General features: G+C 37.8%; 2 protein-coding genes across 4 annotated transcripts; one reads left to right on the top strand and one right to left on the bottom strand.

Annotated features, from left to right (window-relative positions):
* The first annotated feature begins 109,813 nt into the window (after positions 1–109,813).
* Positions 109,814–268,262, top strand: OPRM1 (opioid receptor mu 1). 3 transcript variants are annotated; one of them, XM_060029742.1, is made up of 4 exons: positions 109,814–110,121; positions 142,202–142,554; positions 143,463–143,983; positions 161,891–161,984. In XM_060029742.1, the coding sequence occupies exons 1-4, from the start codon at positions 109,829–109,831 to the stop codon at positions 161,927–161,929; spliced, it is 1,206 nt and encodes a 401-aa protein (XP_059885725.1). In that variant the 5' UTR covers positions 109,814–109,828; the 3' UTR covers positions 161,930–161,984. The 3 variants fall into 3 exon arrangements, with proteins under 3 accessions (XP_059885725.1, XP_059885724.1, XP_059885723.1); XM_060029741.1 differs by lacking the exon at positions 161,891–161,984 and adding an exon at positions 268,224–268,262 and having other exon boundaries at positions 109,829–110,121; XM_060029740.1 differs by lacking the exon at positions 161,891–161,984 and adding an exon at positions 146,592–146,636 and having other exon boundaries at positions 109,829–110,121.
* IPCEF1 (interaction protein for cytohesin exchange factors 1) lies at positions 188,887–282,791 on the bottom strand. The gene is made up of 11 exons (XM_060029739.1): positions 282,695–282,791; positions 281,683–281,735; positions 268,894–268,933; positions 268,122–268,291; positions 236,287–236,360; positions 234,778–234,849; positions 228,724–228,782; positions 227,310–227,398; positions 217,197–217,569; positions 201,971–202,164; positions 188,887–193,242 (listed from the first exon to the last, which is right to left on the bottom strand). The coding sequence occupies exons 1-11, from the start codon at positions 282,774–282,776 to the stop codon at positions 193,027–193,029; spliced, it is 1,422 nt and encodes a 473-aa protein (XP_059885722.1). The 5' UTR covers positions 282,777–282,791; the 3' UTR covers positions 188,887–193,026.
* Between the last annotated feature and the right edge of the window lie 5,567 nt (positions 282,792–288,358).

Raw genomic sequence — 288,358 nt, 5'->3', positions numbered from 1 at the left:
TCAGAATAATTTGTGACTGTTGGCAAAAATCAAATTCAAAATTAAATATAGATTTCCTACACTATATGTGGTCAAAATATTTTTTTAATATTAAGATACATATATTGCCTGGATGGTATATAGACCTTTGTATCTATGATCTAATTTACACACGTGCGGGAAATGAAAACTGTGCTGTGACTGCTACCTTTTCCTACTGAGATGACCTAGTTATTTTAGTTATAGGATAATGTCCGCTGTGGGAATTTTTTCCTTCATGAAATTTCTCTCCTTTCTAGTTAAAGATTCTACCTCATTAGTGTCAAAGAATAGCTTTTCCGAATATAACTTTGCTGAATTTCAAGTCATTTTGTTCTTCATGTGTACCTGCTCTGTTTTATTACTACAGACATTTGATTCTTTTTTTTCAAACATCAAATGTTTTTGTCAACTCAGGAGCCATGGGATATATTTTAGTCTTATCATAAAACAAATGATAACAGTTCCTGGCAATTGCATCATACTTCATAAATTTCAATGTATTATCCCAGAAAAAATATTTCATTCTATTTTAATGACTTTGTGAAGCAGATAAATCATAGACTCTTAGAGCAGGAAGGAACCATAGTGAACATCCAGTACAAAGTTTCCATGACTATAATAGTTAGGGTGTGTTTTTTGACTGCAAGTAACAAGTAACAGAAGATTCAATTTCAAATGAATCAAACACAAAAGATCTCTTCTCTGTCCTTTCCCTCTCCCTCTCTCTCTCTCTCTCTCTCTCTCTCTCTCTCTCTCTCTCTCCATAACATAACAAAAACTATGAACACAATCTGATTAGGGTTAGTGAATTGATTTGCCAATGATGTCATCAAAGCACCAGGCATTTTCTATCTTTTGCTCATCATCCGTGTATAATACACCTGTATTATTAGTCAGGGTTCTCCAGAGAAACAGAACCAGTAAGATGTGCACATATAGAGAATTGTTATAAGGAAATTTGCTCACATGAAGCTAACAAGCCCAAAACTTGCAGAGCTGATCTCCCAGTTCAAGTCCAAAGGCTGGAAGCTACTGTAGACCCAGGAAGAGTCAATGTCTCAGATCAAAGATCATCAAATAGGAGAATTCTCTCCTAACTCGGGGTCAGTCTTTTGTCCTACTCAGGCTTTCAATTGACTGAATGAGGCCAACCTACATCATGGAGGGCAATTTGCTCTACTCAGTCTACTGATAAAAATGCATCCAAAAACACCCTTGCGGAAACACCCAAAATAATTTTTCACCAAATATCTAGGCACCCATGGCCCAGTGAAGTTGACAAAAAATTAACCATCACAATACCCATAGCACAGGAATGAGGACGTGGCTCCAGGCGTCAATTCCTCAGCCATTTACATCAAAGGCCAAAATAGAAGAGCGTATATCCTTTTCCCACCATCCATTTTAACAGCAATGAATCTTCCCAGATAAGTTTTCTTTATCGCTCACTGGACATATTGGTATCACGTGTCCTTTACTGAGCCAATTACCACCAAGGCGAACGGAATTCATATGATCCTCTTAGAGCAATCAGGATGAAGCACTTGGCTGCTCGGGGTCAAAATACTGGGTTTTTACTTTCAAGAAAATTGTGAGGAAAAATAACTGTTGTGTCGACATTAAATGACATCTGATTAATTGAAAAAAGCAAGACCCCCTTCATCTTACAAGCATGTTTACATATTTATGGGCACTCTGTTAATATAATTATTGTTTGTGGTAATTTTAAAGTTAAGGTTTTTCCATAGTGATTTTAAGATAATTATTTAATCTCTAGTAAAACTCCCTACAAATTGTTTATCCATATAGATATGCTTATTAGTCACACAAACCCTACTTGAACATTTCTAAGAATTGATGTCTTCATTTTATTTTTTCAAACAATTCTAATTATTAAGCAGGTCCCCTTTATGTTTCCCCATAAATCAAAGCAATACGTTGAGTGTCTACCATGTATGTGCCCCCTAGAGCTTCTGACTGATAGTCTTGGGCTGCCTTTTGGGGAGCACAGGAAAATCCTAATTTTCTTTGTATATGACTGTGTCCCTTCACAAGTGAGGCCAAAAGAAATCAAGCAGCTTGCTAAAGATCACAAAGCTACTTACTGGAAGCACTGAAACAACTCCTCGGTCTTACTTGATATATCATTCCGCTTTTTTATGTACTTGATAGATGCATTCATTTTCCTCCAACCCTTTATTTAACTAGTGCATGTTGAATTATCCTAATATTTCAAGTTTTCAAAAGAAAGCATATGATGTTAAATAAGGAATTATGGCTAAATTATCTGCTGTGGCACCCGTGCTGTATGTTTGAGCAGAATTTGCATTTGAAGGTGCTGAAAGGGCAAAGCTCAACTCCATCCTCTTTATGTTCCTGCAAACTATAATTTATCTTCTCAACTGGTTGCTTTGTCCTTGAGCTTAGATTAAGTAATGCAACCAAGTGGAAAAGGCATAGCTGGACCCTGTTCTCATGCAAGGGAAGCTAAGAAACATGAGGACAGCAGTAATCTGGAATACAACCAGAAGTGACTCTTGCATCTAGTGAAACAGACTCTGGGTCTCATGAAAGACTGTCCATGTTTCACCGCATCTCAACAAGAGAACACACGATTCATTCTAACACTTTTCCATTGTCTAAAACTATAGCTATTAGTTATTAGACACTAATAAATTACTGAATATGTTAATTATGCTAATTAATTTGCAAAAAAAGTACATGTTGAATTTGATATGATAAAAATATATTTTGAATTAAAAAAAATTTTCTGACAAACCCTGAGAGAAATATGCTTTAATAGCATCAAAATACAGGAAGATGGATTCTAGAGAAGCTGAGTCAGCATTCAGAAGGAACATGAGGACTTTTTCATTTTTACCACAGTTATTCATCCAGTGGACCCTCCCACATGAACTAGTTTCTTGGATTTAAGCAAGGAGTAGGACACAAACAACCAAATTATCCCATTCCCTCCCCCATTTGTTTCGATTAATGATCCCTCATTGCTTCTACTACCCAATTTCTAGTGGTGCAGTATAGATAAACATGCACTGTAAGATCTCATTATAGAGCATGTACACTGCTAATGGTTACGGAGTTTCTTCTGAAATGACGAAAATGCACTGGAATTAGATAGTGGTGATGGTTGCACAAGTTTATAATATACAACCACTGAATTGTAAAACAATAATCATCATGATACAACTCATAGATTATGTCTAGTCACTCTAGGGAACGTTTTTTCCCTTTACCATTCCCTGATTGCCATTTATTAATCCATGTGCTTCTCTGTGTTAGACTAAAAATTACTTATATCCAATTATGCATCCATCAACAAATCCTTTATCTTGCATGTTTCTATATATTTTCTATTTTTCTTGTTCAGTTTCTCTTTCTTTGGAGAACTGTCCTCTCCTAATTCATGTAGTTCAGGTGAACTATTAAATAATGTAATACCCAAACCCTAGCAACGGGAGTAGACATAGAACTGACCCTAGCCACTCAATTTCATCATGGAATTTACTGTGAAAACATTTGGAAGGAGAAAGCCTCTCTCATCCTCTATTTTTTAAGTTATCAAGGTGATGTGAACTGAAGGCTTCCAGCAGCTATCTTATATTTCTGACCCGATACATTGAAGGAGACTCTGACATGGTAAATTTAAGCAGAGACAAACAGATCCAAGAGATATGGACAGACAAAGATGGAGGTGGAGAAAGAAACAGAAGAGCAAGACCTTACAAAATTGTCTGAAAGCCTGGATCCTCTTTGTAAGAAGATAGATTCCCTTTCTCCCCTTGGATTTTTCAAAGATATCCACTGAGATACATTCCCTCACTCTCCACACATATTTCCCCCACCCCAAGCAGTTTTACTTTACTTTTCTTATTTGGAAATAAAAACATTCACTTTAGATTAATAAAACACAGTTCTTGTTTTTAAAAGAATGTAAAGACTAAATGGCAGAAATAGACCTATAAGCAGATACATGTCAATAAACTATAAAAAAAAGTGCTAAAAAATACGTATTAGGTATTCCAGAGAAAGAGTAGAGAAGTTATGTTCAATTATAATTGAGGTGGTGAGGGAACACTTCAAACAAGGTATGACACTAAGGCTGATTCTTGAAGTAAGAATAGAAATTTATCAGGAGCACTAGGTCAGAAAAATGTAAGACAGGCCATAAAAGGAACCAGCATGAGAAGATCCACTGACCATAGCATAACACGAGGCGTAGAGAAAAATAAATCAAAATAATATAAAAGTTAATTACAGTTTGGCAACAAAACCATGCCTGAGGAGACAATGGTAAAGTAAGCAGAAGCTGGATCATATAGGTCATCATTTACTATATTAAGGCGTTTGGATTATATCATATAAGATAGAGGAAGCCAATAAAGAATTTTACACAGAAGAGTGACTCTATAACATGTTCCAACATACTGGATGGGATGAGGCTTAAGGCAAGGAGAACAGTTTTCAAAAAGTTGCAATTATACAGAAGAGAAGAAGGCCACAGATTAGGAAGTGATGGAAGAAATGGGAGAAAACGATATAAATTTGAGAATGTCTATTCTTGCCTCTCCCCCAGTCTCTGATTCTGGACTTTCAATTCTCTGCAGCATCAGTAAACTGAGTCTCTAAATTGATTCTCTTGGGACTCCATACTACTTCATCTGTCCCTAATCTGACCCGGTACCTGACACGTGAACCCACATCCAGGCCTGACAAGAAAGATCAAGTTCAGAGAGAATAATGATAAGTATATTAAACAGGGTGGCGGGCACTGTGCAGAATTTTTAATAATATTCTTTCACAAGGTCACCACCCACCACTCTGAGATATTGATTGCTCTCTATGAGCAACAGAGCTAAGGCTTATACTCAACATCTTTCCCTCTGATGGTATCATATCATCATGAGAGTAATCATTTGCAAAGTCCCACTCTGTGACTGATTGCCTCTGTGGCAGAGGATTCTGAATGCTTTTTAAATGGCTCTTCAGAGTTACGGTTACTACTTCATGGAAATACGAACCTGCAGCAAAGTGAGTGCATCAAAAAGACGGTGGTGAAAGTACCATACTGGAAAGGAATTTGCTTCTGCTGAGACCTGACACCTGTTTTTTCAGTATACACCCACTGGACAATGGTATTTGAGACTACAGCTGCAGATAAGCTTGTAATGCACATTAAGATCAATGTACATTACATTATTCTTACTAAGGTAAGAATACTAAACTGGTGAACTAATTATCTATTACTTGAGAAAAATAGCAACAGATAATATTGGAGACGCCACATTTCTTGGAAAGATCTGGATTCAAATATTGGTTCAGACACTTAGCAGTTACATAACTTTGAATGAGTTGCAGGAGGAGGTAGGGCTGTTGGTAATTTCCTTTGACAGTGCATCTGTCCCTAAGCCACCTTCTAATCCATGTGCTGGGGTTTAGGGGATTTAGATCATCTTGTTTATAGAGGGATATAGCTTCACTCTGGAGAAACTAATATATTCTTATGTTCCCCTGTGGGTAATGTATTTGCTGGGAAAGGAAAAAACAGGTAGTTAATATAAACCCTCAGGTATAGAGGGTTTTCTTATTCCTGGTGAGCCTGGATGAGACATTAGGTACAGCACAACACACAAACGTCCCTGATACCACTGCCACTGCCTCAATGCCACCCACTGTAAAAAATAAATCAAAGCACATTACATAACTGTCTTGGGTTTAAAGGTTATTTTCATAGATATTTGACGTGAAATAATAATAAAATGAGCCACGTAACTGACAGTTCCTCAGCATGGAAAACACCAGTACATCCTGTAGGCAGAGCAATAAAGAGGCCAAAAGAGATGAAATACTGAAATTAAAGATGATCGGGGTAATTGGCCCTGAGTGTCTGTGCAGTTTCTTACTGCACTGATATTACTGAGCAGCTCCCACAGTCAAGCAATACCCTTCCCCTAAGGTAGAAAGCAAATTAAAAAGTGATCTTGAACCAAGGCAGGGGTCCTTCAGTGTCTCAGAAACCTAAGGTCACTGGGCTAGCATACCTTCGTCTCCAGGAATATTGTTTGCTTTACCTTTAATGTATCCAAATGTACTTTCCCTGTAAAGTGCAATAAAATTTTTCAGCAGGATTATCAGCCAACTCTCACTTAGCATCATGTTTTAAAGCAGCAGCTAATCCCTTAGGCTCATATTTGAAGTGGATCAAAACAGGTCCTTCATGACTGAAAACATGCCTATAGACTTTCCAAATAGTCTATTTTATATTAAAAATTTATTCCTCTAAGTCTCCTTAAAATCTTTTATCCTGGTGTTAGGAAAAGAATCTTTGATGATGTCGGTATGCAGTGAAATCCCCTAGGCTGACACCCTGTTGAATGGAATAGGAAGAGGTCAAAGATACTTGGGTGGTTTGAGGCCCGATGCCATAGAGGAGGGACAATAATAAAGAAGAATTTATATTTGTAGGCATCATACTTAAAAGAGAATATTGGGTAAGACGGTGTCGCCAAAATTTGAAGAAATTATCTGGCCTGTTCCTAAGCTGTTTTGCTGATCTTCCAGTTCTGTGTGTCCCCAGGTTATGGAACATGCATTTGGCAGGAAGAAAGTAACAGCTACATTCTCCTCCTAACAAATTCCATTGCATTTTTTGGTCATAGATTTATATGGAAACACCATAAAAATTCAACATATTATGGGCACCATCCATGTACCAATTTCCATATTAGACAATGTTGAATACTTATGAGTTTTTCTTTCACAAGCGAGGTGATGAAGTTTTCAGGACAGGCTCAATACATTTACTAATTTTCTTGTAAAAATGGTGATTACTTAGTAGAGATGAAATTGTTTTGAAGCACTGCTAGCCTAGGACACTAATGCATGTCCATACCTAGGATGACAAAATAGCTGTAGGAAAAAACACATTTTATATATAATGTTGAAACATCTCTGGCTGTGCAATAACTTCAAAATAAAGCAAAGTTCCAGTTAAAATATGTCATCTAGTGTGCTGCTATCCATTTAGAAACTGCTCAGTAAATATTTAATACATGGCTCATTGTCATGGAATAGAGTGAGGTCAAACTAATTTTGTGAATATGAAAAAATAAATATGAAATACGTTTTAAAAGCTGGGAAGAGCTTGAGGCTGCTTAAAGTTGAGCTCTGCAATGATTTCAGAACTCACAGGGGGAAGAAGCACCACAACATGTAGAAGAAACAGCAGGACAACAAAAGTGGGATGTTTTCTAGTTATGTGTTACTTCAGACATTGGAAAATAAATGATTTTAGAGAAAAACAAAACGAAAGCACTCAGTTCTAATTACAAAAGTAGCTATAGTGTACCTAACGGTGGGTTATGCTCCAGGGAGCAATAAACAAAATCTAGTCTTTGTGCTAAAGGATCTTATATCCTAAGCATATCGCTCTAGGTGTAAGGCACATCCTAACAGAAAGAAAACTCTGAGGTGCTAAAAGTAGCCGCCTCTTCTGAAATACTAGCCAGATAAATCTGAAACTACAGGTATTCATTAAAACAGTGCTTCCTAGAAACTAGATTTGGTTATAACATATTTTGCACCCTGAAAAGCAAAAGCAAGACTCCTGGAAAAAATATAACTCTCTTAAATCCCAAAGCAAGTGGAAAATTATTAAACCCAATATCCAATATCTGGCAGTAGCTGCAAGGAGAATTAAATTACCTTGCCCGTAACGAATGACTTTTATGGATGAAGAGGAAAGGTTTTGCACACAATAGAATATTGTTTAAAAACTGGACCCACTTTTTGTAGTTTTTTCCACTCTGTGTGATTTAAATTCATTATAGGAAAAAATAAAGGAACATTTTTTACTTGGGAAAAATTCTATTTTTTCATCAATATTGAAACAGTCCTATCAAATCAATACTGAATTATAAAATGAACTAATGTAAGGTGGGAGGATGGATTTCAAGCTGTTTCCTATCACAAAAAGAGCCCCTGACCTCCACTTTTGTTAGGGGACCTGTTTCTTAGAGTCTTGCTGTGGGCATAGTGTTTGCATGCATCCATTGAAACTAACTTTGTATTTGATTCTATGTTCAGAAATATGAAAATAAAGTTAAATAAAGAAAAGCTCCCTTTGTTTCTGCTTCAAACTAGAGAAGATATTAAAATATCCCAAGGAACAAAGTGGTTGAACTAGAAGGGCAAAGAAAAATGGATGGGTTATAGGAAAGAGAGAGAGAGAGAGTGTGTGTGTGGGGGGGGGTGTGACTGATTGCCAGAACTCTTCGATGTATGTGTGGCCTTAGTGTTTCTCCCTGGTTTGTGAACAGATGCTCTATAGCAGAATATTTCTTTCATCTTCATCTTGATCTCTTTTTAAAGCTTACTTTCTCCTTCTCTTTTCCACAATCTCCCTTTATCTTTTTTTTTTTTTAGGTTAATTCTTCTCTTCAACTCTTCCCCCTTCTTTAGTTTACTTCCCTCCTCTTCTTATACATTCAAGACCCTAGTGATGGTTGGTTCTGAGGTGGGATTGTTTATAGTTGGTCAAGTTGAAAGGGACATGATCCTTTTGCATAATTTCTGTTAATACTCTAGTTTTGGTTTAATCCATTAAAGTGGACTAATGGATAAAGTGGACATATCAAACAACTTGCTAAGGTTAGATTCAGTGACATAGTATATTTTATTTACCTGTCTCTGGTATCTGTGTGCACTTAAAAGGGTAATAATAATCCATCTGTTCTGCCAGAATAGCTCTTTGGAAGCCTTACTATGGTAGTTTTGAAACTGTTGAAATAAAAACTTTGCTGAGAAAGAGTTTAGTTTTAAAATGTATAGGCTCTTCTTTCCTCTTCAAACGAAGTCAAAAAATATACCTTTAAAAGCTTGTTTCCTTTAAAATTATTGCCAGAACTTTTCAGTCCAAAACTACTTCCAAAACTCTACCATCCAAAGTTCTTTATTGGGCTCAGGACTCATACGGCCCAATAGTCTCCGGCACATTTTAGTGTGTGTTTAGATTGAGTTCCCTGCAGACAGACAGAGATGGTATGTTAGTCTGCTCAGGCTGCCATAACAAAATACCACAGACTGGGTGGCTTAAACAACAGAGATTTACTCACTCACAGTTCTGGAGGTTAAAAGTCCATGACCAAGGTGCCAGCCAACATAGTTTCTCATGAGGCCTCTCTTCCTGGCTTGTAGACAGACACCTTCTAGCTATGTCCTCACATGGCTTTTCTTCAATGCATGCATGCAGAGAGAGGAAGAGAAAAAGCTCCCTGGCATGTCTTCTTATAAGGACACTTATTCTATCTTATCAAGGCCCCACCCTTATGACATCATTTAACCTTAATTACTTCCTTAGAGCTCCATCCCCAAATTCAGCCAAACTGGGGGTTAGAGCTTCAACATATCAGTTTTAGGGGGATACAGCATTCTGTCTATAATGGAAAAAATTGCACACCGGAGGTTTTAGAAGGCACATTCTTAGGGTTACATCTGTAAGAAAGTATAGAAGACAGAGCCGTGCAAAGGAGAAGCTGACCTGAAGCGTGGTTGCAACTGAGGTGCCTGACCACCTAAGGGGAGCTCTGCGGCTAGTATAGCCACTCAGACCAGTCCCACACTGTAGAAAAGAACCTGTTGCTTGTATCCTCACAACAACCAGTCACTAGTCACAGGCCATCCCCTGAAAAGGACATGAACAAACACAGCAGCTTGCTGTGTCCCAGAACAATGCTCAGTGAGGGATACAGCTGTGACCTTTCAGCAACTGATATTCCCACCAGCTGTAAAATGGACGCATCGGCCCTGAAGGATTGTGAGTGAAGTACTAGTGTCCCTTGCACCCTCAGATTCTCTTGCTGCTTGTAGGAAGTTTACCTCGTGTAGAAAGAGCTTTCCCAGGGTTCTGGTTGATCTTATTTCCTGGGGGCTTAAAAGTAAATAGAAAGAAACACAACCTGTGTTGTTGTAGTTGATCTCAAGGTCATAACTTATACTCATCATCCTCTCCTCCAGTACTCATTCAAGACTCCCTTCACCCTTGGCTAGCTCCTTTGTTGGTCTAATTGGTGGCTTGCCTGGTGAGGTCACCAAGGCCCTCCTCTATTCTTCTCAGACAATGGCTACTCTACTTATCCCTTTAGCACTAAAACTGGACAACATAGCAAAAGAGATTTGTTGGTAGATCACCTGAGCTCAAAACACAATCTACCTCATCCCCATCATACAGCAATAGCCCTATCTCCTCCTGCTGATCTGAGCCAACTGTCCCTTTCAGTGGTCATTTGCTTTCTTCACTGCTAGTCCATTGTCACGAAAGAACCAAAGTATCCAGATGGAAGACATAGCTTAAAATCTAGTGGGACTTTAATGTCTTCCCTGGTAAAATAATCACCTCTCTGAGAACCAGGAACTTTAGACCCACAGAGCCAAAAACTGTTGTGACAGAAATTGCAAATGCCCTAGAGGAAAACTGGGGGTGATGGTAAGTGACACCACTTCTAATTCCATCCTTTAATTTCCAGAGGATATAGCTTGTATTCTAGCTTCCAAAAGATATAGGACAATACAATGGCCCTTGATTTTTCAGTGTTAACCATGTGAAGGATGGCAATCCATCTTTACAAGGTATGATTTCCAACCTGGTACCTTAGTCGTGTTTAAAATACCATTCCACCACTATACCAGACTGACAGTTTCTGGTTTGTTAGAACCATATCTTAGTCTATTCAGGCTGCTATAATAGAATACCATAGACTGGGTGGCTTATAAACAATGGAAATTTATTTCTCACAGTTCTGGAGACTGGAAAGTCCAAGATCAAGGTACTGGCAGGTTTGGTGTCTGGTGAGAGCCTGCTTCCTGGTCCATAGATTGCTGTTTTCTCTCTGTCTTCACGTGGTGGGTGGGGAGGGATGAGGGAGCTCTCTGGTCTCTTTTATAAGGACATGAATGCCATTCATAAGGGCTCCATCCTTATGACCTAAGCACCTCCCAAAGGCCTCACCTCCGAATACCATCACATTAGGGTTAGGTTTTAACATATGAATTTGGGCGGCGGGGGGGTGGGGGAGGACATATGCAGTTAGTCCATAGTATGTGGTATAAAACAAGTGCAAGGAAGTAAAGGAAGCAGGACTGAGCAGAGGGACATTTTGATTTACACTGCATTTGCAACAAGAGGTCTCAGATAAGTCTAACAGAAGATCTGGAGCTGGGAAGATCCTTCAGAGTTGTCTCAAACAGAGGTAAAGGGATGGGATCTTAGGATTTCTGCATCTAACATTGGCCCCTGGAAGAGAAGGAGGCTGTAACCAGGAGAAATACAGTTCCCTGGGGCTGAGGGCAATTTCCAGTGAAAGACACAGCTGTGAGCAAACAGCAGCCACTATTCTCAGCAACTAGGGAATGGATGCATTGGTTCTGAAGAGAGAATCTGGGCAGAATATCACAACCCACTCTTAACTACTTCTCATCATTCAGATTTTAGCTCAGTCATCACTCTCTCTGGGAAATTTTCCCTGACCTTGACCCATCCCTTCTCTCTGCCACACACAGCCCTCTGCCAAACTAGGTCAGAACTCCTTAGCTTCCTGCATTTTTCTTTCACGGAACTTGTCATATATTTAATTATATCCTTATCGGTATGATTCTTTGATTACTGTCTGTCCTCTCCATTAAATTGTAAGCTCCTAAATAACCTACATGGAGACTATGACCTCATCGTCCACTATAGAACCTCTAGTGCCTAGCAGAGCACTGCCCACTTAATATTTATTTGAGTGAATATCCTGTTGATGAGTTGCTGTCAAGGGTGTTGCTCACTGTACCAACGGCACCATTATATGGTAAACTCACCCAGCTAGCTATTACAAAGAGTGGATTTCCACAAGTGAGCATAACAACATTTCTGTCACAGAGGATTATGTTCTTGAACAACATTCACAGCTTCTGGGGAGCTTCATGTGAAGCTGTCAGAGAAGGTGAAACAACCACTCACTGGCCAGATTGTCTTGATACCTTCTTAAATCAGTGATATGATAGATGTGACCACCAGATCAACCTCGTCATTTTTTTTTAAAAAAAAGGATGTACTAAAATTCTGCAAACAATGAAAAGAAGTGCTTACAAAATTGTGTCTGCTTTGCCTTACGTGACTTGAATTCACATTTTAGTTCTATGTTTGTCACGCATGACACTGGTGAAATAATATGCAAATTCTAACCTAAGTCAGTAGAGCAACAGCACTTTGGGGGATGCATTTATTTTATATGTCAAAAGGCACTGTGTGGTTCAAAGTTAGTTTTCTCCTAACGTACTGTCTCCAATACTGACTCTTACAGAGAATTTTTCTTTTGATTTATCTGAAGTGATTTTTAATTTACAAATAAAGATCTTGTAGAAATTCTACTTACTGCTTATCTGTAACCATCTTTTTTATTTGTAATGAGACGTGTTCCCACAGGAAAAAAAAACCTGAAAAACCATGGGGATGGTTAACACACATTCAGAGGCTGCTGGTTCAACACCAAAAGATGACTTTCATTGTAGGACTTCAGCAAACCCTGTGCTAACATGGCTATCTGGGATTTACTAAATACTTTTATGTCAGTCAGCGTACTATCTGGGATCCATACACTAAAATTTTAAAGTTCATATTTAAACCATTTATATCCATAGTAAAACAAACTCAGTAGACTATACCATGTATATAGGATTTCTTGATAGGTGACATTTCTGTTGAAGTCAAATTGCACTGTGACTGAGGGATTTCAACTGCTGTCAGATCCAGAGTTCTAGACCAGTGAGTTCTAGACCACTCTTTGCCAGATAGCTTAGGATGCTATTCCATGGGATACCATGAGATACAGACAAGGAAGCTTTGTTATAAATTCTGCTTTATTCTGTAAGAATATTTTAGAGGAGAAACTTCTTAACTGAGAGTGAGTTCATCTAAACATGTTTCATAAGACTTGTACATCCATTTTAAACCTTTACCACCAATCTCCATGGCACATATCCATAGAAAACTCTAATTTGGAAAGGTACATGCACCCCAATGTTCATAGCAGCACTATTTACAATAACCAAGACATGGAAACAACCTAAGTGCCCATCAACAGATGAATGGATGTGGTACATAAATATATACAATGGAATACTACTCAGCCATAAAAAAGAATGAAACAATGCCATTTGCAGTAATATGGATGGGCCTAGAAATTATCATACTAAGTGAAGTAAGCCAGACAGAAAAAGACAAATATCATATGATACTGCTTATAAATGGAACGTAATCTTAAAAAATGGTACAAATGAACTTATTTACAAAACAGAAATAGACTCACAGAGATAGAAAACAAACTTACAGTTACCAAAGGGGAAGGGGAGGGAGGGATAAATCAGGAGTTTGGGATTAAAATATACACACTATATAAAATAGGTAACCAACAAGGACCTACTGTATAGCACAGAGAACTATTCAATATCTTGTAATAACCTATAATGGAAAAGAACCTAAAAAAGAAAAAAATATATATATGTATGTCTATCACTGAATCACTTTGCTGTACACCTGAAGCTAACACAACATTGTAAATCAACTATATTTCAATAAAAATTAAAAAAATAAAAATAAAAGTTTACCACCCACAGCTTGGCATGTACTATTTATGAAGCATGAATTTCCAGAGACTATTGTTTGCAAAAATGGCTCTGTGTTTATCTCAGATAAAGGTAAGGTATTTGTGAACAGAACATTGATCTGAGCAGTCAATATCATGCTTTGTCACCCTGAATTAAATGGTTATGTTTACAGATTAATGCAGAACACTAAGGCTGTCCTGAAGCAAATTGGACCTGCCAAGTGTTTTGCTGTGTAATATGTCATCTTCTGTTCCAAATAGTAGTGAGTCACAACGAATTATCAAGTGGCCATATCTCAGGATTTGAGTGTCTGATAAATAATGGATTGTATCCCATGATCCTGCCACTCGTATCACCTTAATATAAGATTTATTATTTGCTGGGAATTATGAAACCGGAATCATTTTGTTTTCATTGAACAAATACATGCATAGCACATGCTATATCAGTCTCTGTTCTAAATGCTCTATAAGCATTAAGAGATGCGTTTAGGACACTGTAATTGAGAACACAGGTTATATGTCATAGGACATGGAAGAAAGGTGGAATTACTGCTCATCTGTATGTTAATCAGTTATTCCCCCAGAGACACTCACAGCAAGACCACTGAAAGCTGCTCCTATAGAGCCTCTTGGAGTGGCTCATTCTGTGACACTGCCCGACATTCAGCCAATAGCATCTTAAAAACTTTGTGCTCTACTGTTGCTTGTGTTCCATGACATTAATGGATTGCCTGGTCTGTAAACAGTTTTCCTTATTAAACACAAACACCTACTTCAACTGAACCTTCCCGACTTTGACAGATGACACACCAGAACTAGCAGGCTTCACTGCAGCTTAAATGAGTGTGTGCACTCATTTATCCCCAATTATTTTCACTGTACAGTGGTCTGTTTGTTTGTTCCAAAATAAAAACAAATAGGGTGATGTTTTCTACTTCAGGCTCTGCTAGCAGTTCTTTGTAGAATGCATGAAAGCTGTTTGCAAGTACATTTTTCCTTATAAAGAAAAAAATTTAGTGAAGGTGTCCAATAACAGATCATAGTGAGCACTTAACTCACTACATTGGCTGATAGAGTGATGAGAGGGAGTGTGGAAAATTTTTAGCCAATTATTACCCTGATTTCTGGCTTGAACTTCATCTTATTCTCATACCAGTTCCACTCAATGAGTTGTTTTATGAGTTAACACCAAGCCGCAAACAAAATTAGAACACTTATTCTTGAGTTTAAAGTAAATAACACAGCACTCTAAAAAATTAAGTTGGCTGATTTCTCTAACACTAAATGAAAGATTTTTAGAAAGCACAATTTCTCTGACTATGTATATTTAAATCTAAGTAAGTTTCACTTAATTAACAAACCTCGTGGCTATTGGGGAAAAGACTGATTCGACAAGGAATGCCTCGTTTGAGTGCCAGCCTTCTGAGTGAATTGAGAACGTAAATGTCATGAATTACATTTGACTCAGTACATTAAGTGTAGAGCGTCTCTGGTCATTAAATTATTATTTAAATTATTTAAGGGTGAGCAGGTTACTCCTTGTCCCCATTGCATTGCTTGTTAGCAGAATAGCTCCGTGTCTAAATCTCTGTGGACTGCTATAATCGTGCTAGTTTTGCTAAAAACTTTTGGAATTTTTCTTTCATTTGGTACTATGGCAACCAAATAGTCATTTCTAAAATGTTACTTTGCCACCTTATTGGTACTTATTTTAATAAAAGTCGATTATATGTTTTGACTTTCTGATGTCCCCCTGATGTCACAAGTTAATAATAATTTTTAAAAATCCAAATAGCCTAATTTTCTTCCAAGCCTGTAATATTCCACTACTCTAAAACAGGCTCATTAAGGGCTGAGTGTTCTGATTTCTCTAAGAGTGAGAGATAAAAGAGCAAAAGAACTTAGTAGTAGCTCAATTCCACCAAGCACCCTAGTAGAGAGACAGATGTTAAGAAGACTGGAATCACCGAAGTGATGTCCGAGGATACATCTCTTACCCCAGCTATTAAAGTAACTCAAATCTGGTACAATCTCAATTTTATTCTCAATGACAATTGATTCTAATCATCAGTATATCAAAAATGGGTGTCAATGTTTCAGCCACGTTGGACAGCAATTTGACAGTTCCTCAAAATGTTAAGCAAAGTACTACCCTATGATCCAGAAAATAGGTATGCAAGACAAATAAAAATATGTGTCCATGCAAAAAGTTACACAGGAATGTTCATAGTACCACTGTTTATACCAGCCATAAAATGGAAACAACCAAATTGTCCATAAACTGATAAACGAACAAAATGGTGTATACCCATACAATACAATAATATTGGGGAATAAAAAGAAATGAAGTACTGATGCATGGTACAACATAGAGGAACCTTGAAAACATTTTACTAATTGAAAGAAGTCAGTCACAAAGGAACATACAATGTACTGAACTGTTCAGAATACGTGGTTCTATAGGGACAGAAAATAATGATTGCTTAGACCCTGGAGATTGGGGGAGAGTAGATTCCTAATGAGGAAAGTGGGGATTGACTGCCAATGGGTATGGGAGTTTCTTTTGGAGGTGATGAAAATGATCTAAAATGAATTGTGGTGGTCACACAACTCAGTTTAAGATGCTAAAAACGACAGAAATGTATGTTTGAGTTGGGTGGATTCTACGCTCTGTCATTTTTATTTCAATAAAAATATTAAAGATAGGTACCATTTTTTAAGTGCTTACTATGTGTCAAAGACTGTATTAGGAAGTTTTTACACATAAACTTATTTAATTCCCAGAACAACCTTTTTATAGCCGAGGAAACCAAAGCTTGAAGATGTTAAGTAACTTGCCACAGCTCCCACAGCCAGGAATTTGCAGAAAAAGTCAGTCTGACTCCCTAAATTACTAAGCTGCGCAGTATGGTCATCACCATGCTACCTCCAAAAAGGCAGCAGTTGTAAGAGTATTCAGCAAATCAGGGTGGTTTTAAAGCAAACATAACATTTTGCTAACATGTAGTAACCCCCCAAAAGCAATCAGCCTTACTCAGGTGCCTTTATGATGGGGATACCACCTACTTGACCTATATAGTCTGGGTGACACAATTTTTGTTATTAAAATGGTAAGGTGGTTAAAATCAGTCCAACTACCTGTCTTTAAAAAGATTCAGAGGGATTTTTTTAAACTCAGAGTTTTATAAGGACAATGAGACAATTGAGAAGACTCATGACACAAACTTTTTAATTGACTTAATATTTAATTAAAATATAGTACAAATTACAATTAATAATCATGAAAATCTGGTATGAACTTCCACTTGAGAATTGAGAACGTTACAGAGTAGTAAAGAAGAAAAAAATGAAAAGAGCGCCCCTCTGGTCACAGTCAGCTAAGGATTTCACCAATTCTGGAGTGTTACACACTGTATATGAATTCTTCACAAGAATCCCAACATGTATGTTATTATTACAACTGATTGATGATTAAACTATATCTTAGAAAGGTAAATCATCAATGTCACACGGTTAGAAAGTGAAAGAACCTAGATTTAACCTGAGCTTTTTGTTTAGAGGTCAAGCCCTCCCTTCTCCAGGAGGCTATACTTGCACGTATTGTATTGGTCGTTAGAAATGATGTGTCACAATGTGAAATTAGAATACAAATCCCCTGCTACTAAGTCCAAATGATGAAGAAGATAATTCATGGTTCTCAAGAAATTTCAGACATCCTACCGTTTATCCTCTCATCCCAAATCACATTATTTCTTTCCCCAGATACGTGCCTACTCACCAGTGTGGCAGGGACTTTGGACAAATGCATGTCAAGACCCCTTCTAAATATTCCATGTCACCAACTGTCTAAACATCAGACATCTAAGGCATTAAGACTGTCATACTTGATCGTACAGGCAGGAGCTCCTAGTTTGTGGCAATGCCAAATATATTGATCTTAAATCGTACCATTATTATCACTGTGGTCCAAATGCTGCGTGTGGCCATTAACATTGAAACTCATCAGTGCATTCAGCTGCATCTGTTTTCCAACTGGTCTTTTTTTAAACTTTTTATTTTATATTGGAGTATAGCCGATTAACAATGTTGTGATAGTTTCAGGTGCACAGCAAAGTGACTCAGACATACATATATATGTATCCATTCTCCCCAAACTCCCCTCCCATCCAGGCTGCCACATAACATTGAGCAGAGTTCCCTGTGCTATAGAGTAGGTCCTTGTTAGTTATCCATTTTAAATACAGCAGTGTGTAGCTGGTCTTAATGTGATAAGCACTGTCCTGTAAATAGCCTACATGATTATCTTCTAAAGAGAAAATGAGAGATTGTATAACAGCAGTATTCTAAATCTCATTTTTTCTGATCTATTCACTAGTGAATCACCTACATTTCCTAAACACTCTTAGTACTTGACTACAAAGTTAAATTATTTTTCCCTCTTTCTTCAATCTGTCTTTTCATACTGGATAATTGATTGGTTTGCCTGTATTTTCAATTAAGTAGTATAATTTCAGCTGAAAGTGTGTGACTCCTAGGTGTTGAAAGTTATAGGCAGACCATTGCATTTTCTTTTCAGTTCCCTAAATATCTAAACAAAACCCCTTAAGCCCCCAAAATCCAAAGAGTTTACAAAATTAAACTGCTTTTCCCCTAATCATAATCATTGCTTGCTAATAAGTATTTCTCTGGGTTTAGATTAATTAATATTGGGAGGATAGAAAGAAAATAACCAAGCTAAAATTTTAAAATATATTTAGCTTATCAAGTAACAGAAAATTATAAAATACCATATAAGTTAGAGACAAAAGATTGTGGAGAATCAGGCCCTAAACTTTATAATTTGTACCTCTAACAAAGAGACATGAAGTGAAACTGTTATCTTACCACCCGGAAGCCTGTCTTTTACTTAATACAAGATTTCGAGCAAGCTACTTAATCTCCCTACATCTCAGTTTTCTTATGTAGAATGAGATGACGCTTAGAGCTTTGTTAGCTCTATAGCTTATAATTCCAAGAAATTTGATCATTTCCATATCTACTGAATACATAATCAAATTGAAAACAGTAGAAGTAGAGCTTATAAAAATAAATTAAATTTCTCTAGAATATTTTTTACTGAAAAGAAATTATAAATTAAAGGACCAAAATTATTTTGCATTATACGTTATTTAGATCTAATCTCAATATTTCTAAACATCTCAAGTTATGTTTCATCAATTTGTTTTGTTTCATGACACATTATATTTGATGCTAAATCTTTCTGTTGCAGAGGGCATGAATTACTTTTGTTTTACTGAAATCTAGATCTATAAAGCCTTTTACCAAGCATGTATATGCACATGTGGGTGAGCAGAGAGAGACACCAAGAGAGGCAGAAAGGGAGACAGAGAGAAGGAAAGAGCAAATAGAAAATGTATGAATAGAAAAATTTTAAATCTCCTTTCGTATATATAGGTAATCTTTCATATATATTTACCAAGAAAAAAAGAAATAATAAGTGGAAAGCAACATAAAGTTCAGGTAATATCTGTATGTTGTGACATATTTTCTTTTCCCATTTGTGGAAACCAAGTGATGTGACACTGCTAAAATTTAAGCAACAGAATTAGAATTAGTACTTCAAATACTAAGAGTGGGATTGTTTGGTAATAAGTGGTTAACCATCACTAAACATTCCTATATTCTTAGAAAAACATGATCAAGCATGATCCAAAGTTTCTAGGAAACTCTGGTATTGAACTCAAGTGCATTTTAAGGTAAAATTTTATTTAAACTGAATTGTGTGATGATTTTCTTTCAAACCCATTCAAGATTTTTTCAAAGAAATAGTAAGCAAGGAGCACATCATAAGGAGTGTATGTATGAGTTGTACTGTTACAGATGAGCAATATGTTAGCTATATCATCCTCAACCTAATAATGAGACACACTGTAATATACTCTCTATGTAAAGAAGAAATTTAAAAGTTAATTTCATACATATCTCAGTCTGAATGATGCGTAAATATTGGTCCCACTGAAGTTCATCTCTTCATAATGGAAAACTAGCACATGAAGCATCGTATTCACTGTGAAGATCACAGGATCTGAGAGATGAATTAACTTGTGAAAATACATTTTCTCATCATCACAGCTCTGGCTCTATCACAGTAAACAACTTGAGTCAATTAGTTCAAGGGAAAGTACTTATCCGACATCTTTCAGCAGTATGGGTGGGTCTCTGAAAATTAAAACTGTGTGTATCAGTCCCAGCTTTACAAGCATATGTGACAAAGTTGAAACAAGCAAATGCATTTGATTTGGATTTTGTGAATGTATTGTCAGGGACCAGGTGATAGTAAATACATGAAGCTGTTCTGTCCAATAAGGTGGTCACAACTCACATGTGACTATTTAAATTTAAACCAATAAATTACGTAAACGTTAAAATTCAGGTCCTCTTGCATTCACTACATTTTTTATGTTCGATGGCCACATTTGGCTAGTGACTACATTATTGGACAACACATGTAAAGAACATTTCCGTCAATGCAGAAAGTTATATTGGATAACAGTGGTTGGTAGAGATAGTTTAATATTTTATTTTCTTGATAATATGTAGACTTCCTTTTATGTAATAGAATAGTTTCTAAAAATATAAAAAGAGTTTGTTTAGTATCATCAAACTCTAAATGCAAGCAGAAAATTAGTTCTGTAGGGAAATAGTTTCCCCTTAAACTCTAACCTCCATGAAGTCAGGTTATGTCATCATATTAACTACTGCATCCTCAACATCTCGAAGAGTGTCTTGCACACAGTAGGTGTTCATTATGTATTTGTTACATTATTTCATTTATTTATTTATGCTGTGGATAATTCCTGTTTAAGTACTGTAAAAATTCATGTAGTCGGCAAGTATCAGTTAAATTCATGATAATTCAACCTAACATAGACTGAAATTTATGCCTGAACTCTAGGGAGAAAAAGCATTTTAAAAGCAAATTAAAAGTAATATTATAAGGTACATAATTTCCTTAAAAGAATAAAGTGGCTAAATGTCTTTGGAACTTTAGCAGCTCTATTTAGAATATGCTAATTACAAAAGCATCTTCAATTAAAACTGACCTTAAAAGATTCTATTTAGCAAGAGTTTCTTACCAGTGTTCCTTCTAACTACAACAGATATTTAGAATGAAAATAGTCCATAAGACAGACATCTCTAATGTAGACTGACCTTTCCACAAATCGTCTTAATTACTGAAATTTTACTTCATGAGCTACTTTACTACATCATTTAGTCTGTCACTATATTAAAGATAAATGGGAAAACATAGTGAAAATCTTAGTTCAAAGTTGCTTAACAGTCCAAGAACTTTGACCTGTTATACAAGGGGTGAGATAATAGCAGGAAACAGGACTAAGGCAAAGTGCAGGAAGATAGTGCATGACTACAAATTAGGGCAACCTTGTTCAGTGACTGTTGATTTACACAGTGTAAGTCAAGCACAGTTCTAGTTCTGAGAATGCATGTTGAGTGATTACTTAAGTAAGCCCAGGACTCCAAGGGGTTTATGTATGTAGTCAGCATCTGTTATTTTGCCTACCCAGCATCAATTCCCTGTTCTGGTAATAGCATCCTGACTTTGCTTTGATGCTCAGCTTTACTCCTAATTTGAATCAGTCTTGGCAGACAAACCCAACTCTCCCCTGCAGAGGGGTAGGTGGTACCCTTAAACCAAGCTAAGTCAATCTGAAGCTGTCTCCCTGGAATTTGCATCTTTAGCAAAATTATACAGAACCTAAAAAGAATAGATGTCTTTTTTTCTTAGTTAAAGAAGAGTAGCCCTTGCTCGCCGCAGCTAGAGAAAGCCTGCATGCAACAGCAAAGACCTGATGCAGCCAAAAATAAATTAATTAATTTAAAAAAAATTGCGTTTGAGAAATTTAAAACTGTATGAAGTACAAGACAGAAGAAATAGAATTAAAATATCTTTCATACTGAAGCAAGAAGGTATATATTTTTGAACCCCTCCTTCCTTCAACCCGTACACACATACTGTAGTGACTAGAGTATGGTCAGAAATATAGTAGTTAGTAAGGATAAAATTGAATTGAGCTTAATTGCCAAAGAAATGGTTTAGAATAAATACAAACAATTTAAGATTTAAAGCCAATTATCAGAGCCCTTTCATAACCAAAAACAACTGCCTAATTATACCAATCATTTAAGTAAAACTTAACTGAAACTAGAACAATACATTATATGACTATGTCCCTAGGAAATGCTTCAAGGGACAGAACATTTTGATTCTCCATCATATATCCACATTGGCACACCAGAGAAAATCATGTATTTTAGACTACTCAAAATCTAGAAACATTTTAAGGAGTCACATCTTCCTTTTTTAAGGCAATTTCTTTCAAAGGTTAGTCATCAGGATGGGAGAGCATCTTTAATAGTTTCATCTCAGTGTCCATTTATACACACAGCATCTATTCACTGAAATCTATCCGCTAATGTCTGTATCACATTGAAGCCCCAAGATACATCAGGACTGAAGAGCTGTGTAATGTTGAGAAGGCATTGAATTTCCATTTTAATTTTATTTCATTCAATAGTGCCCTTAGGATAGTTCCACAGAACATATCAAAATGCTGTCATTGAGCAAGGAATATTAGATTATTAAGCAAGGGAATTAAATGTTACACGCCTAAAATATCACAGAGGATAATTATGATTAGTTTTGTAAACTTAAATAAGTAATTTCTATGTCAGTTATTTGTCCCAAATTTTATAACCTGGCAATACATTTACTTAACTAACTATAATGAGAAGAGATTGAAGACCTAAATAAAGTCCAAAATAATTGTTCTCTGCCCAACAATGCAATCTTTCTCCTACACTTGAAGCCACTAAAAAAAAAAAAAAAAGGACCTGATTTTCCCCTGCTCAACTTCATCCCAGATATTAGTGCCTAAATGTATCCTCTGTATTTATGTAAAGTTATTAGCAGATGACCAAGCTATCAAAAGAATGATTTTGAATGCAGTAAAATTTGCAGAGAGCATAATCTTAGATATTTAATGACATATATAATTTATATTCGTGTGATAAAAACTTGGTGTGGATGGTAAGCAGTTCATATAAATTGATGCAATTCATTCAAACTCCCAATTGAAGAGTCGTTTCTATCAAGATTACTTAGTTTTGGGCTTCCCTGGTGGCGCAGTGGTTGGGAATCTGCCTGCAGATGCAGAGGACACGGGTTCAAGCCCTGATCTGGGAGGATCCCACATGCCGCAGAGCAACTAAGCCCGTGAGCCACAACTACTGAGCCTACGCGTCTGGAGCCTGTGCTCCGCAAGGAGAGAGGCCACGACAGTGAGAGGCCCGCGCACCGCGATGAAGAGTGGCCCCCGCTCTCCGCAACTGGAGAAAGCCCTCGCACAGAAACGAAGACCCAACACAGACAAAAATAAATTTATTTTTTTTTTAAAAAAAAGATTACTTAGTTTTGAGCAACAAAGTATGATTCTGGCTTAAGCAAAATTTATTGGAAGAATATGACGGAGGTAAATTAACCAACAGGAGGCTTGAGGAAAGGGCAGTAGCCAAGCATCAGGCACCCCAAGTGTTCTATCAACTCTGCAGCTGAGATGGAAGGTATTCTCAGTCTCTGTTTTGCTTTTTTCTGAGCAGAACTAACATTCCCTGGCCAGAATAAAACTGGCCTTTATTTGGAGAGATGTATTTACTCAAAAAGAAAGTAGCCAGCAGTAAAGAAAGGGAGATAGATGCTGTTCTCTATTACTCTGCAACTGAAAGTATTCCTAAGAGATTAACAACAACAGCAAAACTAACATATTGTGAGAATAAGAAAGGCAATTGCACACAGGACTTTTCAGACATGAAGCCAGTTGTTAGATTCTCAGGGCTGGGATGTCATTGTCATTTCCGTTTAGACAGTAGCCCAGGCAGCCCTGCTCTAGAGGAAGCAGGATAATCCTCAGGTACTGTATACAATTACCTCTGCAGAGAATATGGGTAGTTGTCAGAAGTTCTTGACTGTGATGTCAGAGGCTATCAGATATACTCCCAAAGATGTTGTTCTCTTTCCTAAGAAGAATTATGTAGTAGTAATGATGCTGAGACAACCATTCAAAGGCAAGGCAGAAAAAAATGTTTCCTAACCAGCATAACGACACTGAGGATGTAATAAGACCAGAGCCTAGAAAAATTCAAGTTATCCTGAATGGCTTTTCCATGTGGCAGAGAGAAGCATGGTTAGGAATTCCTTAAGTGTCACTTAAAAATTGAAGATGGGGGGAGTGGACCTTGCCTACTTTCACTTCCAGGATGTGGTAAGGAGGGAGCAAAGTCCCTGAGAGGCAGTGGGAGTGCAAAAGTAGGTCTCATCCAAATGAAAGAGTGTCATTCAACAGATTTACTAAAAAAAGAAAAAGAAAGAGGAGGAGGAAAGGACGATATTGAAGAGGAGGAGAAGTGAAAGGTGGAGGGAGGGGGAAGCAGTAGGGAGAGGAGAGGGAGAATGAAAAAAGGAAAGAAAAAGAGAAAGAAAGAAACTTCATCCAGATTCTTCATCCCTGATGAGAAGGAGGGCACAAAAGTGGAATTTCTTGAAAAACAGGAAAGCTGGGCTTCCCTGGTGGTGCAGTGGTTGAGAGTCCGCCTGCCGATGCAGGGGACGTGGGTTCGTGCCCCGGTCCGGGAAGATCCCACATGCCGCAGAGTGGCTGGGCCCGTGAGCCATGGCCGCTGAGCCTGAGCGTCCGGAGCCTGTGCTCCGCAACGGGAGAGGCCACAGCGGTGAGAGACCCGCGTACCGCAAACAAAACAAAACAAATTAAAAAACAAAAAAAGAAGGAAAACAGGAAAGCTTGAGCTCATTAGAAGATAAGACTTCCTTCCTTCTCTAGCAGTCAGTCTTACTTGTTTTACCCTTCCTTGTTTGACCCTTATGAGTGTTCGTTCGGATATATGTCCATGTCAGGCCACAGTCTTCTGAGATGGTTGTTGACAATTATTAATGTTTATTTTTGAGATCCATTACATCTGCCTAGGATTCCAAACTTTTAAGTAAGCAAAAAATTTAAAAACCTATTGCCTTCTAAAAAAGAACTACCATTCTTCTATACTATCATTTCACATTCAATTAGTCCCTTTATTTGGCAAAAATACTTCAACTTTTCCAAAGACACAATGTTATAAAGGTAGAGTATGTTCTCTAGCTCATTGAGATGAAGCTAATTTTCAAACCAAGGGGTGTTATTTATAGATATTGAAAACAGGTGGAGAGATGACTGCTGTTGGTCTTTTTTTAAAAACATTGCATTTTATTAAAAGATTTTTCTGAACTTTCAGAAATATTTCAGAAATGTTTTCATGAATGATCATTCTGATCCTACCACATTTCAATAGGTTTGAGAAAGGGTTCAACAAGTCAAGACTTTCCTGCCAGAAAGAAAAGAAGATAATGCTTACCCTGGAACATGATGAATGTTTAGTCAAATCAGCCTGATTATAACACTGAAATTAGTCCAGATCTTGAGAGCATTAGGCTCTTTTTATGTTGTCCCAGAGTTCAAGATTCTGTGGCAAACGTCAGGTGCCACCTGCCTTTCCATGTCACAATGTCCACCAACCAAGATATTTCAATGTTAAAGAATCCAATCAGCAAACTCTCTGGTTTCCTCTGATGAGTTTAATACAGACCTGGAGTTATTTAAGGCAACTTGGATTTACATTCTCTTTTAATCATTGTCCTCTACTTTGAGGATAATTTTCTATTAAGGAAAGCTTAAATTCAATAGAATTGCCCAATTTTTATTATTGCGTCCAACTCCAAACAAGTTTAGTCTTGTTGCATATAGTCGAATTATTTTCTTTTCCTCGAAATTTTCACAAGTTTCGATTCTTTCTGACTTGTACATACTATTTTTGCTCATTTTCATATATGCTATTATTTGTACCTTTCTGAATTGTCATTTGAATACACACACTTGTAATTCTCCCATTTTCATTCTTTTTTTTTTTTTTTTTTTGCGGTACGCGGGTCTCTCACTGTTGTGGCCTCTCCCGTTGCGGAGCACAGGCTCCGGACGCGCAGGCTCAGCGGCCATGGCTCACGGGTCCAGCCGCTCCGCGGCACGTGGGCTCTTCCCTAACCGGGGCATGAACCCACGTCCCCTGCATGGGCAGGTGGACTCTCAACCACTGCACCACCAGGGAAGCCCCATTTTCATTCTTATTGGAATTATTTGTGTTATCAGAGTGTTTTCTTAAACCTCCCTTAGTTCTCGTGCCATGTTTTCTTTTAGGATCTTTAACCAAATCTCTTTTCTCTCTGAATTTTCTAAAAGATTCTTGTGTAAAACTAGGATATCTGCCTAGGACATCTGCACAAGTAGGGTATCTTCCTAATTGTGTGAAATCTTATTTTTTATTTCAAAAACTCTACCATGGCAACATGACTTTTCTTACATTTTCCATTACTTTAACCTCACTAACTGGTTCATCATTGCTGATGAAAATTAAGTCCAAAGTAGTAGTTGCTCTCATTCCTTCTTCTAACACAGGAAGGATAAAATTATACTTGTTAGTGTGTGTGTATGTATGTGTGTAAAAGCATACAGAGTTAATATTTGGGAACATCAGAATCAATAGTTTCATAATATAAAATGAAAAGTAGCCTTGATTTTTAATTTGTATTATTGTTTTTATGGGGGTGACTGAAATCATAAATTAGACAAACAACTCCTAATGGTAGAATTTTAATATTGCTTAGTTTTAGATATTCTTACACATTAAGGAAAAGTTAACTGCATTGGAAAAAAATATTTTATATTCACTCTATACATCTAGAAAGCTAGAGATTTAAACTCTGGGATATCATAGATCTATTGATATGTTCCATCTGAGTTAAATTTTGTTGGAATTGTTTCATTACAATATTTTTGTAGGGGAGAACCTCTCAGGTTATTTAGTGACCTAATTTTCATTAGGTCTTCATTACACCCTCTGAAGGCCGGATACTTGTGTTGCTAATTAGCCACTATTTATTTTTGAATAATGCAACACTTCCCTTGTCACATTCCTTAATTAGCTACTAAGATATAAAACAACTCTTTAACTATGTTATTACAGCCACAATTATGAATTATATATTGATAAACTGATAACTATATAGTCATGGTCAGCTCTTGCTTGTGTTACTGACCAACATTCATTAGGGTTGGGATATGCACCAAGTTTCCGCCAAGGCAGGAGGTTGGAGTGATGGTGGCTAGAGGTGAATAAAATACAGCCACTTCTTTTAAGCACTTCCTGTTCAAGCAGGAATGAGATATGAGTTAAATATGAATCACACATACCACCATATCTGCAACTAACTATAAGGCATTTACAAAGTGTCAATAAATGAGATAAAGGGTCACAGTAGTCCACAAATGAGAATGGGGTACGTTCATATTTACTCAACATCAAGTTATATCTTATCTTCTTTCAAAAAAAACACTTTTTTTAATTAGACACACAAAAAATGGAAACCTCCAAGAACTCTTGGGGCCCATGGACAGAGGTTACTCATACGTTTCTCAGCTTCTTCACCCAGCCTCAACTGACATGATTTCTTTCCCAGTATGTGGTAGGAGCCGAGGACCGACCTCCAAGTGCAGGACTGGACATAGTCATTCCTGCAGCTGCTGCCATAAGGACTGAAGTAGAGACTGCGTGTGTCCTGCAGAAAAAAAGTCCTGGGCTCTGAACTCTAGATTCTAGCTGAAAATCAAAAGTGGAAAATATGTGCTGGGACGCACACAGACCTTGAAAATGATTAGACAAGGCAAAGATAAATTACTCGTGCTTGTCAACAACTGCCCTGCCTAAAGAAAATCGAAATGAGTGCTGTGATCTGTCAGCTAAGATCACCGGTAGCGTGAACGACAGTAGCAGCAACACTGAACTGGGTGCAGCTTGTGGAAAGTACCACTGAGCATGCATAGTGTCTCTCACGGACCCAGGGATGGGTGCCTTAAGATGGCTTGGTTGAAATGCAGTTACTATAGGACCTGAGATATACTCAAAAACACAGAACTGAAATAGACAAGTAAACTTAGAAGAAAGCTCTGATGTGCATGCTCTACCCTTGATGAGCTTAGTTATCTCATAATGAGCATATTGTTAACAGACGTTCAATAAAGTAATATACAATGACCTGTAAAACATGAAAAGATGCCCATCCTCCCTCCTAATAAGAGAAAAATAAATTAAAACTAGGCTGAGATATTGTTTTTCACACACTGTGCTGGCCAAATAAGGTTTTAATAAACATGGTAAAGTGCGAAGAAACAGGCATTTTTCAGACATTGATCATGGAAAAATAAATTGATATAATTTTTGTGGAGTGTGGTTTGGCCATATCTATCAAAATTACAAAAGGGCATTCCCTTTGACCTAGCACTTTTTGGATGTTTATACAACTGTCTGCTTGCACACAAGCAAGAGGACCTGCAGAAGGCCATCTTTGCCACAGAACTTTAATAGCATAAACACCCTAACGATCACCAGTACAAGGTCGATGAAATAAATTATAGCACATCTACACAATGGGATATGGTACAGCTCTAAAAACGGAAGAAGAAGCTTTTTTTGTACTAATGTGGAAAAATCTATTATTATATACACTGTGTATGTCTTTTCCATAAAAAGAATTTAAAAAAAATTTGTACTTGCCTGTGTATGTATAAGTAAATCCTTGAAAAATACATAAGAAATTAATAAATGGTTAGATTAGGTGAAGTATTGGGGGAGATGGGGGCTGCTTGTTTTGTTTATTTTTGTTTTTGAAGAAGTGGGAACTAAACTGATGGAGAGAGGGATTTTTCACTCTATACTTTTTATATTTAAACAATTGAATGTATAAATAAACAGAATTAAAAAAAATTGTATCTGTAGCCATGAAGTTGACTAGAAGCAGAATTGAAACATGGTGTTCCTTGGTATTTTTATGAACCCAATCTTTCTGTCAAATCTGGTTGCCAGGAAACAGAGGGCCATTTGTTTGGAGGCATCTGTATTCTTCAACCTCGTCTGGCAAATTCATAAAAGTCAAAGTCTTTGCTCAAGTCTGTCCCAGGTGAAAAATTCCTTTTGATGTTGCAAAGGTTTGTATCATGCTATCAGCCCTCTTGCTATCATAGTGGTTTCAGTAGCTTTACTTATTACTTTGTACTGGTGTGTACTGTGCATGCAAAAGTATCCTTTCTCTGGTAGTCATAAGCCTGAGCAGAACAGTTAGATATCTAAGTGGAAATGTCCAGTAAGAAGTTTGATACACAAAGGTGCATTTAAGGGGAAAGTTTTGAGTACAAATACAAGTTCGGGATTCATCACAATTTAATTGGTACTTAATTCATGAGATTGGATGAAATCACTCTCTGAGTCTGAGTTCCCCTGAAAAGAGCCTGAAACTAGGATTTATGGGCAAGTGGTTTATTCAAGAGGTGGTCCCTGGGAGCAGGATGAAAGCCCATGGAGAACAAAAGAAGGCAGGAAGAAAAGCCGATAAAATCCTAAATTATCAGGTTAGTCAATGGCTTAGGCAATCAGAAAGTCCACTGGAACCTTCTGAAAATCATTTAAAAGGCTTCAGTGTTGTCCCACCCGAGGGTTAACTGGGAGAAAAATTTATCCATCAAGCTCCTGTCTCCCTGTGGTTAAGGTGTCATGGGAAGTGTGAGGATGTTTCTTAACTCACAGAAACGTCCAGGTTGAGCTGCAGTGCTTGATGGGTCAGTCCCCACACCAAAGGTAAGAGAAATCTCAGGGCAGAAAGTAAAGATGAGGTAATCGCAGCTGCACGAAGCTGGTAAATTCCCACATATGGAACTCTTTGGCACAGTCATGGCTGAAATCGGAAGTAAGGAAGTCAGGCAGACCAGAAGAGAACTCTACTAAGTAAGAGATATGAGAACTAACGCTGGAGCACTTTAATGATAGATGTTGAGGAGGTAAAGAACACACAGTGTAGGTGACAGAGGAGCAGCCAGAGTTGCAGAAAGCAAGCTATTTCCTATTGTGTGCCAGTCCAGGTCAACGAGGGCCTTTGAAAATGGTAAAACGAACTCTTACAGTCGAAAATGGGGCTGCCCTGGTGGCGCAGTAGTTGGGAGTCCGCCTGTTGATGCAGGGGACGCGGGTTTGTGCCCCGGTCCGGGAAGATCCCACATGCCGCGGAGCGGCTGGGCCCGTGAGCCATGGCCGCTGAGCCTGCGCGTCTGGAGCCTGTGCTCCGCAACGGGAGAGGCCACAACAGTGAGAGGCCCGCATACCGCAAAAAAAAAAAGATATTTTAAAGATATTAACAAAATGATTCTAAATTTCGGTGGAAAAGAAGAACAAAGTTGGAGGACTCATGCTGGAGTTTTTAGATAAAACCAAAAGCACAACTCATAGAAAAATAGATGCTGGACTTCTGCTCTGTGAAAGGTATCGTTAAGAGAACGAAAAGACAAGCCACAGACAGAGAAAAAATATAGCCAAAACCAGGAAGCAACCAAGATGTCCTTCATCTGACGAACTGATAAACAAAGCGTGGTACATGCACATAATGGAATACTATTCAGTGATAAAATGGAAACGAGCCAGCAAGCCACACAAACACATAGATGAGTCTTAATGCGTATTTATATCTGAAAAAAGCCAGTCGGGAAAGGCTATATCCACTCTCATTGCATTTATATGACATTATGGAAAAGGTAAAATTGTAGAGACGATGGAAAGATCACTGGTTTCCAGGAGTTTGGAAAAGGGGAAGGTTGAACAGCTGAAATCACTAGGCATATGCACTGTAACTGAACATTTAGGTAATTGGATGACAGACTGTGGAATCAAGGTTTCCCACTATTGGGTTGGGAGGTTACAGACAAGCAAGGGAAGAGGCTAGAATGATCCATGTGGCAGTGGATTAGATTTAGACACATCAGCATAGACTCATGTGTAGTTTAATATAGTTACAGATTGATAACATACAGAAATACTTATAGATACATATATACATATACAGGGGTTGGTATACAATCATATTTCCTTGCCTTTCCTGCTGAGATAACTTAAAAGCAATCAGTCCAGCTAGTGCTCAGATCATAGTTTCTAACACAATTCCTCAAAAAGAAGAATAAGAATTCCTTGGAGAAATGGATAAATCCAACCAGGTCATGGAATATGCAAAATAAACCTGGAGCATTTTGTCATGCCAGAAAATAAGGAAGTACTGAAAAAAAAAAAGAAAGGAAAGAAAAGGATAGCAATTCTGGAAGTATATCGAATGAACAGAGTCACCAAATGAAAGAACTCCAATGGCCAAAACTGGAATGATTTGGGCAACACAATAAATGAAATAGTATTAGATTATAACCTAAAGTATAAAATCAATATCTGTGAATCCATACTGATATAAATAAATGAGTGGAGAAAGAAAGACAGAGGGAGAGAGAAAAGGAAGGAAGGAAGGAAGGAAGGAAGGAAGGAAGGAAAGTAGGAAGGGAGAGAGGGAGAAATGCGGGGAGGGAGGGAATAAAGATAAATCTTCCATGCAGAAAAATTCCAAATAATTTAGGTAGATACCCCATGTTCAGGTGGAGTAACTCACTCCTTAACTGGGAGCTTCCTTGCAAAGAATACAGTATGGAGAAGGGGTGGTGGTGAAAGGAGAATAATAATTTCACAGTGGAGAAACCTGAGAAACTCCAGCTCAGCTAGGTGGTCAAGGTCAACATCAACAAAAATAAGTCATATTGATAGTGTACACCCCTGATATATGAGAGTGACACTTCCTCCCCCAAACGCATAAGCCTAATTTAATCAGAGAAAGATGTCAGGCAGATCCCAGTTATTAGGTGTCCCAGTTCTTTGTGGAGAGAAGATAGACGTAAATAACATCCAAAAGATAAAGCTAGCAATTATTTCAAATGATGTGAAATAAACTTTAGATGAGTTTAGTTTTTGATTAACCCCTTCCAATGACCGGAGTACAAAATAATGTTTCACTTCTGGCAACGTGTTTCCCTAAGTTTGAGAGGAAATATGGCTCTGCCTCGCATATCTCGGCACTGCTAAGATCAGACTCAAAATATCAAAAAGGAAATTATTAATAGTTTAATTATAACGACAAAATATTTTCAGCCAGTAGTCTCATCTCTTATAATTCCCAGACTACTGAGACTGAATCCATTCTCACAGGTTCTTCACTTGGGAGACAAGGAAGAATGTGGTCATAATAAAATGTCTGTACATAATATGGCTAAAGTTGAATACTCGCTTGGTAGTCCTCAAATTTGGTAACTTATCCCAACTAGAGCACACTGAAACTAAAGAGTCGCACATTCTTCATGACAAGTCACCCACATGTGTGCTGTCATGCTGTTTTTTGCGATATCTTCATAACAAGTTAATGAAACCCAGTCTGTTCGATATCGAAATGAATGTGATTCTGTCTTTCTTTGTCCGGACAAGTAAAACAGAGTTGGGATATTTGGAAATACATTTTTATTTCATTTCTGAGAAGTCTATTAAACGATTTAAAAGATGACTATGAAGAAAAAAACATTTTCAAGATTTAAAATATATATTATATTATGAATTAGTCAATAAAATGTATATTAGGAGGCAATGTAGATCAAAATCAAAAAGATTTAAACAGTAATTATAATAATTCTTATAAGATCCCTGGTTTACAATTGCAGTAGGAGTTGAGAACCCTGGAGGGAGAGGAGGAGAGGGGAGGAGAGAGGGGAATATCCATGGGAGCGGCAACTCCAATCACAATTAGGAAATAATGAATGTTAACATGAAAGCAATGATTCTTCTTCATCAATACACTGACTTTTCCAATAGTTTTTAAACATTTTACAAAGTTGAACAAGGTGGTTCCTTGGCTTGTGACTGTCACCTCACAGTTGGCTCATAGGAGAGAATATGAACGGGGCCAGGGCTGGGAGGTTAAAGACCAGGATGGCTTCTCTGATCAGGCAGATACTAAACTCAGAAGAGGTGGGAGGACACGATTGCTGGAAGTCTGATCTGATCGTCTTCAAGCCTCTATGTCAAATTCTATACGATATTTCACATTATACACACATCAAATCAATGAAGCAGATGAAAAAACTGAGGTTAAGGGATTGAGAAACGTTCTTAACATCATAGATCTAATAACTGGCAAAGCCACTTTCAACCAACACCGTGACTGCTTCTCCCTCCCAAGGGTAACAATTCACTGTGCTTTGTTTCAGAGTAGACCACCAGGTCAGAAATTCATATGTACATAGGTCGACACCCAATCAACCTAATGTCTGGCTTTAGTCATAATACTTGCACTTCCTTGAACAAATCAGCCTTGCTATTTTTTTTTTAAACCTCTTCAGGAATTTCATTGTCCATGTATTTAGATGTCTTTTGCCATCAGTAAAGAAGATAAGTTTTGTAAGCCCTGGGCATTCGGAGAAAAAAAAAATTATCCAGAGTGTACAACGTTTTCTAAGATGGCTCTCTGAAGTTTTCTCTGAACTCTAGCCCTGCTAAATCGTTTTTTGCCTTGCCTTAAAGTCATGGGTTTCCAGGCACTTTTTATTAAGAATTCGACAAGAATTCATTCATTTACTTGATATTCAGACACCGCAGAGTTAGCCATTTCCTATATAGGCACACGTCTTAAAGTCATAGGAATGGAAATCATTTACCCCAGGAGCCGTCGGTAACCTTATTACCATTCAGTCAGCCATGAAAATCACCTCCAATCAATTGCCCAAAGACATGAGAAAGTAGCTCAGATCTAAAGAGAATGAAAATGTATGCTGACAGTTTTTAATCAATCCATCAGCTTTCTTTTAATGGGAATCTATCAGACATAAACTAATGTATGTCTGCCTCAGATACCTATGTAATTTCTCTTAGTTTAGTAATGGGGAAAAAGTAAGCGGGAAAAAACCAGGCACACAGAATGTTTCAGCTGGAAGGGATATTGGCAATCACTTAGTTTGACCCATTACTCTATGAATAAGGAAAGGAATGTATAAATTTTAAATGACTTTCTCTAGTTCACACAGCAAATCAATGGCAGAACCAGAACTATGTTCTAGGACTAATTTTTTAAATCACATAATTAAATGTGATCATGGAATGGAAGAGTAAATGACCATGACTGTAATTTATAGAATGAAAAAAAGGAAATTTTTTTCACTAAGATCTACAGGAAATGACAGAATTCTTTTGATACCATCAATTAAATACTTTCCAAACTCATGAATGGATTAGTGATTGATTCTTAAGTCTCTACTTTTGTAGTATTACAATAAATAACTTTAAGTTTTAAGCCCTTTCTCTGTGTTAGGAACACTGTGTACCTGATGTCAAACCTCAGGACTGGCTTAATAAGGAGGTATCCTTATCCTCAATTTACAGTGAGGAGAGCAAAGCATAGGGCATTTGGGAACCTTGCCCAAAATGTTTTAGATATAAAACCAGTTTACCCACAGCCAACACTGCAGCCTCTGACCTTTGTCTACTCCACTATGTATTAATAGGATTTGCCAGAATTTTATTTGGCATTGTGCTTTTATATTTGGTGGTCTCTTTGGACTTCATTAAGACACTTCGATTTGGAGGTAAGAAATTCCCGTTGCTTTTTTCTTTTCTTACTTTTTTTTGGCCATGCGGCTGGCAAGATCTCAGTTCCCCCACCAGGGACTGAACATGAACCCACTGCAGTGGAAGAGTGGGGTCTTAACGGCTGGACTGCCAGAGAAGTCCTGAAATTCCTGTTTCTTTTTAAATCTCCCGGAACTAAAGTTATCGTCTTGCAGGCTGACTCCCTTCTTTTGCTGCTACCTTGGAGGGATTAGAGCTCAATCCTGAGGTTTTAGGAACAGATCATCCACTTTCTCTCTATATAAATCTCTATATGCAGAGTAGTTGAGCAATCCTTGATGAAACCAAAACCACTTTACTAAAGATGGTGAGGATAAACAAGGACGCACAACACATACAGTTGGCAGGTGCAGGTGCATAGATTACGGAGCAATTTAGGACTTACCCGTGACAAAACAACAGGTTTTTTTTGGGGGGGGGTGGTTGCTCATCACTAGACAGAATACTTCTGTCTAGCCATGTGATCTCAATCTATTTCCAACTTAGGCTTCTTTGTCAGGTCTCTCTCAAAAGTCCATATTATTTGTCTGTTCCTAATCTTCCACTATTGCTGGACCAGGTGCAACTTCACTAACCAGGTCACCTAAGTAAGTGTGTTGCTTTAGGATCTCCGGCTCCTCCAATATTTTGATTCCTTACCCTTCCCCCTCTCCTATTTTTTCACTGTCAGAACCTCCTATGCCTAACTCAACACCAGACCCTCCAAAATACTTCCCGCCAACCTATTCCTGAGTGTCCTGTTTCCCCTTATCTCTTAGCTAAAGGATCATTTTGTGTGTGTGATCAAATAGTTATTGGCACTCTTCTTGTCATTTACCATAAATGTGACAGGTATTACTATTTTCTAAAGGTGCCATTTTTTAGAACAATTTATTGCAACCTAGTGAAATGTACACAGTTAAGTATATATTTTAATTTGCTGCCTACATTTCTACAGCAATACTTAGCTTCAGCTTAGTTTCTTTTTATAACCTACAATCATTTGAAGTAGTATTTACCTCTACTTAGTTACAGAGTCATAGTCAATGGAGCTAGAATCTCTGAAGTACCTATGATTGTATAATCTTCCATGTTTACCTTTTGCCGGAAACATGCAAGAAAATAGAAACTTTTACTCAACTCAATATCCACAAATATCCATGAGCATCATAAACAAAATGTACATAAGCAAGTTTTATCCTTCAACCTGCTATTCAGCTTCCTGAGAACAACTTGGCTTCATTGTGAGCACTAGATCAGAAAAGATATCTTGAACCTATTTAATGTCTTATCTTTCCTACTTCCAAATGAATAGTGAGCACTTTTTGCTGCCTTTCCACAGAATTCACACTTTTGCTATTGACAGTCAGCCATTTAGTTTGAGCAGGATTTGCCATCCTCAGCTCTAGGACAAAGCTCTGGTTGGCCTAAAATTACCCCACCGTTATTGGATAAGGAGAGGACACATAACAGGGACCTAAGTCAATCAGTGGATGAATGACAATTCTTCTGACTCAAAGCAATTCTGAAATACACACTTGATATTTTTATTTTTCCTCAATTAGAGTGAAGCCCACGACTTTTGTTCAGTAGCTTTATATTCTTTTAAAATCACATGGTGTTCAGATGTAAAGCCCGGGTCCACTGCAGACATTTCACTAACATGAGAGAGGATGAGGGTGATACCAATACACAGATGAGATCATAGCTCAGAGAATGACCAAGAAATGGACCAAGAGACTTGTTCAAACTGAGACTCAAGCTTGCCCTATATCTGGGTATTTATAATTACATTATCCAACAAATTCCTATTCATGTTCCAAGCATTTGAACTATTAGTTTTCTATTACTGCAAATGAAAACATGCTAACTGATGCATCCTGTTAAGAGCTAGGCACTAAGAAGAATGCTAGGAGTACAGCGCAGGGATGGAGGTAGGGAGGCTTATCCCGTGTACTCAGAAAGCTCAGCTGCTACTAGGGAAAATACTGTATTAAAATAATTCATTGCCATCGATCCCATCCTTTAGCTAAGAACTCTTTCTGATATGTACCTAAGACTCCTGTTGACATTCTCTTGATCTGAGAAAACTCATGAGTGAAGTTTTTCAACCATATAATGGATAAGTGAGCAGAATAAAGTAGAAGAAATTCTCTAGTATCATTGTGACTTTTGTTTAATAAGCTGGAATAAAGGAAGAGAAAGAGATTAATGCTTTATGTTAAGCAGCTGGTCATTCATTCATTTATTCATTAATTCATTCATGCAATATGATGCAAAAATCAGATACAAAAAGTTTCCAAGTAAATGTAAAATGGCTACAAATGATAGTTGCTTTGTGCAGATAAAAGGACGTTTAGCCTAGTCATCAAGGTTAGGGAATACTTCCCAAGAAAGTGTCAACTGAACTGAAAACTAAAGAATGCGTAAGAATTAAACAACAACAACAAAATTGAAAACTATCAGTAAAAAGAAAAAAAAAAATACTATAAGCCTATAATTATTGCTTTGGCTATTTTAGATAATTAAAATATTCTATCACTTAACTTTAAAATAGTATTTAGATTTCAATTTAAATAAACACAAATTTTGCACTACCAATAAGTAGTAGTTTCAGCTATCGTGTGCTATTCATACCAGTTCTTGTGTTAATATTGGTCTTGGTTTGTGTTTTCCATAGAAACCATCAGACATTTTATGCTGATTAGAAATTAGTAAACGAACCATAAGAATATCGTTTTGTTGTGTCATTCCTTCGTAGAAACACTGGGTCAACATGTCACACTGCAAGTACCGCTGCTGAAACCACTGAGGACTTCGCTGATGTCCTAAAACCCTTGTCTAGAGACCAACAAAAAAGAAGAAAGGATTCTTTTCAACAAAGGATGAAAACAGAAACAGATTCTCCACTTGCTTAATTAAAGGTAAATGACTTTTTAAAAATTATTCTCGAAGAAAACACATACTTTTCAAAAACTATTTCAAGAATCCATTTATAAAGACGATCCATGAATTCAGGTAAGAAAATAACAAAATTCAAAAAACTCAAAACTCAAACATCTAATTATAGTTCAAGTTTCTTAGTAAAGTTATATCTAAAGCTTTCTTATTAAATTTCATCATTTTTATTAACTGCTGCAGCCACTGGGACAGTGCTTGGTACCTAGTAGGAATTCAATAACTATTTATTGATTAAAGCTAAAAATTAATTTGAAGTGCCTTCCAGCATCTCTCAAATCTATGGTTCTGAAAATATTACCATCTGAGGAAATATTCCTGATAATTTTGCAGTCTTCTTCTTTCACTCTTTTTTTTTCAAACATTGTACCAGTGGGACTAGAAATGATACACTTGAAATCCATCAGTAATCAAAGTACAGGTTTCCACAGAAACCAAAACCCAAATGCTTTCATTTTTTTTCTCATGCAGAGATACAACAGCAGATTCAAACTTACTTAAGAGGATAAATACTGTTCAAGTGATTACATGTTCATGTAATGTGCTAAATCTATGATGAGGATTCTAAATTTCATTTGTTTTTAGCAGTGAACTTATTTTAGGGTTTGGAATTTCTAATTTGTTTTCTTAAATATCCCAATTGCTATATTCTTAAAAAAGTGTCTTTGTTTGTTTGCTTGTTTGTCTGGTTGGTTGGCTAGTTATTCTTTTTGTTTTTTAGTGCAGGTAGTTTGAGAGATGATCCAGGGAAGCTGGGAAGTGAAACAGAGAAAGGAAGTCAATATAAGGTGTGCTGTTTAGTGGATTAGGGCTCTAAGCAAAGGGGGCTCCATTTCATTGGGCTCCTATGGGAGACAGTGTAGAGGTGTCTCCCCTGAGAGTGAAGAGACTATCCTTTATCCAGCAATTCCCGTTTGTCATCAACTGAGGACTGCTTCCAGCGTTATTAACTTTGTGGCGCTTCAGGATTCTTTGCAGCCTAAAGTGGGCCCAGCTGATTATAGCCATTGGAAGGAGCCCGAAGCAGAGGGTTGCACATACCTGCAATGAGATGCCATCTTTGCACACAGGGATCGTGAGTGCCAAGGGGATACGGGCAGGGCACCAATAGTGTCTGCTACTGTAGCCTAGAAAGTGTTTTGTCATTTTTATTGTTGTTGTTTTTGTTACATTGCATAATTATTTAATAATTATATTTGGTTATCTTGAAATGTTTAACTGATATGTATCAAATTCATCTATTGAGCAACAACCGAAAGTAAATAAATGAATAAACAAGTGACATTTTAAAATGTCACTATTATGATATATATATTTGTGTCACCAAGCACCATATGTGGGTACAAAGAAAATCCTAGAACATTTTCATAAAAGACAACAGTTAGTTCCCTATGAAATACTGTAAAAATTCTCACCAGAACTTTCTGGAATTGGCCTCACTCCTGGTTGTTTCTTGGTCTATTTATTGTGGTTCAAACTGAGATCCCCTTTATGCACCCTCAGAAAATATGTGTGTATACAAATCAATACTTCAGTCTCACACACACACACACACACGCACACACACAGGACATATTCTATAATTTCAGACAATTCACAGCCATTAAATACCTGCCAAACTTCAGTCCTAGGTAGTGTCTCCAAACATCATGAGCCAAGTCCACTTGAGTGAGGCAAAGTCCACAGGGTCAACCACCTGTTTTCTCACTCATCATTAAAAAATGACTTTGTGGTAATAATGTGCTAATATTTAAAAACAATTATGAGGGTGGAGGATTTCTGTGTATATCATAAAATATTTAAAAGGACATTTTAAACTGACAATCCAAGAAAATAGACACTATATTCTAAAGCAAGATGCAAAATTTATGGTAAATGATTAGACATCTGGTTCTAAGACTCTTAAAGCCTCCACACTCCTTGAAGGTAAAACAGGATCAGGGATCGGAGATCAGAGGAGGAGTTTTTTTGGGTTTTTTGTTTTGTTTTTTATTAATTTTTATTGGAGTATCGTTGCTTTACAATGTTGTGTTCGTTTCTGCTGCACAGCCAAGTGAATCAGCGCTATGTATAAAGGTATGCCCTCTTTTTTGGATTTCCTTCCCATTTCAGTCACCACAGAGCGCTGAGTAGAGTTCCCTGTGCTATACAGCAGGTTCTCATTAGTTATCTATTGTATACATAGTAGTGTCTATGCATCAATCACAATCTCCCAATTCATCCCATCCTCTCTTACCCCTTTGGTGTCCATATGTCTGTTCTCTACATCTGTGTGTCTATTTCTGCTTTGCAAATAAGTTCATCTGTATCATTTTTCTAGATTCCACATACAAGAGACACTATATGATATTTGTTTTTCTCTTTCTGACTTACTTCACTCTGTATGACAGTCTCTAGGTCCATCCATGTCTCTGCAAAAGGCACAATTTCATTCCTTTTTATAGCTGAGTAATATTCCATTGTATATATGTACCACATCTTCTTTATCCATTCTTCTGTTATTGGAATGGACATTTAGGTTGCTTCCACGTCCTGGCTATTGTAACAGAGGAGGATTTTTGAAGAGAATTTCTTTTCAGAAAGCTTCAGGCATGGGATACTTCCTTCTTTAATATAGTCTAAAGACTTTATTAAGGTCATTTGGAGCTTGATTTCATTCCTTTGCAACTTACTCCTTCGGAGATAACATGGAAGAAGTCCGCATTCTAATTTATCTGGAAAATCTGAGAGGGTGGTTAGGTGTTTTAATGTTAGAATAAATAGAGGTTGCTGCAATGAGCATCCTGAACTTCTAGATCTTGTTGAGACAATGAAATAAATATTTCCTACAATCAAATTTAGGCCACATGTAAAGGAGGGCTTGTTTTACATCTTTTTTCAATGAGACCATCTGGGGGAGTCAACAGAGTCCAGTAACCTGAAGTTGTCTAGAGGTATCACTAGTTGACCAGGCGCTGAGGAAGGAGTTGATGATAAGCAGGAACAGAGGTACATTCAGTCTTGTCAAAGTAATTGCACAGGGAGTGAGGCCTGACATTGGGAGGGACTCCAAATGTCTCACAAAAGCACTCCATGAGAATCAGCTTAGTCTTTTTTATTGCTGAGATTATTGAGATACTATTGTATTCCACTGTATGGATATACCACATTTTGCTTATTCATTCACCAGCTGATGGCCCTTTGGATTGTTTTCACTTTTTTTTGGCTGTGCGCATGTGGGATTTTAGTTCCCCTACCAGGGATCAAACCCGTGTCCCCTGCATTGAGAGCGTGGAGTCTTAACCACTGGACCGCCAGGGAAGTCCCTGTTTTCACTTCTTGCATTTATGAATAATGTCGCTACTATGAGCAAATATTTATGTGGATATGTTTAAATGTTTCTTGGGTAGACATCTAGGAATGGACTTGTCAGGTTTTATGATAAATTTAACTTTTTAAGAAACTGTACAGCTGTTTTCCAAAGTTGTTGTAGCATTTTACAGTCCTACTAACAAAGTATGAGGGTTTCAGTTGTTATATGTCCTTCTCAACATTTGTTGTTATCTGCCATTTTTACTATAGCCATTTTAGTGAGTAAGAAGTGACTTCTCATTTATTTTTCAAACGAATTTATTTTTATACTGCACTGGTAAGGTGCTACTACTATTAAGGTGTTATTAAGAAAAATACAAGGAAATAAGCTCAGTAAGAGTTGCTCTGCCCCTGCCTTTACCCTAGAGGAGACATCTTACTATGATTATTCTTTTCCTTTGAAACTTTTATATCTTAGACCTGTAACTTGCAATTATCACTGGAGAATACCAAATGCATTATTACTGCTCTTCAAATGACTGTCACATCTATTTATCTTTCTGGTGGCAGGCACACTGTTATTTCCCTGTAAAATTGCCCATATTTACTAAGAGAAACTGTAACAAAAGTGGAGTGGATAAAATATGAACAGGAAATATAGCAAGGGGAGGTAACAGAGAAACATATACTGCATTTAGATAAACGATCACAGATTTTATGATATAATGCAGAACAACGTTGTAAACACTTAATAATTTGATTGGCTGCCTGATCTACCAATTAAACTTAAATTTACAATCGCAGTATCTACCCACTTACAAAAACCACCATGCACAATAAACAGGAAAGTGAGAAGTGAGAAAAACATGGGAAGCAGAAAAAAAGGATACAAAAGGAGAAGGTAGAAAAAGAGATAAAGAGGATTATAACGTGTGATTTATAAATGGTATAAACAAGCACTTAAATATTTAATTTCATACAATTCACAATGTAAAGCACTATCAGGGTGATTAGTTTTGGTAGTGAGGGGAGAGGTATTGCAGAAGTTACCTTTCAGGGGATATAAGGAGCTGCAGGCAGCTATAGCTCAGGAGCTCCTGCGCAGTGATTCCATTTGTCCCCCTACACGAAGATGTCACCTTAATGATGCTGAGTCTAGAGCAAGAACCAGGAGAGCCAATTCTTTGTAACAACACCTTAAGTCAACGATGTATCCCCCAGGGTATATTTGGCAATGTCTGGAGCTACTTTTAGTTGCTACAGCACCCTGCAATTCATAGGGACCCTCCCCACAGCAAAGAATTATCTGGTCCACATCAGCAGTTCCGAGGCTGAGAAACACTGCCTTTAGTGGAAGCATACAGATAATTATTATAAACTCTACCTGAGTAGTCATTTATGGCCCCCAATTAAAGCTCTGCAGAGCACAAAGAATTGACCTTTTACTGAAATTGCTGGCAGTCTCACCAGCAACTGCATATACTTTTTGGATCCCTTGGCCAATGTGTTTTTTTCTGCATGGTCACATTCCTCTTGGTAACATTTTTGTAGCCTGGTGCGTTAAATCGTGAACGTCATCTAATCTTAACAATGGACGGGAAGATGTGAGTGTTAGTGCATGTGTGGGACGTCTCTTCCTGCCAATCTGTGACACACCTGAAACACTAAAACTACTTGAAAAAATTAAAATCCATAGGTGGCCTAAGAGGTATTTTAGAAAAGTGCCTTTCCTTCTTGCCTTTCTGCAAAACTGCTTTAAAAAGAGTAAACTGCTGGGCCTCCCTGGTGGTGCAGTGGTTGAGAGTCCGCCTGCCGATGCAGGAGACACGGGTTCGTGCCCCAGTCCGGGAGGATCCCACATACCGTGGAGCGGCTGGGCCCGTGAGCCATGGCTGCTGAGCCTGCGCATCCGGAGCCTGTGCTCCGCAGTGGGAGAGGCCGCAGCAGTGAGAGGCCCGTGTACTGAAAAAAAAAAAAAAAAAAATGAGTAAACTGCTTTTGAGTTTCATCTCTTATGTCTCCTGTGTAACTTATTTAAAGCTTAAAAAAAAATGCAATAACATGTCTTTAAAGGCAGGTTGCAGGAAAGAAGAGGAAAAATAAAAGATGCCAAAAACATAAACTGGAAAAACAATTCCTACGAAAGTCTCTAAATAGACTCGAAAAATTCCTGTACTCGAAATGATTCTATTCCTAGTATTTCATAACCCAATTTCATGATCACTGTGAACTTCCCCAAATCCTTTTATACTTTTTGTTTATCCCATTTCGCAAGTCAGAGAAAAGGCCCTCTTTCCATTATGCAAATTAACTGTTACGACTTTTAGACTCACAGTCTGTCCATCAAGCTTCATGTAGGAATGAATGTGTTAGACATATTCTATCACAGTGGCTTTATTTTTTATAATTTCCAATTTTCTCACTGGAAACCTCTGGGAAATGGTGTGGAATATACCTCAGATGTGTCCCTTCCTCAAGAAACAAGGATAGGGAAGCTGGGAATTTATCCTCTGGTTCCTGTCAATCATTGGCTGAGGACTGACCTGGGAGCATCATCTCCCCAACTCTTTCAGCCTTCCCCACAGGCAGAGTAGGGTGCTTGCAGCAGGACTTCATCTGCAGGTACCAGAAAGTGAGCTCTTAGGAGATCAGGACAGGGCATAAAGGCCCCCTGCTAAATAGCCCACATGTATGGATGCTAAGAGAAAATGTGGAGAGAGGTTAAAGGCACTCACTATTTTCTTTTTCTATTTGTTTGTAGTGAGTCGGTTCTACTTTTTTTTCCTAAACAAAAAGTAAATATTACTTTGCTTTTAGTAAAGTTAAAAAAACGTATTCACGGGGCTTCCCTGGTGGCGCAGTGGTTGAGAGTCCGCCTGCCGATGCAGGGGACGCGGGTTCGTGCCCCGGTCCGGGAGGATCCCGCATGCCGCGGAGTGGCTGGGCCCGCGAGCCATGGCCGCTGAGCCTGCGCGTCCGGAGTCTGTGCTCCGCAACGGGAGAGGCCACAGCAGTGAGAGGCCTGCGTACCGCAAAAAACAAAAAACAAACAAACAAAAAAAAACGTATCCACTAAATTAAAAAAAAAAGCAATAATGTAACTCCCCCAAATCAAGAGACATGAATGTGGGAAGATGGGAGGTGGTAAAGTTGCACTTTCCTCACCTTGCTCACCATGGAGAAAACAGAGGAAGAAGATTTACCATGAAATAGAAATCGATGTTTATGATTTACATTTGAACTGTTGCTTTAAAGAAAAGTGGCTGGATGGATGGCGGTCAGAGGTTTTATGTTTCCTACCATTGCTTCCAGCCCTGCTACACTGAATCCTTCTTTCTTGTCCCTGAACTACATCTTGGGAGGATTCTGCAACTTTCTGATCACTTTGAGTTATTAATGTCTAGTCTAATTTAAAGCACCAATCCTAAACTCAATTTAAACCTTAGCTCTTTCTTTCCTATTCCATGTCCATTTTCGAGAATATATTTGAGTTGCACCCTTAGTTACCTGGAGTAATGGAGGAAAATGGAATCTTCTCGGACTTCCTTCTCTCCCTTTTTTCTGTTTAAATCTTCTTAGAGGAAGACTTGCAAAAGGAGAGAGAGTAGCGGTGAGGTTCATCTAAGATACTTACCTGAACGGTGATAGTGGCCACTAGACTTGGTCGTGCTCTGGTTTGAGCTGACTGTCCTTGCTGCTGCTGACCTCATGGTGGTGGCAGTCCACATAGGGTGGTGTGAGTGTTTTTCTTAGAGTAGTGTTCACCTAATATTTACCCAGTTTTCTCTGTCATAGATACCACATTCAGAGACAGCAGTATGTCTCCTGTTAGCTATGACAGTGGTTCATGCCTAGAACCACTTCTCTGGAAGGGACAAAACCTTACTAGGCTTATCAGTCACCTGGGCTCATACTGCCTCATCAAATCTCTACGTCCTGCTTATGAAGCCACAGGAACTCCATACATCCTGTTTTGTACCCCTCCCAAGATCACAGAGAACTGAGATGGTTTGGGGAACTGGTTGCCCTCGTCTTCTTTCCATAGCTCACAATAATCCCATCTCACACTATTATCACAGGCTACTCTGAGAAGCCTCCCATATTAAAAAGTCACAAGGTTGTAAATGGGCATAGTCTCTATATTTACATATATCCCTAAACTCTAGGGGGAAGATTGACAAACTCGTCCAAGAACTCACGTGCTCCCTTGTACTCCAAGGGAAGGACCAGGGTGGCCATGTAGAGCAGGCAAGTTAACACCTATTCAGCTTTGGATTGAGTTACAGGTGTTCATTTACTGTCAGCGTCTTCTATCTATTACTGATTCCCTTGGAGCTCCTCTCACTTCCTTGGAACAGAGAAAGTCTCTCACTGTGAACACTATTTCTCAGTGTCTCTAATGATGACCGACTTAGACCCACCCTCCTCTCTTGTCCTCTATATGGTCTAAGGGTAGGGGCATAGACTATAGTTGGACCATTTCTGCAGCCTCTTGTGAAGTGCAAGAGAAGGACTTGCCCTCAGTGGTTCTATCTTTGGAATCCGGAGCAGGGCTTCTCAGACATCAGTGTGCATCTATATCCCTGGAGGATGTTGTTAAAATACAGATCCTGATCCATTAAACCTGTGATGAGGCCTGAGAGTCTGCATTTCTAACGAGCTCCCCGGTGATCCTGAGGCTGCTGCTTCACAGACCATGCCTCACACAGCAGGGATAGAGTGCCTCGCAACTCGTTGACCAGAGCTGTGTGTGCTCTAGTAACTAATTCCAAGGAAAGATGGGAGAGGGAGGCACACAGACAAGGCAGGAAAGGACACTTTTCTATTTAAAATCCTTTTGTATGAATTAAAAATGTTTTGTTTTTACTTTCACTAAAAATTTAAAAAGAACACAGAGGGTTAAGCAACACAGAAACCTAAAAATACATTTAAAAGATTGCTGTACTTATCAGGACTTTGACTAATTTTTCCTCTTCACTGGCTCACGGGCCCAGCCGCTCCGTGGCATGTGGGATCTTCCCAGACCGGGGCACGCACCCGTGTCCCCTGCATCGGCAGGCGGTCTCTCAACCACTGCACCACCAGGGAAGCCTCTTCTCTTCACTTTTATATGGAGTCTTCAATTCTGTTTTTTCAAATACAAGTCAAGGGACATACACAGCAGTTCATCCTGCTGCTAAAAGTAAGCAGTTTAGGCCTTTCTCACTTAAGGTGGCTATCTTTGTTTACCAAATATCTGTAAACCAAGAGGAAATTTAAAATACATTAAGTTGGACTCGGGGGGTAGTACTCTATGACAACATCAAACTGCTTTTGGATTCCTATTTGTGAAAGACAGAAAAAGTACAACCAGTCCACTTGCCTTTAGAACATAACATAAAAGCATGAACATTCCCATAGTCCTTCCGCTAAATAAAAACGTATTAAATTAGAAAAACTTCTCTAAAGGGTTATTTAACCTAATAAAATAGAACTGATGCCCCAGTTCTCTGAGCGTTTTGATCTGTATTCCTGATGCCTCACAGGGCTCGTGCTTCTACCCATAGTAACCTGTCAGGATTTTCTTTCCTATCTCGTTTCTAATGTGCGACTCCCCTAACGCAAGGTCTTTATTTGTTCTTCACGCTTTTCTTTCCCTTCCTCCAGGGTCACTGTCTTAGATGTGCTGCCGAGGTTAAATATGGATTCATGCTCACAGACTTTAACCCTATTTCTTTCCAATTTCCGATTCGGGTAGGCCCTAGGTTCCCTGTACACTCAGCGCCATCTCTGGTCATGATCCGGAAGTGCAGGCCAGAAAAATTCCGATGTCATTCTTAAGTCCAGCAGTGCTCTCTCTAATGCGTTCTGGGCTGTATTTTTATCCCTGTATCTGCTAAAGAATCTGGCAATGGCTTACTGCCACACAGTCTAATCTTAGAGTAGCCAGTGCCAAACTAATGAATTTACAACCTCAGAAAGTGGAAAGTTTTAACTGAGAACCAGTTAAGTGAATTTGAGGTTAGGCTGCGTACAGAGCAAGGTGAAGGCTTGAAATATGTTTTTTTTTTTTCCCCAGAAAATATCCTCAATTATTAGGATATATTAAGTATACTCATTTTTCAGGGCTTCTGTAAATATGTAATTATATAAATAATTGCATCAAGTTTTTCTTTTGTGTGTTTTAGACATACTTTCTGTATTCATGCATTTTTATTTTGTCTGAAATCATGTTCAGTCTTTCTTGACTTTATTCTGCCCATCTTTCTATTTTTCTCCTTTCTCCACAGTATTCTTTTTTTCCCTCCTCTTGGGCCAAAATTTTTGTGGGTAAACCATGACTAAACTTTTAAAAGATAGGTACTTCATTTGTACTTCATTTCATTAGTTAGATTGATTTTCTGTCTGATTATAACTTACTTATCTTGAGAGCCATATTTCCGACCGCACAGGATAGATGGATTCCCAAGCTAATATGTTATTCAATATAATGAATGTCTGTATTTTACCATTTTAAAACTATTAATCTTTTTTTTTTTTTTGCCGTGCCGATCTTTTTTCCCCAACCCAGGATCGAACCTGGGCCCTCAGCTGTCAAAGCACGGAGTCCTAACCACTGGACCACCATGGAATTTCCCCCAAATATTAAATTTTAACTACATCTTTTATGGCCTCATGTTAAGAAGTATGTCTTCTGAAAACTTTTACCCTTATTTCAGGTAGCAAAGGCAGATATTTTGGGCTAGGGAAGATTGTAGAATCCCTCAACCCATAGTATAAAGCAGTTTATCTTTTTACATTGTTATTTTGACTGCAAAAAAAAGTCAGTTGGCTATAGCTATAAGATGCAAAGTCAGATCTATACTAGCATAACTTGAATTGGTACACAGACATTCCAAATAGTTATTAAGTAATTTCTAAGTTAAAATAGTACAAGTGATAGAGATAATATCTGCACCATCACTTTTGAAAATTTTAGGGATTTAATTTTTTTACACTTTACTAATTTGCAGTATTTTCCAGAGACCTTTTTTTTAAATCAATAGAAAGGCTGATTATCCAGATTATCTATCTGGAACGTGGTCTGTCATTGTCTGTTGAAGAATTTGGGGACTACTTCCATGATATAACTGTAGATTATATTTTATCAGTCAAGATTCTGACACCTAGATGTATATTTGAAATCTGACCAAGAACAAACTTATTCTTATGTTAAGCAATGGCATGAAATTTAAGTCAAAATATGCTTGATCCCTATAAAAACGTATTAAGAACAAAAATAGGTTGTTGATATGTTTTCATAGCAGAAAAATATAAACCTATTTCTCTGCACCAGATTAACTATCCAGGAAATAAGGCATTTGCAAGAGCATGCTGTCTACTTCAAAGGTCAATGGATGAAACTAGAAATTAGCAGAATTCTTGATTTACAAACTTAATTTTTGGTATTAAATTAAAAAAATAAAAACAAAAAGTCTCAGAACTTCAAGACAGATCTGCGTCTTCATAGCTCCATGCTTAGAATTTGGCAGAAGATAAATGACTGACACCTGTCTAGATGGTCATGTTAAAGATCTCCACCAGTGAACCATAAATCCCAAGAGAATCCTGATGAAATCAAGAAGAGGGAAGGGGAGGGCTAGCTAGCCCCACCAGATACTAAAATAATCCAATCTATAAAGCCTCTGTTTTTAAACACTGTGGGATTTGCACATGGTTCATACAGAACCATGAAAAAAAATAAGTATTCTGAAATACATACACAAATAGTATATGATAAAAGAACTCTTTTAAATTTGTGGATGTTGCTTTTTTTAATATGTGATGTTGGGATAACTGGACAGTGTATACAGTAAAATTTTCCATTACTCAAACCATACAATAGGATAAGCTTCAAATGGATCAGAGATTTAAACAAAAAGTGAAATCATACAAGTACTAGAAGAAAATTGGATGAATTACTCTATAATTGGCAATGAAAATAACTTAACCATCTAAGATTCAAAATCCAGAGGCAAAGAAAAAAAGAAAAATACAAAATTTTGATCAGATTTAAATATTTTTTAATTGTTAAAAACACTATAAGCAAAGCAATAAGATAAGTTACTAATCTGCAACTTAAACCACAGAGAAATAATTAATATCTCTAATATATTAAGTACTTCTACAATAGAAAATGGACAACGGCCCTATGAAGATGGGCTATTGAAATTAATAGTCAATTCACAGAAATAAGAAATTCAGATGGCTTTAACCATGTGAATAGGTATTCAACCTTGCTCACAATAAGAAAATATGCAAATTAAAAGTATACCACGCACATATGGTCACCTTATTTTTGATAACGGAGGCAAGAATACACAATGGAGAAAAGAGAGCCTCTTCAATAAGTGGTGCTGGGAAAACTGGACAGCTACATGTAAAAGAATAAAATTAGAACATTCTCTAACACCATACACAATAACAAACTCAAAATGGATTAAAGACCTAAAAGTAAGGCCAGACACTATAAAACTCTTAGAGGAAAACATAGGCAGAACACTCTATGACATAAATCACAGCAAGATCCTTTTTGACCCACCTCTTAGAGTGATGGAAATAAAAACAAAAATAAACAAATGGGACCTAATGAAACTTCAAAGCTTTTGCATAGCAAAGGAAACCATAAACAAGACGAAAAGAAAACCCTCAGAATGGGAGAAAATATTTGCAAATGAAGCAACCGACAAAGGGTTAATCTCCAAAATATACAAGCAGCTCATGCAGCTCAATAACAAAAAAACAAACAGCTCAATCCAAAAATGGGCAGAAGACCCAAATAGACATTTCTCCAAAGAAGATGTACAGATTGCCACCAAACACATGAAAGGATGCTCAACATCACTAATCAATAGAAAAATGCAAATCAAAACCACGAGGTATCACCTCACACCGGTCAGAATGGCCATCATCAAAAAATCTAGAAACAATAAATGCTGGAGAGGGTATGGAGAAAAGGGAACCCTCTTGCACTGTTGGTGGGAATGTAAATTGATACAGCCACTATGGAGAACAGTATGGAGGTTCCATGCAACCCAGCAATCCCACTAGTGGGCATATACCCTGAGAAAACCATAATTCAGAAAGAGACATGTACCACAATGTTCATTGAAGCACTATTTACAATAGCCAGGACATGGAAGCAACACAAGTGTCCACTGACAGATGAATGGATAAAGAAGATGTGGCACATATATACAATGGAATATTACTCAGCCATAAAAAGGAACAAAATTGAGTTATTTGTAGTGAGGTGGGTAGAACTAGAGACTGTCATATGGAGTGAAGTAAGTCAGAAAGAGAAAAACAAATACCGTATGCTGACAAATATATATGGAAGCTCAAAAAAAAAAAAAAGGTTTTGAAGAACCTAGGGGCAAGACAGGAATAAAGATACAGACATAGAGAATGGACTTGAGGACACGGGGAAGGGGAATGGTAAGCTGGGATGAAGTGAGAGAGTGGCATGGACATATATACACTACCAAATGTAAAATAGATAGCTAGTGGGAAGCAGCCACATAGCACAGGGAGATCAGCTCAGTGGTTTGTGACCACCTAGAGGGGTGGGAGGGAGACGCAAGAGGGAAGAGATATGGGGATATATGTATATGTATAGCTGATTCACTTTGTTATAAAGCAGAAACTAACACACCATTGTAAAGAAATTATACTCCAATAAAGATGTTAAAAAAAATGACACTAAGAGAGCATTTTTCATTTATTCCTTTGGTACATATTCTGTTAGCAAAACTGCAGAAAAAGAGGCACTTTCATTTCTCTTTAGAGAGAATGCAACATGGAGCAATCTCTTTGGAAAATAATGGGAAATATCTGGCAAAATTACATAGAAATTATCTTTTGACCCAGCAATATCTCACTTGTTTGAATCTCACTGCTCACAGATATACTGGCAAAAAAAGGTCTTCTGTAGTAGACGATGTATTGCAGAAATATCTGTTAGAGCAATCTAAGTGTACATTATTGGAGATCTGATTGAATTGCATGCTACATCCACTCAATGGATTACCATATAGCTATAAAAATGAATGTGAAATATCATATACTACTAGGGATAGATCTCAGGGAAATATTTTTCATTGAAAAAAAGCAAGGTGATCAAAAGTTGGTAGAGAATGCTACAATTTATCTTACAAAAAATAAAAAAACCTGATGTGATTATATGTGCATGTGTATGCTTAACACTAAAAAATGAAAGAAAATCAACATTTATACTGGTGGACACTAGATATCTTTAAATATACCTTGCTTTGATTATTAGATTGTGAACATTTTTATAATTAAAAAAATTACATTCTCAAAATATCTTAAGAAAACTTAAGAAAATGAAACAAATGAACCTAATTAAACGTGTAGTTGGTGATGATATATTCACACAGAAAGAACTGAACTAAGCGGCTTCAAAATACATTAGAGATTTACAATCAATACATATAACCTAAGGACAAAAAACAAAAAGAATTGGCAAAATAAATTGAGCTATTTTGAGAAATCATATTGTTGGTAGTAGTGCTTATATTGTAATTCTGACAACATTGTATCTATGTTATGAGGTAAATTAAATAAAGATATTCCTTATATTTTATTCAAAGAAATAAAATAGCTCATTCAGCAGCTCTGGGCAGGAAATTAATGAAGTGGAGCCTAAAACATTTTGTTATACCAGAGAAAAGACTTGAAAAGTCCTTAAGAGAAAGAAGAGAAAAGACTTGTATGGTCCTCAAAAGAACTCATGACCCAACTTAAGGAGACTCTCACTGACCAATTTGAACATCAATAAGAAAAATAATTAAAGTGGATTGAAAAGATGAAGTATGTGTCCATCAGTTCATAAAGATTCCAAATAAAAATGTTTAAATTTTTGGTCAATTACTGTTTTGAAAACTGGTAAATAATTAAAACTTGTAATAAAGGTACTTAAGCTCTATCTCACTGATAGCCAGATAGTATTCATAGATGAGGAGATGTTTCTATTTATCAAAGTAATCTATCAAATGAGGAATTGATAAAGTTGTGATACCACCATCTGGAAGCCCCTAATGGATTAATGAATCAAGAGTGTAAACAACTCCTTGCATCATAAAAAAAAGGAGGTAACCAGACAGTAACTGCTCTGATGCAAGAGCTACCTTTAAAGTAGCCTTGTCAAAAAATTTGAACCTGAATCCTATTAAGTCTCTAGATCCAACTATCAATACAGACAGAAGAGATTTCAGAACATTGGAGAACATTGACACAATCTGCAAAATCCTGATAGTTGGAAACTCCCCTGGATAAATAACCTAATTTCTTCCACAAATAAGTTGTAAGGGGAAAAAGGTTGGAGGGAGAACCTGTAGATAAGAGACAATTTGCATTGTTTGCACCTTATTTCAAGCCAGGTCCAAATAGCAAACCATAGAACATATAAAACTTAGAAAATTTCTGGGCTTTCCTGGTGGCGCAGTGGTTGAGAGTCCACCTGCCGATGCAGGGGACACGGGTGCCTGCCCCGGTCCGGGAAGATCCCACATGCCGCGGAGCGGCTGGGCCCGTGAGCCATGGCCGCTGAGCCTGCGCATCCGGAGCATGTGCTCGGCAACGGGAGAGGCGACAGCAGTGACAGGCCCAAGTACCACAAAAAAAAAAAGAAAATTTCTAAGAATGATAACACATGTGCAATAGTTGGAAATCGAACACTTACTGGATATTTTGTGGTATTAAGGAATTGTCAGTAACTATTCTAGATAATGATAGAGTGATTTGGCTAAAAACAGTTATCATTAAGAGGTGTATACTGAAGCATTGACAGAAGAAATAATATGACTAATGGAATTGCTTCAAGATAATGAAGGAGGGATGAAGAAGTACGTGTGAAAAATATTGACCATGAATTAATAGTTGAAGATGAGGAATTGTTACATGGGATTTCATTATACTCTTCTGTCTACTTTTATATATGTTCACAATTTTCCACTAAAAAAAAAAAGGAATATGGTGCTCTTGAAGTACAAATGAAACTTAATTAGAGGTTAAGAAAAGGATTCTTAGTGAGAATAATAAACTGTAGCGGTGTAAGCAAGTCCAGTTCAAGAAACAGACATCATATGTACAGTTGCTGCTTTGAGTTTAAACAGCAGAGGGAATATAAGGTTGAGATGGTAGGCAGAGGTCAGGTCTTGGAGGATTTTCTGTCTTATGAAAAAAGCTGTATTTTACTGTGAGGGGCATAGGGAACCACTAAAATTTTTTGAGCAGGATACAGCATCACTGGAACTGGATTTAGAAACCGCAGGTAGCACCCGCGAGGAGGACTGATTGAAGTGAGAATAGACAGCAGCTATTACTGTAATTCAGGAAAAAACATTTTTTAATGGAGATAAAATTGTCAGGGACTTAGTCGTTGGATGTAATAGATCAGAAATAAAGAAAAAGTCTAGGATGCCTCCTAGATATTTGGTTTTGTGACCTGTATGATGGGAATATAATTAAATTAAAATAAAATATAACTGGACTTCCCTGGTGGTGCAGTGATTAAGAACCCGCCTGGCGCGGGGGTGGGGGGGATGAACTGGGAGATTAGGATTGACGTATATACACTAACATGTATAAAATGATTAACTAATAAGAACCTGCTGTTTAAAAAAATAAATAAAATAAAGTTCAAAATAAATAAATTAATTAATTAATAATAAAATAAAATGCTGAAAAATAGAAGAAACACCTACCATACTAGAATTATATAAACAGTGAAAATATCCTTAATATAAAAGCAAAATAAAGACATTTTCAGAAAAAAAAAGGAATCCAACTGCCAATGCAGGGACACGGGTTCGATCCCTGGTCCGGGAAGATCCCACATGCCACGGAGCAACTAAGCCTGTTCACCACAACTACTGAGCCCGCGAGCCACAACTACTGAAGCCCTTGAGCCTAGAGCCTGTGCTCCGCATCAAGAGAAGCCACTGCAATGAGAAGCCCGCACACCGCAACGAAGTGCAGCCCCCGCTCACCGCCACTAGAGAAAGTCCCTGTGCAGCAATGAAGACCCAATGCATCCAAAAATACATACATAAATAAATTTATTAAAAATAAAATATAATTACTTTTTCAGGGTTCTGGAGACTCCTAATGTACCTTGAACTAATGATATGCCTGGGTACTACAAAACAAGAGCTGCAAATCACAACTAAGAGGCAATTCTGACACAAGTGTCCACTGAATATGAAAACTTACAGTCACATAACATGGTTCTTCGAATCACGCAAATGATTCTCTACATGATGGTATATAGACATTTAAATGTCTGAGCCACCATGTTGCAATCCTCACAGTGCAGATAAGAATATTTGCTTCCCAATCACTTAGTAAGACATGCAAAAAAAGTTTAAGTTCTTCTGTATTTAAAAAAAATTCTATTTCATCCACTTACTACAATTTTCTGACTTGCTCTCTATAAAAGATAGGGTTTTTAATAGCTCTTTTCTGGTCTGTTCCTTTGAGGATGGTATGAAAGTATATTTTAAATATTAAAATTATGATTCTGGAAGTTATGAGATAGGTGAAACAGTAAAGCAGCATGAGTTCCTGAAAGAATCTATGGCAATGTGATTGGTTCCACCACTGGGTCTCTAACTTGAATGGCTCCAGAAGTAAAAGAAGTGGAAGTCCAGAGGACATATCTTGAAGTTACATTCAGATATAAAGTGTAATGCTTATATCTGAGCAGATGTTTATGTGTAGTGGTGTTAGGAACTGATGGTAAATGAAAGAAGCTAAAACCCAGCTAACATTTGATTCTGCTGTTGATCACCAGGGAAAGCCTTCAAGTTCAAAGAACCTGTTCACCTCAATTCATTAAATCCAAGGAGGTAGAGAACTGGCACTCTCGTTAAGTAGTTTCCAACCAAGGTGTCATAGCTTGTGAACAACCACAGTGCACGTGACAACAAGCGTATGAGATGTGAAAATTACATTGCCACAGAGTGAGCTGAATCCACTTCTTGGGGGTCAATGCTGTTCAAAGTTGTGGATTAATCTGGATCTTTAAAGTTAGTTTAATGAACTAATTGATATTCAATTTTACTTAGAGGTATATGTAATATAAACCCTGCAGTAAGGTCCACTTTCTCTCCATTGGTATTTATTACATGGAGGAGAATTTTTGCAGACAGCAAAAAATATTTGGCACCTCTCTGGTTCTCTGTTATAGACAATATTCTTGATTAAAAGAATATTCTTTTAATTCTTTAATTAAAAGGTGAAAATATTCTTGATTAAATGACACAGTGCAAATCAAAGACATTTACTTCCAGGACTCATGGCCAGGTACCTAAAATGACTCATGCTCCCAGTTATTTCGCCCTTAATTGAGATGTTTTAAAAGTTATAAACCTATCTTAATGGGAAGTCCTCAAAACTTCCTTTTTCTTACAGTTTATTATGTATAAAGTATCTTTCTCCCATTCTTTTTGAGGTGTTGACTTTAACAAGTGATTAATCCTAATGGGATTCTTTGCTTTGTAATTACATTTGGTGAGATTTTGGTATAAGAACCCTTGAACATACAGTCCAATGTCTAGGCAGGGAGGAAATATATTTCCTTTGGAAAAGAAACAAATACAGCAAAAAGTGTTAGCTATGCATTAAACATGTTCCCCACTCCCCTCTTGAGTATTAATTTCCTTTAGAATAAGGATTTGACCCACTCCAGATGTAACTTGTGATCCAGCAAATTTGATAGTACAGCTTTAAAAGTCCTTTAATTACTGTTAATTTCAGTATCTTTTATATCATGATTGAAAGTTACACAAAAATATTCTCCGCTTCCTGAAAACTATTTGCTATGGAGGCACACACACACACCGCTTATAAAAAGTGACATGAAATTATGATAAATATACTTGGTTTTTCATTTTATACAAATAAAATTTATTTAAACAAGTGATATGAACAATTGAAGCACTTACCCAGAAATTTTAAAGCATAAGAAAACTATTCTATTCACTAAAATAAGAGCGATACAATTACAACATTTTTGAGCATTAAGAAAAACGCTAAGTCATTGTCTGAATTTCCTCCTTTTACAGAGGGGTGTTTGAAATATTTTACACTGATAAGATTCTAGGAATTGTTGAGAACAAAAAATGCATATTAAAGTGTGGTTGAATACTATCTTCCAGACTTAGCAAAAGATGTTCAAGTAGTACTGGCCATTTGATAAGTGGCATTTTGTCTTGCAATCAGGGTAATAGTATCTATTACAATATATCAAGTAATATTATGGGTTCTATGATGGAAGGGAAATAAAGTTCGATTTCTGTAACTTTCTATTCTTTTGACATACTTACGTATGAATTTTCCACTCTCCATTTCAAACCTTTACACGTATAAATGCTATATATACCAAAGATTTCTTCATGGCTCATTTTGCTCTTGTCTAAGGGCTTAAGCTCTGCATGTCTGCTACTACAAAGCAGCTGTTGCTAGGATGTATCTGTTTCCATAGCAATAGACGAACTCCTCAGATGCATCTAAAATTCCTCCTCTTCTTTGCTATCCCTGTCTCCCATGTCATATGTAAATCAGTGTATCAATGTCCAGATCTCTGACTGGAACAGAATCACTTGAAGTGATAATATCCTACATTTAATACCCATGTATGTGGAGTACAGTACAATACAATATTGACTTTTTCCCCTTTAAGCTTTGCATTCTTTTCTGAAGCTGTTTAGTCTGCAGAAATTCCTATGACTTGGAGATTAACACTGTGTCAAATTAATAAAGATCAGAAACATATTCTGCTAATGCACTTTTCAGAAACAGCAATTAATAAGAGAAAACAACTAGGTGCAAATTGACTCCTTTCTTCTTTAAAGAAAAAAATTTAATGTGGAACCAAGAATGTGTTACAAAAGTAACGGGCATTATCCTCCACAAGGATTTGCGCCAGTTTGTTTTAGACTCAATCTCAATTTGCACACATCAGTTGAGGTTAACCCTTCAAAGCGTTTCCAAAGTTCTCAAGTCCTAGGCATGAAGTGTCACCATAGTTTCTCCAGCTGTCATGTGATAACTCCTGCTGGATCTAAAATTGTCACTACAGGTCTCACTTGCTGATGTCGTTGTTCAGGAGCTTCAAAAATCTGCAAGTTCAATAACTTCACTCAACTAACTGACAAGTTCCTGAAGAAATAGAGAAGCAGTAGAGTTATCACTAGAGACCTTTCATTAGGCTCTACAGGTCCTGTCAAGTGCTAAACAGACTGAGAACTTTGCAATGTCTGGGAGAAATAGAGTAAGTAAAGATAGTAGAGATAGATATCCCTACAAATAATATTTGGGTGAACTCTTGGGAACAAACCCTTGTTTTGGGAACACAGACTTGACACTGGGTTCTTTACATAACTTCATACTTTCAGAGAGTGAAAAACATCACTTTCTGTTTCATGTTTCTGTTCAGACATAGGCTCTCTCTTCTGTGCAAGAAGCATTCCTGCTTCTCTACCCATCTATCTTCCCTAGAGGGAAACACAATATTCAACCAAACAATGCATGCTTGTGCCCCATTTGTCTATGATGAGAGGACATATATTGATTATGTCAAATTCATTGGCAATTATTTATTTCATTATATTTTCCAATGAAAATACACTGACTTTTGTAATAAGACAAATGTCTCTGACATCACTATTACCTAAAGGGAAAAGAAATAGTAACTGTGAAAATTATCTTCCAAATATAAGTTATCTTTTATAAATCCATTTAGAGATACAAAATGATATTGTATCCCCTCTATATAAATATCTTAGGAAAGAAATTGGAAATTTGAAGCAATTTGTTATGTGATGTAATGTCTTCAATGTTACTTTCGTAAAGGAAAGTAAAAGACATGTTGTATTTTTTAAAAAAATACCTACTGGCTAATTTGTAATTGCTATTCAATAATTTCCCCAAATTGGTATTAGACACATTCGAAACTGCATTCCCTTCCAATTGTGGATTTGACTTTTTTAAAATTTGAAGTGTAGTTGCTGTACAGTATTATATAAGTTACAGGTATACAATATTGTGGTTCACAATTTTAAAGGTTATACTACATTTATAGTTATTATAAAATATTGGCTATATTCCCCATGTTTGACTTTTTAAGATGGTTATGGAGGAGAATTAGGAAGTGTCTCCTCAGAATGACAATGAGCTGAAACTTCTTTTTTTTCTTTTTTCACACACACACACACACACACACACACACACACTGTATTTTATTTTTACAAGAGATAAATCAACTGACACCAAGCATTGTAACTGGATGATCACAACAAAAGCAACAATGATTGCAATTACCAAACACGAAACACACTCATACTACGTCATAATATTGACATTCAGTCCAGGAATCCTCCACTGTAACAGCTCCTTTACTTTGCAGTGAAAATTGATTTGTATATTTTTTGCCTCTGAGTGCTTGTGGGATTTTTTTTATTCAAACAGAAAGTCACAAAAATTATAATAATCCTCATCAGTTCACTCATTTCTCTTTTATCCTCATTATGAGAAAATAGCAGAAGATAATTTTCAACACTGCTTATATTCCTCACTAAGAAGTCAATTAGGGAAAAAAGGACCTATCTCAAATAAATATCCTTTTCAATAAATGTTCCTGATAATTTTCCTTGTATTAACCTTTATATTAAATATAGAAACAGTGACTTAGAAATCCTGATTTCAAATTATTTTCCCAAACTTAAGGTTTCATTTATTCATGTTCAATCATTCATTAAACAAAAATGTAGACCTACCAATCTTTGGACTTGGGCTAAGTACTTAGGTCACAAAGTGGTCACATATAGTTTCTGCCTTCATGGAGTTTTGTTTAGTTTTTCTGCAGTAGTAATTATTAGTATGCTACATATATCAAATAATTAATGACTATAATTATAAGCTTTTAAAAACTTTTTATTGTAAGATGTTATATGTATAATGAAAAGGAAAAACGTGAAAGAGTTATATAGGTGAATTAGAATTTGTTACACGAAGCTTTAAAAAGGCCTTCTTATTTCTTGGAAATTGCTCTAAAGAAATCATAAGAGTTTATGCAAAGATGTATGTACAACAATAGGGATTGGTTAAAATGATGATGAAATATCCATACAATGGATGTAATTCAGCCTTAATGTCATAATGTAGAAGTGTGTTTAGCAACTTATAAATATATTTACAAAATATGTTAAGCGAGTAAAAGGTGAATATACCACAATCCACTTATTAAAATACACCAAAATGATAACAATAGCTATCTCTAGGGTTGGTATTACAGGTGACATTTTTTTCATTTTGTTTATTTTCTAATTTTGTATAATGAACACATACAACATTTTCAAGTTATTTAAAAATAAATGCCTTACCCCAGAACCAGATATTTTGAAAATAAGTGTAAGAAGTAAAGACATCACAGTGCTTCTACTGCTAAATTACCAAAAAAATTGCATCTCAACCTGATGAGAAACATACCAAAGATTTCCATGCTTTCAAATCCACAAAACTCTGCCTGAATCCTAAGTAAAGTAAATATAATAAGGACATTACTATGAACAAACCATCAAAACAAGCTACGTATGATCCTGCAATCTCACTTCTGAGCATATGCCCAGAGAAAACCATAATTCGAAAAGATACATGCACCACAATGTTCATTGCAGCACTATTTACAATACCCAGGGCATGGAAGCAACCTAAATGTCCATCAATAGATGAATGGATAAAGAAGATGTGGTATATATATATATATAAAACACACACACACACATATATATACACACATATATATATACACGTATATACACACATATATATATACACATATATATACATATATATATAATGGAATATTACTCAGCCATAAAGAAAATGAAATAATACCATTTTCAGCAATATGGATGGACCTAGTGATTATCATAAGTGAAATAGGTCAAAGACAAATATCATATGATACCACTTATATGTGGAATCTAAAAACATGATACAAATGAACTTATTTACAAAACAGAAACAGACTCACAGACATAGCAAATTTACAGTTACCAAAGGGAAAGTTCGGGGAGACGGATAATTTAGAATTTGGGATTAACATATACACACTACTATATATAAAATAGATAAACAATAAGGACCTACCGTATAGCACAGAGAACTACACTCAATATTTTGTAATAACCTATACAAAAGAATAGGGAAAAGAATCTGTAAAAGAATATATTTGTATATATATATATATAAAACTGAATCACTTTGCTGTACACCGGAAACTAACACAGCATTGTAAATCAACTATAATTCAATTAAAAAAAATTTACAAAATCCATCAAAACCACAATGCAAACTTTTTTACCATGAGTTTGATGAGAATTAGCCAACATGGAAGCTACTTATCAACATGTGTTCAAAAATAAACCATGCACAGAGGTCAAGATGTGGTTGTGTGAGTGCAGATGTATTTGCAAGGACACTTTCCTATCTTAGCTAATAAGAATGAAACTTTATGAATGGTCATCCAGTTAGATATCAGAATTACATTTCTGTTGGTGATTTATCTTCAGAAGTACTCCATGAGAACTCTTGCTACAAACACCTTCATTATTTCATTTGCGAATGACATAGATCTCCACTCCCAGAGCAGGATTTCCTGCCTCTAAGTCTTTTGTTCTTGCTATTTGTTTTGTCAGAAATAATCTTCCTCCAAATTTTTAAACTCAAGTGCATTTTGTTCATTTCTATTATTCCTCAGTGCATGAACCAAGCCTGGTACATAGTAAGAGCTAAATAAATATTTGATATTTGATGAATGAATGAGTAATTGAAATGCTAATTCTCTGTGGCTTGCACTTCAGATAAAAGTGTTTTTGCCTTCCTCCAAATGTCTATAATATTTTGTTGGTATTTTTCATAGGTTACTTAAAACATACTGCCTAAAACTACTGTTTTGTTCTTAGATAGGTTCCTCCCCAATAAATTGAGAGACTATGAGTGATTATTGTTTTAATCTTTAATTTTATTTAAGAAATTTCCCTCCATGGGAAAAAAGACAGCTTTAAATAAAATAGACCAAAAAAGTAATACACAAGGGCAATCAGAATGGAAAATAAAATTTTAAATGTAACTAATATGTTTCTGGAGTCTTGTCCAAAACCTTATTTAGTCTACATTATTTCAAGTGGAATAAACTATAAATAAAGAATTTATCAAATATGTTGCTAAAGATAAACTTGATGGGAGTGTGAATTAATTGAACAACTGAGTTCATATCAAAAAAGAACTTTTTAAGGCTGCAATAATTGATGAAAGTCTAACACACTAGAATTTAATTGATATAATTATATGGGACTACATTCATATCCAGATAGAACAACTATATAAATTCTAGTTCTGAGTGATTTTAACTTAACAGTAACTTACATAAGACTAATTTAGTTGATTTTTTCTACATTAAAATGAATACGCACCAAAAACTTGATGTGAATGGTCAAAAATCAGCAGAACAGGAAGACGATATCATATTTACTAGGTACTGATGAGAATACCCTGAACAATTATATTCAGTTTTATTTATTTATTTTTTAATTTTTTAAAGACTTTTTTTTGATGTGGACAATTTTTACAGTCTTTATTGAATTTGTTACAATATTGCTTCTGGGTTTTTTTATGTTTTGGTTTCTTGGCCACAAGGCATGTGAGATCTTCGTTCCCCGACCAGGGATCGAACCTGCACCCTCTGTATTGGAAGAGTGGAGTCATAACCACTGGACTGCCAGGGAAGTCCCCATATTCAGTTTTAGACCACACTTATAAAAGGTACAGAAACCTGGAGAGCAAGCAGGTGGGTGATGGGCCTGGAAACCAAGTTACACAGAATTCTTAGTTGAGTTCAGAGAAGAGTCAAGAGGACATGATGGCTTCAATTATTAAAGGAATTATCATGAAAGAGTGAAAGTCACAGAAAGAGAGGTTAGGACCCAAGTTAAAGTGGGAATGTAAATGGTCAGAGCTGGCAGGTGATAGACTAGGCTGATCCTAGAGAGATTAGGGTTTCCTGCCACTGAAGGTGTCCACATCCCTGATGAAGGACCACGTGATGTACTCTGCAGCAATAAGAGCATGATATAAATGATTTAAATAGATAATCTTAATGTGATTTTCCTTGCAAAGCTGAAATTCTAATTTAAGGTCTTAACAGCATAATTTGCTAAGTGAGCTGCTATGAAGACTCTATCTTGGCTGTCCCCCTATATGCATTAGATTGGTCCAAGATTAGGGATCTTTCTCCTTCAAGTTCCCTTGCCCACTCAGAAGAGCTACTACAATACATTAGAACTATTGTAAGATTTTCTTTGTAGTTTCTCTTTGTGCTGCAGTGTGGCAGCAAATGAAAAATCACCCAATAATTTTTAATTGACTGAAAGCCTCAAACAGTAAGAGTTAGTCTGCCAGAAACAGACTTAAGAATTAGATATGCTACATAAAGAATGAAAAAAAGATAGCAGGACAGAACACCGAAATATGATCATTCAATCATGAAAAACAATAATCTTATCAAAGTTGTGTGCTAAAAACCAGGGACAAGCGAAAATTGAGTTGATGCTTATCAAATAAATGAGCACGGAAAGATGAAACTCTGAATGAATAGTCCCCTGTTAGCTATTGGTATATGACATGGCAATCTCTTTCTTCCTGAACTTGAGATTCCTAGTAAATATTATTTTCTATCTCTTAAGAACATACTAGAACAACTCATTTGCACCAACTTTTCTGAAGCTAATTCCTTAACACAAATTTTAGTTGGAGCTTTCAGATAGATGGGAATAAGGAGTGATAACATAGAAGGTCTGAAACAGCAAGTTTTTAATATTTTTAAATAAACTCTTAAACACTGTTATCTGTGAATTTCAATCTCTTCTGTCTCTTATTTATCATTCTATAATGAAAAAAGCATAAGTTTTGAGAACAGGTAAGCTGGGTCTGAATCCCAGCAATTCTGTTAATTAGATAGATGTATGACATTTCTCAGTTATGTAATTTTTATGAGAGTTGATTTGGGGGAAAATGATCTTATAAAGGAGTGTGTTGATCTTATTCCTTTAAGTTTATGTGTTTACACTCTAAAAGGGCAACTTGGAAGCAGAACAGTAAGCTCAAGTTTGTAATACTTAACAGCTACTCAAAAAAATTACAAGATGTATGTGAGTGAAACTTGGCTGCGATAAATCCTTAAATTTCATTTTTAAAGCATTCTTTTAAACATTCTCCTAATGTTCCTGAAGAAATAACACAGTTTAAAGCACCTTGATTAGCTGAGCTGTACCTATTGGCTTGGCTGGATTCCATAGTTTTTCCCATTTTCATCTGTTTACAGAAATTTTTGCCTTCCATTGATCCTTGAATAGCCCTTTTTTGCAGATACCTGAGCAATATATAGTACACACCTCTAATTTGAAATTAGTCCTTGAGAGTCAATATTATTCTCAATAATGTTTGGGGTATATTTTTTAATCTTCCCTACTTCATATATATGATGCGCATTCAATAACATGTATCAAACATTCACTATGTACCTAGAACCAGGCTTAGCAATTTGTGTGCTCTGAAGAAGCCACTTTTCTATTGGTATTATGCATAGGGTTGCCAGATTTAGCAAATCAAAATACAGGAGGCCTACTCAAACTTGAATTTCAGATGAACAACTTATAATTTCTTCATATATGTGTATCCCATGCAATATTTGGCATCCTGTATTTTATCTGACAGACCTAATTATGTCCCACATTGTATTATACAGCATTCTTCATGAGCACATTGCTGAGCCAGATCTAAAGGATATTCAGATCAATGTAATGTTTAGATTAATATAATATTGTAATATTAATACTAGTGTATTATTGCTTATCCCAGATAAACTAGAAAATATAACCATACCATGTTTTCATGATATTTTCTGAATTTGTTCAAAGCCACTGTATACGTACAATAAAGCCTAAAGCATCCTAATTCTAACTGTAGAACTTTTGTATCTATTATTGTACACTTTACATTATGTCCTGAAAACAGTGCATGATAAGCCAAATATAGAAGGAAATTGACTATGGGTGGAAAGAAAACCAACTTTAGAAGGTAAACTCTTTGAAAGCACTTAAACCTACATTAGCAAGGTCCATGTAGATATAAATATTGAATTAATTTTTCTATGCTCATTCCCATTTGTTTTTCATTTTTAAAATCTATTTAACTTTTTCTCTAAGAGGTCGTTACCCAACAGAAACAAATTAGATACTAGTGCTGATACTATGTATAAGAAACTACATAAAATTATACTTCATTTTTATAACTGTGTAATTCAAAGTTCTATAATTCCCCAATTTTATTTACTTTTGAAGAAGTTTATTGTAATTTATTTCCATGAATACTAGATGTTTTATATTTATATCAGGTAATTTCACAGCTGTGTTATCTGAAGTTTTGCTGATGCAAAGGGCTTATGGATTACCATTTTCCTAAACAAGGATGAATTACTCTTCCTCAAATAAGGGTTGGAAAATGAGTCAAAATAATCTTATCCGACAGATTCACATAAAAATACTTGTTTGTCTGTCTTTAGAAATTGTCATATTATATGAAGAACTCATAGAACTTAAAGAAGAACTCAAGAAAGCTTTAAAAATAATTCACAATTAAAAACTAATTCACAACTGAAGAATGAACAGCAGTTTGTGTTGTCCGTTAGCATCTACTGGAATATATTCCAAACTGTTCATCACTTATAGGTAGATTGATAATAGAGAGATAGATAGATGATTAATAGACAGACAGATAGATAGAGTGAGCTATTTTAAGGCTCTAATTTAATCCATAAAATGAATCAGAGCAATGATTGAAAAGTGGTAGAAATGTTTCCTCAATCAGAGATTTTTATTCATTTTGGAGTTGGTAACACTAAAAGAAACTGTGAATTAGAATTTCATGTATTCTTGGGAACTCTGCCTCCTTTACTCATGAGACTTGGCTTTCTTTAAATGCTTTGTCAACTTCATTTCACTGTAAATCCTGAAATGGTGTGTTTTCCTACTTTGAAAATTGGTTCATAAAATAGATCTCTGATATTTCCATGAAATTTAATTCTCTGTGTGTCAACTTTTGTCATAACCATCCTGAAACCTCTGATGTCACTCAGCATTGTGTAAAACTATCACATACAATTATCTCTGGCAATTGGAAATCTTGCTGTCCAAATTTTGGAAGAATTTTGGGCAAATACTTGATGAATGCTTTACTATTCAAAATCTCCTAAAAAAAAAAAAAAAAGCAAAAAACCAAAATCTCCTTATTCATTCTATGAAATCAAGGACCCAAATGGAATTGGATATCAATATATCCTCTTTATACCTGGCATTGTTATTCATAGTTTCATTAATCAAACTCAGGAAATAGAGAGATTTGACTATTAGAATATATATATATATCCACAAACAAACAAATGTAAATATCTCTATGTTGAAAGAAATCAAAAGGTACCCTAATGATGCATTAAGAAAGACTACATGTTGAGAAAAGGAATTTCCAAGTCTCCATCATAATAAAGATCAAGCTTAACATCCACTGAATAACAATTATTTTATAGCAAACACCATTCCAATCATAACTGCCTGGTTTCCATAGCACATAATAATACATTAAAATAATCAGCAATTTTAATAACATAATCATTGGAATTATTATATTTCTAAAAAGCTATGATACCTTTTATTTTTAATTTTTTTTAATATACAAAATATTTGCTGTCTAAAATATATGTGTTCATGTATCTCCTATCACAAATATTCCCCAAGCTGGTTTTTCCTTCCCAGCTTAACTGAAATGACTGATGGAGAGCTGCTTTTTATATCCCACTGCTAATATAGAAACATTTGGAAACTTGACAAAGTAACCGAATATTATTAAAATTTCTTCTAAAGAACTGAAGATGATGTACCTTACCTAACAAAAAAGATGTTGTTTTACCAATGCCAATGGTAAATAGACTTTAAAAGGTTACCTTTAAATAATAACCCAAGGAGGTAACATTCTCATATATAAAGCAATAATCACATAAAAAATGAATACATTCTTTAGAACTAATTTTATTAGGTTTCAAACTACTGAGATTTCTTATGCTAAACTGATGTGACTGAATTCCTAAATTTATCACAATGTAACAGAAAACCTTATGTACATCGTAAGTTCTTTAGAATATACTAAGGCTTCCTTTGAGACCTAGTACCTGATTGATTTTCTTGTAAGTGTGTTGTAAAGATAAGTTTACATTATCTTTCTTGGATGCAGATCCTCTCTATATCTTTTAGGTCAGTTTTGTGAATCATTTTTAAATTGTCCATATCTTGTACTTTTTGAGATTTATCTATTTCTCCCTGTGATTGGAACTTATGCTCCATAGGGTCAAAGACTTTGCCTTTTTTGTTATGTATACCTAATGCTAAAAGATTGTTAAATGAATGAAGGATTAATTATATAATCGATCTCAGCAGTATTGGAAGACAAATTAACATCTGATTCTGAATATATTATTGAATAATAAAGGTACAATAATAATTAAAATGTGATAAAATGAGAAATAATGGGTTTTGCAGCCTAATAGATACTGGCATATTACAAAGCTATAAAAATTGACTTCTTTTAAACTTGATCCATGCTATTTTTTATTCTTTACATATTATTAGAAATAATATACCATCAGTCCATACAAAGCTGAATTGTTTCCTTCATCTGAAATAATAACAACAGAAACTGTAACAGTTGACAAAAACAATATAAGACTAGATAAGAAAGGTAAATAGAATTATAGAAACAAAATAGAAAATCCAAAAACACTTCTACATGTTTATAGAAATTGGGTATATAAAAATGTGCCATCACAAATGCTCATGTAGGAGCTAACATAAAAGTACTCACTCTATGCCAGATACGATTATGAGTTCTTTACATAAGTCACAGCTATTCATGATATGCATGGTATTTTTATCTGCGTTTTACAGATTAGAAAACCAAGCCACAGAGAAATGATAAAATTTGCCCAAGGCCAGAAAACTAAGAAATAGCAGAGCCAGAACTTGAAACAGGGTAGTCCTAACCATTCTGTCATGCCGCCTTTCCCACAAATAGGTGGAAAGGAGATAGATAACTTATTAAATGTTGGAAAAATGAGTTCAATACACAGAAAAAATGAAATTAAAATTAGATCATTTTAACACTTTATTAAAAATACAATACATAAAGTTTAAAGAAAAATGTAAAATTCAAAACTGTAAAATTATTCTGATAAAATATGAGACTACATTTCTGTAACTGAATTGGAGAACAAAGTTTTAAGTGTAAAACCTACTTCCAGTTCTAGCCGTAATGGAGTAACTGATATCAAAGTTACCCAGTACCCTCAAAAACGAAATACATAAAGCACCCATTTTTAGGCATTGAAGGGCTGTGATACTTAAGAGAAGGGAAACACATGAAATGATCTCAGGTTTCTCTTGGCTTCCTGCCTGGTGACAATTGTCAAACCATGGTCCAGGGAAGTAGAGTCCAAGCAGGGAGGATCAGCCTCACTGAGTGGAAGAAACAGAAATCAAGTTCCAGAGAGGCTGGGGTGATTGGAAATAGCGGGACAGGATTTTCCCAGAACATTTGGCTAAGAAACATCTATATAGTTTCCGCCAAATACGACCAAGCTGTTTACGCCAAAGGCAAGACTCAAGGCAGTCAAAAAACAGATCCTGTGGGTTGTAGGCTGATTGAGATCTGAGAGATTACATAGTGCTGGCAGCATAGTGCTGACCATTCAAAGTGGACAGAATACACCGAACACCTGACCTTCAGTGAAGACTTCAAAAAAGCCACTTCTTGAAAGTAGGGCTAATCTGGAGAGAAAACAAAAATACAACTTTGGACAAAAGTTGATACAGACCATTTAATACTGAATTAGTAATTATGTAAGGTAATGGATCTTAAGGCTGAAAAATGAATTCTTTGGGTATCTGTGCAAAAAAAAAAAAAATCAAGTAACTGTTATAAAGAGATTAAAAATCAGACTGGCTTTATTTATATTTCTGCCCAGGCACATTCAATACTGGAAACAATGAAGCAAATATTTCTCAGCCTCAGCACTACGATATTTTGGGTCGCATAAATTTGTGTGTGTGTGTGTGTGTGTGTGGTATGCGGGCCTCTCACTGCTGTGACCTCTCCCATTGTGGAGCACAGGCTCCGGACACACAGCCTCAGTGGCCATGGCTCACGGGCCCAGCTGCTCCGTGGCATGTGGGATCTTCCCGGACCGGGACATGAGCCCATGTCCCCTGCATCGACAGACAGGTGGACTCTCAACCACTGCACCACCAGGGAAGCCCTGGGTTGCATAAATTTTTATTGTGAGGTGCTGTCCTATACCTCTATCTACAAGATGCCTGAAGCACATGGTCCTCCTAACAAATGTGACTCAATATTCCTGATGTTACTGCTATGGTCTGAATGTTTGTGTCCTCCCAAAATTCATATGCTGAAATCCTAACCCCCAAGGTGATGGTATTAGGATGTGGCACTTTTGGGAGGTGATTAGGTCATGAGGGTGGAGCCCTCATGATAGGAATTAGTGCCCTTATAAAAGGAGCCCAAGAAAACCCACTTGCCCCATTTTATATGTGAAGACACAGCAAGAAGGTGCCCTCATCAGATACCAAATCTGCCAGCGTCTTAATCTTAGATTTCCCAGCCTTCAAAACTAAGAAATGAATTTTTTTTAATGAAGTCACCCAGCTGGCAATATTTTGTTATAGCAGCCCAAAGATAATAAGACAATCCCCATAGTGGAGGATGAAATTAAAATTGACTTGTCATTCAAAACTACTGAGCGAGAATATTAAGGTAGAGAGGGAAAGTACGATCTAAAAGAACTGTATCAAGGATGCCATACAATCCAAAAAATGAAAGAACCATTGGAAGTCATTCTTGAATGATATGAATCATTCTTTAAAATGAAAATCAACAATAGAATCCAGGAGACCAAGCAATAGGAGTATATGTCCGAGTCAGACTAGCAGCTTATGACTATTGACTCTATTCAAATAATAAGGAATAAATCTAAACAACCATGGATATATGGCCACAGAAGATAAAAGCTATAAATGGAAGAATCCAAAATAACACTTTAACAAGTAAAATCTGTGAGATGGTGACAGAAAATAAATTGAAGAATATATGTAATTTCATCATATGTCTTAAAGGAAATTCAACAGCTCTGGCAATGGATAATTTAAGGATGAATGAGTAAGTCAATCAGATAAATTTATTAAAAGAGAAGAAATAAAATCTTTACAAGGAAGAAGGCAGATGTAGTAGAAATATGTTTATGTTCTCCTCTTTCAAAATAAGATATTAATGGATGAACCTACAGTGGTTATACAAAGAGATAAAGGGTTAAGTGTTATAGATATAAAGATTCTCAGTAAAAGAAGTAAAAATAGGCTAGAAACCTTAAAAACAGTCACATAGAAACTCACACATTCACTCTATTCCACATAGAACAAAACGGAAAAAAGGAAGTCCAACTAGCAAAAATAGAGTCTAGGAAACGTTCTAAACAGAAAATAAGATTTAAAAATAAACACTAGTTATATCAATTTTATCAGAAATTTTAACTGGAACTTGAGCTAACCTATTGAAACATAAAGATTCATACCTGGTTGAATAAACCAAGACAAGCTATGTGTTTTGTACAAGTAACACAACCAAAATGTGCCTCAGATAGATTACAAGTAAAAGGATGAAAATATTAAATTAAGAAAGTAATAACAAAAAGGATATTGGAATTGCAAAAATAATATCAACTAAGGTTGAATTCACAACAGGTAATGTTAAATAAATCAAAGAAGGGCCCTAAATTTATCAATTAATAAAAACAGGGATATTTAGCCTCTCTAAAATATGGAGTCTTTCATTTAAAAAGAAAGATATTACAAAATGTATTTTAAATTTTTTTTAGTGTTCTTAAAAGTGTGTTTATCTTTGTATTAATAGAAAGAAAACTAGGTTTTTTAAAATTACACAAACCTTTTGATACAGCATTCCTACATTGGGGACTATGTCTTACAGAAATAAATTTTCCATTATGTGAGGTTTTGTATGTAAAACTGTTTACCACAGCTGGGTTAGAAGTTTGAAAGTATAATGTATGTACATCCAAAAGTGAATGGCTGCATAAATTATGGTGTATCAAAACTACTAGGAATTACTTAAAACAATGGGTTACATAAAATCTATCAGGAACTGCACTTTAAGTTGCAGATTGATATATAATGTATAGTTCTTAAACATATGCACAACACAATACCCATACTCCATGCATGCTTCTTTCTGTTTGATTAATCATAGAGCAACTTGTGGAGTATATACATCAAACTGTTAATATTTTTTATTCCTGGCAGGGAGATTTTACAGATTTGGTAAAAAGATTTTAATTTTTTCTAAAAGCATCTCTTAATTATTTGATTTGCTATAAAAAGCAAGTAGTACTTTGGCAGTTTAAAATATAAAATCTTAAGAATTCAAAAAGAAAATTTAAAAAAAACGGCTGTTTCCTGAAAGATATATTATTGAGTCTAAACATAGAGGCACTCAATATTATTCTAGATCAGGAAGTACCATGTGGGTGTTTTTCTGTCTTCTATGTTAAGGCAGGCAAATGTTATCTGTAAAGGGCCAAACTGTAAGTATCTTAAGCTTACAATAATATTAATAATTAAGAAAAATAATACTTCTATAGCAAAATATGGTCTCTATCACAACTACTCAGCTAGTACAAAAGCAACCACAGGCAGGCAGACAAATGACAGTGTTCTAATAAACTTTATTTGTGGACACCAAAATCTAAGTTTCATTTCATTTTCATGTGCCACAAAATATTATTCTTCTTTTGATATCTTTTCAACTATATAAAAAGGCAAAAACCATCCTTGGCTCACAGGTTTCCGCGAAACAGGCTTTGGACTAGAGTCTCCAACCCTTGTACTAGGGAGTGCAAGTGGAAATGGAAATACACCTGCTGGAATTGGGTCCCACTGTCCAAGCCAATGCCTTTGGGACCCTGGCGAGCCCAGTGCAGAACTTACACAAGATTGGAGGTCATCTCTCCGCCATGACATGATATATGGATTTGGAAAAATAATATCTCTCCATGTTCTTTCCTTGTAAAATGTACTCGATTACTTTACCAGCTCTAATTCTATACTTAGAAGTCTCATTGTTTCAAAAAAAACAAAAAAAGCTAAAATTCTAAGGGAGAGAAATGCATCAGGCTGTGCTCTCTCTCACTGTGTTGAATTGTGAAAATGATTTTCTCCTAACAACTATACCCAGAAAAAGGAGGTTGTAATGGGGTAGAAGAGAGGAGGAAAGCCCCCTTGTAGGTAATGGACCACTACTAAGAAAGGCTGGATGAGCTGTGAAGGTGGGGTGTTGACCAGGAACGGAGAGACGAGGCACGAGAGACAGGGCGAGGGAGGCAATGCCGACACTGGGAGTGTAGGAGCAAACAAGATAAAACAAATGTGTTAATAGTTGGCCCCATTCTGCTCAGTACTCTGTAATAACCTAAATGGGAAAAGCATCTTAAAAAGAATAGATACTTGTATATGTATAACTGAATCACTTTGCTGTACCCCTGAAAATAACACGACATTGTTAATCAACTCTACTCCAAAATAAAATTAAAATTAAAAAATAAAAATAGCTGGCCCCAGACAGTATCCTGGTTTTACCACTAAGATCAAAACTGAATTTTTTTAAAAGGCATTTGAAGGAAGGAAAGAAGAAAAGCAAGAATGGTTTCCACTTTAATTCAGATTTCTAGCTAGGAATTAATCAGATGCCTTTCAGTCAGAGAGCAAAACAGCATCATGCATTGAAAATGTGGGCCTCTAGAGTATGTCTTAAAGGCCAACCAGGATTTCATGAAGTGGGAACGTTGAAGGGAAAATGTTCAGGTTCAAAAAAATTTGAGGAAGAATGTGTTAAGGAGGTTCATTTTCTGTAGGACTATTTAAAGTCTTAAATATGATTTGTTAACCTCCAAAGAGAGTGCATGTATATGTGTGTGTGTGTGTGTCTAAAACCTCTCAAGATTAATCCCCACAAAACATATTTTGGAAAAATACTACCTTAGTTGTAATGTTCTATGATAAAAATTTGCCCTAAGACAGTAGATATCACCAAGCACATACACACACTAATGTAGAGGGGGAAACAAAATTTTAATATGCATTTATGTGCAGTTATATGCATTTAACAGAATTGTCCTCTTGTGGCATAGATAGTGGGAGATTTTCTAAAAGCAAAGATTTCAAAATACCAAAGGGATTTCGTATTCTAAAAGTTCGTTTGTGTTACTCTTAATAACTCAGAATATACTTCTAATAGAAACTAATAAAAATGGTGGCAAAGTTCCCAGCCAAGCCTAATACTTTTTAAAATAAATTTGAAATAAAATTACTGGTGATGCAGTAAAACTTTAAAAAAAAACCCACTATTGTTAAAAACATAGTAGTTAAATAAAATGGAAATGCAGAGATCTATTTTTAAAATAGTATATTAAATTTAGTGCTTCTGGAAAAGAAAAACAAGTGAAAGGAGGTATAAAAGTTTAAGAAAATTATAAAGGGAATTTTGTTGCCTGCCACAAGGTTGAGGTACTTGTTTTTATTTTTTAATAGTTTTATTTTCTTTCAAACTACAAACAAAATGGTATAACAAAATATGTAAAATAAAGAACACTGAAGAGTATAAAATCATCTGTAATTTTACCATACAGTGTAATTGGTTCAAAATATATATTCCCAGGCTATTTTGTTTGTCTACATGCACATTTATCAGAAAGAGATTTTGCCTTAATAATATTCCTTTTAAATCTTTTTATTTAAGCGTAACAAAAACACAGAAAATGTGTTCAGAACAAATATTCATCTCCGTGATTTATCACAAGATGAATACCCTGTAACCACCACTTAAAAGATATTGTATGCATGCCAAAAGCATCCTTGAACAAATTCACAATCATTACCCCTCCCTCCTCACATATAACATGATCCTGACTTCTAACATAATCATTACTTTGCAAGTTTTTGAAATTTATGAAAAGGAAAAACACAGTATATCTTCTGCTAGGTATGGCTCTTTTTAGTCAATATTATGTTTGTGAGATTTATCCATGTAATCATTTCTTGCTGTAAATTGTTTACCTTTATTGATGAATAGTATACCACTATATGAACATGCTACTATTTAATTATTTTTATTTTCAGGTTTTGGCTTTTTTACATTGATATCTTGTTGATACCTAGCAGTGGAATAGCTAGGTCATTGGGACTAAGTATGCTCTAATTTAGTAGATAATTCCACAGTTTTGCAAAGTGGTAGTTCTTATTTACATTTCTTCCAGAGTTTCCATTGCTTCATATCTTCGTTAACACTTGGTATTATCAGTGTGTTGAATTTAGCCATTCTGTATATGTATGGAATGTCATTATGTTTTAGTTTACATTTCTTTAGTCACCTTTTTATATATTTATTGAACATTTGTGTATCTTCTTTTCCATTCAAGACACTTGCCCATAATTTTACTAGGTCATCTATCTTTTTTATTTTTATTTTATTTTAATAGTTCATATTATAGCCTGGATAAGCCCCATCTTATTTTTCAAATTATTTTTTTTAATTTCACATTTTGGTGAGTTTGTCAGGTTAAGCTAAGCATATGCTGAGGGAATAAATAACCCCAATGATCAATGGATTCACACATAAATGTTTAGATTTGCTGCAGGTCATTGAATTTGAGGACAGCTACTTTGCTCCACACTGTCCTTCAAGATTCCAGAGTGATCAGTGTTCCACCACTTGGAATGTTGCTTGTTACCAAGGCAAGGAAAAAGAAAGAAACTGGAAAATGTCACACCAGAAGTGATACGTTTTGTTTCTGCTCATATGATGTTATCCAGAACTATTCACTTGTTCATACCTAACCATGAAGAGATGGGAGGTACAGTCTCCAAAAAGCCCAGGAAGGAAAGGGGGATGCAATATTTGTGGGAACTAGTAATCTACCATGTCTGGACACTTTCCTTCTCAATAATATAAATCTACCTTCATGTTTCTAATATTTGCTGTACATTCCAGTGGGCTTATACTTTAGTTAATTACTTCTTCAAATTATTCACACAACAGCACAAGAAAAATAATATTTCTGTAGCAACATAGGATAAATACTGGGGTATTGGGTCATGCCAGTGGCATCTATATGGTATGTGGTAAAACAAATGTATTACACTTTCCTTTTATTATTTATTAGAAAAACAAAGTGTTCAGTCATACAAAGCATGATGAATTTCTATAAAACATTGAAATTACAGGTTTTCAAAAATGTAAATGAGAAATTTGAACTTGTTTCTGTAAACATGTACTTTTAATATCAGATTTTGGCTTGAAATGGTAAGAGGTACTTTCTGATCAAGGTTTTTAAGTGATGATATTTTCAAGTTCTTGATGTGATCATCAATAAAACTTTGTTCCTAATAAGTTTGTGGGAAAAAAATTAAATTACCACATTAGAAATTATATTTGAAGATTCCAACAGCACTTCTTTTTCTTTCTTGACAAATTAATGTTGAAATTGCTTATGAAAATATGGATGGATTTTGAAAACCGATTCAACATTGTCAACTCAACTCTTCCAAATTACTGATGAAGGTCTAGTTTGCAGAATATGCATGCATTGTTAGAGCAATACTCTACCACTAGCATAAACATTGAAAAGGGACACAGCCGCAAAGGGATAAAAGTATCCGATTTATGCAAAAACAAAAATTTAGAGATTGGGCCAGGTACACGCCACCAAGAGCCCCTGCCTACCTCCATACCTAGAACTGCATGCATTAACCCTTGGACTTCCAAAGCACCACTCCTCCTAGCAGCACACGGACCCCAGGATCCTGATGTGCAGCAACATACTCTGCAGCTGGCCGCTAATGAACTTGTCAAGGTGATAGATGCTGACCAGTGTGTGGCAGAGAAGTCATTAGTGCCAGATGTTGCTGATCAACTGCAGAGAACTTGAATGTATCACAGCCTAGCTCCAAGGAGCTCTGCGGGAGCTTCATGCTAAGGCAGAGGCAACTGGCAAGAAGACGTGTTTGGCTAAGCTCCATGTGGCTGGACTCTATGACTTTTTTCACAACATTTTGGGCACCAATTAACTAGACTGAAACAGGAGGTCACAGTGACATTCACTCAACTTAACACATGAGGAATCTGGGACACAGAAAGATCTAATGACTTATGCACGGTGACACAGATTGTTAAATGGAGAGTTAGGATTTGAAACCAGGGAATTTGGCTCCATTACTGGCACTCCACATTCTAGAGACATTCATTGATTTTTCTCAAGGTGAAACAAAAATGACACAGTTGAAAAGAATGGATATGTTGTGTTGATTTTAACTATCCTTCAGGGTGTGCCCTGTTGATCTACAGATCGTAAACATCTGCAGATTTGTACTAAAAAATTAGTGCAAACACACTAATTTTTGCAACACATCATGACGCTGGCTCTTCCTTACTGAACGAAATGAACTGAGGAGAACTAGTTTGCCTACAAGTTTAACATCTTAGAATCATATGATGAAAACTGTAGTGGTTTCAGTTGTAGTTTGAAGAGAACGTTTAAATTTTTCAGTGTTTGAACATGGTGTTAATTATATCATAAAATTGTGTTGGATACTTTTTTTTCATGGTGAGGCAAGTAGAATTTTAGTTGCCAGAATTGGTCATTCATTAAATTAGAGCTTGAGTAGGTACATTATTTTAGTAACACAGTTTCCGTATTCTCTTGTAACAATAAAAAAGTCACATCTACACTAAGGAAATCAAAAATTATTTAAAGTAATGTGATCTTGAGAACTCTTTATCAAGCATATTCTCAATCTATTTTCTTATACAAGATTCGTCTAGTTAATATGATTACTTAAACTCTACTGACAAAGGAGTATTACTGGAGATTTCCTTAAAGTACATAATTACATTATAGGAGCTATACTAGCAGATTTAGATTAGTAAAAATAAATCTAGTAAACTTTTCTGACACCTAGATCTTTAGAAATGAGGGAATCCATATGGCATTATCTTTCTAACTAAAGCAGATCTGATGATGTTTTAATTTCAATCCAATACCCCAAATCTAAGAAAATATTACATAAGCTAAGCATAGTTTGAGCTCCAACAAGATCCTGCAGCAGGGTGCGCTACACACAATATTATTCTGATATGGTTCTTGCCTTGTCCAATTTGTTGATTTTTGATATGATTTCACTGCATAAATTGCAACTTAAAGGAAATAGGAAATAGCTTGTTATTTTGTTGTGTTTTCTGGAAGGCCATTTTATTCTTTTGGACTTCAAGTGCATAGAATTTGGGCAATCAGCCATAGTTTATGACACACTATAATACTTGCTTTCTGTATTCTTCTTTTTTAATTTATTTTCGTCTGCTTTTATTTTCCTTACCTTTCTCCCTTTGTATCATCCCTAGTATCACCTCATCTTCACCCCCACCCATCTTATCACCATAAATTATGTAAATACAATTTACCAAATGGCTTGGGGCTATTCAACTCTTTTTGGTTTTAATTTTTTACTTTTTGGCCACGCCACGTGGCATGCAGGATCTTTGTTCCCTGACCAGTGGTTGAATCTGCGCACCCTGGAGTGGAAGCACAGAATCTTAACCACTGGGCCACCAGGGAAGTCCCTATTCAACTCTTTATGTTACTTCAACATTTTCGTTCAAAATACTCTTGTGCGTCTCTATTCTGTACCCTGCAGGCACAGTAGTTTCCTTTTCACTATAGCATGGTATTCCGTCATTGGCAATACCACATTTTACCTATCCAGTCCCTGTTGATGGTTATTTAGATGATTTCCCATTCTTTGATTTTACTAGCAATGCTGGAAATTTCTTTGTGTAGATATAGAATGGTTTTTTCTCAAGAGTACATCTCAAGAAATAGAGTTGATGAGTTATGCACATGTACATACACAAATTCACTGCAAATTGCCCTGAAGAATAATCCACCTATTTATATTTCAGAAGTAGGAAGAGATTCAGTTTTCCAAGCAATTTCTTGTATGCTTAAGATTTTAATCCTTTTTAGTTGTATATTATGCCAGAATCATCTCCAGTTCTACGCCTCTCTGTTAATTTTGTCCATGATGCTATTTGGATAACAGAAATCTTTATTTGTGCTGTATTCAAAGCCCCTAAACTTTGCATTTATGTGTATGCTTTTTGCACATTTTATTTTTTAAGGTTTTGTTGAGGTCAAACATGCATAAAGAACACAAATTTTGAGTGTACAGTTTGATGAATGTTTATGAATGCTTGTATATGTGTAAACCCTTGCTTCCGTATAAATATACCGTAATGTATCTATCCATTCTACTATTAATAGGCATTTAGGTTGTTTCCAGTTTGGAGCTATTATCAATAATATGTTACATATTACACAAAATATTTTACAGACATATTTTGTAAATATCTTTAAGTGGAAGTATACACGTATTTCTCTTGAATACATTTACACAAACTATATTACATACATACATAAGTATATATAAAATTTCTGTCTCAAGGGTTGTGTATGTATTTAGTATTAGCAGATATTGCAAAACTGGTTTCCAAAGTGGCTGTCCCAATTTACACTCCAATGAGAGCTCTAACTGCACCACCTCTCTGCAAGATTTTGTATTGTTGATCTGTTTAATTATAGCCATTTTTATGAGTGTGTAGTAAAATCCCATTGTTTTCATTCTTTTTTTTCCCTCAATATTTGACTTCATTTCTCTGGCTTCTTTGTCAATTGTTTTGAGGAGAGCATTGCCTGGAGTACCACAGTACTAAAATTATTGCCTATGGGCTATTATTGCATGTAGTATGGATAAATCAACTTCCTATTCCAACACATTATTTAACAAGATAAATTTCCAATCACAGGTAATAACCTTTATCAATTTTATTTTCAGCATTTATTTACATGTAAAATTACTATTTGAATGTGTTCATTGCTGAATTATGTCACTAGCTTTTCTGGTGCTGAGCCTTTGTTACATAACTAGAATAAAATGCAGTTTATTGCACTGCTAATGTGTTGCTCGATTTTGTTTGCTTAGAATCTGTTTACTTAAACTGTTTCTATCAGTATCCATATGTGAGTTTGAGTTACTTTTATGTGCTATATTTTGGGGGAATTAAGATCAAGGTTATGTTTGTTTCATATAATAAATTGGAAATATTTTGTTTCTCTTCTCTGGAACGGGTCAAATAGTATTCATTAGATCTTGTTCAAGGCAAAGCAGAATTCTCTTTGCCTCTCTCTAGCCTGATGCTTTTTTCTGGAAATAACATTTTGACAGCAATGTCTATTTCTTCTGTGGCATTTGGCTTGCTTATGTTTTCTTAGAGGCAATGTAGTAAACTTGCTGAAATCGTGGACTCTGGTGCTGGAAGCCCACAGTTAGAATCTTGGTTTCAACACTTCCTAGCTATGTGTCCTTAGCGAAGCATTTACCCTTCTGTGCCTCCATTTCTTCATTGAAGAATACTAATGATAAAAAATAATGATAATTCTTACCTCATAAAATTGTTGTGAAGATTAAAAGAATTAACGTATGGAAAGCTCTCAGAACAGTACCTGGCACAGGATAAACAACACTTAGTACTATTATTTCCTCTCTTTTGGGGGCAGTTTAGGCAGTTTACATTCTTGTAGAAAATGTATTTCATCAAATTAAAATGCATAATATGGGCAGAACCATCTCTTTTGCATCTTTAAATTACCTTTGTAGCTTTTGTTATTTCCTTATTATCATTTTTTATTCTTTATTGTCAAATTCTCCTCTCTTTTCCTTGATTGGTTTTGCTAACAATTTTAATAATTTTATGGTCTTGTTTTGTTACCTAAAAAACCAACACAAGATTTGTTCATTATTTCTAATGATTTTCATTTTCTAATTCATTATTTTCTGCTTTTACTTCTATTTATTTCTTACTTGTTTTCTCTAGGTTTATGGTTTTTTTCTAAGTTCTTATGTTAGGTGCTTATTTTTTTTTCTTTTCATCTTTCTTGATTATTTACTTAGTTTATTCCAACTATATGACAAAGGTTCAGGTATGTAGTCTTTTCATTATTTTTATTTTTCAGATATAGACTTCCTCTTTTACCAAATAATTCTTTGAGAGGTTTTTATCTGTTGATTTTGTTTTTCTATTGTTTCAATTTTCTTTTTATAAATATTGTCTTATTCTCCAATTCTCTTATGAGTAAATTAATATTTATTGGATTACGATCAGGGGAATTCCCTGGTAGCCCAGTAGTTAGGACTCTGCACTTCCACTGCAGGGGACAGGGGTTCAATCCCTGGTCAGGGAACTGAGATCCTGCAGCGTGGCCAAAAAAGAAAATTCCTCTGAGTTTTGATAAGAAAATGTGCAAATGTCTTCTGTTTTTCTATAACTTGTTTTTCGCTTTTCCTAGTGTTGTCTTTTAATGAACAGAGTTCTTTAATTTAGGGAAATTTGTCAAATGTTTTATTTATTGTTATTTTACGAATATTATTTTTTAAAAAATTTTATTACTCAAAGGTCATACAGGTTCAGCCTTCATTTTTTCTATTTTCATTTTGCTTTTCACATTTAATGCTTTAATCTACCTGAAATCAATTTTTGTATGCGATATGGGGTTCAACTTCAATTTTCCCCATTTCTAATCTATTTTCACAACATAGTCTATTACATTTTTCCTCTTCTACAATTTCACTTCTCATATCCCTTGTGTTTATATAGATTTATCAGTTTGTCTTTCCTAAGTCCAATACTACACGGACCTAAACTATCATATCTCTATAAAGGTTTGATGGTTGATAGGACAATTTTCTGCCTATCATCTTAAATACCTTGCTAAATTTCACACACATACACAAATTTAATCCTTATTGGAATTTTAATTTCATTTGTGTTCAACTGACAGATCAATTTGGGGAGAATCAACATCTTATAACCTAATAACACAAAATACTTCTCTATTTACTTTCTTTACTATGTGTCAGAAGATGTTTACCTTTTTTTCATACATCATTTGCCTATCCATTGTTAGACTTAAATCTAGGTAGCTTATATGCTAGCTTTAATAGACATATTAATTTATTTTTCAATTTTAATTGCTTGTGTATAGAAATGCAATGAGTTTTAATATATTGACATTACATTCAGCTGTGTTAGTGAACTCTATTTCTTCTAATGGTTTGAGTATCTTTTTTTTTTTTTAACATCTTTATTGGGGTATAATTGCTTTACAATGGTGTGTTAGTTTCTGCTTTATAACAAAGTGAATCAGTTATACATATACATATGTTCCCATATCTCTTCCCTCTTGCGTCTCCCTCCCTCCCACCCTCCCTATCCCACCCCTCCAGGCTGTCACAAAGCACCGAGCCAATATCCCTGTGCCATGCGGCTGCTTCCCACTAGCTATCTATCTTACTACGTTTGTTAGTGTGTATATGTCCATGACTCTCTCTCACCCCGTCACTGCTCACCCTTCCCCCTCCCCATAACCTCAAGTCCGTTCTCTAGGAGGTCTGCGTCTTTATTCCTGCCTTACCCCTAGGTTCTTCATGACATTTTTTTTTCTTAAATTCCATATATATGTGTTAGCATACGGTATTTGTCTTTTTCTTTCTGACTTACTTCACTGTGTATGACAGACTCTAGGTCTATCCACCTCATTACAAATAGCTCAATTTCGTTTCTTTTTATGGCTGAGTAATATTCCATTGTATATATGTGCCACATCTTCTTTATCCATTCATCCGATGATGGACACTTAGGTTGTTTCCATCTCCGGGCTATTGTAAATAGAGCTGCAATGAACATTTTGGTACATGACTCTTTTTGAATTTCGGTTTTCTCAGGGTATATGCCCAGTAGTGGGATTGCTGGGTCATATGGTAGTTCTATTTGTAGTTTTTTAAGGAACCTCCATACTGTTCTCCATAGTGGCTGTACCAATTCACATTCCCACCAGCAGTGCAAGAGGGTTCCCTTTTCTCCACACCCTCTCCAGCATTTATTGTTTCTAGATTTTTTGATGATGGCCATTCTGACTGGTGTGAGATGATATCTCATTGTAGTTTTGATTTACATTTCTCTAATGATTAATGATGTTGAGCATTCTTTCATGTGTTTGTTGGCAGTCTGTATATCTTCTTTGGAGAAATGTCTATTTAGGTCTTCTGCCCATTTTTGGATTGGGTTGTTTGTTTTATTGTTATTGAGCTGCATGAGCTGCTTGTAAATTTTGGAGATTAATCCTTTGTCGGTTGCTTCATTTGCAAATATTTTCTCCCATTCTGAGGGTTGTCTTTTGGTCTTGTTTGTGGTTTCCTTGGTTTGAGTATCTTTTTAAACTTTGCTTCTTTTATTTTCTTGTCTTACAGTGGTAACAGGAATTTTATCTTATTCCTAAAATAAAATGAGCTTTTAAAATATTATATCATTCAAAATGTTTGCTTTTGGTTTATGTTAGATTTCAATTATCAAGTAAAGGAAATCCTATTTTCTATTTTGATAAGAATTTTATCATGAGTAGATGTTGAATTTCATCAAATGCTTTTCTTATATGTAGCAGTATGACCATATATATTTGTCTTGTTAATATGTTAACGTGGTAGAAGATATTTCTAGAGACTTATGCCTTCCTGGGATAAATTAAACTTGTTCATGATTTTATTCATCAACATTTTGCTTGGGAATTTTGCATCTTGTTGAGTGAGATAGGTCTGTAATTTTGTCTGATATGGACATAAAGTTTCTATTGGATTCAAATGAGTTAGGCGATATCTCTTATTCTATTCTCTAGAATGGTTTTTATAAGATTACAATATTCTGTTCCTCAAGAATTTATTAGAATCAGCCTGTAAGGCCATCTGGTGCGAGTGTTTACCTTGGGAGAAAAATTTTAACTATAAAGTCAATTGTATGAAGATTGTAGGAGTAGTCAGACTATTTCTTTTTAATAAATTATAGTAAATTACATTTATGCCCATTTTATCTCCCTAATCTTATTTTATTTTGTCTAACAGTTTTCTTGCTAAAACTCTACAAAGATTTTCCTTTTTTTTTTTTTTTTTTGGAAAAGAACCAACTTTAGATTTTGTTGAGACTATGTCATCTTTGGTTTCTGTTTCATTAATGCCTACTGTAAATTCTTTATATTCTTCTTTCACTTTTTAAAAATTTTGTTCTGTTCTATATGTGTGTGTGTATATATATATACATTAAGTTCTACCCTGTTAGCAAATTTCACTTGTATAATACAGTGTTATCAACTATAGTAACCATGTTATACATTAGATCCTCAGACCTTATTCATCATACAGCTGAAAGTAGTTCTGTTCTTTTTCTAATTTCTTAGGTTGACTGCTTAGCTCATTCATTTTCAATCTTTCTTTTGTTCTAATACAAGATTTTAAAGCTATCAATTTCCCCTTAAATAGTGCTTTTCTTACATTTCACTATTTTTCTATGATTCTTTTTAATTTTCTGCTTTATTTTCCTTTTGTTCTTTCATTCTTAAGTTTAACTATATGTATGTATATTACACACTTACGTATATATATACATACTTGTGTATGTACATTTGATTGTGTTTTTTTATTATTGTTCTTATTGTGTTCTAGTACAATTACACTATAGTCAAGGAACATTGTTTGTGTGTTCCAAAGTCATTTATTGAGGTCGACTTTAAGGCCTGTATGGGATCAAGTTCTGTAACAGTCCCGTGCATATTTGAGAAGATTGTAGTTGGGTCTAGTTTTATAATTGTGCTTTTCAAATCTTAGACATGTTTTCTAAGTTTTTCATTTTCTTAGCTTCTCAGTGATTGAGAAAACTGTGCTAAAATCCAGTATGACAGTAAATTTGTCAGTATCTCCCAATAAGTCTCCAAATTTTTGCTTCAAGTATTTCAAGGCTATTTTAATTGACATATACTCTATTAGAATTACTCTGTCATTTTGGTGAACTGAATTTTTTATCGTTAAGTACTATCCCCTTGAACTTTAATAACATGTTTTTTCTTAATGTCAGTTTTTTTCTGATAGCAATATAGCTACCTCAGCTTTCTTTTGGATAGTGTTTGTACATGTTTTCTATATCTTTAAACTCCATCCATGTCCTTAAGTTTTAGAGTGTCTCTTGTAAACCACATACAGCTAAGTTTTTAACTTATTTTGCTTCATTTTATTCAAATTCACATTATTTTTTAAATTAACAAGTTAATTTGTGAATTATTAATAAAGTTACTAATATATTTGACTCACTACTGCCATAATACTTTTAGCTATTGCTATTTTTGCTATTTTTTCTCTTCTTTTTTCTCTGTTTTATTGCATTTTCTTATTTATTTCTCATATTCGATTTTACTCCATCTTATCTAATTGTAATGTATACAATCTATTACTATACCTATTAAGCTTAACAAAGTCCAAATTGTATTTTTTTAACCCTCGAAAACAATACAGGAACTTTGATTGCTTAAGTGTAGATCAATCTCCTCCACCTTAAGTTTTACTATTTTTCCACTTTCTAGTGCTGTCATGTGGATCCTAATAATTAGACATCATTATTATTACTATTTTTTATGAATTTCTTTGCACACCGTTATTTCTTACATCAGAAGTTCCTTCTGAAATAAGTTGCCTGCTTCTGCAGATTCATCTTTTAGAATTTAATTTAGTCTCTCTTCCTGGTATATATTACTAATATTCAGCAATGCCCTTCCCTTCTCTGATACTACATGGCTCCTGCGTAATTAGGTAGGCCCTTTGACTACTTCTTGGCTAAGGAAGTGAAAAACGCTTTCTCTGCCTTACAGATGAAAGTTCTATGCCAACATGGAGTCAGAAGATATAGTATATAAATTCCTAAGTAAAACATTTGGAAAGGTCTGCCTTGGAAAACCCTAGAAGCACAGCAAAATTCATATGATTAAGAAATAATTTTTTAATGTTTTCAGCCGCTGAGATTTGAGGTGAATTCATACTGGATCCTAACCTAGAGTTACTCTGTCTAATGTAACATATTTTTTGGTGAACCAAATTTTTGTTTATTTGAAAAAGTCTTTATTCCTTCTTTGTTATTTAAAAATAGTTTTGTTGAATACATAATGCTAAGTTGTCAAATATTGTTCCTCTGGACTTCACTTATATTAATATTATACTATTGGCTTCTGGCTTAATTTTTTTTTCCTGTTGAGAAATCTATTAACTGCCCAAACTTTATTCCTTGTGGGTGACTTCCTTTTTATCTGATGGCTTTTAAGATTTTTCTCTATACCTATTGTTTCCTTCAGTTTCACCACGATTTATGTAAGTATAAATTTCATTGTGCTTATCCAGACTGATGGGTGTTTTGCTCTCTTGGGAGTCTATGGATTTGTTTCTTTAATCTATCAAATACTCAGAGAGTATCTCTTCAAGTAGTTCCTTTTATACACTTTTTTCTATGCTCTTTTACTGGAAGTCTACTTAAACAGTTTAAACCTTCTCATTTTTTTAATCCCTCTATCTTAACCTGTCTCATATTTTCCATCTCCTTGTCTCTCTGGGATGCATTAATTACCTCAGTAGTACCTTCAAGCACGTTTATTCTGAGCTATGTCTTTGAGTTATTCCAGCATTTTCTATTTCCAAAAGTTATATTTGGTTCTTTTTTCATATCTGCCTATTTATTTTTCTAGTGCCTTTTACTTGTTCATTTTTATGTCACTATTTATTTCTTTAAACATTTTATCCATAGTTGTATTGTCTTTTCTGTTTCAAGGATTTTTACTCTAAGAGAGCCTACCTGAATTCTTCTACACCGACAGTTCGATAATTTCTGGAGTCACAATATTTTTTTCCGTTAGGAGATGATTTAAGATGAACTTAGAGCCCTTAGTGTTGCAAATGAATCGTCAACTGTCAGACTAACTTTTTCCTTTGTAGATAACTTATTCTATCTCTATTGACTTTTATAAGATTGTCCTGTATTTTTTTTTTTTTTTTTTTTTTTTTTGCGGTACACGGGCCTCTCACTGTTGTGGCCTCTCCCGTTGCAGAGCACAGGCTCCGGACGCACAGGCTTCGTGGCCGTGGCTCACGGATGCAGCCGCTCTGCGGCATGTGGGATCCTCCCGGACCGGGGCATGAACCCGCGTCCCCTGCATCAGCAGGCGGACTCTCAACCACTGCACCACCAGGGAAGCCCTGTCCTGTATTCTTAGAGTTAATAAATATTATCAGAATATGTTTGAACCAGTTAATTTTTCATCTTTCCTACTAGGAATTTGATAAGCCCTCTTCAATTTATAGATGCAACTTTATCTTCAGCTCAGAGATTTTGTTTTTCTAAGTAATACATATCCTTTATATATATTTTTTTTTCTTTCCTTTCACAATTATTCACGTTAGGTTCCTGGATCTATCAAGCAAATCTGTCATCTTTCCCCTCTTAATTGTGATCTCCTTGTCTTTATTCTCGGTTTTGAGATAATTTATGCTCTTTGACCTCAAAGGCTTTTCATTCTGGCCTCAACAGTGACAATATATTCCCTCAATTCATCTACTGAATGGATTTATTTAGATAATCGTGGTTTCTAACTCCAGAAAAATCTTTTGTGTGCTGCATTTGTATCTCCTTAAATGCTGTCAGGGTATCCCTAAATTTTTTATCTGTCTATAAAAATCTGGTCTATTATACCAAGTGTCTATTTGTTTTAATTGATAACCATTTTTCCAGCTGTTGGATCCCCTTAGGGGAGGTATATTATTCTTACCCAGTCATCACAAAAGCTGAGCAGCAAAATGCCTGTAATATAGAATGAGACATGCTTCTTGCCAATGCGCCTGGAAGAGGCCTCCCTTCTCTTTAGAATCCTGAACTCTACCGCCTCAAGGACTGGAATGACTTAGCTCTCCTTCAGCTTCTTTGACCCTCTGGGTCATGGAGACACCAAGCTCCCTGGTGGTACGTCTGCCCGCTCTGCTGCTTTCCAGGGCTCGTCCCAGAATGCCCGGCAAAGCGTCAAAAGCTCTGCACAATTTTCTCTGCAGAGACCCCAAGGGAGCCCTATTGTTTGTACCTAATTGCCTAGAGGCCCATCATTTCTGTATTTTGGCTTTGCTTTCCACTATTTGTCCCTCATTTAGCTATTTATAGGAGATGGAGAAATATTTTAAGATTTGGACTTATTCGACCATCTAAAAATGGTATTTTTTTCTAGAACCGGGTTTGGTGTTATTGCTGCTGTTTTGTTTTCTCTATAAAATTTTTTTCCATGACCCTCCAGATTGGAATTACTTTAGTGTCCCTGTCCTCCAGATATTGCGATATTGCTTCTCTAAGTGCCTCAAGTAAGGGTTATTATAATTACCAGGATCACCATTTAGTACTTGTGACCCTTATGGTTTTATGTAAATTAAATTGTTGTACTTTTCCAAATCTTAGGAGATTTCTGTTTGTATCCTGTGGCACACAGAATGGAATTAGAACCAGACTCCTCATGTCTTCTGAATAAAACATAGTAGAAAGAGAAAAAATACTTTTTCCTTATGACAAACATTGCCTTGGCTCTATACGAGAAGTTGTTCATTCTGAGAAGCTTCTTCCTCTGTCTCCTGAGCTCTAAACATGCTGGAAGAGCCCTCCTGGCACAATGAAAGCTTTGCTATGACTGTTCCATGGTGCCTGAGCTCCTCGTCCATGTCCAATATCAATAGATGAGAAAAATACCCCAAAGTACACCAATCCTATATTTCAGGGGAAAGGTGAAACAATCTAAGAAAATTAAAAGGCAAGTTAATATCATGTGGCTTTGTTTCACAGATAAGGAAATGCAAGGTAGGAGTCTTTACCATTATTTAATTCAGCTATAGTTATAATTCTAATTCCCAGTATTTATATTGAGAACCCAAGATATCCATCTCCTATTCTATTCCACCTTAACAAGGCCAGGCACCCTCAGGCACCCTCTCAGCTTTTCCCTCTAGTGTATGGGAAACGTGTGTTCTTTCAGCTATCCTCCCAATAACTGTTGTCTGGCCATGCCCTGCTACACCAACTTATTACATACCTGAATACCTTCTTGCCATGCTTTGGTCTGAGTTTAACCCCAGCCTGTGGACATCCATCAGCCCCATTTCCAGAAGTTCAATTACTTGGACTAAACAGTTTCTCTAGAGCCACAGGGCTGAGAAAATTCTGGGTGCTATCACTGTTATTTCAAAAGCTAATTCCCATTCCACAGAATGAAATATTTATCCCCCAGGGGAACCAAAGAAGCTAAAGAATATGTTGAAATCATCTGCCCATTATCACTTCTGAATGCTTTTGCTGCTCGTTCCATTAGACAATCAGTAACTTAAAGCCAGATGTCTTTTTTTATCCCCAAGTGAAAAGTCCTACATTTGACCTAAAATTACAAATATACTGCAGTACAGAAAATGACACTCTGAAATTGGCCAGAGGGTTTGTATTTAACATCAGAGCACTTAGAGCATTTCTGAACTAGCACCAGAAATTTCTCTCTCATAAGTATATTCTCTGTATCAGTATGTGTTTCATGATGTATCAATACTTACTATTCTGACCAATAAGACTTTGTTTTCATACAGCTCTGGTATGAGGTAAATGAAGTTATGGCTCAAAAATAGATTGTGACAACTTCTTTTTTCTTTTGGCTCTGGGAAAGACAAATCACATTTCCCTGTTACTCCTCCATGAGTTTCATCACCAGGTCATTTCTTTTCTCCTTCTACGATGTTGGATATTCTATTCATTTTTTAAAAATACAGTAACTAGTCTATTCTTAAAACAGGCTTCTGTTAGCAATTTTTTTATTTACCACTTGATGAATAACTGAATGATTATCTTTTAAAATCAGTTATATATATATATGTACATATATATATATATATATATGCACACACACACACACACACACACATATATATATATATATGCACCTCAGGAATCCATGATATTCAGGAGTTTAAGATCTTGCTGTAGTCCTATGGTTCTTCACTGATAAATAAGCAATAAGTCAGAAAAAAAATGTGTTGATGGATGAAAATGTGTTGACAAAAATGCTGGAGCAGCAAGATAGAATGATAACATACTAATAATAATTCATAGTCATCTGAAGAACAAGAACCATCCTGAAGCCAGCTGCATGGCTTCAACAAGTCAGCATATGCAGAGCAAACACAGTTTCTACCTCCAGAATGAAATAATATCCTTTGAAAGAACTCTGCCATAGGGTGATGTTAAAATTTTCACAATGTTAGGCAAAGGCATTTCTGCCTATATTGAGTCTGATCAATACCTCACACAGTGGCACGTCCATCCTGAATCTGTCCCTAACAGATATGGAATCTGGGACAACTCACTCAGGCTACTTACATAAGCAGTCTGGCAATATTAATTCAGAACAATTTCAGCCATGAGTTTTGGGCAGAACAGCACAGTATGTAGCAACAAAACAGAGAGTCAGGATCACATCATTCTTCTGTAGAGAAACAGAAACTCAGAACTTCAAATATGCGTCCAGATGCCTGGTCCGTTTACTCTACTCAGATGCTTATTTCACAATATTTTATTTCTCCTCAAAACTCTATCATCATGTCCCCCAAACATCATTCTAGAAACAAAAACAGAAGAATCAGAAGATAACTTCCTCATTCCATTCCATCAAATCCACCAAGATCAAACATCTGTTCTTTGTACACTGCTTCCTTCCTGAATGATAGGTGAACAGCATTTCTCTTAGATAAAGTCAATTCCTCCAACTGTGTTCTGGATCCTAGCTCCTGAAATTACCTATTTCATCTCCCCTGCCATCAGGTTTCTCCATTCACTGGATTATTCTCAAGACGTAACATATATGCAACATCTTCCTGCTTTTAGAAATCCTCTTGCAATCCTACATACCTCCAATTTTGAACATACTTCTCTGCTCCTTTAGTGGCAAAAAGATATAAAACCATTTTTATCCTCGTTGTCTCCATTATTTCATCACCAACTCTCTCTTGATCTTGTCATGTCAGGCTTTTATCTTCTCTACTCCAGTGAAACTAGTCTTGTTCTTGGCCAATAATGATAGTCATAAGGTCACATCCAATGGTCATGGTTGATCCTCTTCTTACACAATCTCTCAGGAGCATTTGACTCAACAATTCACACTTTCTTCTTTCAAACACCTCTTTACTTGGATTTAAGGACATCATATTTTTCTGATTTTCCTCCCTCACTGGTCATTTCTTCTTGGTCTCTTTTTTTGGATTCTACAAATCTTCCTGACTTCTAAGTACTGGCATCCTTGGGACTACACCTTGGACCACCTCTATTCTCTGACTACAGTCATTTCTGGCTGACCTCATCCAGCACCATAGATTAGTGTCACCCACACATTAGTGCCTCCAATAATAATACCTCAACTCCAACATTCCCTCTGGGATCAATCTAACTACTTATATGATATCTCTACTCAATATCTAATAGTCACATTAATAGTGATATCTAAAAGTTAAACTCCTGTTTGTCCTTCTTAAATAGATTTTTTCTAAGTTTTTCTCAACTCTATGTGGTATCATTGCTATCCCAGTCATGCCAGCCAATAAACATGGAATACCTTGATTTTTCTGTTTATCTCCCACCCCACCATCAGTCCATCAACAAATCCCATCATCTCTGACTCCAATGTCTTCTTACCTCCTGAAATGTTAGTTCAAGACCACGTCATCTCTCACCTGGACAACTGAATAACCCTCTGTTCTCTCTTCTTCTTTTGCTTTTCCACATCCATGTTCTATCTATTGTTGTGTAACAAACTTTCTTAAAGCATAGTGACTTGAAAACAACAATAATTTTATTGTTCTTCATGATTCTGTGTGATGACTTGGCTCAGCTGAGCAATTATTTGGTTCATCTCACTTGATGTCTTTAACACAGTTGCAGTCAGATAGTGATTAGGACACTGAAAAACCTGGACCTTTCTTTCTCCATGTGGTCTCAGGGTTTGTCCTTTTTGGGGCCCAGAGTAGGTCACCCCAAAATGTGCCTCCATGGCATACTGATTATTCTGAATTACAGTTTCTTAAGAAATGGCCAACACAAGAGGGACACTCTGACCCTCCTTTCTGTCTCCTTGAAAGCAGGAAATAAATCTGCACCTGGAGGTAGAAGGACACCCTATCACCAAAGACAGGAACGTCAGGCTGAGAAGCCTGTACAAACAAAACTTGTTAGTTCTTTAATTTACTACTCCAAATGCAAACTCTGTTTAGATTCTTCACTAATTGGGTACCTAAAACCTGAGTTTCATTGTCCTGTCAGTTCTTCAGAAAGGTTTTCCTTCTTTGTCTAAAGAGTATGAAAGCTGCCTGCTTTGGCCACTTCTTAAGTTTCATTTCTATGAGATCTCGTTGTGCAAGAATTAAAATTTGCTTTTTTCTCCTGTTAATCTGTCTTGTGTCAATGTTATTATTAGTCCAGCCACAAAAAAATCAAGATGTATAGAGAGGGAAGTTTCTCCCTCTCTAACATCTTCTCCATGTGATCTCTTCAGTATGATAACCAGGCTTATTACATGGTAGGTAAAGACTCCCAAAGTAAGTGACAGTCCTCTTAAAAACTAGACCTGGAACTGGTACAGCAACACTTTTGTACATTTTATTGTTTAGTATAAGTCAAAGGCCAGGCCATATTCATTGTGGTGGGAGAGAACTACACAAGTGTATGAATTCTGGGAAATATGGCCCATTTTGAGCCATCTTTTGAGACTACCTGCCACATTCTTTTTTTTTTTTTTGCGGTATGCGGGCCTCTCACTGTTGTGGCCTCTCCCGCTGTGGAGCACAGGCTCCGGACACGCAGGCTCAGCGGCCATGGTTCACGGGCCCAGCCGCTCCGCGGCATGTGGGATCCTCCCGGACCGGGGCACGAGCCCGTGTACCCTGCATCGGCAGGCGGGCTCTCAACCACTGCGTCACCAGGGAAGCCCAAGAGATCCTTTTAAAACATAAATTATATCATGTAACTCTGCTCTCAATGCTCCAGAAAAATTTCCATGACTGTCAAAATAGATTTCAATGTCCTTCACATGACCTACCAGATCCTACACGACCTTGCTCCTGGGTACCTCGCTGTTATTTACTGCCACTCTCTGGAAATGCCAAACACAAGTGTACTGGTTTTCTAAATTATCTGCACAATGGTTTCCATGTTTTAATTCATCTTACATTTTTAGTCTCTGATGGACTGTAAGAAATGCATATCCAAACAAATTCACAGGTGAAAGAGTGGATAAGAAATTAGCATTGTTCCTGCAGAACCAAGAGACTCAAAAACACCATTTCTATTACCTTCTAGGGTTTTGTTGCCTATAAAGGCCATCACATTTATCACATCCCCTGAACACTGCACTAACAGGCAAACTGGGAATTATTTTCCTAGTTTTCAATTTAAGAACCCATAGTGACTTGTCTAATGTCAGAGATGTAGTAAGTGGTAGAGCCAGAACATAAACTCAACAACTCTAATTACTTACTCAGTGTTCTGGCTACTTTCTCATAATAAAAGTTCAGACAGGAGAAACTCTGAGATATCAGACTATCACAAAAGAATAAACTGCATCAATTTATACTTGTAGTGTGCTGTCTTATCTCCTCAATTCAGTTACTGGATAAAAATTATGTTGCAAGGTGCTCCTTGACATTTTATTTACTTTATTGTAGACAATAACCAGAGGCACATGGGCACAAATTATAGTCTTCACAGAGCTTTTTAACATGGGCTGGAGTGATTTGGGATTCTCCTTATCCTGGTATTCATTAATTTATCAATACATTCACACTTTCTTTCCTTCATTTGACCACTCAACAATATCTTTAAGTGCTAGGCAACCCCTGTTTGTGCAATGCCTTTGTAACTGGTGCCACCTGCGCCAAACAAATAAAGGACAAGCTCTCCCCAAAAAGTATTTGAAGCCTAACTGGAAGGATAAGAAGGACATACATAACAATGTAAGAACAAAGCAAGAAATTTAGCCACAATGCAAAATAACAAAAGTAAATGTGGGCACATGAAAGACTTTTAAAAAGTTCATTAGCTCCTAAAGGAAGGTCTCTAATTATTACTGGTCCCAGGCATAGACTGCTTCTCACACCATTCCCAGGAATTGATGCTTCTGAACTATTATTGGGAAAGCTATTCCCTACAAAGATCTGAGGGACTTTAGAATATATAGTTAGTCTTTTGGACAACTCACCCACTTACTTTACCTAAATATTTGCAATATGTTATCAAACTGGCTCACACTGATGAAGTCTAGTTACTGAATAAACTTCAAAACTTGCCTCATTTTGCAGACAAACATCATGCTCACTGTGCTTAACATTAAAGGCTAGAAAGGATAACCCATATATTTTCATCATTAGCTTCAGAAATCCAACAAGCCATGCTGATTCACAGACAACCAGAGCAACCTCTCCTGTAGAATTTCAACCTCAAAGCATGTGGGGGTGTGTCTAAATAAAAATAGAAGTCATAAGAACAGAGTGGAGCATATTTCCAATGCAGTACACTCACAGATGTCCTTGTCCATTGACAGCCACGTGACTTGCCTATCCATTTTATGAGAACCAGCAGGGAAAGGTACCCCTGGTCTCAGTAGCAGGAAGAGTTGTGCTTCTACAGAGAAACTAGGTATTGAACTTTGTGAAACACATAACTGCTTATAGTCCTTTTTTAGCAAGTGTATAATATTTCATGACTGTGATGATTAATTTTGTGTCAACTGGGCTGGAGTGTGGTGCCCAGTTATGTGGTCAAATATTATTCTGATTATTCTGTGAGGGTAATTTTTTTGGATAAGATTAACATTTGAATCAGAGGACTCTGTGTAAAGCGGATCGTCCCCTATATGTGGATGGGCCTCATCCAATCTGTTGAAGGAATTAATAGAACAAAATGTTGACCTCCCCTGAGCAAGAGGGAATTCTGCCTGCACACGGCCTTCAGACTTGAACTGCAGCATTGATTCTTCCTGGGTCTCCAGCTTGCCAACCCACACTACAAATTTTGGACTCACCAGCCTCCATAATCATGTGAGCCAATCCTTAGAATAAATATTTATTATTTATTATAAATACTTATTATATTTATTTCTTGAGTACATATTACATGCCAGGCTCTGTACAAAGCAGTGAACAAAACAGACAAGATCCCTGCCCTCACAAGATTTATAGTTTAGACCTGTGGTAATCAATAACTACCGTAGCTGCTAGACACATGTGGCTATGGACCACTTAAAATATGGCTAGTCCAAGTTGAAATGTGCTGTAAGTATAAAATGCATACTGAATTTCAAACACTTAGTATGAAAAAAAGTTAAATATCTCAAATTTTTATATTGATTACTTGTTGAAATGATAATAGTTTGGAGATATTGGGGGAAATAAAATATATTAACAATTTTTTAAAGACACAACCTGGTACAACCACTTCTACACATCCACAAAGAGAAGGGCAACCCTGGCAGAAAGAGAGCAGGTAACTGATGACACAAACTATTTATCCTGAGATGTGGTCCACAATTGAGGTGGTAGAAACAAGAGAATCCTGGTAGCAGTGCATGCTGAGAACTGCAGTTTTTATGCTCTATAGTAATTCAGAGTATAAAAGGAAGTTAAGAGCCCAAGAACAGGAAAATTATGATGAGCCCTAAAACCAGATAAAGTAGAGGAACTTCTAAATAAAATTAAATTAAGACTTCCCTGGTTGTCCAGTGGTTAAGACTCCGCCCTTCCACTCCAGGAGTAACGGGTTCTATCCCTGGTTGGGGAAGTTCCACATGCCATGCAACCAAGAAATTAACTAATTGATTAATTTAATTTAATACAAATATGAACTTTTTTTCTTAAAGAAAATCTACCTTTTGAGGAAAAAAAAGTATATATCTTCTATATACATATTTTATCTGTTCTGTTTCTCTGGAGAACCCTAATACAATGGTGCACATTTTAGATACTGTGTATTCTTTTGACTTTCACAGGCTTTCTTAACATTAATGCTTCTTTGACTGATTTCTCTTACCAAGTTTCATTTTAGTTTATCTAGAGACAGAGAAATGCAGTCCCTGACAGTCAGGAGCCAATCTGGCATTCATGGCTAGACCTTGGCGCTCTCCTATGGAAAGTCATTTCAGAGAACATCAATGTCACACAAGGCCAACTGTGACTCTGATGGATCAAGGACAAGAGCATAATGTCTGAATACAAACAAAAATATTACCATTGCCCGAACCACAAAAATGTCTAAACATACCCCTATCCTGGCTAGTAGGAATGACTACAATTTTAGCCTCAGTCTAGTCTTTTCTCCTTTTAGATAAGATTTATTAAGATAGAATTACTCCCACTCTCTGACAGCATCCAATTCAGCACAAAGTCTGCTTCCTCAGTTCTATTCAAAATTGATAAACCCAAACCCTTTAAAACGTTATTTCTAAAACTCTTCTACTGAGGTGACTCACAGTTCTTGATGGTGTGCATTTTCTTTAGAAGAAATAAGCAGTAAATACAACTTGTTCAACCATAAGTATATTTCTGATGGTCTTTGGCTAGAGAGCATTGACAACTTATCATGTATCATTAGTTGCCTTCAATTACTTCTGGATCAAATCAAGGTGGCTGCAATATTTAAGCAACAGCAACACAAAGTGTGAAATTTAAAAAGACCAATAATAGTTTTGTATTCTAAACACATTCTCAATGCTACATTTGCTGATTTCAATGTTTATTTTAGTATATTATGGCTATAATCCAATGCTGAATATCAAAAGCACTCTACAAATTGCTGTCTAGGAGTATAAAATTAATCTCAAGTAGCTGTATTGTTTCCTTTTCCTGAAGAAAACTATGGATTTATAATCATTGTAATTCTAGGTGTTATGAGTATTCTATAGCAAATACTTTTTAACTGCCACTGTTAATGCAACCACCAAAAGAAAAAATGTAGGATTATAAATTCCAATTCCATTTAGGAGATAATGGAATGACGCAGTTACAAACTCAAATGATAAAAAAGACCAAACAAATTTGAGCACAGAAAAGAAGTACAAAGAGAAAACAGAAAATAACATGACAAACAAATCCAAATGTATAAAAATACAAAACAAATTTAAAGTTTTCTACTATCAAAAGTGGAGTTATAGAGACTTAATTAATGATCCTACTGAAGGAATCAAAAACAGGATAAAATAAGTAAAACAGAAGTCTTCAAGACATCGGACTATGGCAACAAAGGATGGTGAAGCCTGAGAAATGCAAATGAGGTGACTCCTAAAATTGCCCCTAAAATTTGCCTTCAAGTGTTTCTAGACCACTGAAACAGGAAGGGGGAACTTAGGCAGAGAATCTGAGTCATAAGGAGATGGAGCTAAGAGCCCAGGTAAAGCAAGACAACTAGAGTTTACCAGACAGAATTCTCAAGAGGAGAGGGCTACACAGAGAAAGGACACTGAAATCTGCAGAAGATCCTTCTTGAGTATTTGACATAGTACTGCACATTGCATATGTATGAAGAAAATATCAGAGGTCAGGGAAAAAATCACCCAAAAGGATTACCTGTCATACAGGGCTGAAACAATGCCCGTTCCTACCAACAAAATGAGAAAACATTGTATTTTATGGAGCATTGGGTAGAGTATTCAGATAGTCCTCTATTCTAATATTCAAAAAACACACTCGGGCTTTCCTGGTGGCGCAGTGGTTGAGAGTCTGCCTGCCGATGCAGGGGACACAGGTTCGTGCCTCGGTCCAGGAAGATCCCACATGCCATGGAACGGCTGGGCCCATGAGCCATGGCCGCTGGGCCTGTGCATCCGGAGCCTGTGCTCTGCAACAGGAGAGGCCACAACAGTGAGAGGCCCACGTACAGCAAACACACACACACACACACACACACACACACACAAGTACATGGGTTAAGAAGGGAAATGATGTTCCTGCAATTTTATTTATTTTCTTAAACATCAGCCTTTATTTTCATTAATTTTCTCTATTGTTTTTCTGTTTTTTATTTCATTGATTTCTTCTCTGACCTGAATCATTTCCTTTCTTTTGCTTGCTTTGGGATTAATTTACTCTTCTTTTTCTAGTGTCTTAAAGTTGGAAACTGAGGTCATCAATTTGAGACACTTTTTTCCCCTAATATAGGAGTGTAGTGCTATAAATTTCCCTCTAAGTACTGTTTTAGCTGCATCAGGAAAATTTTAATATGTTGTGTTTTTCATTCATTTTCATTCACTTCAAAATACTTTCTAATTTCCTTTTAATTCTTTGTCTTATGGGTTATTTAGAAGATCTCTAAAATTCCAAAGTTTATTTTTATTACTTCTAATTTAATTCCATCATGCTCACAGAACATACTTTCTATGAACTGAATCTTTGAAAATTTATTGAGACTCATTTTATGTTCCAGAATATTATCTATGTTGTTTAATGTTCAATGTGCATTTAAAAAATTGAGTAGTTTAGGCTGGTTTGGGAGAATGTTCAATAAATGTAATTAGGTCAAATTGTTTGAGAGTATTATTCAAGTTCTCTACAACCTTACTGGTTTTCTGTCTCCTTGTATTATTAATATCGAGAGTAGATGTTGAAATATTCAACTGTAATTGTGGATTTGTCTATTTTTCTTTGCTGTTCTTTCAATTTTTGCTTGATGTATGTTCAGGCTGTATTGTTAAATGCATAAATAATTAGTATTTTTAAGTCCTCATAATGAACTTCTCCCCCTTATCACTATAAAATGACTCTATTTATTGCTGATAATGTTCATTCTAAAATCTACTTTGATATCAATATAGCCACTCCAGGCTCTTTTGATTACTCTTACAATGGCATATTTTCATTTTACTTTTATCTATTTCTGTCATTTTAAAAAATACTTCTTTATACTATTTTCTTATTCCCTTCTCCTTTAGGGACTCCATTTTACATTTATTAAGCTGCTTGAAGTTCTCCCACAGCTCTCTGATGTTATCTTCATTTTGTCATTCTTTTCACCTATTTCCTTTTGAAAACTCTCATTACTCTATCTGTAATTCTCTGATGTCTAATCTACTGTTAATCTCATCTAATGTATTTATCATCTTGGACATTGTAGCTTTCATCTTAAGAAGTTTGATGTGAAGATATATATTTTTTCTTCATTTCTCTACTTAATATGCTCAGTCTTTTCCCAGCTTCTTGAACATATGGGTTACAATCACAGTTCTAACATTCTTATTTACTAATTTTGTCATGTGTTGCATTTGGGGGTTGTTTTACTTGATTTTTAGTTTTACTCCTCAATATTGATCATATTTTCTGCTTCTGTGACATGCCTGGTAATTTTTTATTATATGCTAACATTATGAATTTCACTTCGTTGTATGTTGGATATTTTTGTATTTCTATAAATACTCTTTACCTTTATTCTGGGACAGAGATAAGTTACTCTGAAACAGTAGACTTACTTTGGGTCTTGCTTTTCAACTTTCTTAGGCAGGACCAGAGCAGTATGTAATCCATGATGAATTTTCCCTACTACTGAGATGCAAGCCTTTTGAGTACTTTCCTTGATGTCCTATGAATTAAGAGGCTTTCCACTCTGGCTGGTGGGAATAGGAACTATTCTCAGTCTTAGTTAAAGTACTATTTTCTTTAATCCTTTCATGTAATTCTTCCTCTTGTTTCAGATATTTCCTTTACATGCAAGTATTTAATCAGTATACACAGAAAGACTTGAGGGGGAATTCTTCAGCTCTCTCTATGTGCAGCTCTCTTTTCTCTGCTGCTTTTCCCTGCCAACTCAAGCCACCTTGGTCTCCATGGACTCACAACATTCTCTTCTCGGTTGAAGGAGACCGTTGGATTCTATCTGGGTTTTCTCTGCCTGTAACACAGCCTCAGAGCTTCCTCCAGGCAAAAACCGGGGCAGTGTTCAAGTTCATCTTGTTTGTATACAATCTCCCAGACTTCATTGTCCTTTGTTGCCTGATGTCCAGTATCTTTAAAACCACTTTCGTATACATTTAGTTATTTCAGAGGTTATATCTAGTCCCTTGTATTGCATCCCCACTGGGAGTAGATCCCAGAATTGAGGCTTTAAATTGACAAAATACTGATGCCAAATAGGAAAAAGAATCCAAGTTTGATATAGTATGCCCTGATTCTGCCCAAGTATGTAATTATTGGTCCAAGATATGAATGATTATTAAGAATGATAAGGATTGATATTTCCTTAATATTTTTTATTTCATACACAATAAAGGGAAGAAGAAAGATGTTTCCCATTAAAGGCATCCGAGTCTACCCCTACTTTTATTTTCTAAACTGTTATGGTCTATTAATTCTCCCATCAGCTACATCAAAGGAGTGACTGGATAGCTCTCATCTGTTATGGACACAATTTTCTGCATTTAGAACAATACAGAGAATCATACTGGCAATAATTTGGGGAAGCAGAGACTATGAACTCTGCTCATGGTGTTTCATTTTTACTGTTGCTTTATGGACTTCATATCATACTTGGGTTGAAGTTCATAGAAGTTTTAATAAGTGTAAACCCAGGGAGCTCATAAGCCATGTCCCAAACTCTACAACTGTGGTCATTCTTTATTTTGCTCTGCTGTAAGGAATGCTGAATCATACCCATTTCTCAAAGCAATTTTCCACTCCATTTAGCTTACATGTTTATTTAGGAAATATTTATTGAGTGCCTACTATGTCAAGGCACTGTGTGAGACACTAATTTTATAAAATATGAAACAAAGAATAGTCTCTGTACTAATGAAGTATATAATCTAGTGATGACATAGATAATACAGGTTATCAAATAAATAAGTATTTAAATACAAATTGTATTCATTGCTATGAAAGAAAGTAACAAGGGGCTATGCTAGAGAATAAAAAGCAATCAATTCTGATAACATGGGGAGGTCCTATCTAAGACAGTATCATGTAAGTGACCCACTGAAGGAAGAGAGCTAATCATAGCAATAGCACAAAAGAGAGCTGACAGAGACATATGTTTGTACTTACATATTATGAAAGGAAAGACAAAGTTGTTGTGTTCAAGGATATGAAATAAAGCCATTGTGGCTGAAGTGCAGCAAGGGAGAGAGCGGAACCAGATGAGGTTGGAAGATAAGCAGATGCCATATCACACAGTGTCCTAAGTGCAATAGTCATTGAAGACTTTAAACCATGGGGATGTCAGAATCATCTTTATGTTCTTGGAATATTACTCAGTCATAAAAACGAATGAAATAATCCCATTTGCAGCAACATGGATAGACCTAGAGATTATCATACTAAGTGAAGTAAGTCAGACAGAGAAAGACAAATATCATATGATATCACTCATATGTGGAATCTAATTTTTAAAGATACAAATGAACTTATTTACAAAACAGAAACAGACTTACAGATATTTAAAACAAACTTATGGTTACCAAATGGGAAACGTGGTGGGGGGAGGGATAAATCAGGAACTTGGGGTTAACATACACACACTACTATATACAAGATAGATAACCAACAAGGACCTACTGTATAGCACTGGGAACTCTACTCAATATTCTGTGATACCTATATGAGAAAAGAATCTGAAAAAGAATGAATATAGGTATACGTATAACTTAATCACTTTGCTGTACACCTGAAACAAACACAACATTGTAAATCGACTGTACTCCAATAAAAAAAAATTTTAAGTAAAAAAAAGAGTAATCTTTATGCTCTTGAAAGATCACTCTAACTTCCATATGTATAACAGACTGGAGGAAGCAAAAGTAGAAGCAAAGATATCAACTAGGGAACTAATGCAGGAGTCCAGATGAGAAAGACCGTGAAATACACTGAGATGGTGGTGGTGGTGGAGATTCAGAGAGTGGGTGACTACATGTTAGGACAGAGAATTTGTTTATGGATGGATATTTGAGGGTAAGGGAGGGGAGGAATAAACCTTAAGTCTCAAGTTTCTGATTTAACGATTAAATCAACAATGATGTTGTTTACTGAGATGGGAAAAGTCTAAGTGAGAAAAAGTTTTAGAGGTAAAGTCAAAAGTTCATTTGTGGGCCATTAAGTTTGGAATGCCCAGGGGTTATCAAAATAAAGATGTTAAGTAGCCAGCTGAATAAATAATTCCGAGGAGGAGTTTGAAATGGAAATAAAATCTTGGTAGTTATTAGAATTTAGGTCATATTTAAAGACATGAGATTGGATAAACTAGCTAAGGAGAGAATGTAATCAGGGGAACCTAAGACTTATCCTCAAGTATGATACCTAATATTATATGTCAACTTGACTGAATCATAGGATGCCCAGATGTCTGGTTAAACATTATTTCTGGGTGTGATTGTGAGGAGATTTACAGAAGCGATTAGCATTTGAATTGGTAGACTAAATAAAGTATATTGCCCTCCCCAATGTGGTTGGGCATCACCCAATCCACTGAGGACCTGAATAGATTAAGGAGGAGGAGGGGAGTATTTGCCTTCTCCCACTGTCTGACTGTTGAGTTGGAACATTGACCTTCTCCTGCCCTTAACACTTCTGATTCTCAGGCCTTCAGACTCAGAATGGAATCTACACCATTGTATCTCTGGCTCTCAGGCCTTCAAACTATATGACTGGTCTTCCTGGGTCTCCAGATTGCAGATGGTAGACCATGGGACTTTTCAACCTCTATAATCACTTGAGCCAATACCTTTTTGATAAATAGATCATAGATAGATAGATAAATAGATAGATAGATAGATAGATAGATAGATAGATATAGAGATAAGTTCTTTTTCTCTGGAGAACCCTAATACACCAATAAACTCCAACATCTAGATTTCAGGCAGAAGAAGAAGAGTACCATAGAAGAAGGGGGGGAAAGAGGACAGAGTGATATCATAAAAGCCAAAGGAGGAAAGTGTTTTAAGGAATATAATGTGAGTAGGTTGAGGAAAGGCTTGTGTCAATTAGTTTCAAATGTCAATAGCGCTCTTGTGAAGAACAGTTTTTATGAAACATTAGAAGTAACAGCCAGATTGAATAGGTTGAAAAGAGATAGGAAGTGAGGAAGTAGAGACTGCATGTGTGACAAATAACTTGGGAAAAAATTATTTGGAAGGAAATCAGTGTAGTGGGGTGGTTAATAGAGGGTGACATGGGGTTAAGGAAGGAGTTTGTAAAGAGATATATATCTATATATAGATATAGATGTAGATGTAGGTATAGATTTAGATATAGATAGATATATCCTTTCTCATTTTTCTTACTGAATTAGACCCTGAATATTTGTTCTGGTACCAATTTGAAACATACAAATAAGTTAGGGGAAAAAAATAAAGTTACCTAGCATCATCAAGGATGGAAGGCTTCATGGCAGTTCACTGTCCTGAAAGGTATGTGGAAAGCCACTCTATCAATATTTGTACAAAGCGACGTATTTTAAAAACTTACTACTATCAACACAATTTTACAAAACAACTATCCAATCAAAAATAGCCTTTCTGTTTAACAAGAAGAAATATTTTTGACACAGATCCTTGTAAAATTGCAGTAATTCATATATGTGTAGCTATGAAAAGCTTTCTTTCTCTGACTGTATAAAACTAAGCACTACCAGACCTAAGACAGAGGTTTGCCCTCAAATTTAACTTCAAGATTTGCTTTTCCTGCACTTTTACTGCAAAAAGAGCTAAACTCACAGGACATTTCCAGCAAACATGAGAATTTTTCAGTTCTTTCCCCACATATTGTGTGAGTTATGGATAGGTGAAGAGTAGATAAATAAGCATAGATGAAGAAATGAGCAAAGCCCCTAATTGCAAGGGAGCAGTTTAGAAACTAGTCTTATTATTTAATATAAAAACATATAAAGTTTAAGGGAAAGGATTGTTTTTTAATTTAGTAGTTTCTATCCAAGAATGCCCAGCATATTCCATTCACTCTTGCTGAACACAATGAGGTTGACCTTATTATTTTAATTTTACAGATGAAGAAACTAGGTTTTATGGAAGTTAAGCATCTTACCTAAGTATATACAACTGGTAAGTATCAGAGCTAGGGTTTAAGTCCAGCTTTTCCAAGTCCAAAGCCAATGTTTCCAAAGATATAGCATAATGATCTGCCTCAGAAGGAAGTGGTTAGGAATGTAGGCTAGGAACCAGACTGCCTGAGTTCAATACCTAATTCCACTCCACTTTAATCTGTGAATTTGTGCAAGTTATTTCTTCTGCTCTATCTCAGTTTTCTCATTTATAAAATGGGGATAATGATATTTATCTCATAGGATTTTTATGAGAATTAAATGAGTTTAAACAGTGCTTCAACCATATACCTCAGTAAATGACAACCATTAACACACTAACATTCTTTTAAGAAAAACAGTTCTTCTCTATTTGGTAAGGTTACCCTTTTATGAAGAGTGCTTTTAGTAACTAGTGAGCAAAGATGCTTCACAGTCAAATCACCCTAAACTATTTTTGATCTTATATCTGAACACAGACAACCAGAATTTTAATTTCAAAATTCTGACAAAATTGTCTTCGGTCCATCACTGCTTATGTATTTGCTTTTTGTTCAAGCTTTCCCTACCCCACCCTCCAGTAAGTCTTTGTTTATCTTCCTGTAAAAAAAAGGACAGTGACTAAATCCAGCAGCACCAAAGCTGGGAAAGCTTCCAAGTTCATTTGCAGAATACTCCACAGAGCTAGAGATATGTGATCTGTCACAATATTGTAAGTTTGCAATAAGTCTGCATTCTAAAAACTCACTGGGAAAAAGGAAAGCAAACAGGAAGGAACAGCTGGGTCAGCGGGCTTCTCCATTCATTGCATGGTAATGACTTTGCCCACACTCATTGCCCATTTCTCCTACAAACAATAGAATTCAGATGAGTAGATGTGTCAGAACTGGGTTGCTCTAAGATGACAGAAAAAGACTCCTGTCTTTTATATAATTGTAGCCTTTTGGCCTTGTGGTTGTTACATGCAATAAATGTCATTTTAAGAGGACTAGCCCTTACATCCCATCAAAATCTTTCCAGGAAACCTGGAGCATAGAACTCTGGTATTCTCTCACATTGTGGCAGAACAGCAGCAGTACAGGCACATTACCGAAATAGCATGGTCCAAGGGAGGTAAAGCTGATCTGTTTTGTGGTAGAAAGCCTTTCCATTGAATTTGCTGGAAAATCAGGAGAAAGAGCTACTTAACACTCACCTTTTGAATATTATGCATCCTGCCTTGTCCCTGTGATGGAAGAGCAGAAAAATGAGGGACTGCAAACAGAAAAAAGGAATCAACAATCTGAGGATAAAATGATACTGGCGTGTATGTGTGCATGTCCGTGTTTTCCTGGAGTGGCTGGGGAATGAATGATATTTATGCCAAAGTATGGCTTTATAGAAATTATTTCAGAGTTCTTGTGGTTACTTCTAAATTTTATTACATATTTGGAAGTTTGATAAACAAAGGGAAATCCAAAGCTCCTAGCTATGGGAATTAAATACTTAGAAAAATCAGCTAAAGGCAAAAGAGAAGAGAGAAAAGCTTCAACAGATTAAAAGTTTCACAAAAGTGTCATTTTCCAATATAAATACAAACTACCTCATAATTGTCTGTGTGTTTACCCATGTGCATATATGTGTGCATTCACACATGGTCACACGCACAAAGAATTTAAAGCCAAGCAATTTGAATTGAAATAATACATATGTCTCAATTATCTGGATGCTACAAGAAAAAGCAAAAATGATTCTGACCAGAATAACTTTTATAATTGTTTTAGTTTTCCATTTCAATCATGTGTAGACTATTTTAGAACAGTTGTTTTTCTTTTTAAGAAAATTATTTGGCAATCATTGGAATGGAGAACAAAATAGGCCCATTTATTTATTTTTTTCAGATGGACTACTAATACAGATGGTGCTATTAAAATTATGTCAAAGTAATGTTCACAGAAAAGTAGGATTTAAATTCAAATATTTTAAAAAGTTCATTCAGAAAGAAAAAGAGTGATACTTTGAGTCAAGATAAGACCACCTTCCAAATAATTTATGCAATACTTCAACTATCAACAAAATAATTTACGTTATTGAACTTCCTCTTCCAAATGTAAAAATTTAAATATCTCCTACAATTCTTTTCATTATTCCATGGAGTCTTCATCTCAAGAACACTGGTAAAGGAGAGGAATAATTGCATCGTTAGCACTTGTTTGATGGGGTCTAGTCAAAAATACCAGTGGAATTGACTATTTATCATTATTGCTTCAGCAAATGGTTTCATATGGGCTAAATAATAAAAAATATAACAAGCTAGGATTTCTTAGAGGTGGACTTGAATATTTGACAAACTTCTGAAATAATCTCAAGCAAGTAACACTCAACAGAAATAAACATTTGTCTTCTAATTTCTGTCATGATAAAAAACTTTCCATAACTTACAAATTATTGAATTATACTCCTCAGACTGGAGCAGTAGGTAGATAACCAATCTTTGGTCTAGATCATAACTTGGATACATTGCTTTCCTTCCTCTGAGTTGTTAGGTACATTAAGACAGAAAATACAAATTTGCAGAACTCCCACTGTTGGCAGAACAATGGCATATACGACAATATCTGATTTCCAGAGCCCTTCTTAGGTATCATACTTCCAAAGGGTTAAAGTGGCAAATAATGCCACATTCTAGCACCTGGGAGCCAAGCTGGGATCTTACATTCAAAGTCAGATTTTTTAGTCAAGATGGGTGTACATTTTTAATTACATTTCAATCAAGTTAAAATGTTTTTTTCTTTAAACTATTCATCCTCAGCCATAATGTTTAAAAACAAAAATAGGCTCTATGAAATATTTTCTAGAAATATATGAAATATGAGTAAACTTGTTTAGTAATATTTATTGCTCAATATCCTTAATCATTTACACCTTTAAAAGAGAGAAGGAGAGTTTTCCAGTGTGTTTATCCTTGAACTCTAAACATTTTGGTTCCTGCCTTTTTAAGGCAGGCCAAAATCCAGAGAAAACAAGGACGATGAAGAGAGTTACATAAAGAGTCAACAACCAGTTGCAGTCAGAATACTTTCAAAGAATTGTGTATGAAATTCTAAGGAGAACTGAGAGACAGCTATGTACATTTAATTTAAATCACCAGTGCAAGTGTATATGAGAGAATAGTTAGTTTGAAAAATTCTATTAACAATGTCATTCAAGTGCCTGAAATAATCAATGCATGTTGGCAAAACTTATGAAAATAAGTTTTATGAATTTATTCATATAACAAATGTTTATTGAGAACTCATTTTACGCCAGAAAAATTCCCTGCCTTCATGAAATTAATATTAAATAGTAAAAAACTATATACATCCAAATAAAATATATAATGGGTTGGCTGGTGATAAGTGCTAAATAAAACTTTATTTTATGTTGTAAAATAAAGTTGCAATGGTGTGTCTGTTAGTTATCTATTACCACAATATTGCAGCATTCAGCAATAGGTGTATATTGCACATGCGTCAACTATGCTGATCTGGCTGGGGTTGGCTGGCTGTAGGATGATGAAGTTGATCTCAGGTGAGATGACTAGGGCAACTCAGCTCTAATCCACGTGTTTCTCAACTTCCGGGAGACCAGTCTGAGCAGGTTCTCAGGGACTTGGAAGGGGTGTGAGGGAGTAAATGCAGACAGTCAACGTTTCTTGAGACCTAGACTCAGAACTCAGGCACACTGTCACTTCTAATTCATTCTACTGGCTAAAGAAAGTCATGTTATAGAACCTAGACACAAAGAACAGTGTAGGTCATCCCACCCACTGGGAGAGAGAACTGGAGAGTCAAGAGTAAACAGTATGGATACAAGGAGAGGTAAAAAAGGGGCCAGTGATACATTTACAGTGTGGAGGCTACTTGAAAAGAGTGGTCAAGAAAGAGATTATTGATCTCTTTGATCCAATTGATCAGACACCTTAGGGAGGTGAAGGGGTGAGCCACTGGGATATCTAGAAGAAATACTTCAAGTGAAATGGCCATGAGGCAGAATGGAGAAAATGAGGGGAAGTGGTAGAATACAGGGTTACAGAGGTGGTAAGGGAGGTGAATTGGAGCAAAGATCCTTCAGGGCCTTGTATGCCCTTGAAAGATGTTTGATTTTACTCTAAGTAAGATAAGAAGCCATTTAAAGATTATGAGAAAAGACAAAACATAATTTAATATTTAGGGGATTTACTACAACTAACGAAATGCTGGGTAGACTAGTGGTTGTCATGAAAATTGAAAGATTAATTGAGAGCCATAGACAGATATGCACTTATAGACAATAAGAGGAATTGGTAAATTCTACATGTACAATCCTATATACAAAACTATGTATATAATACCTTAAAGGAAATTTAATGGTTATTGAAGGTAAAGTGATTTACAACCTGCTTATGTTGAATTTAGAAAATAGCTCAGCTAAGCAAAGACTTCACTATAGCTATGACCTTGGATGTATTACTGCTGTTAATCATGTGTTCCATTAACAGCCACTCTCCAAAATATCAGAACTAAGCTATTAAAATAAGGGTGGGATGATGATGGCAGTTATATGAATAACTAAAGCCAATATATTTTGAAGTTCAAGGAAGAGGAGGGACTTTTAGTACTTGCCTAAGATCCAGCTTGGCTTTTACTGAATGCGTTGCTTTGAAGCAAATATTTTTATGAAAAAATGTATGATATGGGTTTTATATCAATGGTAAATCTTGACTCATAGATAAGTTTTTCTTTCTTCAAATAGAAAATATAGGCTAAGCAAAAAATATCAACAAAATCGCAGATATTGCTAGTATACAGGTGACATAGTAAGGCTCAGGGAAACTAAAGGTTATATGGTTAGAATCCATGTTATATAAAATAATTTGGCTTGTAATAAATTGACTTATTTATTTACAGTCCACCTCCTTTCACAAGAGACTTGAGGTTTCACGTAGACTTGAGATAACTCAGCTAGGAAATGTGCAATTATGGAGAAAAGAAAGAACACCTCATAAGAGTAACTAAGATATAATGTAAACTGGAATTTCAAGTCTTTTTACAGAATATACCAAGTGGTATTTTTTTCTATAAAAGCTCTTTTCTGGGTTTCTCAAGGTTGTCTTGATATTTGAAAGAGAAATTAAATTTGTTCTGCATTTTCCCAAATTGGATATTGAATAGATGGTACATACTGAGATATAGATGTTAATACAATTTCAGGGAAGCCTTGCAATCGTGTCCAGAATATCCTGCATTCAAAACTGAGATAATAATTCTCCTTAATGAAAATTGAGAAAAGTAATAGAAAAGGAACATATCAAATTTCAGTTAAAAATATATAGTTAAAGCTCAAATTCCTACTCCATAGAACAACTACACTTTTATAAAATAGAATGAAAACCAAAAATGTTTCTGGAGAAGGACAGTGGAAACTGGATTGCTCTTTGACAGTAGTTCTAGAAGAAAAGTCACATGATCAGTTGATTTGTCTACATATAAAGTCCTGGCTGGTTGACAAAATATACTGAGTTAAAAAAAGATTAAAATGTTATCATTAGAGTATACTTGAAGTTTTTAAGCTGTGCCATTTAAAAAATCACTCAAATTATTTTAGATGACATTATTGTCTTAGTCATTTGGGGCTGCTATAACAAAATACCATAAACTGAGTGGCTTATAAACAACAGAAATTATTTCTCACCGTTCTGAAAGCTGGAGGTCTAAAATCATGGCGCCAGCATGGTCAGGTTCTGGTAAGGGCTCTCTTCTGCATTGCAGACTGCCAAACTGCTGTCTTCTCATTGTACCCTCACATAGCAAAAAGGGAGCTAGGGAGATCTCTGGGGTTTCTTTTACGAGGGTAATAATCCCACTCATAAAGTTCCCACCCTCATGATCTACTTACCTCCCAAAGACCCCATCTTCTAACACCATCACTCTGGGGGGTTAGGATTTCAATACATGAATTGGGGGGAGGGGCACAAACATTCCGTCCATAGCATTTATGAAACATGCTAATTATTTTTCAACTTTTTTTTCCACTGATGAGAAAACTGTCCCTCAGCCAGGTAAAGTAACGTATCCAAACTCCCTCAGCTAAAAAAGTTTAAAAAACATACAAATCTAAGGTTCACAAAATGATCTGACTTCAAGGCAAGGGCTTATTGTACTGTGCTTATTTGTCTCTCACATGAAGTAAGTTTAGACTGATTCTGTGTGTCCTCAAGAGATTGAATAATGGCAGATAAATTTCAGCTCAATATGAGTGAATTAATATACTAGTTCATAGGAGAATATGTGGTAAGGCATTTTTATTCGTCTTTAGGAGATCTCTGTAGCTTTTTTTTTTGCTGAAATTATACCCTTCAACATAAAAAGATAAAAATAATACTGAACATTGGCAAAATCACCTATGATTAGTAGAGTTTACTGGTGTTATCTGTTTTCAAGACAAATGATAAAAATAATAGTGGAATTAAATGTTCTTACCAAGCTCCCTACCTCACCCCCGTCCCTGCTGCCCAAGAATATAGCTTTCTACAACCAATTGGGCATATTTAATGATAATGTTTTTGTTAAAATATATGTACATAGACAAATATTCCTATGTATGGAAATGAGAACTACTTCAGAATTAGTGTTAACTTTACCAAAACATAGACAAACAAAACAAAACAAAACCTTACTCCTGGTTGATTTACAAATTTATTTATAAAGTAGACACTTTTGCAGATTTAGAGTTGAGTTATCAAATTTTAAAATGTATCAATAATCCTCAGCCTTGTGTGAGCTGTTCCAGTTCCAGATGTCTATGTATCAATAGTTTCTCCTGGAATGTCTACATTAGAAAACACTGAAATAATGCAAATGTTTGGTTTTCACAATCTTCTACTAAGAAGCACATGTAGGAAGTCTGGAGATAAAAACAATAATTAATCATTCCAAACGTATGAGATTTATATATGGAATGTCACCGTTGTCTTTCTTTGACTTTTCTGGACGCCACAACTCCCTGATTTCTGTACCCAGTTCCTACGCCTCTTCCTCACCAGGATAGAAATCAGATGCAAATAACGCTTCTACTCTAGGAGAAATAAAGGAATATGGAGTAAAGGGAATAGGTTTCCTTTCTAAAAGTTTGTTTTTCATTTCTTTTTCAGAGAAGTAATCACTCTTGTTTCAGGCAGGTTTGAAGGGTTGGAAATTCTCACTTGGTGATAGGAAACACACGGTTACATTTTCGCGGACAGGCGGGTCTGAGGCAAGGAGGGCTAAAGAAGAAGATTTTGTGTACCCTGCCCCCAAACGATTGCTTAGGCAGTAAGGATGGAAGAGCGCTGGGGTGTAGGGTGGTCAGAGTTGCATCAAGTCAATGTCTTTCCTGTCATGTTATACTGAGAAAACGGCGCTGGAAAAAGAGTGATGTCAGCCCCCTTTCTTATGCTTTACAGCCTCCAAAAACTAACTCTCTGTTTGTCTCACTTCCAACCCCTTCTCTCCAACTCCCTTCCTTGTTCTGCCCCTCCTTAGAGGTGTTTACACAGACGAGTGCCGAGTGAGGAAACCAAGTCGTTGGATCGCTTTGCGCAAAATCCACTTCTCTCTCCTCCCTCCGCTCCAGCCTCTGGATCCCGCACAGCCCTCCTTCCCCTCCCCCCAGCGGTGTGGGGTTGACGATGTGTCTCTGTACTTCTAAGGTGGGAGGGGGCTACAAGCAGAGGATACCGTCAGATGCTTAGCTCTCTCCTTCTGCCTGACTCTCCTCTCTGGCTCCGCCAGGGTTGGTCTATAAGAAATAGCCGGAGCTGTGGCAGCGGCGAGAGGAAGCAGCGGAGGCGCGTAGACCCTGAAAGTCCGGGTGCTCGCGGTTACTCGCAACGCGGTCCCAGCCGGCCGGTCGTCAGCACCATGGACAGCAGCAGCGTCCCCAAGAACGCCAGCAATTGCACTGATCCCTTCACGCACTCTTCAAGTTGCTCCCCGGGACCCAACCCTAGTTCCTGGGTCAACTTCTCCCACTTAGAAGGCAACCTGTCCGACCCATGCGGTCCGAACCGCACCGAGCTGGGCGGGAGTGACAGCCTGTGCCCTTCGACCGGCAGTCCTTCCATGATCACGGCCATCACCATCATGGCCCTCTACTCCATTGTGTGCGTGGTGGGTCTCTTCGGAAACTTCCTGGTCATGTATGTGATTGTCAGGTAAGGAAGGCTACAGGGCTCCGAGTGTAGATTTCAGTGGCTAATAGGGGCATAAACGGTGTCCGGCGGGAGGGTGAGAAAAAGGAGGTGAACAGGGGAGAGTATGGAGGTGACAGTGGATGGAATGGTTGCTGTTTGAGTACAAAATCCTACTTTTCTATTCTTCGCTCCGTTGATAAAGACATAATCCAAAATTTTGGGAACGGAGAAGTTGCTCTGGTAAAACTATAAAGCTCCGGCAAAAAAAAAAAAAAGTCTATCTTACAGCTTGCTTATACTGAGCCAAGAGGGCTCTCAGCTCTTGAGCACAGTGTCCCACAGTCCCTTCCAAAGGAGCTGTGGAAACAATAATTTGTGAATAATGGAAGAGAAATTCTAGTTATTTTACCCCTAATTGGGGAGAGGAGGGGCAGGTTTCCTGCTCAGTTCTTTTCAGAGATGAACCTTGGCAACTTTCCTACTCCTGCTGGTGCCAGGGTATTTTGCTGTACCACTGGCCTACCTTCCTCTTCCTTGGTCATAGCAGCCCTTATTCCACTCTTTCTTCCATCCTGAGGCCACACTCATAGAGGAAGTTTTTCTGGTGTCTTTCCACAGTAAATAGTGTCGTTTTGCTGTGACAAACATGACAGCTGTGTTGCCTAGACCAGTTTGCAGTTGGCAGCTGCAGATCTGCTAGGAGAGTCACAAACTGAATGGGGATAGGTAGGGTGGTTCAGAACTGCAGGACATGACAGTTTTTCAATGCCTCCAAAAGCTGAAACTAGTTAGAAGTGACCAAAGGCAGCATAATTCTGGATTATAAACTATTACATAAGAAGTAATGGTTGCTCTGGAAAAATTAAGCAGTGTCTTTATCCAATGAAATTGTTTCAAAAGAGTTCATGGCCCACTTTCTATTTGCCCAGATGTTCCAGGTTTATCTGGCAAAGAGTGTGCAAACTCTCAGCATTGAGATTGATGTAAATAGATTGTGTTAGTGTTGATGTGCATATTCAAATCCTACATGTTAATATGGAATACTATATTTTCACTTTTGTTGAAGTAGATAATTATTTTAATACTTTAAAATGGCTCCTGATTTAGGATTTTCTTTCTACTAGGGGTTCTATGTATGGAGCAAGCATGGCATTTTCATATTTGGCTACAATATTGGCTTCATCTATTCAGCAAGTATTGCAGGTTTCAATGGAGCTCTTTAATCGTTTAACAATCATTTTCTCCATTATGCTTCCATTATCAACGTGCTGCAAGTTGTTTATCAATTCTTTCTACTTTGATGTACGATTTCTTTAATTGATGATTGTTAAAGAGTAAAACTAATTTTCCTGATCTTTTGATGAGGAATAAGACAAGTAGTTTCTCTGAGAAAAGAGCACCATCTATTGCAAAGAAGGCTAACAACAAAAGGAAAAATGCAGGGAGAAAATCAATGGAAGAATTTATTTTTTAAAACATTACTTTATGTAATTCAATATAAAACTTCATATAAAAGATAAAAACTGTCTCTTTTGCATTTATCATAATAAAAATAACAATTAAAGGTCTGCTTCATGAAGGGAAAATGTTTCTCATTTCTCCTAAGAAAATTCATAGACTCATGAGTTTATAGAGCTAGAAGGGAAACTAGAGTTTTTCTAGGCTAGGTGATTAAAATGTGGCAGAGAAAATATAAATGATTTCTCCAAGGACAGATAATTCATTAGTTCAGTACCATGGAATTGCTCTTAGCCAATATAATTTTGTGTTTATTAGAGTGGCAAATCATGATTTGAGTTAATTCAACTAGAAGATTGACAGAGTAGGTTTAGATAATAATGTGGAAATAATAAATCAGTCCAAATTTATGTCTGTAATCCTGGATAATGAGGGATAAATAGAAATTACCAAACCATCTTGATACCCTGCCATCTCAAACATAATCTTTTATGCTCTGTTATTGCTTCTCTTGGTATTTTCCTTCCTGACTTTTCTCCTCTCTAGTTTATGCTTTTCTATAAAGCGAGAGCCAATAGAGCAGCAGCTGGCTGTGAAATAAGCAGATTGGTTTTATTCTAGTGTTTAAGAGATTACTACTTGGGTGAGTTTGTTCTAAAGGCATCAAAATGTAAAACCTCTGAACTTTTGATGACTTGGAAAAGGATGGTGACACTGTCTCTGAGAACATGATATTATGCTTTATTTTTCTGTGCTTAAAGTTTTAACAAAATACATTCACTTTTTTTATACAACAGAAACTAACCCAACATTGTAAAGCAATTATACTCCAATAAAGGTGTTAAAAGAAGATTAAAAAAAGGGCACCCCAAACACCACCTGTGGCAAGCCAGGTGTTTAATTCCAAAGTCAGGTAATCCTCTGGGTATATGACTGTGAAACAGAAAAATAGTTCAGTGACAAATGAAGTGATGAGGAAAGCCTCTGGGGAGTGAAGAAACTATATCTATTTAGCTGAGAAATTTAACTGGACTGTCTCCAGGCTGTGGTTATTTCACTACAAAATGATCAGTTCGGGGACATTATTGCCTCTGTTAGAAAGATGAATATAATGTTGCATCTATTAAAGTACTGAGGTGAAATGCTTACTTCCTGCTATTATTTTAAATTCAACAAATACTTTTGAATTTTCAAGTAGTTACGGTTTTCTAATCAGATTAAGATTACATTTATTAGAATGTCTTAACACATTGAGTGAACCATGAGGTTCGATGACTATGGCAACAAAATACAACAACAAAAATAACAGGTAATATAGATGCCATGAATGATTAATGATTTTCAGTTCTGTATCTTAACTCCACCATCATCATAACTTCACCAACAACATTATTAAATAATATAACTTAAGTAACATTCTTACACAGTGCTGTTCTAAGGAACATAAGGGAGGAAAAGAGATGCTGCTACATGATCTAAAATTTTAAAATTCAGATGTTAAATGATAGACTGTTATAACTGTTCATTATCTGAAAGCTTTTTTGGTTTTAAAGTACTTGCATGGTAACTATATATTAAAAATTACCACAGTTATTCTGGAAAAATAAGGCGATAAAATATTACAATATGTGGCAATCATTTAAAACGGGATAATAGTATATTATTGTCAAGAAGGTTTTAAAGAAAAAAAATCAATCAAAATAATACACAAAGTTATAGCCACCAGGAGTGTTTCACTTATTGAAAATATTTGACCAAAGTAAAGAATTAACCATAACTGTAAAAACTGATATAGTCCCAGATGTATTTATTTTGTGAGTTTTTTTTAAGATATTTGTCCATTTAGTTATGGTCTATGCAGACACTGTTGGAAAAAGTAAAGGGTTAGAAACTGTTAGATCTCTGGGGGCTATGTAAGCCAACCTTCCAAACAAAGTTCCAATGAAGAGTGCCAAATTATATGGCCTTCTTTTTTAAGATTATTTCTTAACTTGATGAGATGAATTCTCAATATTAGTTATCAGATAAGAGCATTTAAATATATGCAAGATGTTATTATCTTTGATTTCACTAAGAAGTATTTCTAATTTTAAAACATGTCCTATGATCTCTGTGTATTAAATATTATTAAATATTTGATTCAGGTTTAAAGTACAGAATGATCAGTGGAGAGCTCCTAGTAACATCTATCACAATGTGAACTGTAACTGCTGTTTCCCGTACAGGTGCTAATTCTGTTGGGAACACCTCTTTCTCAGTGTGTCCTGACAACACTAAATGGTTTTTCATTTCCTCCATTGTAAGCTATGTCTCTGTCATTTGCATAGAGTTATCACTGAGTTTCTTTTCCTTCTCTCCTTTCATGAATGAGCTATCTTATACTTTATGAAATATTTCCAACATAAAGAAATGTATAGAGAATAATATGATTCTTCACCTTTAAACATTATATATAATTATGATAATTATATATACCTCTAATAATATATATGTTATATTATATATAATATATATTTATATATACATAATACATAATTGTATATAATTTACATATTTTATACAATACATAGCGTAATATATAATACGTAATTGTATATACATAATAATATATAATACATATAAGAAGCCATCTCTCTTCTCCCATTATACTCCCTCCCCTGAGACTATCACTATTGTAAATTTGGTGGTTATTATTCATATACATATTTTAAAATTTTTATTTCACATGTGTGTTTCCACAAATGAAGGGTAATCATTTAAACATGCTCTTCAAACTGCATATATTATTTCTATTTTATATTAATGTTGATATACATAATTTCACTATTTGCCCAGAGTTGTTCTAGTTCCAGCAGATCAAGGATAGAAACAAATGTCAAACACAACAACATAAAAGCAAACAAACAAACAAAAACTCAGGTCATTACCCCTCTTATATCCTTTTACTTTATCTCTAAGGATGTGTTTTAAATTAATGTAAAGATTTCTTTGTGTTTTCCCATAGTGACAAATATTTCCATGTTACTTATCTACAATATTCAAAAAAATGTTTTCAGCAACTGCTGCAACAAATATATCTGTTCGTGAATGTAACCCAGGCATAATTTCTCCACTTCTGAAGGAAATAGAAATAATTTCTGACTACTTCAAAACGTCATTCAAGATAAATACTGGCAATATTTACTTTGGGGTTTTGTAAGCCTTGGAGGACCCCTTACACATAAAAGCTGAAATGTTATTTCTTCTAGTAATGCACTTTAGTTATGAATTGAAACCAAATTGTTTCAGTCAGCAGGAAAAGATAAACTCATTTCAATAGATAATAGCTGATTCACTTTGTTATAAAGCAGAAACTAACACACCATTGTAAAGCAATTATACTCCAATAAAGATGTTAAAAAAAAGAATACATATTTCTTAAGAATCCTGTCTTATAACTTCTGTTCTAAATCTTAGTTATAGAATTGTCATCATATAAATTAAAGCAAGTTGCTAAACACTAAAAACAAAAAGTAGCATTTTAAAATATATTGATAAGTATGAAGACTAAATGTTGAGTGGAATTTTAAAATATGAGACTCTCATTTTCTCCTAATTCATAGAGAAATTACCTGAATATTTGCCTTCAGAAATTAATCACATTCTGGATGTTGCATTGCAAAACTGATCAGAGAGATAGTGGCTGTACCGAATCTACCGAGTGAACCTTTATAAGCCAATAGGTAGGGCAGGTAGGGCTTTTACATGATGAAACACGTGATGGGTTCCATCAGATGAGAGAGAGAGATCAATCTATTCTAGATATCAGATTCTGTCTAGGCAAGAATATTATCAAGTACAGTTTGCTTTTTTAATTCAATCATGTATTAGTTTGTCATTTGCATATATTTAAACTTCTGTTTTTAGAGATACAAGGGAATCAATTTAATTTTGAGAATTTTATTTCAATATGCAGAATTAAACGGACCACATAAGTTTTTAAATCAGGGCGCCATACCTAGGTATCTAGTGACTGATAATTGAAACATATGGATATCCATTTTGTTTTCAATTTTGTTTTCATTTTGTTCTCTAATTTTGGTTTCAATTTTGTTCTCTAATTTTGATAAATGATAATACAAACATAAACTTGTCTTCATGCCATGAACTCACTGTCATATTTAATATGGAACTTAGCTTGTGGATTTTCTTCTTCAGCTGTTTTTAAAATATTCCCTTGAAGAATGTTGCATATGTAGTCCACCTTCATTATTCATAGATTCTGTATTTGCAAACAAGCTTACTTGCTAAAATTTATCTGTAACCCTAAACTCCGTATTCATGGGCTTTTGGGGTCTGTCACAGACAAGGGCAGAGTTGCTCTGATGGGCAAATTCCCAGCTGAGGTCAAACGAAACAACACTCTGCCTTCCTGTTTCAGCTCTCAGAGTGTAAATATTTCCTTTCTGAGGTCTAGTTAGGGCCACATTTTTAGCGTTTTTGAAGTTTTTGTTGTCGGTGATTTCACTGTTTAAAATGGCCCCAGGTGAGGCTTCCCTGGTGGCGCAGTGGTTGAGAGTCCGCCTGCCGATGCAGGGGACACGGGCGCGGAGCGGCTGGGCCCGTGAGCCATGGCCCCTGAGCCTGCACGTCCGGAGCCTGTGCTCTGCAACGGGAGAGGTCACAACAGTGAGAGACCAGTGTACCGCAAAAATAAATAATAATAATAAATAAATAAAATGGCCCCAGGTGGGTTGACATGTACCCACTGTTATATTTAAAATAGAGAACCAACAAGGACAGTTTCCTGTATAGCACAGGAAACTCTGCTCAATATTCTGTAATAACCTAAATGGGAAAAGAATTTGAAAAAAAATAGATACATGCATAGGTATATCTGAAACACTTTGCTGTACACCTGAAGCTAACACAACATTGTTAATCTGCTAGACTCCAATATAAAATAAAAATTTTTTAAATGACCCCAGGTGTAGTGTTGACGTGCTGTGCAGTGTCCTAAGCACAAGATGGCTGTGAGGTACCTAATGGAAAAAGGAGGCGTATTAGATAAGCTTCATGTGGGTGTTATAGGGGTGTTGGTCATGAGTTCAGAGTCAATGAATCAACAATATATATTAAATAATATGCCTTTAAACAGGAACACACATAACAGAACGTTATGTATTGATTAGTTGATGAAAATGTGATTGGAGGCTCACAGGAACCTCCCCCTGTATTTATTTGCTCTAGAAGCAAAGCTTCAGTCTTCTCTAATTCAGTAGGTAAAGTGAGTCTATAGAACAAAACTACCATGAATATTGAGAATTGACTGTACTAACTTTTTTTTTTCATTCTTTAAAATTTTACTTTCTATGTTTAAATTATAAGAGTAACAATCTATTTCCCATTCAAAGTTTGTGGACTTATGTGTAGGTATATATGTGTTTTATTTGAATTTATTATTTGCTGATATCAATCCACTGGTACAGCTCAGTTTTCATAATTTTGCATATTGAAATAAAATTCTCAAAATTAAATTGATTCCCTTATATTTCTAAAAATAGAAGTTTAAATATAATTGGGATTATGTAATAATCCCATGTGAATGTCTAGATTATACTTACAATTTAGGATTTAGTTCAGTTGTCTGAAGTCTTATGCTTCTATTTCCGGTGAAGATCTAAACTCCAGAAAGAAAACTTTCACCTAATAAGTAGTATGTAATTGCATTATAGTCATACAATCACAACTATTACTTGATACTTTTTGTTTGCTAATCACTTTATTTTTTAATTTTTTATTTTATATTGGAGTATAGTTCACTTACGATGTCATGTTAGTTTCAGGTGTACAGCAAAGTGATTTAGTTATACATACACCTATATCTATTCTTTTTCAGATTCTTTTCCCATAGAGGTTATTACAGAACATTGAGAGGAGTTCCCTGTGTTATACAGGAGGTCTTTGTTGATTATCTATTTTATATATAGTGTACTTGATACTTTTTCCTCAACAAACTTTGGAGTAAGTTTTAAGCCACAAAATTCTTACTCTAGTTTTCAATAAGAAACTAAACTGCCTACAATTTAATGGCTCCAGGTGTGTGAATTAGCCTGGTCCCTCCACACTGAGAAGGGTGAGAATGCTCAAATAAAGTAGGGACGTAATCTGGAACCTAAAAACCTATTTTATACCAAGATATTTTCATGAGCCGATGTAAAGTTTGGATTTAAATGATTCCAAGATAAGAATCTCACCTCATTTTACTATATTTAGGTGCACATACAACTCACACCCATCAGGTGAAGAGGGATCACCTCAGGGGGTGACAAATGTTTACTGTAAAGGGCCCTAAAGTAAATATTTTAGGCTTTGCAACCACATGGTCTCTGTCACAATTATTCCACTCTGCCATTGTAGCCCCAAAGTAGCCATGGACAAAATGCAAATGAATGGACATGACTATGTTCCAATAAAACTTTAGGTAGACACTAAAATTTGAATTTCCATATAATTTTCATGTGCCTCAAAATATTATTTTTCTCAACCATTAAAAATATATAACTTCCTACAAACTTATTTTTGTTTTTTGATTATTCTAACTGTGAAGATGTAAAAACTTAGCTCCTAAAATATTTCTCATTAATGACAAAAAAAAGATTGATTTTCTAACTAGCATTTTTTAATAATTTTACCTAATCTTTTAGTTGACTTTTATGAAAAGCCATACATTTGATTATCAGGAAAATAATCATGCCACACCTTCTTTTGTTAACTCATTTTACAAGAATGAAATGATTCTTCATTCAGTACAAAAAAATGCAAACCTTCATTTTGGTTTACTTGATTATACAACGCAAATTATTCCATAATAAGTGTTACCAAATTACTTCCTTGTAGCAGCCTCAGATTAAAAACAGCCAAACTAATTATTATACATATAAAAAAATTAAAATACAAATTAGAATGTAAAACCATTCTTAGCTGACAGATTTGTCCCACAAGCTATCATTTGCCAAACTCTGGTACAAACGTGCTAAATAAAACTTAGTGGTCATAAAAGAGAACATATCTCCTTCTTCAGCAAATTTGATTGCATTTTGTTGTTTACTAGATGGAAACAAAGCATTTTGTAAAAATAACCTAGTACCACCTTGCGGTATTTTTCAACATGAGGAAATATCAATACAAAATGAAGTTTAACACAAATCAGAAAAGTGGTCATAGATTTTTATGACAGAGGATACTGCTTTTCTGAAACTGATGTTGAAGTTAAAATGGTTAAAATAGTAACCACACAGGATCATCTCCATGTCACCCCAGGTGTCCACCTTCAACCCCCAACTCTTCATCCAACCCAGACAAACCGCAATATTCATTACCACTCTTGGCCAGTGATTAAGGAGTAAGTGCTTAGAAAATTGTGGTTCTTAAAAATTTCCATCTATTGAATATGCTTTGTGGTTATCTTAAATCAGTGCAATTTTCTAGGCTTTTCCACAGTATTTTCATCTTCAGTCATTTGAAGCTTTCAGGAAAAATTGAAATTGTCATCTGTAAATTCACATTAACTTCTTAGCAAATATGAAATCTGTCCTCAAAGACACTTATGCCTACACACACACCCACCCCCATGTACCCAGACGGTGACTGGCAGCTTCATGGCCCTCCACCTCTCTTTAGGCCCTTAGAAGCACAAAAGCTCATTGTTTGGATTTTTTTCCATCTTCTTTTTGACTTACGTAACTTGCTCATTTTTTTAAAATTTGTTTTCTGTGGTTCTCAAAAGTCTCTTTGAAAAATGTTATTCCCTGTGTTTTAGAACTTTGACTGTCCAGCTGCATAAAGAGGACTAGGGTAAGCCTAGGTGTTCTGTGGTGTTTGTAATCCCTTGACTTCCTGCCCATGGTTTCCCTCAATCATTTCCTAAAACTCACTGAAATCTCCTCCCTGCCTGATTTCTCATCTTTAATTCAGTCCCCATCTGTATCCAAATGACTGCTTCTTTGACCACTTGTGTTCAGAGAGAACTTTCTAGCATGCACACGAATTCTTTAAATCAGCCAGATGGCCACCAGGTACAAGTTTGCAAGGAGAGCTGAGTTAAGGAGAGTTTTAACTGGGTGATAAAGAGTCCAGCTGAAGAATGCTACAGTTCCCAGAATCTCTTAGGTGAGATTTGGATCTAACTTCTAGCAAGAAATCCAGACAGGATAAAATGAATAATAAAAGTTGAATTTCTTTCCAATTAACTCATGGAACATCAGAGCTATTGCATAAATCCTTGCAACGCACTTAAGAGACAAAGAAGGAGAAGACCTCCCAGATATTCCCTTCCAGTGGTTCTCAATCTTGGTTGCACATCAGATTCACCTGGGAAGCCTTTAAAAAAAGGAAAGAAAGAAAACCCACTTCCACCTAAGGCTAATTAAATTAGAAACTCTGGGCGTAACTCCCGGACAAGGGTAGGTCTAAAAGCTCCCTTGGTGAGTCTAACATGCAGTCAAGATTGGGACACACAGATCTGGACCAACCCACCTATTTCATGGATGAGAGAGCAGTCCTGTCTGACAAGGAAGTTTAAGAGATCTGTCCATGTTTCATTTCTCTGAACATTATGAAGCTGCTTGTAGAATAAATAGTAAATTAAACTACCTCCCAGAAAAGCTAAAGCTCACGATGTTTTAACAATTTTCCTAAAGTTGACCAATCATCTCCCTTCATAGCAGGCACACTGGCATGGAAACAGTGCTAATTCTGGAATGAGGAATACTAATCATATTCAACCTCACATAAATTTTAGGTCCAAATTAGATAAGATATATGGAAATGGGTGTTACATTCTAAAAGTGCTATATGAGAGACATGTTTTGTTATTTGCTTCCCTCCCACTGGGAATGTCTTCCCTTCCCTCTCACTGGGCTCACACCATCGGCATGCAAGATCTCAACATTCACCCACTACTCCTGCCTTACCCTAGATCAATCATATTATTATTCTTACATTTTGAAATGCAGTTTATCATTTTGGAATCACAGTTTCTGCAGAGGCAAGGCAAGGCGTTGCATGGGTGTTATTGTTGTCATTCTTTGATTCATTCCAATGCACTGGATCACTCCAATATCATTTTGTTTAGCAACCCTGATGATGGGAAGAGAATTCTAAGGACACATAACTGCAGTTTACTTGGCTCCCTATTGATAAGTCTTTCTATATTATATGATAAGTTAATGGAGAAAAAAGACGCAAACCAATTATTTTTTTTGAAAAAGAATAGCTATTTTTAACTTAAATATTTCACATTTAAATCGGTGTTATAGTCCGAGTGTCTAAAGCAGAATCCAAGTCTAAATGCTGACTGCATATAATGAAACTCCTTTTTACTCAGCAGAGTAGTTTACTTGAATTAAAAGAAATAACTTATAATAATGGTGTCCTTTGAACACGAGCTTTGGAAATTCAGGAATTTAACATACCATCCCTGTGAAAAGTCCTGGCTTCTGTTATGAGTCTGACTCACTAATCACAGTAAAACTGTTCAAAAAGATGGAGGTCTTCATGGAGGATGTATTTGTGATGGTACAGTGAGTCCATGTGAATGTCTATTCCTAACACCTTCCTAATGGATTTTTCCAGGACTTGCAAGGCAATGCCTGTCAACTTTTAAATCCGAGTAGTAAACTCTATAAATAAAGCAAGCACAAGATAGAAAATAATATCCTTGAGACCCACTCAAGAGAACTGAGAGTTCTCTGAGAGTATTCCAAGTACAGAAACTGTGGAACAAGGAGATCAGTGAAAGAAAAGGCCTTTGCTTCTGAGCATTTTTTCACTGAAACACTGGGTTCAGTGCCACTGAAATGTTGAGCATTTTGTGGGGGACTATTAATGTTAATTGAAAAATGCTGCTGGCAGTATAACCTGAACATCAGAACTTGACTGTGCCTGCCAAGAAGAACAAGGGAAATTTTTATCAACATTATAACTTAACACTTACTCAGCCCCATCAGCTCTAAAGAGGAAACCACATGGGTTGAAGGCATTTATATATGAGCATGTTTCTGATGATGTTGTTGATCCAACGCCGTGAAAATAAGAGGTTCTATTAAAAGCAGACAATGTTAATTGAGATCCTTCAAACAGTCATTCCTTCTGATGATAAAAGGAAGCTTATTTAACCACTTTGCAAAATAAGCAAAATAGATATTTAAAGAATAAATGTAATGCCTTAAAATTATATAGGACTTTAATTTTTTCATTACATTGAATAGTATAATTTTGTAAAATTTTTGTGAGTTTAAACAAGGAAAAAAATTGTAAGTCAAACTAATACTAAAGAAGATGAAACTGAAGCTCATTTATTTGCTATGTTTGTTCAACACTACTTACAAAGCACCCTCCTAGAAGCTCCGAAATCTACCACTGAGCAAAACAGACCCAGTCCTACCTCTCTCCAAAAGTACAGTCTAGTGGAAAAGAAAATTAAATCATTTCACCAGCTGATAAATGCCAAAGATAGGACCAGGATAACTAACCCGGTGTTCTTCAACCACACTATCAGACAAACACTATTCCCAAGGTTTATTACAATTACTGTAGCTTATCTTCCTCCATCTCCAAGCCTAGCAATGGGAAACCTTTTGATTTAAGTCTTTATTAATTTTCTGAATTTCGTTAAAGGTATTATTTATGTTTCAGATACAAGATAGAGAAAAGTGAGTGGAGAGAGCCTTGGTTAATTTTCATAGAACAATGAAACAGAATCCTATTGACCAGGATTTACAAGTATTTCTCAAAGTAGATGTTATAAACATTCCACAAATACTAAGGATAAAGCAATGGAATAGTAGAGTCTGGAATGAATGGGACTCACAGGAAGAAAATCTCAAGAACCGTTGCTGTAGGACATTCATTAGTGTGTCACTACACTGAAACAACGTCCATTTTATTTCTGAATACCCTGTCATACATAAACATAGGCAGCAGAAATCTCAAGTTAGAAGTCAGACCCAAAACTTCTGTTCTTTAAAATTACTACCCATTTTGTGGAATTTAGAATACAAGTATCAAAGGAGAAATTGATGCCATCTTTTGAAAAAGGATCATTACTCTGACAAAATGCAGACGTTTCCTGCCTATGAATAAATATGTCACATTCCCACAAAATACATTGGTACATTGGTACGAGTCAATGCCACAAAGCATACATTAAAATACAAACCACGCCAATGATAATTTCCACAAGAGTACTATTTTCTCAACACTTTAGAAACTCAAAAATAAGAACATATGAATGAATGAATGAACGTGCCCATCTACACACCCTTGCAGACCTACTAGAGAATGGACTTGAGGATATGGGGAGGGGGAAGGGTAAGCTGGGACAAAGTGAGAGAGTGGCATGGACATATATACACTACCAAACGTAAAATAGCTAGCTAGTGGGAAGCAGCCGCATAGCACAGGGAGATCAGCTCGGTGCTTTGTGACCACCTAGAGGGGTGGGATAGGGAGGGTGGGAGGGAGGGAGACGCAAGAGGGAAGAGATATGGGAACATATGTATATGCATAAATGATTCACTTTGTTATAAAGCAGAAACTAACACACCATTGTAAAGCAGTTATACTCTAATAAAGATGTTTTTAAAAAATGAAAAAAAAAGCATATTTTACATAAAGATATATGTCCTTTATCAAAAAATGTACTCTTCTGGAATAATAATAGAAACCATGCTTTGGTGTAGCTGAGATATTTTGTCCACACAGTAGTTTGAAGTTGAGTTGATATTTGAAACATAATATATTGGTCAACTTTCTAGTTAAAATAGATGAAGAGGTGGAGTTTAACATACCAAATCCTTGGGTGGGGGAGATAATTGGTGAAGGAAAATAGCTGTGATTTTAGAACGATCTAGGCTATGACGCATCAGTTATCTTTAGCACACATGAGAAAGCATGCTAAAAAAATTAGTATAAGCAAAAGTAACACTTTTATAAGTATAAACATTTAAGCTGTGTCTTGTCAGAGAATAGTATCTGCCTCATTAAATTTGAAACCCATGAGAGGCATCCTCAACATCAAGACCACCTTAGCTAACATTTATTGAAAGTTACTACAAATTAGACTCCAAACCAATAATCCTTAAATATACTATTTTAAAATTTTTTCATATTTACACCAACCATTTAAGGAAGACACCAATATCTTCCAAGTTTTACAGATGAAGAAAATAAAACTCAGAAAATTTAATTAATAAGCCCAAATTCGTCCAGCTAATAAATGATAGTACTAAGATTTGAATCAAGATCTATATGACCCTGAAACTTAAGGTCTTTCAAGACTGCTATATTTACTTGCGTCAAGGTGAGATTTTCAAGCTAGTTACTGAGGCTTCACTAGGCTAGCTGATTAGCCTGTTATCTCACCTTACATATCATACCTCCTAGAATGTTCCCTAATTGACAAACTGTTCATAACTTTTTTCTTTATTGATAGCCTGTACTCCCACTGAAGTGAGAATAAAGAAAATAGGAAACTTGTCTTTTCACAGGTCAAAATCTGGAGTTTTTCCTTCATATTAGGCCATGACATTTTGAACTGAACTTATGTCTCTGGGTTAACTGGATTCAGGTCTCTGAGTCTGCCTTTCAACCTGGAAAAAAACAGAATCCATTAATTATTTGTGGAACTTCTAACTACAGAAACTCAATTGTGATATAAAGGTACTTTTATACTTTATCCCCAGCAGCATAATGTTATGCTGTGACCAGTATATACGAATAATGTACATCAACAAACTGATCAGGAGCCAGCCAGAGCACCAGACTCAGTGCTGAGAGTGACGACGGATCAAACAAGGCTTTCTGGATCTGTTATTCAGCCAGGCACCAGGCCGTTTTCCTAGTTCCCTTTATTTCAGTGATCCTTTTTCACATTTTTGAAAAAAACTGAAATTTCCAATTTGGAAAATTGTAAGCTCCTTGAGGATGAGCCTATCTTTTTTTTTGTTTGTTTTAAATTCTCCTATCCCTGAATTTAACAGAATAACAAATGGTAATAGAACATAATGTAGCTGAAATGTTTCAGTACATTGAATATACTGATTATACTGTTTTGTTAATACTGTATTTATTTCAGCCCTCTGTGTTTCAGTGTCCCATTTCTGGTTGGCAAAATTAGAACTTTTAGAACATTGTTTCTCTGAGTGTTACTAGTGGAAAGAAACTTGGAATTCCCAAAAGTAAAATTCTTATAACACAGGTATCTTTTGTTTAATTTGAGAGCAAAAATATTTTCTGCATTCAAGTTGAGACGAGCACCTGAGTCCGTAGAGTCCCTGCCTTCTCCTTCTTCAACTTCATTGTCTGCAGGAATCCAAATGAGAGGGGGGTTATAAGGAGATAATAGTGACAGAAAAATTAGATCTGCAAGAATAAGTTCTGGAAGAATCTGAGAAGAATTCATGCCTCTGTCTCTCTCCTGAGCAAAACACCAGACAAACAAGCAAGGGTCAAGTCAGCTGGAATTACTGCCAAGTGAAAGTAACCAGGCTTGTCAGTGTTACTCCAGAGAGCCTGAGTAAGGTCAACAGATGCCGAAAGTACTAAAAATCCTCCCTTCTCACTCATGACTCTCACCTATAAGTTTCTTTGCTTCTCAAATGTTTATGGAGTCACTTAGGAAAAGTGTGGAAACCTATCCTATTCATCTTCCATGCCAAATTCTTCCCATAGACTCTATCCCAGTTCATTTCCCTCTCCATGCTTTAAAAGCAGATTAGCGAACGTGAGGTATCTGGGGAGATCACTAGTACATGGAATCTTGCTTCTTGCATCAACATGATAAAATGAAAACTGACAGACGCTGGGAGAAGAATTCTCAGTGGAGAGATTTTTTTTCTCCCCGAAAAATCAACGGACATATGCCTCCCCAGGAGAAGAAAGACGAGGTGACAATAGCCCTAACATCAGGAGAATAACAGGAGTGGGGTTCTTCCCAGGACATAGAAAGAGAGAAATCAAAAGATAACATGTGACTAAGGAATCCAGATCCATCTCAGCGATGTGTCACACAAGAAGTCACCCTAGGTGACTAAAGGAACTTTTCTGGTCTCGACTATGGACCAAGCATTTCACAGACATTTAAAAGTACAAAGTTTAGGCCAAGAAAAAGACGTTCTACTTCACTGAGCAGAAAATAAACTGGTAAAATTTGATAATTATTCACTATCAGTAAAATGGTAGTAAAATTTGCCAATTTAAATGTATTTAACAGAGGTTTGTATCTGTTTCTGGAAAACAGGTACATGATAGACTAATTGGAGAAACTAGATTTACATTTATTTCTGGAAAACAGACAATAGATAGACTTATTTGGGGTCAACCTTCTACTAATCCCTTCCTGCCACCATCAGAGACAAAATCCTTGGCGGCCTGGGCCTGTCATATAACTCCGAGAAACAAATTTAATACTTTCACGGACACGGTCCATGTGATGAAACAAATGTCGAATAATTGCAACTTTCTTGAAAACTGAATACAAGTTTAGCACTTCTTTCAGCATTGCCATATCACCCGTTACCTTGCCATGATACCTAACTACTGTTTGGAAAGCACTTGTTTCTGGTCTCTCACCAGACTGAAGGGCCTTCCAAGATATGTCTCAGTTGAGAACCACTGCCCAGCGCAGTACTCGGCAAAAATAAAAAAAGGTGTTAAATAAACGTATGCTTGACTCAGTGTTGACACTTAGAGGGTTTTATGATGGAAAAAGTCATTAGAAAAATACAAATGGGAATATTTTTTATTTATGAAAATTGAAAACACGTGTATAATTCTTAAGATGTTCTATTTCATACATAAAGTCCAATATAATTATTAAGCTAGGAGCAATGTGAAATATAACTTTGATCACAGAGTTAGAGCATTAAACATACAATGTTATGAGTTTATCTCTACCTATTAAGCTGATGGTGATTCGTATTTTACTTTTTATATTCTTCAGATTCTAAACAAATTGAAGTGCAGTGATAGAATGAGGAAAACCACAATTAATAATATGAAAATAAAAGGGGAGAAAATTTCAAAAGTAATAGATGATCCTGAAATGTAATAAAATATTGCATTTGAGAGTTTTTTCACTAAAATATAAATCAAGGTCATGTTTGCAGTTTTCCTATTTAAAATACTGTTACATATATTCATTAGTGACTAAAAATGTTGTCAGTACCAAGTGATTCTATTCCAAGTGGAAAACAATTCTATATTGATTTAATAACCCTTATTGCACCATAAGTCTAAAATTTCAATCTTTAAAAATTAAAGGGACTTCCTTGCTTTACCAAATTACTGGTTTATTCATGAATCATATTTTCTCCTAACAAGTGCTGTTGAATTCTCCACACGGGAAGGAAAAATATGTTCCAAAAAACCTCTCTGCCTGAAAATACTTCTTTAAAAATCTCAACAGGGCTTCCCTGGTGGCGCAGTGGTTGAGAGTCCACCTGCCGATGCAGGGGACGTGGGTTCGTGCCCCCGTCCAGGAGGATCCCACATGCCGTGGAACAGCTGGGCCCATGAGCCATGGCCGCTGAGCCTGTGCGTCCGGAGCCTGTGCTCTGCAGCGGGAGAGGCCACAACAGTGACAGGCCCGCGTACCGCAAAAAAAAAAAAAAAAAAACTCAACAAATTGCTTTTTGTTTCCTAGAAAAATCCCAGGTCAGCATGATAGTTAAGTTATAAAGGATTATATAATTCTTGGATGGAAAACAGTTATTATAAATACACGATTTTATATATGCCAAGATCTACAGGCACTAATTGCATTACTTTTATTTTTTCCTTCAGTTGGTCCTAAAAGATTTTTGGACAGCTTCTGCTGCAGGAATTAATTGAATGTGAAAATATTTAGATATCAGGAGGTGCTATGACACATTAAAAGGGATAAACAGGGAATGCTCATCAACAGTTCTGACAAGTAGAATTTAAATTAAGTCTTCATGGATCTTAATTAAATCTCTGTTGCAAAACCCAGGAGCAATGAGAACATTCTTATTTCAACTCCCTACACAGTATCCTAATGTATAATTCTCTCCAACGTGTTGTGCTAATATTAAACACTGCTAATGGTTCAATCTACGGGACACACACACACACGCACACAATAAAATATCCAACCTATCCAGGCATTTAGTTTTCATAGCAGCAAACACCCAAGTATTTCAAATTTACTATGTTAAGCATTTTTGTCCTTGACAGCTGTTCTGAACCTCAGTTCTCTTTAAAATAGGGATAATACTCATAGTTGTTTTAGCTAATAGGATTTTTGTGAGCATCAGTTTATACAAGTGTATATATAAGTGTTTGTAAACCCTACTGCACTTTATAAAAGTTATTATTTATCGTACAGAGAGCTTATATTACATGGTGCGTACTGTAGTAGTGTAATGTAACAGCAAAGAGCATAAACTATAAAAAATAGGTGTGGACTTAAATTCTGCCTCTGCAACTGTTGTTCTTGCGCGAGTTACTCAACCTCCATAAAAGCTGGTTTATTCATCTACAAAAGAAGTGATCATGTGCAACTTACAAGTATGTTACGAAGATTAAGTAATCAAGTGAACTGTGTATAGTAACACCTAGCACAGTGTGAGCACTCAGTAAATGTTGGCTGTAGTTGCAACGCTCAGAAAACAGCACCTATGACCATCATCATTTAATTTGTTTTAATGGTAATTTTTAGTGGTGATATAATCACCTCTTTACAGTTGTGGAAATGGAAGCTCAGCCACGTGGCCAAGGTCACAAGACATAGCACTTAGACCTATGTATCGTACTTCCAAATCCAATATTCTTCCTACTAGGCTATGCTGGAGTTTTACTCCTAACTTGATTAAAAAGCCAAATTGGGAGAAAATTAACAAGATCAAGGTACTTTTAGTTACTCACTGCTGTGTGGGTTCATAGCATTTTAATAGGGTTGGCCTCGCTCTTAAGATTAAGTAAACATTGGTATGACTGGAGAATTGTCACGAATGAATGGTCCTGCCTTGAAAGGTAAGATTTTTGATCTTTAATCTCCTAACGCTTAAGATTTTCATTAAGGGAACATCAGATAGTCATTTTAAAATTCAAAATAGCTCTAAAAGATATTGAAAATAAGCACACTAAATATAAACCAGATGACTACAATTGAGCAAGCAGGTCTTTGCTTTGATGACTTCTAGACCTAAAGATGCACATTCAGCAGTACCTGAAGCGATAGAATGCATAATAGGTGAGGGGAGTTAATCTGCAGCCTGAGGAGGGTACAGCTAAGGATGCAGCATTGGTTGTAGCCTCTGAAAGAGGGGATCAGCCCTGATAAAAGGGGAGATAGTATGGAATGTGAGTTTTCACAGCCCCCAGTTCCACCAGCAATAGATTCTGCCTGCTACAGATAGACACTGGGTGAATGTATTTGCCAAGATTCCAGTGATGCAGGCAGCTTTTGTGGCCACCATGCCCTCTAAGTGGCCTGTACCCATCTGTGGACACCACTGGAAGATACCTAACACCTCCCACCAGTCGCTGATTGCTGTTGGTCTGCTGCTGCTGGCCCCTCCTGAGGCGAGGACACTCTGCTATCAATGCTCACCAGCCAAAGCCACCAGGAATACTGCTGGGAACAAAATTTGTCTTATTAAGTTTGTTACAACAAGGAAGACAACATCACAGGAATTTTAATTTATACTTGGTGATTTAGAAGAGGATTCAAGGAAGCAGAGTTCTGTTTAGATAGGTCACTGTCTCAAAGCAAGAGGAATTTGATACACGGGCATCAAAGTTTTTTTTTTAATCTAGGAGACAGAATTAATAGAGTAGGGCTAGAGTTGTCACTGAATAATAAGCAGCAGTCACTTAATGTTAACCAGGAAAGGGGAGATGTTTGTTATTTTTATGGTTATGGGTGATCTTGGTGTTATCTCTGATCATGCATGGTTATAGAGTCCACTTGTTTTTGTCTTGTGGCATCACGGTCACAAAGTCTTCATCTGAGGTTGATATTCTATGGAATTATTTTCCACAAAGGAATATCACAACCTGGCTGTTAGCAACTAGACTTGTTCCCTAAAAGCTCTCAGGGGCTTTTTTCTTTCTCACCATTACTCAACCCCACTACTCTCACATGCCATTCCCTCTTCTCCTCTGGCAAGAGGGGAGGGGTAAAAATGTAGATCAATGTGAGAATGATAAGATGACATAGGATGGGGAGGTATGATTTATTCTTAGGGGTTGGGAATGCTTTAAGAACATGAGATGAATAGGAATTTCATATTTAAAGAAATTATATAGATGTGGGCATTAGGGTCAGGAGAATTGATCCTGTCATTCAGACAAGCACGTAGCAGAGTACAGATTGGTCCTGGTCTCTATACTCCACAGGCTTACAAACAAAACAACAAAACAGATAATACAAATATAATCTGCACGTGTGTTACATAGCACTGAGATTTCATGTGCAAGCATACAAAAGGCTGAATTTTTTCTCAAGTTCATTAATAGCACAAGATTGCCCTTTATTACTCAAACTAAAAGTGAATATGAAACAATCTTTCATTTTCAGGATGATCGAGAACAGGCACAAAACTTTACTTCTGACCCCTGAACTCCAGAACATCTTTCAGAAATTATCTTTTAAAAGAACACAAATTAAATCAATAAATCAATGAAGAACCATACATAAATTTTTGAAAATGATAGAGAAATTCTTCGTAGGCAATATGAATGCTTAAACAGTCTTTTTTTTAAATAGATTTATTACATTTTATTTATTTTCGGCTGCATTGGGTCTTTGTTGTTGCACACGGGCTTTCTCTAGTTGCGGCGAGAGGGGCTTCGTTGCAGCATGCGTGCTTCTCATTGCGGTGGCTTCTCTTGTTTGTGGCATACGGGCTTCAGTAGTTGTGGCACACGGGCTCAGTAGTTGTGGCTCACGGGCTCTAGAGCTCAGGCTCAGTAGTTGTGGTGCACAGGCTTAGTTGCTCCACAGCATGTGGGATCTTCCCCGACCAGGAATCGAACCCATGTACCCTGCATTGGCAGGTGGATTCTTAACCACTGCGTCACCAGGGAAGTCCCTAAATGGTCTTATTCAATGTCATTCCTACTTTCTCTTCTGATGTTTGAACCAACTGAGAGATAATGCAAAATGAATCAGCAGAGAAAAAAAATGTCAGTTTTATTACTGATAAATACTTTGCTGATGTGACATAGCTGTACAGTAATAATGGCTTCTTAATTAAATCCCAGAATGAAATACACTAACCCACAGGCCTGGACCACCAGCAACTTCTCCATACGGGGACCAGCTCCTTTAAAATTTGGAAGCTGGAGTAGTGGGATGTAACATGCATTTCCTTTGAGCAGCTGAATCTCAGAAAGCAACAGGAAAAGGAGCAGAGCTGTACATAACCAAGTCTTTATCTTAAACATAAACTAGATAAGTCATTCCTTCTTTTGAAAAGAGTGAATGATGCAACAGAAAGATCAATAATGTTAAGATCATAATAACGTTACTGACGACTTTACTCTCGAATTATGAATTCAGAAGAAAGGAGATTCTTTCACTTCAGATAAAGTAAAATGCCAAAAGAATGCCTGGGACAGAGAATAGACAGTGTGAGCCTCAGGTTGGGGAGGCCCCCCTGAGGGTTCCATAATGGGGTAGATGTACACAATGGTGGAGGCCATGTGAGTTGACCCTTGTGTGTTTTCCAGTCTACAAGCTAGACAGAAGCAATAATGTCCATTTGAAAACTGGTGCAGTGCTTGGCGCAGAGATACTAGGCTGAACCTGGAGACCAGCAATGCTCTGGAGGATTAGAAGGTAGCCACCTGTGTACTATGTCGACCTCAAGCCCACCCCATCCTCCATTCTTATTGAGAACAGTATGGTACACAAGCCTCAGGAGCTGATTCCAACCCCTGTCCCGTCAGTGAACAGTCTAGCAAGGAATATTAACTTTAAGGGTCAACTCAAAATCAATGGTCATCATATTGTTAATGAGTGACTACACCATGAAAGAGATGAGAGAGGGTGCATAACAAACAGAAGAATTTACACTTGAGGAAACAGAATTAAAAAGTAATCAGATAAGGACTTTAAAACAAGTTATATTTAATATCTTCAGAGAGGTGAAAGAAAGTATTGTTTCCATGAAACAAGGAGAAGCCGTCTGAAAAAAAGAAGAGATGATTATTAACAAGCAAAGCATAGCAGCTAAGGACCCAAATAATGTGAGCTCAAACCCTGCCTCCAACAATTGCCAGTCAGGGGTCCCTAGGGCAAATTATCTAACCAGTCTGTGCCTTAGTTTGCTCATCTGTATAATGGAGATAATCATAACACTTACCTAATTATTTAACAAATGTAGAACACTCAGAGCAATAGCCTACATATAAGTTTCTTACATAAGAAACCAAATTTGAAATTCTAAAGATAACAACCACAATATTTGGCATTCAATATTCTATGGGTAACACAAAAAGAGGGAAGATCAAGAGTATGTTCGTGAGCTGGAAGAATGTAGTCAATGAGATAGAAATGGAAAGGATGAAAAAACAAATGCGATACCAGAAGTGTAGACAGAGAAAAGCTATCCATTAGAAGTAAACAACAGAGGGAATGGAAGAGAGGCACTATTTGAAGAAATAATAGCCCCACATTTCCCATAACTAAAGAAAGTGATGAGACTTCAAACTGGAGGGACTCTCTGAGTCACAAGCACAATCAATCTTTAAAAAAAAAAGTCTCATCATATATTAATGAGATTCCAGAACATAAAAGAGATAAAATTGCAAGACAGAGAAGGGATAATTCATTGCAAAGGAAGAAAACCAGAATTTTCCATCAACACCATTGGAGTAAAGAAGAAGACGGATGGAATAAAGTGAGCCAAACCATTGTGAATGTCAAGCCAAAGTAGATATTTCAGAGGTAACTCCCTCAACATACTCTAGAAGCATGTTATTTAGAGGTATTGAAGTAAAGATTAGACAATCAGTTACAAATACTGAAAATGACCACATAAGCAATAGGAATGAGATAGGAGAAGAGGAACTGACATTTTTCATCACAAGGATGAAATTATGTTCAGGTGTTTCTTGAATGCAGATTAACAGTATGAACAGTATGGAGGTTCCTTAAAAAGCTGAAAAATAGAATTGCCATATGACCCAGCAATCCCACTACTGGGCATATACCCAGAGAAAACCATAATTCAAAAAGACACATGCAGCCCAACGTTCATTGCAGCACTATTTACAATAGCCAGGTCATGGAAGCAAACTAAATGCCCATCGACTGACAAATGGAATATTACTCAGCCATAAAAAGGAACGAAGTTGGGTCATTTGTAGAGATGTGGATGGATCTAGAGACTGTCATACAGAGTGAAGTAAGTCAGAAAAGAAAAACAAATATCATATATTAACACATATATGTGGAACCTAGAAAAATGGCACAGATGAACCAGTTTGCATGGCAGAAATTGAGACACAGATGTAGAGAACAAACGTATGGGCACCAAGGGGGGAAAGTGGTGGGAGGGGTGGGGGGGGTGATGAATTGGGAGACTGGGATTGACATGTATACACTAATATGTATAAAATGGATAACTAATAAGAACCTGCTGTATAAAAAAATAAATAAAATTCTAAAATTAAAAAACTAATAAAATTTTAACTTTTTAAAAAAAGATTAAATATATTTTTAGATAACCAAATAAAATTAGCATTTTTGAGCATCTTCTATATGCTGGGCTTGGAAGAGTAACAAGACTCAAATCCTACCTCTGTGACATTCTGATACATTAGAGGGGGGCAGCATGCAGCAGTGAACAGATCTGAGGTAACACCAGTTCTGTCACTTATGGGCTTTACAACTTTGGGTAAGGTAGCAGATCTCTGAGGCTTAGTTTGCTCATCTGTAATATGGGGATGATGAAGTACCTCTCCCTTCAGTTTTGTAAATTTACTTAGTGCAATGCCAGGTCAGTAGCCAGTATTAATGAACGTTACTTGTCTCATGTATAAGAAGATGTTTAGAAGGATGTTGGCTCAAGGGCTATCTCCAGGTGGTAGAGTTCCAGGTTTCTATTTCCTTTGTGCTTTCCTGTATTATTTATTTTTACAATAAGCATGCATCATATTTTTTAATTAAAAATATATTCTGAAAAATCTATATTTTAAATTTTTAAAAGGAAATTTCAGTCACATTTTAATAACCTCATAATAAGAAAGGCCTTTAATGAAAAATGGGCACACACACACATACACACACCATCAAGGAAGTTAAAATTCGATAGTTTTAAGGAACAGCAAAACATGGTGAATATTTTTAAGCAGTAGCAGTCTGAGAATAAATATTTACAGTTACAGTATACGTTTTAATCTCTGACAAGTCAATAAGAAAAAAATGAGCAAAAAATAAAAACAAATTAATAGAAGAGGCAGTATAATTGACCAAGGAATACATAAAATTATTTTCAACCTCTAGAGTAATCAGTAAAATGTTAATTAAAATGATGACATATTACATGTCATTCATAGATTGGTAGATATTTTAAAGGTTTTTAACAATTTTGCATTATCATTTCTTATAGGTAAGTAGAAAATAATTTAATTTTTTCCCTATCCTAGTTGATCAAAATTTACTTATTTTTATTAGGACTATAGAAAAATGTCTTTCCATTCTACAAATTTATACTGGAATTGTAATGTAAATTTTTAAGATGATCACATTTGGGGAAATTTCTATCAAATTTCTTATATGAGCTATAAGATTTATAGGGAAATATGTATCATATAAGTAAGAAGTGATCTAATCTATTAGAATATATAAAATATGTGAGTTCACATATAGACATACTCATGGCTGTGGTACTGCTACAGACTTGTGTTTTCAAAAGCAAGAATTCTGATAAATTCTATTTCACGCAACTGCCATCAGTGTTATAGTCTATGAATAATTGCGTTTTACATTGTATAATCAAATATAGTCATGATAGAAAATAACTATTTTGTTGGTTATTGATAAAAATCAAACCTCCCATTTACAAAAATGTATGTCTGCTGATTAGAAGAGTTTTCCACAGAAGAGCTTCTAGCTCTGACATTTTACAACTCATTTCTCTCCCATTCACATTCTGATGCATCATGGATAACATATTCACACCTTCTGTCTCTCCCTTGTTCTCTCCTTCTCTTCTTTTCTGTCCCTTTATGGAACTTTGTTCTTCTCTGACTTCAACATTCTTCACATTTTGCAACATACAAAAAGGCAATCTCATCCACTTGCCTGACTGGAATTAACATCTAGAGGCTGATGACATAAATAAATTGCTCCAGCTGAACTGCAAACATATATTTGGCTACTTGATAGTCATTTTCTTTTTGTCCCACAACACAGTACACTCAAAACTGAACTTTCTATCAACACCAAAACTGCTTTTCCTCTCTTCCTTCTCTGTTAAACAATGATATTGCCATCTGTCCATTCTTCTATGCTAGAATTTGGGAGTCGTATTTCACCCTTCCCCTTCTACTCCCTATTTCTAAAAATTTAATTAACTTTTGTCTTCCTAGTTATCTCAGCTCTCCATTTGATGATGTTATTGATTTAATCTTCTTCAATGATGTTATTGATTATTTTGCTATTATTGATTGTGCTGATGGTGATGGTAGTGTTGTTGTTGGGGGGTAAGAAAGAATAAGCACACTTTGACAAGTATTGCATTTGAGAAGTCAGTAGCAGATTACAGATGTCCCAAAGAGAGTGGGAAAGGTAGTCATGGAATTTGAGAGAGAGGTTGTGTGTCAACTACATAGAAATGATAGGCTTAAATCATGGATTGTGAAAGAGTAAAGCAAAGGAAATGGAGCAAACTCAATTCTCCTTTAAAAAATATGATTCTGTTACAACATTCGATATAATGAGAAAATATCTCAAAATTCCCAAGATATTCCCAGCATGGGCATCTTTGAAAAGAAGATTAAGACGCTTTGCATGGTTACCTTGCTTTAGCTACACAGTGGGTTGAGTATATCAGCAATGAACATCCAGAAATACACATGGCCCACAATGCAGTTACAGCACAGAAGGTACATTTCTGTTTTAAATGAAGCTTAGGGAAGTGGGGGGAAAAGGTCTCAAACATTTGTACGTCTCTCTGTGCTTAGTTTCTTCCACCATAAAAAAAGGTGATCAAACTGTGTGGTCTTGAAAACCCCTTTCAGATCTTACTTCTCATCATTCCATGACCTTCTATGACCAAAGTTCTTTTTAATTTGACAACAAAATGACAAGGCAAAAAGGAATATTCCCTGTTTACTTCAAAAGCCACGGATTCCCTAAAAAAAAAAGGTGGTTTCATCTTATCATAAAGAAAAATAAGTATAATCCAAACCCTTCTTCCTGTATTCAATTCCATTTACTGGTGAGCATCTTGTGCTGGATTCTGTTTTGAATGGATAAGTTAATTATAGCTTTTTTTTTTTTTTTTTTTTTTTTTTGCGGTACGCGGGCCTCTCACTGCTGTGGCCTCTCCCATTGCGGAGCACAGGCTCCGGACGCGCAGGCCCAGCGGCCATGGCTCACGGGCCTTAGCCGCTCCGCGGCATGCGGGATCCTCCCGGACCGGAGCACGAACCCGCGTCCCCCGCATCGGCAGGCGGACTGTCAACCACTGCGCCACCAGGGAAGCCCTAATTATAGCTTTTAAACTTTTCTGTTCATGTTATCTTTCATATAATACTTGTATTGAGTGATTATACGTACATCATCACAAAAAGTATAGGTGAAATCTTAAATTTGTTGCACTAAGTGCAGTAGATAATAATTCTACTCATAGTCTACTCTCTCTAAAAATTTATAATCTACAGCATACACTTGAGCTTCTTCAAAAAGCAATTTTCTAATATTGACATTGGTAGAATTGTTTTATTATATTTTGAAGTTTTCTCTTTTGTTCCTTCAATATTAAAGAAATACCTAGGGATATATTATTATTTGATGTTAGTGGTAATGCACCTTTGATTATCTTTTACATTCAGAACTTTCAGATCCTAAAATAAAAGGAATTTCCTTTTCTCTTAGAACTCCCAAGTTTGGAAGCTAAAGTATTTCTTTTTTTTCTTTTGGCTGTGTTAGGTCTTCATTGCTGCTCACAGGCTTTCTCTAGTGCAGCAAGCTGAGGCTACTCTTTGTTGCGGTGCGTGGGCTTCTCATTGCATTGGCTTCTCTTGTTGCGGATCACAGGCTATAGGCGTGCGGGCTTCAGTAGTTGCAGCACGTGGGTTCAGTAGTTGTGGTGCACAGGCTCAGTAGCTATGGCTTGCGGGCTTAGTTGCTCCAAAGCATATGGGACCTTCCCGGACCAGGGATCAAACCTGTGTCCCCTGCATTGGCAGGCAAATTCTTAACCACTGCATCACCAGGGAAGTCCCTAAAGTATTTCTAAATTTTAAGAACCAGGCCTTTAGAATAAAAATAAAACATTGTTATCTAAGAAGCAAAAGGCTGAGACAGATATTCTGATGCTGTTTTTGAAGCAATTTGGTCTAAAGAGATAAAAATCTATATTTCAGGAAACAAAAATCTAAAGTCACAGATAAGAATATTTCACCAAATTATAATTACGTACATCAGAGGATTTAGCATGGTAATATGTTTCTATAATAGGTAAATTTTATTTATCACAGAATACAGGAATCAAGGAAAAAACATTATTTTTTTCATATAAACTTCTGATGAAATAAATATCCTGAAGTATATAAAATTTTCAGAAATCAAATAAAGCAGAAAACAAGCACTTCCGAAAGGTGTAATGCAAAAAATGGTCAAGCGAAGTCTCTTGACCATAATGGAAGAGTCTCTCTTTTCATTTCCTTCCCTCTCCATTGATGTGTGGGCCTGTTCTTTCCCCATCCTCCACCCCAGTTCCCAATTCTAACAAGAGGATTTAAAGAGCCTTACAAAAATGCATGCAACAAAATAAGAAAAATAAAGAAGAAAATAGACAAATTGGAAGCCAAAAGAGAATGAAATGATGAGGTTCGCAGGATTCAGTACAATAGAAGTATATTAGATTCTAGTGCCATTAGAATTCTATGCAATTATTAAAAGGAGCCACACATTTTATTCTGATTTTTTCTAGCACCAAATGCGAAAATAAAAATATGATCCGTTACTCGTTTTGCATTTTCTATTTATAAAGTTCATCCACTGCTTGAAGAAAGCAGATTTTTGTTCTTGTTCCATCCGAAGGCTATTTTTTTCATGAATTTTCATTAATGGGACATGGAGTAGGAGGAAAGTAGGAATATAGAGAAAAACAACAACAACAAAAAGGCAGTATGGATGAAAAAAAAGAGTACCACTCAACGAAAAAGACTCTGACGGTTGTTACACTCCGGTGGCACAGAGACAGAAAGAGGTAATTGACCTCTGGAAGAAGGTGCCTCTCTGTTTAATTTCCTGTAAACCTCTCTCTGTCTTCTCTTCTGAGACAAATTAGTAAACAATAATCACTTTTCTGTCTGCAGGGCTCAGAGGTCTCAGAATACTACTTTCTCCTTTTGCTAGTATAAACTCATTGGAAATTTGGTCACTGACCACAGAAACCACTTTGAAATAAATGTAAGTAAAATGTTTTAGAATATTTTATAGCAAAGTGAGAAATCCCCTGTTCCCTCCACTAAGCTAGTTGAGAAGATAACAGAGAATAATACACTAATATATGGTCTCTTTCTGTGTTTATACCTAATGAGAATGTATCATAGGCTTTGGTTGTTTTCAACCTCTCTCTCTCTCTCTCTTTCACACACACACACACACACACACACACACACACACACACACACACATGTACGTTTGCCTGAGACAACAGAATGGAATGGATAATAAAGGAGAGATTCAGGTAGGTACTAATGTGACCATTTTCTTCATCTAAATTATAACCTGAAATGTAGGACAAGTGCCTTTATTTCATTGGATTTATCCAATTAATCATGAGTATTTAAAGACAACACTCTAAGTAGGATTTTTCTCCATTAAAAATGTGAATTTCTCTATGTGAGGGTAAGTGGATATAAAAGTCATGACAGATGTGAAAAAGGTATCTTTCCAAGCACAATGCTGAACATATAAAAGGGGCTCATTGAATCCTTACTGAGTTAGACATCTTTCTTCTTCACTGATATTAGAAAAAAAAAAAAAACCTCCATTTGGTAAAACATGAAAGGGCAGAAAATCAGCCCAAAAAGAGGTGAAAATCTTCTGTACATCCCAGCTGGTTCTATCGTGAACTCCTAAAATAGGTAGAGAGCCATGTGAAGCACATGATGGGGTACAGAGCTGACAAGCTGGATTCTGGAATACTTTCTTCCTCTTTTCAAGCATCCTTGGTCTGTTTTTTTTTCTGGACAGCATTGTAATTCATTTGGATTCATATAGCAAATAAACTACTCAGTCATTTAGAACAAATTTTTTTAAATACATACTAGGAAAATTTCAGTGGGCTAACTAGAAAGGAAAAAATAGCTTGGCTCACCGCCTAGAGGAAAAGATCTAATTCAGTGAGCATAGCAGGAACAGTCAATGTCAAAAAGGTCCTGTAGTACAGGTGAGACACTCTGAGAACGTGTCACCTATCCCTCCCAGTTTGTTTTGCCCACTTTGCCACTAAACTCATCCATGACACAGTAAGAACTCATAGGTACAAAAGATGGAAAAAGGATTGTGTGTTGACATCCAGGAGTTCTACTCAGACCCACCCAGGTAAACTGAACCCAAAGGTAATCCTCCCTCCGGCTCACCTCTTCGGCATGCTTGCTAACTCTGGTTCGTATATTCCTATAACTTATAGTGTGACTCTGATTGTTCCTGTAACTTTCCTGGAGCAATGTTCATGCCACCACATCAGAACAGAACAGAACAGAATGAAAAGCCCATGTTTGCTGGACTGCATGACCCCTTTTCTGGTCAGACTATCCCTTCAGATTGAAGGCTTTGGAGATATGCCAGAGGCAAGTGGAACTCCCAAACCTTTAGTCTTGTATAATTATTCTCCTCCACATATTTTGGAAACTGCTGAACCCTCTCTTATATGTTGCTGTGATTCAGAGGGTAAGTAATTGGGATATGAATACTGGCTATCTTTAGAGGAAAGCTCTTTGGATAAATGGAGAAAAACAGCATTATTCCTGTAAAATGCCAATTGACATAGCTTTTATAGATAAATATTCACTTTTCCTTTTGTGATGTGGAAACCTAACCTAATTTTGCTTCACAAACATCTCATTCTGGGGGAGGAAAGGATTTTTTTTTTAATGAAACAATCATACATCCGTAAGTACCTGGTGCTAAGATGAACCTGAAGAAAATGTTAAAAGTATGATGAGTCATAAACTGACAGTAAAGAACCTGATTATTTGACATAAAACATTCTGCTAAAGATAAGATGTGAAATGTAAGGTCTGCTGGCTGGGAAGTGTCGCGTGTGCCTTTACATCATGCAGGATTTAGGCATGGGTTCCTCTCTCACTCTCTCAGATCCACATGCTCTGGGTTAAATCCATTTTCAGACAGGCTCTTCCAACAACTACATACCTTGCATCCTCTCAGGTTTAATTATTTAAAACTAATATACTCTTTCCCCAGAAGTCCCCCCAAAATCTCACCGGCTCTAGTTGAAACATGAGACCATTGCTGGGCATTCACTTTAAATCTTCATGCCTTGAACTAGCAATGGAGCCCATCGCAAAGTACATGGACTGAGAATGGGAAATGAGTGGCTCCTTAGAGTGAAACTGAGGTCCTGTTACCAACAGCAGAGCAGATAGACGTGGAGTGTCAAATATATTTGACAATTTGACAATATATTTGCTAGCTATTCTTCTACCATCAGATATAATTCATTAGTGTCTCGCCGTACCTGTTTGTCTTCTACTTGGTAGTTCTAATTTCTGCGGCTTTGAGGACACATAACACTCCTAAATACTTATCCCAGAGACAGAAAAACATAAGTCCATGCAAATACTTGTACAAAACTGTTCATAACAGCTAATTAGTAATATCTAAAGAGTGGATGCCACCCAATTCCCATTAATAGGTGAGTGGATAGACAAGTTATGGCATATCCATACAATGGAATACCACTGGACAATAAAAAAGAATGAATCATTGATGAGTGCAACAATGTGAATAAATTTCAAAATAATTGTGCTGAGTGAAAGAAGCTAGACAAAAAAAGAGTACATATTGGGTGATTCTATTTACATAAAAAGTCTAGAAAATGAAAACTAATCTATAATGACAGAAAGGAGATCAAGATCAGTAATTGCCTATAGAACAGTGGGAGTGGGGGTCAAGGCAGGGAGGGGCAAGATGGAAGGATTAGAGAGCTGCACAAGGAAGCATTGAGGGGGGAGTGATTGACATGTTCATCATCTTGATCAAGAGTTGGCATTTTTTGCTGTAAAGGGCCAGATAGTAAATATTTTAGGCTTTGCAAACCATATAGTCTCTTACTCAACTCTGCCATTGCATCATCAAAACAGTTATAGATAAGAAGAATTAAATGAGTGTGAGTGTGTACCAATAGAACTGTTTACAAAATCAGGTGCAGTCTAATTGAGTGTGCAAGCCAGTCCCTGCTCTTGGTTATGGTGATGGGTTCGAAAGTGTGTACATATAGCAAAACATCAAATTGTATACTTTTATTATATGCCTCCATAAAGTTATTAAATAATAAAAACAAGACAAACAGCCTTAGCTTCCCCATCACAAAGTGGATAAAGTCTAATCTTCTTACCATGGTATACAAGTCCCTCTATGAACTGGCCTCTATATTCCTCCCCTATCAGATTCATTGTCATTCCTGCTGGCATTTTTACTCTTTCAGTGCCAAACATACCCATCATGCCATTTCACCTCTATGCCTTTGCTCGAGCTTTCTCTCTGTCTTGAATGACCTACTCCTACCAACTGTAAGATTAAACTCGCGCATGTACACTCTCAAGATGCATTCCTTCTTTCCTTATGATACCCCTACTATTCCCTTTGCCTCATCTCTATGACTCCATAGTAGCCTGTATATTTGTGTGTGGGTTCATGTGTATGTGTATACACCTACATATACATACACTCTTGCACGATTACATTGTTCCATAATTTTAACTAGATAGCTGAAATTTTTCTCATATATTTAGAATTAAAATGTATTATTACCCCATGTCTGGATACTTGACTGAGCCCTCCCTGTGTCTATTATACCTATCACAGTGTCCGGCACATTTTTTAAAAAAGCAAATAAACCAATAAATCAGTATGGCAGCTCTTATTATAACTTTTTTACAGATAATGAAACTGATAGTTAGAGAAGGTATATATATAGCCCATAGGCACATGGTTATAAATGGCCAATCTAGCACTGTGAAAGAGTTCCTCTGTATCTAATCTCAAATGCTTCCCACTAATCCTTGCAATTGTTTTTGCTTTGGTTTTGGGGGGGTTTGTTTTGTTCTGTTTTTTAGTTTTTGCTTTTTAATTGAAAGCTTAACTACATTTCACCCTGATGGTTTTATTTTTTTCTGGCGGTGCCACTGCTCTTCCTTCATCTCTTAGATACACCAAAATGAAGACTGCCACCAACATCTATATTTTCAACCTTGCTCTGGCAGACGCCCTAGCAACCAGTACCCTGCCCTTCCAGAGTGTCAATTACCTAATGGGAACATGGCCATTTGGAACCATCCTCTGCAAGATTGTGATCTCCATAGATTACTATAATATGTTCACCAGCATATTCACCCTCTGCACCATGAGCATTGATCGCTACATCGCAGTCTGCCATCCCGTCAAGGCCCTGGATTTCCGCACTCCCCGCAATGCCAAGATCGTCAACATCTGCAACTGGATCCTCTCTTCAGCCATTGGTCTGCCTGTGATGTTCATGGCAACAACAAAGTACCGGCAAGGTGAGTATGGCTGCAGGCCTGAGGGATAGAGAGAATATAGTTAGATATGTTAGTGAAGTCATAAGCCAAGTAGAAATTATGGAGTGGTCCCATGCTGTAGACAAACAGTAATTTTAATGATTCTTTTTAGCAAAATAGTTTTGAATATTTTGAACTAGGAATTTTCCCCTACAATTTTAAGTCCAGTAAACATTTGAAAGAGAAGATAAACCATAATCTATCGGTTCCTGATTTCTCTGCACTTACTTCATCAAAATGACAGGAAAATAAGAACACAGCTCTTTCAAGAGTAATTAGAGCTTAAACCCAAAGAACATTAAGTGGAGGCTTGTTTTAAAATCTCGAGTGGCTGCCTACATGACAAATTTATCTTTTTAGACTTCAGAATGATAAATCACCCATCAAAAAGTAGAGTTGAGGGAATCCCCTGCTGGTCCAGTGGTTAGGACTCAGCACTTCCACTGCGGTGGTGGCCGGGTTGGGGAACTAAGACCTCGCAAGCCACACGGGTGGCCAAAATAAAAAACCCAGAAAATGAAGTGAAGACATCCATTACCTGGAAACCCCTATAGAATCTTGACAGTGATTATATTTTTATATCAGCCTAGACCCCATAGAGGATCTAGCTCACGGTGAGAGATTCATAACTGTTGACTGAATGAAAGCTTAACGTCATCAAAGTGGAGAACCTAAATGACGTATCTGGAAAAAATAACTCTCCTGAAAATCAAGAGAGAACTGAGTTTCTTCCATGGTTTCTTTAAATCTTCCTTTTCTGGCTTGTGTAGTAATAGCCAGAGGTTAACCCAGGTCAAGGTGACAAATTAGAGAGCAAAATGGCAATCGTAACACCTCATGACATCATTAAAAGTTGCTGCTAGTTCTTCCTTATCATTCTTCTCTTCTAGGTTCCATAGATTGTACACTAACGTTTTCTCACCCAACCTGGTACTGGGAGAACCTGCTGAAAATCTGTGTTTTCATCTTTGCTTTCATCATGCCTGTCCTCGTCATTACGGTGTGTTACGGACTGATGATCTTACGCCTCAAGAGCGTCCGCATGCTCTCTGGCTCCAAAGAAAAGGATCGGAACCTGCGAAGAATCACCAGGATGGTGCTGGTGGTTGTGGCTGTGTTCATCGTCTGCTGGACCCCCATTCACATTTACGTCATCGTCAAAGCCTTGATCACAATCCCAGAAACTACTTTCCAGACTGTTTCATGGCACTTCTGCATTGCTCTCGGTTACACAAACAGCTGCCTGAACCCGGTCCTTTATGCATTTCTGGATGAAAACTTCAAACGATGCTTCAGAGAGTTCTGCATCCCAACTTCCTCCACCATTGAGCAGCAAAACTCCACTAGAATACGTCAGAACACCAGAGACCTCCCGTCCACGGCCAACACAGTGGATAGGACTAACCATCAGGTAGGCAGCTTCTAGGATTGGGTGTACCTCCTGGGGATGACAGAAAAGTTATAGAGCTTCTTAAAAGCCAAGATTGGAATCCACTGGAAAAGGATCAGTAACCAGGGGATTGAGGCTGAGCTCTATGTATTTTGTACATATGCATTCAGATATAGAGACATTCCAATCAGATATCCATACATCTACTAAAAATCTACTATCTTCACAGCCTTTGCTTCTATGCAAAATTAATGACTTCAGCACATTGTGGAAGTGATCTTAATCTAGAATTCTTCTCATTCCCCCCAATGTTAGGTGTTTCATGCATATCACTCCAATGTCCCTGTCGCTTCTCAAAAGCCAGTCCTGCTCTGGATCTATGGTTACAGAGAAAGTGTCAGCACTTTGCCCACTGTAGTGATGGGTGACGATGTTCCCAGCAACTCACTGTCACACCAAAGGAGAAAAGAGGATTCAATGACCCATCCTTAACTTTGCTGAGTCACTGATTTATAAATTTTTATACCTGAACTCTAGAGAAAACATCAAACTTATTACTTAAGTATTAGAACTAAATTAGTTTTGCAACAGTCATCATACCAGTTGAGGTTATAATGAGGAGTGACTATCTGTTGGAAGATATATCCCTATGCACAGAAGAGTACAGATGGGAGCCTGCACAGAAGATGCAAGGTCTACACACAACAGAATAATCACATGAGAAATCAAAAAGGAGGAAAGAGAAAAAAAAATCTGTCTCTAAGTTAATATTGCCTTGTTAAGCCACTGGTTTGGAAATTTTGGAGTCTGGCCTGTAAAGTAAATCAGTCACTGAATTATTAAAATTAACTTAAGTAAGTAAATTTCTGAATGATGGTACCAGCATCCAAAAATCACAGCCTGTGTAATTTTATAACACAGAACTCAAATTCAAACTCCCTGTGAAAGTAAATCCTCATGTCAGAATCTTAGGTAAAGTTTCTAGGGTCAGGGAGCAGAACAGTGGGGACAGATGTCTCCCTAAAAATCATCAGGAAGTCAAGTCACGGAGCCAGAGAGAGAGCCTGGTTCCCTTAGGATGCAGCTGCTTCCTCTCTGCTTCCTGTTCCCCACTCCTCGCTGTCCCTTGTGACAGCCACTACTGCCACCCAACCCACCCAACCCAGCCCAATTAGAAGAGCTCACCCCTTCTAATTGACCACAGGACCAATGTAAGATGGCCCAGAAGGATCTGCCACGGCAACAGGAATCCTCATACTCTTGATATTAAATAATGTTAAAATGAACCCAGGAACTCGCAAGCCCTGGGGAGCATGAGGTAATGATGGCAGGCCTATTTCCAACCAAAGGGAAATTATTAACTTATTATGTCTCCCTTCTAATTCCATTTCAGAAACAAAAGCCAGAAAGAACAGTTTTTTTACTCTGTTTCTTTAATTTTTTTTTTTTCACATCAAGACCTCTAAGCCTGCTCCTTTTACTAAGCAGCTCTCCTTCTCAGTGATTCTGGAAATCTTGTGAATAACTTAAAGAGGGTAGGAATTTAAATAGATTTTTCTCTAACCTGAAGATAATACGTTAAAGAATGCAACTTAAAACCCTCAGTCCTAAACTGAGGTTAAAATATTTACCATTGGAGCAAAACGATGGCCATTGTAAAGGATTCGTTCTCTCTCCTTAAGCACCCGTTTATACCCTCCCTCTCCTTTCAGGCACTTTGGGGAGTGGCTGCTGGTATTGTACCCTGTACCACTGCCGAGGTCTCTTGTCATATCTGATCCTCTCAGAACCCTTCACCTGCCTTGCTTTCCTGGAAGTACAGCTCCCAGCTTGTCTGGTGGAGTGTTTTTCCTGAGTTCAGCATGAGTGTCCTTCAGCTGCCCCGACACTGCCCTTGACTCCCCTCCAAATCCAGCAGTTTCACAGCCACATGTGTGGTTCTTGCACAGCCAGAGAGAGGAGAAAGGAAGCTAACTGGGGAAGCTCTGGTCTAAGTAACTAAAAGGTTTGCTTTAAAAATACATCCAAATGGAGCTTATCTTCATTGCTGCCTCTGTGAAGCAGCATCAGTGTCAGATAACAGCAGAAACACATTAGCCCTGTAATTGGCTGCTTTCCCAAAACGCCCAGCTGGGAGAGCTGGACACAGAAGAGTGGATGCCAGGAAAAGAGGAAAAGACACTCTGACATATTTGAAAATTAAGATAAATCAAATATCCCTTTCACTAATCTCCACTGAGGTGTCATCATTAGAATCAAGGCAGTTATACACAGACATCTGGAACAATACGTAAGTCTTTGGTGATCTTTTCACTAATATATCAAAATAATAAAATTATTTGGGGGAAAAATTGGAGACTTTACGGCTGTGTCTGTAGGTCATTGATTCGTTTACAAATTCAGTATCTGACAGGGAGGTGTTATTTTCTTTTTTCTTTTTTTTTTTTAAGTCATGAACCGTCATGTTAGGAAACAAAGCTAATTGGATTTGCATTAACTGTTTAACTGCTGTCTGTACCATTGTATATGTTTATGTCCTGCCTATCTATGTATTTGTATTTTCTCCAAGAAATATGTTGTACTGTGTGTGTCACATGTCAAGCACATTAGTCAACTTCATATTCTGCAGATCAGAGATCCAATATCAAACCTTCCCAGGGTGTCTGTATTCTGAAACTGTACACTGAGATCATGTCCATGCAACGCAAAGTCAAGTGGAGAGTTGGCAGTTATCAAGGTAATTTGATCATATAAGAAAATTATGTGCCCAAGATAAACTTGGAGTCATACTTACATAGCTAAGGGCTACTTGGTCAGCTTTTGCTGCATAACAAATCATTCCAAAATTTAATGGCTGAAAGCAACCATTTATTTAGTTTACAATTCTATAGATCAGTAATTTGGGCTGGGCTGGGCTGGGCTGGGCTAGACAGTTCTTCCAGTCTTAGCTGGGCTCACTCTGTGGTGAGCTGCCCTATCGGCTGTCAGCCAGCTGATCTAAGGTGGCCATAGCAAGAATGGCTAGCTCCTCATGGATCCTCATCTTCCATTATCTGTGTTAGCCCAGGCTTGTTCTCATGGCCATCACAGGTTCTAGGTTCAAAGGGTGGGAAAACAGACTCCACCTATTGATGGAGCTGCAGTCACATTGCAAAGGGGTGTGGATGTAGGGAGGGAAGTCATTGTGGCCACTTTTGCTAACCATCTACAGTAGGCACATGGTGCGTGGGACAAGTTAGCCTTAGCTCCCTGAGAGCTCCAATTATATCTGTCTTGCTCCTTCTTGTATCTCCAGTATCTGCCTAGCACAGTAAAGTGTACTCCAAAAACATCTGTTGAATAAATGAATGATTAAATAAATATCTTTTGATATTTCAGGAGATCTGGAGGGGGTAGGAATGACCCCTTTCTTGCAACTGATTGACAAGCTAAAGGATTGTGTAATACCCTGACATTATTTCAGGCTCACCCTTCAGTAAAAAAAATATTCACAGGAGGGATTCTTTATTTTTTCTCTCCAGCCTTTAGTCCTCTGATCCAAAGTTACACTTTTCAAAAATTTTCTTACATTGGTGCTTGCCTTCTAATTTTATTTTTAATAAGTGTTATTGATAAGGGGGTCAAGAACCAGACTCAGTGCCCTAAAGAGCTCATACCCTGGCTCAATGTGGAAAAAAAAAAAAAAAAAAGATGGTCTCATATTCTTTTATGCATTCCAGGGTCCAGCATACTGCTCCAGCTGTAGTGTTCCATGCCTGATTTATGTTCAGCTTGTTGTCTTTATGTCTTCTAGATCTTTGGTAGGTAGACTTAGGCAAAGGCATTCATTTTCCATCTGCTCTCAATGCAACTTAATTTCTTTGTACCCTGTTGTTGTCCTCATTCGATTCCACTTGGCTTCAAAACACTTCCATCATTTGCTCAAATCAGTCCAGGTCCAACTCAGACCTGAGATGCTGGCCTGCCTTCACTGCTTGGTTTCCACCCTGATCACATTCTCTAATGTATTTTTAGTTTTGACACCTAGATTATTTTTTAATGTATAACATTATATGGGAAAAGAGAAATTTGTTATGTCAGTTAGATTATTATTTAAAGAGTTTGCATTAACTAGAACCATAATAATAATGCTATCTTTCCCTTATATGATAGCATGAAGATTAAAAAGTGCTTTTATCACATCAGCTTCCTATAATAACCCTAATGGGTAAACATGAAAAAAAAAATTTTCAAGGAGGTTAAATGATTATACAAGATCAAACCACCAGTAAGAGGCAGAACCCAGACAAATATCTAGACTTCTCATATTAATCCAAAACTTTTCTCTGCTATCCCACAAAATACCACTTTGCACTCAAATATTAGTATATGGTCTCAGGCAGAGGATCTCAGGCTTTACAGTGAGCTCCAGAAAGTGTAACTTTTGAGGAACTCTAAGAAATCTGGTTCACTGAGTCAAAGTAGGGTCCAATAATCTGAATTTTGAACAAAACACTAAACTGAAAGCTGATTTAAAAGGTAACTTCATCCAAACACTACCAAAGTTACTGTTTTGTCTAACCTGAGTAACCCATTCGGTCAAGCTGATTGATACTAATTTTTTTCACCAAATGAATCTTGTGTTTAGCAAAATAATGTAGTTATCTTGTGACAAAGCCTTAACTTTCTAATATATCAATCAGTGAGTCTTATAGAACAAAGTAATATAACAATGATAAAGCTAACATTATGGTACCTCCTGCTAACTCCACATCAATATGGCAAGCCCATTCCTAAACCCTTAGGTTACTATTTTTTTAGCAGTTTCTTGACATTTTGATCAAAGTAGCAGGTCAAGCAATGAGGAGATGCTTTGCATTTGCGTTAACTAAAAAACTATATTATCCCCAGCTAAACTAAAAGCAGAAGCCTAATTTGTCAAATCACTCTCAAAAGTTGGCTCTCGACTTTTTTACAAGACATCTGTGGAGAACCAATTTGAGAAGGAAAAGCATTTCAATTCCATGACAAAAGTCCCAAATGAGGATAGCTCACAAAATTACCAGGTTTGACCACATTAATGCATATTTTGTGAATGAGGCCAAAGTGGCTATTCTTTCAATTCTTTAGTTTAAAAAGAAAACAGTTCCAGTTAAGAGTGTGTGTGTGTGTGTGTGTGTGTGTGTGTGTGTGTGTGAGAGAGAGAGACAGAGAGAGAGAGAGAGCATACACATGCATGATATAGGCGTGCTTCTATGCATGTGCAATACTAGAGTATATCTAAGTTTAAAATGAATTATCCCTTTCATAAATATAGCAGAAGAGCTTAATATGTTTCTGTAAATTGGCTACAATCTGGGATGAGAAAATATTGTTTACTTGGAAATATGTTTATTGCCACAAAATATTTGACTATTAGTAATAACAGACCTAAATAGACACTTCTCCAAAGAAGCCATACAGATGGCCAACAGGCACATGGAAAGATGCTCAATATCACTAACTATTAGAGAAATGCAAATTAAAACAACAATGAGGTATCATCTTATACAAGCCAGGATGACCATCATTAAAATGTCTACAAATAATAAATGCTGGAGAGGGTGTGGGAAAAAAGGAACCTTCCTGCACCGTTGGTGGGAATGTAAAATGGTGCAGCCACTATGGAGAACAGTATAGAGTTTCCTTAAAAAACTAAAAGTAGAGTTACCATATGATCCTGCAATCCCATTCCTGGGCATATATCCAGACAGAACTCTAATTCGAAAAGATACGTGCACCCCAATGTTCACTGCAACACTATTTACAACAGCCAAGACATGGACGCAACCTAAATGTCCATGGACAGAGCAATGGATAAAGAAGATGTGGTACATATATACTATGGAATATTACTCAGCCAGAGAAAAGAATGAAATAACGCCATTTGCAGCATGGACCTAGAGATTACCATACTAAGTAAAGTCAGTCAGAAAGAGAAAGACAAATACCATGTGATATCACTTATGTGTGGAATCTAAAAATATGATACAAATGAACTTATTTCCAAAACAGAAACAGACTCAAACATAGAAAGCAAACTTATGGTTACCAAAGGGTTTAATGGGAGGGAGGAGATAAATTAGGAGTTTGGGATTAATATACACACGTTACTATACATAAAATAGGTAAACAAGAAGACCTATTGTATAGCACAGGAAACTATATTCAATATCCTGTAATAACCTATAATGGAAAAGAATTTGAAAAAGAATATATATATACATACAGCTGAATCACTTTGCTGCACACTTAAAACTAACACAAAATTGTAAATTAACTATACTTCCATAAAAAATGGTTAAAAAAAGGAATTACAATATTTGCATTGAATAAATTTAGGTTTATGTAAAAAAAAGACTTTAGTAATAACATTTATTGACTGGTTTGTATCCAGTATATCTTATTTAATCATATGAGGTGTGGATTCTCTCTGCAGTTGAGGAAACCAATGCTTAAGGAATTAACTTGCCTAAGGTCATAGGTAAAGAGCAGTGGCTGAGGAATGAACCCAGTTGAATTTGATATTATAACCCAGACTTTTAATTAATGTGCCCTACTTTCCCCCTGGTCTGGTTTTCACTACGCTCAGTGGTGTCTCCTAGAACTAAATTTTAACATTTATATACTGACAGTTTGAATGCCATAAGGTCTTTATATGGGCTTGTTTAGATGTATTCTTAGTGTATTTGCATATTGTATATAAAAGTAAACACTCACATAGATTAATGACTATCACGGGGAATTAGAAATCCAATAATGGGGATCGTGGTTACCATTATATGAGCTCAAATTATTTGACTAAAATTTTTTGCTGTCAGTAAAGTCATATTGACTCTTACTGAATGATAGAATTTTCTTTTCCACAGTTAAAATTTTTGATTAACGTCAGAGAAGTTCATTTAATATTTTCATAAACTGACCTTTAGGATTGTGAGTCCAATCACATCTATCCTACTAGAGAAGGTAGCTTGGCGGGCTGGTGGTGCCAGAGGAACCAGGACAGGGAGTCAGTTGAATGTTCTAGTTGTCGTGCTGCCCTTGACCAGCATGTGATGGAGGAAACCCTTCATCTTGCAAGAACTCAGTCTTTTCAGCTATCACCTTGGTGGGCTGACCCAGAAGATTGTTCTGTACAGCAGAACAGTACAGTGGACACTGATATATGAATTAGCTAGAGTTCTTCCTGACTGAATACTATGAACTTTTAGGGAGGTTGAGCTTTAAAGATTGGATTAACTAATATAATTACTGCAGCATTTTCTTGTGCTTGTTATTCCAATTAATGTAACTAACTGATAAAATATGGCAACACAGTTTTCTTTAAAAAATTAACTCAAAATGATGTGTCATTAATTTGGCAACCTTAAGTGGTAAATTGCTATTTTATAAACATTTATCATGAAAAAGTCCTTACATTGAGATTTAGTGCATTGGAACATGTTGATCTTATTTTCTTTTTTTTTAACTTTTTATTTTATATTGGAGTATAGTTGATTAACAATGTTATGTTAGTTTCAGTTGTACAACAAAGTGATTCAGTTATACATATAAATGTATCTATTCTTTTTAGCTTTGGGAGTCAGCTATGAGAGGCAGATTCTTTTCTCTTTTAACTTTCTACAACACATGTATTCTTACTTCTACGTTTATGAATTTGAAATTCAGTTTTATAGTATTTTTTGCTTTTATATTTTTTTCCTCACTTCAAACAACGTTACCATTGGAATGAAGATGACCAACCACTAACTTCTGAATATCATTCTGATGTGGTTATCTTTTGGTCAGTTGCAATAAATATTTACAAATCGCTACAATTTTTTAAAAATTATAAAATTATTTTGGGGGTGACGTTGTGAGAACTACAACTTTCTAGAATAAAATATGTCTTAATATTTCCTTTTTGATTATTATCACCCTGGAAATCAAGAACCTAGAGCCATAACTTTTGCCTGCCTTCTCCCTTTACACTCAAGAATTTCTTTCTTACATAGTAGAGTTCCTAGCTTTGAAATGAGTAGAAATTTTTCACGATGAAAAGAAATATTAGAACCGTATTGTCTATGATTTATACTTTTACTGCAATAAAATAACATATATATAAAATAATAAAATACCATATAATATAACATACCAATACCAATAAAATACCATATAAATAGAATACTATATATATATATATATACACATACACACACACACACACACACACACACACACACACATATATATATATATATACACACACACACACACATATGGTGTGGGTAAGTGGAGGCTAGAAACAGGATTTATTCTGAGTGCTAAAAAATTGTAATAGTACTTTTCAAAACATGAATGGCATTCCTGATACATATCCAAAAGATTATAATGCCAGCTTTCAAGACCCCATGTGAGTTTGGTCATTCCCATTGCCAATGATGTATGCAGAAGGAATGCATATCTGGCAATGTACATATTAACCATACCTGGGTGGGAGATTAGTATGAATTTAATTTAGTGCTTGTTGCTTCACTGTGAATCAAAGGAAATGAACAACTTTTTCTTTCTATAACACCTGCCTTATTAGGAACACATGCAAATAACTAGCCTGATAAATTAGTTCCATGTAATTACAAATATCAAATAAATATAAGCTGAAAGTTTCACTATAATTTAAAATAATGGCCCCCTTGGTCCAAGAATGAGAATGAATATGTAGAAAAAGAATCCATGCTATTTGTCTGTATAGAGTGCAGTATTTATTAGGAAGGAAGAAAGGAAGGAAGGGAGAGAAAAAAGCTGACACAGAATATATTTTGTGTTGGAAATTAGTCACATTCTTCCTACTATTCTGTTTTCCATATAGACAACAGAAATTCAGGGATACTGGAAATCTACAAAATCTATCAAGCCCTACTTACTTCCTTTTTTTCCTACATACATTATCAAATCTTCATAAAGATTAAAAAATACTATATATAAAATATATATATGATCCAGAGTCCCATATGATATGTCTAAGTCCCTTAAAGCACAAGAAATGAATAAAATTTTTCTTGTGACAAAATAGGTACCTCTAAGACATCTGATATGAAAGCAAAAAAGTAAAGTCTATGGAAATTGACATTAATAAATAAGAATATCTTAAGAAAAGTCAAATTACTAAAAATAAACTTAACAATGAGAAAATTCAGTGAATAGTGGATGTGAACTAGAGTATGGCCATTCTATGTTTCATAATGCAATCACCACTTTAATCCATCCCATAATTTAACAACTTAGCAAAAATATCTCACTCTTGTTGTTCTTTCTTTTTCTCTGTCATGTCAGCTAACATGTTCTTATACTCAGAAATCCTCAAATATAGTTACATGTGAGCTCATTCAAATTCAAAACATCAACTTTTAAAAAGTGCTGTCTTCGAGATGCTCTTTGGAAACAGACGAGATACATGCCACTCCTAGAACCTTAAAACGCTGCAGATAGAGGCTTGCAGAATGGCTAATATGCCCTTTAACAACTGAAGATTTTTCTGGTTGTTTCAGAAATTCAGTGGAACAAATAACCTTTCAAATGGCTACACTGTAAGTAAATATCAACATCTAAATCCCAATAATGCGATTGGATTTATCAAGAAGATGAAAAATATTCACAGTTCTTAGAATATTGGAACTGAAAAAGTATATAGATCATCTAATCCAAACCTCCTGATGTTATAAATGGGGAAATTGTAGGCCAGAAATGTATTTTTTTATTGTATGCTTTTTTCCAAATATAAAATATATAATTGTGAGAGTCTTTTCAAATACCTAGTTTCCAAATAGAGTTTTTAAAAATTGTGACTAAAGAAAAAGATAGATAATTGTATTTTATGTAAACTCTACTATGTGTAAATTTAATTTAAAATACCAGCAGATAAAGGGAAACTTTATAATTAAATAAGAATAGCAAATATAATATAAAATCTTAAATATAATATAATATAATATAAATATAATATAAAATCTTAAAAATTTAGATGGCTCATTTATTTGGCCAGATCCTACCATTGACCAGCTGAATTTCCCTGTGGAATTTCCTGAAACTGTCTATATTTCAATGTCCTTATATGTAAGAATGGTCGTAACTATAGTGTCTAACAGTTATTTTGATGTGAATGTGATGCATAATTAGCCATGTAAAATACATAGCACAGTGCCAGGAAACTGGCTAGTAATACTAGTGTAAGCCACTTAGTGAGGTTCTACTGTTTTCACCTCCTCTATTCTCTTTCCCCCAAGAAGTTGAATTATAGCTCTTGTAATGAAAAGTTTAAAGGAATGAACTAATGCTGCTAAAAGGGATCGTAAAGTTGGTCTATCCCAACATTTCTCAGCCTTGGCTCTAGTGACATTTTGGGCCAGACAACTCTCTGTTGTGAGGGGATGCACATTGCAGGATGTTTAGTAGCATCCCTGTCTTCTACCCACTAGACGCCAGTATCACCCACCCATCCCCAGTTGTGACAGCCAAAATGTCTCCAGACATTGCCCCCCCAAGGAAAACAATCAGTTGAAAACCATTAGCGTAAATATCAGTTGAGAACCACTGATCTAAGCTGACCAATGATGTTTAATAGATGAAGAAACATCAAGGTCCAAATTAGTCATGTCCTTAAAGCACCACCTGAGAGTTGGAACTAGACCCCAGGTATTCTGACTTTGGACTAGATCTCCTCTGAAATATCACACTGATTTCTCAAACAAAGCTTTAGTCTGCACTGCTAACCAGTTGCAAAGAATAAGACTCAGTATTAATGGAAGACAAGAGAAAGCAAAATTCTTCAACGCTGATTTTATTTCAAGCTTCTCTTTCAGAGAAACGATCTTCAGCCTGAAACATTATTAAGAAAGAATTGAAGACCAGTAAAGGTGAAGATATTGTTAGAGAACATTCAGAAATGAGCTCGAATCTCTTGGAGATCTTAAAACACTAAGAGAACTTGTAAATGAAACACAATTAATGAAACACAAATCATAACTTCAAAGGCAAAGGAGTTATGAAAACTACAAAGACCACGTAGCTTTGTGCTAATTGTTTTAAGAACCTAGATCAGATTATTAAAGTGTATTTTGAGAGCACTTAGAAAGGAAGCAGTAACCTCTAGGAGGTGAGATAAGTTCTCAAGAATTAGTTACAAGACAAATTTTATTTTCTTAGGGGACAGAGAAATCAGGTACCCCAGTATCAATAGTGTTTTTGACAAGAGATTTGACAAACACTTGTTAATTTCTACACTTCTATCCTATATTGAATTATGATCTGAATGTAATGGTACAGCTTTGATTCCCACCTGAAGGGTCCCAATCAATGGAGAAATGCTCAATAACCTATGATCGGGTAAGGAGTCAAACATACTAGAAGAGAGAGAAAAAACTAAAACTATAGTAGTTACTAGAAGAAAAACTTTAGTCCAAAAATCCAATTATAGAAAGATAGAATGTGAGTGATAACAGATGTGCAAAAAGTCATAAAGATTTTATTTCATGAACCAACAATATGATATAGGCCATATCAACTCTTGCAATTATAGATAATCACATCAATAGAATTTTGGTTTCTAGAACCAAAGAAATATTAGCCTCACTCTAATAGACAACACACTTCAGGAATGAAATAAGCAAAATAGATTGTGTTCAGAGATGAACAACCAAGAAGGCAAAAGGAGTTAAAATTCCTTAATATGACAAATGGTTGAAATAAGTGCCCATGGTTACCTGGGAAATAGAAGGCTCAAACGGCACAAGATAGTTGTCTTCATATACTTAAAGGGATGTGAGCAGGGAATTGGACTTACCAATACGACTCCAATAATTAAAGCCAACAGGTGGAAGCTACAGGGAAAGGGATTGCAATACAACCAAAGAAAGGCTTTTCTAAGCTTTGAGACACTAGGATTCCCTTGTCACTGGAAGTTTTGAATGTCCAAACATCAGCATTTTGCCTACATAAAAGGGGATGTTACAAGAACTCAAGTGTTAAGATTTGATGTTTAGGGAATCAGAACAAGTGACTCTTTCATAAGTTTTTTTAGTTTTTTACAAGTTCCACTGAGTTCCTATAGAAAGTGCTAATATGTGGTCCGTTAAAAAATAGCTTTTAGACAAATGTTCAGAAACGTTGCATATCTTATTTTGGTCATGGGGACTGATACTTGGATTAGCATTTTAAAGGCTTTGAAAAGCCCTATTGGTATTCGTGTGTGTGTGTGTGTGTGTGTGTGTGTGTGTGCTGCATTTAGTCCTGTATATATACTTGCATCTAGTCCTTTAAGCTAAAGTTCTCAAATTTATCTGAGCACCGTCTCAGTTTTTCAAGAGACACGTTGTAACATCTCACAGAATGGTTTCCGCTAAGCATTTCAAAAAGCCCACTGTAGATCATTAGTCCCAGTTATGGACAAATCTGTTCCAAATCCAATGCTTTACTAGAATAAATGGCAATGTCCCATAATTTCAGGCATTAACCAGGGTTCTAAAATTGATTATCAATCTCTTATTCTCACTCATTCAAAATATATGGCCTAAATACAAACAAGATATTGAAACTTCATATCTCTGAGAATAGAACAGACTGTGTTTTGTTTGGGTTTTCACTTTTGTTTGGCTGTGTTTTGAAGCCTGTCACTTTCTGGTTACAATCCTAAAGGAGGAAATCTTTTAAAAGTGATCAATTGTCAACTGTGAGAAGCGTGCCAAAGGCTAACTAATTACAATCTTTCTTGTGAAAGAATGCAAGATAGAAGCCAAGCCACCTGGGTTCTGGTGCCAGGCTGCTGATAACCAGCTGTGTGGACTTGGCATCCCATGCTAATGACTGCCAAGGGGATCTCTTCATAAGCAGGACTTTCCCAGCTTCTGTCGACGGCCAGTGAATTAGGGCTCATTTCTGGGCTTGATTAATTACCCCTATTCAGAGTCTGGGGGCTAGTTTCTCGTAGTAAACAACAAAAGTAACCACCAAAGCTTCCTTTTGTGAAAGAACTTATTATATTGAACAAAAAATTCATATTAAAAGCAGAAGGAAGCATATGGCATATTGAGTCTGGATCCTTTGAACTAGCAGATTATTCCACCTCTCCTTGAATTCTCCTTCACTGAAGTGTGACCCCTTGTTATACTCTAGATCCCAATATGTTTGATTCCGGCAATGGAACTTGGAAGAAGGGATGAGTTCTCCATTATTTAGGTATATGGAGACCTTTACCTATGAGTCATCCACTCCCAAAGTTTTTTTTGTGTGGCTCTGTTATTATGGCTTCTGTAATGAATGGGAATTTGAAGTCTATTACTGGCTGAAACACTAATCAGCTTCAGAGGGACCCAAGTCTGGTACTGGCTTCAACTGTAACTTTGGATGGCATCACAAATAGGACAGAGAAAATAGAAGTGGAAGAGAGTGCTGCAAAGAGCAAAAATAAAAATATTAAATGGGCTTTTCTCAACGGATACTCTTGGGCCTGTCACTTCCCCTCTCAAGACCTCTATTTCCTCCCATAGATTAATGAAATTGGAAAAGGCAATCTTTTAAACTCCTTCCAGGGATAGGAAGCACATGTCAATCATTGTATGGATAGAGATTAAAAGTGCTTTAAAGAAGCTTCAGTTTGAACCTTAAAGCTTTTCAAAACTTTATTTTTCAAAATAGGTTAAAAAATAGCCCAAGTGGATTTACTAGTTGGCTTTCTGGAAAAAATAACAGTTTAAGAAGCTCTTGAAAAAACTGGAAAGTTGATGGTAGATGAAAATATTTTATCTATGTCAAATGTTAAATTTACTGAATCTCTAATGGTACTGTGGTACTGTCAGGAAAGAAGCCCAGTCTTAGAAAATGGCAGGGAGTAGCAAGTTTCCAAAAGAGTTATCTCAGCCACTAAACAGTTCAGCTTGTTATGACTCTCTGGGTGCCAAAAATAGACAATGTGACCCAGTGGTTCAGAGAAAACAGTTTATTACAGCACAGCAAACAGTAGGAGCGTCAACACAGGAGTGCTGGTTCCCTTGCCCCCATGTCCCATGGAGTGACACGATAGACCCTGATTGTCACTATGCACACAGTTGATCGCACCACACCTGACAAGCCCAGAGCTAGCGCTTCACCACCTTTTGTAGCAAGCAGTGAACAAAGCAATCTTCCTCCCGTAAGAGCAAGGAATCGCACATTGGTCCTACTGTGGTCCTTATGTGATTTGGCAGTAAAGGGTCTTCCTTGACTCTGTGCTATAGAAAGTACTTGCAGTCAGAAGATAGTAAGGCCTTGCAGCTCAGCTCAGTCAGCAAGAATGTACAGGGATGCCTGATGAGCTGCCTCCCACAGTAATGCACCTGTCAGCTCCACTTATTCTTGGCTCAATTCAATTTTCCTAGGATTATGCCACCCCATCAGCAATTTGGATTAGACATACTGATAGAGGCTAGGACCCAATCTGTCTCATTTATCTCAATAAATACGTGATCAGGGTTATTGTCCATAGGATCCCTATCAACAGGATCAGGTCAACCTGCACTTTTGACCTCAGCCATGTACTCCCAGACCACAGACTGAATTGACTAAGTCCCAGAGAGGGCTGACAGGTCTTACTGCAGATACTCATGTAGCTGCTTTCTCACGATGTGCATGGATTGCACCACGATATTGTTATTGATAGCATGGACGCCAACACAACAGGCGTGGTTGGCAACCATACTTATCAGAATGTAGTCAAAGGCCAATCAGTGACTCAGTTACAGTCAGGGAGTTTAGCCTGGCCTGTTGATTGCCTGTGGCCTATTCCGCCTCATTGGCTACGGTAGCTGAAGTCAAGGGTGAGTGTCTGGCTATCTCTAGAAAGTGGACTCTGATGTCAGGGAACAATACTCACACTACTGTATGACGCAGGGATTCATGTATCCTTTGGGTAGCACAGTCTTCTTTACTTGAGGGCCTATCGAAAGGAATGTGATCCAAGGAGTGGTGTCATTGCTAATAACTGCAGGGTGTCAAAGAGGCACTAAGCCTCCCGTCCCCACGCCTAGTAGAGAGATAGCCTGTAGCACTCTCTCTCCCATGTAACAAACATATAACTGAAGGGGGCAGGTTATTCCAATTCTAGATTTGTTGCTGAACGTGATTCGGATCACAATTACATTGATCTGGAGAACCCATAGGAGCAGGGTCACCAAATAGTTGTGGCCTCGATAGCCACACATGGCATGACCCCAGGGCACTCAGGTATCAGGAGAAGCTTATGAACTGGTATGAGCTTAAATGAAACAAGATTGCCTCTATCTGTGTGTGTTTGTACACGTACAAGGTTTTCACATTTAGGAGCTGCATTAGGCATAGCGCAAGACCAGCCAAACCCACATGAGTTCCTCTGACCTCACAGCACACAGACCGGGGTGATAAACCCCGCTGTAGGTCAGTTCGGCAATCAGAGCTGTTTCGTGTCCAGTGGACCACGTGATTGCTTTGCCAGTCTGCGGGGCTGGAATCTGGAGACAGAGAGAGCATTCATCATTTCCCCCTCCCAGCAACACCAAAGCCTAAGATATTCCTGCCGCAGCTGAAGTGGGGAATGGTGCCAGGAAGGCTCCTAGGGATGCCCCTCATGGAGACTGCCTCCCCTTACAGAAATCTGTGGTTCAGAAAGCTCCAGGGCTGGGCTGCTCTTGCAGTGCCTCCAGTGCCGCATGCTTAGGTCCTCAGGCAAATTTGACAGATTATCTGATGAACCTGCAGACAACTAAACGTGTACATAGACAAGGCACACATTGTCTCCAATGGCTGGACAGTGAAATGAAGTGCTGAGCTATGTTTCTGGTAATGGGGAGTCATAGCGCAAAGAATATTTTCTTTATTGCCTCTGGAAGCCACTTTCGAGTCATAGCCCACCCAAGATTTTGACAGCCGAGGTGCTCCATTCACCCTCTAAGAGCATAACCTTCCTCACTCCTCCGTCAGCTCTGGGTCTAACAGTTGCTCCGTCTGTTGATTGAAATGCCCCTGGGCTGGCTTCTTTCCCTCTCACTAAGGGTCTATAAGTTGGTGTTCACTGTAGGGACATATCGACCTCTGGATGTTCCCGGTTGTGACTTAAGACTGAATGCATTTGTGCTTTCCTCCATGGCGGGGCCTGGGGTGCTCTCCTGGTCCCCTAGTCCACAGGAGAGCAAGCAGCAACCATGACACCACTTGGGAAGCTGCTTAGATTTTTCCCCTCACTGCTCAGCCTCCATCCATCAACTCAACTCATGTTTAACAACAGGTAGGACAGGGTGGACCATTCGCTCCCTGTCTCTGCACCACATGGGCCAGAACATTTGCCACTAGCTCCCAAGGAGTTTCTTCACCTCCTCAAATCTCATCCATGAGCCCTTGTCTTTTCTCTTTCAAAAAGTCATCATCCATCTTGACACACTGTGTGTTGTACAGTTTGGGAAGAATCTCATCCTCTTAGAAGATGACAAGAAGTAATGAGACTCCAAAGGAGTTGACTGAGCAAGCAAACAGGTTGTCTTGCCACAAGTCCATAGGGGCCCAAAGTAGATAAAAATACTTAGGGGCACAGTGAGCTGTAGAAGCTTTAGCTTGGTAGGTTCTCCCTGCTCCCAAGTCCCACGGGGTGATGCGATGGGACCAGATGGTGGCTGCACACACAATGGGTTGAGTCACAGTCAAGGAACCCATAGCTAAAATCTCAGTCCCTTTGGCAGCAAGCAATAAACCAACCTCCCAGGAGCAAGCAGTCCACAGTGATCAATGCTATGGTCACCTTGACCTACTTAATCGTCTAAGTTACCATCGTAGGAACTGTTCAGGGTCAGACACTGGTTAGCCTTACAGTTTGGCACAATCAGCAAGGATGAGCAGGGGCATCCAGGGCTCATACTGCCTCTTCCACAGCGATCACATAGTGATCGCTCTATTCCTTATTCTTAGGAAATGTATATTGAAATATTGAGGGATCAGTTTAGCATCAAATGGTTCAATAAGATAATGTGTGTGTGTGTGCGTGTGTGTGTGTCTTTGTGTCTGTTTGGAAGGAGAAAAAAAGAAGAGAAAGCAAATGGTATAGTGAAAGGGGTACAATCTTAACAGTAGGTGAATCTGGGTAAAGGGTACACATGTGTTCTTTGTACCGTTCTAATTCTTACACTTTTCCTGAAGTTTGAAAGTTACCAAAATAAAGTTAAAGCAAAACAATTCTCATCCCTTTACACTTACTATACAAACACCTCCTTTCTTCTCAACAAAAATGTTAAAAACCAGGACACAGCAATTATCTGTTAATTATAAAACTTGTTTCATGTTCATAATCCTCCTCCCTTATTTGAAAATATCAAGCCGTAATTTTGTGTGGGAACAAATGTCCCATTTTTGCTCAACAGATACGCTAGCTTTACAGTGGAGGTGGGGATGGGGAAATCTCTGAACTTCAAATCAGTTGCTTCAGAAAAAAGAATCCACTGATTTGGAGAATTGGGTGAAATATAAAATTTCTTTACCTAGAAATAAAGAATGTAAACAGCACTACAAAAAGAGATGTTGCTTTTCTTTTGAAAGTTTGGTCAAATCATGAACAATTTGAAGACAAGGAGGGAAGAGAGTCAAGGACAGAGGGAAACAGAGTTTGGGTTAAAATATATTTTTTCAAGAACCCATCAATAACATCTCTTTCATGACTAGTGTATAATTCCTATTCATTTGTGTGTACAAATGCAATAGCATATTCATAATGACCCAGGAGATTAAATAACGTCTTGATATTTAGGAAAAACTCTGAAAGTTGCAGGTGAAAGTATACATGAAGGTTCTCAATATAATTCTGCCACATAGAAGATGCCCAGTAAATATGCACTGCAACCCTACCTGAAACATTCACTGTCTTTGCTCTTTCTCGACTTTCAGCTACAAAATCTGGAAGCAGAAACCGCTCCACTACCCTAACTGGGTCTCATGCCATTCAGACCCTCACTGAGCTTAGAAGCCACCATCTATGTGGAAGCAGGTCACTGCAAGAATGTTGGAAAGCTCTGGTTTCCTAGGAAAGTGCCTGCTCTGAGTCATCAAAACTCTTTCCTCGCTGGCCACTCCATTCTGCACATGAGAGGGACAACCAAACTAAATCAAGCACTAGGAAGGAAAGAACCAAACCACACTGAGTTTGCTTGTGTACATAATCACAAGGAAGATGCCCAAAGGGACCGAAACGTGCTGTGGTATGTGCATTGAGGTTACCATCACAGATGGCCCTTCTGCATGTAATATTGTTTTCAAGCAAACATTTACAGTCTCATCAAAGAAAAACCATTAATTATTAAATTCACTGTAGTAACATGTAAAGTAAATGCTACCTCTGATCAAAGCAACTGATGTGGAATTCCAAGACTTTCCAGTCTTCTGTAAGAGAATACTTTGCTCTATTTTGACCTTTAATGTTAACCTTAAAATTATCTTCAGTTAAGACATAACTTCCACCTTCATGTCTTGTTTTGTATTTTTTTTAAAAAAAATAACATCTCTTACCTAGCTCCATTATTGCAAGGGAAGAAATTAACATGAAAGGTAATCTGAAACCCAGTAACGTGTCCGCTGCAGAAAGGTTGGTTCTTGTGCACTGTGAGTCCTTCCTGAGAGTCATAATGGGAGATTTTCCACTCTTAGGCTTTCAGTGGTTTTCTCCCCGGTTTTAACTGTGCAGTTTCTTTGCTCCCATCCAAGTGTTCGAAAAGGTAATAGTGGGTCGATGAGCTCATCATTTTATCCCTGCGGAAGTCAAGCACTAAAATGTACTCTTTATTTCTCAATAATTTCTCCTTACTACATGCTCCCTTTACATCGTATTTTCTTTTTTTAAAACTCTGCTCAGAATACTTATGCCTTTTGAATCAGCAAGATAAAATGACAGATGTTATTTGTTGATTTTCAGAACAGTTTAAACTTTTTAAAAAAAATATGGATCCAGGGGCTTCCCTGGTGGCGCAGTGGTTGAGAGTCCGCCTGCCGATGCAGGGGACGCGGGTTCGTGCCCCGCTCCGGGAGGATCCCACATGCCGCGGAGCGGCTGGGCCCGTGAGCCATGACCGCTGAGCCTGTGCATCCGGAGCCTGTACTCCGCAATGGGAAAAGGCCACAACAGTGAGAGGCCCGCGTACCGCAAAAAAAAAAAAAAAAAATATGGATCCAGTCAGCTTAATCTCAAAATAGAAAGATTCAAATGACCGTGGAGAAAAATCGGTGATCTACTTTTCACTCCTCTGTAGTTACCTGGTCATGAAATGTTAACAATGACCCAAGAATATTTTCCTGAATATTATGTTTCTATAATGTCATCACCAATATGTTGGTCTTTTTGATCTTTGCTACATGTCAAGGTTTCCTTTGTAAAATGTCAGTCTTCTAAGTAGTTTCTCTAAGACAATTCGTCTCTTTGGTTTTCTTTGGCATGAAATACAGTTAGAGATTTGGCAGTCACCCATTTTATTTGATCTATATCGACAAGCAAATTAGATGGCCCATGACCTAAAGCTCTCCACTTTGAACTTTTGTCTGCATTGATTAAATGAATCAAGTACACTGTAGTTTCCTTTGAAGACACAGTAGAAAACAGGGTGCCAGCTTCCCTTATAAGAATATTCCTGAATCTACAAACTGCCAGTAGTCTCAACCTTACAATCTGCATTCATTCTTCAATCTAACAAGGCACAAATATGCACCAGATACACAAGGGCAATGTTTCAGGAAGACAGCTGTCGTGGATTGGAATAAATGAATTTACTATCTCAGATCCTATAGGTTGTCGTTATGCGGATCCAGCCCACATCTCTGTTGGATGAGAAAAAAAAGCAAAGCAAAGGATAAGTGTTTTAGTGTTTCCTTCTGATGAAGTCTTATATTTGCCTCTAACAATCACCATTTCTCAAATATAATGTCCCAGAATGGATATGCATTATTTTTAATTTTTTTACATTTCCTGATCAAAATAATTAAAACCAGGACTGTGAAAAGATTTAGAAAGTCAAATAAATGCATTTGTTTATATACATTATATACATATATACACTACTAGAGCCTCCACAAGTAAAAGGGGTGATTCAAACGAAGCACAATAAGGGAGAATGAAATATTTGTATATAAGTCATTGGGGAGGAAAGTTCTTATTTTTAATGGGCCATAATAACATGAGTTTTCTCAAGGGATTACATAGTACAGCTTTCTGCTCATAAGGCTGTTTCTCAATGATCATTATTTCTGCCTAATGACCAGCTCTTAGTTAAGACGTTCTAAAATGAATAATACAGTAGTGTGTTTTTTATATTTTTCATTCAAAATTATTTTTTTATTTTCATGGAAACATTTCTCCTGTTCTTTTTTTTAAAAATTTTTATTGGCGTATAGTTGATTTATAATTTGTGTTAGTTTCAGGTGTACAGCAAAGTGAATCAGTTATACATGTACATATAACTACTCCTTTTTATCGTAAATTTGCTAGAACTACATTACAATTCCGTGGCAAATAGAGAAGTAACAGCCCGGACTCGGTTGGATGAGCTAAAGCTTCTTATGAAATCAAGATTAAGAAAATGTAATGTTCTGATTTGTTCTTTGTTCTTTTATTCTTTTATTTCACCCTTCTCCTTATGCATGGAATTTCTTCCTCATTGGGCATTTCAGTAATGTCGACTCTAGATACGAAATGGAAGTTTTGCTTCTTCACCTGATTTCTTGCTGTGGAATTTCTCATCTCTAGTACATAGTGGCCTTTCCTCTTTGGTCTCTACCTTCACTGTTATTTTGCTCCGGCATCCTTCTCTCCCTGGAGGGAGGTGAGGCTCAGCAGGAGCAAAAGTGAGTCACCAGGACTTTACTGCCAATACCCCTACTCAGGGGAGGGGCTCCTCGGAAGGGGATTTGATCACACGTTTGTTTTAAACTTTTGCTGTAATATTCTGGATCCACCCTAACAATCTGATGATGTCAAATAAAAGAGTTTAGTGGCGAAGCTAAAAGGTTGAGCTTCAAGGTCATCAAGATCCACGTCTGAAAACATATTGTGGCATTTTTTGGCTTTCTGGCCTTGAGCAACGTATTTCAGCCCTTTTACCTTCAGCCTTCTCTTAAAAGTAAGGCCTTCGGTAGCACCCTTATGGGGTTATGGTCAGGATCAAGTGAGGTAATGTATATAAAAATCTAGACCTACCATGTAGCAAATGCTCCCTATGTGGAATGAAAATTATAAACGAAAACTATCCATGTAAAAAAAAAAAAAAAGAGAGAGAGAGTAACTTGGTGAATTCATTGGGAATCACCTCTAACCACCTTTGGCACAAAACCCTGAGAGGGACCTCTTTTAAGAAAACAGGAAGCACCTCAAGCAGAATTTCCTGTGATAGAAGAGCATCCCAACTGTGCCATCAGAAGAACAAGACTCTTAGTTTGGCCACTTGAAATACCTCTCAACATTGAAATAGACAGTTGGCAGTTTTAAAATAAAGTCATCGAAAAAACAGCTTTGAGTTGGTAAGAGAATATTCATTTCCTTAGATAATATGACATGTTTTGCTAAAACTGATACCCATTCACTTGCAAATTTCATTATTGAAAAAGCACACTTAGCTTATTTAATATTACCCCCCAAAAAAGATGCTAATAAAGTTCTATTTTCAGCGTTATCACAGCGGGCCTTTTATGTCTCAAGATACAGGCAAAAGTTGAAATTCAGAAGCACAGATTCTAAACCTAGTAGAGAAATGTAACTAAGGTACAAAGAAAGTACCTCTGAAAAGATTCTCTCTGACCACATTTATTACAAAGACCCCAAATCTTTCAAAGTCCTTACTTAAGTCAGGTATATATTTTTTTGAATTTTATTTTATTCATTTTTTTATACAGCAGGTTCTTGTTAGTCATCAATTTTATACACATCAGTGTACACATGTCAATCCCAATCGCCCAGTTCATCCCACCACCACCCCCACCCACAGCCGCTTTCCCCCCTTGGTGTCCATACGTTTGTTCTCTACCTCTGTGTCTCAATTTCTGCCCTGCGAGCCGGTTCATCTGTACCATTTTTCTAGGTTCCACATATATGCGTTAATATACGATGTTTGTTTTTCCCTTTCTGACTTACTTCACTCAGTATGACAGTCTCTAGATCAATCCACATCTCTACAAATGACCCAATTTCATTCTTTTTTATGTCTGAGTAATATTCCATTGTATATATGTACCACATCTTCTTTATTCATTCATCTGTCAATGGGCTTTTAGGTTGCTTCCATGACCTGACTATTGTGAATAGTGCTGCAGTGAATATTGGGGTGCATGTATCTTTTTGAATTATGGTTTTCTCTGGGTACATGCCCAGTAGTGGGATTGCTGGATCATACAGTAATTCTATTTTTAGTTTTTGAAGGAACCTCTCTACTGTTCTCCATAGTGGCTGTATCATTTTCATTCCCGCCAACAGTGCAAGAGGGTTCCCTTTTCTCCACACCCTCTCCAGCATTTGTTGTTTGTAGATTTTCTGATGATGCCTGTTCTAACTGGTGTGAGGTGATACCTCATTGTAGTTTTGATTTGCATTTCTCTAATAATTAGTGGTGTTGAGCAGCTTTTCATGTGCTTCTTGGCCATCTGTATGTCTTCTTTGGAGAAATATCTATTTAGGACTTCTGCCCATTTTTTGATTGGACTGTTTGTTTTTTTAATATTGAGCTGCATGAGCTGTTTATATATTTTGGAGATTAATTCTTTGTCCGTTGATTCATTTGCAAATATTTTCTCCCATTTTGAGGGTTGCCTTTTCGTCTTGTTTATGGTGTCCTTTGCTGTGCAAAACCTTTGAAGTTCATTAGGTTCCATTTGTTTATTTTTGTTTCTATTTCCATTACTCTAGGAGGTGGGTCAAAAAAGATCTTGCTGTGATTTATGTCAAAGAATGTTCTTCCTATGTTTTCCTCTAAGAGTTTTATAGTGTCCGGTCTTACATTTAGTTCTCTAATCCATTTTGAGTTTATTTTTGTATATGGTGTTAGGGAGTGTTCTAATTTCATTCTTTTACATGTAGCTGTCCAGTTTCCCAGCACCACTTATTGAAGAGACTGTCTTTTCTCCAACCTATATCCTTGCCTCGTTTGTCATAGATTAGTTGACCATAGATGGGTGTGTTTATCTCTGGGCTTTCTATCCTGTTCCATTGATCTATATTTCTGTTTTTGTGCCAGTACCATATTGTCTTGATTACTGTAGCTTTGTAGTATAGTCTGATGTCAGGGAGTCTAATTCCTCTAGCTCCGTTTTTTTCCCTCAAGACTGCTTTGGCTATTCAGGGTCTTTTGTGTCTCCATACAAATTTTAAGATTTTTTGTTCTAGTTCTGTAAAAAAATGCATTGGTAATTTGATAGGGGTTGCATTGAATCTGTAGATTGCTTTGGGTAGTATAGTCATTTTCACAATATTGATTCTTCCAATCCAAGAACATGGTATATCTCTCCATCTGTTGGTATCATCTTTAATTTCTGTCATCAGTGTCTTATAGTTTTCTGCTTACAGGTCTTTTGTCTCCCTAGGTAGGTTTATTCCTAGGTATTTTATTCTTTTTGTTGCAATGGTAAATGGGAGTGTTTCCTTAATTTCTCTTTCAGATTTTTCATCATTAGTGTATAGGAATGCAAGAGATTTCTGTGCATTAATTTTGTATCCTGCATCTTTACCAAATTCATTGATTAGCTCTAGTAGTTTTCTGGTGGCATCGTTAGGATTCTCTATGTATAGTATCATGTCATCTGCAAACAGTGACAGTTTTACTTCTTCTTTTCCAATTTGTATTCCTTTTATTTCTTTTTCTTCTCTGATTGCCATGGCTAGGACTTCCAAATTTATGTTGAATAATAGTGGTGAGAGTGGACATCCTTGTTTTGTTCCTGATCTTAGAGGAAATGCTTTCAGTTTTTCAGCATTGAGAATGAGGTTTGCTGTGGGTTTGATGTATATGACCTTTATTATGTAAGTAAAGTATATTTATATGTTCAAAAGTGAAAATAAGATCCTCTTGATAAAGCTTGGACTAAATGTTTCATTCAAAATGCATGGAAATGATAAGATGTCTGCTGCATCTCATTTAATAGAAGTAATCAGTTTATACAGACCTCTTCTCTGTATACTGGCAATTACCAAGATGAGGTGGCCCACAGGTGACTTTTCCAGCTTCAGCCATGAATACTGCAGGAGGTGATATTATCCCTTGGGGTTTTCCAAGCTCTGCAGTGTTCTAGCCAGAGCAGACTTAGGATAGGACATGGTAGCCTCAGCTTCTTGGCTTCTTTACTGACCACATATGTCTCTGCTATGGCTGTGCAACTGCAGAAGTTGGTCATAATCAAAAACACTATCCTCTTCATAGGCTATCCACCAACAGGAAATGAGTGCCTTTAGGAATTCTTACTGCCATTATAGAAGCAACAAAATTCTTGCCTAGATTCTCAACATAATTCTGTTTTCAAGAGCCATATTGTTTGGGTTAGGCAGGAGATGGGAACAAGCATGAATCTTCATCAATGTCTTGGCCTAACCACTGCATTTTCCCTGGTGTGAGATGCTTCAGGATTCATAGTCACAGAACACGGCATCCAGATTATACTTAAGACCACTGTCGTTAGTTGCAGGAAAACAAGCTCGGGGCTCCCATTGATTCTGCATTATGGTGAGTTGTATAATTATTTCATTATATATTACAATGTAATATTAATAGAAATAAAGTGCACAATAAATGCAATGCACTTGAATCATCCTGAAACCATCCCTTCCCCCCACCCCCGGTCCGTGGAAAAATTGTCTTCCACGAAACCGGTCCCTGGTGCCAAAAAGTTGGGGACCGCTGCTATAGCATCTATCAGACCAGAAGCAAGACCTACTGAAACCACATCTGAGTGCAGACAGCTACACTAGATAGTTTTACAGCTCTGTGTTTCTGGAAAACCTCTGCACTTGTGGCAATAGCACAAACAGCCCTATGTTAGTGTAAAAATTTCCCAGTGTTAATCATAGCAGCTCCCAATTTTTCAACGGAAGCATAAATATGTTTATATTTTTCAGATAGTATGTCTTCTTCAGTTTTGGCTTTGAAAGAATGGTTCTTGACACATGAGTTACAAGTATATATCTTATGAAAGGAGATACAGTTTTCACAGTAACTAAATTTGCCTCTGTCTGTACATCTCAATGGTTGCACTTCTCATGATTTGCTGTCACTCAAATCTACCTCATGAATCAAATATGCTTTGCTTTTCACTCCACAGTCATGTGCATGAAGTCTAGATCAGTGCAATCAAAAAAGGGGGTGCCTGTTACTTATGTTCGAACTAATAGTATCCCATTCTTAGCAAGTCTTTATAGACTTACATTGTCTATAAAGAAAAATGCATATTTTTTTAATGGTTTCAGAGAAGGAACACAGGGGTCCTTTTGGAGACAGTGAGAAAAATTCACCTTAATATTGTCACATGCCCTGTAATAAGAATGTTTAGCAGCAAAAAATCTCCTGGGACAAGGTGATTTTAAACATTATGTGCAAGTTCCTTCTTCTTACCTTGCAATTTGATTTTTAAAAGAACCTAAATCTTGAGAACAGGCTATCATATTTGTTGTCAAATCTCTTTAAAAATTTTTCTGTTGTTTTACTTAAAATACATAAATGTCTTATTTAATTAGCATTACCCACTAATGTTAGAAATTTTTCAATGAATCAACAGGATTACAAAACACCAAATGGAAATGAGAGGAGAAGTAGTCCAAGCTGAGGGAGATATAAGAAGGGATAGGAGAGAATAAAGGAGACAACTCTTTTCCTAAGAGTCTGGGTGAAACTGAGCATACTCACATACACTGGACAACATGACTGAGCTTCATAAATTTAACACATTCTATAGTTTTCCTGGCAGAGTAGTACATGTGACTTTTCTCTTGCTGTGGTCAAGATATCATGCTCTGATGTCCTGACCACGTGCATATTGTTGTCTAAGCTTTCTGACAACCAGAGACTTCCAAAAGAGAAGAGTTCCCATTTATAAAGTGAATTTGAATAAAATGATCAGTTAGGTGTTTCAGAATGCCTGCTCCTCATTTGTTGACCCTTGGAGACTTTTTTGTTAGTTGGCTGGTTAGCTAGATGGTTAGGGGGTTTTTGCTGCTGCTGTTCAGGTCTCTCTGGAATGCTTGTCACCACACAGATACATACTCCTCTATTCTCTCTACTGAATGGATTTCCCTATGCAATGACCAGTGTAGGAGGTCAGCATCACAGGAATAAAGTGGAAAATTGCGATTACCTTTGCTGATGGCTTGACATCACAGAGGAGCCACCTACATCCATTTCACCAAACAATGGCCCCCTCCTCTACATAATTTTGATTTTAGAACTAGTCAGAATTCAATCTCCATTATCCTATCTAGCACAGGAAACCCATCTTCTGAATCTCTTCTGCATCTCTGCAGGTGATTCCTATCGCCTGCTCCTGGGCCTCCACAGGGGTCCATTCAGAAACAGAAAAATAAAAATGTCTTCCTATTACTCTCTTTGGCTGTGAGACAATTTGTTCCCATCTGCCCCCAGGCTCACCTAGCACTCTGACTCAGCTGGAAGCTGCTACCGATCACTGCTGTATTAACTAATTTGCTTTATGGAAATTCATGGCCCTTATTTCTCAAGGGAATGGAAAAACCAGGAGACCTCCTACCAGCTGGGTACTTTCCGTGCAAGCTCCTGTGTCTACATAAATTAAGTTGAAATAAATTATTTCCAGGGTTTACAAATTCAATATTGCAAATAGTAGAACCTGGCAGATGTTCTCAGGATCCCCTTGCTACCTGTGAACCAATCACATAACTTCTACGTGGACTGGGGAAAAATAACAACAGTAAGAAAAACTTGGGTTTACATGAAAAACTGACCAATGATTTTGTTTGTTTGTTTGTTTTAATAAACTCCATCCATTTACTAGCGGGGGTTGGTGGGGGGGAAGTAAACCCTGATTACATGATTCCTTTTTCACTTTTATTATGAAATCCTTCCTTCTCCAAGAAGGCACTAAATCTTATCATAACCATTTCACATACCAATTTCAGTAGGAAATTGGGAGATCAATTTGGTTAGTTTTCTTATTGATTCTGAAGATCTTTGAAGCAATTCTGCCAGTTGCTTTCTAACTGGTTGGTTTCTCACTTAGAGACAAGTGAACACTGAGCAATTAAAGACACCATGAGAAAAAAAAAAAAAGGCTGCCTTATACATCCCGCAGAGCTGAGGGAGAAGAGAGGGGAATGCCTGTAACAGCCATGCTATCTCTGACATAAATTGGAAAACCGGAAGTGTTTCCTCTAGCTCTGTTTTTGCGTAGCACACAGATATCTTTGTAAATAATAGGAAATTAATGTTAGGTTGGATCTATAAACTAAGTCAATTTGACTCTGTTATGTTAAAAGAGCATAGTTTCAGCCTGTATCCGTATTTTAAAGTATTTGAAATCTAAGAAGTTCATGTCAACATGATATAATATTGGAGACGTCCACATACAAATACTATTTGAATTTGAGTGCCCCTGTTTGAGAAAATGCCTAATGGAAAAACTAAAACATCAATCATACTTTTAGATTGTATTTTATTTCTTGTAAGAATATCCACATACATTTGAAAGATAGTTCTACGTATATTCTCAAACATATTTATTTAGTTCATGGCCTGATAACATGTGACTCCCTAACTGTTAGGAATAGCTCTGCAGCCTCTCGAGGATCAGAGAACCCTGTGATTTTTTAAATGGCTAGTTTGGATGAAGTTTCTGTTATCAATCAGGTACTTTACAGTATAACCTTTAAAATAGCTATCATTGGCACACACACACCAATACACACCCCATAGCAAAATGAAGCCTTGGAAATTATATGGTAATTGTAATCAAAATAGAAAGCAATTAATAAAATGAAATTTATCGAAAATGTAGCTCCTCATTTGAAAGTCTAGATTCAATAAACTACTTGTAAACTTAAAATGAAAATTAGAAAATGCTTTCAACTACACATTCTCTATTTAAATCTTAAGTTGAACTTTAAATGATGCTATGGTCTCCACCCAAACCATCAATTTCAATGAAAAGCTTGAATGGTCATCAATTCTGAATCCATAAAATTCAATGCTGCTGTTTATAATTTAATACTCCCACCATAAAAAATTTCTGCTCTATGAATATCAGAATATAAATTCCCATTAATTTAATGAGAAACAAATTAGGAATATTGGCATATATATTTTCCATTATATGTCCCATTAAATGTGAATATATATCTCATATAAGTGGAATATATATATTTATATAAACTTACCTATATATTTATATTGGCATATAAATTCCCATTAGTTTAATGGGAATTAAAGAAGAAATGCCAGTTTCCACTAACTCATCCTTCCCTTCATAAAACATTTTCTGAAACTTTTCATCTACTGACGTAATTCTGGAAACTTAAAATAACAAGTTTCTTGTTTTCATTTTGTTCTGTTAAATGAAAAAAAGAAACCACTTTGCAAGTGGTGCTTTAAAAGAAAAAAGAAATTGAAAAATCTGCTCTATCAAATGGAGAAAAAAGACAAGTTTAAAAAAAGTCTGAATCAATATTAGGTGCTCTGTCACTTGTTATTAAATTTTTTGTAACATTATTGAGACATTTTTGCTTTCTAAAGGTAATTTCCATTAGAAAAGAGAAGATGTGCTGTATGTTTTCAATTACATTTGAAATTCAGGTAACTAAAAACATTTAGTTTATAAAGGTAACCATAATGTTTCTGTGGGGAAAATATCATAAAGGAATATGTTTCATTAAATGAGATTCTCTGTAGTTGACTTAGTTCAAATATTTTTAAACAAGTCCTTGCCCACAAACTGCTTTTCTCCCCAGCAATAGAAATGGTAGCAGAATTGTTACTTCCTGTTTCTATAGCTTAAAGTCAAACCTAACATAAGCAATCAACCCAATGCATGGATCTCATTCAAGTGGCTCCCATCCAGGGTCTGAGAGAAGAGCAGAACTGATCATTTTCCTTGAAAGTATTGGGAGTAAACGAAAAGAAACAGATCTGCTGTTCTGCCTATGGATTCAGCTTTCCTGCAGCAATTAATTATCTAAAGAGCAAGTAGAAGAAATGCCAACTAGTAACATAAAAAGACAGTCTAGAATAGTTCATGTTTTACAGATTTTTGTATCCAAATAATGAAATCATAACCACATCTTTTTTTTTTTTTTTTTTTTTTTTTTTTTTTTTTTTTTTTGCTATACGCCGGCCTCTCACTGTTGTGGCCTCTCCCGTTGCGGAGCACAGGCTCCGGACCCACAGGCCCAGTGGCCATGGCTCACGGGCCCAGCCGCTCTGCGGCACGTGGGATCTTCCTGGACCGGGGCACGAACCCGTGTCCCCTGCATCGGCAGGCGGACTCTCAACCACTGCGCCCCAGGGAAGCCCATAACCACATCTTTTGAAACATACCATGAAATCCATAAATTTAACAATGAATACAACATGCTTCCTGTATTTATTTTTCAGATCTTCCTCCCGTATCTGTCTTCATCACAATAAGACAAAAGTATTGCCTGGTATCTGTACTTCACCTATGTGCCCCTGCCAGGAAAATAGAGACATATAAATATATTGTTGGTTACGGTAACACACACAAGAGAATGTTTTAAAAATATACAGCATTCTTTTCATTTTGATGGTCTGGTAGTTTTTCTTTAGCTTTTTGTTTATGTTTTGGTTTTAATTAGTGTGTTAGTCCCATCAGAATGTCCTTTTCACTGTTGAAAAACAAATATTTTCACTTGCAGTAAAGACCAAGCTATCATTTAATGCACATTTCCGAGTAGGATAGGATGATCAGCTGTAGCTTTCAAAAGAATGATCTGTCAAATCACAACGGTCTCATATGCAGATCAAAATGTTGACCCGTACATCAAAGAGTGAGCATATCGCTAAATTAATTTTACATTATTCCTATCTGACAGTTTAAGATAGTTGTGTGTAAAAACATAAACTTTTGCATTGTATTACTCTTGTGACGGAATATATATACATTTTGGTCTATATTGTGATTTTTTTGCATGTAATGTGTGATGATATATATGACCAATAAAGAAAACCTGATAATAACAGAAATCTAGAATTTCCTCTTGTCTTTCTCATTCACACATAATAACTGGCCTGTTTAAAAAGAATATTCTCCAGGTAAATGTTCCACTGTACGTAAAGAGCCTAAGAATCAGACTAACAGATGACTTTGATACTGAATAAGCACTTAGAAATGAGTGAAAGAAGTGGGCTTTCTCTCTTCACGAATTACTTCTATTTTTAGAACTCAAGTGTCCCTAATCTTAACTTCATGACTCCTTCAGCTAGAACTGCCGACCAAACTGTACAAAGAGAAAAAAAAATCCTCTGCTGTAAAGTCCATAGTTGAAAATAAACAAAGTTTCATTCACTTCTAGTCCATTTTTTGAAATGAATTCAATGTCTTAAGCAATGAAATTCTTTACAAGAAACAAGAAGTTCAACAGGGTGAAAGTTGAAGCACACTTTAATTTGTTAGGTATGATCTTTTGAATGTAGAAGCAATCTTGACATGAAAACACTTTATGGTAAGAAAAAAGTATTTCAAAATAACATTGGATCACTCCAGATTATATATTAAAAAAGAGTTGTAGGGCTTCCCTGGTGGCGCAGTGGTTGAGAGTCCGCCTGCCGATGCAGGGGACACGGGTTCGTGCCCCGGTCCGGGAAAATCCCACATGCCGTGGAGCAGCTGGGCCCGTGGGCCATGGCCGCTGAGCCTGCGCGTCCGGAGCCTGTGCTCCGCAACGGGAGAGGCCACAACGGTGAGAGGCCCACGTACCGCAAAAATTAAAAATAAAATAAAATAAAGAGTTGTAAACCTGAACATTTTGAAAAGAAAAACCTGTGTCCAAATCCCAATATGTGCAAACATCTTCTCTGCATAGCATGACCAGATACAACTTCTTCATTCACAACTCTGTTCTCTGCTGAACACCTCTGAATGGTGTTCTATTACCTAACAATTAAAGTCCAATCCCTTTGCATGACATCCAAGGGACTTCATACTCTGTGTGAATATACCACAATTTATTCATCCCTTCACTTATTGATGGACAGTCAGGTTGTTTCCAGTCTGAGATTATCATAAACAATACTAGTATATACATATCTTCTGGTGCACCTATATCAATATATGCATTTCTCCTGGGTACGTACCTGGGGATGGAATTATTTGGTAAATGAATACCAAATGGTTTTCTCAGGTGACTTCACAAATTTACTCTCCCTCGGGCAGTGTGTGAGAGAGTTCCACTGCTACACAACCTTGCCAATGTTTCATTTTGTCAGTTTTTAACAAATGTATTTATTAATTTATTTATATGTATTAAATGAAGAAGGCACAGTAGGCACAGTATTCATTGTTGTTTCCATACGGACATCCAATTGGTCCACCACCACTGACTGAAAAGACTACTTCCCCTCTGCACTGCAGCATACCTATGCTGTAATTCAGGTAACCTTATATGTGTGGGTCTGTTTATGTTTACTCTGGGCCATTGGTCTATTTTAGATACCATAACTTTACAATGATTCTTGATTATCTAATAGCATATGGCCTCCTTTGTTCTTCATCCTCAAGATTGACTTTGCTATTCTTGGTCCTTTAAGTTCCCATACAAATTTTTGAGACAGCTTGTTGATTTCTACAGAAAAGGCCAAAGGCATTTTGATTAATATAAAGTGTTGCCTACCGGAAATGGCTTATGACTGGGGCATAGGGTTTGAGAGCTGAATGACGGAAGAAGCTTTAACTTTGGCTAAAGCCAAATTTTAAGGGACTTGGATGTTATTTAAGAAATGTATACTTTATTAAGTCAGATGATTAGATTGGCATTTTTGAAAGATCACCAGGAAGCAGCATCGATACCCAACTCCATCCACCGAAATTCCCAGACGCCTGCCTTGAAAGTAGGGTTATGTTCATACCCAGGTGCTGAGAACCCGAAAGCAGAGAAGTTGTTTCATGCCTAGTGGTGGCGGGGGAAAGTCGTCCCCTTTTAGAGTAAACACAGTCAGCAATGTGCTCCTTTCCAGTGCGCCAACATTCAGTCCAAATTTTGATCTGAGAGGCAGGAGAGGCAGGCTACCCTCTCTGAACCACTTTACATCTGCATGGAAGACATGGAGTTCTCTGGGATGTTGAGATGATGAGAGCAGATACAATGGCTCTGGTACTTCAGCTGTGCCCAAATTACCCATCCTCTTCTCCACCCATCCCTTCCCCTTCATCTAACTCCCAGACTGAGGCAGGGAACATTCTCAGCACTAAAAGGGCTGGACATAATACATCCAGAAGCCACATTGCATGCAGTAAAATGCACACAAATCAGCAACTCGTTAAAAGATATTCAACCATGACTCAGGTTTCTTCCCCTCCAACTTATCGACCCAGATAGCAGGAGCAGTCAGGCAGTCCTACAAAAGTACAGACAGTTCTCTCCCAGAAACTGCCTGTCTGAGCAGCTCATTTAAAAATTCATACGCATTTTTAGGACAAGAGTCAAAGGAAAACACTCTTTGAGAAGAGGAAATGGGAATAGTAGCTAAACCACTTATCAAAAATAGGTGGCAGGAACTCTACCTAAATTAAATTTTATGGTGAAAAGAGAAGACCTCTGAGCTCTTCTTTATTTCCCACCCATCCCCTACGGGATCATGGGACCTCCAGGGGCAGTTTCATGGCAGACTGAACCTTAGATCATTTCTTTAGGTCAAATCTGTACTCCACCTCTTGACAAAGCTTTGTTCACTGTGCGTATCATGGAATTGATTGTAGATGTCTTTTGCAAAACCAAGATAGACCATAATAACTAGAAGTCTACGAGAATAGCTGTTTTCCCTTATCAAGTCTGTGTATCCATCCTAAGGGATATTGATAGCCTGAATCTTTGTCCGGATCTAAGGGAAACTTTAGTTCTCTTTTAATTTCTGTCTTCTCCCTTGACATCTGCAAATTTTCCACGTTAGAGCAGCTACCTGATGAATTTAATCCACCTCCATTTCCATGTGTAGGACCGACAGACACACAGACGGACACCCGAGGGCCACTTGTAACCCTGACGTAAAGAGCTGCCAGGCTCGCAGAGCTGCACTTACCCATTTCTCTTTCTTGCTACTTTTTGTTGTTTGTTTCTTTGTGTTGACTTTGTCCCTGGCATAATTTTCCACTCTAAGTCGAACAAGTCTCCTACGTATTGTGTATGTTTAAAACGACAGAACTATTGCTTCTTCATTTGGAAAAAAAAAAGATTCAATCTTTTATCACACACCCTTTTCAAACAAACGTCACAGATCTCTCCGTGGCACGATCGCTATTTTGGGTACCATCACCAGCTCTCAGCATCGTCCGACCAGCCGGCAGCCCAGTGATGCTGCGGTTCGCCCCCCCTGAAGCCAGGAGCAGCGGCTGGGATGGAGCAGAAGCTGCCTGTTAACGCCAGGGCCTTGGAAGCAGGCGTCCTCCGTCCAGGTAAGCATTGGAAACACCCAGCTTTGCAACAGGAAATGCTCCTCAACCTTTTAGAACCGAGTCCGGTACTAAGGCTGACGTCTCTCCTACAACAAATAAAAGCGAGAGGAAAGGAAACAAAGGTGAGAGAAGGAGAAGTAGGAGGCCCGCACGGCCTCAGCCCACGCTCCTCCGGAAGAAAGCCACTCACCTTTCCAGAGGGTTCTGCGGGACAGAGCTGAGCGGCATGCAAACAGAAAGAGGGCTTTGGCCTTATTGTGAATTTTTACACGTCATTGTCATAACATTTATTTACGGGTAGTTATTTTGTTTTATTTTGTTTTGTTTTTGTTTTTGTTTTTTGCGGTACGCGGGCCTCTCACTGTTGTGGCCTCTCCCACCGCGGAGCACAGGCTCCGGACGCGCAGGCTCAGCGACCATGGCTCACGGGCCCAGCCGCTCCGTGGCATGTGGTATCTTCCCGGACCGGGGCACGAACCCGCGTCCCCTGCATCGGCAGGCGGACTCTCAACCACTGCGCCACCAGGGAAGCCCCACGGGTGGTTATATTGGTATTTAATTTTTTGTTTAAAGAGAGGAAAAACCCCTGTGTTTTCCTAGTGGAATGAGACGGCTCAGAATGGTAGATTTAGGCAATTTTAAAACATTGATTAGTTCCCTAGAGACCAAATATGATCAATCTGTTCTACGTGTTGTGTGTCAGTCCACGGCATGGAGCTGTCACAGTGTTACTGCAGATAATGCATATGAAAAATGATGACAGTTAAATAAATAAATAAATTCTGTCTTCTCCCTAGTGACAGGCTCCATGGTGGCATAGGAAAGGCTTGGACCAGCCACAGTGCCCGATGTTTCTGAGCCACCTGGGCCTCATATCCAGGCCTCCAGAGCCTCTCAGCTTTGGCAGGGACACACGGATGCTCTAAGACGATGAAAGCAGTAGTTGGAGCCCCATTCAAACTCTTCCCATTGCAGCCTGATACTGGAGCAGTGCCAAGCTTCCCCACTGAATCTAGACACGCCCTTTCTTAGAGGAAAATAAAGCAGGTGTATTAAAAACACCGGGATAGAGGGAAAATTGAAAGAATTTGATATTCAATATTCCCTAAGGAAGAACCAATATAATCATAATAGAAAAATTCAAGCTCACTGGACTTTCTTTTTTTTAGTGTTGAGTATTTTCACTATTTTAATTTACATATGGAAGGTGGGGAACCACTATCTTTTGCATGTTTAGAACCTATAAAGACGTAATTCAGTTCTGCCCATGCTGAAAGCCTGAGACATTACACCCAGCAAGACCTGGTTGGTCACGTGGGAGTGACTGAATGAATTTGTTGGGACCTGGTTATCATAAAAGAGTGAGAAGCCATATCAAAGGGATCCTATGCACAATCTTACCTGTGTCACAACCTGTCACCAGTGCTGTTTTCCTGGGATCCTGCTTCTCCATCTCTCTGTCACCACTCCCCCCTGCCTTCCCCATTCCTGACTGCACCAGAGTTCCATTCTGAGGCTGAATATTTAATGTGAAAAATACTCTGCCCAAGGTAGAAGGACAGAAGTAGAAATGAGAGAAACCTCTATAGGAATTTACGACATTCGCCTATCCTGGACTCTTCTAGTAAAACAATGGTAGCAAATTTCAGCTGAATAATGTAGAAAGAGATGCCACATATGTAGCCAAGTGATTCTGCAGACGAAGCTCATCTAAATCTCTCATGCTGACCTTTTGCTCCCTCTTTAGAATGGCTAGGGGACCTCATGTCCCACCTAAACCTTCAGCCACTCAGCTCCTTTCCTGAGTCCTCTTCCCCCACTGGCCCAGCATCCCCATAGACAGAGGCCAAGCCACATTCTGAAATGTAGGCACAACACAAAGGTACAGCTCCTTAGATTCCAATATGTGGGGAGTGCAATGAAAACCGCTACTGCTTTTTGGGATCCACCCACGCGATGTGGATGGAGTGAGCTTTGAAGGGGTTCCCACCTGTTCGCTCACGATAGGAAGGCAAAAGAGTGAGGCAAGCAGAGTAGTAGGTAGCTGCCCACACCTACCTGCTGAGAAAAGTCCCCACGACTAGTTGGGAATATAAAGGGCACTCATTTTAAAACTCTTATAATGATAATAAAGATATAATATGGATATCGTGAACATTCATCAAGTGCAAACTACAGATGTTCCACTAAGTGCTTTATAATTATTATTTCATTTAATCTTGACAACAACCTTCTCAGGCAATACCACTGCTATCCCATTTTGCAGATGCGGAAATCAAGACTGAGAGATTATATTCTCCTTAGTAAACCAGGGAGTGAATGATTTCAAAAGTATGCTCTTAACTTTCACATTATACTACTTCTTTCAAAAATTATTTCCCAACATTCAAATGAAATATAAATAAAAGCCCATGATTGGAAAAATAAAGCTAGAGGTGAGCTTATGGTAAGGAGAAGAATTACAGCTATTTACAGTGATAAAAAGAATTAGATAAGAGTATATTTACTATTTAAAAACGTATCTGTCGCTGAATATGTTTATTTTCTGTGGCATGTCTTGTGCAAGATTAATGAATTATTTTATGGTTAAATAAAGAGATAAACCTTTATATATTCAGTTCTTTATGCCAATAATTTTATTTTCTAATGTTAGAAATACTTTTTTCTGTAATTTGGACAGACTAATTTAAACAGACATTAATTAGCAAGTGCTCTATAGCTGGAGTATTGGGGGTTATTGGAAATTCAAAACAGAAGATTCTGGTCTGTTTACAGTCTTACTCCAATCATCTTACAAATCCAAATGGGAGTATATGATCTTTATACATACAACACAGAATGGTACAGATTTAGTCATAAATCAAATAATATAATACATGTGTTAAGTGCCATGAGAGGTCAAAGAAAGAAAAACCATTTCAGCCAAGTTAGCCTGGAAAAGTAAGTAGGAAAATGTGGGTAAGATAAAGCGAATAAGTGTGGTGTGGAGATCAATGGATAGGATAATGTGACATTGGAGGCAGAGGGATTCGCAGGAGCCAGGTGCAAAAGTAGAAGTGACTCTTGTTAAAAACAAGGCAGGGGCTTCCCTGGTGGCGCAGTGGTTGAGAGTCTGCCTGCCGATGCAGGGGACACGGGTTCGTGCCCTGGTCCGGGAAGATCCCACATGCCGTGGAGCGGCTGGGCCCGTGGGCCATGGCCGCTGAGCCTGTGCGTCCGGAGCCTGTGCTCCGCAACGGAAGAGGCCGCAACAGTGAGAGGCCCACGTACTGCAAAAAAAAAAAAAAAAAAAAAAAAAAGTCAAAAGGCTCAAAATGGAGTCGCTTGTGCTAAGCCACATGTCACCCAACCAAGACTGAAATACAGATTTTGCTCTCCCAGAAATGGAATCTTAAACCAGTCACTTAGGAATCACCTGATCAGCATTAATAGGTAATCTCCCTGACAAATCCCCGCTCTCCTCTGTAAGGAAGGTAAACTTGCAATAACCAACCCACTTTTCTGCCTAGTACAACTTACTCGTCCTGCTCCCCTCTGCCTACAACATCTCTTGCCTTGTAGAGCTCTTCGGAGCTCCTCTCTATATGCTGGGTCGGATGCTGCCTGACTCATGAATAAAGCCATTAGGATCTCTGAAACGTATTCAGCTGAATTTTGGTTTTGAACTCTCTGAAGACCCAGAAGTCAGTGCCAAGACCCATCTCGCTACTGAAAGGCCCTGGAACTCTTGAACAACATACAGTATTCATCGTGTCCAACTACCATCAGGCATAGTGCCGAGCACTAGAAAGAGAGCCATAAAAAGACTCCATCTTCTCCTTCAAGGGGCTCAGATCCCCGTGTAAAAGAATATTAAAGCAGCGTCTGTAATGGTGTAGTAATTAAAATTCTGAGCTTTCGAGTCACTGACCAGGTTTAACCCCTCACCCCTTCTACTCACTAGCATTTTCTTAACCTCCCTGAGCCTGTTTCTGCCGGGGCATAATCATTAATAACTGACATGAGGATTAAATTAGACGATATGCAGAAAGTTTTCAGTAAAAAAAAAGTGACAGTTATGTGGCTTTTGATAGTGTTAATATTTTAGAGTGTCTTCATACAGAAGTGATTCTCATCCCAGTTATTAATTTAAATCATCTGATTATTTTCAAATAAAAACTACCAATGCCTGGGCCCTGCTCCAGATGAATTATATCTGTTAAGTGTCTGGAGGTGGGCCCTGGTCATCAGGACATTTTAGAAGTCCCCAGGTAATTCTCATATGCATGCCTTCCAGGTTGAACACACAGAAGAGACCTTTGGGAGCTTTGCCCACATGCTTGGAGGGCAGGGAGACAGCCAAGGTGGGCATCCCAGAATTGATGAGTCCTGCCTTGTGCAGCAAGTATCTGAATCCCGCAGAAAAGATGGGAAACGTATCAGATGTGTAACAGACATTGGAGAGATCATGAGCAAGGTTATATTTCTCCCTTAGGGGACATAAAAATGTGTCCCCTTCATGGTACATCTCCAAGTCATTGACTTCTCCCCTTGCAATCTCTTGCCTCTTACTTTTCTTCCAACTAGGAGCAAACTACAAACAAGAAAATACACAGAGTTCAGCAGCTGCAACGGAAAAGGACAGCAATCAATAACAGTGGCCCCTTGAGGAGTCCCCTGTCCATCTTCGCTCTGACCATGTTCCCTCTCTCTCATCTGGTCACTGGAGTGTCAGAAAGAGCCCCTAAAGTGGAGGGCGGGGTATACACTGGGAACATGCTTTTTATTTATTTATTTATTTATTAACACCTTTATTGGAGTATAATTGCTTTACAATGGTGTGTTAGTTGCTGCTGTATAAGAAAGTGAATCAGCTATAAATATACATATATCCCCATATCCCCTCCCTCTTGCGTATCCCTTCCACCCTCCCTCCCTATCCCCTCCCTCCCACCCTCCCTCCCTATCCCCTCCCTCCCACCCTCCCTCCCTATCCCCTCCCTCCCACCCTCCCTCCCTATCCCCTCTAGGTGGTCACAAAGACCAAGCTGATCTCTCTGTGCTATGCGGCTGCTTCCCACTAGCTATCTGTTTCACATTTGGTAGTGTACGTGTGTCGATGCTACTCTCTCACTTCATCCCAGCTTACCCTTCCCCCTCCCCGTGTCGGAACACGCTTTTAGTTTAGAATTGTCCTGAAGGAAAGAAAGGGTGTCATCATGGCTGCAGCTGTGTCTAACACAGCCATCAGTCTGTAGCAGGCTAATACATTTTCAGAGAAGCAGTCAGAGTAGAAAACACCGAAGGACCCCGGCAAGTGTGGGTAGCCACTTACATCAGCTCCTAGCTTGCTAGAAATTTAATCAAAAGCGTTTCATTTTCTCCAGTGTATATAAAATGAAAAACATGATGTGAGGACTGAAATGGCCAGCAACAAGGAACACTGATCCCACGTGTTACATTTCCCGGTAAGGATATCTCTTGGCCAGAGTCACACTTGAACCGGTCCTAACCTGCAGGAAGTTGGAGAAACCAGCGTGCAGACTCCAGTCACGACACTCCAGCTCTCAAAGAAAACCAGCACCAGGGGCCTGAAACATTGATATGCAAGTCACTCTCGGGCTGTGAGTCAGTTTCTTCTTGAAGCAATTAGCAGTTACCAGCATTTAGTCAGTGAGCAGGGCTCAGGCAGACAGACACTGACAGTCTGTCATTATCACAGCAAAAGAACCACAGCTTTCATCCTCCCCAGAGGAAGTAAGGTTTTTAAGAACTCCAGCTTTCCATCTCACACTCTTCCCAGACCTATGATTTATTTCATCATCAACCTTAAAAATAAAGTTCAGCCATTTATTTATGAGGGGCTGCTCACAGAAGGGCCTCGCGAGAATCACAATGCAGCCTCAGAAAACTCTAAAAAACTACTGGACAGAGAAACAGAGATTTAATAGGTCAGCTCCCAGGGGGCGCCATCTCTACCTTCAGCCCAGTTGACTACAGTCTGGGAAAGGGCACCCTTTCTTCAAACTTCCTGCAGACCGCTTCCCTTTCGTTACACCCTGATCTCTCAGCTGCTGTCCTGGTGTGGTCAAAGCGATCGTTATTTGTCACATTCTGATTATAGGCCAATATCAGACCCTGGAGAAGCACGAATGAACAAATGAGCCATTTCTGCTCTCAGCTCTTGAGTAGCAGAACCTACGGTTTTGTCGGAGCTTCAGTAACGGAGCCAAAGTCAAACTGGAGTCACACTAAATCCACCTCCAGCCACAGCTTACTGGGCATCAATTGGCCGACGCATCCGTCTACTGGGTTGCTTAGTGCTTCTTCTGAAAGGGATGCTCTCTGATGGGTATGAACATCAATACAAAGATCAGGTTCTCACACATTATGCCCTCTCCCAGGGGTAGATCCTCAAGCTTCTCCCCCAGGCCTCTTTGTCCTCAGTGTCACCTGGGCCACCCCTCTCTCCACGCAAACTGGATAACCAGTCGCACTGCCGGAAGCTCTGACGGAGGTTTGCTGCTCACCACTGGCTTTCAGAGTCACCCATAAGTGAGATGGTAGGGCAGCTGAACAGTTCATTTTTGGCTTGAACTAACATATAAAGTCAACCCACCAATTACCTAGGTTCAGGCATTTTCCTCTTCTGTCTGACAATGAAGACTTCCCATGGGGTCAATGTTACACTAAGGGAGATGACTGTGCGACAGTGACAGGTGGCCGAGGTGTCCGATTCACCTGCTTATGCCATTTCCTTGTGCCCCCTCGAGCTGCTTAAGCCCAGCCTTGGATGTGCCCCTTCCATTTTACAAGAAATTACTTCTGGGCCACCCTGAAGTTATGTCTCACAGCACTCACCTCTTGATGGTTAGTTCTGGCTGCAAAGCCAGCAGAGACGCCATGGCAGGACCTTGGTCCAGAATCCTAGGGACCTGTGCCGGGACTCTCATGTTGAAAGCTGTCATAGACTCCACGTTCTTTCTTTCTGTGTTGTATAAATCTCTACTACCATGGGAGCTGCCAAGTCGTATAGCCCAAGCAAGAGAAGGACTGCTTGCACCACAGCCTATTCTCACTGTAGAGCCCATTCTTGTTTTGGGCTCTGAAAGCTCTCCCTGTCACTCAGTGGATAAAGTCAGAACAATCCTCCCAATTACAGGATGTGTTGCCTTCAAAACTTGAACGGTCTCACCAAGCATAACGCTTCTTTCTTATTGGTAGTAGTCTAAGGTATGATAAGTTACCCTTTGCTTGAGATGTCCTGGTTTTCCCCAAGCAATTGGACCCCTAGATATTTCACATATTTAGTAAGATTTTGAATCTTTGACGGGTTTATCTATCACGCTCTGGAGTTCCTGTGTCAAATCATAGCCTCTGAAGCACCTGCCACTTCTTGTTCATCAAGTTTTTATTGTTTATTACATGATGTCATCGATATGGTAAATCAATGTGATTTTCTGTGGAATGTTCCAATGGTCTGGTTCCATTTTAACTACTTTGTGACAATAGCAAGAGATAAACATAGACCTGGGGCAAGACCATAAATGTGTATTGTCATCCGTCTCCTATAAATGTAAAATGAAGGATATTGAAGAGTCCCCTTACCCAGCCAAGGTCTATGTACTTGAGGCTGTAATCTGCTCTAGTAAAGGGACCACGTCCAACACCGCAGCTACAGCTGGGGTTATAACTTGGTTAAGTTGGCAAGGATCCGCCATCATTTGCCATGATTCATCTTGGTTTTTCAGGAGACAAACTTGTAAATTGAATAGGTATGAGTGGGAACCACTACCCCTGTACCTCAAAGTCTTTTAGGGTGGCGCTAGTCTCTGCCATTCCCCTTGGTTGCAATGTTGATTTTCATTTACTATCTTTCCTGAAGAAGGCAGCTTCAGGGACTTCTATTTGGCCTTTTTTTTTTTTTACTACAGTAGCTATTACTGGTCAAAGAACTGACATGAGAAGTCTTCCAGCTGCTAAGCATGGCATTTCCAATTGTACATTTAGAAATAAGAGGGAGTTCCCTGGTGGTCCAGTGGTTAAGACTCCGCGCTTCTACTGCAAGGGGTGTGGGTTCAATCCCTGGTCAGGGAACTAAGATCGCACATGTCACATTGTGTGGCCAAAAATTTTTAAAAGAAAGAAAGAAAAGAAAGAAAGAAAGAAAGGAAGGAAGGAAGGAAGGAAGGAAGGAAGGAAGGAAGGAAGGAAGGAAGGAAGGAAGGAAGGAAGGAAGGAAGAAAGAAAGAAATTAGAGGACATAGGCTATTTATCACTTGGCGTGTATATGCCCCGCCCCTCCTGTAACCCATTGGCCATATTATTTGGGGGTGGTTCCTGAGAATTTGTACCCTGTATCCAATTTCCCTTGAAGGTATTTCTACATGTTGTTGGCTTCCCATGTATTTTTGTCGCTGGGGTACCATTTTCTATTAGCAGTCTCCAAAGACCCATACGGTCAGCAGCAGACCCAGGCTGTCACTACGTCCATTCCAGTAATTCTGACTACATTTGCTTGTGATTCTCAAGTGCTGCCATCTGGCCTCGGCGTTAATTGGCCACGGCCACCCTGGTTGAGAATGAGGGACATGACGTCCTGGCTAAGTGGCTCTCATTTAGCTGAGGACGGTTTTCTGGAAATGGGGGACGCAGTTAAGTGCAAATCCTGAGGCATGAAAGCTCTGGCCAAGTGAAGGGGTCTGGGCGGGCATCCACGGTGTCCACGACAACCACCTTTGGTGCTAGGATAAGAACTGGCAAAACAGCCAGACACCCTGTTTGCCTGGGAATTTTGTCCCTTCCCCACACCATCTGCTCTGGACAGAACTGCCGACACACATTCAGCAGAGACCTCGGTGTAGGCAGAGTGCGTATGGCTTCCTCAACCACGAGACGGGATAAACAAGCAGACCAGCATCCGGGAATTACCTGTAAAGATAGGCTTGTTTGGGTGTTTTAAGAGAAAAGGCAAATATAATACTCGGATTGTGATTTATGAGGACCGGGGCCTATCGAAATTCTATGCCTGTCAGTACATTTGAACACCATCACGCTCTCACAAGAGTCTCTGCGACTCTCATGGGAGAGAAAGCTGGGACTCGTCCAGAGCCCTCAGCCAGTCTGACATGGCACAGAGCAGCTCATGAACCTAAGATTTTGAGGCCTGAATTATCCTCTGCATCATGATACTCATTTCTCAACAGTGACATTCTAATGCTTTGTCTTTAAATGCAGGTATTATTAAAACTTGATCTGATTGTGAAACTACTGTACCTGTCAAACCTGTGTATGTGTGACTTTAAAAACTAGAAAACTTTTCCCCTTTCTCCTCATAAAGATGGAATTACTTTCCCTGTGGTGAACATACTTTGATGAAACCAAATTCAAGCCACATGGTATGACAAAGGATTTCATGCTTGTCATGAAAATTTAGATGTCCTGGAATTTCTGGAAGAAATTGATGGTTCAGGGGGACTAAGCAGGATATTTGAAATGGAGGTTTACAGTCGGCAGAATGACGACCATGAATCACTGGACCTGAGTCTATGTTACAAAGGGGAATAAAGGTTGCAGGTTGTATTCAGGTTGCTAAAACAGAGAAGCAACCTGTTGCTACACTATCCAGGTGGGCCCATGTAATCCTAGGGTCCTTAAAAGAGTCAGTCTGATATATACACTACCAAACGTAAGGTAGATAGCTAGTGGGAAGCAGCCGCATATCACAGGGAGATCAGCTCGGTGCTTTGTGACCACCTAGAGGGGTGAGATAGGGAGAGTGGGAGGGAGGGAGACACAAGAGGGAAGAGATACGGGGATATATGTGTATGTATAACTGATTCACTTTGTTATAAAGCAGAAACTAACACACCATTGTAAAGTAATTATACTCCAAAAAAGATGTTAAAAAAAAACAAAACAAAAAGAGTCAGTCTGGGGACGGTGTGACTAGAGAGAAAAGGTATAGAGAGATACCTTGCTGCCTTTGAAGATGGAGGAAGAGGCAAAGAATGTGGGTGACCTGGAGAGGGCAAGGAAATGATTCTTCCTCGGAGGTTCCCGAAGGAACACAGTTTTGACCACACCTTGATTTTAGCTCAAGGAAACTGGTGTCAGACTTCTGAATCTACAACTGGAAGAAAACACAATTTTCAAGCTACTGCATTTGTGATGATTTGGTACAGCAGCAATGGAAACGAATGCAAGATTGTTCTAGAAATCAAGAACGTACTGTATCAATGCCTTTTGCTAATCTCTTTGGTCTAGAATAATTTTTACTGCTTCCGTGTGGGAGCCTGGACAGATTTGGTGGTGGCAGATGGAGGAAAAAAAGGATGGGCCTCAGCATGTAAAGTGAAAATTTGGAGAGAGAGAGGAAACAAAATAACACTTTGTGTAGACAGCAAACAAGGAGGTGTGAATCAAGTTCAGTGCAGGCTAACTTCCTCTCATCAGTGGATCCAGCAAAAAGGCAATTTATTATCTACTTCAATATTTTCTTTGTTCCTTTTTCACAGAGATATCTTACGTATTTTAAGGAGCTTATGTGTTACTGGTTGTAACTTTTATAATCTTCAAATTTTTAAGATTCTCTAAACAAAATGTGGGTGCCTAGTAACGAGTCAAATTGTGTGCACCGACAATTGTGAAAAATATAAATATCTCGATACGAAGAAATCTGTAAGCTGAAGACCATTGGAGGAGGCCACATCAGTTGTTGTGGAAACAGATTTCCCAACGTAATTAAATCTTTTCATTTAATAATAAAAACATCGATCGTCTCGAATCAATTATTTTGCGGCTGCCACCAGAGGGCGCTATAACCCTTTGTAGACGATAAAAGCCCAGCCATGCCACACTTCCCAGGGAGTTTTTATTTTGAGGAAGCAACATTGCAGGGCAGAAAACGAACACCACTGGGACATTTCCAATGTTTTCCAGGTCATTTTACTAGATCTATTTTCTCCTGTTTTTATTTTTATCTTACAAGTCATCCTCAAACACACAGAGCAGGAGAAATGAGTCATGTCTCTTTTTTCAGTTCGGTCAAAGAGGGTAGAAGACAGAACAAAGTACAATGAGATTGAAGGTATCATTCCTACATTAACATCTTGCCCCCAAACACCATGCAGTGCAAAAAACGTCACATCCCCATCATGCAAGGGCGTTAAAATGGTGGTTTAAAATCCTGGGCTTAAACGTAAAATAGATAGCTAGTGGGAAGCAGCCGCATAGCACAGGGAGATCAGCTCCGGGCTTTGTGACCACCTGGAGGGGTGGGATAGGGAGGGTGGGAGGGAGGGAGACGCAAGAGGGAAGAGATATGGGAACATATGTATAACTGATTCACTTTGTTATAAAGCAGAAACTAACACACCATTGTAAAGCAATTCTACTCCAATAAAGATGTTAAATAAATTAATTAATTAAATCCTGGGCTTTATTAAGAGATGCTCGACGTCTCCCTGGGGCATGCTTCCCCTTTGGACTCAAAGAAATATCAAAACAGGGCAGTGAAGTCTTCTCACAGCAGGAGAAATTGAACTATTTTTTAAAATATCTATAAATATCTATTTTTTTCTTCTTTGTTTTCTCTGTGGTCTGTGGTGATGTGAGGAAGAATAGAGATGTGCAGAGGAGGTAAGAACATCACTTCCTGTCTCACAACATAGAGAAACACGTAGAGGTTCGTTATCTTGTTTGCTGAGACGAGCAGCTCTCAGTGCTGGGTGGAAGGATGGCCCATCCCCAGTCCATTTCCTATGCGTGGCTAAAATCTAGTTTCAGGGGCTTCCATTTTTAGTGACATATTACAAAACCATAGGCAGGACAGTCTCCTCACATTTCTAGGACTCCATTCCTCTTATAAGTGTACAAAAAAATTGAAAGGTGAAATACATTGGAAAACCCCAATCAAATATCAAATTCTATTAGACGAAGAAGAGATGCATCCTAAAACTTCATTTGGACACGGCAGCTTCGCAACACAAAGTGACGGTTGGATGGGCACCTTGTGTGCCTAAATTACTCACTCAATCGTCTGTGTGGCCTCATCAAAATATTATGTTTCAATCAGAGTATCGTACAAAGAGGTACGTGTCCATGAATTTAAATATGGCTGGAATTGGTATAGCCCCTCTCTTCAAAAGACTTAAAAGTATCTGGATCGTCTCTATGATATTGTTTGTGACTTAGAGGCTGTCTGAGGAAATTAGCATAATTACATGAAAAGGAATTGAAAGGAAAGTTAAGGTCCTAACCCTTAATCACTAAGCTCGTCTCTGGCATCTCCTGATACGTTTTAAAAGGAAAACAAAATAAATGGATCCCTTCCATCCAAGGATCTCACAGCTCCTAACGAGCAGTGTACTTTACAGAAGGAAGGAAAGGAAGCAGAGTGATGTTACACCCCAACCCACAGCCAGCCCAGCAGCAGGTCACTGCAGGAGGGACAGTAACCTTTCAGGCCATGAGGAAGAGACTGTACTCAAGGAAAAGGGGCCTTTGGGTTTCCAGTGGATGACCTTGCAAAAGCTACCACGGCCCTGTGCCCATTGCAGCGCGATGGCACGTACAGTCCAGGTCCAGCTGCTGGGTCCCCGCAGCCACCGCACAAGGCAGAGGCACAGGGAGGAGGGAGACTCATGGCAGCCGTGCCCCTACTTCCTAGCACAACGTAACACAGAGTGAAAGCATCCTCAGAAGGGAAGTCACAAGTGAGCAGGTGAGTTTGGTCTAGAAGAGCCGGGTGCGAAATCGTGCATCTCAGTTTAACTTTCGTTTGGGAGGTTCTGCATAGTAACTGTTCTAACTAACAAAGCAAAACATCTCGACGAACCTGACTTTGAAAAGTGACTGAAAAGCTAGACTGAGTAATCTCACGGATCTGTTTTGCCTTTAAGTTGGAGTGGTACCAATGGACTTTAAAAGGTCAGTTAAATATGTATTCATGAAAAGTCAAAGTAAAGCGTTAGAATATATTTGCAAGCCCTGGCCAAAAGCTTTCGAAGCACTTCACTTTAGGAAAAACGGGTTTAACGTTTATAGGTTGGTGCTGGAAACCAAAGAGGAAAAGGTAGAAGAATGCCTTATCATCCCATCCTTTCCTCTGCGATTATTTCTCCTTTCCTCACCACTTTGGTTACTTTGTGAATCCTAAACAGTCCACCTAATTATGGGAAGAATTAGATGCTGCTAATTACAGAAAGAATCGATGCTGATTTCTAGAGCAAAGAGATTAAAGCACCGGCCTTCAAACCAGAAACTTCAGGGTCCAGTCTGAGGACCTGAATGTTTGCTTCTCTCTGTGCCAACAGCACACTCACAGAGGGCCAGGTCCCCTCCTCTGCAGGGTCTGAGCCCTGCCCAGTGCGCTCCAACTGTTGCAGGAGCACCTGAATGTTTCCTGCGCCAAACTGACTAGCATGGCCTTTCAGAAGCTTCTAGTATTACAACTTGCTTCCTGGGTTTTTGGGGTTTTTTTTTCCTTAATGCTAAGGTTGTTTTTTGTTTACAAAGTATTAAGACTTCTTAGTAAAGCTTAGGGAAAATTTCAACAACTATTTCCGTTTAGTTCGCAGATAAAATTCAGGGGGTTATTTCCATTTGAATGTCAAGCCACACACTTTGACACTATAAAGCCAACGATGTTGTGTTGACAACTTGCTAGGGGTTAGGCCAAAATGGGTCTTTCATGGGTTTCGGTTATTCTTATGGTGAGAAGTATTCATGGTGATTAGTGGGTGAAAACTTTCCTATTGTTTCTCTAATAAAATGAGTTCTCTTAAACGGTAAACCCCCAAAATTCTATTCGTCTTCCATCAAAAGACTGCATTAATTGTGCTTCATCTGGTTTAGGATACGTAGGCATAAATGGCATAAAACTTAAAGTATATTTACTAGAAGGGATAATGTAAGAGGGAAGTCCTTTTCTGGTTAGGAAGATCGTTTACAACAAATAGAAATCTAAGCATTCTGGAGAGAGAGAGAAAAAAGAGAGAAAGAAGCAGAGAGAAAAGCCAGAAAATAAAGATTATTAATGCATGCCCTACATTTATCCCACAAGATCTCCTGAGCATTCCTCAGACATTATAGTGCAACATAATAACTCCAGTGAATCAATAGTATTCCTATTTTTCTCAAGCAAAAAGTATATACTTTGAAACATATACTGAATAAAACATATAATATCATCTTTTAAGACACTAGTAATTTGAACTTCTATAAATATTCTTAAATAACAAATATATTATATTTAGCTATTCACATAGGACACAAAGTGACACACAGACATACAAAAATAAAACAGTCATGTTTTAACTCTTTTGCTGTTTCTGTTGGGTTGATTTTTTTTAGATACTAAAGATACTAAAACAATTCAGACACCAGAATCATCTTGTCAATATTGATCCTAGGGAATCTGGATGTACATTTATTTATTTATTTACTTATTTACTTATTTATTTACTTATTTATTTATTTTAGGCCGTGCTGCACTGCCTGGGGGTCTTAGTTCCCCAACCAGGAATTGAACCCGGCCCCTCGGCAGTGAGACTGCGGAGTCCTAACCACTGGACCGCCAGGGAAGTCCCTGGTTGTACATTTATACTGTGCATAGCTACCACCCCCAAGGGCAAAGGCAGTAAACATTCCTCTGGACATATTACTATGTCCTACAGTGGTTTAGAAAATCTCAGAGGGAACAGAGGTGTCCAAGTGTAATGAGAGAGTTTTCTTTAGCTGTTCTGTGGCAAGGAAACATTAATCAGATCCCTTACCCAAACTGGATAAAGTCTGAAAATATTAAGCTGTCCTTTGAGTGAGTGGAATATAGGACACGCCTCCTCCTTGGGCGTTCCCGCACACCATTTGCTATGAAGTATTTCTCAACACGTGGAAAAGGCACCACCATTCTGGACCAAAGGCAAGCGATTTGGGTTCCACAATATCACATCTGTCCTGCCCCGGTTACTGCTGTAGATAGCATTCCTCCACTCAAAAGATGACTTAGGGAACTCAGCGACGCTACCAAATGGGACATATACATTCTTCTTTTGGAAAACAGAGTATTTCTATGAAGAAGTATCCCTGGTAAAAAGTGATCTTTTGTCCATGGAATGTTGTCATTCTCTTGAGAGCAACAAACAGAGGTGACAGTTCTCACATCCCACCTAGAACTTAGCATGGCCGGGGGCTCCCAGAAGGAACACAGAGACCATTTGCTCAGCTGGACTCCATCCCTCCAGCTGGAATGGAAGCACTGAAACTGGTGATGCAGCGTCAGTGTTTGTCTTCACCCCAGTTGCATCCCTAGAGGAGGAGCTGGTGCTTCCAGGAACTGGCTTTCAGTTTTCCTTTATAAGGAAAAATGTTAAGCTACTACAACATCGTGAAGAGTTGCTTTGGGGTAAGATGCGGGGGGAGAGCATCCTGGCTTCTTCTCAAATAGAATTTTCAATGCAGGCAGAGGAAGGTGGTTTCTCGAGTCCCTGGAGGGAGCCTTCGGGGGTGGACGTAGGGGTCCTCTGCTGTTGATGCTGCTGGTAGATATCCTGGATGAGCAGGGTGTTCATGACCTTCCACTCCCTGTATTTTCTGGCTGTCAGTTTCGGATCATCCAGCAGCTGGTTAATCATGGCCAGGTCATGTTCTTTACACTGTCCAAGTAGAAAAAAGAGAGAGAGAGAGAAGGGAGGGAGAGAGAGAGAGAGACAGAGAGAGAGAGAGAGAGAGAGAGAGAGAAGAGAGTGAGATGTGGTGGCTATCTTAATTTCAATAAACCATCTTCAGCCCTTTTACAAATAAACTCACATATACCTTGACTGTAAAATTATCAAAGTGTTTTTACATATTAATATTCAAGTCCCTACAACAACCCTAAGAGATATGGCAAGACACCCATTTACACAGGCTGACCACAAAGAAGGTAGGCATCCCACCCAAGACTTAGGGGAAGAACTAGGCATATAACCAAGGTCTCCTATGTCGCTCTTCCCTGATCAATCCACTATTCCACACTACAGTCATATTTCTATCTCGGTGTGAGCTTTATTCCTCCTGGAATGGATAATTGTATAATCATGCTGTTAACCATCCAAACTTCACTAAGTAAAGCTGGGACATAGTACTTTTCCTAAGACATAAGTCAGTACAAAAATATATCTTTTTAGAGACAGAGATAGAGATAGAGATAGAAATAGAGATAGAGATAGAGATATATATTGGATCTGGCCCAACACTGAAATAGCCCACTTAAAAACTCATCAGTTGCCTTATGCTTTGCATATATCTTACCCTTTTTCCTTAAGAAAATCCCTTTATCAGGGAGCTCATTATATTGGGATAATCCTATTCCTTATGCCTTGATCCCAATACATTCTATCCTTACATAATGAAATAAATAAATAAATAAATAAATATATATATATATATATATATTTTTTTTTTTTAGGGATTTCTCTGGTGGCACAATGGTTAAGAATCCACCTGCCAATGCAGGGGATACGGGTTCGAGCCCTGGTCCGGGAAGATCCCACATGCCACGGAGCAACTAAGCTCATGCGCCACAACTACTGAGCCTGCACTCTAGAGCCCATGAGCCACAACTACTGAGCCCGTGGGCCACAACTACTGAAGCCCATGCGCCTAGAGCCCGTGCTCTGCAACAAGAGAAGCCACCGCAATGAGAAGCCCGCGCACCGCAACGAAGAGTAGTCCCCGCTCGCCACAACTAGAGAAAGCCCATGCACAGCAATGAAGACCCGATGCAGCCAAAAATAAATAAATTTATTTTTAAAAAATATATATCTTTTTATTTTCTATTAAATTATACCATTTTTAATAAATTTCACACATTTAATATATACAGAATAAATATGTAGGCTATCATTTTATTCAAAGAAAAGACTATTAAACTTCCATCCAAATAGTGCATGTTTCACTGATGCTAGTAGACAATCTATTCATATTACTTCACCTGCCTCCTCTGTAACCAATGACACATTTCCAAAATGTCTGTCTCAGGTTAGGGGATTTTTCTGTAGTCAAGGAATGGAGTGAAACATAAGAGGTATCAGCCGCCACATTCAAAAAAAGATCTCTCAACCTGACACATTTATCTCAAATCTATTCCTGTTCCCTTCATCCCTGTGCACATAATCCCACTTTCGGATACAAAGTCCACTATATCACACTTGACCTGCTGCTACAGCCTCCCAAGTGAGGTTCCTGCCTCCAGTCCCCACTTTGTATCCACCCTCTGCCCGACAGTGCAAGGGGTTCCCCTAAAATTCCAAGTATTCTTAATAGTTCCCCTTCATGCCCAAGGTTCCGCGGACATGAGCCCATCCTCCACTTCCTTCTTCCTTTCCTCTCTAAGAGTGTTGATGTGGATTTTCTCCCCGACACGCTGCTACTTCATACCCCCGGGATGTGCCGCACAGAGGACCTTCTTCACCTTCCTTCACTGGAGGACTCTAATTCCTTGAGGGACCTTCACATGGAACATTTCCCAGTTGTTTTTTTTTTACTGGATTTTACTACAACTCATAAAGGTATACTCACTTCAGGCATCATGCTCTCCAAAAAAACCTCTGAACCCCCAGATTGAACTGAGAAGCTTTTTGTATGTTCACGTGCCTTCCAATGCTGGGATCCAGCCCTCTTAGAACTTACCATGTTACGCTGAGATGTTCATGGCTCTGTCACGCCACCTATTCTAAAGCTTCTTAAGGAAGGTGACAGGGAACATATTTTATTCATTCCTGTATTCCCTGTACCTAACACAGTCATGAATGACAGGTAGACATTCAATGCCTGTTCATTACTGAACTAATCTCTCTGCCTAGATCCAGGTCGGCACGTGCTAAATATCCACAACTGTGCTCACGGGTCAAAGTTCAAATTCATGACCACTGCCATTAAATGCACTTTCACTGCTATCCAATCATTGTGTTTTCTTATCCCTTTTCTCTCCCCCTCTCCCAAATGACTATTTCAAAACTTCTCATTTCTACTCAAATCTCCTCCCCAATCCTCCCTTGTAGCTGATGACCCTGCTCTTTATTTTTTTGAGGAAACGGAAACTATCAGAAGAGTAGTTCTCCCAAGCTCCCAGCACCTTCTACTACATCAGCACCAATATAAGCTGCCTTCCTTCCTGTTCATTTGGGTGAAGTATCTGTGCTCCTAGCGAAGCCCGATCTCTCTACTTGTACAAGTGCTTCCTCTCTCGCATTCAAGAAATTCACTTCCGCAATTCTCCCCTCTTTCCTGTGACTCGTCAGTCTCCTGTCTCCATGTGATCATTCTCACGGGCGTACAAGCATGCTCTCATTTCTCCCATCGTAAAAGCCCTCCCTTGAGCCCACTTCACTATTCCTGCTAACGTTCAGCTCTTCTCTGCCTCCAACGTCCTTGCGCCCGTTCTTTCACAGAATGTCTCCAATCAGGCTTCTGCCCCCATCCTTCCACCAAAACTGCTCTGGTTAGGGCCATCTATGACCACCATGCTGCTAAGTCCAATGATCAATTATTCATCTTCAACTTATCAACAGCATCTAAAACTGCTGACTACTCCTTCTTGAACACCTTCATCATGTTGCTTCTGTGACAAACTTTCCTGAATCTTCTCGTCCCAGAGTGACCGCTAATTCTCAGCCTCCTTTGCTGGTTCCACCCAATCTCTTAACACTGGTATGCCCCAGAGCTCCAGATTTAGCCTATTCTCTGTTTTATTTACATTCGTGCTCTTGGAAATTTCACGTACTCTCTTCCCCTCTCCCTACACACTGAGGGTCCCAAATCTACCTTGCCAGCCTTACCATCGCCCTGAACACCATACTTGTTGATCCCTTCAGCAGCTCCATTTGGGCGTCTCCAATAAAACGTATCCAAAACTTACTTCCTGTTATTCTCAATACCCCCATCTACTCCCAATACATACTGAAACCTGCTCCTGCCACAGTCATCCTCAAAGCACCTCATGGCAACTCCATCTTGCCAGCTGCTCAGGCCAGACACTGGAGTTGTCCTTGACTCCTTCTCTTACTCCCAACGTACCAGAAAATTCAGATGGTTCTACCTTCGAAATATGTCAAGCTATGGCACAGCTCTGTTGAGCACTTTCCAAAGGCTTCCTATCGCACTCTGAGTTGAAGCCAAGGTGTTTGCAATGTCAGTGAGGCATTACAGGCTATGATCCCCTGCTGCCCCTTGGACCCATGGCTCTGCTCCCCGTCTTGCCTCTCCACCCCATTCCAGCCACACTGACCTCCTTACCCGTCCTTAAATGGACCAGGCACACCCCCATCCCAAGGAATGTGCGTTTTTGTCCCTGTTACTCGAAACATTCTGCCTCAGGTAGACTGAAGGCTCACTCCCTTTCCTTTTTCAGATTTTACTCAAATTCTATCTTTTAAAGAGGCTTCTCATGCTTATCCTAGTTACAAATCAGTCCCTCAACATTCCTTATTCCCCTTCTCTCCTATTTGCTATCAAATGTACCATCACCTAGCACACTACAAATTTAACGTATTTATTTTGTTTATTTTTTTCTCCACCTAAATGTAAGCTTCATGAGGTCAAGCGCTTTTGTCTGATATACAGCCAGGTGTCTGAAAGAATGACTGACACACAGTAGACTTTCACTAAATACCTGTTGAAAAAAATGAATACATCAAATAAGAAGTAAATGAAAGAACTAGTCACCCATTTGCCTTTTAATCTCTTTTGCATCATGAATGCTATTTAGAGTCTGAGGAAATTCTCTCCATAAATGGACAAACAAACAAACAAACAAACAAAATATATATATATAATTATATATATGATATACGTATTATTGAATATATCTGTACTATATCTACATAATATATACTATGTTATATAGATATATATTACACATATATAGGTAGATACAGACATAGACATAGACACAGACATAGATATATCCACACATTTGCATATAGTTCTAGGGATTCTAAGAACTGGCAGCATGTATTTTATCCAAATGAGGTATCTGCTGATGCATGATCCCAAACATTAGTGGCACACAAATGTATTTTCTGTCCTCTACAATTAGCTTTAACTTACATTTTATTTGGGGTGTTTTATTACATTTTCTTCTTTTCTTCTTTTCCTACTTCTAGATTGGTCAGAATAATATGGATTTCGAGGGAAAAGTACCACACATATAGTAATCTGAGTGGTGAGATTTATAATTTGACAGCAAGAGAGCAAGGGTGTGGTGATAAATGGAGATCAAAAGATATATTTGGGTTTCAGGAAGGAGAGAAAACTGTGCAGTAGGAAAGTAACCAAAGAGGGATATGAAGCAGGTTGGCCAGGACCCAGAAGCAGAGGGAAGAAAGGTTAGTTAATAAGGGGGTAACTAGGAAGGATTGCTGGTAGAAAGTCAAGCAGGACCAAGAGAGTTTTCTTTCTTCTCTCTGAGTTCTCCACATCTCTACTTCCAAAAACAATCTTTTCCGAAAAAAAAAAAAAAAGCTTTCATTCTCTAATATTACCATAGTTCTATTCATGTGAAGTTACTTAAGGAGTGTTACTTTGTTCTTAAGAAATTTTGATATCTGTGCAGAGAGAGATCCTAATATTTTATTGAAAAAAACTACTAAATAAGATCTTTGCAGATCAACCAAATTTGGAAAATTGATTTTTTTAAGGCAAAAATGAATTCACCACCACTCTAAAGGGGATAAAAGGTTTTAGGAAAGGGTCTCTTCAACTAACACTTCTCAAATGGTTTTTAGCTCTAAATAATGCAAATTTCTTACCATTCAGCTCAAGTCCGTGTTAGTTCTTTTATGGATAAAAGAAAAAACTGTAGATAAGAATAGAGAGGAAGGAAATTAATGCAACAACTTAACCCCCTGAGCTCCTTCCTTGACTCAGCACCCTGGGGTCAACAGGCATCACGCAAAGGCCCTGCTCCTCCCCTATAGAGCAGCGGGCTCACTGGATGCTTTGAACCACTTTGACAACATACTCCTGGCTTTCTGGCAGGCAGGCAGAGTCTGGTAGGGGTTCTGAAAAATAATGTACTTCCATTCTTCACTCCAAATATTCAGTACATGGCTTGCCTTAAGACCTAAGCACTGGAAATGTGTTCTACCAGAGCAGGTGGGCAAAGAAGTGCTCGTTCCTCTTTTGACACAGGCAAGAGGAATCTTGGGAGAAAGTTTCAGTTGGACCCATTAATCATTCCATTAATCATTCATTTAAAAATAAATACAGGCTTAGCCAAAAGTCCGGGGATGTGGAGCTATCAGAAACTCCTAAAGGTCTAATCTAAAGGCCTTTAGTGTGTGACAAGATAGTTTGCTCAACTTTCTAAAAGAATTTCCATGAAGAGCATTCATTCCAATACAGTCCCAGTGAGAGGATTTTTCTTCATTTCTGGAATGTGCCTATTACTAAGACAAACATTATTATTCAAACAGTTTCCTTGTTTCTGCATGAAACTGTTCTTTTTGCTTGTCCACACTCCGGCTTTGAAGTATTTTTTAAGTAAACATTTATATTGCAACGTAACACACATAGAGAAAAACGCGCATACAAGGTTTGTGCTTGATGCAATTATCACAAAATGAACACATCTGTGTAGCCACCATCAAAGTCAAAAAAGACTTATCTCAGAAGCTTCACTTGTGGCCTCTCCCAGTGCATATTCTCCCCTCCCCCTCAAAGGCAACCACTATCCTGACTGCTTTGAGTTTTAAAGACAGTTAAAATAATTCTGATAGCTTTGTGACATGAATGAACATGATGTACCAAATAATCCTTCTCTGATGAATAGGTTGATGTGCTTTTTCTCTTTTTTTTCAACAAGGTCAATTTCCACATCATCATGTCCTCCTCGGAGGTTCACAGGAATACATAACGTGGGGTACATTTCATCAGTCCCAGCGTAAGGGATCTGTGGAAAGGTCTTCTTTCCAGAAATGTTCAGAGAGTGCAGTTCTTCAGCTGGGTGGGGTAGAGAGCCCCTGAGATGGCCCCAATGTTCCTTGCTCCCCGGTACTCATGCCCTTCTGTAATTCCCCTCCTTGACTGCAGGAAGGCTGACCTAGCGACTTGCTTCTAATGAACAGAATACTGTAAATGCGATGTGATGTCACTCCTGAGATTGGGGTATAACCCACCCTGCTCGCTCACTCTCGCAGCTTTACTGCTCTGCAGGCAGCCAGCTTCTATTTTGGGAACTGCCCTATGAAGAGACTCACATGGGAAGGAACTGGGGGTGGCCTCCAGCCAACAGACAGTGAACAACTGAGACCCTCAGTCCAACAACCTGCGAGGAACTGAATCCTGCCAACAACCACGTGAGAGAGCTTGGAAGCACACCCTCCCCCAGTGGAGGAATGAAAACTGATGCCTGGATTACAGCCCCAGCTGATGCCTGGATTACAGCCTTATAAGAGACTCTGAAGCAGAAGCACCTAACCAAGCCACACCCAAATGCCTGACTCACAGAAACTGTGAAATGATGAATGTCTATTGCCTGTAGCTGCTAAGTTTGTGGGTATTTTGTTGCCTAGCAATAGATAACTAATACCTGGGAAGAAAAGAAAAAGATGCTGAGTTCCTCAAGTCTGTGGCCATAGTGCATGGAGAACAAGACATCACAGAGAACCAGCTGCGTCAGTAAAACCTTTGAATTCTTTGTACAAACCTGTGCTCCCAGTTTCCAAGCCCCTGGCCATGGTCGGATGAAGGTCCAGAATCCTGAGTTTCCTGCTCTTTGGAAAGCTGAGACCACCGTCTTTCTCCTTCTAGAAGTAGCCTGAACTGTCCGGGCTCTCCTTAGCCTCTATTCCCTACTTCTCCCAATGTGGGCTGCAACGTCTCATCCACTTTTATGCATCTGCCTAGGCCAGCTCCTCCTCCTTGAATGCACTTCCTTCTCTTCCTGATTTTCTTCATCTCTTATGATGGGCCAGTTTCAGCATCTCCATGGCATTGTCCCTAATGGCCTCAGGTAGGCAGCTGTTTCCCTCCTCTGGGCTACCAAAGCTGATATCAACTATAGCACTTATCACATCTCATAGCGATTGTTTTCCTTTATGTTTCCATTGTCCAGTGGGGTCTTCTCAGTGGTCCCAGCGTCCTAGAGTAGTGCCTCATACATAGTAAGAGTCGGGAAGTATTTGTTCAATAAAAAATGTATTCACTCGTATCAGTTATCGCAGATAAGACAGTAAAATCCCAACACAGTACGGCATATTACACTGGATGACCAAACACATTCATCAACTCTGTAAATACTACGGAATAGAACATATTTGACTTTGAAATGAGTGCTAGTGATGTCTTTCATCATTAAATGCTAGGGAATTTCCTCTACATTTGGGCTTTCTTTGTATAAATAAAATACACCTTTGCCTTTTATTTTTCAGCCTTATTTTTACAAGGCTTTTAGGGGGCTTAGGTCTTCCACTGACTCACTGGGACATCTGACTGAGAGTCACTCCACCATCTTTTGTAGCCTTGTCCTTTTGATTGCTGCTATTTCTTCCTGGAGAGGGATTCAAATTCATGATGCAAAAGGACATGTATAAAACAGCATTAAATTGCGGGTCTACAAGGCTTTCCAGAATCTATAAATCTTCTGCTAATTCAGGACTGTTTTACCAAGTATTCTGGCCTCTACTTGTTTGTGCTATAATCTAAACGTGAAAGCGGGATGCTTGTGTTATAAAGAACCATTTTAGTTATGGGAGGCCATGAACACAGCTTCAGTACATCCTGTGCCCTGTCCCTTATTCTCACTGTGAAAACATCTGCTCGTCTGCTACCGTGAAGTGTCTGTTTCCCACTGCCCAGCTCTCATGGTGTTCTTGGCTCCAGACGCAAGAGCTTAGCATCACGTAAGCCTGCTATATCTGAAATGTAGGAAGTTTCTTCTGGATATAGTCTAAAAGAACGGCACCCTTTAATGAATCAGGCAAAATCCCAAGATCTTATTAAATTTTACTGTGTATTCTCACCAGTTGACTATCTCAGGCTCTCAGCAACATTTATTATTCCAGGTCGTAGGGTACAAAAACAAACTACACATGATCCTTGCCATCTAGGAGCTTAGTATTTGAAATTTTACACCAGAGTGAATGCAAAAATCAAGGCCTATTGCAAAAACAAAACAAAACAAAAAAAAACAAAACAAAAAAACTGCATTGGGTGCTACTGTGTGAATTTCCTACTGTTTTATGAATGTCAAGGGTCAACTCACCTTATAGAGACTGTATTGGCTTTTACTGCCTTTCCCTACCCTCCACCCACACATGTGGTTAGCATAAATCATTCTACAGAACCAGCATTTTCTCACGCCACATCCACAGAGTTCATCCACAGTCCGAAATTTCTTACCTTTAATGTGCTATTCAAAGTCCGGATTTTGTGGAGCTTCTCATTTATGGATGGATTTTTGCACCGCTTGACAAAGGACTTTCTCAACTCCTTTTTGGTTGAAGGTCGCCGGTCCCCAAGAGGAGATAGACTAGCTTGCTCTAACGATTTGTAGAGCTTCTCCATTTCATCATCTTCAGACACTTTTGTCTCTTCTATTAAAATAAATAAATACCAATAAACCCAGTTAATCAAGGACAGAACATTTGACATGGTCCTAAAACAAGGCCCTCCTGATACCTTGATCTTAGACTTCCAGCCTCCAAAACTGTGAGACATAAATTTTTATTGTCTAAGCCGCTCAGTTGGTGGTACTTTGTCATACCAGGGCCATGTTCCCTTTGAAGGCTGTAGGGAAGGATCTGTTCCAGGCCTCTCTTCCAGCTGCTGGTGGTTCCTTGGCTTGTGGCAGCATAACTCTAATCTTCACATGGTGTTTTACAGTGTGCATGTCTCTGTGTCCAAATTTCCCCCTTTTACAGACACCAGTCATATGGATTAGGGGCTCACCCTATTGACCTCTTAACTAATTACACCTGCAAAAGATAACCATTTCCTAATAAGGTCACATTCTGAGGTCTCAGTGGTTATGACTTCAACACAGGAACTTTGGAAGCACACAATTGAACCCATAATAGTACACAATCTAACCTCCCAAAATTTATGTCCCTCTCACATGCAAAATACATTCACTCATCCCAACACCTCCGAAAGTCTTAACCCATTCAAACATCAAGTCTAAGTCTCAAATCTCACCCAAATATCATCTAAATCAGAGACTGGTGGGACTCAGGGAACGATTCATCCTGGAGCAAAGTTCCTCTCCACCTATAAACCTGTGAAACCAAGTAAGTTCTCTGTTTCTAAAATACAATGGTGGGGCAGGATAACCTTACAGACCAGTACACACTCTAAAGCTTGAGAACCACTGTCCCAGATCACTTTTTAATGTCCTTCCTAGAACTGTTCTTTGAATGAAGGAATCCACCTGTGGTCTGCGGCTTTCAGCAGATAATAATAATTCCTCATGCCACACACCTCCATTCTCTTTGTTAACCACACCTTGCCAGCCTCAGCTCAAATGCTCCCAGTAAAGTGACTCCACCCAGGATCCGGGGGGACCCGGAGGTGCTAGGCTAAGCCAGTGGCAGTTCCATCATGCTAGCCACAGTCAGTCACCCAGGGATGAGCACGTGTCTCAGATCAGGCCCACTGGGGCCAAAGAGACTCAATTCTGAGACTTTGGTTTGGGGTATCAGGGAATCAATTTCTCTATTTTCCTAAATGGAGTGGTGTGATGATGTAACCTGGAAGATTCCAGAAATCATGCCAAGAATCATGAGAATGGAGCCAATCCATAGGATCCAACTGACACATGGATTTCGGTGATACCATTACTGCCCTCTTGGCTTATGGGAGCCAGTACATTGCCTTTGTTAAGATATTCTGAGTGTCGTTTTCAAGCATGTGCAGCTGAAAGAGTCTCAAATGATACAGGAAGTTACTCAAAGAAAACCATCTCTTGATGGTGCTTTAATTTCTTACTAAGAACTTCAGTCCTTTATTCACTTCAGTCTGAAAATAATGTTGGGAAAGATAGACAATAAGATTGTTTTCTACCATGTACTCCCTAGTGTCTATGCATTTTAGCTCCCGTCCTGAGAACAAGCTTGATAGAGGATCATATAGGAAGTATGGCCTTAGAAGAACTGCAGAAAAGGTCTCACCAAAGAGAAAAGCACACAACAGTAGTCTAGAAGCATCAAAATTAAGCGCACTCACTTACTTTACATTTACTCTTATAAGATTAAGTGTCTTTAGGCAATAGTTTTCCCCCTTCTACTACCAGAAAGCCCACAGGTGTGCCCAATACTCTTTCATAAAATGAAGAGCAAAGATGTTGGGCTAACTTTGCAACTAAATTAAAGTATTGGTCAGTAAACTTCTTTGTTCACTACAATATTATTAAAAAAGGAGAAAATATTCAAAACTACATTTCAACACAATTAGAGTTTTTGGCTCAGGCTGTGCAGACATCAAAAGTAGGTTTTTGTCAATAAGCACATGAAAAGATGCTCAGTATCATCAGTCATTAGAGAAATGCAAGTCAAAACCACAATGAGGGCTTCCCTGGTGGCGCAGTGGTTGAGAGTTCGCCTGCCGATGCAGGGGACACAGGTTCGTGCCCCGGTCCGGGAAGATCCCACATGCCGCGGAGCGGCTGGTAAGCCATGGCCGCTGAGACTGCGCGTCCAGAGCCTGTGCTCCACAACAGGAGAGGCCACAACAGTGAGAGGCCCGCGTACCGCAAAAAAAAAAAAAAAAACCACAATGAGATACTATTTCACACTCACCAGGATGGCTAAAATCAAAAAGGCACAATAAGAAGTGTGGCCAAGGATGTGTAGAAACTGGAACCCTTAAAGTTGCTGGTGGGAATATAAAATGGACCCACCACTTTAGGAAACCGTTTGGTAATTCCTCAAAATGCTAAATGTAGCATTTTAAGTTACCATATGACCCACCAATTCCATTTCTAGTTATATACTCAAGAAAATTAAAAACATGTTAACACAAAACTTGTGCATGAATGTCATGAATGATATAGACAAAAGGTGCGAACAGCCTAAATGCTCATCAGTTGATGAGTGGGGTAACAGATTGTGGTACACGCATGCAATGGAGTATTAGTCATTAAAAGAAATGAAGTACTGACACATACTAAAACATGGCTGAACCTTGAAAAATTCTTCGAAGTATAAAAAGCCAGTCACAAAAGACACATACTGTATCGTCCATTTATAATGAAATGTCCAGAATAAACAAATCCATGGAGACAGAAAGTAGATTAGTGGCTGCCTGGGGCTGAGGAAGGGACAAGTAGGAATGGGGAGTGACTGCTAATATGTATGGGGTTTTTCCTGTGTGTGGTGCTAAGATGCCCTCAAATTAGATTGTGGATCTAGTTGCACAACTCTATGAATATACTAAAAACCACTGAACTGTAGGTTTTTATGTGTGAATTTTATGGCATGTGAAGCATACGTCAATAGCGCTATTAAAAAGTAGACTTTTATAAGATTATCATGATAACTGATGACACTTGCATAGGAGAAATACTAAGCATGGCAACAGTCCTGGAGTTAAGCTGGAGACATTAGAAAGTCTTAAGAGATCTAAATGAAAAGACATCTGACTCTTAGAGAGGAACATTAGCATTGGCGACTCTGGGAGTTTTCAGTCCCACAAGAACACAATAATTGTACACATCGTTTTTTTACAGATAGGCAGGTGGGGACTCTACCTCAAATAAAGCCTGAATACATAGCTTTTAATACCACAGTATTTTTAAAGTAATATATATTTAACAAACCTCAAGAAACAAACCAAACAAGTATACAACAAAGAAGATAAACAGAATGACTACTTTCTCTGTGTTCACCAAGCTGCTCAGTTGTGCTGCTAAAGATTGTGATAGAAAATAAAAATACTTTCGACTAACACGTTAATTTGTAATTATGTCAGAGTAAAATGATTATATTAAGATCTTACATCTAATTCAACAATATTAAGTCAGTAAAGATGAAAATAAACTTTAGAATCTTGAAATAACATGGCATAAAGGACATTCCCTAAATGAAAAATAAAGAGGACCGCCTCTTTGGATAATTTTATTATTATTTAATATATTTATATCAATATATATTACCTTTAAGTTAAAAATATCAGAGATTATCGCCCTTCCACACACATATTCCTGTCCCTATTTGCCTTTTTTGTATCATAATCTGAGAGATATACAACATATTGCTAGATACTCATGGGAAAGACCTGTGATCTAACCTCATCCATGACCTAAATGGGGATTTTATACTGTTTTACTGTTACTAATGGCTGGTGCCTAGGTCTTCACAGGACAATAAAATGAACATCCAGTAATAATGGAAGCAGATGATAAATAGGATCATAGGACAAAAAAAAAGACCCAAAGGGCACAAGCACACAGGAAAACACAGCTTGCACCTGACCCCAAAGCCGAGGTGAACCGAGTCCTTCCTAACGGTTGTATGGAAGACTAGCGCTGGCTGGCTAATCCTACAGGGCTATCCCTGTACCTTTCAAAGGCTTCTCAATAGAGTAATATTTTAAAAATCTCCATTTCACCTTTTTTATATAAATATTTTTCTAAATTCTAATATCATATTAGGAAACACTACATTGTTCCCTTATCTTACCAGATTATAAAAAGAGCAAAAAAAAAAAAAAAAAAAGATTGGCAGAAAAGACCACTGGTCTCTCTCCCTCTGGAAACAGAAGCCAAGTTAATTATTTCTATCTCCCTTGTCTTCTGTGGCAAAATGAAAGACTTTTGTCTGACAATCAAGTGTTTTCAACGCAACTGTTATCCTTCCTCTCAAGTGCATATTTTAGTCTCTTACATAAAATAACAGGACTTTAATTTCCTTCTCCACATAAGGCATCACGCCTCACGAGTTCTTTGCCAAGGAAGATGAAAACTATTTTTATTTTATAGATGAGAAAAAATGTGGAGATTCTTGGAAAACAGTAAGTGATCTTTCCAAAATGTAAAGCAGTGTGGAATGAGGAATAAAAGTTTGCTTCCACGCTGTGCAGGCCCAGGCACTTCCGGACCAGTCTTCTCCAACTTTAATAAGCAAACAACCACCTAGGGATCTTGGTAAAACACAGTTTCTGATTCATTCAGTCTGGGATGGCGGGCACTGAGACGCTAAATTTTTAAGGAGCTCCTAGGTGATGTCTGAAGTGCTGGTCCATGGACATACTCTGAGTAGCAAGGCTAGACTGCTTCCCAGCAATTAGTCATGCAGAAACAGCCTCAGCTCACCGGAAGAGAAAAGGACTGAAATTACAGCTAGAAAGTTGAGACTTGTCCAGAAAGCAGCATCTATTTTCTCTGTGCCATATCATAGTTTTTTAAAATATCTGGCTTGCTCAAGGGAGGGTTCCAGAATCCCTGCTCTAAAGCATCAGTATCTCAATATTGTTGAGTTGGTAGGAATTTGAGGTAAATGTTAGTGACCCTTTACTTCTGTTAGACTGGCTCTGAATGTCTGGAGGGGTCAGTCTAGAAAACGTTCTCCAAACTTAGGTCAATAATCTAATGATTTAGACTCAATAAAGGGATGATATATATTTAAGAAGATCTTTCTTGTTGACATTAGCAAAAGACAAAACATGGAAGATTCAGAAGGAGGGGAAAGATATGAGGAGCACTTCATGCCAAGAGCAGTGAGGCAAGAGGAAGGAGAAGTCACCCCAATACAATTTCACAAGCAGAAAATGAAGGTTTGGAGCAGATAAATGCCCTTACCTTTCCAAGATGGTGCTCTCTTGTCCTTACGTCTATGGTTATAATCTAGTGTGATCTGTAATTACTTGCAAGACATCCTTGTTTCTGCCTTATAGGAAATCCTCAGCGTACATATTTAGAGTTACATATTTCCACATGGCCATTAAATCCCTACTAATAAACCTTTTCCCAGGAAGTGATAAAAATCCTATACAGTTGAGATTATATTTCATTCCGCAGAGGACTGAATGTCCTGGAAAACTTAGGACTCATCCTTGATTCCTCTCTTTCCCTCACACGTTTGATCCCCTTATTAAGTTCAACCATCACATATCTTTGAACGTCCACTGTGTACTCGGGCAGTGCAGCTGAAAGACTAGGGATAGACTAAACCAGGCAACAATCCTTTATGAATCTTACATTCGTACATTGTATGTTTATAATATATCCCAAATATGTGTATTTTTTCTGCTCCCCACCCCACTGCTACCATCATTTCATTGTTGGTCTATTTCGACAGCTACATTCCTAATACCCATTTTTCATACAGTGAAGTGATCTTTTTAAAATGTAAACCACACCAAAACATTCCTCAGCTTCAGTTCCTCCAAAAGCATCTCATTGCACTTAGAACAAAATCCAAATACCTTAAAGGACCCACTAGTTGCCACATAGCCAGCTGCTACTGAATTCTCCAGTATCTTCCTATGCTGCCCCTACCCACTCTGCTCCAGCCATGCTGGATTTATTTCTGTTTCCTGAACCGCAAAATTTGTGCCAGTCCTATAGCATTTATACTCTACGTTCTCTCTGTCTAGGGCATGTTGCCAGCTATTGTTTATATGTGTAGGTTTCCTTGTGAAATTCAGGTCCCAGATCAAACATTGCCTCCTCATGGAGATCCTCCCCAACCAGTCATCTAAATAAAGGTCCTTCTTCCTACCTCCATTATTATATACCCTTACCTAATTTCCCTTATAGAACTTACTCACTACCAGAAATTATCCTGTTCTTCTACTTACCTGCTAATTGTCTCCAAACCCTGCCAAAACAGACATATGCACCAGACTGTAAGTTCTATGCAAGAGGGCTATTGCCTTTGTTATCTTCAAAAAGCATCTCCAAATGCCAACAATTGAGCCAGAAATATAATACCTCCTCACAACGTATTTGTTAAACATTCACTGTTTGGTCAAAATTTCCATTCTTAATCTCATTCTCACCTCCTTCATATATCCATACATCACCTCCTTCATATATCCATACATAATAAACACAGCAAGCTAATTCTGGATTTGGATTCTTTAAAAACTCAGTAAGTAAACTATTCTTACTAAATGTCAAGGGTCTAGATAGAGTAAAAGTAAAAATTAAAATTTGTTTTTGGTTAGTGAAAAAGGGAAAGGACACAAATTACTAACAGCAGAAATGAAAAAGAGGGTTATCACTACAGAATCCATGGGACATTAAAAGGATAGTAAGAAAATGCTATGAGCTACTCTGTGCCCAAAAATTTAATAACCTAGCTGAAACAGACCAATTCTTTAAAAGAAACAAAACTCACACAAGAAATAAATGATTTGAATAGGCCTATATTCAATCAATAATTGAAAAACCTTCTAATTGAATCAATAATTAATAACCTTCTAAAACAAAGCACCAGTCCCATATGGGTTCACTGATGAATTCTACCAAACATTTAAAGAAAAAATTATACCAATTCTCTACAATCTCCTTCAGAAGACAGAAGCAGAGGGAATACTTCCTGACTCATTCTATGAGGCCAGCATTACCCTAATCATCAAATCCAGACAAATACATTTCATTGCTGAAAACCAATATACCTCATGAACATAGATGCAAAATTCCTCAACAAAATATTAGCAAATTGAAGAATAAAAAAATTTTACACAATGACCGAGTGGGAATTATCCCAGAAATGCAAGGCTGGCTCAACATTAGAAAATAAATTAATGTAGTCGATCACATCAATAGGCTTAAGAGGAAGAAGGAAAAAAACACATGATAATATCAATAGACACAGAAAAAGCATTTAACAAAACCCAATACTCATTTGTGATTAAAAAAAAAAAAACTTCTCAGTAATCAAGGAATAAAAAGAAAATTCCTGGCGGCTTCCCTGGTGGCACAGTGGTTAAGAATCTGCCTGCCAATGCAGGAGACATGGGTTCGAGGCCTGGTCCAGGAAGATCCCACATGCTGCAGAGCAACTAAGCCCGTGTGCCACAACTACTGAGCCTGAGCTCTAGAGCCTTCGAGCCACAGCTACTGAAGCCCCTAGGCGCCTGTGGTCTGCAACAAGAGAAGCCACCGCAATGAGAAGCCCGGCACCACAATGAAGAGTAGCCCCCGCTCGCTGCAACTAGAGAAAGCCCGTGCACAGCAACGAAGACCCATCGTAGCCAAAAATAAATAAAATTAATTAATTAATTTTTAAAAAAAGAAAGAAAATTCCTCAACTCAATACAGAATATCTACAAAAAACCTACAGCTAACTTCATACTTAATGGTGAGAAACTAGAAGCTTTCCCTCTAAGATCAGTAACAAGGCAAGGATGTCCCCTCCCACTACTCCTCTTCAACGTTGTACTGAAAGTCCTAGCCAACACAATAACACAAGAAAAGGAGATAAAAGTATACAGATTGGGAAGGAATAAATAAAACTATCTTTGTTCATATATGACATGAATTTGCATCTGGAAAAGGCAAAACTATGGAGATAGTAAAACGATCAGTGGTTGCTAGGCATTGGGGAAGGGAAGGATTAAAAGGTGGGGTACAGAGAATTTGTAGGACAGTGAAAATACTCTGTATGATACGGTATTAATGGATACACGTTGTTATATATTTGTCCAAACCCACAGAATGTAGAACACTAAGAGTGAACCCTAAGTTAAACAATGGACTTTGGGTAATTATGATGTGTCAGTGTAAGTTCATCAGTTTTAAAAAATATACTACTTTAGTGGGAGGAATATTGATAATGGAAAAGGCTATTATGCGTAGGGGCAGGGGTAGACAGGAAGTCTCTGTACCTCCCTCTCAATTTTGCTGTGAACCTAAAATTGCTCTAAAAATTAAAATCTACTTTGAAATATTTGTCAAGTGGCTGCTTACTATAGTTTTGTAGTTTGAGGCAAATAGAACCTTATTTGCCTTGGCTTTAATTAAGAAGAAATAAAATTGTAGGGAGAGAAATTAAAAATTAACAACCAAAGGGTAGTGCAGGAAAAGATGTCAAAGGCTTATGGTGTTGTCTAGACAAGAAGGATCTACCTGTAAAAACTGATCTTATAGTTTCCATTTCTAGTTGAAAATTCAGACACGTGCTCATATCATTCTAGTTCCTTGCTCTTGATGCACAGGGTGACATATATTCAGGAGTCTCCGGAACAGCCAGGAAGGGTCAGGAGGGTATAATCAAAGAGACAAATGAATCTGAGACCATTAGGTTGGGAGCATCTCAAAGGACTGCACAAGATTCTTCACAGAAGTAAAGTGTAAACTGCAGGTGTATGCGTTCAAGAAGACTTGCAGATCAGGGACGTCATTCTCAGACCAGGGGCACAAAGAATATTCCCCAGCTTTGTGTAAAAATACCTGGAGACAAATGAAAATGGAAACACACTGATCCAAAGTCTATGGGAATAACAAAAGCAGTTCTAAGAAGGAAGTTTATAGTAATATAAGCTTACCTTGAGAAACAAACAAACAAAAATCTCAAATAAACAATCTAACCCTGTACCTAAAGGAACTAAAAAAAGAACAAACCCCAAAGTTAGTAGAAAGAAATAGTAAAGATCAAAGCGTAAATAAATAAGAGACTAAGGAGTAGAAAAGATCAGTGAAACTAAGATCTGATTCTTTGAAAAGTAAACAAAACTGCTAAGCCGTTAACCAGATTCATCAAGAAAAAAAGGACTCAAAAACAGAAATGAAAGACAGGTGACAAGCAACACTACATGAATACAAAGGCTCATAAGAGATTACTACAACAAACAAATATACACCAATAAAATGAACCTAGAAGAAATGAATAAATTCCTAGAACATGCAAACTCCCAAGACTGAATCAGGAAGAAATAGAAAATATGAAGAGACTGATCATCAACAATGAAATTGAATCAGTAATTTAAAAACTCACAACAAACAAAAGTCCAGGACCACACAACTTCACAGGTAAATTCTACCAAACATTTAAAGAAGAGTTAACACCTATTCTTCTGAAACTATTCCAAAAAAATTGAAGAGGACAGAACACTTCTGAACTCATTCTATGAGGCTAGCATCACCCTGACACTAAAACCAGACAAAGATACTATAAAAGAAGAAAATCACAGGCCAATATCACTGATGAACACAGATGTAAAAATTCTCAACAAAATATTAGCAAACCAAATGCAACAATACGTTAGAAGGATCATACATCACGACCAAGTGGGATTTATCCCAGGGATACAAGGCTGGTTCAGTAACTGCAACTATAGCAATGTGATACACCACATCAACAAATTGAAGAATAAAAACCATCTGATCATCTCAATAGATGCAGAAAAAGTTTTTGACAAGATTCAACATCCATTTATAATAAAAACTCTCAACAATGTGGCTACAGAGGGAACATTCCTCAACATAATAAAGGTCATACATGAGAAAACTAGTCAACATCACACTGAACAGTGAAAAGCTGAAAGCATTTCTTCTAAGATCAGGAACAAGACAAGGATGTCCACTCTTACCACTTTTATTCAACATTGTATTGAAATCCCAGCCACAGCAGACGAGAAAAAGGAATCCAAATTGGAAAGGAAGAAGTAAACTGTCACTGTTTGCGGATGACATGATACTATAGGTAGAAAATCCTAAAGATGCCACCAAAGAACTACTGATCTCAGTTATATGTGGAATCTAAAAAACAAAACAGGGACTTCCCTGGTGGTGCAGTGGTTAAGAATCCACCTGCCAATGCAGGGGACACGGGTTCAAACCCTGGTCCGGGAAGATCCCACATGCTGTGGAGCAACAAAGCCCGCGTGCCACAACTACTGAAGCCCGCACACCTAGAGCCCGTGCTCCGCAACAAGAGAAGCCACCGCAATGAGAAGCATGCACACCGTAACGAAAAGTAGCCCCCGCTCGCCACAACTAGAGAAAGCCCGCGTGCAGCAACGAAAACCCAATGCAGCCAAAAATAAATAAATAAATTTATTAAAAAAGAAAAAAATTTAAAAAATAAAAACAAAACAAAACAAAAACAGACTCATAGATAAAGAGAACAAATAGGTGGTTGCCTGAAAGGAGGGCAGGGTGGGGGGGAGGGTTAGATAAATAAATGAAGGGGATTAAGAGGTACAAACCCCAGTTATATAACAATTAAATCATGGGGAAGTAACATATAGCATAAGGAATATGGTCAATAATATTGTAATAACTTTGTACGGAGACAGATGGTCACTAGACTTACCATGGTAATCATTTCTAATGTACACAAATGTTAAATCACTATATAGAATGCCTGAACTAACATAATATTGTTCATCAACTATATTTCCAAAAGAATGAGATTAAGGTCTGAGAACTGTAATTGACCTAGTTATATGGCATAAATTTGCAGGTAACCTCATCAGCATTATTTCATGACATCATCCAGGGATCTTTGGCCACTTGACATGAAGCAGAGAAAGCAGGTAGTGAGTCATCCATGCTTGAGATTAATGCCATCGAGGTCAAGAATTATAGATTCAAGATTTTTCCAGTAGTAAATATTTACTCCCATTTTCAAATCACTTCGCAAATTATAGTTCAAAAGATAGGATCACTAGGAAATTTTCTAGGGACTAAATTAAGTAGCAGAGATACGAAAACCAAGATTGGTCTTCACCTTGATAGACATGCTATAGAACCCCTCAGGTAAATCTCTCCTTTGCTTCTTATCCCCACTGCCACCCCAGCTATTACACAAGCTTCCTAACTCTTCTAATTTCCTTTGTCCCCTTACACTTTTCTACCCCCAAATTCTTAAGCTCATGTAATTTTTCTAAAGTGCACCTCCAATTATATGATTACCCTGATTAGAAATAGTCATCTATTATCTATTGAAATAAACTAACAACGAGCCCAGTATTCAACATCACCCAAATTTATTTTCCATTCCTCTTTTCCATGGCTCACCTCTCTACCTGCAGACCTTCCCACTTAGATCTTAGATCAGCTTAGATCACTTAGATACGATCTTCCGTATTTTGAGTTCCTGCTCTCTTTCAAATCCCTCGAGTACTTTGTATGTCTCTGTGGCACTTATTTTACTCTGCTTTCTTTTGTTAAATGAGTCTTATTCTTCCCACTCTCCCCATTACACATTAAAATATTTTAGACCAGAAATTGTATCTTGCTTGTTTTTGTATTCCTATTAGCACAAAGTACATGAGTACATGTTAGGTACTCAAAAATAATAATAATAATGCTTAATTGAATGGAGTTCATTAATCAACTTTTTCTTTTATTATTATCTTGCTTCCTAAAGAGACATACCTCATAACTCCTACAGCATCATCTGAGGTAGCTAGCTAAAATAATGTCGCATCTGTACTGTTTGCCCTAAAATTGTGTAAAATTTTTGGTAATTGTTAAATCCTAAAATCTGGCCCATTTATGTCACTTTTCTGAGATGTCATGCATGCGCTAGTATGTCTATATCTTCATTAAAAATGCATTTTTTTCAACATGATTCCCAGGTCCATCCTGTCTGTACTTGTACTTAACAATTTATTTGCATAAATTGGGTATTAGTCTTGTTAGTGGTTACAGCACCCAGGGTAGGGTCACCCCATTCATGGAGTAAGTAGAAGTCAAACTGTCTCCACATCGCCAGCATAATGTAAGTAGAGAAATACAATGTGAGTCATCATCACACAGGCGTGAGTCATGGAATAACCTTTCATTAAAGAAAGAAACGGTATAGAGTAAAACTGAGCTGAGATGAATATTCCATTTAACCCCATCACCTCTTACCCCATTACACTTTGTGGAAAGACTCAGTGAAGAGTCTCAAGAGCTCTGGCACTCCCAATGTAGAAAGGCAATAGAATGCAATTAACACCCTGCATTGTTTAAATAGCTTACTTTGCAGGGGAAAAATGTCTAAAAAGGTTTAAATTCGGTATAAAATTGTAGCAACCACAATTTTAATCGCATACCAACTGCAAAATATTTCTCTCATTGTCTAAATAAAAAGAAGGCTATAATACATTCTGTCTGCTTGTTTCAGGGCTCAGTTATTAACCTTTAAGAATCTTTTCTAGGATAAAAGCCTCCTTCTCCAGCAAACATATCTTGAAACTAGGACTTAATCTAAAATCCTAACTCCTGTCATGGACCATGTCGGAACTTCAATCCCTATTATAAAAATTGCTGAACAATATTTCAAACACAGGAATTTCAGCACTTTTTTTTTAATTGGCAGCTAAAATAATAATAATTTTTAGAAGACACAAGAATGAAACGCTACCTTCTCTTCCAACACACAAACACACGTTAAAAAAAAAAAAAGCACAGTACTCAATCTGATTACTCAACAGCACGTCATCGCAAACGCAAGCGAAAACTGGGTTGCTGTTTCCATAGCAATGACTTTATGTAGTTTAACTCTGCTGGGAATTTAACCAAATCCCCAGCAGCAGGAGAAAATCATCAGCAAAAATTTTGTAACATATGGCAAGTGCCAAAAGATCAGTGAGGGGAAAAATAGTTTTATTTTCTCTTCCTTCTACTCCAAGGAATACCTTTATGTCAAGCTGTTTGAAGAAGCATACAGATATTGTTGGTCACTCTGTACCTAACTCAAAATTTTAAAATACCTGGTTTCTTCCTTCTTAGATTACAAGAGCTGTTGGTACTCAGTCAGGCTCTGCAGCACACTCGTGCCCAGAATGACATTAGACATGGACAAGAATTGCGTGCATCTTCCCATGACTATCAGGTTACTCGTCCTAAAGGAAAACTCAATCCGCGGTGTTATCTCTTGAGAACGAATGCAAATGCAATTTTATTCTCTACTTTGCTTTTGAAGCCATCCTCACCCCGGGGTGCTGTGTGTGTGTGCGCACGTGAGTGTATGTGTATTTGTGCATGCATGAAACAAACATTTTAGTTCTACTAATGGCCCAATAATTAAAGCCAGAGTTTTTAGCAGGAAAATAATAGATATGGTCCTCTTCATTATTTTCTTTAGTTCCACCAGGCCTATATCTGGAAGGATCTTCTAAGTATCAAGTTAGAGGCCATCTAGTTCAAGGTACTTAAATTCCCTCTTCAGTATATCTTCATAAGAGAAAAAATTGTAATTGACACGCAACATGCAATTGAGCCTATTCAATTTTGAACAGTTCTCAATGTTACAAAGAAGTTTCTTATGCTGAACCTAAAATTATCTCCTTTTTACTTGCACCACGGGCCTCAAAATTTGCATCAATTTCATACTTCCACAGAGGTACAAATTAAGCCCAATATCTTCATATCAAAACACCTCACAGAGCTGAGGCCAGCTTGAGTCTACTGCCTTCCATTCTGTACAGTCCAATATTGATCCCCCTGCCCCTACCTCATTCACCTCTAAAAGTAGGTTATTTTGGCAATGACTTCATTTACTCCATTTTTTCTAATTGTAAAGTAGATTAATTGGCCTAAATTAGGGGTATCAAACAAAAATGACATCAGAGGCCAGGCAGGTAACTCAACTTATGTTGAGTTGCCTTATGTAAAGCATCTTCACATAAGGTCACAGGGAGCAGTGACAACGGACACACGGGTCTATAGTTGTAATTCTTGGCCTAAATTACTGATACCAAATATCAAATTAATAGGGTAACTATGAAAATCTGAGAACTTAAAGAAACTTTCCCTGATTAGGCTGGGGGAGAGGGGACAGCTGTCACCTACGTCATCAGGCCACCCGATTGGCGATCATGGGACTTTAGCCAGTCAGCCTCCCCTCAATGGTGCACTGAAAGAATACAGATCAAACTCGTCATTCTCTCATTTTTAAGTATCTGCTATCAGGTAAACTTGTTTTACACTGGAATGAATAAGGCACAGACCATCAGGAAAGACCCATCATGACTGAAAACTAATCATTTTTTAAAAGTTAGTCTGAATAAAAGACAAGGACCAACAATCATGGAGTATTAAGAAAGCCCACATTCTTCATTTCCATACTCCAATAAACTCTTCCATTTGCTAAGACTTAACATGCTTTTCTTCAAACACATAAGCTGTGCTCTCCTTCGGTTCTAAAGTCCTCGTGCTGCCCCACAAAGTGCACGCAGACCGTCTGTCTTCCTGCTCACCATGTAGGAAGGCCCCTCAGGAGCTGACCTGCGAGGACCCAGACCTCATCTGTGCTTATAGCCCAGGGAAGGTGGTAGCTCTGCGTATGTTTGGAAACATGGTGGTGATGTCATCTACAAAATGTCGATCTAATCACCACAAGCTCCGGAGCACAGCACACGGGACCAATAAAAACCAAACCAAAACAAAACAAAAACCTCAAGTTTTACCTCAGATTGGTGAAAAAGTATCATTCTTTTCTGAACACGTCTCATAGTTGCAAGCATGTGGTTGGTGACACTTACAGCAGGTAATAAATGGTCCTGAAGCTGGAGTCTTCTACATGCGATCTCTCCTCTACAGAAGTAGCCCCTGGACTTAGCCCCACTTGACCGTTTAATTATTAAATCATTCGTGACTTTAAACATTCTTTTTACAATCGACGTTAGCATTCCACATCCACATACAAATATTCATCCTCGAAAAAGAGTAAATCGTTTCTTGGTTTACCTCTATCTGTCATCTCTGATCCAGCCGGCTTGTCTGGGACACAAAGACGATCTAGGTTGCTACTCAATGAAGAAGCGTCATCACTGGATAAAGAGTTCAAAACTCCACTTTCTGATGTGGCGAAGCTGGTTTCCAGGGCCCTGCGACCATTTGCCTCCGAGGGTGCAGGTGAGCAGGCCTGCACAGCGCGTGTCACAGACTGTTCCACGTCTTCAGCGGCAGACGAGCTGTCAACCACGTCCATCCAGGGCTGTCTTTCTCTAGATATGAGAGAAGACAAACTGCTGGGCGTCTTTTTTATGTTTTCCATGGAAGAGAAAGAACGCGACGTTTCATTCAATTTGGGTGAAGACGAAGATGCCCGCTGGGCAGCCTGTTTTTCACAAATAAAAGCAAAAGAGAATAAAATAAATCATGATTAAGTCAGCATTCTCTACTTTTCATTTTCAAGGAAGGTATTCCAGCGTTTCAAAAAGTTGCCAATAATAAAAGAATCAAAAGAAAAAGAGATGGTATTTATACCGGTATGACAGACACTATGATCCCATTTTCCAAAACCAATCTGTATAACTTTGAATCACTACTCTAGGATCTGAAAGATCTCCATGTCATGAATTACCCTACTCTTCAATGCTCTCCAGGTAACTAACAGACTCCTTTGAGGAATTCATTGGAACACTGAAGGACGCTTTGAGCAAAAAGTAGATTGCAATCTCTCACTGAATTCTTACCAATTGAGCAAAAAATCTTGAGAAAGGTGATTAAGAGAGGGAAAGCAAAAGCTGGAGCCAGACGGGAAGCAAAATAATATTAACTGAGTGGAAGACCAGTGATGTGGGTACGACACATACATTTACACCCTCAAACATTTGTCACAGTTCCTTAGCACATGACCAGTATAAGCTCATAACTGCAGAGTTAAGTGAAATAATGTTAACTCATTCACTCTTCAATAGTTTTAAAATATCAATAAACTTTCACCAAAGAAGATGGGAATACATATGCAGTCTCCTCATTCATTAAAGGGAAACCAAAAACTAAGAGAAGCGGGTTGATGGTGGGTGTAGGATCTTCTGAAAGCATCTCCTGGCATACAATCCAAGGGTGAATGCCAATCCTTGGCAAAATTTTCACCAGTCCGTGGAGAAAACATCAATGCAACATCACCAATGTCCTCTCTGGGGAAGGACTTCATTTATTCTGAGATTTTATCCTTTTTATATTTTGATGTTAAAATATATGCCTTCATTTGGAAAATGGTAATGGTAGCTACTAGCTTTTGTCTTTTGGAGATTTTTTTTAATGTTCTCCATAGCAAAATAAAGATGTGGCAACTATATGTTGTTCCTCCATTTTTAATTTCATTGGTCAATAAAAATCCAAAAAATCTAAACACCAGTGCTCTAGGGGTCACCCTATATCTCCAATGGCAGATAAGATAGAGAAGGCTTTTTCTGGTTCGGTTTCATTATGTCACCCTATGAGATACTCCTGTCAATTTCAAGCATTCAGATCTCCAAGGAAGTGGAGGAACTGGTAGGGAGGAGACTGTTAGAGGGAAGAAGCCAAAGAGCAAAGTAGGCTCCTTTCCCCAAAACCTCAGCATCACTGCAACTGACTCGAGATAGTTGACTGTGTTCCAAATTAATATGTGCCCAAGAATTTTGCAGGTTCTAAGCTCTGAGTTCTGATGGAAAAAGTCAGGAAGTGTCCGATGAGTGCCTAGCTGGCTGCATGCTAGACATGGATTGTCAAATAAGCAATAAATCCACTTTTTAGTAGCATGACACTAAAACATCTAGTTAAGATACTAACTCATCACACACATCTTCTTAAAAATAATATATTTGGCATGACGTGAAAACTTTCCTTTCAGGAATGTGTCAAAAATCTTTCAAACCAGCTGCCTTCAATCACCCAGACCACTTAACTAGGAGATCCAGATCTGTAATTCACTAAATAAAACCCTAGCTACCCAGAGGAGGTAACGCACCCCCTACCAAACTGTCCAAATAAATGCCAAGACTTGTTTACTCGTTAGCAGGATCTACGGAATAAATGTTAACAAAAATACCCATTCAGGCCCAGTCCTGACACAGTTCCCTATTGTGAGCTATTTTAGTAAAACTTGGCTTCAGTGGGATCAGCTTCCTTTTCTGAAAAGAGACCAAACACGAGCTTTTCTTGCTTCTCCTACTGATACTACTGTAATTTGATTATAGCAAAATGGGCTATTTGTGCAAAAACGCTGTTGCTGCAGCACGTTCCGTAAGCCTTTTTAAACCTCAAAACTCTGCTTAAAAGACTGAGGAAAGACACATTCAATGAGCATCAGAAATTTCCGGGGAGTGTATTCCTGCTTGTGGTACTCCTCAAACACACAGCCAATGCTTCCAGCCCGCTTTCTCTAGCACCACGTAGCACGTATAAAGTTGGTTTTCAAACGGAGAAAAGAAGAGCGAGGGGCGGAAAAAGGAAAAGAACCAGAGAGAAGGAAAAACAAAATGAGAAAAGGATGGTGTGTACCAGGTCAGAGGGAGTTTTCGTCAGAAGAGAGATGGACACAAATCAAAGGTTACCTGGAGTGCAGTTACAGAGGATCGATAGGGGAATGTGCTTTATAAACCCTGTGGTTTAATAAAGCTAAATCCTGCTTTATTATTTCTACCAGCCTCTAGCTATTCATAGCCATAAGGCAGAGAACCTTTAGCTCAGTGCCTCTAGGAACTATCCAAGTAACACACCCAGAAAACTCCCCACTGCAAATCACATGAAGGTAGAAAGGAGCAACAGTCTCTCCTCTCCAGCCCACCCCTGCTTGGCTCACACAACCCCAACCTTCAAGGGTCAGTTCAAGGGTCACCTCCTCCAGGAAGCCTTCTCCAGTGGCCTCAGGGCGAGGTAGGTATCTTTTCCCCACGCCCCTGGGCTTACTTCTATCCTGGGCTTACTTCTATCACACCAGGTAGAGTATCGTTTTATTTGTCAACTAATACTGTAATTGCTGATGGATCTGTTCCTCTTTTTCGGTGAGTTACTTGAGAGCAGCCTGCTTTTAATCATTTTTGCATCTCCATTTTTTTGCATTTGTGCCTGACCTTAGTAAATTAATAAATTAATAGCTAGTTGGTAATAAATTAATGCTACAAAGACTGGTCTAGGAAACCAGCTATGTGAAGGCAAACAGCCCAGAGCAGTTCAGTCTCTTACTCAGGAGCACCCTGAAGTTCTCTGTGAAGTTGCTATGGATGATTTATCCTAATCCTGGGATCCAGGGGTGACCATTACTGATTGCAATGCAGATACTCCCACAAAGTATTCTCAGAATCTCAAATAAAATTATTTTATTTATTAGACATTAATAATTGTATGTTGTTTCATTTATTTCAGAACATTTGGGCTTCAAATTTTTATTTTTTTAATGAGAAAATGAAAGATATTTTAAAAATCTTAGTTTTAATGAGGAGAGTATGTACATGATTAAATAAAAGAATCAATATTGCTTTTCTCCATTTTCTGTATAAGAGATTTTTATTCATTGAAGAAGCTTAGTTCAAAAGCTGATTAGCTCTAAAATTCTTTTCTCTGAATTGTTTTTAAAACACAAGTTTTAAAGAAAAGAAAAAAGAGTTGAAATGGCCACCAAAAGCCTGTAATTAGAAAGGAGTGAGTCAGCATAGAAATTTAAGCAGCATTAGTCAAAGTATATAAAAAATAAAAGAAAATACAGGAATAACTTAAGACTAAACAAAATACAACCAAATGAGAAAAAAAGGAAAGTACACAGCTGTTCTCTCCTTCCATTGGCCATATTAATGAAAATAAACTAACCAATTGCTGTTAAGCCCTAGGAGGTATTGTGTTTATAATTCTACCACATGCTGGTAGAAACATTATTCTAAAAACCCGAAGACTTTGTATGGTATACTGCCCCCTCTGTCACTGGCCTTCTGCATGACCTTGGGCAATGAGCTGCAGGCCGTCCATTCCTCACTCCAATCTTTAGTATCCAAGTGGCCTTGCAGAAACCACTTTACTTCCAGGTCCTAGTTTACTGACTTCCTGCCTCTACCATTACCCAACCCCTCCCTACCCTAGTCCATCCACCAAACAATAGCTAGAGCATTTCTAAAGCAGAAAATGCATCATAGTGTTGTCCTGCTGAAAATCCTCCAGTGACTGTCCATCATGAGTAGAATATCCATAGTCATCATTATAGCCAAGACAACCCACATGGACCCCTACCCACCTCTCCAGCAACATCTTCAACCTCCCCTTCCCTCTCCTTTCCAACCGCATGGTCTTGTTTCTGTTCCTTGAGCACGTCTCTGGTTCCTTGTGCCTGAAAAGCTCACTCTGTGGATTTGGGGTTGGCTGACTCCTTCCCATCACTTTGGTCTCAAGTCAAATATCACCTCCTTAGCAGGCTCTTCCCTGACGGTCGTAAGCAAAGCAATATCCTCCCCAACCTCAACCCCAGCCACTCCCTAGAACGCTGCCCCAGTTAATGCTTCTTCATAGCATTTATCAGTACTTAGACTGTTTGAATTACAAATTATTGTGACTTTTCTTCAACTTAGAACTTAAGATGCTCCACGGAAGAGACTGTCCAGCTCAGTTCAGCATCCCCTTCTTTGGAAAATACCTGGCACGTGGTTGATACAGAAAAAAAAAGTTGCCAGTGGTTTGTCTGCCTTAGATTATCAAAAAGAGCAAATGAGAGAACATAAAAGATATTCGTAATAAAAGGTAAACTTAAGCTTGCAAAGGTTACTTAAGACAGTTCTATTTACTTCTCTGGCACTTGACTTCATTTGTAAAAGACGGGACTTCTATGAGTCGAATGAAGTCATCCTTCTGAAAGCCAAGTGAAATCACTAGACAAGTGTAAAGTAACTTTCTAATTCACACGGGGGAATATTTGTATAGCTACAGATCTGTGGAGGAAGTGACAATCGTCACCCACCCGCCCATTTATCAATCCATTAAATAAATATTTAATTCGGTTCAAATATGTGTTAGACAAGGTCATAGATGTTGCGGGTAAAGAAAAAGATATTGGACACTGCCTCTAACCTTAAGAATTTAATAATTAGATAAATAAACCCGATACACAAAATCTATAATTCAAGGCAGAGGCTAACACCATGAAAAAAGTATCCCAGAAAATGCACTATAGAAATATAAAGAGTTTAGAAGAAGGAAAGATCCTCCTGTCTCAGGGGACCAGGGAAGGTTTAATGAAAGAAGTCACATTTAAACCAGTCTTGAAAGATATTTAGAAGGTGGAATTGGGGTGAGAGTGAATGGTTCCTGCAAGTGGAGAAACTTTGTAAATATAGGTACAGGAACAGAAAAGTCTGGAAAGCTTTGGGGAAATAGGGGGCAGTTTATTGGGCTGATGAAAAAGGAGGCTGATGAAAAAGGAGGAGACTGTCATGGCAGTTAGAAGTAAGCCCAAGGGCCTGAAATACCAAGCCAATGAATTGAGGATTAATTTGATAAGCAATGAGGATGCACTGAAAGGTCTTTTGTTGTTGAATCAATTTATCAGAACTGCACATTAGGAAGACTAATTTGGAAGTGGTTTTATTAAGAGGAAAGAGAGATTAGAGACAAAAAAAAAAAAAGAGGCTGCTATTTCAAAATAGCCTGGGCAAGAGCTAGTGCAAACCCCAACTGGGGCAGGGGCAAACATGGAGGCCCGGGAGAGGTTGCCGACAGCCCCCTGCCTGTGACTGACGGCCAGAAGATGAACTGTTAAAGCAAGAGGCGAAATGTAAAATCTAATTTTAGAAAAATCTTAAAATCAGTTAAGTGCTCAACCATAGAGCTTAAGGAAATGTTTTGCATCTTGAGGACAGCGGGTGAATTTTTCTTTCTGCCTTTTCTTTGTAAGTATATGTACTCACTAACAACTTTTCATCCAACTATCTCACTTGAAAGCATTTCTACTATTGTATCATAGTACACGTATCGAAAGAACATGTCTTTTAGTAAACAACTGTGCAAGAGCCATCCTACTAAGATTAAATTTGAATTTCTAAAATTGATTTTACCCCTTTTTGTGTTTAATCTTTGACCTCTGGCCAATGGGCCAGAGTACACAGGGTTTTTTTCCCACCCTTTGGATATAAAGGAATTGTACTTCTGAAAAAGCATCAAAATATAAGGACTCTCATGTTAAAATAATCTGCATGAGCGGCTTAAAACTGGGATATTTATCTTCTCTCATATCTGATCCACCTGTAGGTCTACCTTCCAACTACGTTCAAAATCCAACCATTCCATTTCTCAACTGTGACCTCATCCCAGTCATCATGTTCACTACACTAGATTACTGCACACTCCCCCTTAGACTTCTTTGCTTCTATACTTTCCCCCTATGCCACAGGGTCTCTCCCCACAGCAGCATGAGTGGCCCTTTTAAAATGGAGATCAGTCACATCACTCTTCTGCTCAAAACTTCCAAAGGCTAAGGAACTCAAAACATCAAAGTCCTTAATGGTCCACAGGCCCCATACATATGGACACAATTATCCTCCAACCTCATTTCCTGCAACTCTCACCTTGGTTCACCCTGTTCCAGCCATACTGGCCTCTTTGCATTGCCATCTATGCACCAAGGAGATCTGGACTCTAATTGCTCCCTTTGCTTGGAAAACACCTTCCCTGAATATCCACCTGGCTGACTCTTATACCACCTTTCAAGAGTTTTGCTCAGATCTCAACTCTCACTCAGGCCTATCCTGGTTCCCCTATTCATTGTCACAAACTGTCCTGACCCCTTCAGCTCCACTTCTTCTACTGACCTAGCAGATAATTTACTTATGTTGATTGTTTATTTTCAGTCTCCCTCAACCAGAAGTTTGGCTACATGAAGAAATGAATCTTTGTTCATTTACTGTTGTGTCCCAAGTACTATTTAGAATAGTAGCTCTCAATAAATATTTGTTAAATGAATGAATAAGCATATAAGCACAGCTCAAGTTATCAGACACTTTTGAAAAATTAAACTTAGGGGGAAAATATTTGTAACAAATTTTTAATGATCTTTGATCTCTTAAATCACTTTATAACATATAAAATTGAGTTGGAAATATAATTGAAGTCAGTTCCTTTTTTGCTCTTTTGTGAATTTCAAGGAATCACAGGTAGTGATTTCCACAAAGGATCTTCCAAAGTGAAACCTACAGAGTTCCATCTGTTTTGAGCCTGTGGAAAAACTCTCCATTTTTAATTTCTCTGTAAATAAATGGACGTTCTTTTCACTATCCATCCTGTGGAGCTTTCTCAAGAAGGAAACACATAAAGAGAAATCTGCTGTTCACTCAAAGGAGACCCTGTAATGTTCTTTATTCTCTGCAGAACATGGTCCCACCCATTAGAAACAGGTCCGAATTGGTCTGGTGCTGAAGTCTTACTGTTTATCTTTAGAGCAATCAAAATGACTGGACACAGAATTAAACTTTTAGTTCGAGATTTTATAATTTTGAGAGAATTTTCCAGAATAGTATGATCTTATACTTTTGAATTCATCATTCCAAAATGAAAGTTCATTACCCAAAAGTTTTTTTAAAAGCAAGAACTTGGGAAAGGTTTGGGTGTCTTTGGTTTTTGTTTTGTTTTGTTTTGTTTTCTCGCCTAGGCTTGTATAGCTCAGTCATGTAGCCTATGCCAGATGGAGCCTAAACAATAAGCTGCTTCATGCTCTGGATAAAAGTTACCACGATTTTTAAAATTTCATCTGTTTAGATAAAAAAGCTTAAATGTTGTTTTAACCAAGTGTCTGGCATGTCTGTTTTTCAGAAACAAGAGAAAACAAAATCTGCCTGGGAAATACGTGAGCGGGAACAACATACTCTGTTTCTAAGGAAAGTAAAATCTAACTGTTCAACATTTATCTATTTCTAATACATTTCTTCAGAAAGAATAATGTTAGCCTTAGTGGTCTTCAAAAACATGCTTAACTTCTTAGAACTTTAAGGAATAACATTTGATTGACGTTTAGAATGACATTCTAAAGAATGCTCCCAATTCAATGACCTAACCTACTGGTCTCACATCCATCCCTTCATTTACTTGTTTGGAAACAAGCGTTCTCTGGGCTCCTACTCTAACATTATGTAAGACTATCATTGTATAATGCAATTGAGCCATGATCCTTCATCTAAGAAGACAACTTTGTTGCTTTTACTTTCATCCAGTAGAGTTCTAGATGCCTGACAATGTTCTTTGTAATCTGTGATATAGTTTGCCATTATAAAACTTAAAATCACAGTATTTTAGAACAAAACTAAATCATATAAGAGACAGACAAAAATGGAGAGACACAGAGAAACAGAGATGAAGGCAAAAAGAAACTAAACAGAAACACAGGCTTCTCTATTAAACCAGCAAGGCACATCTATTTCATTTTTTCCAAATGCAGAAACTGATTTTAAAAGAAGAGATAGATTACTTCAAGGGAAAACTATATTAAGAGAGGCTATATTGTAAATCTAGTGCAAAAATTGGTCGACGTTTTACCAAAGTTTAATTTTATTTATGTCTTGCTTAATTTTGGCTAATCCTATTTAATAGACTTTTAATAAATATTCATTCAATAACTATTTATTTCTGGTCTCAGCTGCTAGCCAAATAAATTAGAAAAGTGACCACAATTCCCCACTGGCAGCAGATAAAAACAGCAGAAGTCATTATTTAAATGATATTAACACCTTAAACCCAGGAACTGGCAAATAAAGATTGAAAACCTTATCACACAAAACAGAAAATTCTGGCAGAAGAGGTCTGGTAAGTGAAGGAGTTGCAGTAACCTATTAGAACTTATAGTTACTCGGGTCCATGGATGAACGAGGGTCATAGTAGAATGGAAGGAGCATATGCTATAAAGCTAGACAGACCGGGGTTCCCATCTCAGGTGCTCCATTTTCTGGGGGTATGACTAGGCCATTCTACCTCTCTGAACCTCTGTTTCCTAATCCATGAAACGAGATAGTAATATCTATGTCCTCATGACCTGGGAATAGGAAACAATATGTAAGCCAGAAACAAAGACACCAACCACAACGGACGTGATGCGTAAACCTGACACACAGAAATCAAGAGCATCTGTCAACAAAAAGAAACAGAGTTTAAAAACTATAAACGCCATAGACTGGGAAAGAAGATCTGCCTCTTTTTTAACTGACAAAGGACTAAGGTACAGATTAATAAAGAAATCCTATAAATCCAAAATAATATTAGTAAGACAGCTAAAAATGTACAAAAGACTTGAGACGCTTAACAGAACAGAAAATCCAAATATCAAAAAAAACATGAAAAGATGCTTGACCTCATTAGTAATCAGGGAAATGCAGATTAAATAATACTGCATTTCAGGGTTATCTGAGGGAAGTAAATGATTATATATTTAAAGTACCTCTATAAGTGCTGGTATATGGTAGGTATAAAAGCCATAAGTCAACCTCGCCAAAGATCTCTGCTTGACTCTTTCTACATGCCGTCGCTATAACGCCCATGAACATCCAAATATAAAGCAAGTCTCCACAGTCTTAACGTCCATTAATAACCTGAACTTACACTGGATGCTTCCAAAGCTTAGACTCAAGCTTGGACTTCTCTCTAGTAAATATACCCAGATTTAATGCACCAACCCCACTCCTGGCTTCCTGCTCTCTTTCTGATTCTAATTTTCTCTTCATGTTATTGCCTTCATCCCCTTTACATTCATTTTACATCGTTAGAGTGCATGCACCTAGGCAAGGTATTTTCAATTCTTTCTGAGAACAAGTAGGATATAAATAAACATTATAAAACAAATCTTTGCAAGCATTGGCCCATTACCTAGAAGTCCTCTGCATTACCATGAACCCTCTGAGCATAATACATCTGTGGGTCACACACAAATGCACCGAATCTGTCATATAAATGGGTTGCTATGGAGAAGGCTCAAAATCAGCGCCCTGAGAACTGCACTTGCTCTTTGGCGAGTACCTTAACTTAGCGTCCTCTAAAAATGTATTAGTCAAGGTAGTTTCTACCCAACTGGAAGGAACGACATCCACACATTTGATCGATGACCAACAGACCAATTACAACGGTACGTACCAAAGGAGAGAGAGTCTCCGCAGAGTAATGAGGGGGTCGTGTCTCGACAGCTATTTCGGGATCATCCTGTTCACTCTCACTGTAGCATTCTATAACAAAAAGGAAAACGCTGAATGTTTCAGCACTGTCATCACTTATTCCATAATGCATGAGCAGAGGTTCTTCTCCATCTGGCTATTGCATTTCCAACCCAATTCAGAAAGCACTTATCTAGTGAGCTACCTGATACATAAGACTTTCCCTCTGTGAGGGTTTCTGCCCTCAAAGAGTGTCCAATAAGCAGAAAGACGACTAACCATAGCTCAGGGAAAATGAAACTAATTCCTCAAAAGAGGTGTGAGTCATACACTAAGGGAGCACAAGATCAGGAGTGATTAATTTTGAGCATAGGAATCTTAATGAGCTGAAAATGGCAGGATAAGTAAACCATCAATGGTGCACACAGAGTAATGGGAGTACCAGGCTGAGGACACAGACTGAGCCAAGTATTCAGAGTTCCCTAGGGGACAGGGTGGAAAACAAAGCTGAAAGGTTGCTTGAGGCCATATCATAGAAGGCCTTACATACCAGGAAAAGGAGAAGGGTTTTGTGTAGTTACTTTTTGCTCACAATCTATAAATATACTTCAAATATATAATGGGTGCTTATTTTATGGAAAAGAAGACCAAGGAGATGATTAGGACACTGGTTTCACAGCATTGCATTACACTTCTTTATTGTTTTAAATCAAGTTGCCACTTTTTCATTTCTAAATTTAAGACTTTATGATTTTGTTCTCCAAAGATATAACTCCCTACTTCCAATTTCCAAGTTTTATGTGGTCTGAGCATTTCAGAAATAGTGTCAGCTCTGCGACCCTGGCACCTAAATCCTCTTTCTTCTCAATATTAAGGAGTAACTTCATCATTAAGAAGAATTAGACTCTTGTAGCTTTTGAACCCTGAAAGCTACAGACTGAGCTAAAAATACGGCTTCTGTCCCAATCTGACATTCAGGCTCCTGGTACAAACTTAGGGTAATTAGTCTCAGCACACACCTGGTGGAAATACTAAAATATCAGAGAGGAAACAGTGGGCTGAAAGTTATCTGTCTCGAACATGACGAGATCATGTCTATGAGTAAGAATTCAGTAAGTGGGGCAATAAAACATTTGCATTGGCAATTGGTTGAGATCCCAGTGAAGCCTACAGCTGCTAATGTGTGGGTGAAGTGTGAAGAGCGTTCTTAGCCAGCATGGGAAGCTCTAGTCCATGTTGGCGAGCCTGTGTGTCTATGTCTGTCTATACATATTTTCAGATAATTTTAAATAACAAAGTACGGTTCATTAGAACAAGACTACATAGAACATGACATTGTATTTTCACCCTATTCTAATATTCTTGCTAAATTTTCAGAAATTGAAAATAGAACATACCTTCATCCTTTGTAGTGGATTCAAGATGGATTATAGCTAATCCAAATTTGTTTAACCACCTAAAATTCAAATAGAAAATAAATGTTTGACCAGAGACACTGGTTCCCAACATATCCACCTTTACGCTAGACCCTAAAGGAAGGTCTTGTACCAGACTTTATAACAAAATTAGGTCATAGTGCTATGGTCAGTCTAAACATTTCTAGAAACAGCCTAAGTTTGTGGTATGGAAACCTAAGACCTCTGGTTTCACAATACTGTCCGTACTTAGGGCATTCTTTGTCAGATAAGAAATGAGGTGGCCCATTATACAGCCAGTTAAAGTGGGCAACTACATTAGATATTCTAAATACGAATAAATATACGTTTTGTAATTGTGTATTTGAAATTCTTGTCAACCATCAAAATGAATTTCTTAACTTGACCTTTAAAGTTCTATCTCTTTAATTCTTAAAATGTAAGCTTATTTCACACACACACACAAAATGAAGATCATCTATTTTTAAACCACAATCTTTGTATCAATCAGTAAAAAGATCTGGCCAGAGCTTCACAGTTATTCCTAAGCTGGGGAAAATTTCAATTTCTTGAAAAATTTTATGTAAGGTAAAAATTGACAATGTCTCATCTTCCATTGATTTGCCATTTATTGGCAATGAATTTCAACTACCCATCAATAATGAAAAAAGAACTAGACAAACCTTAAGGAACACAAACTTGGCTTATGACTTCAGGCCACTGTAGTTCCTTTTCAAGGGTTCAATTAGAAACTTATTTAAATACACAAAAGACACAAAATGTATCTATTTCATATGTTCCTAGCTATATAACCTTCTATTTAAAGGGAAAATATCATTTTGGGGTAGAGATAATCTAAGTGATTTATTTCCCACTTCTTTCCAGTTTTCTTTATTTTTAAAAAATATCCCATAATGTGTATTCATCTTGTTTTGAAACATAAGTAGCCTAAGTCAATCAACATCAACAAAATGATAATAATAATGCTATGCATTTATTGATTCACCTATATGGTTTATTTTTTCTAGTCCTGTAATTCCTGGTAAATTACCCAGCTACACCCCACCATAGCACAAATATTGCACATTCCCAAGTCTGCAATTGTCAACAAATTAGGAACCCTTACCCAACCCTCATCCTGCCATGGTCTTGCTGTACTGATTATTTTTTAATGGGAAATATGTAATAAATTTTATTTTAAAAAATAAATAAAATAGAACTGCCTACAAGACAGAAGATGAGCTCCAGCCTCATTTAGAAAGTCCCCTTTTGCACCATGATAAACATGAGTCTCTTGGGCCACTTAAAACTGGACCAATACCTGGGCCCAGATCATGCCATAGGAACTGAAAAATGCTCATCAAGACTCAGTAGAAAAACAAACAAAACTAAGAAACAGAAAATGACCAAAAAAGTACAAATGGTTAATAAATATATGGGAAAATTCTCAGGCTCAGTAGTATTTTGGGAAATGCACAGGAAAATATTTTCCACCACTAGGTTGGCAAAAATTTTAAATATTGCTGATTTCTATTAGATTTTAGGAAAAACATTCTCATCCCTTGAGTCGACCATGAAAAACTGGAACAGCCAATATTAAGCAGGTAATTTGATGATACTATTCAAAACATAAATTTTCATCCCCTTCGCCCAATAATCGTAGTTATAAATATCTATCCTACAAAACACACCTTCATGTACATAAATAAATGTGGAAGAATATTAATTCAATAAGGCTTGCAAAGGCAAAAAGAAAAAACTGATACAATATAATTGTCCATTAACAGGAAAACGGATAAAGTATGGTACCAATTCCAAAAGTACCATGTTATTAAGAAGCTAATAAAAAGACTGAGATGGGGTGGGGGGCCTTGTAATGGCCTGGAAAAATCCTAACATACTATTAAGTGAAAAAAGCAAGTACAAAACAAAGTGTTTATCCTGATTCAATGTGCTTCTAAAACTATATATTTGCATATGTATTATACAAGACTTGGTATGCAAAGAAAAGCCTCAGAAAGGACACAGTCATATTGTGAAAAGTGGCTTTATCTTAGGGAAAGAAGTAGAACGGGAAGGCAAAGTTGGGGGAATGGGAAGGTTTTCGCTTTACATACTTCTGTATTACATGATTCTTTACAAGAATATGTTTTATGCATTACTCAACTAAAAGAAACACTTAAAAGTACATTTTTAAAAACTGATCAGGCAAAGCACCATGAATTTAATGGCTCACTAATTCCTAGTTTATTCCTGATTTCATAATTGTATAAGCTGACCCTGCCCGCAAAACAATCATCTCAAAGTGAAGTAGACAAACTTCTTTTTTTAACATAACAAGACAAAAAAACAGATGAATTGAGAATGCCTGAAATAAGAAAAGACGTTTCTAAGTTCCTTTCCAGATATAGCAGAAGACTATTGAACAGTAAAGCAGATTCCTCTCAGCCCTTACCCAAAACTCATATACCTTTAATTGCCACCATCAGTTACCTGCTGGGAAAAACTAGTGATTGTTCAGAATCTTGTTTGTTTTCTTTCTAGAACCCACGGGGTTGGAGTACCTCCTTTGCTAAGCACTTTTTTTTAAAAACATCCAGGCAGTAGCAAACTTTCTATTTGTGTCTAAATAGATGGATACACAAAAAGACATATTTACATAAAAGAAGATGACAGATGTTTCCTGGGAGTTTGTTGTATGTTAACTGGATGAGAATGTGTGCGTTGAAGAAGCACAAGTGTTAAGAAACTGATGTACAAAATGACATTTTTCCCACAAACACCGTCTGAGAAAGGCAGCTACCACCAGTCTTTGTTTAGAAACCAACCCTTTCATTACCTTTAATTACTCACCCCTATACTTGTCAATTGAGGGTCCCTGCAGAACACACAGTGCTTCTATTAAACTTAACTACCTTTTCCTTCATCATCACTGAGAGAAACGTCACCACCCAAAAAGGCAGTTTCCCAAGGAGGCGAAATTCTGAAACAGGATCCATCTCTCCAGATACCACTCCCTCCTTCCCTAGCACCTCTGCATCTCACTAAGAAATACCCAGATGCACTCCGTTCTAGCTTAAACAGACCTCATCAGTAAGAAAGGAAGCTCTTCAGGGGCTACTGCAGAACAAAGCTTTAGGGCTTCCCTGGTGGCGCAGTGGTTCAGAATCTGCCTGCTAATGCAGGGGACAAGGGTTCGAGCCCTGGTCTGGAAGGATCCCACATGCCGTGGAGCAACTAGGCCCGTGAGCCACAACTACTGAGCCTGCACGACTGGAGCCTGTGTTCCGCAACGAGAGGCTGCAATAGTTAAGAGGCCTGCGCACAGCAATGAAGAGCGGCCCCCGCTTGCCGCAACTAGAGAAAGCCCACACACAGAAACGAAGACCCAACACAGCCAAAAATAAAAATTAAGTAATTAATAAAAAAAAAAAAAAAGCTTTAACCCCCCTCCCCCGCAGCGCCTACTCTTGTGGGAGAAGTTAACTTTCGGGATTCCGCATTGTTGGCTATTAGAAAAACCATCTTCAGAATAATAAAGCTTAATAATGACATTATAAATGAAAAATTATGATACATTAATTGTGATACACTCAGGCACAGACAAAATGGGCCATTTATTTATGAGTAGCCAGACGGACAATTTTTGAGTATAAAGGTCACTGAGAGATTCAAATATATGGGTCATGACACCTCACATTCAAATTTCAATTTTACATCTTGTTTGTAAGCTGGAAAGATAAACAAATACTAAAATAATTTCAAGTAAAATTAACAGATCTTCACAGCATAGATAGGCCATGAGATCTTGGCTTTCATAACTATAAAAGGCTTTGGTTTAACGTCAAATAGGCAGAGAGTGTAGCTAATAATCATGCAACTGTACTTGCCATTAGATAGAGCTCTGCAAAGGGAGTATGTTGAAAAGTGAAGATAAATGGGCCAGAAATGTAAACAAAAACTGGAGGACTGGGTGGGCAGGGAGCTAAATAACTGGTGTGTGATTTAGAAAGCACATCTGCCTGAAATAGAGCTGACTCAGATAATCTTGTAAGGGTCTCACACTTTTACTGGCTTAAAATGTGTTTCACTGTGTAGGTAGAGAAATTCTCTCGGTAACAAAACCTTTCGCAGTCATTGTTTTTCTGGTAAACTCAGTCTTACTCTGCCCTTGTTGGAGAGAACAGAACGACTTTGAAAGAACCAGTCACAGGATGAATGGGAAGGATGTGGACCGGAAGAAAGCTGGAGATACAAGAAGCTGTTTGGGAGAAGCCAGGCACCAAGGGAACCTATGGGGGTGGGGAGAGGTTGCTGACGGGCAGCCCTGTTTCACCACCATTAAAGCTTAGAAAGGACCACTTGGGATTGATGGATGGCTCGGCTCCGGACTGACACTCACTACTATATGATTCCAAGGACCGCTGGGCAAGACACTAAGCTTTCCAAGCACCTAGACCTTGCTAGTCAATAGGATTTAGCGTTACCAACGCAAATAAAAAGAGAAATAAAGAGCTTTGACTGTGAAGTTTTTATCTCCTCCTTTTGTGTATCTGCTCTTATTTTTCTCAGATGCTTGAGAAAGCTGGTGGGGGGGGGAGTTAAAAGTCAAAAAGAGGATAGAAACAACTTCTTTCCTTGTCCAAGTAAATTAAAGACTTGTTTGGAAGACGCCGTTGTCAGTACCTTGCTTTGTCATTTCTAACGCAGGGTTCTCTAACTTTCTCTGGTAAAGAGCAATTCCGCCCTCATCTAAAGGTTTGTGGTGGCGAGATAAATGCAGGGAACAGATGAGAATGCTTCTAGGGAGAAAAGGCTTCCCTGGGGATATGGTGTAAGGCATTCTCTGTGTGTGTGTGTGTACTCCTGCTCATATATGTTTAGTAAAAAGCAGCTTTTTTTTCCTTTACATTTCTAAAGCAAGAGGCCAAAGAGAAATTACAGAGAACAGATAGATAAGAAAATCATTATGTCTAAATAAATTAATATGAGGGGTGGGATAAGGAGGGTGGGAGGGAGGCTCAGGAGGGAGGGGATATGGGGACACGTGTTGCACATGGCTGATTCGCTTTGCTGTACCACAGACACTAACACGGTATTGTGATGCAATTATACTCCAATAAAGATCTATTAAAAGATAAACTGATTAATAGATATAAATATATAATTAAATATAAAAATATAAATAGATTAAACGATAAGCTCTGTGAATGGAGGGATTATGTCCATATTTTTCAGGTCTAGTGCCTGGGATCTGCTGCAAGGAAGCGCATAATAGTTATTCCATACATATACATTTTTTTCATACATATATTTTTAATTAATTAAGTGAAAGTAATAAGAAACACTGAATTCTGAGACTAGGACTTAAATAGAATGCCCTCTGGTGCCTCAAGCACCTTAAATATATAGAGCCTCATCCAAGTAAGAGCCACTGCGATCTCACCGTAATCTAAACCAGCAGGGGATGTCGCAAGACGAGTAACACTCTACCAGTATATTCCACTTACTTAAACTGAGCAAACAGGAAGTGGAGTTAGGGATATGTATTTATATTAGAGGTACTCTAAACAAAGATGTTTTGCAAAATTTGGGGACAGAACATGGAGAGATGATAACCATGAATCATGATAATCACACAGCAACTATGAAATGCTGCAGATATTTTTTGTGTAGAATTCTGAAAGCTGTGAGATCGGTTACACCATTCTTTCGAGCCTTTCTCCCTGTGATGCTGATTCTCATATTAACATTTTCTTATAATGTCTTCTATTCCTTTCTCAACTTAGTGGTTCCCTCAGAAGAATCTTATTACTTCTTCCTAAAATAGCCATTTTGATCTGTGTAGCTCTCCAAAATGCTTCTAAATACTAGAAAAGAAAGCGAGAAGACTTTATAACTGCTAAGGAGATTAATCCTTAAAGCAGCAGAAATAAAAAAATAATAATTGATATGCACATGTGCTTAAAATTCAGACACCTGACCAAAGTAATCTATTCCCATAAAGATTGGATTTAGTGATGGTTCTCTACTTACAGGTTCATTTCCTGCACATTCTCAGCTGCAAAATAAAAGGTCTTGATCTGTGGATGGCTGATCTTAAAAGCACTTGAAGGGGGAAAAGCATAGACACATAAGAAATTAGAAGTTAGTGTAGTCAACAGTGTAGTCGAAAGTAAAACAGTCAAATATAAGTATGGTAAGTTCATCTGCTTTCTTTGTTAATTTACAAAAACAAAAGTTTTAGTTACGTTAAATACCCATTGTCTAATCTCTATTTTATGTAGAGAGCAGAGGGGTAATTCATCATGTCAGGACATCCAGACCAGGACTGAGTCATGGCTGATCAATAGTTTCTATTTAAAACATATGGATATATTCTTTTATTTTCATTTGCTGTTTTGCTATAAATAGACAATAAATTAAAATATAAAGTGATAGATGTATCACTTCAAAATACTCAGATCAATTCCTTCAAACAAAGTATTCATTCAAATTCAATCAAGCATATACAATAATTGTATTTACAGAAAAACAATCAAGTATAAAACTTCTACACTGTGAAAACACATCAAAAACTTTATCCAAGCTATTCTCTATTAGTAAAGGAAAAATATAAGGCAGATTTTTCGTTTAAAAGAAAAGTATAGAACATTGAAGATAACAAAGTATTTCCCTTTTACCATTTAGACAGGAAGTCCTGCTGTATGGGCCAGAGATTTTGTAAATGACCAGTGTGGTCAAAACCACAACCTCGTGTATCACTAAAGATAGGAAGCTATATCAGAATGGCAAAGACCTAAAGCCAACACCAGTTTATTCATTAAAAATAAACTAATCAATTGCTGTCACTAGGAACACAGGTCAATAGGGAACTGCCCCACTCTAATAAAACAGGAAAAGATGTCAAAAGCAGAATAAAGAATAAGTGAAAGGTGAAGAGGGCACATATGCAAAATGCAGCTGGATCCTATCATGGGAAGAGCACTTAACTGGGAGTCTGGCTAGCTGGTCTAGAGTCATGGGCTGGTGACTCTTGGCTCCTGTCTGCTCTCAAACCTTTTGGACTTCCGTTATATCAGGGGGCTAATCCCCAAGTCTAAGACATCTCAGAGAATTCAATTTCAAGGATGTTACTGACAATTTCATGAACTAAGAAAAAGAAACTGGTTTGGTATCATATCTGCAGCTCTGGTGACTCCTATGTAGTCATTCTCTTTACAAGGACACAGCCTTGACATCTCATCACCCTGCCAGTCCTGGATGGCAGCTTGCTTTTCACTGGATCACAGACACCATCATTAACAGCACGCCCTGCTAGGGCTCCGTGGGGTTTTAAAATCCATCTGCTCCACAAAATGAAATTCCAGAAGACAAGAGGTTAAAAGCTTCTATTATTGTTTGGGGTTCCAACCCATAAAGTCAAAATTCTCAGACATTTGAATGTCACCATCATTAACTTCCACATCACCTTATCACCTGAGGAACATTATAAAGAGATGTTATCCTGGCTCCATATTTTGTGGAAAATGATAGACAACTTACTGCTTTTTCTTGCATTCAGATGCTCTCTCTACAGTGAAATCAGGTAGGTTGATAAATCCATCAGCTTTCTCTGCCTGAAACAAATACATACACTAATATGAATAAAAGTGTCCATCTTAGCAGTTCACTTATTGGGATCATATATGTTGAATAGAGATAGAGTAAGTGAAATGGAGGTGTGTCAAAAGATACCCCTCTGGGCTTCCCTGGTGGCACAGTGGTTGAGAGTCTGCCTGCTGATGCAGGGGACACGGGTTCGTGCCCCGGTCCGGGAAGATCCCACATGCCGCGGAGCGGCTGGGCCCGTGAGCCATGGCCGCTGAGCCTGCGCGTCCGGAGCCTGTGCTCCAAAGCAGGAGAGGCCACAGCAGTGAGAGGCCCGCGTACCACGAAAAAAAAAAAAAAAAGATACCCCTCTGAATCAGCATTGGACTTATCCTAGATACATATTTTTAAGAGGAATTAATATTCTTCTGATAAATCATCCAGAATCTTTCCCTGAGAAGTAACATGGCACAGTTTAGGGACAGCCAATGTGTGGCACAAGTAGGACCTGCCCGACCCCTTTTTGTCTTCCTAGAAAACATCAGAGCTCACCTATCAGAGCTCCACTTCCTGCTATCCTCAGCATCTTTCTCATCCTACTTCTCTCACAAGCCACAGGCACATAAGAAGAAACCTAATTAGCTATTATATGGTGAGCAGAGGCCTGACTTTGGAGTCAGTAAATTGAGGTTCATATCATGGGTCTACCACCTACTGGTTGTAATAGGACTTAAGTGAGCTCAGACAAATAAAACACTTAACAGATACTGAACAAACATTTTTTCCTCTCCCAAGTCTTTAGGAAGTTCCTTGGGGGTTAAATCACAGACCCATGTCTTGGAAAATCTCAGTTCCATAATCAATTCCCAGGAGTTTTTTCTATAAAGGAAAGACAGCAGAGGAAAATGACACTTTTAAGGATGTAGAATGAATGCCACTTTAAAACACCAAGAATTTTACAGGAAATGTAATCATTGTTCCACTTAATGTTCCATTAAGACATTCTAAAAATGTCTTAATCTTTACTTTATGAATAAAATTTAACTGAACCATAGGAGGCTAGACTGCTTATCATAGACAGAGCTCCAATCTTCCATCTACACTGGTGTCTCTGATGGAGAATTACAATCCACAAGATTAAACATAAAAGAGTCAGTTATTGGGAGATGAGTAAAAATGGGTTTTAAAAATACAATCTTAATTTTTAGAGTCACCTAGCTCTGAAATCAGCACCATGGGTGCTCTTCATCTGTGTTTCTTTCCCTTATCGCCAAATAGGGTGCAACTTGCACTCTTTCTTCAGAAATATTAAACTGTGAAACTTCCAACCTTAGCCCTGTCCTGTCTTCTCTCTCCTGCATGAGTCAACTTATCCAAACTCTTCACCTGAAGTGCTTTCTTCTTATGAAACTCAGAACTCAATTCGAAAGGGCACTTCCTTCTTTAAAAATTATACATGTTTTTTTCACTCAACTTATCTCTCTTTTGATGTGTTATTTAATTACCGAATGGTGGTTTCACCAATCCTATCTCAAAGAGAATGTAAAGAACTTGAAAAGAGACTGGGTACGTTAACTTTTTCTACAATGCACAATGCTCCTTGTGAACTCTCAGTTAGCATTATACAAAAGTATAGTGTTTAGGGCTTCCCTGGTGGCGCAGTGGTTGGGAGTCCACCTGCTGACGCAGGGGACACGGGTTCATTCCCCGGTCTGGGAGGATCCCACATGCCGCGGAGCGGCTGTGCCCGTGAGCCATGGCCGCTGAGCCTACGCTCCGCAACGGGAGAGGCTGCAACAGTGAGAGGCCCACGTACTGCAAAAAAAAAAAAAAAAGTATAGTGTTTAAAATTTATTTTATTGAAGTATGGTTGATTTACAATGTTGTGTTGATTTCTGCTCTAGAGCAAAGTGATTCAGTTATACATATATATTGATACCCTCTTTCTCACATGCTTTTCCATTATTGTTTATCCCAGGATATTGAATATAGTTCCCTGTGCTCTACAGTAGGATCTTGTTATTCTACAGATAATAGTTTGCATCTGCCAATCCCAAACTCCCAAGCCATCCCTCCCCCACCCACACTAAAAGTATAGTTTTAAAAAACGATGTTAGGCTCCAGCAGTTTCTCTTTTAGATATATACTCAAAAGAAGTGAAAACAGGTACTCAAATAAATACATGTACATGCGTGTTCATAGCAGTATTATTCACAATAGTCAAAAGGTGGAAACAGTCCAAGTGCCCATCAACAGAGGAACAGATAAATAAATGGTGGTCTATCCATACAATGGAGTGTTATTCAGCCATAAAAACAAATGAAGTACTGATACATACTGTAATGTGGAGGAACCTCGAGAACATTATGCAAAGGGAAAGAAGCTAGACACAAACCATCACATACTGCATGCTTCATTTACAGGAAATATCCAGAATAGGTAAATTTATAGACAGAACACAGATTAGTGGCTGCCAGGGGCTGGGGTGGGGGTAGGGAATAGGGAGCCACTGCTTAAAGGGTATGGGTTTTCCTTTGGGTGGATGAAAATGCTTTGGAACTAAACAGAGATAGTGGTTGCACAATACTGTGAGTGTACTAAATACCACTGAATTGTTCATTAAGGAATGGACAATCTCATGTAAATTTCACCTTGATTAAAACAACCCTATGATAGGCTAGGGTATTTTAGTGTAAATTCCTGTAATTATTTTAGAAAGAATAAAACAATTTATATTCACCATTTGTTTCTACTTCCTCCCCTCATTCATTTCTATGCCCACAATTCCACAGAAGGGGTAGTTACCATGAACCCCAGTGATTTTCATGTTGCTAAATCCCACTACCCTATTTAGCCCTCATTTAATTGAAGTCTAGGAACGGACACTCCAGCCCACTTCCTCCCTCTTGAAATGCCTCTTAACAACACATTCCTGCTTCCCCCTTTCTCCTCTAACTACTCCTTGCTTTCTTTCACAGGGTCTTCTTCCCCCTGTCTGTTTCTTAAATGTCAGTATTTCCCAGATTTCTAACCACAGACCTACTCTCTTCTCATTCCAGTACTCTCCACAGGGATCATACACACACCCATGACTGCATGTATAACCATTGTACACACATATCCAAAACCTATACTTCAAACTCGTTTCAATCCTGGTGCTTCTGTCCCAAGATACAACTGCCTAGTGTACCTATTCAATGGGTGTTCCACAGACCCCATATTTGTGCCCCCCCATCCCAAATTCATATGTTGAAGCCCTAAACCCTAAAGTGATGGTATTTGGAGGTGGGACCGTTGGGAGGTAATTAGGTTTATTAATTTATTTTATTTTTGCTGTGTTGGGTCTTCGTTTCTGTGTCAAGGCTTTCTCTAGTTGTGGCAAGTGAGGGCCACTCTTCATCGCGGTGCGGAGACCTCTCACTGTCGTGGCCTCTCGTTGCGGAGCACAGGCTCCAGACACGCAGGCTCAGTAGTTGTGGCTCACGAACCCAGTTGCTCTGCAGCATGTGGGATCCTCCCAGACCAGGGCTCGAACCCGTGTCCCCTGCATTAGCAGGCAGATTCTCAACCACTGCGCCACCAGGGAAGCCCGGTAATTAGGTTTAGATGAGGTCATAAGGGTGAAGCCCTTACTAATCCTACGATGGGATTAGTGCCTTTATAAGAAGAGGAAGAGACCAGTGGTTCCCCCTCTTCTCCCTACTCCTCCTCCATCTAAGGATATGGCAAGAAAGCAGCTGTCTGCCAACCAGAATGAAGCCCCTCAGCAGACATGGAATCTGCCAGAACTTGATCTTGGACATCCCAGCCTCCAGAACTGGGAGGAACAAATAGTTGTTGTTGGAGGCACCCAGACTATGGTATTTTGTTATGTGACAGCAGAAACTAAGACTCTCCCCAAGAGTGGAAAATCCACAACCAAACTCATCATTTTACTCCATGAAATGCCTGTTCCTCTTTCTCCTGTGTTCTCCTCTTCAGTGAAAGATACCACTTTCTATCCAGTTGTCCAAAAAAAAAAAAAAAAAAAAAAAAAAAACGGAAATATGGAAGACACCCTTGATGCTTCAATCTCCTTCTCAGCTTCTGTGCAAATAACCACTAAGTTGTATGATTGCTGCATCTGCCACAGCTCTTTAATGCATCCCTTATCCACCACCTCCTTCAGACCACCATTAACTTTCACCTGAATTACTGCAAAAGTCTTCTAAACCATTATCCCTCTCTCTAGTTCTGTCCTTTCCTCTGATTTAGTGTCCAAATCACAGTCACAGCAAATCTTCACTCCATGAACTTCTTCTTTCATTAAAATCCTGTACGGTTTCCAATTGCTCTTAGACCAAGTCTAAGAGGCTTAGCAGAGTATAAAAGGTGCTTCATGATCAAGCCCTGCTTAATAATACAATTTCATTTCCTCCAGGGTCCCTACCCCTTATTCAACCAAAATAAACAAAAAAATTAAAACACAGAGAATAATACTTCCATTGAGCTGAATTACAATTAGCACCCAATTTATAGCATTATTAGTCTCTAGACAATTTTTTTTCAGTACAAGAAGCCCATATTAAATGATAACAACACAAAAGTCAATCAACAAAAAACTAAATACAGATATATGTAAAAGATAAATTGTAAGTCTTCATTTGGGTGGATTCCTTTCCTGCAAAATGGAGACGGCTGAGATTCCTTCAAACAAGAGCCAAAATGAATATGAGTAAAAGATGCTTTAGTATTTCCCCAGTAATGTTTCCTTTATGAGCAAAGGCATTTTTCATTGTACCTAAGACATTCAAGGTGTATTCAAAATCACAACTGTGTCAAAAATTGTCTTTGCTTATTTGACTTGCAAAAAATGCCTCAAAAATGACAATCACAGTGGGAAAATCCTAAGGAAATGACAGTTTTCTCCTCTTCTTCCTCCTTTCCCTCCTCCACCCCCTCAGATCCCTTGTTCCTTATTGTATTAATTAAATAACTTTCTCAAATGGCATCCTTTCTCTTCAATCATTCCTAAATTTCTGAAAAGTTACTTGAAATTTCTGCATCGGTACCTGCAATTTTTTCTCTGGATTCTAATGTAATAAAAATCTTGTTCTCTTACCAGAAGTATCAAACCATCCTTTGGTCACTGTGCAAACTTGCCTTACCAAATCTAGTCTTAAATTCTGAAACAAGACACTGCTCTCTACTTTGTGACGTGATGTTCTACAATCTTAAATGTGTTCCTCCTCATGTACCCATCCATCCACTTTACCCAGCAACTCTGATTTTGTTCAACTCAGTGAAGTTTCATCTGTAGTTGGTGTATTATGCATTAAACACACATGTTTATCAAAACTGTTTGTGGTTATACATTCATTTATTCAATGAATATTTATTGAGTACCATTTCTTTGTGTCAGGTACTGTGTCAGATACCGTGTCAGATATTTGGGCTTTATCAGTGGACAAAACAGACAGAGATCTCTACTTTCAAGGAGAAAAGAGACAATAGCTCAACAAATGAACACATAAATTACATAGCACACGGTAGGCAATAATTGCTATGAAGAAAAGTAAAGGTGATCTGGGTAAAGGGGTTCTGACTGCAAGCAGGGCAGGATGCCTTCTGCTCCTAGGCTTATAATGCCCTTCCTCATTCACTCCCCTAGATATGTCTCCACAAATCAACTTCGGTGTGACCTTCTCCAAAACTTTTTCCTGCTCCTCCAAGCCTGGAATTGTGCCCTCTTCTTTGCACCTCAACCTCAGCAGTGGACTTTGCTTACCATACTTCTCTTAACTGTATTTAGTTATCTAGGTATTCCTCTGGTTCTCCAACAGATGGTGAGCACTTTGGAGGAAACAATTTTGTGTTTATCGTTATATCATTAATTCTTGGGACAAGGTACGTGTTCAACACATGCAAAATAAAGAAATGAGTTTTGTGAATGAGTGAATGACAGAAACATGGTCTTTTTCCTCTGACAATAAAGAAAGTGCTAAAATGAGATGCAGAAGCCACTTTGGAAAAACACTGGGCAGTTTCTAAAAAATATAAACATACAATTGCCATACAACCCAGTGATTCCATTCCTAGGTACCTACCCAAGAGAAATGAAAGCATATGCCCAGGCAAAGATTTGCATGCAAATATTCATAGCAGTACTATTCATAATAGCCAAAAATGGGAAACAATCTAAATATCCATCAACTAGTAAATAGTGTGGTATATTCATACAATGGAATACTGTTCAGTGAACAACTGACACGTGCTAAAACATGGAAGGGTCTTGAAAACATAATGCTAGGTGAAAGACAGACACAAGAAATCATGTAATACTGTATGATTCCTTTATATAAAATGTAGAGAAAAGGCAGATCTACAGAGACAGAAAATAGAATAGTGGCTCCCTGGAGTTGGGGGTGGAAATGGAGATTCACTGTAAATCGGCATAAAGGATTTTATAGATATGATTAAAATGATTTAAAGCTGATGTATTATGATGGCTCACCACTCAGTAAATTTACCAGAAATTACTGAATTCTAAATTTGAATAGGGTAATTTTATGGTATGTAAAACATATTTCAATAAAGCTGTTTTTAAAAACATGAGATGCAGGAAAAGTTTGGGGAGTAAAAAACAATGAATGAAATCCCTCCTGTTTGGCTATCAGTAAGACTTAAATGAAGGTAAAATATGAGGTCTCTGACGATCCCGCTGATGACTCAGTATGATTTGTTCAAACTTTAGACACAAAAGTAGGTTAATATTTCTTACTTGCTTCAATTTTGGACTACAGGAATTTTAGAGTCAAAATATTTTACATAGAATTTGCCACACTCAGACATATTTTTAAAAATTAATTAAGATAGGACATCAAATTTTAATATTTAAATGCAAAGTGTTCATTGCCATCAGTAAAGTTTGGCTTTTCATACTACAAACCTTGCAAAATAGATAAAATCACTTCTTAAGGGACTACATATGTCAGAAAGGTAGAGACGAGACCTAGAAAAATAAGAATGATATATATATTCCAGAGGATAAGTAGGTCAAAGAAGACCAAACCAGAAGCAAATGAAGTATAATACAGGAAATTATTATGTATTTCATGGTGAAAAACAAAAAGTATAACTATCTCTCTATTCTCAGTGGAACTCTATTTCCTTGATTCTGAGAAATCTGATTTTTTACATTTCAATAGTTCTGAAATCAAGAGGCACGTTAGAATCTATATGAATTTTCATTGTATCATTTCCCCCAAAACCCTGTTATTAAATAAAGTATGTGTTTAAGTGAATAGAATCTTAAGTTCAAGGGAAAAATTAGAAAACAAAATATAGATTTCTTTGTAATATGCTTTTGCATTTATGTGTGAATATGGATTTGACAGTTTTGGAATTACTTTAAATAAATTTAAGGGAAGTTACCCAATGAATATCAGAATTAGGAGCTTTGCAAAGCTCCAGTTCTCCATATAAATCCGTGGTTTGCTCAGTTCTGCCCTGAAACCCCCAGTATGTTGGAAACGAGCAAAATCTAAACTCTAAGCAGAGCTGTCCATTCTCATGTCACTCTGGAACAGTTGTCACTAAATTCTAATGGCCTATAATTTTCTTTTTTTGCAGTGTTTTTGTCTGGTTTTGGTATCAGGGTTTGGCCTTATAGAATGAGTTAGGATATTCCCTCCTCTTCAATTTTTTGGAATAGTTTAGAAGGATTAATTCTTCTTTAAATGTTTGGCAGAATACCCCTGTGAAGCCATCTGGTCCTGGAGTTTTGTCTGTTGGAAGTTTTTTGATCACTGATTCAATTTCAATACCAGGAATTGGTCTATTCAGATTTTCTATTCCTTCCTAATTCAATCTTGGAAGATTGTATGTTTCTAGGAATTAATCATTTCTTCTAGATTGTCCAATTTGTTGGCATGTAACTGTTTGTGGTATTCACTTATGATTGTATTTCTATGACATTGGTTATAACTTCTCCTCTTTCATTTCTAATTTTGTTTATTTGGGCCCACTCTCTTTTTTTTCTTAATGAGTCTGGCTAAAGGTTTATCAATTTTATCAATATCTTCTAAAGATACAACTCAGTTTCTTTCAATGATCTTTTCTACTGTTTTTTTAGTCTCTATTTCCTCTCTAATCTTTATTATTTCCTTCCTTCTGATGACTTTGGGTTTTGTTTGTTCTTCTTTTTCTAATTCCTTTAGATGGGAAGTTAGGTTGTTTATTTGAGATTTTTCTTCTTTTTGAGGTAGGCTTACATTGCTAAAAACATCTCTTAGAACTTCTTTTGCTGCATCCCATATATTTTGAAAAGTTGTGTTTCTATTTTTATTTGTCTCAAGGTATTTTCTGATTTCCTCTTTGATTTCTTCATTAACCCATTGGGCTTTTTTTAGTAGCATGTTGTTTAGTCTGCATGTGTTTGTGGTTTTTCCAGTTTTATTCCTATAATTGATTTCTAGTTTCATACCATTGTGGTCAGAAAAAATATTTGAAATAATTTCAATCTTTTTAAATTTATTGAAACTTGTTTTGTGGTTTAGCACGTGATCTATCCTGGACAAAGTTTCACGTGTATTTGAAAAGAATGTGTATTCTGCTGATTTTGGAAAGAAGGTTCTGTGAATATCTATTAAGTCTATCTGATCTAATGTGTCTTTTAAGGTCACTGCTTTCTTACTGATTTTCTGTCTGGATGATCTGTCCATTGATATAAGTGGGCTGTTAAAGTCCCCTTGCATTATTATATTAGTGTCAATTTCTCCCTTTATATCTGTTAATGTTTGCTTTCTATATTTAGGTCCTCCTGTATTAGCTGCATAAATGTTTACAAATGTTATAACCTCTTCTTGGATTGACCTGTTTATCAATACATGTCCTTCTTTGTCTTTTGTTATAGATTTTGTTTTAAAGTCGCCTTTGTCTGATATGGGTATTGCTACCCAGTTTTCTTGTCCATCAACAGATGAATGGATAAAGAAGATGTGGTATATATATATGTGTGTGTGTGTGTGTATATATATATATACACACACACACACAATGGAATGTTGTATATATTGTGTATATACATGTATATACGATGGAATATTACCCAGCCATAAAAAATAATTAAATTTTGCTATTTGCAACAACATGGATGGACCTGGAGGGTATTATGCTTAGTGACTTAAGTAAGACAGGGAGAGACAAATACTGTATGTTTTCACTTATATGTGGAATCTAAAAAATAAAACAAATGAACAAACATAGCAAGGCAGAAACAGACTCACATATACAGAGAACAAACTGGTGGTTGCCAGTGGAAAGAGGGGTGGGGGAAGGAGCAAAATGGGTGAGGGGGATTAAGAAGTACAAACTACCTGGTATAAAATAGATAAATTACAGGGATATATTGTACAGCACAGGGAATATAGCCAATATTTTATAACAACTTTCTATGGAGTATAATCTATAAAAATATCAAATTACTAAACCATACACCTGAAATTAATATAATGTTATAAATCAACTGTAGTTTAATAAAAATGAAAAATAAATAAATAAGTAAATTCTATTGGTACACAGACTCATGACACTAAAGAAATTTGAATTATATCCTCTAAAATACAAGGTAAAAATAAACTGAGGTGAAAGAAAAGGTGAAATCAATTTTTAAAGTTCTAGCTCTACGGAGAAACAGTCATTCTCATTACACTGTTAGTGGTAATGCAAAATGAAACCCCATAGAAGGAAACTGAGCAGTAACTAACAAAAATGCATTTACCCTTTGACCCAGAAATTCCACTTCTGAGATCTGTCCTAAATATAAATATGTTAAATGGCATATGTATTGCAACATTATTTGCAAGAACAAAAGACTGTAAAGAATTCAAATGTCTATGATCAGGGGACATTTCAATAAACTATGGCATCTACATATAATGAATAACTATGAAAAATGACATATATACATATAATCTCCAGGACAAAGCAAGAGAAAAAGTAGGGTACAGTACAATAGATACAGTATGCTAATTTCATGTAAGAAAAGAGAGATAGGATACCCCTCAGTATACATACTTGCCTATATTTGTAAAAAGAAACAGTAGAAAAAAATTTTTTAAACAAAAATAAAAGGAGGGAGGAAAGTGGGTAGAGGAATGGGATGAAAGCGAGGCTTACCTGGTTGTAATTTGTAAATAGTTTTGACTTTGGAATTGAGTAAATGATTTCTAGTAAAAAAATAAATAAACCAAAAACAAACAAAAAAGAAGCAGTTCCAAAAATTTAAAACAAGTAGAAACAAATGAACCTAACTGAACACAAACACGGTGACATAACCCCACACAAATAATAATAGAGCACAGAATTTGGCTATACATATTTAGTGGAATACAGTCTAAGAACGTTTAGTAGTGACATTGTTACTATTTTTAGATAGTTTTAGTAGTGTTTCTTCCTCTCAAAAAATTGCATGAAATCTAAAGCTTCCCTCCTTCTCTTCAGATGACAGATTATGTGATGCTGCTTTGTTCTGATAAGCAACTCGACTCCCTCTTCCTTTCAGTAAAGGAACTAGGAAGATTATACACCAAGGCAATCTCCATTTTACGAGTATTACCTGGGCCTGCAGGCAGAGAGCCGAGTGTATTAGCACTGGGCTATGACAAGCACTGCAAGGGAAGAAGAAAAAATAATTTTTTGTTTTGTTTTGTTTTGTTTTTAGATATCAGAAGCAGGCCTGGCAGTGAGAATCCTTGAAACCCTTTTAAGAAATATAATAATTATAATAATCTTGAGTAATATCTAATAAAACCTTAACATTTACTGAGTGCTAAGCATATGCCATCTAGGTACTATTAGCCTTTAGAGGACAATTAATCATATTCAAGTGCCAGAATTTAAGAAACGGATCAGTTTTTAACCTAGACATCAAACTAGATTGGCATTACACAATAGGAAAGTTATGTGATGTCATTAAAGTGACAAAACTCAGAGCAGAAGCCAGAACTCAGTTAAATAATTCTAGACAAAAATTTCTTCAGTCTCAGACAAGAGCTGAAATAAAAGAGAATCTGCAGTTGACGGATTGCATGGAAGGAAGAATCCTGGATTTGAATCAGAGTATCTTGAAGCAAGATTTTTAGGCCGAGCAACTTAACCCCTCAGGTCAGCACCACATGGTGGATCTAACCAGAGTCTTCAGGCTAACTAGAGTTAACATGAATCTATGTAATACTGTAAAACTGTCAGGGCAATACATAATTTAAGATTTTATTATTAATGATAAGAATTGGGAAAAGGCATGGAAAGGAAATAAGAGGAGGAATGACCCAAAAAGGCAAAGGTGAAGTAAAATAAGTTTTTCACTCTGTCCACTGTCAGCCGAGCCCTCTGAGTAGCTCTTTCTGTGTCTAAGCTCCCTGTTTCCTCTGCGTCAGATTAATTGCTGTACAAAATATTTTAAATTCTTTGGAGAACAATAATGTTAGCAAGCTCTCTGTATCCTTCATACATTATCTGGGTTATGCTTTTATTAAAATGTTATTGCATTGGGGTTTATCTAGCATTACATTATGAATATAATGAGATTTTCACCCAGAAAGTCTTTCTTCTTACAAAGAGACGTTCCACATAGAAAACATTCGGTAAGTGTTCTTGGTTAATAAACAGAAAGACCTGATTTCCTACAGAACCCACAGATTCCTGGCATTCATTATAAAAATGGACTGAAGGTGTTGATGGTGATAATCATGATGGTTCTGAAAGGCTGACGCTTCAGCAAGGGGGGGAGAAAAGAGCTCTGAAGGAAGCAGACCGCTTGCAGCGGACGCTGCCAGCGACCCAGCCACATGGATCACCTGGGGCACACTGGCCAGACTTCACTGCCAGTCCTTGCATCTCTTTGTGGGAGGACTTCTCTGGCTGCCAGATTCCAGTTCCCCACCTGTGCAGAGATGCATTGCCCCCAGGACAAGCCCTCAACCAATGACCGTTGGGACTGGGTATATAAATATTCCAGTGCCCCTGTCCCTTGGGAGGAAAACTCAGAAGTGCATGTTTTTCTCAGGCTCTCGGAGTTCCCCAGCAGAATTAAGTTACCCACAGTCATAATTCGCTTGCTCAAGACAGCTTTTGTTTTTTTTTCTTTTTTCTTTTTTTTTTGCGGTACGTGGGCCTCTCACTGTTGTGGCCTCTCCCGTTGCGGAGCACAGGCTCCGGACGCGCAGGCTTAGCGGCCATAGCTAATGGGCCCAGCCGCTCCGCGGCATGTGGGATCCTCCTGGACCGGGGCACGAACCCATGTCCCCTGCATCAGCAGGCGGACTCTCAACCACTGCGCCACCAGGGAAGCCCTCAAGACAGCTGTATCAGCTAACTTTCCACCCTTTCTCACTTCCTTATTCCCTTTCCAAGTATTTCTGGTATCACCACCCAAATAAATTACTTGAACCCAAATTCTCTTCTCAGGGTCTGCTTCTGGGAAATCTAAATCGAGATGCTATTCCTCTCACTGAAAATGTCCTTACTCGTGGTTCCTGCTCAGGAACAGCCCATCTGCTTGACACCATAATCCCTCTTCATTATTTCCTTTTAAAAATCACCCAAGAATGGGACTACTTCATTATCATATTAGGTCATATTTAAGTGGTGACCAAGAAGTGACTGGCATCTTACTGTATGATTTATAAATCAGCTCCTCTAGCTAGCCATTCTTACTTACATTCTTCCATTCTCTCCCTATGAAATCATATTTTAAATGAAATTAAGTTACTAGTGAACTTTCTGGTAGTCTGACATAAAAGATAGTCATTATCTTCTGAAATATTTTCAGAAACAATTAAGATGGAAATCTTAGCTCAAAACAATCTTGTGTTGTTTTTCTCTGTAATATAATATCCTCACCACAGGGCACAAGCCTTAGTACACGAGGCCATTCGTGATCTGCCCCATGCAGCTTCAACTCTCATCAGTCTTTTAGAAGCCTTAAGACCCTAGAGATGCTATCACGTTCCCCTACGTAGAGTTAGTCTCTTCAGCAACATGGTCAGAAAAAAAAGAAAGAAAGCACTAAAAAGGAAGGAAAAAATTTTAATGAATAGGAAGACATTTGATTAAATTTCGCTATTATAGAATAAATTGTATCTCTTGCTTCCCAGTAAATTTCATCTACCATCCATGGTTAGAGCAGGAGTGAGGGAAGAGTAAATAAAGGAACATCATTTAAGAACACTTGAAATCTGGTGCATTTGCTTTCAATATTAGAAATTCAAGAGAAATAAAAAATAAGGTTAGTTCTTTCAAAATCACAGTTAGTTGAGCCACAACAAAACAACCCCAAATGGGAAAAGATAGTTTTCCAAAGAAGATATATAAGTGACCAAAAGGCACATGAAAAGATGCTCAAGATGATTAATCATTAGGGAAATGCAAATCAAAACCACAGTGAGGGCTTCCCTGGTGGCGCAGTGGGTGGGAATCCGCCTGCCAATGCAGGGGACACGGGTTCGTAACCCAGTCCGGGAAGATCCCACATGCCGCGGAGCGGCTGGGCCCGTGAGCCATGGCCGCTGAGCCTGCATGTCCGGAGTCTGTGCTCCGCAACGGGAGAGGCCACAACAGTGAGAGGCCCGCGTACCGCAAAAAAAAAAAAAAAAAAAAAAAACCACAGTGAGACACCACCTCACACCAACTAGTGTGGCTACTATCCAAAAACAAGAACAAACAAAAAACCAGAAAATAACAAGTGTTGGTGAAGATGTGGAGAAAAGGGAATGCTTGTGCACCAGTTGTGGGAATGTAAAATGGCCACCATAAAAAAAATAGTATGGCAGTTCCTCAAAGAATTAAAAATAGAATTATCATATGATCCAGCAATTCCACTGCTGGATATATAACCAAAAGAATTGAAAGAAGGGTCTCAAAAAGACATTTGTACACACATATTCATGTCAACATTATTCACAATATCCAAAATGTGGATACAACCCAAGTGCCTGTCAACAGATATGAATGGATAAAAAAACATGGTATACACATACAATGGAATATTATTCAGCCTTAAAAAGGAAGGAAATTCTAACACATGCTACAATATGATGCAATGAACCTTGAAGACATTGTGTTTAGTGAAATAAGCCAGTCACAAAAGGACAAATACCTTATGATTCCAGTTATACAGGGGACCGAGAGGAGTCAACCTCGTAAAGACAGAAAGTAGAATGGTAGTTGCCAGGGATGGAGGAAAGAAGGAATGCGGAGTTATTGTTTAGTGAATACAGCGTTGCCATTCTGTAAGATGATAAGACTTCTGGAGATCGTTGCACAATAATGTGAATGTACTTCTTGCCACTGAACTGTATACCCTTCAAAATGGTTAAGATGGGAAATTTCACGTTATGTGCAGTGTACCACAATTTTTCAAAAATAAATTCTAAAAAATGTTAAGTTACTCCTCTGAAAATCTTTATTTGTCAGTAAAGGATGAGAATGCATTTGCCACAGTAAGTTTCCTAAGATTCAAAATAGGAAAATATCAGTGGTTACTATGGTGTTCGTGAGACCACCTCTTTCCCAGGGAACAGCCAGCTATTCATGTTCCTATTTCACAGGTAAGGAAGAAAGCCCAGAGAGGGTTGGGGATTAGCCTAAGTTGTTAAGTGGCTGCAGCGTCACGGTGGGACCCATCGTTCTGATTCTGAACCCAGGGACATCTTCGACTATAGCACGTCATTTCCTTGTGTCCTTATTGAAGACATTGTTTCAAACATGTTTTAAATGCTGACTCCTTTAAAAATATATTTTATTTTTATATATATATATATATATATATATATATATATATATCATTTCCACTGCATAGCTTCCTTTCCAAATGTTCTTGAAACACGTTTTATGGGAAACCAAACACAGCAGCACAATGACAGACGAGTTTATCAGCTAGCTTGTCGGTAGAAGAAGCTGGGCCCTTGGTCCTTAAAAAGCTTGCTCCAGGGGGATGATAAATGTTCACATAATGATTTCTCAGGAAAATCCTCAAATCTAACCCAAAGTTCAGCTCATCCCATGGGGCACTTCTCATTCTATTGCTCCGGAAATGTGCACACAGCCCGTATCACTAAATCACGTATTACCTAAACTCTTCCTCCAGGTTACGAACTACTGTGCTGAAGAATCCCCCAGGGCCTCCTAGTTCACTGTCCAGTTTTATGGCTTAAAATCACCCTTGACACAGGGTCAGTAAGCGTATTTTTAGAATCTCCAGCACACGATAGCCATTGTCACCAAGAAAACAAAACACAAAAACAAACAAACATTTCTGGTGTCTGAAAATCCTTAGCACAATTCTTCTGCATACTAAAATCACAATATTATGTAAGCACATCTCATCTAAAGAATATATATAATTGTCTTTCTTTATATGATTTTATTTTATCACTTTAAGATGCATATGATTTTCTCAAATAACACTCTGAATTACATAGGGACAGCATTCTTGGTCAAAGTGTACTTGTAAGAAAATGGATGCATACAGAGTTACATCACTGACCTAGGATGACACAACTTAGTACGAAAGGGCAGGACTAGAGTCCTGGTGACGTTTGTCCTTCCTACCCATGCTGGCGAAACTCACCTTCCTGCCTGCTTGCTTAAAAGAATAACTGAGTTATACACACACACACCTATCAAGATATTTATACACATATTAGTAATTATATAAACACATATATTAAACATACATAACTATAAATACATACTGCTTTATATTCAATTTAGCATATGTGTGCTTGTATATTCTATTTTCTGTTAGGTATTTTAAGTGATTTTAAAATAACAGGATTTCCGATTTCAAATTCTATGGATTGATAAACTGTGATATATCCATATGTAACACAGCCATTAGAAATGATGTTGTGGATATATATGCGTATTGACATGAAAATATGTTTGTAATATATTGCTTAGTGAGAAAATCAAGTTATAATTTTATTTTTGGAAAACACAGAAAAATGTTTGGAAACAGATACATTAAAATGTTTACAGTGATCGCACCAAGGTGGTGGGATCCTAATTCATTTAAATAAATAAATGATCTTAATTCATTTATTTCTTTCTGTCTGCCTCCATATCTGTCTGATATTTTAAAGCATTTTCTTAATTATTTAAGGCATTTAAAAAAATTATTTAAATTTTCAAGAAGGAAGAAGCTGGATCCTACCAAAAAAAAAGATGAAGTAATTTAAGAGAGAAAGGTTGTGGAAACACCAGAAAAAGCACTATGCACTGCCTACCAGACGAGAGAAGATAATGATGCATCCCCCTGACTGGGCATTTCAGTCACTGCTGTGAGCTAAGAAGACTATCCTCTGATACAGCCCAACCTATGTCATTAACCCTGGCGTCCTCTTCCAAATCAGCAGTGCCCGAGCATACCACAGCCTCATGAGAACAAGACAGCAAATGAAACATTTCACAGCCTTGGTGTTTCACAATTGCTTTTGCAAAGTTTGGGAAGAATTGAAAGGAAAATAATATTGGCAACATAAGCAATTGTTCCCACACTGTGAATTTAGCAACAAGAAGTTATTAATTAAAAAAAAAAAAAAAAAGCCTGCCTCAGCTATTGCCTGCCCTGGTCATAAAGATATGGGTGGGGGACCATTATTTTAGAAATACATTCTGGAACCTACCAAGGAAAATAAATGTTAGGACATGGTGATAACATCATAAACAACAAATAAATTAAGCCAAAACCAAACATACTACAATGAGGTATCACCTCACACTGGTCAGAATAGCTATCATCAAAAAATCTACAAACGATAAATGCTGGAGAGGGTGTGGAGAAAAGGGAACCCTCTTGCACTGTTGGTGAGAACGTAAATTGATACAGCCACTATGGAGAACAGTATGGAGGTTCCTTAAAAAACTAAAAATAGAACTACCATATGACCCAGCAATCCAACTCCGGGACATATACCCAGAGAAAACCATAATTCAAAAAGATACATGCACCTCAATGTTCATTGCAGCACTATTTACAATATCCAGGGCATGGAAGCAACCTAAATGTCCATCAACAGAGGAATGGATAAAGAAGATGTGATACATATAGCCAATGGAATATTATTCAACCCTAAAAAAGGAACGAAATAGTGTCATTTGCAGAGATGTGGATGGACCTAGAGACTGTCATACAGAGTGAAGTAAGTCAGAAAGGGAAAAACAAATATCATATATTAAGGCATATATGTGGAATCTAGAAAAATGGTATAGATGATATTGTTTGCAAAGCAGAAATAGAGACACAGATATAGAGAACAACATAAGGATACCAAGGGAGAAAACGGGAGTGGGGGGGGCAGGTGGGATGAATTGGAAGATCGGGATTGACATATACACACCCCTATGTATAAAATATATAACTAATGAAAACCTACTGTATAGCACAGGGAACTGTACTCGGTGCTCTGTGGTGACCCAAATGGGAAGGAAATCCAAAAAAGAGGGGATATGTATACATATGGATGGTTTTCTTTGTTGTAGAGCAGAAACTGACATGGCAGTGTAAAGCAACTATACTCCAATTTTTAAAAAAAAAACATCCATTTTAAAGATCTTTTCACTCCCCTGAAATTATGAGGGAAATATCAGAATTCAAAAAGTCCTCAATAATTCCTATGTTCAGGTTTTCAAGTGGTACCTAAACTGTCCCATTTACCCCTTTCACCCGTGTGGTCATCTTGAAGTAAACTGCTCACTTACAGCTGCTGAAACATCTTTTGCCCTGTGTGGATCTGTCATCATTTCACTTTCTCATATTCCTTTCCCATACAAACTCTAGAAACACAGGTTGGCAAAGAGTTTATCAGTTTTACTTAATTGGTTTGAATTGTCTTCACTGAAGAAACTTTTCTAAATATTGGAATTTTGTTCGGGATACACACAGAAGCTGGTTGTTAGCCGAAACAATGAATATGGATATCAAACACATTAGAAGCCCATAATTCATAAAGCATCTCATTTTGTAGAACTCTCAGAATATATTAGGTGTTCAAAATGCTTCGATTAATTGATTTATATAATTAGTTGATAATTAAGTAATGTAATAAGCAATTTTCTCAAAAAAGGACTGGTGCCTACCCTGTGCCTACTGGTTCCAGGCTCTAGGGACACAGTTTAAACCTGAGAGGTAAAGAAACGCCCTCAGGTGTTTCCATTATAATGGGAAAAGAAAACAAGAATATAATAAGCTCTGATTGCACTATAAATTCCTACAGATTCTTTTTATTTAATCTACTTTTTTAATTATTAATTTTATTTAGTTTTTGGCTGCATTGGGTCTTAGTTGTTGTGCGCCAGCTTTCTCTAGTTGTGGCGAGCGGGGGCCACTCTTCGTTGAGGTGCGCTGGCTTCTCATTGTGGTGGTCTCTCTTGTTGCAGAGCACGTGCTCTAGGCGCGTGGGCTTCAGTAGTTGTGGCTCAAGGGCTTAGTTGCTCCATGGCATGTGGGATCTTCCCGGAGCAGGGTTCAAACCCGTGTCCCCTGTGTTGGCAGGTGAATTCTTAATCACTGCACTGCCAGGGAAGTCCCAGATTTTTTTTTCAACCTATGCTAAACTTGCTGAGACACTTTTCCCAAAATCTATGCTGATAGGTGATTAATAATGAAAATTAAGAAAAATGTCTCTTTCAAAGGGAGAATTAACCCATTTCTTATTTTTCTTATGCTGAAAAAAAAAAGGTGCTCTATATTTACTGAAACTTCTAGAACAGTTGTCTCATGAAAAGAGAAATTCTGGCTTTCAAGTAACATTTTCCACAGAGGTATATTCAGTTTAATCTAAAAACTGATTAGGTTTTTTCTATAGAGATTCTCATAAAACCGATTCCAAGAAAAATCCCTTCCAAATCTAAGATCCTCCAAAATTCGCATGACCTGCATATACAGCTAAATACTAAAAACATCTGATATAGTCCCGGTTACTTGAATCTGCAGACACGTGGAATCATTCAGATGGTGAGGAGGAAAGACAATCACATTAGGGCAGGCAGGTTGGATTCTCAAAGAACTGAAAAGTCTGCATAATATGTATTAAACTACATAGTAACCCACAAACCTCACCAGTTTACCAAAAGTTTTTTATGAAATAAAGAGTTGGTGATTCACCTTTTCTATAAGAGACCCAGGGCTCCCTTGAACCACTGGGCTCCCTTGAACCACTGATGCAATAGCACAAATGGCATCAATAAATGGTTACTTCACTACTAAAGAACATGGCTTTCTAGTAATTTTATCCAAAGAAAGAGTGTACAAAGCTAAAATAGACCAGAAAAGTCAATGACATTGAATCTAAATGGAACTCCACATTTTTAGCCACGAACTTGTCCTTCCTCAATTTTCATATTATTTTCCCAGTCTCCCCAGGCTCCAAAACTTGGAGTCATTCTTATTTTAGCTTCAAATGTTTTGTGTCCTATATCAAGTGCTCAACATACCTTGCCCTTTCATATTGCGTAGTGTGTCCCAAATTTTCAGTTTCCCCTCTACTTTAGGAGTTCATGTCTCAATACTTGCATTCTGTCACCATCTCTTAACTGACCCTCTGAAAACTCCTTTATTCTCCAATACATCCCCTTTATTACTGCTTGGTTAGTATTTTCACATTCCAATTTCATGAGATCAACTTCAGACTCAAGAATCTGCAGTGGCTCCCTACTGCCTACTGGATCAAATCCACATTCCTGCCCTGTGCATTTGAGACCCCATTTACCAGCCCTGGCTCACCTCTAAATGGAGAAGCCGTGCAGCCCAGGAAATAGTCTGGCTTTGGTGTTGGTGGATCTTGTTTTTAATCCCAGCCCTGCCATATACTCTTTATGCAACTTTGAGCAAATTACTTAAATTCCCTGAGCTTCATTAAACTCCCTTGAAAAATGGGAATAATACAATCTATCTTGCCAGGTTATTATGAGAATTCAATATAATACCTAAAACAATGGGTTGGCACAGCTCATATATATTTTCATTCCTTTGTTCACATTAGTCCCCAGACAGGAATGCCCACATACTACCCTCTAACCTTAAAACAAACAAACAAACAAACAAAAAAAACCTGCCTTCCAAGGCTGATCTTAAAAGAATCTTCTCCATGAAGACTTTCTATATCCACTGCAACCCACAGGAATAATGTTTTTTGATTGGTGAAAATTATGTTTATCTAGTAAAGAAGGCTGGCCTCTTTGACCAAGGAAATGATGCAGCTTTGGAAAATGATAAGAAAAGAAAAAACACACCTTCCTAGGTAGAAAGGAGAAAGAATCTTCCAGGAATAAAAGCTGCTTGGCAGAACTCTCTCACATTCGACCCAAAATATTTTCCTTACCCCTGGAATTTCCAGAATTCATCTGTATTGCTCAATCTCAGAGCCATATTTTTCACCAACTTTTCTCTGATCATGTCACTTACATAGGTCTTTTCCTCTCCACCAGTCTTATAAGTTCTTAAGAGAGAATTGTAGTCTCTCATTTATTTTTAATTCTACGTTTACAACAGTTAGCCCAAATTATTTTTAAGTCCTCGATAAATACTGGTGGAAGGATATGTACGTAGGTGGGTGGGTAGGTGGATGAACGGATGGATGGATGATAAACTTTTCATGTTGGGCTCACTTAAGAAGAGACTTTTAATATCTGTTATCTGTAACTAATATTAAACTGTGCTTTGTAATTAAAGCCTAAATTGTTCAGGCAATGCCTCCAAGTTTATACCAGCATAATGCATTTGTTCCCTTGATGTATTTTGATTGCTCACATGTGCTCTTGGATAAAGTAAGAAAACACACCTCTAAGATGAGTAAATGCTCCTTGAGTAGAAATATTTAAGAACCTCACTGATTTTAAGTGGGTTGTATAACATAATAATATATATGATACTTACTATATGATTGGTCTTGGGTATAAATAAAATCCACAATATATTTCCCAAGGAACTACGCTAAATTTTAATTAAGAATTCTTAGAAAAGAAAAATAAGAAGTTATAGCAAAAGAGGGAAATCTAAAAACTGAAAGATATAAGATAGTTTTAACAAATAAGTAATCACATCTTAAGGACCTATACTGTCACTATTTCGTAGCAACATGCCTGAAGGAAAACAATAATTCAGAACTTTGCTTCTCCTTCTCCAGAGAGAAGATATTGATCCCAAACATCAGTCTCCAGCTGTGCCTGAAATCCAGGTGAAATGCTAGAGTGGAGGGAATTCCCTGGGAAACCTTTCTCTCTTTCAACGTTTCTGCCCCCAGCCTGGTGATCTGGATGAATGAACCCTTGTCTTCAGCCAGAGGCCATGGCTAGAAAGAATCTAATAAAATAAACTCTGATAAGATGTTAGCAAAATGGGAACTGCTGTGTGGGACCTATTTGGGACCGTGGAGCCCTTCTAGCAAATCTCAAATTGGACCTTTTCCTGTATTTTTAAGAATAGACGTGACTATACGTGACTATTTTTAAAAGAGACATAAGTTTTGCTGGAAAATTATTTTCCAGCAAAAGCAGTCCTGGGGCATTCTCTGGCACTGAGAAAAAGCGGCTGTCTGCAATCCAAGAAGAGAGCCCTCACTAGGAATCAACCATGCTGGCACCCTAACCTTGGGACTTCCAAGCCTTCAGAACTGTGAGGGGAAAAAAAACTTATTTAATCCACCCAGTTTACGGTAGATTCTTCTGGCATTCAGATCTTAAAAGGGAGAAGGGGGCTTCCCTGGTGGCGCAGTGGTTGGGAGTCCGCCTGCCAATGCAGGGGGCGCGGGTTCGTGCCCCGGTCCGGGAGGATCCCACGTGCCACAGAGCGGCTGGGCCCGTGAGCCATGGCCGCTGGGCCTGCGCGTCCGGAGCCTGTGCTCCGCGGCGGTCTTGAGCTTCTGTAAGACTCACTGGTTATAACTGTCTCTTGCTGAAAAAGATGATCTTTCACTAGAGAACTGGAAGTATCATCTTCACCTGCTTAATGGGAACAATCCCCAACCCATTTGTTGCCTGAATGTAAAAAACAACAACAAAATAAGATACCTTCCCTCTAACAAGAATTTAGCAAATCATACCAAGGATTGTGCTGTGTGATACGAGGGATCGAAGAAGGAAGACAGTAAGTAGTCCACATAATTTTAAAACAGATTTTTTTCCCCCTCCATATAATTTGAAAGCTCCTTCATTCGACTCTGAGAAAGACAGGGGAGATTGGTTCAAGATGGTGGAGTAGAAGGACGTGCTCTCACTCCCTTTGCAGGAACACGAGAATCACAACTAACTGCTGAACAATCATCGACGGGAAGACACTGGAACTCACCAAAAAGATACTCACATCCAAAGACAAAGGAGGAGCCACAATGAGACGGTAGGAGGGGCACAATCACAATGAAGTCAAGTCCCATAACTGCTGGGTGGGTGACTCACAAACTGGAGAACACTTATACCACAGAGGTCCACCCACTGGGGTGAAGGTTCTGAGCCCCACGTCAGGCTTTCCAATCTGGGGGTCCGGGAACGGGAGGAGGAATTCCTAGAGAATCAGACTTTGAAGGCTAGCGGGATTTGATTGCAGGACTTCGACAGGACTGCAGGAAGCAGAGACTCCATTCTTGGAGGGCACACACAAAGTAGTGTGCTCATCAGGACCCAGGGGAAGGAGCAGCGACCCCAAGGGAGACTGAACCAGACCTGCCTGCTAGTGTTGGAGGGTCTCCTGCAGAGGCAGAGGGTGGATGTGTGTTACTGTGAGGACAAGGACACTGGCAGCAGAAGTTCCAGGAAGTACTCCATGGCATGACCCCTCCCAGACTCTGCCATTAGCCCCACTAAAGAGCCTGGGTAGGCTCCAGTGTTGCGTCGCCTCAGGCCAAACAACCAACAGGGAGGGAACCCAGCCCCACCCATCAGCAGACAAGTGGATTAAAGTTTTACTGAGCTCTGCCCACCAAAGCAACAGCCAGCTCTACCCACCACCAGTCCCTCCCATCAGGAAGCTTGCACAAGCCTCTTAGATAGCCTCATCCACCAGAGGGCAGACAGCAGAAGCAAGAAGAACTACAATCCTGCAGCCTGTGGAAAAAAAACCACATTCACAGAAAGATAGACAAGATGAAAAGGCAGAGGGCTACGTACCAGATGAAGGAATAAGATAAAACCACAGAAAAACAACTAAATGAAGTGGAGATAGGCAACCTTCCAGAAAAATAATTCAGAATAATGATAGTGAAGATGATCCAGGACCTCAGAAAAAGAATGGAGGCAAAGATTGAGAAGTTGCAAGAAATGTTTAACAAAGATCTAGAAGAATTAAAGAACAAACAAACAGAGATGAACAACACAATAACTGAAATGAAAAATACACTAGAAGGAATCAATAGCAGAATAACTGAGGGAGAAGAATGGATACGTGACCTGGAAGACAGAATGGTGGAATTCACTGCTGCGGAACAGAATAAAGAAAAACGAATGAAAGGAAATGAAGACAGCCTAAGAGACCTCTGGGACAACATTAAACGCAACAACATTCACATTCCAGGGATCCCAGAAGGAGAAGAGAAAAAGAAAGGGTCTGAGAAAAAATTTGAAGAGATTATAGTTGAAAACTTCTCTAACATTGTAAAGAAAACAGCCATCCAAGTCCAGGAAGCACAGAGAGTGCCATACAGGAAAAACCCAAGGAGAAACACGCCGAGACACATAGTAATCAAATTAGCAAAAATTAAAGAAAAAGAAAAATTATTGAAAGCAGGAAGGGAAAAACGACAAAAAACATACAAGGGAACTCCCATAAAAGCTGATTTCTCAGCAGAAACTCTACCAGCCAGAAGGGAGTGGCACGATATACTTAAAGTGATGAAAGGGAAGAACCTACAACCAAGATTACTCTACTTGCAAGGATCTCATTCAGATTCGATGGAGAAATCAAAAGCTTTACAGACAAGCGAAGCTAAGAGAATTCAGCACCACCAAACCAGTTCTACAACAAATGCTAAAGGAACTTCTCTAAGTGGGAAACACAAGAGGAGACAAGGACCTACAAAAACAAACCCAAAACAGTTAAGAAAATGGTCATAGGAACATACGTATCGATAATTACCTTAAATGTGAATGCATTAAATGCTCCAACCAAAAGACACAGGCTTGTTGAATGGATACAAAAACAAGATCCATATATATGCTGTGTACAGGAGACCCACTTCAGACCTAGGGACACATACAGACTGAAAGTGAGGGGATGGAAAAAGATATTCCATGCAAATGGAAATCAAAAGTAAGCTGCAGTAGCAATACTCATATCAGATAAAATAGATTTTAAAATAAAGAATGTTACAGTAGACAAGGAAGGACACTACATAATGATCAAGGGATCAACTGAAGAAGAAGATATCACAATTATAAATATATATGCACCCAACATAAGAGCACTTCAATACATAAGACAAGTGCTAACAGCTATAAAAGAGGAAATGGACAGTAACACAATAATAGTGGGGCACCTTAACACCTCACTTACACCAATGGACAGATCATCCAAACAGAAAATTAATGAGGAAAACCAAGCTTTAAATGACACAATAGACCAGATACATTTAATTGATACTTACAGGTCATTCCATCCCAAAACACCAGATTACACTTTTTTCTCAAATGCACACAGAACATTCTCCAGGATAGATCACAAATCTTGATCACAAGATTGTGATCTATCTTGGTTCACAAATCAAGCCTCAGTAAATTTAAGAAAATAGAAATCATATCAAGCATCTTTTCTGACCACAATGCTGTGAGATTAGAAATCAATTACAGGGAAAAAAAAGTACAAAACACATGGAGGCTAAACAATACGTTACTAAATAACCAAGAGATCACTGAAGAAATCAAAGAGGAAATAAAAAAATACCTGGAGACAAATGACAATGAAAACATGACAATCCAAAACCTATGCGATGCAGCGAAAGCAGTTCTAAGAGGGAAGTTTATAGCTATACAAACCTACCTCAAGAAACAAGAAAAATCATAAATAAACAATCTAACCTTACACCAGAAGGAACTAGAGTAAGAAGAACAAACAAAACCCAAAGTTAGCAGAAGGAAAGAAATCATAAAGATCACAGCAGAAATAAATGAAACAGAAACAAAGAAAACAATAGCAAAGATAAAAGTAAAAGCTGGTTCTTTGAGAAGATAAACAAAATTGATAAACCATTAGTCAGACTCATCAAGAAAAAGAGGGAGAGGACTCAAATCAATAAAATTAGAAATGGAAAAGAAGTTACAACAGACACTGCAGAAATACAAAGCATCCTAAGAGACTACTACAAGCAACTCTATGCCAATAAAATGGACAACCTGGAAGAAATGGACAAATTCTTTTCTTTTTTTTGGGGGGGGGGTGGGTGGGGTATGTGGGCCTCTCACTGTTGTGGCCTCTCCCATTGCAGAGCACAGGCTCCGGATGCGCAGGCTCAGCAGCCATGGCTCACGGGCCCAGCAGCTCCACGGCGTGTGGGATCTTCCCAGATCGGGGCACGAACCCGTGTCCCCTGCATCGGCAGGCAGACTCTCAACCACTGCGCCACCAGGGAAGCCCAGAAATGGACAAATTCTTAGAAAGGTATAACCTTCCAAGACTGAACCAGGAAGAAATAGAAAATACGAACAGACCAATCACAAGTAATGAAATTGAAACTGTGATTAAAAATCTTCGAACAAACAAAAGTCCAGGACCAGATGGCTTCACAGGTGAATTCAATCAAACATTTAGAGAAGAGCTAACACCCATCCTTCTCAAACTCTTCCAAAAACTTGCAGAGGAAGGAATACTCCCAAACTCATTCTATGAGGCCACCATCACCCTGACACCAAGACCAGACAAAGATACTACAAAAAAAGACCCAATATCACTGATGAATACAGATGCAAAAATCCTCAACAAAACGTTAGCAAACAGAATCCAACAACACATTAAAAGGATCACACACCATGATCAAGTGGGATTTATCCCAGGAATGCAAGGATTCTTCAATATATGCAAATCAATCAATGTGATAAATCATATTAACACACTGAAGGAGAAAAACCATATGATCATCTCAATAGATGCAGAAAAAGCTTTTGACAAAATTCAACACCCATTTATGATCAAACTCTCCAGAAAGTGGGCATAGAGGGAACCTACCTCAACATAATAAAGGCCATATACAACAAACCCACAGCAAACATCGTTCTCAATGGTGAAAAACTGAAAGCATTTCCTCTAAGATCAGTAACAAGGCAAGGATGTCCACTCTCACCACTCTTATTCAACATAGTTTGGGAAGTCCTAGCCACAGCAATCAGAGAAGAAAAAGAAATAAAAGGAATGCAAATTGGAAAAGAAGAAGTAAAACTGTCACTGTTTGCAGATGACATGATACTATACATACAGAATCCTAAAGATGCCACCAGAAAACTACTAGAGCTAATCAATGAATTTGGTAAAGTAGCAGGATACAAAATTAATGTACAGAAATCTCTTGCATTCCTATATACTAATGATGAAAAATCTGAAAGAGAAATTAAGGAAACGCCCCCATTTACCATTGCAACAAAAAGAATAAAATACCTAGGAATAAACCTACTTAGGGAGCCATAGACCTGTATGCAGAAAACTATAAGATACTGTTGAAAGAAGTTAAAAATGATACCAACAGATGGAGAGATATACCATGTTCTTGGATTGCAAGAATCAATATTGTGAAAATGACTATACTGCCCAAAGCAATTTACAGATTCAATGTAATCTCTATCAAATTACCAATGGAATTTTTTACAGAACTAGAACAAAAAAATCTTAAAATTTGTATGGAGACGCAAAAGACCCTGAATAGCCAAAGCAGGGGGAAAACATAGGAAGAACACTCTGACATAAATCACAGGAAGATCTTTTTTGATCCACCTCCTAGATTAATGGAAATAGAAACAAAAATAAACAAATGGGACCTAATGAAACTTAAAAGCTTTTGCAAAGCAAAGGAAACTACAAACAAGACGAAAAGACAAACTCAGAATGGGAAAAAATTTTTGCAAATGAATCAATGGATAAAGGATTAATCTCCAAAATATATAAACAGCTCATGCAGCTCAATATTAAAAAAACAAACAATCCAGTCCAAAAATGGGCAGAAGACCTAAATAGACATTTCTGCAAAGAAGACATACAGATGGCCAAGAAGCACATGAAAAGCTACTCATCATCACTAATTATTACAGAAATGCAAATCAAAACTACAATGAGGTATCACCTCACACCAGTTAGAATGGGCATCATCAGAAAATCTACAAACAACAAATGCTGGAGAAGGTGTGGAGAAAACGGAACCCTCTTGCACTGTTTTTGGGAATGTAAATTGATACAGCCACTATCAACAGTAGGGAGGTTCCTCAAAAAACTAAAAATAGAACTACCATATGACCCAGCAATCCCACTACTGGGCACATACCCTGAGAAAACCATAATTCAAAAAGACACATGCACCCCAATGTTCACTGCTGCACTATTTACAATAGCCAGGTCATGGAAGCAACCTAAATGCCCATCGACAGACGAATGGGTAAAGAAGATGTGGTACATATATACAACGGAATATTACTCAGCCAAAAAAGGGAACGAAATTGGGTCATTTGTAGAGACTAGATGAATCTAGAGACTGTCATACAGAGTGAAATAAGTCAGAAAGAGAAAAACAAATATCGTATATTAACACGTATATGTGGAACCTAGAAAAACGGTACAGATGAACCGGTTTGCAGGGCAGAAATAGAGACACAGATGGGGAGAACAAACGTATGGACACCAAGGGGGGAAAGTGGAGGGGTGGGGGTGGTAGTGTGATGAACTGGGAGATTGGGATTGACATGTATACACTGATGTGTATAAAATGGATGACTAATAAGAACCTGCTGTATAAAAATAAAGAAAATAAATTTTTTTTAAAAAAGCAGTCCTTATTCACCATCCCATTTCTCAAAATTCCCATGGGTAAGGTAAATGCTGATGATTCCTAAATCTGATTTATTTATGAAATCAACAAATATTACTTGAGTACCTAGGAAGTATCAGACACTACCTAAGGCGCTAAAGATATACTACGGTCTTTCTCTACAGAGATTATTATCAATTATGGAAAACAGCAAGTCTAACAACATGTACGAAAGAGGAAGATAAGTGTAATAAGTATAGGTTGCTATGGGAGAAGAAGAGGCAGCCTAATTTGGGTCAGAGGAAAGGTAAGAACACCTCGAGGATGCGCTATTTAAACTAAAATTTGACTTATGAGGAGGAATAAGCTTGATGGAATTGGGTGGGAGAAAGACTGTACAGCATGAAGGCAAAGAGTTTGCTGAGCTGAGAAACAGCATATGCAAAGGCTTAAAGAGACAGCCAGCATATAGGACATTAATAAGGAATTAAAAGCAGTTGTGTAGTTGAAGCTTGGGTGGAGGTGGGGAAGCTGGGGAAGTAAGACAGGTACAGGTCAGGAGACGCCCAGGAGCCAGGAAATGAATTGTTACTTTATCTAGAGGCAAAGGAAAACAATTGTGTGGATTTCAATCCAGGATTTTAAACAGCCTGGATTTTTAAGGCTGTTCAACTTGAATACGGTTTTGTAAGACATGGCATAAATTCTTGTGTGCTGCATCACATTCTATGCACATAATATGGGGTGTGAAAAATGGTAGATGAGTGTCTGAACTTGACCTTTCTCAAGGAAATCTGCGTAGTACTTTTTAAAGCAGCAAAGAGTGATGGAAGAAGGCAGTACACCATGCGTCAGTTACTAGGTAACAACAATGACAAAACGCTTAGAGAGGTGAGGGTGATGTCTCCTCGGGTTGTGTCAGGGAACAAGAGAGACAAGCAAAGGGATCCCATGAGCTCACTTGTACTTGCACATAAGAACGGCCCCACGTTTCACTTCTAGAGTTGTTCTCTCCAAATCCCATTGAACGCGGACAATAAGGGAGTTGAACCACATCATTTATCCTGGTCCCCGCATGGGGTCAGGTTGGCATATGACAACAACCGGGGGCTGAAGAGTCAAAGGGGCTAAAGAGGATCTATTGTAGCCCCTCCCCTTAGGACTTGGGTCACTTGAAGAATGTACACAAGTTCTGTGAGCCTCAGCCTTCCCAACTTTCTAAACGTGTTGACAATTGCTACCTTGGAGGGTATTTTGGAGAAGTTAAAAAGAGTGTGTATGAAAGGTACCTCGACTCTCCCTTGACATATGGTAGGCATTCGATAAGAGGTGGCTCTGGCTGTGATGCTATCAGCTCCATTACCATATGAGAAAGCATAGGGAACAGGGAAGGTAGAAGAAACAGAAGTTTGTTCATAAGACATTGGTGCCTTGGGAGCTACTCCGTTGAATCTGAATTCCTTGAGTGGCAGAAAGTAAATAAATATTCTCAGCCTGAGGGTATGTGTTCGGCAATTATTTCACAGTTGATATTCACACAGATAGCAGGACTATGACGGTTAATTAAGTATTCACTGAGTAGCCTTTTTTCCCCAAAACAAACACATAATTAAGATGTCAGGGTGTGTGCGCGCGTGTGCGCGCGCGCGCGTGTGTGTGTGTGTGTATGTGTGTGTGTGTGTGTGTGTGTGGAGAGATTATTCCTCTGTAACACAGAGTCATAGAATTAGGAAGTTGAAAGGGTCCTTCTGTTATATACCACAAGTTTAATAGAGTCATTCTGTGGCCAAATGACAGTCAATTTATTCTCCATTCAATGTTGCTAATCTAATTCTATTCGAGTACGTGAGATTCCTAATGCCTAAAATAGGTAATTCATTGCTCTTCTAAGAGAAACTTAAGCCAAATGAACTTATGAAGCCAAATAAGCCAAATCTGTAAGTGTGTGTGGTTCCGAGGGGGCTCGATCCTATGAAGACAGGAGCGGTACCAGAACATACGTGCAGAATAATGTGACTGAATGAGAAAATTAATGCCATGCTTATATCTGAGTTTTGTTACTTCCCACAGATGTGTCATGCTCCATCAGCACCCAATCCTTCCAACAGCCTCGGAAAATTCCTAGAGAGCTATTAAAAGGTAAATCGGTAAGCCCTCTCATTTCATAGAAGATGCAAACTATCACTTGCACAACTAACCAAAAGCAAGAGCCTAAAATATTATAAACGAGAGGGAGAAAGTTATATTAACCATAATTAATTAACCTTCGTTAAGAAGGAAGCTGTATTTGTTCAGGAAAAATCCCTTAGGATAGAAGGTGAGACCCCAGCTCCAGTTTGCCTTAATTTGGGTAAAATTATCCCATGCTAGACAAGATGGTAAACGTATCCAGGAGGGGAGAAGAAAAGAGAGAAAAAGAAGATAGTGGAAGACTGCATACTCTGCAAGGTGCTTCTTTCTTGTGAAGCTCCCAAATGTTTGATAAAATTGTTAAAACTCGCCAAAAGCTCAAAAATATATATTTTTATAAAACTCAGTAAAGAATTTTGTACCATGTTTTGGGTGAAACCAAATCTGTAAGCTTGGGAACAGGGGACAGGGGAGGGGGAGTACAGAGAAAAGCACAGGAGAGGATGCTTATTCCAGGGCACTGGAATTGGATTTGGGTCCAGTTTAATCAAATCCTTACAGGACAGGTGCCTTGGGTTATGTGGGTACACAACTTTTTGATTAGTGGCCAGTGAATGTAAATTTATCGACTAAAAATTTCACCCACAAACTACACGGGGCACTTATTTTACATTTATAAAGTTATTTGCCCTAAAGCTCTGTTGCTTGAGAGATGGGCATACACAAGTCATTTTAAAATAATGGTATCACGTAAAAAGAATTTTTCTGGCTTGTGGTCAATTTTTAAATGATTTTCCCTTAATGGATTAAAGGACATCCATTGCTGACCTTCACTCTACCACAAAGGGAAACTCAGGCTCTCCTGAGATCAAATGGCTACTCGGTGTTCATGGAGAGAGCTCCTTTGTGAAAGGTCTCTACTCAGTATTCGACAAATATCGTTGTTTTCAGAATGTTTCAAGCCAGGAAAGATCAGTACACATTTTAACAGAAACTTTATTTGCAGCCCTTTCCAACAGAAAACTCGCCTGCAAAGCAGACCACAAAAGTGAAGTGCCTATTACAGGATAAATGAGGCAGGTTTCTTATCAAGTGCTGTCCAAGCATCATTAGTTTAATGCCTTCACTGTACATGCCAAAGAACGACAGATGACAGTCACCGACACAATGCCGGCACACAGGTTAGCGATTCCAAAACCAACCCACCTAATAGAGAAGGTCAGAGGAAAAAAAGATAATAAAGGAGGAGAAAAGAAAATAGCTTCCTGTGCACTGAATCAATTTACACCCCAATAGCTCTTAAAGTTGAGTCCCTTTTTTTTAGTAGAGATCTTAACAATGTCAAGTTCCCATATCAAGTGCTGTCCAAGGAAATCCTGAAATGATTAGCATCGACCATGGAAGAGTAACATTAATAGGCCCTGAAATCCTCCTTCAATAAGGATATATATTTGGATGCCCCTCTTCAACCAAAGATTAGTCAAGCAGGATGGTTTTCTCCTCCATCAAGTATAATAGAATAACCTACATACCTACAGAAACAGTTTCTAGAACTTATTTGTTTCTTTGCCCTGTTCCAAGTCCCAGAAATAAAAACGATCTTTCCCATGGGGTTCACCTGCTCCACAATGATCTTTGACCCACCCTTTGTTAAAGGGTCCTGGGACAGGAGGAAGACAGTGGACTCACCATTTGATTGCTGTACCAGTACAGTGATGATCCCTTCAGGACCACCCAGAACTTTTTCCATTTGTTGCCTAGGAAAGTTCCTTTTTCCTTTTTCTTACATAGCCACCCTTGGCAGTCAGCGTGCCCCAGGTCTTTACATGATATCCTCCTCCGACTCATGGTGAAAAAACCTGCAACAATTATGTGAAAAGGTAGGTAACATCGTACCCTGATGTATGTGTTCGCTGTTTACCTCCAGGAAGTTGGATTTTTGTACCAAGATTTACGCAAAGCAAATGCAAAAAGAAAGTAATTTATCGATTTTCTTTTTAACCATTCATTTGGTGCTTAGAAGGTACAAGATATGATCAAGGAAACAGTGAGACTCACATGCAAGTGTTAGTCTAAGAATATTCTTCAATGGAATAAGCTGAAAACATGAAAATCATGAGTCTGGCAGGCACATCACTGCACTAACACAGCTCGTTTCAACAATAATAGCAGTAGTTATGCAAGAGATGCTAAAGGGTTAATGCCCACCTAGAAACACGGCCACTTCCCCGACTCAGTGCCAGTCTTTCTAAGCTCTATTGACATACCACGGGGATTAACCCAAACGAACAGCATGCCGTCATTTCTTAAAATCGATCCAGAAGAACCCCAAATTAATCTGCCATCCACCTTCTGATACTAGCATTAAGACAGACAAAAATCAGATCCTAAAGAAGGCATCCAGGAGAAAAGGACTCTCACACACACACAAACGGGATAAAGAAACAAAAGATCTAATTACCTTTAGTTTTCCTTCTCTGCTTCTGACGCAAGGGAACCTGCTGGAAATGCAGGAAGGAAAGAAAAGAGGAAATTTCTGATTGTGTTGTAACATTTGTAACGAGAGAAAGAGGGAGGAGGTGGCAGTATGTACGAGCAGGATGGAAGCTAAAAAAAAAAACTCTCCAAGCAGAGCTAAAGGGGAGCTACTAGCTGAGGCACAAAATGTGCTAATTAGAATCAACAGACACGGAGCTGCACCTGAAAAACATACGTAACAGCATTTATCACTAATGTTTCCTGTTTGCACCCACAGGCATCTTTCCCACTACCGCTTTAGTTATGACAGGACACCGTTCACTCAGTATCTTAAAAATAATAAAAATATTTCCCTTTTTATTTTTTGTGAGAGAAGACAAAATTACGTTGTGCTTCTTTTTGTGCCATTTCTAAATAACAGCAATTATTTAAATAAACCTGCAAGATAACCATTGCAATGTCACAATACTACAGGTTCACATCAGATTGTTAAATTCATGGTCCTGCTAATACCATGGGGTTGCATCTAAGCCACATGAAGTAAACATCCCAGAAAAAAGAAGTTCCACAACCTCTTTTGGTGAGATCTAAGTACCTATCAACCCTCCTTATCAGGAAATTCTTATTTACATCTAGATTTAAATTGCATATCGCCTTAAGTATCTCTGAATGTTTCTCGTATGTTTTATGGAAGATAAATTAATTGCCAATTTCTATTTGATACTAGCTCTTCAAATATTCAAATCAGACAAAAGACAATCTGAAATACATGTTTTTCACAATACATTTTAAACAATTCATGTAAAATCATCAGACTATCAGCAAAAATAGAAAACAAAAAAAAATGCTTTCAACGGCTGTGTGTGTGTGCAGAGAGAGAAACATTTTAGATTAAAGAAGTTTCATTTTTTCCTCCACAATATCTAAACCGAATTTAGTCAAGTTTAATTGACTTAATCTTTTCTGGTAACAAGTGGAGAATTTGAAAAACATTCTACATAATTGAAAAGCAGTTCTAAAAATTGGTATGCAATCTTATTACAAGATTTTATAATGTTATTTTCGATGTACCTGGCTAGTATTCTCCATATCTAACTATTGATCTAATAGCTACAATGGTTCTACGATATGTCTGAAGAGGGAATATGACAGAGCGGAAATAAAATGGGATTTTAAAATCCAGAGGCCTGAAATCAACTCACGGTTGTCATACGTAGTAGCTGTGTTACTCGGGGAAAAATCCGTTTATTACTCAAAACCAACTTCCTCATTCGTAAAATCAAGATATTTATAATAATTCCAATCCTGTAGGTCTCAAAAATATTTAACAAGATTGTACCTGAAAATGCACTAAAAACTAAAAATACTTTATGTGACCATGTACTATAATACACGATTATAGATATAAACAAGTACTTCATATCTAACAAACAAAAATTTCCTAGTTTTCAAGATAGGTAGGATTTGTATTTCCTTCAGCAACAATGATGAAGTTAAAGTGCTTAAATTGTATTTCCTGGGAAATCCCATACCGACTTTTTATTTTACAAATGTTAGAAGAAAATTTTATTCCTGAAGAAATTAATCATCCTTGTGAAAAAAGGACATGACAAAGGCAATAATTGCTCTAAATTTTAGTCAAGAGTAGACATGCTAGAGTCATGACACACAACTAAAATGTAGGCATTTTTGACCAAGTTCTAGTCTCAGCTTCATAAGATATCTCCCACACTGACCTGCATCTTGGTCTAAAATTCCCACCATTCCCTCAAATGGTCTCCTGAAGTCTTTTCTATAGGCAATTATCTGAGGTCAGCAAAACCTATTAACAAAATATATTAGCCCAAATATCTTATTTGCATAATGTATACCACTTGGATAGCTAGAACTCAGTTGAGAGCCAGGACGAAAGGTGAAGAAGAGAGTAAGTCAATTTAGATAGTGGGAACACTTTAGAAAATCTGGGCTCCAGGAGACCCCAGGAGGCACTCAAGACAAACTAAGAACCAGGGGAATAGGGAGAAAAGGGAGTTGTAGACAGAGGCATTCCTAGAATGTTCTGGCCCCATGTGAACAAGGTAAATCACATTAGCTCATACAAAAAAAGCAGCTCTGATAAGAAGAGAGAGAGGAAGTAGGCGAGGACAGCTGTAGGATCTGTAAAGGGAAGCATCACCCACTCCAAGCCTCCTGACTGGGAGCCAGTGAATTTCCTCCATCCATCGCTTATGGGCTCCCAGTGCAGCAAGGGCTTTCCAGCTCTACCACCCAACCTTACGGCTGGTTCTAGAGAAAGCCCCCTATCAAACTGCAGGCTCGGTCTCAACCTTGCCCCACGCCAGGCCTCCGTCTACGCTAGATTCTTGCACCTGGGCTGGATGAGAAGTGGGGCTCTAAGCAGGACAATACCTCAAGCAATGTGAGCACCCAACACCGAGAGGACTTTATTCAGACTTTTTTAAAGGGGGGCAGGGAGTTTAGTCATTGAGTCAGCCCTCCTCAGACAGTACTTCTCCTAAGGCAAATGATCGTAAAATCTATATAACTGTTCAAACTGTTTCCCCCAACCAGAAGCAGAACTGCATATTATAGAAATGATAAATTAGAGAGGATTTCAGTTTCACTTGAAATATATGAATTTGAAACCTAAACTGGTTTACATGAAAGAATGAAAACAATCTTGAGAACTTCGGTGAGTTTGAGATACATCTAACCCCTCACAACAGGAAATGGAACCCACAAACTAGTCAGTTTCATAAAGGTCTTACATGTGGTTTATTTCACTGGTGAGTGACAAAAAGCCGAGCAAGCAGTGTGTATTTTATGAGACAGTTTTTCCATAGGGAATTATAACAATCATAACAAATACCCGAAGCCTAATAAGATAGTTTCTCACACAATTTTCTTCCCATTGGCATGTTGTAGGTAAAACTGAAGAATTACTCTAAATTCTGAATTTGCCCTAACTTGGTTCTAAAACTTGAGAAAATTTTCTCTTTTAAATAAATATTTCCTTTTTATTGAAAAAGACTATTTTTCTTTTACTTTTTAAGGTGGTTAAAAAAATTCATTTGGTCATTAATCACTCAAAATCACATGTTGTATAAACTTAAAAAGGAACCAGTGTAAAAGATACAAATGGACCTCCTCTGATATTGAATGATGGTGCTCACACCCAAGATCAGGGTAATTATTATATTGACTTCTAATATATATAGTAACTATTAACTCTTACAGGTACAATTTACCCCCCATCATACATTAAAATTCACCATAAAGTGGTTTGTCATTACATCAAACTTCACAAGGGTCCTGTTATTAAGCAAAATTATATAGTGTTATGCTAGTCTTGATTTGTGGCATTTATCCAAGTTCCATGGTGTAAAACTTCACGATTGCCAATTTTAGTGCTACTTTAACGAAGCCACAACAATTCCTAAATATTTTAGATCCAAGCCAGCTCCAGCTGATAAAGCTATTAGGCATGTTTCTCCACAAACACCTTTGCTCCACAAACATCTTTCCTCCTTCCTGGCAAATTAAACTCAACTTTGTAAAGAGAATTTTAAAGCTTTTACATATTAAAATTTTACCTGTAAAAATACATGAAAAACTTGCTTAGTTTTTTTCAGAAGACTAACCACTTTAATATTACTTAATAAGTGAATATGAAAAGAAAATCTCTAATAGTGAAAAATGAAGACAGATAAGAGACTTTATAATAACAATAGACAGTAATTGAAAACAATGATAGCTAAGAAATATATATAAAGCTTATACTCATATAATGTTTGCCATAGGCCAGTCACTGCTCTGAGTCTTTGCATAAATACCTGGATTGAATTCTCACAACATTTATGGCTCAGGTGCTATTATAATGCACATTTTACAGATGAGGAAATTGAAGCAAACGGAGGTTCAGTATTGTGCCCAAAGTCACAGGAGTAAATGGTAAAATGCAAATATTTGTTTCAAGAGTAAAATTCACAAAGTAGTAGCCTTTAAGGAATTTGCTTTGGTTGTTGATGTTGTATAACGGAGGAGGACAGAGAAGCAAGGACTAGAGTCTGAGGGGAAGCTGGAAGCAATGGCACTTTCTACACAGAAGAGAAATTCGGGAAATATTATAAAAGACGGACTAGGGGGCTTCCCTGGTGGCACAGTGGTTGAGAGTCCGCCTGCCGATGCAGGGGACACGGGTTCGTGCCCCGGTCCGGGAAGATCCCACATGCCGCGGAGCGGCTGGGCCCGTGAGCCATGGCCGCTGAGCCTGCGCGTCCGGAGCCTGTGCTCCGCAACGGGAGAGGCCACGGCAGTGAGAGGCCCACGTACCGCAAAAAACAAAACAAAACAAAAAAAGAAAGACTAGGGCAAAGGGGAAGAAGAAAGAGAGAGGAGAAAAGGAAGGACGGACAGGGAGCTGAGGGGGAAGAGGAGGAGGATTTTAGAACATGGAAAGTGAGGGAGAGCAATGTGCCAGGGAAAGAGTTTCTAGCTTAAGCAATGGGATAAATGACATCAATATAGAGGACATGGTCATATATACTGAATTATAATATATTCAGTAATAAACATATTGAGTTTGATGTACATAAGAGGCATCTGATGGAAATAGTATACATAGTACTTCAGGGTTTAAGGATTTGGAGGAAATCTGGAATAAAGACATAAAATTAGGAATCATCAGTGTACAGAGAGTGGACGTCTTGAGTTTGGATAAGATAACCCAGATGTGTAGAATGTCAAAGGGTTGAAGTCAGAATCCGAAGGAAGACCAGTATGTTTACACGGAAGCAGCAGGAAAGGTCTAGGAGACTGAGCAGAACAGCACAGGACAAAAGGAAACCAGAAGAGGAGCTGCCATGGAAGTGAGGGAGAGATTGAAGGGAAAGATGAGTCCAAACCATTAAATACTACCAGTGTCAAAGAGAAAGAAAAAGTTACTGGAGACCTTGGCAAAACAGTTTCATTGTCGTGTTGGCTGGAAAACAAATTCCAGTAGCTTGGGGAGGAATGGGAATTAAAGAAGTCAACACGGCACTGAAGATTAGTCTCACCAGAACCTTGATTGAAAAGAGGAGACATGATAGTAACAGGAGGGCCTAGGGCCAAAAGAGAGATCGTCACGTGTTTTTTCAAAACCACACTCCTGTGCTTATAATCTCTCCTGCAGTAAATTCCAGATACACACTTACTCACTGATAGTGGGGAGTGGAAATTGAAAAGCAATTTAACAACATGGTATCAAGAGTCTCAACTCTATCATATTCTAACTCACTGAGCACACAGCTCTTTCTTCCTTCTTTTCTTTCTTACTCTTTGATTTTACTTTTAAGGTAATGAAATCTAAATACACTCATGTCTCCCTATGTACAACTTCCCTCTCATTCACCCCAGGTTACACTAAGCTGAATGTGATTTTTATCATTCCCATGCGATTTTAGTATTTATAAGCAACACTCACAACACTATAAATAATAGCATTAATGGAAATACTTAATTTTTAGTATTGTGTTTTTGAGATTTTTTTCCATGTTGAGACAAGTAGCTCTAATTCTAATATAGCACTGTAGTGAATGAAAATGACACAATTTATTTATCCATTCACTTAATGACCCACATTTAGTTTACTATCACAACACTGTTGCAATTAACAACTTTGTATAACTGCACTGTGCCCCTGGACACGTGTTCCTCTGGGCTAGAGTATTTATCTGAGAGTGGACTTCATGGTCATAGGACACGTGCATCTTTAATATTGCAGGTATCCCCAAATTGCTTTCAAAGTGTCCTACTTATAATCCCTCCTGCAATATATAAAACTTTTAGTTCTCTACAACCTGGAATATATTTTGGTCTTTTCTTTCAAAATTTCAGCAATCTTTCTACCTGTTTCTTTTTTTTTTTTTAACTATTCCATTATTTTCTGCTCTTAATTTTCTCTCTTAATTTTTAATCTGTTTATCTCCCTGTGCCATACATGTCCTGCATAAATTTGTCAATTTACTAACACTCTTTTAGAAAGTATCCAACGTGGAATGTATGCCATTTGCTGAGCTTTCTATTTCAAACATTATGGTTTCTTTTCCAATACCTCAGTTTTTTCAAAGCCCACTTGCATTTTATACTTTTTCATTTGTGCCTGCTTTTCTTTCAAAATTGTGCAAAAGATTCTTTGAGCTTCATACTTAAAATTTTTTGTCATGCTTTAAAATTTTGTTTTTATGTAAAATAAAGCTATACTTGAATTTTGTATTTGAGAGTCTATCTTTCTTAGCATTTCTCAAATCTGTTTTGGACTTTTAAGTTTGCAGAATTGTGAGTGGAAGGGCCTTATGTTCTCTCCCCCTCCCTCTCTCTCTCAGTCTCTCCCTCCCTCTCTGCTCCCCTTTCCCCCATTACGGCCGCACCTCCCTCCTTATCCGTTTGGACGTTGCCTCCACCTGATGTGGAATCGGTCCTACAATCAGGTCCTGACGCCGTCATGGGAACTCCTGCCTATCCAGTTGCTGGTCTGGCTGGTGACTAGGTTTAGCTCCTGATTTTGATATGTGTCCCTATTCCTTCCTTCTTAGGCCCTCAGGTAGCTTGTGGAATTGTGTAACCCCAGGCAGTGCTTTTAACAACTGTTTTCTCTTTTCATCTTTAGCCCCTTTCACAAGTGGGGGAGCTGCCGTTTACCACTGTCATTGAGAAGTGAACGTAGGGGCTTCCCTGGTGGCACAGCAGTTAAGAATCCGCCTGCCAGTGCAGGGGACACAGGTTCCAGCCCTGGTCAGGGAAGATCCCACATGCCGCGGAGCAACTAAGCCCGTGCGCCGCAACTACTGAGCCTGCGCTCTAGAGCCTGCAAGCCACAACTACTGAAGCCTACAAGCCACAACTACTGAAGCCCGTGCTCCTAGAGCCCGTGCTCCACAACAAGAGAAGCCACCGCAATAAGAAGCCCGTGCACTGCAGGGAAGAGTAGCCCGTGCTCACCGCAACCAAAGGCCGTGGGCAGCAACCAAGACCCAACACAGCCAAAAATAAATAAAATTTAAAAAAAGAAGTGACCATAGTTCTCTCATATTTAGTGGAGCGTTTTCCCACCTCCCTAACCTGGACCAGGAGGCAAACTGCTTCCTGCCTCCAGATGAAGTAGGTGCCCAGCAGGCCGTAGCTTCAGTCGTGTTGCCACTTTTTATTTCTGATCCATAGAGACGATTACTGTGTTTTTGAGCCTAACTGTGCTTTCCCTGTTTTCTATGTTTCTCTTTGTCTGTCATTGCTCTGTATTTACAGTAGAGTGGAGTGTCTTCGTGTGAATCTGCAGAACCATTATTGAATGGAAGCCAGTCATTTAATGTATGAGATTCCATCTTGAAATCACAGTTTAAGTGTCAAGCGAGTCCCTTCCCACAGTAGCTTCAATATCCCACCAAGACATCTGTCCAATTCCGTTCCTGGCACCTTAGACTTTTTTCTATCCTAGAGAAATGTCAGACACTTTAACAACTCCATACTTCTGAATGCTTTATTCTCTTCCCCCATTTTTCATCTGCTTAATGCTTACTCATCCTTTCAGATCGAGGTCAAATGCCACCTCCACCATAAAGCCCTTTCTGACCTTAGAAGGCATGAGCTCTTATAAAAATCTTACATTCACCCAGTGTTATTTATCTGTAGTCACTGTAACAATTGATTTATATTATTTCCCAAAGATCTTCATGATAGGTACTATTTTTACCTTCCTTTTCACGAAAGGAACTTCATCTCGGTGTGCTTAAGTAACTTCCCCTCAGATCACACATAGCTAGTAGCAGAGCCAAGACTAGGACCCAGGCCAGTCAGGCTCCTACGCCTATTGTTTAACTCAGTGTTACTACTTCTTCTGTCTTTTATATTCCACAATGCATTGCTGATGCCTCTTAAATGGATATTATAATCTATCTGTTTATATATCTGAGTGGTACATACATGGTAGTAACACAATCCATCAATGGTCCAACCCTCTATCCCGCACAGCTGCTCAATCACTTCCCGTTAATGTTGCTTTTTATCAAATCTCTTTTATCAGCTCTGTAGTTGAATGATGACTTTGCTTAGAGTCAATGATTGGCCAAGCATTCAAGATAGAATTGACATTCTTGAACACGTCATGACTTCAAAATCTAGCACCTAGAGGGATGCCTGGCACATAGGAAGCATTCAATAAATATTTACCAAAAGATTAACCGGGTCTTGTATTAAATTTTACTTCCTATAATGCCTTAATAATAGTGCCTGGTACAAGTGGAGATTTAACAAATATCTGGAAAGCCATCTCTACTGTTTGATTACTCAGAGCTGAAAAATACCTCTGCTAACATCAGCAGACAAAAGCAACATAAAAGTTGCTCCAACATCTTTCTTCCCCCAGAGAGGCACATACATAGAGAAAAGCCCCTGGGATCAGCGGACACTAAGTTTGAACCCACCCGGAGAGATGACCCTTGGTGTTTCCTTGAAGGTAAAATACTATTTCCTCAAAAAACACAGTAGCTCTCCAGCATCCTGTTTTAACCATATCCACCAAATACTAAGAATCAGGAACCCAAGAAGTAGGAAGGCGTGGGGTGGAGGAGAGGCGCTGGGAGGAGGGACGCAAGTTTTCCAGTGGTAGCTAACAAGCCCTCACCCAGGCATCCGTTCCCCAGATAGCTGTCATGCACTTCTCCACTCGAGTCCTACTTGGGACAGAAAATATGCAAAACAGTCTCCTGTGTCCAAGGCAGCATTGGCACAGCCAATTCAACATAGAGTTCTGTTGATGGAGCCTAAAACAACAAGGTGCCAACATTTCAGCTCTTTCTAGTTGATCAAAAAGGTGGAAAATAGATTCCTCACTTCATCCCTGAATATCACCACATCCCTGAGACACACACCATGAGCACAGGGATGGAGTGGGGGGCAGAGCAGGTTCCCATGGGGGCTGGAATCGTATCTGGGCTGCTCACAGCACACAGTACACATAAAGGCCAGGCAATACATGTTCTGTGAACAACGAATGGAGAGCTCTCTTGTGAAGAAACACATCGGGGCCCAGTCTGCTGTTAGATCACCACACAGATGACAGTCCACGCAACAGCAGATAACCCAGTGACCACAGGGCCAGAAGCAAATGTCCATTCACGTTCAGTGAGCTTGTCCTAATCAGCAGAAAACTGAGCAATGTAACCATGATTTATACGCAGAGACTTTCGTTTCAGGAAAAAGTTTTCACTTGACATTTTTTCCAGGCAATATTTACTGAAGTAAATTTATTTTAAACAATTTTCGAGAAAACACTGTCATAAAGTTTTGATCTAAGATGATTCTGACATTTCTTCCCCACTAGAGCAATCCCTGAAAGTAATCCCTGAAAGCTTTAGGTAAAAGAATTATGTACGATGGTAAAAGAGATGATGTGTACCTTCCCTCTGAGCCTTGTCATCATTAGATTAAGGCTGTTTTCCTTCTCTAGGTAGAATGTTGTTACTAAAATCTGAGACCAGAGAAGTTTCTTAACCAAGCCTTAAGATTCACATGCTGGTCGTTATTATTTATTTATCTATTTATTTTAATAAGAAACTAACCATAACCATATGACCCAGCAATCCCACTACTGCGCATATACCCTGAGAAAACCATAATTCAAAAAGAGTCATGTACCAAAATGTTCACTGCAGCTCTATTTACAATAGCCAGGACATGGAAGCAACCTAAGTGCCCATCATTGGATGAATGGATAAAGAAGACGTGGCACATATATACAGTGGAATATTACTCAGCCATAAAAAGAAACGAAACTGAGCTATTTGTAAGGAGGTGGATGGACCTAGAGTCTGTCATACAGAGTGAAGTAAGTCAGAAAGAGAAAGACAAATACCGTATGCTAACACATATATATGGAATTTAAGGGGGAAAAAATGTCATGAAGAACCTAGGGGTAAGACAGGAATAAAGACACAGACCTACTAGAGAATGGACTTGAGGATATGGGGGGGCAGGAAGGGTGAGCTGTGACAAAGCGAGAGAGTGGCAGGGACATATATACACTACCAAACGTAAGGTAGATAGCTAGTGGGAAGCAGCCGCATAGCACAGGGAGATCAGCTCGGTGCTTTGTGACCACCTAGAGGGGTGGGATAGGGAGCGTGGGAGGGAGGGAGATGCAAGAGGGAGGGGATATATGTATATGTATAACTGATTCACTTTGTTATAAAGCAGAAACTAACACACCATTGTAAAGCAATTATACTCCAATAAAGATGTAAAAAAAAAAAGAAACTAATCATAAAACTAAGCCATACGGATTTGGTGTGTAATGCTTAATCACCACAGTATAATGTATGGAAAGCCTTATAAACATCAAGAATTACACAAATGGATGTTTAGCGATTGTACCAAATTTAATCGTTTATGTTAAAAATTTCCCAAAAAGCTACAGGTGACCCGGATCCTACAGGTGATTACCACCACTTACTGCACAACTACTAAGTGCCAAGGACCAGAGATTCAATGGCAAGCAAGTTCTAACACAGCTTCCAGTGAAACCCAGACGAAAGAGAGCTGAACAAGGATAATGAGGTCTGCACACCAGTACAGTGCTTACCTAGAACTGGGGAGTCAGGGCAGGCCCTCCAGATAAAGACCTGCGCCTAAGAGGATGTGATACAGAGATGCACGTACAAGCCAGGAGGCATTGACCACCGAGTGCAGGTAGGTTTTGGACGTGGTCACCACATTCAGAGTGGCCAAGCCACGTCATGTAAGTTATGTTTGAAAGTATGAAGTTCATCTGAGAGCCAAGCGAAGCCACTGAACAGATAGAAGCAGGAGGGTGGCAAAATCACATCTGCAGTTAGGAAAATCCACCCTGGCTGTTGTGAGGCGGCGGAGAGTAGTCGGGGGTGGGGTAGTTGAGAGCAGGTGCAGAGAGAGGCAAAGAGCCCAGTGAACAGAAGGAAGGGCAAGCGTCGCATCTGCGAAGACGGAGAAATATTTAGGAGGGAAAACAGACAGAACTTGGTGAGTTAATACTTTTTGATTCTGTGTGAAGCTTTAGCTTTGAAAATTCTGCTCTTTCCCTTCAGAGGAGAGAAAACCGGAGGAAAGAAAAGAATACCAGCAGATAACAGCAACTCAGCTTAACAGAAAAAGAGCAATGCTTTTAACCATGCTGTACTATAATATACTATAATGAGATTTCAGATGCTTAGAATCTATTTTCTTGAACAGTTTTATTAGCACCACTTCACCACATCACCCTGCCCCGACCAGGTGGTCAGCTTCTCCTCTTCGTACCCCAGCACCAAGCAGAGAGCTCAGCACATGTAGCTCAATACATGTTAGTTTAGTGGAAATGAGGTGTAATTCGGGATGCGATTAGGCCAAATGTGTCACGCCTACAGAAACTACCTAGCATAAAAATAGGTCTCCTGTGCTACATTTTATTTAGAGAACAAATGACAGCAGAAAATTGAACTAATTTTCTGAATGGAAAGATAAAGTAGGGTAACCACTGAAAAGCAGCTGGAAGAAATGCTTAAGAGAGACATTAAGCAGTACTGCCCAGATGCTGATGGCTGTGAGATAAAAATAACAGGTAAATAGACACACAAGGAGAGCTGAGCTGATTGCGTCTAGGAGTGGAGAATGGCTCATGAAATGAGAAAGACCCATAAAGAGCCAGAGTTCCCACCAAGAAGAACAGAATCCACTTGTGCCCAGGACCAAGGGGAAGCAGGTTACCTATTACAGCAGTAATAGCTATAGATTGGGGGCCACAGAACGATATGTTAGTCCTTTGGTAATCACATCTGCCATCTTTGTTCCAAAACCCAAGGCTATACTTTTTTTTATAAGATGTGGAGATTTTAACTTGTTTCAAGTCACAATTAAATCTCCAATTCCCACCTATTACAGTGGTTGACACTTGATAAACTCAGGAGAGGTAATCAGTGAGCATTAAATGAATGTCTCAATGAATGAATGAACGAACTTATTCATTTAACGTCCTTAGGTGGTCTCTTATTATTTAATTTCCATTCTCTTAAACATATAAGATAAACTCCTTCCAGCTGGAAGACTACATTTTTTCTTCAGAAAAAGCAAAGCAGTGTAATAATTAAACCCTCCATTACCTTTCTCAAGGATCCAACAGTCCTAATTCTTTCTTTTCATATCTTTGTTCCACATAACACATACACGACACATATGCTTATAATCCCATGCATTTTTTTCTTTTTAAAACTTCTCATAAACTTTGGCTTTTCTGAACCTGAGTCTCCCTGACTCTATCTTTACAGATCTGTGACATCCATTTGCTTTTGTCCTTGACCAAACCACAGTGAGGGCTTCCCTGGTGGCACAGTGGTTGGGAATCCGCCTGCCAATGCAGGGGACACGGGTTCGTGCCCCGGTCTGGGAAGATCCCACGTGCCGCGGAGTAGCTGGGCCCATGAGCCATGGCCGCTGAGCCTGTGCGTACGAAGCCTGTGCTCCGCAATGGGAGAGGCCACAGCAGTGAGAGGCCCGCGTACCGCAAAAAAAAAAAAAAAAAAAAGTAAATAGCTAGGAGTCTTAAACAAATGCTTGGTGATCATAAGAAACCCTCAGACTCTAACAAGAGGATCATTTAATTCCATTGTGACTAACCAAATGGAGGACAATAAATAGCTAGCCAAACTTAAAATCGACATAATTTTTTACTCATTCATCAAACTGACAATTAATATTTCAAGTCTGAAGTATTCCAAAGGGTACTTACAAGATCACTGCCATCAGTAGCCATGTATGATGTCAAATTGATAGAAACAAAAACTAGAAGAAAAGAAGGATTTTCAGTTAAATGCGGAATTAAATTGTTCATAAAAGCGTATATCTCTTTGACGGGAAGAAGGGCATTTCTATTTTGATTGATGAATTTCACAATAAAAGTGATTCATTACATGGCCTTTTAATCCAGAATAAGCCCACTGTTAAAAACTGAGTTCATAAAATAAGCCAGAATTTCATCTGCAAGTTTGTCAATATTTTTTTCAAGTCTACAGCAAGATGTATCTATTTTTTATCTACTTAATATTGTATAATACATAAACGTATATCTTTGAAAAGTGAAAATATTTTCATCTTCATGATGAACAACATAATGTAAGATGCAGAAATATTTGATCCATTACTATTATTCTGATTGTGTTAATTTAACAATTTCAAAAATGTAACTAATCCCTCTGCCTCAGAAGTCCCAACTTTAATATAAAGATGAGCCCCTTTTGATGTATTGCACTTTGTAGTGGATTACCTGAAAAACAAGACACTCTGGTTTCAAGAAAAGGAGATGAAAACAAAAAGAAAAAAAAATCTCATATCTTCAGACTTTGACAAGCGAGAAACTTGGTAAACATCCACAAGCCACTGAAACTCTCCCCAAAGCGAAGAGCTTTTCAGTTCTTCCCAGTGACACCATAAATGCAGATCCAAACCCCATGTGACTTTATTTCTTATACCAATGGTTCCCAAGTTCTGAAAGATGTATACCGCTTTTATATGTCAAAAATGCCATATTTATATTACATAAATATGAATAAAACATTTATTTGTAAAATGCCAAAGAGAAAAACCACAATAAAAAGACCAACCAATTTAATTACTTAATTTTTAAATTACTTGTTTAAAAAATACACTAAAATATAAATAGAAAATCAAACCACAAGCTGATGAAAATATCTGCAATATACATTTAATACATGAGAATCATAACATAAAGAGTCCTTACTCACCAATAAGAAAATAATAAGCAGACTGGGAGATGAAGATGGTGAAATAGAAGGACGTGGAGCTCACCTCCTCCCACAGATACATCAAAACTTTATCACATGTGGAGCAGTTCTCACAGAACACCCACTGAGTGCTGGCTGAAGGTCTCATACAGCCACAGCTGCAAGAAAGACCACCACATGACTGGGTAGGATGAAAGGGGGAGAAAAGGAAGCAGGACGGGACCTGTACCCCTGGAGGGAGCTGTGAAAAGTTCCCTCACCCTGGGAACCGCCTTCACTGGTTGGGAGATCAGCAAGGACAGATAGGAAGCTTCAGGGGCTCAGAGGTGAGTGCAGCAGCCAGCTTGTAGAAGGCAGGACAAACAGAGACCTGCACAGAAGGTCCTGGCCACCTCACTGCATGCCCAGCCTGAAGCGCATACCTGCTGGAGTGCTCGCCGGTGGCAGCTGGGTTCTGATACTCGGGCTTCAGCAGACAAACCCAGGGAGAAGATTCAGTTAGGCCATGCAGAGACAGCCCCAAGGGCCTCAGGAGTGGTCCAGGTCACAGCTGGCGGTGTGTGAGGGCAAATAGGAGCCCTATTGTCACCGCTAGTGCAAAGGGAGGGGCATGGCCCTGTCACAGCAGCCTCATTCTCAGCCTGCTCGGGTGCAGCCCCAACTCTACAAGCTCTGGGCGCACCCAAACACCTGCAGGTTGCCCACACACAGAAGTGGGGCTGAAATCTGAACTGATTCCTGGTGGGCGCGTGACTTCCACAGATTTACGCCACTGGCAGATTTGTGAGCGCAGCGCCTGAGGGACTTGCAGCCTGATTGCCAGCTTTTCCTCTGCTGAGATGGGGCAGAGGGCAGTTTCAACAGTGCACTTTGTAAGCATGCACAAGGGTGACAGGCAACATCACAGAGCACACGTCTCAGTGGACGGCTCCTGCGGGGGAATACCCACTGGCTCCTTTCCCAGCGAGAGTGCGCCACAGCTTAGAACCAGATCTGAGGGCTTCTATTCCAATAAGTGGGGAGCAGGCCCTGCCCCCGACAGGGCTATGACAACCATGGAGCAAAGAGGAGACCCCTCCAACATCCAGTGCAGGCTTTGGCCACCACAACATCAATCACACCCTCTATCAAGGGGATAATGGCCAGCACACACTGAGGAAAGATGTGGCAGGCATCCATACCGAAAACAGCCCTAGCACGAAAAATATTAGCCTCATACAGGACGCTAAAAATATTAGACTCAAATAAAAACAGCCCTTCAAGACCACAATAGATAACTGCTTCTCCTAAATTAATAGAGTCAGAGAAATATAAGTAAAATGAAGGAGAAACCATTCCCAATTAAAAGAAGAGAAATCCCCTGAAAGAACAAACAATGAGACAGACCTCTCCAGTTTACTAGACCCCAAGTTCAAAAAGGAAGTAATAAAAATCCTGAAGAAATTAAGAAAGACTATGGATAGAAGTGTGGATCACTGTAATGAGGAAGTAGAAACTATAAAGAGGACAATTAAAATTAGACAACTCAATTGCCAAGATGAAAACTGAGCTAAATGCAACAAATAGCAAACTAAATAATCCAGAAGAGAGAAGAAGTGATCTGGAAGATAGAATAATGGAAATCACTCAATCAGAAGAGCAGACAGAAAGAAAAATGAAAAAAATGAAAGCAACATGAGACCTATGGGATAATATAAAGCGTGCCACAGGAAGATCAGCTCAGTGCTTTGTGACCACCTAGAGGGCTGGGATAGGGAGGGTGGGAGCGAGACGCAGAGGGAGGAGATATGGGGATATAGGTATATGTATAGCTGATTCACTTTGCTATAAAGCAGAAACTAACACACCAATGTAAAGCAATTATACTCCAATAAAGATGTTAAAAAAAAAAAAGCATGCCAATCTACACATAACAGGGATCCCAGAGGATAAAAAAGAGAAAAGGGGACCAAAAAAGTATTTGAAGAAATTATGGCTGAAAACTTCCAAAACCTAAAGAAGGAAACATATTCAGGTACAGGAAACACAGAAATGAAATGAACTGTCAGAAAAAAAAAAAAAACCTCTTTTAAAATCATGTCAAAAAAAAATAAACCTCTTTTAAAATCATGTCAAAAAAAAATAAAATACCTAGGAATAAACTTGACCAAGGAGGTGAAAGACTTATACACTGAGAACTATAAAACACTGATAAAGGAAACTGAAGATGATTCAAAGAAATGGAAAGATACCCCATGCTCTTGGATTGGAAGAATTAATATTGTTAAAATGACCATATTACCCAAAGCAATCTACAGATTTAATGCAATGCACCCTATCAAATTACCCATGATATTTTTCACAGAACTAGAACAAATAATCCTAAAATTTATATGGAACCACAAAAGACCCAGAATTGCTAAAGCAATCCTGAGGAAAAAGAAGAAAGCTAGAGGCATGACACTCCCAGACTTCAGACAATACTACAAAACTACATAATCAAAATAGCATGGTATTAGCACAAAACAGACATATGGATCAATGAAACAGAATAGCCCAGAAATAAACCCATACACCTATGGTCAATTAATCTTCGACAAAGGAAGCAAGAATATACAATGGAGAAAAGACAGTCTCTTCAGCAAGTGTTGTTGGGAAAGCTGGACAGCTGCATGTAAATCAATGAAGTTAGAACACTCCCTCACAACATACACAAAAATAAACGAAAAATGACTTAAAGACTTAAATATAAGACAGGACACCTTAAAACTCCTAGAAGAGAACATAGGCAGAACATCCTCCATCATAAACTGAGCTTGGTATTAACAGATCCACACTACTACATATAAAACAGATAAGCAACAAGGTCCTACTGTACAGCTTAGGGAACTAGATTCAATACCTTATAATAACCTACAATGGAAAAGAATCTGAAAAACTATATATACATATGTGTAGATACATATATATGTATAACTGTATCACCTTTCTGTACACCAGAAACTAACACAACAGTCTAAATCAAATATACTTCAAGGAAAAAAACTAAAAATTAAAAAAATAAAATAGAGAACGAATAAAATAGCAAGTGAAGGAAAATTCAAAACATAAAAATGACTAATGTTTAATCTCATTAGTAATAAAATATGTGCAGAGTAAAACAACAGCCTAATTCCATTTTCATTCTTCAAGATTGGCATACACAAAAGAATTGTCAGAAGCCAAGTTTGCTGGAGGTGTGGTGAAAAGAATAATTTGTTGTTGGGATGTCAAATTATTACAGCCTTACTGGAGGGCAAGATGATGTTGATGACAGTGGTGACAACGGCTGCTGACATTTGCTGCATCTTTACTATGTGCCATCAACCATGCTTAGTACTACTGAGTTTTCAATAATTCTTAATGAAAAAGTAGGGTAAAATATGTGCGATTTAACTTCATTCAATTTTTATTATAAAAATGTGGGTTTACATACATACAACTCAAACATCAATGCAATGGGAAAAACGTCTGAAGAAATCCACAGCAAAATGTGTATAGTAATTATGAGTTATAATAAGAAGTTATTTTTTATTCCCATACCTATTTATTTTCCTACAATAAGTGTTTATTTATAAAATGAAGATGTTCAGGTAAAATACTATGAATATTTTTTGATTCTGTATACTAATGTATTTTTCGTATCAATCAACTGAGCAAGTACATAATAAGTAAAAGCTAGTTTTAATTCAGCAGCGCTTTTAGGTAAAGAAGCTTGCAGAACTTGTAGAAGTTAAAAGCGAAGCTTGGAATTGGTCTGGACTGAACTTAAATCCCAGCTTAAATACAGCTTTTACTCTGTAATCGTGGGCAAATAACTGATGTTTTGAGACCTCAGGACTCCCATCTGTGAAATGTGGATAAGAATTGTATTTTCTTCTTAGGATCAGATAAGAATAAATGAGAAAATATCTTTATTTTCTTTATCTATAAAATATCTATAAAATATCTATATCTATAAAATATCTTTATAAGGCCCTTTATAAGGGGCTTAACATAGAATAAATGCTCAATAAATTATTTTATTGTCATAAAACATACTCATTCCCTAAGCAAGCATTTATTAAAGGTCAATTATATATACTCTTTAAATAAGTTGTAAGGGATCACAGTGTAACCTTTCCTGACTCTATGCAGATGGCTAATTGGCCCCTCCCCTATAATAACATAAATTGATTGCATTTATTAAGCAGTTACTATGTGCCTGGCCAATGGATGATTTAATATATCATGCTATACTACTGTTAGAACCACTTTATGAATAATATACTATTATTAGTCCCATGTCTTAGATAAGGCAATTTAGAGGAGGAAGTTAGTAAATAGGTATTTCCAAATTCAAACCCAGACTCCAGAGCCTGCTCTCTTAACCACCACAATATTATCCTGGCTCCCTCAAAGTCTCCCCACTAACTCCTAATGGCCTTGGTATTGTACCATGATGCTCTGGACAGGTCTCCCTGGTTTGACAATGAGAATGTCAAAAAGGCAGAGGCCAAGACCCAGTCTTCTTTATGCCCCATGTTCTAGCCCAGTGAGGCACACAGCTTAGACTGTACCCTCAGGCAACTTTATTTTTTCAGTGGAAACCTAAACCCCTTCACTCAGCCAGCTTTCTAGTAGTAAAACAAGCACAGAATTGACAGGAGATGATGGAAGACAAAGGGAAAAATTCACCTCTAAGTCTTCTCCTAAGCATTGGGACAGGTAGACAATACACTTCTTCAGTCACTGATATTAAGCCTTCCTTGGAACTCGAGGAATACTTCCCTTGTACATATTGTACCTCTTTACCACTTGACTGTCTCTTAAATGCATCCATTCTGTCTCTACCCATTGCTACCACCGTAGCAGTTGGACCACTGCAGGAACATCCTAGCTGATGTCCTGGCTTTCCTTCTTGCCCAGAGTCATGTTTTTTCAATGCACATCTAACTATTCATCTCTTTCCTTACACTTCTACAATAGCTGTTGAGTCTTGAGATAAAGACCAAAATTATGAAAGGAAGGCTTTGTACTACCAGCCCTTTGCTTCCTTCTCCAACCTCAACTTGGATCATTTCCATGTCTCTTTCTTTCCATCTCCCTGACTCACTAGATATGTTTTAAATTCCTTAAACATGTTTCTACCAATCTCAGAACCTTTGTGCATGCTCTTCAACAGTCACTAGCCAAGATGACTTACACCATCTAATCTTTCAACACTCAGACCAAATATCATTTAGTCAAGAAAGCTTTCCATGATCCTTATTAGAGATCAATCTCCTTTTGTTTGCCCTCATAGTACCTTATCTTTTACTTATAGAAGGTCTCAGAGTTGTACAGAATTATTAATTTTGCAATTAGTTCTTTAACATCTGACCTCCCACTATAGTATAACTTGTCTAAGGGCAGGCACTCTGTCTTACCTTTTCTATCTGTTTACTGCTATATCCACAGTCATTGTATACCAGGCGATTAAATAGACATTTGTTGAGCAAATGAATTAAAAATACAAAAAAATGAAAGTACTAAACTATAGATGAGTTTCCATAAAGAAAACCTATGAATTACAAATTTTTTCATTTAGTGAAATAGTACTGTCATGAATATCCCATGAGAAATCTTCCCAATCTGAAGAATATGGAAATAAAACTGTGCTGATTG

This window comes from Delphinus delphis, chromosome 14 (assembly GCF_949987515.2).
Source record: "Delphinus delphis chromosome 14, mDelDel1.2, whole genome shotgun sequence".
NCBI lineage: Eukaryota > Metazoa > Chordata > Mammalia > Artiodactyla > Delphinidae > Delphinus > Delphinus delphis.
The sequence above is the reverse complement of the archived record's forward strand: the minus strand, read 5'-3'. Positions and strand labels throughout refer to the sequence as shown.

Excerpts from the sequence above, each read along its gene's own strand:
- IPCEF1 (XM_060029739.1), bottom strand. The coding sequence starts at position 282,776 with ATGTATCTGTGGGAGGAGGTGAGCTCCACGTCCTTCTATTTCACCATC. Across the intron at positions 281,736-282,694 it reads TGCTTATTATTTTCTTATTG|TTTTTGTTTCTATCAATTTG; the intron begins GTGAGTAAGGAC and ends CTTTTCTTCTAG. Across the intron at positions 234,850-236,286 it reads TCTGAATGCAAGAAAAAGCA|TGCTTTTAAGATCAGCCATC; the intron begins GTAAGTTGTCTA and ends TCCCCCTTCAAG.
- OPRM1 (XM_060029740.1), top strand. The coding sequence starts at position 109,829 with ATGGACAGCAGCAGCGTCCCCAAGAACGCCAGCAATTGCACTGATCCC. Across the intron at positions 142,555-143,462 it reads AACAACAAAGTACCGGCAAG|GTTCCATAGATTGTACACTA; the intron begins GTGAGTATGGCT and ends CTTCTCTTCTAG. Across the intron at positions 143,984-146,591 it reads TGGATAGGACTAACCATCAG|ATCAGAGATCCAATATCAAA; the intron begins GTAGGCAGCTTC and ends CATATTCTGCAG.